At 46.3% G+C, this 282,298-nt stretch overlaps 9 protein-coding genes, 3 long non-coding RNA genes, 2 other non-coding genes and 1 pseudogene across 39 annotated transcripts; 8 read left to right on the top strand and 7 right to left on the bottom strand.

The window, feature by feature from the left end:
- Window positions 1–4,858: 4,858 nt before the first annotated feature.
- On the bottom strand, window positions 4,859–18,557 carry SPINT1 (serine peptidase inhibitor, Kunitz type 1). Of its 10 annotated transcripts, none has more exons than XM_003314626.6 (11): window positions 18,324–18,557; window positions 17,484–18,023; window positions 9,266–9,393; window positions 8,890–9,028; window positions 8,588–8,806; window positions 8,431–8,457; window positions 7,995–8,120; window positions 7,828–7,878; window positions 6,454–6,624; window positions 6,192–6,239; window positions 4,859–5,745 (listed from the first exon to the last, which is right to left on the bottom strand). In XM_003314626.6, the coding sequence occupies exons 2-11, from the start codon at window positions 17,956–17,958 to the stop codon at window positions 5,540–5,542; spliced, it is 1,590 nt and encodes a 529-aa protein (XP_003314674.3). In that variant the 5' UTR covers window positions 17,959–18,023; window positions 18,324–18,557; the 3' UTR covers window positions 4,859–5,539. The 10 variants fall into 10 exon arrangements, with proteins under 10 accessions (XP_003314674.3, XP_510316.5, XP_009427109.3 ...); XM_510316.8 differs by having other exon boundaries at window positions 8,636–8,806; window positions 18,324–18,529; XM_009428834.4 differs by lacking the exon at window positions 18,324–18,557 and adding an exon at window positions 18,232–18,313.
- Window positions 18,207–26,613, top strand: LOC134808519 (uncharacterized). Of its 2 annotated transcripts, XR_010151611.1 has the most exons (3): window positions 18,207–18,331; window positions 23,826–23,969; window positions 26,323–26,613. It is a non-coding gene; the product is annotated as an uncharacterized LOC134808519 (long non-coding RNA). The 2 variants fall into 2 exon arrangements; XR_010151610.1 differs by lacking the exon at window positions 26,323–26,613 and having other exon boundaries at window positions 23,826–24,088.
- Window positions 26,614–33,473: 6,860 nt separating this feature from the next.
- On the top strand, window positions 33,474–51,556 carry PPP1R14D (protein phosphatase 1 regulatory inhibitor subunit 14D). The gene is made up of 4 exons (XM_001146790.6): window positions 33,474–34,105; window positions 50,757–50,840; window positions 51,016–51,048; window positions 51,246–51,556. Exons 1-4 carry the CDS (start codon window positions 33,575–33,577, stop codon window positions 51,309–51,311), a joined length of 714 nt encoding a protein of 237 aa, XP_001146790.2. The 5' UTR covers window positions 33,474–33,574; the 3' UTR covers window positions 51,312–51,556.
- An 886-nt stretch (window positions 51,557–52,442) lies between these two features.
- On the bottom strand, window positions 52,443–59,947 carry ZFYVE19 (zinc finger FYVE-type containing 19). Of its 3 annotated transcripts, none has more exons than XM_003952634.6 (11): window positions 59,332–59,947; window positions 57,760–57,881; window positions 57,542–57,592; window positions 57,030–57,148; window positions 56,784–56,929; window positions 56,243–56,351; window positions 54,110–54,313; window positions 53,595–53,674; window positions 53,201–53,299; window positions 52,942–53,069; window positions 52,443–52,864 (listed from the first exon to the last, which is right to left on the bottom strand). In XM_003952634.6, exons 4-11 carry the CDS (start codon window positions 57,073–57,075, stop codon window positions 52,786–52,788), a joined length of 891 nt encoding a protein of 296 aa, XP_003952683.2. In that variant the 5' UTR covers window positions 57,076–57,148; window positions 57,542–57,592; window positions 57,760–57,881; window positions 59,332–59,947; the 3' UTR covers window positions 52,443–52,785. The 3 variants fall into 3 exon arrangements, with proteins under 3 accessions (XP_003952683.2, XP_003314673.2, XP_016783441.2); XM_003314625.5 differs by having other exon boundaries at window positions 59,130–59,417; XM_016927952.3 differs by lacking the exon at window positions 53,201–53,299 and having other exon boundaries at window positions 59,130–59,417.
- Window positions 59,533–100,804, top strand: DNAJC17 (DnaJ heat shock protein family (Hsp40) member C17). Of its 2 annotated transcripts, none has more exons than XM_001146222.5 (11): window positions 59,533–59,634; window positions 88,591–88,660; window positions 88,981–89,039; window positions 89,274–89,361; window positions 91,942–92,027; window positions 92,277–92,373; window positions 92,973–93,016; window positions 93,453–93,530; window positions 94,126–94,206; window positions 94,724–94,834; window positions 100,611–100,804. In XM_001146222.5, the coding sequence occupies exons 1-11, from the start codon at window positions 59,557–59,559 to the stop codon at window positions 100,731–100,733; spliced, it is 915 nt and encodes a 304-aa protein (XP_001146222.1). In that variant the 5' UTR covers window positions 59,533–59,556; the 3' UTR covers window positions 100,734–100,804. The 2 variants fall into 2 exon arrangements, with proteins under 2 accessions (XP_001146222.1, XP_009427105.1); XM_009428830.5 differs by lacking the exon at window positions 59,533–59,634 and adding an exon at window positions 82,771–82,948.
- C15H15orf62 (chromosome 15 C15orf62 homolog) lies at window positions 96,109–99,312 on the bottom strand. Its single transcript, XM_009428829.5, has one exon. The coding sequence runs from the start codon at window positions 98,103–98,105 to the stop codon at window positions 97,578–97,580; it is 528 nt and encodes a 175-aa protein (XP_009427104.1). The 5' UTR covers window positions 98,106–99,312; the 3' UTR covers window positions 96,109–97,577.
- A 162-nt stretch (window positions 100,805–100,966) lies between the features above and the next one.
- GCHFR (GTP cyclohydrolase I feedback regulator) lies at window positions 100,967–105,391 on the bottom strand. The gene is made up of 3 exons (XM_001146591.8): window positions 104,467–105,391; window positions 102,758–102,852; window positions 100,967–101,449 (listed from the first exon to the last, which is right to left on the bottom strand). The coding sequence occupies exons 1-3, from the start codon at window positions 104,500–104,502 to the stop codon at window positions 101,326–101,328; spliced, it is 255 nt and encodes an 84-aa protein (XP_001146591.1). The 5' UTR covers window positions 104,503–105,391; the 3' UTR covers window positions 100,967–101,325.
- Window positions 105,392–107,722: 2,331 nt separating this feature from the next.
- Window positions 107,723–108,202, bottom strand: LOC104002278 (small ubiquitin-related modifier 2-like; annotated as a pseudogene).
- A 5,166-nt stretch (window positions 108,203–113,368) lies between these two features.
- Window positions 113,369–132,851, top strand: RMDN3 (regulator of microtubule dynamics 3). 2 transcript variants are annotated; one of them, XM_009428745.5, is made up of 13 exons: window positions 113,369–113,622; window positions 113,919–114,112; window positions 116,535–116,727; window positions 117,144–117,287; window positions 123,462–123,744; window positions 124,570–124,672; window positions 128,528–128,588; window positions 130,167–130,242; window positions 130,703–130,780; window positions 131,022–131,120; window positions 131,407–131,460; window positions 131,544–131,624; window positions 132,157–132,851. In XM_009428745.5, exons 2-13 carry the CDS (start codon window positions 113,926–113,928, stop codon window positions 132,208–132,210), a joined length of 1,413 nt encoding a protein of 470 aa, XP_009427020.1. In that variant the 5' UTR covers window positions 113,369–113,622; window positions 113,919–113,925; the 3' UTR covers window positions 132,211–132,851.
- Window positions 132,852–137,216: 4,365 nt separating this feature from the next.
- On the bottom strand, window positions 137,217–171,804 carry RAD51 (RAD51 recombinase). 5 transcript variants are annotated; one of them, XM_001144621.8, is made up of 10 exons: window positions 171,097–171,804; window positions 167,652–167,740; window positions 165,297–165,434; window positions 160,200–160,317; window positions 157,390–157,481; window positions 147,630–147,724; window positions 140,039–140,152; window positions 139,233–139,362; window positions 138,894–139,015; window positions 137,217–137,806 (listed from the first exon to the last, which is right to left on the bottom strand). In XM_001144621.8, exons 2-10 carry the CDS (start codon window positions 167,736–167,738, stop codon window positions 137,683–137,685), a joined length of 1,020 nt encoding a protein of 339 aa, XP_001144621.1. In that variant the 5' UTR covers window positions 167,739–167,740; window positions 171,097–171,804; the 3' UTR covers window positions 137,217–137,682. The 5 variants fall into 5 exon arrangements, with proteins under 5 accessions (XP_001144621.1, XP_016783439.1, XP_054523352.1 ...); XM_016927950.3 differs by having other exon boundaries at window positions 170,662–171,104; XM_054667377.2 differs by lacking the exon at window positions 171,097–171,804 and adding an exon at window positions 170,776–170,990.
- LOC107968600 (uncharacterized) lies at window positions 171,417–173,287 on the top strand. Its single transcript, XR_008539542.2, has 2 exons — window positions 171,417–171,510; window positions 171,727–173,287. It is a non-coding gene; the product is annotated as an uncharacterized LOC107968600 (long non-coding RNA).
- A 4,225-nt stretch (window positions 173,288–177,512) lies between these two features.
- LOC134808442 (uncharacterized) lies at window positions 177,513–180,351 on the top strand. Its single transcript, XR_010151350.1, has 2 exons — window positions 177,513–177,799; window positions 179,362–180,351. It is a non-coding gene; the product is annotated as an uncharacterized LOC134808442 (long non-coding RNA).
- A 19,703-nt stretch (window positions 180,352–200,054) lies between these two features.
- Window positions 200,055–270,491, bottom strand: KNL1 (kinetochore scaffold 1). Of its 8 annotated transcripts, XM_016927947.4 has the most exons (27): window positions 270,063–270,446; window positions 261,503–261,554; window positions 259,789–259,877; window positions 259,322–259,361; window positions 258,019–258,078; window positions 255,567–255,628; window positions 254,174–254,226; window positions 252,963–252,996; window positions 249,089–249,126; window positions 245,474–245,526; window positions 238,820–243,817; window positions 236,240–236,378; window positions 235,768–235,835; window positions 235,075–235,173; window positions 223,402–223,517; window positions 219,341–219,431; window positions 218,656–218,772; window positions 217,355–217,442; window positions 214,030–214,107; window positions 213,819–213,858; window positions 212,835–212,936; window positions 212,302–212,402; window positions 209,413–209,481; window positions 207,247–207,356; window positions 206,924–207,042; window positions 204,927–205,049; window positions 200,055–202,308 (listed from the first exon to the last, which is right to left on the bottom strand). In XM_016927947.4, exons 7-27 carry the CDS (start codon window positions 254,202–254,204, stop codon window positions 202,194–202,196), a joined length of 6,729 nt encoding a protein of 2,242 aa, XP_016783436.1. In that variant the 5' UTR covers window positions 254,205–254,226; window positions 255,567–255,628; window positions 258,019–258,078; window positions 259,322–259,361; window positions 259,789–259,877; window positions 261,503–261,554; window positions 270,063–270,446; the 3' UTR covers window positions 200,055–202,193. The 8 variants fall into 8 exon arrangements, 6 of the variants coding, with proteins under 6 accessions (XP_016783436.1, XP_016783435.1, XP_063650822.1 ...); XM_016927946.4 differs by lacking the exon at window positions 259,789–259,877 and having other exon boundaries at window positions 270,063–270,491; XM_063794752.1 differs by lacking the exon at window positions 249,089–249,126 and having other exon boundaries at window positions 270,063–270,440.
- On the top strand, window positions 257,159–257,259 carry LOC112205785 (small nucleolar RNA U13). The gene has a single exon (XR_002939869.1). It is a non-coding gene; the product is annotated as a small nucleolar RNA U13 (small nucleolar RNA).
- A 57-nt stretch (window positions 270,492–270,548) lies between the features above and the next one.
- Window positions 270,549–270,630, top strand: TRNAS-GCU (transfer RNA serine (anticodon GCU)). Its single transcript has one exon. It is a non-coding gene; the product is annotated as a tRNA-Ser (tRNA).
- Window positions 270,631–282,298: the final 11,668 nt, after the last annotated feature.

The following is a 282,298-nucleotide window of genomic DNA, read 5'->3' as shown; positions in this document are numbered from 1 at the left end:
CTAAACATGTAGCCTTGAAAAAACCACCACAACAAAAAACTCCACTACAAGGGGTGTCTTTATTTCTTCCCCAGTCTGTTTTCTTAGTCTCCCTGGTTCTGGGCTCCTCTGATACAAACCCCGGGAGCCACTGCAGGTGGGGAAGGAGAGGCAAGCCCTCAGAGAGCCTGTGGGAAGGCTTAGGAAACCCCCGGGCTTCCGGGTTTAGGGCTTCCAGGTGGAGCTATTAACAAGAATCTCTCCCCGGGGGAGCTTAAAGGTACCTTCCCAGGCTTTAAGTCCTGCTGTGGTTGGGTGGGGAAGGGAGTGGTCTTGTGCAATAGGGCAAACCACTCCTCATTCAGGGCTGTTTATTTTAGTGGGCAGGGATGGGTTTGGGAGAAACCACCCAGTTTTTGTGAGTGTTTACCTGAACTGTTGGGACCAATAAATTTTGGAGACAACTACCCAATATAGGGAAGGCAAGATGCGTTGTAAGGGACAAGATGCTGGGGGTTCTAGGCCGGGCGTGGTGGCTCACGCCTATAATCCTAGCACTTTGGGAGGCCGAGGAGGGAGGATGACCTGAGATCAGGAGTTCGAGACCAGCCTGACCAACATTGATAAACCCCATCTCTACTAAAAAATACAAAAATTATCTGGGCGTGGTGGCACATGCCTGTAATTCCAGCTACTCTGGAGGCTGAGGCTGAGGCAGGAGAATTGCTAGAACCCGATAGGCCGAGGTTGCAGTGAACCTAGATTGTGCCATTGCACTCCAGCCTGAGCAACAAAAGCGAAACTCTGTCTCAGAAAAAAAAAAAAAAAAAAAAGATGCTGGGGGTTCCAGAGGCGAATGCCTAGAAGTCCCAGGCAAGCACCTAATGCTGGGTGGGGTGGGGGAGGACTGTGAATGGGTTAATGCCTGCCCAGCTAAAGAGGACCCTGAACTCTGTGCCTGGATTGCTAGGTCCCCAGAGTTCTCACAAGAAGCTAGCAATATGGATTTTTTTTTTTCAATGAAGACTTCTGACTCCTTAAATGTTGGCAACTAAATTAAAGAAACTAAACGATTGTTTGAGTCAAAGCATGATTGTAGGCTGCCAGTGTGCAACCTTTGACTAGCCTTCACCAGAGATCTGCTATGTGCTTCACACAGGTTCCCTCGCCTAATTTACTTGGTGTTGCTTCCTCCCTCTGTCCCTCTCCCTGTGCTGTGACCTCTGGTGATGTAGCCTGCTTATCTGCCCACTCCTTTTTTTTTTTTTTTTGAGATGGAGTCTTGCTCTGTTGCCCAGGTTGGAGTTCAGTGGCGTGATCTCAGCTCACTGCAAACTCTGCCTCCCGGGTTCAAGCAATTCTCTTGCCTCAGCCTCCCGAGTAGCTGGGATTACAGGCATGTGCCACCATGCTCAGCTAATTTTGTACTTTTAGTAGAGACGGGGTTTCTCCATGTTGGTCAGGCTTGTCTCGAACTCCCAACCTCTGGTAATCCACCCACCTTGGCCTCCCAAGGTGCTGGGATTACAGGCATGAGCCACCGCGCCCGGCCCACTCTTTAAAGTTTAGATCACTCCTTTCCCCTGCTTAAATCCCCTCCACCCACCAAACTCCCAGCTTCCACCTCCCTGCTTCCAAACTGAGCAGCTTGTGATTCCCAAACAAAACCCAGGATCTCCACTGCCCTGCTTTTGCTCAGTGTGATTTTGTTATGCATGGAACACCCACACCCATCTGCTCATCTTATTTTTTTCCAATCTTTTTTTATTGTGATAAAATACATATAATGTAAAATTTACTATCTTAACCATTTTAAAGTATATGGTTTAGTGGCACTAAGTACATTCACATTGTTGTGCAACCATCACCACCATCCATCTCCTGAGCCTTTTCCTTTTACAAAACTGAAACTCTGTACCCATTAAGCAATAATTCTCTATTTCCCTTTTCCCAGCAACCATCATTCTACTGTCTCTTTGATTTTGACTATTCTAAGCATTTCAGATGAGTAGAATCATACTTGTCTTTTTGTGACTGGCTTATTTCACTTAGCATAATATAGATGTCCTCAAGGTTCATCTGTGTTGTAGCATGTTAGAACATCCTTTTTAAGGCTGAATAGTATTCCACCGTGTATATTGTGTGTACTCCATTTTGCTTATCCATTCATCTGTTGATAGGCACTCAGGTTGATTCCATGTTTTAGCTATTGTGAATAATGCTATGTACATACGTGTGCAAGAATCTCTTGGAGACCCCTACTCACCTAGTTTTTTTTAAATTTAATTTTATTTTTTTAAGATGGAGTCTCACTCTGTCACCCAGGCTGGAGTGCAGTGGTGCCATCTTGGTTCACTACAACCTCCACTTCCCGGGTTCAAGTGATTCTCCTGCCTCAACCTCCCAAGTAGCTGGGATTATAGGTGTGTGCCACCACACCCGGCTAATTTTTGTATTTTTAGTAGAGACGGGGGTTTCACCATGTTGGCCAGGCTGGTCTGGAACTCCTGACCTCAAGTGATCCACCCACCTTGGCCTCCCAAACTGCTGGAATTACAGGTGTGAGCCACCGTGCAGGGCCACTCACCTGATGTTAGACTTTCTCCACGAAGTCACTTATTAACCTTAATCTCCTCCACTTGACCGGCCTGTTTTGTTCCAGCAGCCATTTTTCAGATACCTGGTACCCACAAGCAGGGCCCAGCTTGGGAGACGCTAGGATAACTAAGACCTGGTCAGTGCCCTGAGGAGTCTTGTCTGGATAAAGGGAGACACACACTAGCTTGGATTTATGCGTGCAGCGGAGCTGTGTAGAGCAGGAGTGCGTGGAGAGGGCAACAATGAACTTTGGCTGGAGAGCCAGAGAAAGCTTCGTGAACTGGAACACGGGGTAAAGTAGGAGCTTTCCAGGGCGGAGGGGACTTCTGAAGTAGAGGAAACTGCCTGTTCAGGACATGGAGGTAGGGATCAAAGTTCTGAGTCATGTGGGTGGGCACAGAGCAGAGGATGGCTGGGGCGGTCTCAGGGATAAGGAGAAGTTTGGGGACCAGACTGTTTTGTCACCGTATCTGCATCCCTGCGGCCTGCACGCCAGAGTGTAAGCGCCAGGAGAGCAGGAGCTGTGTCTTGGCGTTCATTGCTCCACTCCTGTCACCTGCCTGAGACTGAGTCCTCACATCCTTGCAGGAAGAACACGGCATCCAGTCATAGTCACAGCGCCCCCTAGTGACCCCCGAGAGCTCCCACCTCCTCGGGCACTCCCTCTGCACATGCAAGCAGCTGTTACTAGGGGTGGCCCTTTGCCTGGCATCCTCTCACTTGATGTCTATCCCTCCCTGAGAGGATGTTCACTTCAGGCCAACAAACCCTTATTAAATACTTGCTCTGTGTTGATCACTGTTCTGGACACTAGGGTAGAGTCTGAGAACCAACTGATAATGGGGGTTGTTCCCAGTAGGGATCAAGTCCGTTTTGAGCCTCGAAGGATGGACGAGTGTCAGAGTACGGGGTTAGAAGGGAAAACACGGTGCCCTATGAAATGGAACAATGGGGATGAGCCCCACCCCCTGCCGCTTACTCAACATTTACTAAACTACAATTTACCAAGGTCACAGAGGGAGCATGGGGTGCCCGGAACCCAGACACAACTGGATGCCATCTGCAGCTCTGGGATCTCACAACCCGGCAAGAAGACAGGCAGTAAAGGAAATAAGAGGTGCTCTGGGCTCAGGGTGGTGTTAGCAGACACAGGGGTGTGAGGCAGGGAGTGTCCACCACCTGCGGTTGTGTGGGAGGGTTTTGAGCTTAGGCTGAGGCGTGCAAAACGGGGAGGTGGTCCATGAGAGCACGAGTCCAAAACCAGGTGTTATCCATCAAAACGAGGCCTGTCCCGGCGTGCTAAGAAGGTTCTGCTTCTTGATCTGGGTGCCTGCCTCAGAGGTGTGTGTCATTATGGAAATTCACTGAGCTGTACACTTATAACTTCATATATGTACATTCATGGTAGTTGTACTTGCTTAAAATTTGCTTTTAAGTACCCCCCCCCCACCAACCCCGATACCTCTTTTGTAAGACTAGACTCTGGGGATCCAGTCCTCCAATCTCAGCTCTAGGGCCTTGGGGAGGAAATTTCAATGAATTAGTTTCTTCACCTGTAAAATGCGGACGATTGTATTGTCATCACAAGGGCTGTGTGCAGCGCCAGCAACTCGAGATACGTAAAGCATTTAAATAGTGCTTCCCCTGCCCCTCTCAGCAGTATCAAATTTCTAATGATTGGCCGTGTCTGGCACAGAGGAGCTCAATGTAATTCACTGAATAAACGAGTGAATGAGCTCAAAGTATGATTTTTTTTTTTTTGGCACCGGGAGGTAGCTTGAACAAATGCAGGGGTGTGGGTTGGAGTGGCGTGTCTCTACTAAAGGCTCCTGGGAAGGAGCTCAGAGCCTGGTTGGGGGTGCTGCACTCCAGTGCAGAAGCCAGGGCTTCTGTGGGGAGGGAGACAGCTAGTCACCTGGGCCCTAACGTGGAGGTAGGAGCCAAGATGCCTGTGCACCCCTAACCCCAACCTCCAAATGAGCAGAATTGTGGAGAGCTCAGCCACTCAACAGGCTTGTGGAGAGGCTCACACCAGGAAGAAATGCTACACAGCAGCACTGCAGCCTCCCCACACTCGTGGCTCCCGTGGCCCGCTCACTCCTCCCCTCTGGTGGTCAAACATGGCACTGCTCTCCAAAGTCAGGGGCCAGGCCAGTTTCGAGAGAGACGATGGGAAAACCTGCTCAACAGGGTGGCTGAAGCCTGAACCAGCTGAACAGGACGGTCCCATCACCCCCCAGCAACCTAGTCCCTCTCCTGGCCCACAGAACAGAGCCAGAAACCCCACAAACCACTTTTATTACCCAGTGGGCGGGCTGGGCTGTGATGTTGGAGAACCTTGGGGGTGGGGGCTGCGGGATGCAGCTGAGCCTCTCCTGGCTCTGTCTGCTGGTCTAGGCCAGGGTGGGGCTGATCAAGGGCAGAGAGCTCAATCTTGGGGGAAGAGGAAGAGAGGATAGAGAGGCCAAACAGGCCTCTTCCCCTCCTCTTCACCCATGCCACAGCATTAAATAAACAAAAAGCAACTCTTTACAGCACAAACTACACAGGGAAGTCCTTCCTCCCAGCCCTGGGCGCACAGCATGGAAGAGGAGCTCGGGAGGACAGGGCTGGGGCCTCCAGGGTCTGACACCACCCCACTCCTCTTCCTAGCACCATGGGGTAGGGACAGGCAGCTTTGAACAGAGGAAACAAAACTCCAACTTCCTCCAAACTCCTATGCAGGCAGGTCCATCTAGTCTGGTACTTCTGGCCCAAGGGTTTTCTGCTCCTTCCAAACCTTTGAGCTTTCTCAGGACGTGAGCTTAGCTGAGACTTCTCCAAGAGGGGCTGGAGCCCTGGTCTCTGAGGCACAGTGGGCCTGGGAAACAGGCAAGAGTCTGGTTCCAAAGTTTTTCCCAGCCCAGGCCTCTGCCTTGGCAAGCAGGAAGCAGGGCCAGGTGAGAGCCGGTGAGACCCAGGCTCAGAGGGGCCGGGTGGTGTGGTTATAGACCAGGTGCTCCGTGTCCTCGGTAGTGGAGACAGTGGAGCTGGCAGGGGTGGGTGGTGGGTGGTGGTGGTGTCCGTGGAAGTCCTTTCTCTGGTTCTTGAAGAAGCAGTAACCCAGGATGGCTACCACCACCACAATGCAGATGACCAGGAACACTGCGACAGCCATCTCCACAGAGCCTGGGGGAAGAAGGGGTAGAATAAGGGGCTCCCAGGGCCTGCCTGGTTCTGACACCCACCCCCAATCTATGGAAGAGACCAAGTCAAATGGATGCCAGGTATGGAAGGACATGGGCACCCGACTCAGACCTCCCACATATGAACAGCTGAACAGCTCTGTCCAGGAGCTCAGAGGAACTCTGGTGGGCCTCAGGTCTCAGCTCAAGTCGCTCTCCTTGCAGTTAACTTGGGGGAAGCCTGGGACGCTGCTGACAGACATCGGCACGCACTTTACTGTACTCCCTCCCTCGTGTGTGGCAGGCATCCCTATTTGATTACGGTACTCTGTCTCTATAGGCCACCTTGGCATCCTTCTCAACACAGGTTAGGCTGTCACAACAGGTGGAGTTGATCCGTGAGTTGACACCTACATGCTAACCTCAGTTACAGGACAGATCAGGGCTTACCTGTGCTGGGAATGGGGATTTCCCGCCTCAGGCCAAACACATCCTTCTCTGCAGAATGATGAGGGGAAAGACCAGTCAGTACTAAGGGCTCAGAGACTCAGCTGCTCCCCAGTGCCCCAGACCTCACACTGGCATCCTCTCCCACTCCTACTCCAGGCACTCTGAGGATAGAGGGGTGACTCCCAAAGGCCTGGGGACAGAGTGGAGGCCACTGGCTAAGCCTTCCCCCCATACATGCCCACCCTCTCACTGGCCCACTCACTGGAGATGCCGCGACAAGACTCGAGGCACTGCTGCTCTTCCTCAAAGTTGTTCTTGTTGCCATAACAACCACCATAGGTAAAGCGGGCGCAGTGTTCGCTGAAGGGGTTGTAGTACCAGCGCGGGATGCTCTCCTTGCAGAGTCCTGTGTCTGGCAGGTCCACGCAGTGCCCTTTGGGGTATGGGGTAGGCTATGGTGAGCGAGTCCATGGCCTCCCTGCCACCTTCTGCTAGGCTCCACGTGGCTGCTGCCCAGCACCTCCCCACCCGCCATGGCTCAGGGAGGGCCTGAGAGGCCCCAAAACACCTGGCCCAGCTGCAGTGGTGCCAGAAAAGGGAAGACAAACCCTGGACAATAACTGTAGGCACAAAAGTAAACTACGCCGACTCATAGTTATTTCAATTTTCTTTCAGCTTTTCTGACTGGGTCACGGTCTCAGTTTTCCAACACTGGGTGGTTTACCTCTTTTTTTTAAGACAGTGTCTCGCTATGTTGCCCAGGTTGGCCTCAAATTCCTAGGCCAAGTGATCCTCCCACCTCAGCCTCCCTAGTAGCTGGGATTCCAGGTGTAAGCCACCACGCCTGGCTGGTTTACCTTTCTTAAAAAAGAGGATGGGCCTCAGGGTCTGAGCCTTGGCAGGCAAGAGCAACTAGCTAGAGCTTATTATTATTATTATTGTTTTGAGACAGGGTCTCACTCTGTTGCCCAGGCTGAGGTGCAGTGGTTCCATCTCAACTGACTGCAGTCTCTACCTCCCAGGTTCAAGTGATCCTCCTACCTCAGCCTCCTGAGTAGCTGGGAGTACAGGAACGCGCAACCACATCCGGCTAATTTTTGTATTTTTTGTAGAGATGGGGTTTTGCCATATTGCCCACGCTGGTCTTAAACTCCTGAGCTCAAGCAATCTGCCAGCCTCGGCCTCTCAAAGCGCTGGGATTATAAGTGTGAGCCACCACGCCTGGCAAGCTAAAACTTACTGTTTTATTATATTTATTTGTGTTGTTTTTCAATGTTTGGCAAGTAATAGTGGCTTCCCATTTATGGTAGTGATGTGAAAGTTCCTTTTTAATATATTACATTTAAAAAGTAACTGATTAAGTAAATAAGATCTGAGCAATATGTGGTGGACATGGCTGAAATTATGAAGGTGTTTGGAGAATGAGTGATGCCTGGAAAACACAGAGCCACAGAAGAGAGCCCAGGAGCCAGCCAGGGAAGAAGCTGAGCCATCTGGAGAACTGGGAGCCCACCCTGGCTCTTTGTGCCCACAGGCCCGTACACCCAGCAGGCCCCTCAGGCACTGCTGGATGGAAATAGTGAGGATGGCAGTGTCAGCGTCTGCCCTGATCCAGGGCACCTGGGGAGGATCTCACCTTTGTCACTGGGGAAATGGATGCGCTGGAGCTCGTCAAAGCCACTCGTGTCTGCAGAGAGGAAAGGTCAGAGTCTCAGACCCAACAAGGGTCTCCCAGGGGTTCAGGGCAAGGCTGTCAGGACCTCCCTGTCTGCTGCCCAACCCCCTCTATCCCCCAGGCCTCACATTTTTCACAGGCAGCCTCGTCGGAGGCGTCGGGGCAGTTGGGGGTGTCGTCACACTCCAGGAAACTGTCGATGCAGCAGCCATTGCTGCAGCGGAACTGGGTGGGCTGACAGGTGCCAGAGCACACTGGACGGGTGGAGGGGAGGTCAGGCTCAAGCAAAGAACAAGTGCCCAGGGCCCACCTTCTACTTGGCCCTCTCTGCCCAGACACAGCACATCCCCCATTCCCTTTCCACCAACCCCACTCCTGCCCCACACAAACTGGGCAGATCCTCATAGGACGATGCTGGGCTGGAAGGGGTGGGATGTTTGTGGTCCTTCCACAAACTCTGAGGGGAGGAATGGCTCGGTCAAAGGCAGGCTGCTTAGGGGCATAGGGATGATATGGGCTAGAGATGTGGTGGGGATGGGGGATGGGGAGGGGAGTAAAGCCCACCTGGATGGCGCCTTTCCATGGAGGGGCCTGGGAGAGAGAACAGAGAATGAGAGGAGGCATGACCAGGCTCCAGTGGGGATGAGATAATTGGGGTGGGTGGGCAAGGGAGAACTCCCACCACCCACCTCCCTGGCCACAGAAGAGAGAGACCACTCACCCTGGGGGAAAGTCGCCTGAGCCCCAGAGCTGCCTCTCAAAGGCCCACCTTGCACACCCCGACAGGCTAGAATGCACTCTTCTTCCCGAAGGTAGTTGTTCTTGTTGCCCAAGCAGCCTCCATAAACGAAACTCTTGCAGATCTGCTCCGTGGGGTCATAGTACCAGCGTGGGAAAGAGCCCCGGCAGCGGCCCACCTTGTTGGATGCGAGGCAGTAGTCTAGAGGGGAGAGCTTATGAGGGGACCGTGCGGCCAATCCGCACAGCGGGGGCTCCAGGTGCTGCTCCTCACCCCTCCCTCACCTTCTGTCTGCTTGGTGGACAGCACAGTGACTGTGACGTTGGCCGTGTCCTCTGGGTGGTCTGAGCTAGTCACTGTCAGCTGGAACAGGTAGGTGCCTTCCTTGAGTCCCCACAGTTCCACCTGGTTTGGGTCTTTCCTCTGCACACAGGAGTGGCTATCAGGCTTGGGCACCCCCTGATGCCCTTGGGCTGCCCCAGGCCTGGCCAGACACACACCCACACCCCTGGGGAGGCGAGGGGGAGTTGGATTAAATGCATCTTCAGCCTCTCTCCACCCCATCCCATCAGGGGCCATTGGTTGGCCTAGGGCCCCAGAAAGGGGCTCCCAGAAGGCTGGCAGGCAGAGGGCGGGGTCAGAGTCAGCCCAGTGTCTCACCTCTACCCTGACATCCGTGTCACCCCGCAGTAGGCGCCAATCTGTGTTTTCCACATCCTTCAGCACCAGGGGTTCCTGGGGTTGTACCTTCAAGTCTATGCCTGCCCAGGCCTTGGGGATCCCAGACCCTGGCGGGGAGAGAAAGTGAGATAAGGTCAATTCTCACTAGATGGACCAGGCTTCTCTCAGGAGCAAAGTGGGGTGGTGAAAGTAAGGGCCCCACCTAGACCAAACTGGGACTCCACAGCCTGCATGGGGTGCGGGTGGGAGCCCCCAACAGAACCAGCTTCTTGATCTCTATTCAGAGAGAGCATGTTTTTGGTATACTGAAGATATTTTTATGTTGTAACCCACTTTCTTTCCTTTTTTTTTCTTTTTTTTTGTTAGAGATGGGGTCTTGCTATGTTTCCTAGGCTGGAGCACAGTGACTATTCACAGACTCGATCATGGCCACTACAGCCTCAAACTCAAGCAATCCTCCTGCCTCGGCCTCGTGAGTAGCTGGGACTAAAGGTACAATTACCACACCCAGCTGTAAAACCCTCTTTCTGAAGCAAATTACTGAACAAACTGCCATCTAATCTTATTGAGTAAACACACACACACACACACACACAGACACCTACTTGAGGGGATGGGCTTATTTCTATTTTCTACAATAGAAATACCTCAGACAGACTCGGCCTCCAGTTACAAGGGGTCCCGGGAGCCACGCCCTTCCTTGACTTGACAGTGCCTGTGTCTGAGGCTTCCCCACCTCAGGGTCAGGCATGGGGGTGGGTGACAAGCACAGTGCAGGATCGCTGCCTGTAGGGGGCTGAATGGTGGCCCCTCAAAGATATGTTCACATCTAACCCCTGGAACCCATAAACGTGACCTGATTTGGGAAAAGGGTCTTTGCAGAAGTAATTAGGATCTCCAGATGCGATCATCCTGGATTAGCTGGTTAGGCCCCAAATCCAACGACAAAGTATCCTTATAAGAAACAGAAGAGGAGAAGACAGAGTGAAGGAAGAGAAGGCCACGCGAAGACAGAGGCAGAGACTAAAGTGATGCAGCCACAGCCAAGGTACGCCTGGGGCCACCAGAAGCTGGAAAAGACAAGGAAGGATTCTCTCCTAGGGTCTTTGGAGGGAGCACAGCCCTGCTAACACCTTGATGTGGGGCTTCTGGCCTCCAGAACTCTGCAAGAATAATTTTTTTGTTTTGTTTTGTTTTGTTTTTGAGATGGAGTCTCACTCTTTCATCCAGGCTGGAGTGCAGTGGCACAATTTTGGCTCACTGCAACCTCCGCCTCCAGGGTTCAAGCGATTCTCCTGCCTCAGCCTCCCGAGTAGCTGGGATTACAGGTGTGCACAACCATGCCCGGCTAATTTTTGTATTTTTAGTAGAGATGGGGTTTCACCACATGGGCCTGGCTGGTCTTGAACTCCTGACCTCAGGTGATCCTTCTGCTTCAACCTCCCAAAGTGCTGGGATTACAGGCATGAGCCACCACACCTGGCCAAATTTGTTTTAAGCCAACCAGTTCATAGCCATCTGTTACAGCAGCTCTAGGAAATTAATACGTTGCCCTTCAGAGGATTAGTCCAGTTGGGCAGATAAGACCCCACGACATGAAGCAACACGTGGACTAAACAAGGCAGGGGACATTCAGAGAAAGGAGGCCATGGCAGGCTAGGGGGATAAGGCAAGGCTTTCTGGAGGAGGGAGAAAGGATTTTTTGATTTTTTTGTTTTTGTTCTTGTTTGGTTGTTGGGAGAATGTAGGGTGTTGTTGAAAATGGCAGAACACAGCTGGGCGCGGTGGCTCACGCCTATAATCCCAGCACTTTGGGCGGCCAAGGTGGGCAGACACAAGATCAGGAGATTGAGACCATCCTGGCTAACACAGTGAAACCCCATCTCTACTAAAATACAAAAAATTAGCTGGGCATGGTGGCACATGTCTGTAATCCCAGCTACTCAGGAGGCTGAGGCAGGAGAATCGCTTGAACCTGGGAGGCGGAGGGTGCAGTGAGCCGAGATCGTGCCACTGCACTCCAGCCTGGCAACAGAGCAAGACTCCGTTTAAAAAAAAAAAAAAGAAAAAAGAAAATGGCAGAACACATGAGAAACCAAAGCAAGGAGTTAGGAATTTGCAAGGCCAGTTCGCTGGGCTTGAGTTGATCTTAAAGTGCCCTGGAGGCCAGGCCAGGGTGTTTGGACACAGCAGGAGTAACATTCAAATATTAAACAACTGGTAGTACAGAAAGGGGACAGACACTGGCCATGAGCAGTGGCACAGAGTCCTGGAGGCCGGCTGCACCAGACATTGACCTCCTAGATACATGACAGAGGTCCAGGAGTTCAAAGGGAGGGGCCCAGGGCTTGGGCAGCAGGAGCACTCCTGAGCTCTGAGCAGCAGCTGTTTTCCCATCTGTTTGGAAGCATTCTGTGGAGCGAGGAGGCTGGCAAGTATACCAGTGCAGCGGTCCAGGGCAGATGCAACAGGAGTGGCCCAAATGCCAGAGCAGCCAAGGGAATGGAGATAAAGATGTTAGAAACAACGCTGGGCTGATGCTTCTGGCTTCTCCCCTGCCAGTCTCTGGGAACTGGGAAGGAAAAGTCAGGGTACAGGCAGAAGGGAAACCGGATTTAGAGGGAACATATAGGTTAAGTCATAAGAGAAGTTAAATTTGGGAGAAGGCAGGCCACCCGGAACCAGCAGACAATGACAGACAGGCAAGGGTTGGAAATAGAGGCACTGGCTGAGTGTATGCTGGGCAGCATGCTAGGTACTCTACTGCATCAGCTATAGCTTAGCATCAGCTAAGCCTGCAGGCCAAATCCAGCCCACCATATCTTATATTTTGGAATGGACGAAAAAAACAACAGCCGGGCGCGGTGGCTCACGCCTGTAATCCCAGCACTTTGGGAAGCGGGGCGGGTGGATCACCTGAGGTTGGGAGTTCAAGACCACCCTGACCAACATGGAGAAACTCCATCTCTACTAAAAATACAAAATTAGCCGGGTGTGGTGGCACATGCCTGTAATCCCAGCTGCTCGGGAGGCTGAGGCAGGAGAATTGCTTGAACTCAGGAGGCGGAGTTGTGGTGAGCCGGAGATCGCGCCATTGCACTCCAGCCTGGACAACAAGAGCGAAACTCCGTCTCAAAAAAAAAAAAAGAAAGAAAGAAAGAAAAGAAAAAGAAAAAACAAAAGGAGAATCCTTTGTAATGACATGTGAAAAGCACATGAAATTCAAATTTGTGTCCATCGATTGGAACACAGCCTTGCCCACACATTTACATGTTGAGTATGGCTGCTTTCATGTAACAACAGCAGAGCTGAGTAGTCGCAAGTGGGACCCTATGGCCCACAAAGCCTAATAATTTCTATTTAGATCTTTACAGAAAAAGTTTATTGACCCCTGGAGTCCATGATGTACCTTCAAAACCAGCCTGCTACACCTACATTCTCACCCTCTTTTCAGATGAGAAAGTTGACACCAGAAAGATTAAATGGCTTGCTCAGAGTCATTCAGTTTCTAAAGGCAGAGCTGGGATTTGAACCAAGGTCTGTCAGACTCCACAGCAAATGCTCTCTCCAAAACGTAATTCTATAGGTTATCCACCCCCTCAGAGGTTGTGATTTTAATTGCTTTTATAATGTTGGGTTTTTAAATTTTGCTTTTCTAGTTTAGGTAATACATATATGACATAAAATTCAAAAGGTGGCTGGGTGTGGTGGCTCATACCTGTAATCTCAACACTTTGGGAAGCTGAGGCAGAAGGATGGCTTGAGCCAAGGAGTTTGAGACTAGCCTGGGCAACATAGTGAGACCTCGTATTTACAAAATAAAAAATTAGCTAGGTGTGATGGTGTGATGGCTACTTAGCTATTCAGGAAGATGAGGTTGGGAGGATCGCTTGAGCCTGTGAGGTTGAGGCTGCAGTGAGCTGTGGTTACACCACTGAACTCCAGCCTGGGTGACAGAGTGAGACCCCATTTCTCTCTTTTTTTTTTTTTTTTCCTGAGACGGAGTGTTGCTCTGTTGCCCAGACTGGAGGGCAGTGGCGTGATCTTGGCTCACTGCAAGCTCCGCCTCCTGGGTTCACACCATTCTCCTGCCTCAGCCTCCCGAGTAGCTGGGACTACAGGCGCCCGCCACCACACCCGGCTAATTTTTTGTATTTTTAGTAGAGACGGGGTTTCACCGTGTTAGCCAGGATGGTCTCAATCTCCTGACCTCGTGATCCGCCCGCCCCGGCCTCCCAAAGTGCTGGGATTACAGGCGTGACCCACCACGCCCGGCCCGACCCCATTTCAAAAAAAAAAAAAAACAGAAAAACCAAAACCAAAAGGTACAAAAGGCTAGTGAAAATTAAGTCACCTCTTCTCCTTAAGAAGGAACCTTCTCCATCAGGTTTATTACCCCAAAGGTATGTATGAGACAGAGAGAGAGAGAGAGAATATCAAGAGACAGTATTTGAATTCACAAGCATTTGAGTTCTTCATCTTGTTTTGCCCTTTATATATATTGGAAATCATTCCATAGCGACACATAAAGAGTTTCCTTTTGTTGTTGTTGTTGTATCATATTCATTGTATAAATGCACCACAATTTATAATTTATTTAAACAGTCCCTACCAGTTTCCTGATTTAGATTTTCTTTCTTTCTCTCCTAAGAACGAAACCATGCTACCTTAGGGTTTATTATTATTATGAAAACAGCATCACAGCATTCAATTATAGGATGTGTTGACAGACAATGCGATTATTTCCAATTCTTCGTTATTATAAACAATACTACGGGGACTAACTGGCTGGTAAGTTGTTTTATCCGTGTGTAGGTACAGCTGCAAGATGAATTCCTACAAGTGGAATTGTGTCCAGGGCTGTGTGCATTTAGGTTTGATAGATATTGCCCAACTACCCTCCACAGAGGCTCTCTAGAGAGTTTTTTCAAGTGTTAGAGTGAATGCAAAGAAAGAAGAGAAGGTAAAGAGCTAAGAACAGCTGGTAGGAGGCTGAGTCACAGGGATTCCTCTTTGATGAAGTAGAGAAAGCAGAGCCAATGGGGGACTCACAGAAGGTGGTTCTGGGGCTGAGAAGACCAGGATGCACAATGACAGCAAAAGGGATGGGAAGGGAGAGATTTCAGGAAGAAACATGTTGAATGTTTCAGAGGCCTACAAAAATAGTAAAAAGAGAACTGGGTTCCAGGGATTAGGGAAAATAAGACAGGGATGAGCAGGAATGAAAAGTGGCTGTCTGGAGGCAACCTCCCAGCCCAGGGGCTTGGCTGACAAGCAGGAGAGCACCCTGAGAACACCTGCCAAGGGAGTAGCGAGCTGGGAGGAGCCCAGTCCTCCCTCCTTGCATTTTGAAAGAAGACAGACTACTTAGCAGTCTGCCTAGCAGACAGACAGGCTAGCCCCACCAGGCCCCCAGAGTGGAAGTAGCATGCAGAGTGATGCATCAGACTTTGAGCTGAATCAGGGGCTGAATCCCACCCCGACACAACTCGGTCCTCTCCAAGCCCCAGCCCCCAAGACCAAGGAGCAGGTACCTTGCCTTACCACTCCCTTCCTCCCACCCGCAAGAGAGCAAAGGGCTAGAGTGGCAATAAAACCAGCCCCTCCCCCAGTTAGTTACCAGGTCTCAGGACCTCAGGGAAGTGCAGACTCCGCCTCCTAAGCCACTCCTTCATAGGACTGGGGAGGAGGAGAGGTGGGGGAAGAGAAGGGGAGAAGAGGAAGTGCAAGCTGCTCCGCCTCCAGCTGCAGGAATCTGTACTGGCCTGGCCTGGCCACAGGCAGAAAGAGGAACAAACAAACCCATTCTGGGGAGCATTTATCTATGCAATAGGAGAATCAAAGGTTTGGAAGCTCTCAGTGCCCGTGACCCACGTCACCCAACCCACCTCATCCACCCTAGCCCTTAATGGCTCTACCCTGTCATTACCCACCTCCAACCTCTCTAACTGGACCCAGGTGAGAATAAACCCCTTGACACACACACAGCTTTTTCCTCTTCCCAAAGCACTGCAGCACTCTAAGAATGGCCTAGAATGGCCTGGAGCTCATATTAAGTCCAAGCCCTACCTGCCTCCCTCAATGTCCCAGGAAATCCCCACTCCACCCTCTCTTGTGGCAAACAGGCAGGTCCTGGGGGTTTCCAGATGAGGATGGCTGGTCTCAAGACCATGGGGCCATAGTCCAGCTCAGCTCCCTGACCAGACTCCAGAATTTCACACTCTGGCTCTGGAGAGGGACTCCCATGGGGCCTCTGTGGAGCAGGAAGGGCATGGGCAACTCAGGTCAGTAAGAGTCATCACCACCTACACTTTCTGCTACTTCCTTGTGGAACAGGCTGCAGCCCTGGTCCAGTGGGACTTGGTGGCCCAGACTGGCCCTCAGATATGTCCCCCTCCCATCCACAGGAATCCCCATCTCGCCTCTCCTCAGAGACCCAGGAGAGCTACTGGAAGGATAGGGAGGAAAGAGGACCCTCCTTAGCCTGGCAGAGAGACTAGCCCAGGAAAAGCCTGCGGAGGAAAGCCCTTTCTCCACTTTCCAGAACGGAGACCACCCCCAGATGTGGCCCCAGCCCAGTTCTGGCCCCTAAACTCCCCAATCCCCGGTTCTGTTATCCACTGGGCTATTTTGGGTCAGAATGCTAGGTTTTTACCAGAGAGATGGTCTTGTGTGAAAAACAGCACAGGACTTTTTTTGGAGGTCTCCCCTGGGGTGAATCTCAGGCCTACCATTTATGGGCAGTGTTACCCTGGGCAAATTCTTTAACATGGGAGTCTTAGTTTCCTAATCTAAAAAGTGGGATGACTGCTAGTAGCACCCTTTTTGGAAGTTGTTGTGATGAGGCCTGAGTGAGAGGATGTGTGGCACAGCAATCAGTAAGCTCTAAAGTGCTCACAGAGGTTATGAGAGGTGACCTACCCCTGCCCTGGAGCCCCACCTGGCCAGAATGGCAGGTAGAGAGAATGGGGGAACCAAGGCTCTGGACTGGCCCTGATCCCAGCAGACAGTTCAGTCCGGGGAAGAAAGAGCAGGAGCCCTGGCCTCCGCTTTGCCTTTATCCATGGAAGTAAACAAGGTTTGGCTACCAGATTCTAAGCAGGGAGAGCCCTGTCTGGCTCATGCGCATGCACACACACCTGCCTGGACAGCTGACATCCCTTCCCTACTAGGTATACATACCAACAGGCTGACTCACCCCACAACCCTCCTCATCCCCCACCCCAGAGCCTCTAGGCTTCTGTGCCTACAACATCACTCCTCTCCCTTTGGATCAACCGCAGACTGGGCTTGTTTTCTAGTCTCGGATCTGGCAGTCTTCCTAGACCACCAAAAGGCCAATGCATTCCTAGGGGGTAGAGAGATGCTAAGCAGTCCCAAGTCCAGCCAGTGGAGGAGACTATGGCCAGGCTCACCTGACAGGGCATCGGTGTGCCCAGACCAGTGCTTGGCCAAGGTGCCTTTCTAGTCACCAGACCATCCAGACAGCTCACTCCTTCAATCAGCCTATCAGTGCCAGAGGTCAGGAGTCCTGGGGACTTCCTCTCCCCTCCAGTACACACAGCCCAGAGCCAAAGGCCTCCCTGTGAGCACCAGCCCATCACCTCTGAACATCCTGAGTTCAGGAGCCAGAGGCTGGGCCCTGCCCTCCCTACTCATGTCCCCTTTCATTTGTTTACTGTTTGTACTGCCTACTACCGATGTGAAGGCAATCTGGCTGCGACATCTGTCACCCCATTGATCACCAGGCTTGATTCAGCTGTACTGCCTACTTCTAAGGAGGGCTTTGGGTAGAAATAATCCCAGCACTTTGGGAGGCCAAGGTGGGTGGATCACCTGAGTTCAGAAGTTCAAGACCAGCCTGGCCAACATAGTGAAACCCCGTCTGTACCAAAAAAAAAAAAAAAATTAGCCGGGTCTGGTAGCGGGTGCCTGTAGTTCCAGCTACTCCGGAGGCTGAGACAGGAGAATCACTTGAACATGGAAGATGGAGGTTGCAGTGAGCAACCAGAGACTGCGCCATTGCACTCCAGCCTGGGCGACAAGAGCGAGACTCCGTCGCAAAAAAAAAGAAAGAAAAAGAAAAAAAAAAGTGAACTCTCCTTAACTCCTCTCTGATGTTCCTCTCCCCTAGGACCCCATAACCAGTCCCTTTTTTGAGTCTCTCCAAACCCATCCATCTTGGCACCCTCCTCACCTCCAAAGCCCTGGGTCCGCAGCTGGCGGTAGGAGCGGTACACTTCCCTCGTGAGGTAGTTGATGAAGCCCTCCCTGGGCGCGAACTTGCACACGAAGTTCTGCTCGTAGAGGCAGTTGATGAGGAAGCAGGCGGCGATGGCGTCCTCCCCGCGGTCGGGCTGCAGCTCCACTAGCGCCAAGTTGCAGTTCTGGGTGGTGCAGCAGGCGCGCACGCAGTCCCAGCCCCGGCGCACGGTGGGGGACTCCAGGAAGGTGGCTCCGTTGCTGACCGAGGCATTGGTGTCCAGCACGAAGCCAGGCACCCCGGCGGTAAAGCTGTTCAGGCAGTCGGCTCCCGCGGGCAGCCCAGGGGGCGCGGGCGGTGGCCCGGCCTGGGTGCCCTGGAGGCCGAGCGTGCACAGAAGCCACAAGGCGACGGCAGGGATGCCGGCCGGGGCGAGGCGGGCGCGGGCCATCGTCCTCGCAGGGGCCATCGCCTTCCTCCCCAGGGGGGTCACCTTCAGAGCGCGGGCCTCTGGGTTCCGAGGGTGCTGGTGACCTGAGAGAAGGGAGGGGACAGAGGAGGAGACACACCTGATCAGCCCGGGAGACTTTGGAGGAGGCGGGCCGGCCGGGAGGAAGTGGGGGAGGAGGGACCGGAGCACCCCAGGATCGAAGAGGGCGCACGGGCCCGGCCCTCCCACGCGCCCTCCAGGGACCCGGCAGCCAGACAGACGGACAGGCGGACCGCTAGGGAGCTGAAGTACCCGGACACACGCACGAGCGCAGAACAAAGGGCCGGACATGCTCCAGCCCGCTCCGCCTGCGCCTCGGCCTTGCGCGCGGGGGCCCGGGTTACCTGCGCAGGTGAGTTGGGTGGGGCCGGGTCCGCCGAGGTTCCGGTCCCAGCTTCCTGCGCGGCTCGGGTCGCGGCTTCCGACCCGGTGCTCGGAGAGCTGGGGCTCGGCCGCCTTCTCCCCCTGGTTTCTGGTGAAACTGAGTCAGCGCCGTCGGGGCGGGGCCGACATTCACCCTTGCGCTGCCGGCCCCGCCCACGCCCGGTGCGCTGCGGCCGCCTCTAGCGCGGAGCTCCAGGCCCGGCCCGCCCCGCGGCCCCGCAGCCCCGGCGCCTCCCCGGCAGCCAGCTCCCCGGAGGGGCTCTCGGGCTCCACCCAGTCCAGCCTCGCGAGGGAGCCCCGCGCCCGAAGCGCATCCCCAGCCGGGAGGGGACGCGGCCGGGACGCGAGGGTCCGGCCTCTGGGGCGGCGGCCTCCAGTCTTCCTTTCCGGCCGGGGCCTGCTTTCCCAGCCCCAGACCTGAGGCCCGATGCAAATGATCTTTCCGGCCCTCGGGAAATCATTTCCATTTCGTGGCGGGAAGGTAACCCAAAAGTTGCGTGGCTGCACCTGTGATAACTGGGATCCGGGATGTCTGCCTCACTGTCAGCTCCGGGAAGCCCTCCCTGCTGTCAGGGTGAGAAACGGAGGCGATTCCCCGCGTCCAGGCTCCCCTGCGTGCTCCACGGGGCTTCCCTGTTGTTCGAGGCCCCTGCTCATCTTGTATGTACAGTTCGGTCCATTCCCTGCTATGGCTCATTGGACTGTTGCCCCCTTCCCTGGAGCCCAGGCTTCCTCTCTTTCACAAAGGGAACGCTGCTGTCCACTTTCTTCCAGGGAAATGTCATCCTTGGAAGCCTGGAGATTCCAGTTCACCAAGTAGCTGAGTTAATGCCCTTCACGAAACAGTGGACTCCTTGAAGCCAAGCTCATTGCTCCTCCTGAGTAAAAAACTCTTAAGAGACCATTCTCTACGGCAAGGGTCTGAACAGGTGAAAGACGGATGAAGGCAGGGCTGGAGGAAGGAATCACATAGCATGCTCTCTTAAAATACAGATTCCAAACCTTTTCCTGATGGCTTAACAACCCCCAACCCAATGGGAACATTCTTCCCAGTTTCTCATCCAGAGCAGCTTTGCCTAGCAGATCCTGTGGCCAACCCTTGGATTTTGCTGAACTGCAACATCCTCCAGCTGCTCACATGATGCGTGTTGGCGTGGGAATCTGGGGCCTGTCTCCCCTTCTCTGGATTTTTAGGGTTTATCCACAGACCCTGGCACACTGGTGGATATACAACAATGATGGTATGCTGGGAATGAAGAAAATGATTGTGCAGTCACTGGGAAGAAAGGGTTTTGTTGTGATTTGATTTCCCCTTATGGCTAACACATTCAAGAATCTTTATTTATTTATTTATTTTTTTTTTTTTTTAGACGGAGTCTTGCTCTGTCACCCAGGCTGGAGTGCAATGGCACGATCTCGGCTTACTGCAACCTCTGCCTTCCGGATTCAGGCAGTTCTGCCTCAGCCTCCCAAGTAGCTGGGCTTACAGGTGGGCACCACCACGCCGAGCTAATTTTTGTATTTTTAGTAGAAACGAGGTTTCACCTTTTTGGCCAGGCTGGTCTTGAACTCCTGACCTCAGGTGATCCACCCACCTCGGCCTCCCAAAGTGCTAGGATTATAGGCGTGAGCCACTGTGCCTGACCTCAAGAATCTTAATACAGGAGAATATTACCTTATGGTAATATTACATCACCATAAATTTATCATTACATCCATTATACACACCATTATAAAAACCAACATGAATTCAGCACTGACAATGCCCAAACTCTGTTCCTAAGCACTGCCCACATATTACCCTATACTCAAAACAAACCTAGGGAGGTAGTATTTTTAGCGCCATTTTACAAATGAGCAAACAGGCTCAGACAGGTAAACTGACTTGTCAGGTCATTCAGCAGTGAAGCGGCAGAGTAGGGATTGGAGCCCGGGGAGGCCAATTCCATGGCTTCAGTGCTTAAACCCTGGGCTTTATGGCCCTTGCAATTCTGACTTCATCTGGAAGTTCTGCCCTCACCTCAGATTCAACTTGCTTAAACCCATAACTCACTTTCAAGTGGTGAGCAGCCACCATTTGTTGAGATGCCCACTGTGTTCCCTCCAGGCACTTGACATAGGATTGCTAATGCTCAGGACAACTCTGAAAATTGCTTCCACTTTGCAGAAAGGTTCACTGACTCCATCAAGGTCAGGTAGTGAACGAAGAGTGGTGACAGGTTGTAGAGAAGTTGAACTTGTGAGCTTCAGACTCAGACTGCTGGATTTAGCTCTTGCATCTGCCACTTACTATTCGTGTGGCCTTGTGCAAGTTATTTGATCTCTCTGCCTTAGTCTCCTTGAATGGGAAGTGGGGCTTCATAAGGTTTTTTATGAGGATTAATTGAGTTAATGCAGACAAAGCATTTGACACAAAGAGTTCTCAATAAATGTTACTTGAAACGACAACAACAACAACAAAAACACATAGTGGTGAGGATGCAGAGAAAAGGGAACGCTTATACATTGTTGGTGGGAATGTAAATCAGTCCAGCCACTGTGGAAAGCAGCTTGGAGATTTCTCAAAAACTTAGAACTACCATTCAACTCAGCAATCCTATTACTGGGTATATACCCAAAGGAAAATATATTGTTTTTCCAAAAAGACACATGCACTTGTACGTTCATCACAGCACTATTCACAATAGCAAAGACATGGAATCAACCTAGATGCCCATCAATGATGGATTGCATAAAGATAATGTACTTCATACATATCATGGAATACTATGCAGCCATAAAATTAACAAAATCATGTCCTTTCCAGCAATACGAATGCAGCTGGAGGCCATTATCCTAAGCAAATTAAGGCAGGAACAGAAAACCAAATACCACATATTCTCACTTATAAATGGGAGCTAAGCATTGAGTACACATGGACATAATGATGGAATAATAGACACTGAGGACTACCAGAAGAGAGAAGGAGGGAGGGGAGCGTGGGGAGCGTGGGCTGAAAAACAACCTTTTAGGTAATATGCTCACTACCTGGGTGACAGGCTCATCTGTACCCCAAACCCTATATCCATGTAACAAACCTGCACGTGTACCCACTGAATCTAAAATAAAAGTTGAGGCCAGGTGCAATGGCTCATGTCTGTAATCCAAGCACTTTGGGAGGCCAAGGCGGGAGGATTGCTTGAGCCCAGGAGTTCAAGACCAGCCTGGGCAACATGGCAAGACCCCGTCTCTATAAAAAAAAAAATACAAAAAATTAGCCAGGCATAGTGGCGCATGCCTGTAGTACTAGCTATTCAGGAGGTTGAGGTGGGGGGATTGCTTGAGCCGGGGAGGTCAAGGTTGCAGTGAGCTATGATCATGCCACTGCACTCCAACGTGGGTGAAAGAACTAGACCCTGTCTCAAAAATAAGTAAACAAAATAAAAGTCGAAATGATTCTTTTAAAAAAGTGACAGAGCCAGGATTGTATCTGAAGTCTTTTTGACATTAAAAGCCATACTTTCCATACTACCTTATGCTGCTTCTTACATACTAATAAGAAAAACTACATGTGAAGAGAAGAAAGACTATAAGGTATGCCATCGAAGTAGGGAAAGTGATGGTATTTGAATGGTGAGACTGTAGGATAACATTTCTTCTTTCTAGTTTTAAAAATATTTTCCAAGATCCCTTCAGTGAACATGGGATGCTTCCATAATGAAGAGAGAGACACACCGTGATGACCTCTACATACCATATTTGATGACAGTCTTCCTTGGTAATCACTCACATCCATCTCTTGTCTGTTCCCACTGCTGCCCTTAATCTAGGCTCTGTGCCAGCTTCCTGATGGAACTCCAGGCCACCCTGCACACTGCCATGTGGTTCCCTCCTCCAGCCCTGCCTTCATCTGTCCCTCACCTGTTCAGACCCTCAGTCATCCCCAAGAACTTCTCTGGCAGAGTGTACAGAGCCAACTGTTCCCTGGACCGACTCATGAAGTTCAGTATTTGCTTAGGCAGAGAGTGTCAGAGCTGTCAGAGGAGACTCAGCTAAAACCCTTCCCCTGGCTGGGCACCATGGCTTACACTTATAGTCCCAACACTTTGGGATGCCAAGGCAAGAGGATTGCTTGAGGTCAGGAGTTCGAGACCAGCCTGGGCAACATAGTGTCTGAAAAAATAAATTTTAAAAAACAACCCAGCCAGGCACGGTGGCTCACGCCTGTAATCCCAGCACTTTGAGAGGCCAAGGTGGGTGGATCACGAGGTCAAGAGATTGAGACCAGCTTGGTCAACATGGTGAAACCCCGTCTCTACTAAAAATACAAAAATTAGCTGGCTATGGTGGCAGGCGCCTGTAGTCCCAGCTACTCGGGAGGCTGAGTCAGGAGAATCGCTTGAATCCGGGAGGCGGAGATTGCAGTGAGCCGAGATCGTGCCACTGCACTCCAGCCTGGCGACAGAGCGAGACTCCAGCTCAAAAAATAAAATAAAATAAAATAAAAAATAAAAAAACTCTTTCCCTTACATACAGCAAACTGAGGCCCAGAGATTTGGCCTTGGTTTGTTCATAGACACAGGGCCAGCTCCAGACCTCAGGTCTCTTGACTGCCAATCTTAGGCCCTTTCCTTGATTTGAGCTGCCTTCCTGCAAAGTATTTGCAAATGATATTGTTTTTTAATTCTATACTGTGGGCCCAAGGGGAGTTCACTCTTCTCTTTTCTTTTCTTTTTTCTTTTCTTTTCAAGATGGAGTCTCACTCTGTCACCCAGGCTGGAGTGCAGTGGCATGATCTCGGCTCACTGCAACCTCCGCCTCCCAGGTTCAAGTGATTCTCTTGCCTCAGCCTCCCAAGTAGTTAGGACTGCAGGCGCCTGCCACCATGTCTGGCTATTTTTTTTATTTTTTGGTGGAGATGGGGTTTCACCATGTTGCCCAGGCTGGTCTTAAACTCCTGACCTCAAATGATCCACCCACCTCGGCCTCCCAGAGTATTGGGATTACAGGCATAAGCCACCATGCCCGGCCAAGGCTATATAGCTCTTTTCTTAGGCCACGTAGCTCACTCTTTTCTTAGGCTGTGTAGTTCACTTTCCCACTGCAAACTTTGGGAAAAGCTCTGTGCCACAGGCTCCATTCCTGTTTGCCACATCACAAATACCAATCATTGCTCTAAGGAGTGGATGATTTGATGAGAATATTCAGTTCTTACACCACTACTAGAGGAGGAACACTGACTGCCTTGTCGTGGATGTGGTCTGGCAGTTTCTGTAGGTAGGAGTGGTGGATTGTCTACAAATGTGGCCACCGACAGTTCCTCCCATTCCTGTGTGTGCATGCTGCTTCTCCCACTAGAAGGTGTCTTTTACTTTCCTTCTCTTTGAATCTGGAACTTGCTTTGACCAGTTGGACCTAGCAGAAGTGGGGCCCTGTGACTTCCAGGCCTTATGAAATCTTGTAGCATTGTTTTTCCCTTTTAGAGCCAGCTGTGATGTAAAGAAGTTTGTGCTGCATGAGAGAGATAGCACCTGAAGAAAATGAGGCCCTGGAGGATGAGAGACTCTAAAGGAAAAGGGAAGGGCCTGCTGTCTTCCAGCCACGCCAGCCCCCAACTGAGAAGCGGGGTGAAGCCATCTTGCATCTTTAGCCCCAGTCAAGTTACCTCAGCAAAGACTAGCTGACCCTGCCAAGCCCTGCCCAAGTTACAGAATCATGAGCAAATAAATGGCCGTTTCTGTTTTAAGCTTTTAAATTTTGGGGGTGGTTTATGTGTCAATAATAACTGAAACAGATAATATATACAGAATAAAATTTAGTTTTAATAATCTAAGTAAAAGCCCACTAATTCATGCAGAAAAAATTGACTATGTGGTTTATGTGTCAATAATAACTGAAACAGATAATATATACAGAATAAAATTTAGTTTTAATAATCTAAGTAAAAGCCCACTAATTCATGCAGAAAAAAATGATTTTTTTGAGACGGGGTCTCGCTCTGTTGCCAGGCTGGAGTGCTGTGGCACAACCATAGCTCACTGCAGCCTCCACCTCCCTGGTTCAAGCGATCCCCCCACCTCAGCCTGCCGAGTAGTTGAGACCACAGGTATGTGCCACCACACCCGACTAATTTTGTAAATTTTTTGTAGAGATGGGGTCCCGCCATATTGCTGAGGCTGGTCTATAACTTTTGGGCTCAAGCCATCCTCCTGCCTCAGCCTCCCAAAGTATTAGGATTACAGGTGTAAGCCACTGTGCCCAGCCAATTTAACTTTTATTTTAAAAAGACAGCCCCTCACAGATACTGCTACAGCTCTGTTAAATCAAATTTAGCCTCCTTACATATTTTAAGTTTGACGTAAAGGTTTCTCTGTACATAGTGAACTATCACCTAAATGGAGGTGTAAACAGCCTGTAATCTACCGTTGTGCCAAACACCAAGTTTTGGCCAATCAAAAGGGGCCAACTGTTCAAACCCTCTTCAAATAAGGCAAACACTGAGCTGTAACCAATCTGGCTGTTTCTGTCCCTCGTTTCCATTTTCTGTACATCACTTTCCTTATGCTGCCGATAAATCTCTGAGCCTACTGTGGCTCAGAATGCTGCCCAATTTACCAATCGTACTTTGCTAAATTAAACTCTTAAATTTAATTTGACTATGGATTTTTTTTTTTTTTTTTTGAGACAGAAATTTGCTCTTGTCGCCCAGGCTGGAGTGCAATGGTGCAATCTCAGCTCACCACAACCTCCATCTCCCGGGTTCAAGCGATTCTCCTGCCTCAGCCTCCCGAGTAACTGGGATTATAGGCATGCACCACCACACCTAGCTAATTTTGTATTTTTAGTAGAAACGGGGTTTCTCCATGTTGGTCAGGCTGGTCTCGAACTCCTGACCTCAGGTGATCTGCCCACCTCAGCCTCCCAAAGTGCTGGGATTACAGGCGTGAGCCACTGCGCCTGGCCTAATTTGGCTATGGATTTTCTTTTAACAGCCCTTAAAGGGTTTTTTTTTTTTTTTTGAGATAGAGTTTTGCTCTTGTTGCCCAGGCTGGAATGCAATGGCTCGATCTCAGCTCACTGCAACCTCCGCCTCCCATCTTCAAGTAATTCTCCCTCAGCCTCCTGAGTAGCTGGGATTACAGGCATGCGCCACCATGCCCGGCTAATTTTGTATTTTTAGTAGAGATGGGGTTTCTCCATGTTGGTCAGGCTAGTCTCGAACTCCCAACCTCAGGTGATCCACCCACCTCAGCCTCCCAAAGTGCTGGGATTACAGGCATGAGCCACCGCACCCATCCTGTTTTTATTTTATTTTATTTTATTAAGTTCTGGGGTACATGTGCAGGATGTGCAGGTTTGTTGCATAGGTAAATATGTGCCATGGTGGTTTGCTGCACCTATCAGCCCATCACCTTGGTATTAAGCCCTGCATGCGTTAACTATTTATCCTGATGCTCTCCCTCCCTCCAACCTACCCCACAGGCCCCAGTGTGTGTTGTTCCCCTCCCTGTGTCCTAAAGGGTTATTTTTGAGGAATTATTCTAATGTCAGAAATGCTCACATGAGGGTGGAGGGTACAGGGAGGTGATAATGAAAGGATACAATGCCTCAGGAGGAAGTTTGATATTTTTGTTTGAGATCTATTGTACATGGCAAATATAACTAATAATTGAGTACTGTACATTTCAAAATTGCTGAGAGAATAAATTTCAAATGTTTTCATTATTAAAAATATTAAACATTTGAAAAAAAATGTTCACAATATTCCATTGTGGTAGGTTGCTTCTAAATGGCTCCCAGTGATCCATACCTCCTGGTACTCATGCCTTGTATAATTTCCTCTCCTTGAGTGTAGTTGGACCTAGCGACTTGCTTCTAATGGATAGAATCAAGCAAAAGTCATAGGATGTCACTTCCTGGATTTGGTTACAAAGACTGTAACTTTCTCTCTCTTTGTCTCTCTCTCTCTCTCTCTTTTAGTGCCCTTGGTGTGGTGGAAGCAAGGTGCCATGTGATAAGTAAGCTTCCAGAGAGGCCTGCATGGCAGGATCCAATGTCTTTAGCCAACAGCATCTGGGAACCTGAGACCTGCCAACACCCTTGTGAGTGAGCCTGGAAGTGGACCTCCTGCTCTTGAACCTTGAGGTGACTATAGTGCTGGCTGACACCTTTACTGCAGTCCCTGAGCTGGGGGGCCCAGCTGATCTACTCCCAGAATCCCCCCTACTAAAACAGTGATATAATAAATGCTTATTGTTTCAAGCTGGTAAATTTTGGAATGCATTCACTGAAAAAAATTAGAATATCAAACTATAAACCGTTTACTTAGTCAACTTTTTGGGGAACTAATATGGCCATAAATATCAAACCTCCTACAATTTTGCACATTCTTTGACTTTGTAGTTCTACATCTATAAACTTCTCTTAAGGGAAATCATGGATGCTAACAAAGAAATAGTTACAAAAATGTTCAGCAGAGGAGCACTATTTATAATGGCAAATTGGTGGTGATCCATATATCCAAAGATGAGACTGAGTGACTAAATCATGGAATCACCTCTAATAGAACAGGTTGGGATTCATTAGTGAGTTTTAAAAACAGTAAAGGGATTTGCCACTGGCATTTGAAAAGACAAAATAAAATGAAATAGAATGAAAAATATCAGAGTAAGGACAAGTTTTGCTTCATAAGAAATTTAGCTTTATATATGTACATGTGTACATTGTGATATTAAATTCCTTACTCTGAGTCATGGTCCAAATTTTGAATAACTGCGTTAATAAAAGATGTATATAAAACTACTTAGGCCAGGCACAGTGACTCATGCCTGTAATCCCAGCACTTTGGGAGGCCAAGGCGGGCGGACCACCTGAGGTCAGGAATTCAAGACCAGCCTGGCCAACATGGTGAAACCCCGTCTCTACAAAAATACAAAAATAGGCTGGGCGTGGTGGCTCATGCCTGTAATCCCAGCACTTTGGGAGGCCGAGGTGGGCAGATCACCTGAGGTCAGGAGTTTGAGACCAGCCTGGCTAACATGGTGAAACCCCATCTCTACTAAAAATACAAAAATTAGCTGGGCGTGGTGTCAGGCGCCTCTAATCCCAGCTACTCGGGAGGCTGAGGCAGGAGAATCGCTTGAACCCGGGAGGTGGAGGTTGCAGGGAGCCGAGATCGCGCCATTGCACTCCAGCCTGAGGGACAAGAGCGAGACTTTGTCTCAAAAAAAAAAAAAAAAAAAAAAAAATTAGCTGGGCATGATGGCATGTGCCTGTAATCGCAGCTATCAGGAGGCAGGGGAATCACTTGAATCTGGGAGGCAGAGGTTGCAGTGAGCTGAGATCACACCACTGCACTCCAGCCTGGGCGACAGAGTGAGACTGTCTCAAAAAATAAATAAATACAACTACTTAATGACATAAAATGTAACCAAAATATATTAAGTTATAAAATGTATTCATAATGTTAGAAAATGATCGAATTTTGTGAAAACCCAAACTATGTGAAAAAAATGGAAAGTAAATACACCAGATAATTTATACTTTTCTTTGTTCATTTGTATTTTAGAGTTTTCCACAATGAGCACATCTTCTTAAAAATTCATTTCTTGAATAATCATACTAATTTAAAAGTTTTCCAAATAACTATACATAGTATTTAACTATGTTAAATATATATGCATAGAGGGCCGGGTGCGGTGGCTCACGCCTATAATCCCAGCAGTTTGGGAGGCCGAGGCGGGCAGATCACCTAAGGTCAGGAGTTTGAGACCACCCTGCCAACATGGTAAAACCCCGTCTCTACTAAAAATACAAAAATTAGCTGGGCGTGGTGGCAGTTGTCTGTAATCCCAGCTACTTGGGAGGCTGAGGCAGGAGAATAGCTTGAACTGGGGAGGCAGAGGTTGAAGTGAGCTGAGATCACACCGCTGCACTCCAGCCTGGGTGACAGAGCAAGACTCCATCTCAAAAAAAAAATATATATATATATATATCATATATATATCATATATATATCATATATATCATATATATCATATATATCATATATATGATATATATCATATATATAAATAGATATATAAAGACTAGAAAAAAATAGACAAGAAAGAAACTTGTCATAATGTTAGTGGTGGTGGTTTTTGTCTGGTGGGATTATGGGAAATTTTGAATGTTTAAAAAAAATTTTTTTTTGAGACAGAGTCTTGCTCTGTTGCCCAGGCTGGAGTACAGTGGCACAATCTAGGCTCACTGCAACCTCCGCCTCCCGGGCTCAAGACATTCTTCTGCCTCAGCCTCCCGAGTAGCTGGGATTACAGGCACGTGCCACCATGCCCAGCTAATTTTTTGTATTTTTAGTAGAGATGAGGTTTCACCATGTTGCCCAGGCTGGTCTCGAACTCCCGACCTCGCCCTCTCAATGTGCTGGGATTACAAGCGTGAGCCACCGTGCCTGTCCATGTTTTAGAAAATTTAGAAAAGTTTCTAAATAAACATGTTTTTCTTCTATAATAAAGTTTTTCTTTTCTTTTCTTTTCTTTTTTTTTTTTTGACAGAGCATCTCGCTCTGTCCCCCAGGCTAGAGTGCAGTGGCGCAATTGGCTTACTGCAAGCTCCGCCTCCTGGGTTCATGCCATTCTCCCGCCTCAGCCTCCCGAGTAGCTGGGACTACAGGCGCCTGCCAACACGCCCGGCTAATTTTTTGTATTTTTAGTAGAGATGGGGTTTCACTGTGTTAGCCACGATGGTCTCGATCTCCTGACCTCATGATCTGCCCATCTGGGCCTCCCAAAGTGCTGGGATTACAGGAGTGAGCCACTGCGCCCGGCTATAATAAAGTTTTTATAAAAGAAAAGACATTTAAAAAGAGCAGCCTGGTTCTGCTGGAGTCTGCCTGCTGCCCATTTTATCTCAGCACTGGACCTGGCCCAAGCCAGGAGAGCAGGCAGGCACCTTTCTCCCTGCCCAGGCCCCCACCCTCTTTTTCTGCCCTGATGTGGCTGTGTGCTCCTGGTGGCTTTTATCTCTTATCTCATCTTGGATCTTGAGCTCCCTTATCTTTGGGCAAACTTACTGATGAATGGTGGTACCAACAGGCCAGGGAGGAGATGTGGGTCAGTGCTAAGTTGGAAGGATATTATAAGGAGCCTCTTGCTATAAATAATGGACATCACTCATTAGTGTGCCATCAAGCTTCATGGTATCCATGCTGCGTGCTCATATAGAATCTTATCAACCCCCAGTTTACGAATGAAACATTTTTTTTTTTTGTTTGCTTTGTTTTTCGTTTTTTGGTTTTTTTTTTTTTTTTTTTTTGAGATGGAGTTTTGCTCTTGTTGCCCAAGCTGGAGTGCAATGGCGTGTTCTCGGCTCACCGCAACCTCCGCCTCCCAGGTTCAAGCGATTCTCCTGCCTCAGCCTCCCTAGTAGCTGGGATTACAGGCATGTGCCACCACGCCCGGCTAATTTTGTATTTTTAGTAGAGACGGGGTTTCTCCATGTTGGTGAGGCTGGTCTCGAACTCCTGACTTCAGGTGATCCGCCCGACTCAGCCTCCCAAAGTGCAGGGATTACAGGCATGAGCCACCGCTCCCGGCCTGAAACATGTTCACAGAGGCTGCATGCATGCATCTGTCTGTCCCTGTGTAGGCTTTCATAAAGTTTGCATGTTTGTGTGTCCCCAGCCCATTACCAGTCAATATCTGTTAAACGTTACCTCCTAAATAGCTGTCCAATTTGCCTGCTTCTTGCCATTGACAGCACTACCTCCCCTACTAGCTTTACTGCAATGGCCTTCTAGCTGGCCTCCACCAGCCCTTCTGTGCCCTCTGATTGTCTTTCTGTGCAACAGCCACGGTGATTGTTTGGAAGTTTAAATCTGAACATGTCAACTTGCCCAAGCGCCATTGCTTAAGACCCTTCAGTGACTGCCCAATGCCCTTAAGATGGAGACAAAATTCCTCAACGTGGCTTACAGGGCCCTGCCTGGGTACCTCAACCCTTTCTCCTGCCTCACTTTTCCCTCTCTCCTCCCTCTGTTCCAGCCCCATTGACCCTCTTAGTCCCTTGTACTCACCATCTCCCTTCTGCCACAGGGCCTTTGCATGTCCTCTGCATTCTGCCAGGCCCATCCCTGCTGGCTCCTGGGCCAGTTTAACTTCTATTCATCTGTCAGAACTCAGTCCAGATGTTATCACTTTCCAGGTTACACCTCCATTAGACATTCATATAGCACCTCCTACTTTTCTTCAAATCACTAAATGAAATTGCAATTTTACATTTATTTGATGAGTTGATTGTTGTTTGTTTATTTTCACACTAGACTATAAGTTCCTTCCATGAAGGCAGGGACTGTGTCTCTTTTGTTCTTCTTTGTTTTTTGTTTTGTTTGTTTTTTGTTGTTATTGTTGTTGTTGTTATTTTTGGGGGTTTTTTTGAGACAGAGTTTCGCTCTTGTTGCCCAGGCTGGAGTGCAATGGCACGATCTCAGCTCACTGCAACCTCCGTCTCCTGGGTTCAAGCAATTCTCTTGCCTCAGCCTCCCAAGTAGCTGGGATTACAGGTGCCCACCACCACGCCCGGCTAACTTTTTGTATTTTTAGCAGAGATGAGGTTTCACCATGTTGACCAGGCTGGTCTGAAACTCCTGACCTCAGGTGATCCACCCACCTCAGCCTCCCAAACTGTTGGGATTACAGGTGTGAGCCACCGCGCCTGCCCTTTGTTTATTTTTTATAGAGACAAGGTCTCACTATGTTGATCAGGCTGGTCTTGAACTCCTGACTTCAAGCAATCTTCTCGCCTCAGCCTCCCAAAGTGCTGGGATCACAGATGTGACCCACCGTGCCCATCCTGTGGCTCTTGAATAACCGCTGAGCATAATGTTTGGCCTACCAGGGGAGCTCATAAAATCTTTGTTAAATGAGTGAGTAAATAAATGAACAAAACACAGTGACTCTTCTCATCTAGTTTCTTTTCCCGAAAGGGCTCTCAAACCCTTCAAAAGATAGGAAACAGAAGAGGCAGGGAACTATCATAATAATGCCTCCTGGCCACAGAGTGTTAAAGTGACAGCTGAGTCGACAAGATGCATCCTAGAGGCCCCCCTCCTCCTGCTCAGGAAGAGAGCCACACTGATGAAAGCCCAGGCATTGGCCACCAGAGCCTCGCCAGGAGGGCAGGGAGAGTGGGGAGGTAAATAAAGGACAGGAATGAATGTCTACTGACAGGGACTCTGTTTCAGATACCATGCTAAATGTTTACATGCATCATCTCATTTTATCTTCCCAACAAGCCCAATCTGCAGATGTGAAAACAGGCTATGAAACTTGGCCAAGGATTATAAAACCAATGCAGGGCAAAGCTGAGTTGAACTCAGATGGCTTCCTCCAAAGCCTGGGCTTTTCCTGGCTGCCATCTTAGCTTCCAGCCACTCAAACACCTCCCTTACCTTCTTAAGTGAGGGCCTAAAATTTCATCATTAAACTGTCATCCATTCGCCTTTTTCCTTTTTTGAGACAGGGTCTTGCTCTGTCGCCCATGCTTAAGTGCAGTGTTGCCATTGTAGCTCACTGTAGCCTTGAACTCCTGGGCTGAAGTGATTTTCCCACCTTCCAAGCAGCTAGGATGACAGGTGTGCACCACCATATCTGAGTAATCTTGCTTTTCATTTTTTTACTTTTTTTTTTTTTTTTTTTTTTTTTGAGATGGGGTCTTGCTCTGTCATCCAGGCTGGAGTGCAGTGGCACGATCTGGGCTCACTGCAACCTCCGCCTCCTGGGCCCAGGCGATTCTCCTGCCTCAGCCTCCTGAATAGCTGGGGCTACAGACGTGTGCCACCACGCCCGGCTAATTTTTGTATTTTTAGTAGAGACAGGGTTTTGCCATGTTGGCCAGGCTGATCTCAAACTCCTGACCTCAAGTCATCTGTCCGCCTCAGCCTCCCAAAGTGCTGGGATTACAGGCATGAGCCACTGTGCCTGGCCCATTGTTTACATTTTTTAACGGAGACAAGATCTCACTGTGTTGCCCGGACTGGTCTTGAACTACTGGCCTCAAGCAATCTTCCCGCCTGGGTCTCCCAAAGCAGCTAATTTTTTGTATTATTATTATTATTTTTTTTGGTAGAGAGAGAATTTCACCATGTTGCCCAGGCTGGTCTTGAACTCCTGAGCTCAAGCAATCCACGCGCCTCGGCCTCCCAGAGTGCTGGGATTACAGGCGTGAGCCACCATGCCTGGCCCCATTTTAAAAAAATTACAGGCTGGGCACGGTGGCTCATTCCAGTAATCCCACCACTTTGGGAGGCCGAGGCGGGTGGATCATGAGGTCAGGCATTTGAGACCAGCCTGGGCAACATAGTGAAACCTCGTCTCTACTAAAAATACAAAAAATTATCCGGGCATGGTGGTGGGCGCCTGTAATCCCAGCTTCTTGGGAGGCTGAGGCAGGAGAATTGCTTGAACTTGGGAGGCGGATGTTGCAGTGAGCCAAGATCGCAGCATTGCCCCCCAGCCTGGGTGACAGTGCGAGACTCCATCTCAAAAAAAAAAAAAAAAAAAAAAAAATTACAGTGTTCTTCTGTCACTTTTTTTTTTAAAGTTTAGAAATTTTCATTACAAAAGACTAAACAAAAATACCCTGCCTTAGAATGCAAGTATGTATGCCTGGAAGTATTAGTCCCTGACACCTGTGTATAAGTTAGGTTTGCAGGTTTCCTCTGTGTCAGCAAATACATGAATCGGGGGAGGGTCACGTGGTAATAAACATGGCTTCCTAAGCAGTTGCCTCAGGGGAGCGGGCATGGTAGACAAGTCTTGATAAATTTGCCTTTACAAGCAGGTAAACTGCCTTTATAGGCCAGGCTGATAGCAGTTTACATTCGGACACACCCAGACACTGGGGGCACTGGTCCTACGGGAGCCATCGATAACTGACCTCCAACTCTATCTACCAGGTGGGGCTCTGCCCCCAGTAGTGCTACGCTCTGAGTAAGAATCCCTGCCAGCCAGGGACCCTGCTTCTGCGGAATCTGACCACAGCTTCTCAGAGCCCAGAGTGGATCCAGCCCCAGGAAGGTGGGATACAGAGGGATCTCAGGTGAGAACGACTCAGGTCCCATTCCAGAGCTGGCCATAGAGCAGCGATTGGAGCCCTGTACCCTTCAGGACCCCAGGGCCCCTTCCTCGTCCCTGGGCATGGCAGCCTCTTGACCTTTGCTCGTCTGCAGTTTATGCCACTTTGGGCCCTAGAAGCTGCAGAAAGGGAGGCTGGGGCATGGCTCTGGAGTGCCACTCACTGGCTGGCAGTGAGGAGCCAGGAGACTGGCATTCCCAGCACCAAAGTCCTATTGATCTTTGCCCTTGCCCCTCCCTGGGAGCCTTGGCCCTCCTCCTGCCTTCATTTCTTCTCTGCTGGCCTCTCCTATTCTCTGTCTCCTCACTTCCCTCTGTGGCTCTGCTCTGAACTGGCGGTTTTTCCCAGCTCCTTGCCCAGCTCCAATCCTTCCATGCTGTCTTCAAGCCCTGCTTCCTGCACATCTCCCAGCCCAGACGGGGAGAACCCATGTAAGAAGGTCCACTGGGCTTCTGGGAGGAGAAGGACATCATCCACAGACTCAGAGTCCAAGTCCCACCCGGACTCCTCCAAGATACCCAGGTCCCGGAGACCCAGCCGCCTGACAGTGAAGTATGACCGGGGCCAGCTCCAGCGCTGGCTGGAGATGGAGCAATGGGTGGATGCTCAAGTTCAGGAGCTCTTCCAGGTGGGTAGCACAGCGGATAGTGGGAGGAGATGGGGTCCTGGGGCCCACCCAGGGCACTGAGACCTTCACAGGAGCTGGAGGGCTGATGTGAGGTGCTTCCATGAAGAGAAAGCTTTTGTAACTGATGAAAGAAAGAAGCATCGGTTTGAAGTCCAGAAGTCTGCCTCCCTCTAGGCTTGTCTGTGCCTCTAATGCTCTTTGTGATCTGGGGAAGGTCTTTTAACATCGCTAATCTATAATAGGGCTGTTAGTGCCTGTCGTATCTCCTTTATAGGACTTTCTGAGGCTCAAATGAGACAATAGAAGGGAAAATGCTTGGTCACACTATGTTTCAAAATTTTATATCTTTATTTACTCCCATGTTCAATGCACATACATGTCCAGAGCTACATTTTTGTTTCTTTTCTTTTTCTTTGTTTCTTTCTTTCTTTCTTTCTTTCTTTTTTTTTTTTTTTTGGTTTGTTTGCTTTTGAGACAAAGTCTTGCCCTGTTGCACAGGCTGGAATGCAGTAGTGCAATCTCAGCTCACTGCTCTGCCTGCTGGGTTCAAGCCATCCTCCCACTTCAGCCTCCTGAGTAGCTGGGACTACAGGTGCACACCACCACGCCTGGCAAATTTTTTTGTTTTTTGTTTTTTTTGTAGAGACGGCTTTTCACCGTGTTGCCCAGGCTGGTCTTGAACTCCTTGGCTCAAACAGTCTGCCTGCCTCGGCCTCTCAAAGTGCTGGGATTACAGGTGTGCACCACCATGCCCAGCCTAGAGCTACATTTTCCAATTCTGTAGCCATCAGCCATGTGTAGCTGTTTGACTTTAAATGAGTTATAATTAAATAAAATTATTCAGTTCCCCAGTCACATGGGCCACATTTCTTTTTTCTTTTGCCTTTTTTTGAGACAGAGTCTTACTCTGTAACCCAGCCTGGAGTGCAATGCCGTGATCTTGGCTCACTGCAACCTCCGCCTCCCAAGTTCAAGTGATTCTCCTGCCTCAGCCTCCCGAGTAGCTGGGATTACAGGCATGCGCCACCGTGCCCGACTAATTTTGTATTTTTAGTAGAGATGGGGTTTCTCCATGTTGGTCAGGCTGGTCTCGAACTCTCAACCTCAGGTGATCTGCCCACCTCGGCCTCCCAAAGTGCTGGGATTACAGGCGTGAGCCACTGCACCCAGCCAACATGGGCCACATCTCAAGTGTTAAATAGCCCCATGTGGCTACTGACTACTATGTTGTCAGCACAAATATAGAATATTTTCGTTATTTCAGAATGGACAGTGCGGGACTATAATGTTAAGAGTAACCAAAGTTGAGTGCCAATACCAGGACCTAAGCAATCTTTGACCCTGGCTCTGACTAACACTCTTCAAGCCCACTCTGGGAAAAGGACAGGTCTTGGTCCCTGGTCACTGGAAATGGCACTTTCTTACTTATATACCTTTAAACCTGGATTCTAGAGAGGTAACAACTGCTGTTCCAGTAATAAGAATAACATTCTGAACACAACTATGTGCTAGGCTCAATGCCAGGCACTGACATGCATTCTTTCATTTAATCCTCCCCACAACTCCATTAAGCAGGTACTGTTTTTCTTTTTTTATAGAGGTGAGATCTTGCTATGTTGCCCAGGTTGGTCTTGAACTCCTGGGCTCGAACGATCCTCTAATCTTGGCTTCTCAAAATGCTGGGATTACAGGTGTGAGCCACCATGCCTGGCCAGCAGGTACTGCTTTACAGCTGAGGGAATGGAGGTTTACAGATGTTGAGTAACTTGCCCAAGGTCACACAACTAGGAAACCTTGGGACCAGGTGTGGAGCCTGGCCACTTATTTGAGCAGCCTATGGTTCTCCACACTTGAAATACTTAAGAAAAAAAACAGATGCCCTGGCTCCTCCTCAACTGAATTTAAATCTACTACAGTGGAGTCCAGATACTGGGCATTTTTTATAAGCTCCACAGTTGGTTCTAATGTGTGGCTGGGCTGAGAACCATACGCCAAGCTAGCCAGGAGTTCAAAATATGTTGTCCTTGTTTCTCTTTCTTGTTGACTCAGATCCTATCTTTTTGGGGCAGCAGGGCCCTATAATTCCTGTGGGTAAGGGTTATCAGCAGTCCTAGGGTTGCAGGTGGTGAAGAATGATTGATGTGACCCAGTCTATCTCGAAACTAACTGGGTCATGTGTCAGTTTGGTCAAGGTGTTGACCAAAGATGCAGCATCCCAAGCATCTACCTCCCAAGCCCACTCACTGAGGGTAGGGAGACCCCTTGGAGCTGGGAGGCAAACTATCTTGGCCTGTGTCTGCTCTGACCTCGCAGGACATATCCACTGCTCTTCCCTAATTCCAGCACTCTCCACTGGATCAGTTTCAATTTCAGATTGTTTATTGTGCACTTGCATACAGTCTCAAATTTCTGACACTCCGGGGCAAATCCTTCCAGACATCAAAGAAAGAACCTTGTTTTGCAAGATGAAAGTGGAGGGCTGGAGGCTGTACAGTAATAAGCCTGTAACACAGAAAGCAAGACATGTGGAAGGAGCATTCCCAGGCAATGACTGGAATAAAATGCCTGGCCTGTGATTGCCATGGTAATTGTCCAAAGGTGCCAGGTGGCAGTTTCTCTCCCAATCCCTGCTCTTTTCAGCAGGAAGCAGTTAAGTGGCTGGGGAAGCCCCAGGTGGTTGGTCATCTTGGGCAGAGGTCAAGACAGCACAGTCTCCAGCCTTACTCTGCTCCATTCCAGTTTACAGAGAGCCCCTGCCCACCCACCAGGGCTCTACCCCAGATACCCACCTTAGACAGCAGCAGTGGGAAAGCATCTAAGGATACAGCACTCTACTTGTTTAATATCTTGGGACCAACCTTCGTTTGTTGGAGGGACCTACCTCTTCTCCCTGGATGTGCAGCCCGGTGTGGGGTCTTCAGAGGAATCAAGTCTGGGGACGCAGACTTGGGGTCCTAGAGCTCCTGTTGTCCGGAGGTAGAGCATGATTTGCCTTCTAAGCAGGGACTTAAATACACATGAGTTTCTTCTATTTTATGGAGACCCTTGCCCAACATGCACCCCTTTTGTTACCATCCCCTCTATTTCTTTCTTTCTTTTCTTTTTTTTTTTTTTTGAGACAGAGTTTCACTCTTGTTGCCCAGGCTGGAGTACAATGGCATGACCTTGGCTCACTGCAACCTCCGCCTCCCAGGTTCAAGTGATTCTCCTGCCTCAGCTTTTCAAGTAGCTGGGATTACAGGCGCCGACCACCACACCTGGCCAATTTTTTGTATTTTTAGTAGAGATGAGGTTTCACCATTTTGGCCAGTCTGGTCTCAAACTACTGACTTCAGGTGACCCACCCGCCTCAGCCTCCCAAAGTGCTGGGATTACAGGAATGAGCCACCGCGCCTGGCCTGGTATCCCCCATTTCTTGTCACATTAGAGCCAAACTCCTTAAAGGACTTGTCCACACTCACAGCCTTATTTACTTTTTCCCTGCCTGTCATCACTCAATCCACTGGAATCCGGCTTCTGTTTCCACCACTCTTTTGAGAGCTCTGGCCAAGGTCACCAGTCACTGCCTTGGGGGTAAATCTAATCTTCACATTAGCAAGGGACACTGTTGACCATCCCAGAGTTTTGAAACATTCCTTTCCTGTAGCTTCCTTTTTGATATAGTAACATTTTAATTCTATTAATTAGAATTTAATAATTCTATTAAACTTTTGACTTAAAAAAAGTATTGTCAGCTGGGCACAGTGGCTCATGTCTATGATCGCAGCACTTTGGGAGGCTGAGGTGGGCAAATTGCCTGAGTCCAAGAGTTAGATTTGAATAGGTAATATGGTGAAACCCTGTCCAAAAAAATACAAAAAATTAGCAGGGTGTGGTGGTGCGTGCCTGTGGTTCCAACCACTTGGGAGGCTGAGGAGGGAGGATTGCTTGAGCCTGGGAGGTCAAGGCTGCAGTAAGCCATGATCGTGCCACCGCACTCCAGCCTGGGTGACAAAGCAAGACCCTATCTCAAAAAAAAAAAAAACAGTATTGTCAGTGAATGTGTGAAACAAACATTTGTGTTTAACTTGATTGCCTCTATTAAAAAAGGAAAAAAAAAATTGTTGGTTCATCTGAGCCTTATTTAATTGCTGGTCTCCCTAGTAGAGAGGTCAGGAGTAAGGACCCTGGGTATGGAAAGGAAGTAAGAAAGGGAGTCAAATCAGGCAGCAGCTTCCAGGAAACCACCCTACATGACATAGAGTCACACGTCTCACACTTGTTCATCTCAGTAGGGGTTGTTTTATATACCTGCTTATGTTCTGAGCGTTCAAAAATTATTTGAGGGCAAGAGTATTTGGACTGTGGTATGAGCCCATATTCTCAACACCAGGTTGCCGTAGTAGTCCTTATTTTTTTTTTAATGGAGATGGAGTCTTGCTATGTTGTTCAGGCTTGTCTTTAACTCCTGGGCTCAAGCAATCTTCCCACCTTGGCCTCTCAAAGTGCTGGGATTACAGGGGTAAGCCACTGCACCCCAGTGGCAGTCTTGTACTCAGTAATACACATACCTTATATTCAATATATAGTCATGCCCTGCTTAACCACAGGGATACATTCTGTGAAATGCTACATTGTTAAGCAATTTCATCATTGTGCAAACATCATAGAGTGTATGTACACAGACCTAGATGGTATAGCCTACCACACATGTAGGCTATATGGTGTAGCTATTATTCCTAGGCTACAAACCTGTACAGCAGTTTACTGTACTGAATACTGTAGGCAGCTATAATATAATGCTAAGTATTTATATATCTAAACATAGAAAAGGTATAGTAAAAATATGGTAGAAAAGATTTTAAATGGCACAACTATATAGGTCACTTACTATGAATGGAGCTTGCAGGACTGGAAGTTGTTCTGGGTGAGTCGGTGAGTGAATGGTGAGTGAATGTGAGGGCCTAGGACATTACTGTAGATTTTATAAACACTGTACACGTAGGCTGCACTAAATTCTTTCTTTCCTGCTGGGTACAGTGGCTCATAACTGTAATCCCAGCACTTGAGAGGCCGAGGCAGGAGGATTGCTTGAGCCCAGGAGCTCAGGATCAGCCTGGGCAACATAGTGGGACCCCACTCTACAAAAAAATTTTTAAAAATTAGCCAGGGGCCAGGTGCAGTGGCTCATGCTTGTAATCCCAGCACTTTGGGAGGCCGAAGTGGATGGATCACCTGAGGTCAGGAGTTAGAGACCAGCCTGGCCAACATGGTGAAATCCCGTCTCTACTAAAAATACAAAATTAGCCAGGCATGGTGGTGGCCACTTGTAATCCCAGTTGCTTGGGAGGCTGAGGCAGGAGAATCGCTTGAACCCAGGAGACAGAGGTTGCAGTAAGCCAAGATTGCACCATTGCACTCCAGCCTGGGCGACAAGAGCGAAACTCTATTAAAAAAAAAAAAAAAAAAAATTCGCTGGATGTGGTGGTGTGCACCTGTAGTCCCAGCTACTTGAGAGGCTGAGGTAGGAGGATTGCTTGAGCCCGGGAGGTTGAGGCTGCAGTGAGCCATGATTGTGCCACTGCACTGCAGCCTGGGTGACAGAAGAGACCCTATCTCAAAAACAAAAACAAAAACTCCACAAAACAACAACAACAACAAAATGTCTTTTTAAGTTTTAAAAAACCGGTCTTGAGGCCAGGCATGGTGGCTCACGCCTGTAATCCCAGCACTTTGGGAGGCCAAGGCAGGTGGATCACCTGAGGTTGGGAGTTTGAGACCAGCCTCACCAACATGGCAAAACCCCATCTCTACTAAAAAAATACAAAAATTAGCAGGACGTGGTGGTAAGCACCCATAATCCCAGCATCTCGGGAGGCTGAGGCAGGAAAATCACTTGAACCCGGGAGGCAGAGTTTGCAGTGAGCTGAGATCATGCCATTGCACTCCAGCCTGGGCAACAAGACCGAAACTCCATCTCAAAAAAAAAAAAAAAAGAATCTGGTCTTGAACTCCTGACCTCAAGCGATCCTCCTGCCTTGGCCTTTCAAAGTGTTGGGATTATAGGCATGAACCACCATAACCAGCTGCTACACTAAATTTATAAAAATATTTTTTTCTTTCTTTCTTTTTTTTTTTTTAGAGACAAGGTCTCACTATGTTTCCCAGGCTGGTCTCGAACTTTTGGGGTCAAGCAATCTGCCTGCCTTGACTTCCCAAAGTACTGGGATTACAGGAATGAGCCACTGTGCCCAGCCTATAAAATTTTTTTTTCTTTCTTCAGTAATAAGCTAACTTCAGATTACTGTAACTTTTTTACATTATAAACTTAAAATTTTTTTTTTTAAATAGAGATGGGGGTCTGCCATGTTGCCCAGGCTGGTCTCGAACTCCTGGACTCAAGCAATCCTCCCACCTCAGCCTTCCAAAGTGCTGGGATTACAGGTGTGAGCCGCTACACCTGGCCCTAAACTTTTTAATTTTTTAACTTTTTGACTCTTTTGTAATAACACTTAGTCTAAAACACAAACACATTTTACAGTTGTACAGAAATATTTTCTTTCTTTATATGCCTATTCTACAAGCTTTTTTTTTTTAGACAGGGTCTCACTTTGTTACCCAGGCTGGAGTGCAGTGGCACGAATATGGCTCACTGCAGCGTCGACCTCCTGGGTTCCAGTGATTCTCCTACCTCAGCCTCCCAAATAGCTGGGACTATAGGCGCACACCACCATGCCTGGCTAATTTTTGTATGTTTTGTAGAGATGGGGTTTCACCATGTTGACCAGGCTGGAGCTTTGTTCTATTTTTCACATTTTTAATTTTTTTTTAACTTTTTAAATTTTTTTTTAACCGAATACATAAGCACACACATTAGCCTCAATAGGGTCAGGATCATCAATATCACTATCTTCCACCTCCACTTCTTTTGCCACTGGAAGGTCTTTAGGGGCAATAACAGGCATGCAGCTGTCATCTCCAACAGTGCCTTCTTCTGGAATACCTCCTGAGGAATCTCCCTACGACTGTTTTACAGTAACTTTTTTGTTTGTTTAATGAGTAGAAGGAGAACACCCTAAAATAATGATAAAAAGTATAGTAAATACATAAACTAATATAGTTATTTATTATCATTATATGTATTCTGTACTGTGCGTAATTGCATGTGCTATACATTCATACAACTGCAGTACTGTAGATTTGTTTACACCAGCATCACAAATATGTAACTAATGCCTTGCACTATGACATTATGATGGCTACAATGTCACAAGGCAATAGGAAATTTTCAGCTCCATTATAATCTCCTTTTTTTTTTTTTTTTTTTTTTTTTTTTGAGACAGAGTTTTGCTCCGTCACCCAGGCTGGAGTGCAGTGGTGTGATCTCAGTTCACTGCAACCTCCGCCTCCCAGGTTCAAGCACTTCTCCTGCCTCAGCCTCCTGAGTAGCTGGGATTACAGGCACGCGTCACCACACTAGGCTTATTTTTGTATTTTTAGTAGAGACAGAGATTCCTCATGTTGGCCAGGCTGGTCTCAAACTCTCGACCTCAGGTGATCCGCCTGCCTTGGCCTCCCAAAGTGCTGGGATTACAGGTGTGAGCCACTGCTCCCGGCCTCCATTATTATTATTATTATTATTGAGACAGATTCTGGCCCTTTGACCCAGACTAGAGTGCAGTGGCTTGATCTTGGCTCATTGCAACCTCCACCTCCTGGGCTCAAGCCAGCCTCCCACCTCAGCCTTCCAAGTAGCTGGGAGCACAGGCACAGGCCACCACACCCAGGTAATTTTTTCATTTTTTGTAGAGACGGGATTACATCATGTTTCCCTGGCTGGTCTCAAACTCCTGAGCTCAAGTGATCCACCCGCCTTGGCCTCTGAAAGTGTTGGGATTACAGGTGTGAGCCACCGAGCCCGACCCCATTATAACGTTATGGGATTACCATTGTATATGTGGTTAGTTATTGACTGAAACATCGTTATGTGGCACATGACTATGTATATATTGAATATCAAAAATGATATAATGATGGTTTGGGGGGCAGGACTGATAGTTTTTTATTTTTTATTATTGTTTAATTTATATATGTGTGTGTGTGTGTGTGTGTGTGTGTGTGTGTGTGTGTGGAGAGACGAGGTCTGCCTATGTTGCCCAGACTGGTCTTGAACTCCTGAACTTAAGCAATCCTCCCACCTCAGCCTCCCAAAGTGCTGGGATTACAGGCATAAGCCACTGCACCTGACCAAGACTGATACTTTTTTAAAGGCAAAGTTCTAATCATTAGAGTGTTTTTTGTTTGTTTGTTTGTTTGTTTGTTTTTGAGACAGAGTCTCACTTTATCGCCCACACTGGAGTGCAGTGGTACGATCTCGGCTCACTGCAACCTCCGCCTCCCAGGTTTGACTGATTCTCCTGCCTCAGCCTCCCCAGTAGCTGGGGTTACAGGCATGCACCACCACACCCGGCTAATTTTTGTATTTTTAGTAGAGATGGGGTTTCGCCATGGTGGCCAGTCTGGTCTCAAACCCCTGACCTCAGGTGATCCGCCTGCCTCAGCCTCCCAAAGTGCTGGGATTACAGGCATGAGCCACCACGCCTGGCCTAGAGTTTATCTTTATTATAATGCCCACTCGCACCCTCTGAGATTCCAGTTACAGATGTTAGACCACTTGATATCCATAGGTCATCGAAGTTCTTTTCTATTCTGTCCTCCCCCACTACCCTGCCCACCCAGGTTTTTTTTTAATCTGTGCTTCATTTTGGCTCATTTCATTTGCTATATCTTCAACTGACCTTTTTTTTTCTCCCACAGTGTTAAACATGCTGTTAATTCTATCCAGTAAGGTTTACATTTAAAATATGCAATTTTTCTTCTCTAGGTGCTCCATTTGGTTTTGTTTGTTTGTTTGTTTTGAGACAGACTCTCACTCTGTCACCCAGGCTGGAGTGCAAATGGTATGATCTCAGCTCACTGCAACCTCTGCCTCCCTGGTTCAAGCAATTCTCCTGCCTTAGCCTCCTGAGTAGCTGGGATTACAGGCATGCGCACCATGTCCGGCTAATTTTTGTATTTTTAGTAGAGATGGGGTTTCACCATGTTAGCCAGGCTGGTCTCGAACCCCTGACCTCAGGTGATCCCCACCTCGGCCTCCGAAGTGCTAGGATTACAGGCGTGAGCCACGGCACCCGGCCTGGTTCTTTTTTTCTTCTTCTTCTTTTTTTTTTTAATGGAGAAGAGTTCTTGCTATGTTGCTCAGGCTGGTCTCAAACTCCTGGCCTCAAGCACTCTCCTGTCTTAGCCCCCACCAAAGTGCCCAGATTAAGGCATGAGCCACTGTGCCTGGCTGGTTCTTTTATAGGCATGAGCCAGTGTGCCTGGCTGGTTCTTTTATTTCTTTATTTCTTTATATTTTTATTTTATTTTGAGACAGAGTCTTGCTCTGTCACCCTGGCTGGAGGGCAGTGGCCTGATCTTGGCTCACTGCAACCTCCACCTCCCGGGTTCAAGCCATTCTGCTGCCTCAGCCTCCCGAGTAACTGGGATTACAGGTGTACGCCAGAACACCTGGCTAAATTTTTGTATTTTTAGTAGAGATGGGGTTCACCATTTTGGCCAGGCTGGTCTCAAACTCTCAAACTCCTGACCTCAAGTGAGCCACCAATCTCAGCCTCCCAAAGTGCTGGGATTATAGGCGTGAGCCACTGTACCTGGCCTGATTCTTTCTTTTATCTTCTGTATCTCTCATTACTGTGTTTATGTTTTCCTTGTCTGCTAATTCTATCATTTATGTCTTTTCTGGCTCTGCTTTTTAAGTTTTTTAATCTAGGCCAGGCTCGGTGGCTCACGCCTGTAATCCCAACACTCTGGGAGGCTGAGGTGGGTGGATCACCTGAGGTCAGGAGGTAGAGACCAGCCTGGTCAACATGGTAAAACCCCATCTCTACTAAAAATACAAAAACTAGCCAGGCATGGTGGCAAGCACCTATAATCTCAGCTACTTGGGAGGCTGAGGCAGGAGAATTGCTTCACCCTGGGAGGCAGAGGTTGCAGTAAGCCGAGATCGCACCACTGGCACTCCAGCCTGGGTGACAGAGCGAGACCCTGTCAGCAAAAAAAAAAGGGCCGGGCACAGTGGCTCATGCCTGTAATCCCAGCACTTTGGGAGGCCGAGGCAGGCAGATCACCTGAGGTCAGGAGTTCGAGACCAGCCTGACCAACATGGAGAAACCCCATCTCTACTAAAAATACAAAATTAGCCAGGCGTGGTGGCGCATGCCTATAATCCCAGCTACTCGGGAGGCTGAGGCAGGAGAATCGCTTGAACCCGGGAGGCAGAGGTTGCTGTGAGCCGAGATCATGCCATTGCACTCCAGCCTGGGCAACAAGAGCAAAACTCCATCTCAAAAAAAAAAAAAAAAAAAGCAATATACACTGGAAAATACCATTAGACTCAACTATATAAACACATACATGTATTTCCCCAACAGCACCCCTCCAGCACAATAGCTATTTCCATCATATGTGGAATCTAGGGTTAATCTGAATTCAATAAGTTAAAAAGAAAGAGTTCTTAAATCAGTAAGAAAAAAACTGAAAATCTCAACAGAAAAATGGATAACATATGAGTTCTTGAAGTGTGGTCTAGTGACCCATGGAGGTTCCTAAGAACTCTTCCGGAGGTTCCCAAGAACTCTTTCGGAGGTTCTGTGATTATTTTCATAATAACGGTAATTTTTTTTTTTTTTGAGAAAGAGAGTCTTGCTTTGTCGCCCAGGCTGGAGTGCAGTGGCGCGATATTGGCTCACTTCCCGAGTTCAAACCATTCTCCTGCCTCAGCCTCCCAAGTAGCTGGGATTACAGGCACATGGCACCATACCTGGCTAATTTTCGTATTTTTAGTAGAGATGGAGGTTTCACCAAGTTGGCCAGGCTGGTCTCGAACTCCTGACCTCAAGTGATCCATCTGCCTCAGCCTCGCGCCTGGCCAATGCTAAGATTTTGTTTGCCTTTTTCAGTATGTTGACATTTGTGCTGATAATGCAAAAGCAACAGTGGCCCTTCACATGAATCAAGAAAGTGGCACTAAACTGTACTAGTAGTCGTGTTCTTCACTACTACATCGTTTTCACTTAAGAAAGTCCTCTTCATCTGTAAAATGGGTAAATGAAAAGATAACAGAAAGAATGTCCTTGTTGAAGCAGTAAAATATTAATTTTATTAATTATATTTGAGCTCACGTCCTTTTTTAATAGACCTATTTTTTAGAGCAGTTTTAGGATCACAGACAAATTGAGCATAAGGTAAAAGATATTTCCCATATCTCCCTGCCCCCACATATGTATAGCTTCCCCCACTATCCCCCACCCAGCAGCAAGGTTATATATTATTTGTTACAATCAATGAATTTACATTGGCACAACATTATCAACCAAAGTCCATGGTTTAAATTAGGCTTCACTGTTGGTGTTGTACATTCTATGGTTTTGGACAAATGTGCATGACATGTATCCACCGTTATAGTATCATACAGAAGAGTTTCACTGTCCTGAGAATCCCCTGTGGTCTACTTGTCCCTCCTCCCTCTTACCCCTGTGGCAATCACTGATCTTTTTACTATCGCCATACTTTTTCCAGCAGGTCTTACTGTTGGGATCATAGAGTATTTAAGTTGGCTTCTTCTTTTTTTTTTTTTTTTTTGAGACAGGGTCTCTACTTTTTTGCCCAGGCTAGACTCCTTGGGACTATACAGGTGCATGCTACTGTGACTGGCTTCAAACTGGCTTATTTAACTGTCATATGCATTTTAGGTTCCTCGATGACTCTTCCTGGCTTGATAGCTCATTCATTTTTTTTTTTTTCTTTTTTATTGATCATTCTTGGGTGTTTCTCGCAGAGGGGGATTTGGCAGGGTCACAGGACAATAGTGGAGGGAAGGTCAGCAGATAAACAAGTGAACAAAGTTCTCTGGTTTTCCTAGGCAGAGGACCCTGCGGCCTTCCGCAGTGTTTGTGTCCCTGGGTACTTGAGATTAAGGAGTGGTGATGACTCTTAACGAACATGTTGCTTTCAAGCATCTGTTTAACAAAGCACATCTTGCACCGCCCTTAATCCATTCAACCCTGAGTGGATACAGCACATGTTTCAGAGAGCACAGGGTTGGGGGTAAGGTCACAGATCAACAGGATCCCAAGGCAGAAGAATTTTTCTTAGTACAGAACAAAATGAAAAGTCTCCCATGTCTACCTCTTTCTACACAGACACAGCAACCATCCAATTTCTCAATCTTTTCCCCACCTTTCCCCTCTTTCTATTCCACAAAACCGCCATTGTCTTCATGGCCCGTTCTCAATGAGCTGTTGAGTACACCTCCCAGATGGGGTGGTGGCCGGGCAGAGGAGCTCCTCACTTCCCAGTAGGGGCGGCCGGGCAGAAGCGCCCCTCACCTCCTGGACGGGGCGGCTGGCCGGGCGGGGGGCTGACCCCCCACCTCCCTCCCGGACAGGGCGGCTGGCCGGGCAGAGGGGCTCCTCGCTTCCCAGTAGGGGCGGCCGGGCAGAGGCGCCCCTCACTTCCCCGACGGGGCGGCTGGCCCGGCGGGGGGCTGACCCCCCCACCTCCCTCCCGGAGGGGGCGGCTGGCCGGGCAGAGGGGCTCCTCACTTCCCGGTAGGGGCGGCCGGGCAGAGGCGCCCCTCACCTCCCGGACAGGGCGGCTGGCCGGGCGGGGGGCTGACCCCCCCACCTCCCTCCCGGACGGGGCGGCTGGCCGGGCGGGGGGCTGACCCCCCCACCTCCCTCCCGGACGGGGCGGCTGGCCGGGCGGGGGGCTGACCCCCCCACCTCCCTCCCGGACGGGGCGGCTGGCCGGGTGGGGGGCTGACCCCCCCACCTCCCTCCCGGACGGGGTGGCTGGCCGGGCAGAGGGGCTCCTCACTTCCCAGAAGGGGCGGCCGGGCAGAGGCGCCCCTCACCTCCCGGATGGGGCGGCTGGCCAGGCGGGGGGCTAACCCCCCCACCTCCCTCCCGGACGGGGCGGCTGGCCGGGCCGGGGGCTGACCCCCCCACCTCCCTCCCAGACAGAGCGGCTGGCCGGGCAGAGGGGCTCCTCACTTCCCAGAAGGGGCGGCCGGGCAGAGGCGCCCCCGCCACCTCCTGGACAGGGCGGCTGGCCGGGCAGGGGGCTGATCCCCCCACCTCCCTCCCGGATGGGGCGGCTGGCCAGGCGGGGGGCTGATCCCCCCACCTCCCTCCCGGACGGGGCGGCTGGCCGGGCAGAGGGGCTCCTCACTTCCCAGTAGGGGCGGCCGGGCAGAGGCACCCCTCGCCTCCCGGACGGGGTGGCTGGCCAGGCGGGGGGCTGACCCCCCCACCTCCCTCCCGGACGAGGCGGCTGGCCGGGCAGAGGGGCTCCTCACTTCCCGGTAGGGGCGGCCGGGCAGAGGTGCCCCTCACCTCCCGGACGGGGCGGCTGGCCGGGCGGGGGGCTGACCCCCCCACCTCCCTCCCAGATGAGGAGGGAGGACGCTCCTCACTTCTCAGACGGGGTGGCTGCCGGGCGGAGGGGCTCCTCACTTCTCAGACGGGGCGGTTGCCAGGCAGAGGGTCTCCTCACTTCTCAGACAGGGCGGCCGGGCAGAGACACTCCTCACATCCCGGACGGGGCGGCAGGGCAGAGGTGCTCCCCACATCTCAGACGATGGGCGGCCGGGCAGAGACGCTCCTCACTTCCCAGATGTGATGGCGGCCGGGAAGAGGCGCTCCTCACTTCCTAGATGGGATGGCGGCCGGGCAGAGACGCTCCTCACTTTCCAGACTGGGCAGCCAGGCAGAGGGGCTCCTCACATCCCAGACGATGGGCAGTCAGGCGGAGACGCTCCTCACTTCCCAGACGGGGTGGCTGCCAGGCAGAGGCTGCAATCTCGGCACTTAGGGAGGCCAAGGCAGGCGGCTGGGAGGTGGTTGTAGCGAGCCGAGATCACGCCACTGCACTCCAGCCTGGGCGCCATTGAGCACTGAGTTAACGAGACTCCGTCTGCAATCCCGGCACCTCGGGAGGCCGAGGCTGGGGGATCACTCGCGGTTAGGAGCTGGAGACCAGCCCAGCCGACACATCGAAACCCCGTCTCCACCAAAAAAATACGAAAACCAGTCAGGCGTGGCGGCACACGCCCACAATCGCAGGCACTCGGCAGGCTGAGGCAGGAGAATCGGGCAGGGAGGTTGCAGTGAGCTGAGATGGCAGCAGTACCGTCCAGCCTCGGCTCGGCATCAGAGGGAGACCGTGGAAAGAGGGGAGAGGGGAGAGGGGGGAGGGGGGAGGGGGGAGGGGAGAGGGGGGAGGGGGGAGGGGAGAGGGGGGAGGGGGGAGGGGGAGGGGAGAGGGGAGAGGGGAGAGGGGAGAGGGAGCTCTATCTACCACACAGTCCCTTCACAGTCTCTCATTTTCGCACTGAATAATATTCCATTCTCTGGACATACCAGTTTGTTTATCCATTCACCTACTGAAGACTATCTTAGTTGCTTCCACGTTTTGGCAATTATGAATAAAGCTGCTATAGATCATCCGTGTGCATGTGTTGGTTTTTTTTTGGTTTTTTGTTTTTTTGGTTTTTTTTTTGAGACGGAGTCTCGCTCTGTCGCTCAGGCTGGAGTGCAGTGGCGCCATCTTGGCTCACTGCAAGCTCTGCCTCCCGGGTTCACACCATTCTCCTTCCTCAGCCTCCCAAGTAGCTGGGACTACAGGCGCCCGCCACCACGCCCGGCTAATTTTTTGTATTTTTAGTAGAGACGGGGTTTCACTGTGTTAGCCAGGATGGTCTCAATCTCCTGACCTCGTGATCAGCCCGCCTCAGCCTCCCAAAGTGCTGGGATTACAGGCGTGAGCCACCGCGCCCAGCCATCTGTGTGCAGGTTTTTGTGTGAATGTGTTTTCATCTCATTCGGGTAAATACCAAGGGAGTGCAATTAATGGACTGCATGGTAAGAGTGTGTTTAGGGCTGGGCATGGTGGCTTACGCCTGTAATCCCAGTGCTTTGGGAGGCAGAGGTGGGAGGATCACTTGAGACCAGGAGTTTGAGACCAGCCTGGACAACATATTGAGACTTCTGTCTCTACAAAAAATAAAAAATTAGCTGGGTGTGGTGGTGTGCACCTGTGGTCCCAGCTACTTGGGAGGCTGAGGTGGGAGGATCCCTTGAGCCTGGGAGGTCAAGGCTGCAGTAAGCCTTGATCATGCCACTGCACTCCAGCCTGGGTGACAGAGCAATACTTTTGTCTCAAAAAAAAAAAAAAAAAGTTTAGTTTTGTAAGAAACCACCAAACTATCTTCCAAAGTAGCCATACCATTTTGCATTCCCACTAGCAACGAATGACATGAATGAATGAATGTTTTAATTTGCAATTCCCTAATGACATATGATGTTGAGCATCTTTTTATACACTCACTTTTCATCTATATGTCTTATTTAGTGGGGTGTCTGTTCATATCTTTTGTCCATTTTTCAATTGTGTTGTTCATCTTCTTCTTGTAATTTAATTTTTTTTTTTTTTTTTTTTTTTTTTGGACAGAGTCTTGCTCTGTCACCCAGGCTGTAGTGCAGTGGTGCGATCCATTCTCTGCAACTTCTGCCTCCCGGGTTCAATCGATTCTCCTGCCTCAGCTCCTGGAGTAGCTGGGATTACCGGTATGCACAACCACACCCAGCTAATTTTTGTATATTCAGTAGAGACGGGGTTTCACCACATTGGCCAGGCTGGTCTAGAACTCCTGACCTCAAATGATACACCTGCCTCGGCCTCCCAAAGTGCTGAGATTACAGGCATGAGCCACCGTGGCCAGCTTTTGTTTTAAGACAGAGACTCGCCCAGGCGGGCTGGAGTGCAGTGGCACGATCTCCGCTCACTGCAACCTCCACCTTCTGGTTGAAGCCATTCTCCTGCCTCAGCCTCCTGAATAGCTGAGATTACAGGCATGTGCCACGAGGCCCAGCTACTTTTTGCATTTTTAGCAGAGACAGGATTTCACCATGTTGGCCAGGCTGGTCTCGAACTCATGACCTCAAATAATCCACCCACCTCAGCCTCCCAAAGTGCTGGGATTACAGGAGTGAGCCACTGTGCCTGGTCAATAATTCTTTGTATTTTTTGGGTAACAGTCCCTTATCAGATGTCTTAATTTTTTTATTTTTTTAATTTTTTTTGCGACGAAGTCTCCCTCTGTCACCCAGGATGGAGTACAGTGGCACAATCTCGGCTCACTGCAACCTCTGCCTCCCAGGTTCTGGGTTCAAGTGATTCTCCTGCCTCAGCCTCCCAAGTAGCTGGGATTACAGGTGTCCACCACCATGCCCAGCTAATTTTTGTATTTTTAGTAGAGACAGGATTTCACCATGTTGGCCAGGCTGGTCTTAAAACTCCTGACCTCAGGTGATCTGCCTGCCTCGGCCTCCCAAAGTGCTGGGATTACAGGCATGAGCCACTGCACCCAGCCAAAATATAGTATATGTTTAGTAAATTACTGTTGAATGGAAAACTGAATGGGTGTTCTGAGTGAGGAGAAAGTCTAACCATGGGAAATTGGAGAGAGGTGGGTTGAGTCCCTGACAGTAACCTTCATTCCAGCACCAGCTGGTCAGGCCCCTCTGAGACCCATGTGATTTCCAAATAGGATCAAGCAACCCCTTCTGAGCCTGAGATTGACCTGGAAGCTCTCATGGATCTATCCACAGAGGAGCAGAAGACTCAGCTGGAGGTAGGATGGGGGCTAGAAGCTGGCCTTGGGTCAGTGGGAACCCAGAAACCCAGGTTCTGCCTCCTTTGGTGGAGTGCAGAGAACCAATCCAGAGGGGAGAATTCTTGGGAGATTGGTGGGGACTTGCAGGAAAGTGCTGTGACTTGGGGCCCTGTCTGTGTTCTCTCCTATCTAGGCCATTCTCGGGAACTGCCCCCGCCCCACAGAGGTAAGGGATATTCTGCTGGTCTGGGGTAAGAGGAGGCCCAATGGGGGAGGCAGCTAATGAGGAGTATTTGAAGGGAAGGCTTGGCTGTGGGTCCTTCTCCCTTCTCTGGGGAGTCAGGGGCAGGGGAAGATTAGGGAGGGCAGGGTGGGGGGTGAATTGCGACCCCAAGCCTGGTCTCACTCCTGTTTCTCCCTCAGGCTTTTATCTCTGAGCTGCTCAGTCAACTCAAGAAACTCCGGAGACTCAGCCGGCCTCAGAAATAAGCCTGAGAGACCATCTTTAGCAGCCTCAGGACTGCCAGGCCTGCCCTGAAACTCCAGATCCTGGCTAAGAGGGAAATAGCTCCTTGGGACACAAACAAGAAATGTGGACAAGGAGGGACATTTGCATACTCCTACTGTCTGTGTGGTCACAGCTAGTTTCTGTCAGCTGGGCTCTCTGGGAGAAAGCTGGCTGTTGTCCAATGCCTTCCTTGGCAGCCAAGTGGATAAAACCTTTAGGAGCACCAGCTCAATGGAGTGTGGAACATATCTGTGCTGAGGGACAGGGGAGGGAGAGAATGAAGTGATACACAGGAAGGCCACAACCTAAGTCACTTGGCTGTGCCCACACACCTCATCCATCCATCCATCCATCCAAAGGACTCGAGAATTCAAAGACGAAAGTCACAGCTCCACTTCAGAGAGATCACAATCTAGCAAGGCCTCGGGGCCAAGCAGACATTATCTGCCTAAGGTACACAGCCTCCTAGCATAACCAACAAGAGGGACGCCAATGGCAAAGACTAGTTTCAAATCCCAGAGAGGAAGTAACAGGAAAAACCTAGCTGGATCTGAGAGCCTCAGAAAAGGCTCCTCCAACCAAAAATGATGCAGGAGGTAGACCTTAGCCCGAGGGCTCTTCATAGTTGGTTCCAGCCAGGGGCAGGAAGAGAAACAGCAGACGCAATGCAGAGGCATCTAAAGGGTACATGCCGAGAGGTCAGGCATCCGGTTAGGGCGCATTACTGAAAGAGAGATACTGAGACTGAATGGCAGGCAGGTTGGGACAGGAGCCCTAGGAGCTGGGGTCCTTTGCCAGTAAGGCAGGAAGCAGGGTGTGTGTGCATTGTTCCTGCGTGCATTGTGTGAGTAGTAGAGAGGCTGAGAAATCCAAGATGGTGGGGACTAGTGGCTAAGTGGGGCTGCCCAGAGCTGGAGCACAGTTGAGTTGAATGAATACACGTTTACTTCGTATGAGGCCACCAGGATGGGTAGGGCTGCTCCTGCCTGGAGAAGTTCATAGGATGGCTCAACCTTTTCCCCCATTCCCCACAACTGTGCTTACAGCCTGCTCTGTTCCTGCCACCTCTCACAGGGCCCAGGCTCACAGGGTTGTAGAAATGAGTTGCTGGGCCCAATGAATCAACATACTTTATTAGATCCACTAAGTGCCAGGGGAGGGGCCTGTGCCCTAGAGCCAGGTTACAGGGCTCACCCGTAGATTCAGTCTGGTCTCTCCCCATCATGCCTCTCACTTCCAGTCTGGGCTTCTAATAGGAGGGCCCCGACTTCTTCCCTCCCAGTCATTCTCTCGAATGGAGAATCTTTCCTCATTCCAGGGACACCAAGGCTCAGGAAGGGACCTATCCATCATCAGTAGAGCCAGACAAGCTCTCCCATCGGACGTCCTGTGGCTGGGCCCAGAAATGGGTGCCGCTGCCTGTGGGACTGCCCTTCCGGGAGGACCAGGGTGTCTTCAGTGCTCTTGGCCTGCACGCGGAGGAGAGTAGGCAGATGTCTGGTGCTCTTTAAGCTCAAAGGCATCGTGGCCCTCTCTGTGGAACAAAGGGATACAAGTCAGGGATCCAGGCAGCCCTTGAGCTCTCGCACAGAACATTCCACCTGCACCCACCGGAAGCAGCGGGCACAGAAGAGGTCCCCATCGCAGCCAGCGCAGCGTAGGGTGGCATCCTCATTGCAGATGCAGCACCAGGGGAGCTCCTCTTCCTCAGCCTCAGGCCTGGGGTCCACATCCTGGGCCTTCAGGGATCAGAGAGGAATGGAGGAAGTAAGGTACCCAGTGGGGTGTGTGAGCTGCTGCGGGAGCAGCCAGCCAGGCAGGAAGCAAGGCTGGGGGCAGCCTGGGGGTCTGCATCTGGGGCTTTTCTCACCTCAGGCTCTGCCCTGTGGGGTTGGGTCCAGGGTCGAGAAGCCTGCTCTGCAGGGATGTTAAAGCCACTTGCCTCATCCAGGGCAGCTTCTTCAGTGAGCTGCGGACAGGGTGAAGACGTACCACTCCCCTGCTTCAGGCCCAGGCCCTCCATCTCCCAGTATTTCTGTGCACTGTGGACTTAGCTTCTCAAACTCATCTTTTTCTTTACTTGTGGCCTGTGACTGCTGATTCCCTATCTCCAGAGACCAGTGGGCAGGTCTGGGTCTGGGTCACAGTGGGGGGCCCAAAGAGAACAGGAGCTTCACAGTTACTGTCCACCCAGCCCCAGAGTAGAGGTGGGGCAATGAGGCGGAGATGGGACAAGGGGTGGCAGGTGGGTAATCCAGGCCCACCTGTTGCAGGACTCTTTGGATGGCTGTCTCCTCATCCTCGTCGTCATCACTGTCTGGGAGGCGATAGTCCTGGAGGGTCACTTGAAGAGGGAGACATGGGAACAGGGGATGGGGGAGTGAGGGTGAGAGATTTCACATGAGTGGCTGCCCTCCTGCCTCCCAGAACTGGTTCGGTTCCCAGGGGCACTTATTCCAGAGCTGAGAAGCCTGTTCAGCCACCCTGATGACCTGTCCCTACCTGCCCCAGCCCTGCAGGGCTGGGCCATCACTGAAGCAGGCCTGAGGGCTAGGTTGGGGGCTGGAGCGAAAGCCTCAGCCCCTGAATGGACTGAAGGTCCCCTGCCCTCATGGCTGCCCCTGACTCCTCACCCACTGCTTTGCTCTACCACCTTCCTTGTGGCTCTGGGCTGGGCTCAGTAGATCTCTGGGCGCAAATACCCCCAGCACATGACTCAGCCCTGCCAGGGAGGCCTTGACCAAGGGATACCAGTGAGCAGCTGCTCCCCAGCCTTCACCTCTCTCGGGGTCCTGTCCCCGCAGCACGGCTAGTCGCTTGGCCAGGGCCAGAATCCGTTCCTGCCTCGTGTTCTCCTCCCGCAACTCAAGTGCTGCCTCAGCCAGCAGTCTGCTCTTCTCCTCCTCCAAGGACCAGTTGGCCTGCCTCTTGGAATTAGTGCTCCCTGGGCCACCCTGGTTGAGGTCATTCTGGAGAGAGGCAGCTGGAAGGGGTAATGCCATCAGGGAGGCCGAGACATCCCAGTATCTCTCCTCAGAAGCCAATGAGCCCATTTCTCAACCCTTTCTTTTTCTTTAATAATTTTCTTTCTTTCTTTCTTTCTTTCTTTCTTTTTTTTTTTGAGACGGAGTCTCGCTCTGTCACCCAGGCCGGAGTGCAGTGGCGCGATCTCAGCTCACTGCAACCTCTGCCTCCTGGATTCAAGCGATTCTCCTGCCTCAGCCTCCTGAGTAACTGGGATTACAGGCACGTGACACCATGCCCGGCTAATTTTTGTATTTTTAGTAGAGACGGGGTTTCAACATGTTGGTCAGGCTGGTCTCCAACTCCTGACCTCGTGATCCACCCACCTCGGCCTCCCAAAGTGCTGGGATTACAGGCGTGAGCCATCACGCCCAGCTTTTCTCAACCCTTTCTAATCACAGATCATCAGCTTTTTGCTCAGCACTAGCGCCTGTGGTTTCTATCACAAATAAAATCAGTATTCCTCCATTTTTCCAAATGTAAAAAACTAGTAATTTTAGCCATGTCTTTTCCAACCACATCCATCCCCATCTACCTGATATTTTAACATTCTGCCCTAAGGGTGGGCATCCTATGGTTTGAGAATCACTGCCCTAAAGGATCAAGACATGATAAGGCCCAGGTTCAGCCGATCTCTTTGCCTTTCAGGGCAGGAATTAGCATTTCCTGGGATTAGCACAGAGAGGGCAATGAAGGAAGCTAAGAGCTTGTATATCACTGGGCAGGAAGAATTTTACCAGATTAGGTGTGGCTCTGACACAGTCACCTTCAGTTTAGTGTTTCAGAGCAAGAGGTTTAAAATCACAGCTTTAGGTTTAAGTCTCATCTCTGCAGCTTAATAGCTGTGTGACCTTGGTCAAGTTCCTCAAGCTCACCAGGCCTGTTTCCTCATTTATAAAAAAGAATAGTATGTACCTTATAAGATTTTTTTTTTAAACAGAGTCTTGCTATGTTGCCCAGGCAGGTCTTAAATTCCCCGGCTCAAGCTATCCTCCCTCCTGCCTCTGCCTCCTTAAGTGCTTAGGATTACAGGAATAAGCCACCACACCTGGCCTCATAAGATTATTGAGGATATTCAATGAGATTGTGCCTCTAAAGCAGGATTTCTCAATTTAAGTTCTCTTGACACTTTGGACCGGGTAATTCTTCATCATGATGTGCTGTCCTGTGACAGAGTAGATTTAGTAGCATCCCTGGCTTCTATCCTGTAGGTGCCAGTAATATCCTCTGGGTTTTGACAACCAAAAAGTCTCTGAATGTTGCCACAAGTAGCCTGGGGGCAAAATCATCCTTTGTTGAAAAACACTGCTCTGAAGCCTTCAAACAGCACTGTCCAACAGAATGTTCTATGATGATGGAAACGTTCCATATCATGTTCTATATCTGTGCTGTCCAAGATGGCAGCCATGAAGCCCATATGGCTACTGAGCATTGAGATGTGGCTGGTTTTACTAAATAGCTTCTTCCTCCTTATCAACATCATGATTGCAGAGAATATTCACTGAGTACTCACTATGAGTCAGGTATGTTCCCAAGCACTTATTGGATTATCTCATTTACTCCTCCTGATTTCCCTGTGAGGTAGGTTTTTCCATACATACCTTCATTTTACACATGAGGAAAGTGAGACTTAGGTCAAGTAACTTGTCCAGCATCACACAGCTAATACGTGGTAGAAATGGGAATCACTGTCTGATTCTAAAGCCCGTGCACTTAAACACTAGACTTACACTGGCTCCCTTTGGAGTAAGCACTCAATGAATGGTAACTCTTATAACGTTGATCACTCTCTGATTTATATTCATCTCCCAGAGGGTGGACAGCAGAGCCTCTCCAGTCTGGGGAAAGAGGTAGGGCAGATTCCTAGGGAGCCAAGTGGAGGGGTTACCTGGGCCTCCTCCTTTCCAGCTTTCATCGATAGCCACCTCAGCTCTCAGCTGCGTTAGCAGATCCTGTGTCTGCTGGGCTTGGGTCCTGGTGTCCGGTGTGTGATGTGCCTGCACAGACGAGGAAACCTCAGTGGAGAGCAGGGGTAGCCCAGAAGCAGTCTAGGTCAGGGATGGATGCTAAGTAGTTCTCAAAGCCCAGGGAAAGGAGAGGGATCCAGGGCCCACATAATCAAGTAGGTCTGGCCGTCCCCAACAGGACTGAGGGGCCACTTTTTCCTGCCCTATCCCATCGTGCTGTTTGTCCCTGGTCCCCGGGTCTGGTAGCAGGCCTGAGGATCAGGAGGTAGGGGTGGGAGGCTTTGCCAACTCCTGCAAAGTACATAAAGTACAAAGGTTGGTGCAAAAGTAACTGAGGTTTTTGCAATTAAAAGTAATGACAAAAACCACAATTACTTTTGTATCACCCCAATACCTGTATCTGGGCTTCTGCTGGGTCTTCCCCCTAGCACCCCAGCTTCTCTCCTAAGCCATAACACTCACCGGCTGGGGGGTTTGAGAAGGTAGAACTCTGCCCTGCAACGCTGCAAGTCGTGCCTCCATTTCCTGGGTGGAAGGGATGGAACCCTGACGTTCATCCTTTAGGGCAGCCAGCCGTGCCTCTATCTCTGCCTGTGAGGGGACTAACTCTGCAATTGGCATCGGGGGAGCCTTGTAAGGGCCAGAGGCATCTCAGTCCCAGAAGCCCTGGACTGTGTCCTCTAGGCAACCCCATCTGCCCCTGCTCACTGGGCTTGTTCTCCTGGCGGAGTCGTGCTAGGCGCTCAGCAATCATCTGGTCTTGTCGGGTCAGTCCCTGGCTCTGGGAAGTGCTGGGCTTCTGCTTGGCTTCCAAGGCTGCCACACGCCTGGCAGGATATGAGATAGAGGCTCTTGAAGAAGGCAGAGGGGAAGAGTGAAGGCACCCACTCACTGTTTCCCATTCAAATCAAATCATTTCTGGGCACCTAGGGAGGGCTCCAATGGGCAATCTGCTGTGCCCCTCACTCATGTCACCCTGCAGCCCAACCTGGCTGACCAGCCAGAGGGTCCAGCTGAAAGGACAAGCTCTACCAAGTGCCTTTCCTGGAGAGAGGGCTGAAGAGCTGCTTTACCAGCCCAAGAGGGCAGTCAGGAGCCAGAGAGGAGAGCATTCTCCTGATTCTGTGCTCATTTTATCTAGAAGATGGGGGGAGGGTCTTTCCCTATGGCTCCCTTATCCTTTCCCCAACGCTCTTTGTCTTTTTCTCTTCAGCACTTACTTCTTATAGTTCTGAGGTGGTGACCACTTGGAGGCATTGGCAGAAGACCCTCTACAGAGAAGAAATCTAGTGTTATAAATCCTGCCATCCCACCAAGCAGTGCCCCCAACTCCAAAAACTTCCTTGGCTGACTCTCGCGACAGAGTACAAAGCTGTGAGGGCTGGCCAGATGCCCACTGCCATACTTGGCTGAACTTTCACCCATGCCTGCCTCTTACCTGGTCAGGACCTCATGGCATTGCTTGCAGACTTTCTGTTGGGTGTTCCCAGTCCGAGGCACTGCTGCACTGAAGCTTAGGCAGCCTGAACAGAAGGCCCTGCCACAATTCTTACAGCCGTACTACAAGAAACATGAAGCGGGAGATCCCCCTCTCACCCGCCCCTGCAGGCTGCTCCCCGGGACTCTCCAAGCACACACAGAGAAGTCACTGAAGTTATGACCAGCTGCTGGGAGGAAGAAGAGGAGTGGGGCCCCTAAGGCCTAGGGATGGTGAGTAAAGCAATTCCTCGGTTTCCAGTACCTTATTGAAGCCAAATGAAGGTTTATACAAAATTCCCATGCTTTCTACCCTGTCTTCAATTCCCTGACCCAGGGATGTAGAAGACAGATAGATAAAGCCCAGTATTTCAGGCCACTGACTCTTCCACAAAGGAGAATCAGAGAGACAGGGCAGAGCCGATGCCTCCTCTGCTCTTGCAGAGATGGAGGGAGGCTTGGCTCAGGATGGGCTAACAATAGCCTCCATTTATTAAGCACTTACTATGTGCCAGGCACTAAACCCAGTACTTAACATTCATCATGTGATTTATTCCTTACAATTTACACACATTATTTTACTTAATCTTGATGCCAACCGTGATTATCCTTATTTTGAGAGGGCCAGAGAGGTTACATAACTTATCCAAACCAAGGTCACCGCCTCAATAAGACAGCAGAGCTCAGATTTGAACCCTGACTCCAAAATCCAGGTTGGTGAATGCTGCACGGTCCTGCCTTCCTACGTGACACTAATTTACTCCATCTAGTTCCCATCATCTCCTGGTCAGAATCCCTGGCCACAACTGAGGCAGAGGGAACCTGCAGTTTACCAGAGGAATCTGGCAGGTCTGTGATAGGGACAGGACAGTCAGCCTTCACCATGGTGCCCCGGAGGCAGGAGGAAGTATGGTAATCTAACTCCAGCGACCTGGAGAAGGGCAGGCTGCGGGATGGGGAAGATTTCAGAGCAGAGGGAGTAACGGGCTTGGTGTGATGGACACCGCGCTTCGGAGGAGCAGGGTGGAGAGAAGAAAACCGCCAGATGCTACACTGGGCCGACAGAAAAGAGTAGCTTTGCAAAAACGACGGCAGCGCGTTTTACAGTTTATAGGGAACTCTCACCTAAAGCACTTCAGTGGACCCTCACATAAACCCTGAAAGCGAGAGAATGTTAGCCCCATTTTACAGAAATGGAAACTGAGGATCAATGACTTCATCAAAACCACACAGCTGGAAAGGAGCCGTAAGACCAAGTCTTTGGACGTTAAGTCCCGCGCTTTTCCCTCCTCTCCTCCCTGGCCCTGCAGCCCTCGGGGAGGGAAGACTCGCCTCCTTCTTGAAGAGGGTGAACTTGACAGCGCAGCCGTAGCACCTACTCTCCATGGTGGCTCCCAGCACCGCAGGGTCTGCAGAGCTGAGATCACGCCGGCCAAGTCCTGGGCCCCTTGGACCCTCACCCCAGCTCCGCCCTTCCCTTCCCTGCCCTGCCCCGCCCCACCCCACACGCCCACTGGCACTGTCCCGCCGCGACCTAGAGCAGGGAATCCGGACGCTCTCCTGCAGCCAGCGTACGGCAGCGGCGGCAACGGGGGCTGCTGGGAGTCGTAGTTCATTCACGATTACCGGCCTCCCTCAGAGTCAGTCAAGCCTGACCCAGAACACAATTCCCAGAGGGCTAGGCGCCGCTCGGAGCCTGCAGTCCTCACGCGCGCTTAGACTCTTGGGAGTTGTAGTACGAATCCGTCAGGCCGGAACCATGGCAGTGACCAAGGAGCTCTTACAGATGGACCTGTACGCGCTGCTAGGCATTGAGGAGAAGGCAGCGGACAAAGAGGTGAGAACGGTGGCGAGGAAGGCTGATCTTGAGAGGTCTGGCGGCCCTTCCTGTCCTAGCGCCTCGGCAACTGCTGGCATCCGCTCTCCAGGTTCATTCGGGTCCTGGGCGGGGAGCGAGGGTCGGCGCTATGCCCTCCGCAGGCGGGCTCCCAGACATTTCCTGGACGGTCCGAGGGCCTCAAGAGGAAGCGGGGTACAGAGGGCTCTTCGCGCCGGGTGGCTGTGGTCTCCCCGTGGCCCCTGTCTTCTAGAGGCCGCGGGGCGAGGCAGCAAGGAACGCTAGCCTCCTCTGCGCCTGCGCAGTCTCGGCCTCCGTTTCCGCTTCTGCCTTGACTGTGACAAGAGGTGCCTCATTTCAGTCTCTTCTGCAGGCTGATTTAATTCTTCCACTTAGAGCCTAGGACGAAAGAAAAGTAAGATCTCAAAGCCTCTCCACTCCCTTTTCATGCCCCTTGCCAATGTGACCGATGACCCTGCTGTCTCTATTTTCTTTTCCACTCAAGCCCATTGACTCTTTTCAAGTAGCTGATGCCCTTCTCAGCATGTGCTAGTTAGTGGGCTAAAAGCAGGAGGATCAGAAGGTTAAGGCAGATGGTATAGAGGTCCATGCTACCTTAGGTGGTGATCAAGATGCCAGGGAGTGAAACACTGATCAAGCTGGATTTAGGATTTCTTTTATCTCCCCCTGGATCATGGTGGTAGTTTTAACAATATACGAAGGAGAGGCGTTCATCAAATGAAAATTAGTGCCCAACTGAGCCGAGATCGCGCCACTGCACTCCATCCTGGGCGACAGAGCAAGACTCTTTCTCAAAAAAAGAAAGAAAGAAAATTAGTGTCTACTAGGCCGGGCGCGGTGGCTCACGCCTGTAATCTCAGCACTTTGGGAGGCCAAGGCGGGCGGATCATGTGGTCAGGAGTTCGAGACCAGCCTGACCAATATGCTGAAACCCCGTCTCTACTAAAAATACAAAAATTAGCCGAGCGTGGTGGCACGCACCTGTAGTCCCAGCTACTTGGGAGGCTGAGGCAGGAGAATCACTGGAACCCGGGAGGCGGAGGTTGCAGTGAGCTGAGATTGCACCACTGCACTCCAGTCTGGGCGACAGAGCGAGACTGTCTCAAAAAAAAAAAAAAAAAAGGAAAAAAAATTAGTGCCCACTAATGTCCCAGTACTTCTGGGCTGCCCTGCTCATGGGGTGAGTGAGCTTTTGAGAAGAGGAAGCTCTAGGGCAGAAAATCAGAGAGACCCAGAGGGCCCTTGAGAAATGCTGTCAACCTGCACAAATCTGTCCCCTGCAGCCGCAGCTGAAATCAGAAATGGCCATGGGATGTCTATGAAGCATCAAAAGCATCTGCTCCACCTCTCTCGTGTTTCAATATTTTAGGATTAATAATTCCTAACACCTGTATAATGCTTACTATGTCCTAGACAGTATTTTTTTTTCTGGATAGTATTCTAAGTGCTCTATGTTTACAAATTATTATTTTTTAAATTCTTTATTATTATTATTTTTTATTATTGTTTTTGAGACAGAGTCTCGCTCTGTCGCCCAGGCTGGAGTGCAGTGGCGCGATCTCGGCTTACTGCAACCTCCGCCTCTCGGGTTCACGCCATTCTCCTGCCTGAGCCTCTCCAAGTAGCTGGGACTACAGGCGCCCGCCACCATGCCCGGCTAATAATTTTTATTTTTAGTAGAGACGGGGTTTCACCGTGGTCTCGGTCTCCTGACCTCGTGATCTGCCCACCTCAGCCTCCCAAAGTGCTGGGATTACAAGCCTGAGCCACCGTGCCCGGCCTATTATTATTTTTTGAGACGGAGTCTCGCTCTGTCACGCAGGCTGGAGTGCAGTGGCGCAATCTCAGCTTACTGCAACTTCTGCCTCCCAGGTTCAAGCGATTCTCCTGCCTCAGCCTCTGGAGTAGCTGGGACTACAGGCATGTACCACCACGCCCGGCTAATTTTTTTTTTTTTTTTTTTTTTTTGAGACAGAGTATCGCTCTTTGGCCCAGGCTGGAGTGCAGTGGCATGATCTCGGCTCACTGCAACCTCCGCCTTCCTGTTTCAAGTGATTCTCCTGCCTCAGCCTCCCAAGTAGCTAGGATTACAGGCACCCGCCACCACGCCCAGCTAATTTTTGTATTTTTTAGTAGAGACGGGGTCTCACCGTGTTGGCCAGGCCAGTCTTGGATTCCTGACCTCATGATCTTCCCACCTCGGCCTCCCAAAGTGCTGGGATGACAGGTGTGAGCCACTATGCCCTGCCTGCAAATTATTTAATTAGTACTTTATTAATAGTGAGAAACTATTTGAGACATTTCACAAAAGATCCAAGTGGGAAATCTGGAGGGGTTTTTTTTGAGACGGAGTCTCACTCTCTTGCCTAGGCTGGAGTGCAGTGGTGCAATCTTGGCTCACTGCAACTTCTGCCCCCCGGGTTCAGGGAATTCTCCTGCCTCAGCCTCCTGAGCAGCTGGGATTACAGGCATGTGCCACCGCACCCAGCTAATTTTTGTGTTTTTATCAGAGACAGGGTTTCACCATGTTGGTCAGGCTGGTCTTGAACTTCTGACCTCAAGTGATCTGCCGGCCTTGGCCTCCCAAAGTGCTGGGATTACAGGCGTGAGCCACCGCGCCCAGCTGAAATCTAGAGTTTCTAACCCTGAAGTTGAGAACTCTTGAGGAAGTCAGTTGGAAGCCATTCTCTATTAATTAGAGAAGTTACATAATCAGATTTTTTTTTTTTAATGTCTATTTTTTGAGAAAAGATCTCACTGTCATTCAGGCTGGAATGCAGTGGCACAATCACAGCTCACTGCAGCCTCGACTTCCTGGGCTCAAGTGATCCCACCTCAGCCTCTCATGTAGTTGGGACTGCAGGTGTGCATCATCACGCCTGGCTAATTTGTTTTGTGTTTGTTTTTGATTTTTTTTTTTTCCAGAGATGGGGTCCAGCTATATTGCCCAGGCTGGTGTCGAACTCCTGGGTTCAAGCTATCCTCCTGCCTGGTCTCCCAGAGTGCTGGGATTGCAGGCGTGAGCCACTGTGCCCTGCCCATAATTGGATTTTAAAGAAAGTATTTGACTGAGTGTGATGGCTCACACCTGCAATCCCAGCACTTTGGGAGGCCAAGGTGGAAGGAACGCTTGAGGCCAGGAGTTTGAGACCAGCCTGGGAAACATAGTGAGATCCTGTCTCTCTCTATATATATATAAAAAAAAGCTGGGCAGGGTGTTACGCACCTGTAGTCCCCACTACATGGGAGGCTGAGGTGGGAGGATCACTTGAGCCTGGGAAGTTTCAGTGAGCTATGATTTTGCCACTGTATTCCAGCCTGGATGACAGGGTGAGACCCTGCCTCTCTTAAAAAAGAAAAGAAAATTCAACACTAGGGTGCATAATGAAAATGGGTGGGGGTGGGAGGAATGGAAGAGCTGCCACTAGGGGGTCAGGTGGGGCTGGTGTCTAGGCAAGAGACCAAGGTCTGAGCTGGGCAGTGGTGGCTGGGATCCAGTTCTAACTCAGATGAGATAAGGGATATGTGTGAAGCCACTCTATAAAGGGTAACAGGTGCTGCTCCTGCCTTTAATAGGGGGTGCAAGATTCACGCATACAAGGGAGACATGGTGAGTTCCTTAAGAGGGGTACAAAGTGCTGTGGATGTTCAGTGTAGGCTGAGATTGCTATTAGTTTGAGAGAAGGAATAAAGGCAGGAGAGAAGGTATTTGGGGCCTTGAAGAATGGGCAGAGTTTGGACATGTGGAGATGGAGGCAGGGCATTCCAAGAAAGCAAATGTATATATTAATACGTACAGTCTATTTTGGAGCATAAGTAGGTGGCACCCTCAAAGAGGCCTTACCTATTTTTCTTTTCATAGCAGCCATTCTCCTTTCTAGCACTTACTCCCATTTACACTTTGGATACACTGGCTAGCTTCATGGCAACACACTTTTTGGTAGAAAGCAAGAAAAACCTAGGCCCTGGTGTCCCCGCACCATGGTTTAATACCTGTCATAGACAACCTAGGTTGCTGCCATAGGGCAACCTAGAGGACAAACAAATATTTAAAGTGTATACAAGGAAGAACTCCTAAACTGGTTGTCCAAATAGCCTAGGAGTTCTCAATTTGCCCTCTACAGAAAGGCTCCAGGAACTGGGTGAAGGAACCCCTGAAAATCATGCGTGATTTTTTTTTTTTTTTTTTTTTGTATTTATTCTGGAGGAGAGGAGGACTTTTTTTTTCTTTTCTTTTTTGACCCAGGGTCTCTCTGTGTTACCCATGCTGGAGTCAGTGGCATGATTACTGCTCACTGCAAACTCTGCCTCCTGGGCTCAAGCAATCCTCCCACCTCAGCCTCAAAAGTAGCTGGGACCACAGGTGTGCACCGCCATGCCTGGCTAATTTTTGTATTTTTGTAGAGATCGGGTTCCACCATGTTGGCCAGGTTGGTCTTGAACTCCTGGGTTCAAGCAGTCCTCCCGCCTTGGCCTCTGAAAAGTGTTTGGGTTATAGGCATGAGCTACCACGCCCGGCCAGAGGAGGGAATTTTAATCCAAAAGTCAAAGAAGCCCTAATGGAGGCCAAGCTCCCTGTGTTACTGATGGCGAAACTGCAGCTCGGAGAAGGTGGTTAGTGGCAGAATTGGGACTGGAACCCTGATGCCCTGATGCCCTGATGTCCAGCTCAGGCCTCTGCTCCTTCTACTAAGGCTCCCTGGCCCTGTCCAGCGCGGTTCAGTGGTAGTGATGAGCACCACCACCAAATTTAACTTGTGTTCAGACTACTTCTCTGAATCTCAAATCTGTGTGTCTATCTGCCTGTTTGATCCCTCCATTTGGATGTTTCACAGCGGTCTAAATCTTACTACATCCAAAAATTGGCCAGGCGCAGTGGCTCATGTCTGTAATCCCAGCACTTCGAGAGGCCCAGGCAGGCAGATCACCTGAGGTCAGGAGTTTTAGACAGCCTGGCCAACAGGGTGAAATCCTATCTCTACTAAAAATATAAAAATCAGCCAGACGCGGTGGCACGTGCCTGTAGTCCCAGCTACTGGGAGGCTGAGGCAGGAGAATCGCTTGAACCTGGGAGGCGGAGGTTGCAGTGAGCTGAGATCAAGCCACTGCACTCCAGCCTGGGTGATGGAGCTAGAATCTGTCTCAAAAAAAAAAAAAAAAAATTGAACTCTTTCAATTCTCCAAACCTGCTCCTTCCTTGGATTTCCCCATCTTATGGCACCACTATCCATCCATTCAAGCTAGGAACCTGGAGTCATTCTCAGTACCTCCCTATCCTCTCACCCCTGCCATCTAGAACATCACCGGGTCCTGATGAGTCAGCCTCCCAAATAATCCCCAAACCTGTTCACCCTCTCTATCTCCACCACTACTGCTCCAGCCCAGGCCCCCATCCACTCAGCTGAATGTTTAGAGGAGCCTGCCAACTTTTTTCTGCTTTCAGCCTATTCCATTCTGATCTATTGAGCCTCTCCAATTCTCCTCACAGAAAATGGAATGATCTTGCTACTCCCTGAAAACCCTATTTAGCACTTCTAATAAAATACTCAATAGAATTTCTTTTCTTTTTTTTTTTTTTTTTTTTTTTTGAGACGGAGTCTCGCTCTGTCACCCAGGCTGGAGTGCAGTGGCTGCAAGCTCCGCCTCCCAGGTTCACGTCATTCTCCCGTCTCAGCCTCCTGAGTAGCTGGGACTACAGGCGCCCGCCACCACGCCCAGCTAATTTTTTGTATTTTTAGTAGAGACGGGGTTTCACCATTCACAGGATGGTCTTGATCTCCTGACCTCGTGATCCGCCCGCCTCGGCCTCCCAAAGTGCTGGGATTACAGGCGTGAGCCACCGCACCCAGCCAATACTCAACAATTTCTTAGCTCATTCATACATTTTCCTCTGCCAGGAATGCTCTTCCTCCCCTTCTGCTAATCTGAGTTGCTTTTACTTGTCCTTCAGAACTCAGTCGAAATGGCATCCTCAGAGAAGCCTTGCCTTATATTCTGTTTCATGGCAGCTGGTTTTTCTTTTTTCTAGCAATTATTTCAGTTTGCAATTATGTATTTATCTGTGTGATTATTTGTCTCATGCCTTAATCCCCTCTGCACTCCTACTTCTGAGGACCAGATCTGATTCATGCTCTTCTGTAGCAGCCCCTTACCTGGTGACTGGCACATAGTAGGTTCTCCATAAGTATTTGTTGAATGAATGAAGTAGTAGCTAAAGAGACCACTGCAACGACTTTACTTGAGAATCAGGAGACCAAGGGCAGTCACTGCGTCTCTCAGGACCTGACTTTCCCCAAATGTAAAATGAAGGAGTAGGGCAAACTACAGTTTGAGGGGCCAAATGGCCCATGACCTTTTTTTTTTTTTGAGACGGAGTCTCGCCGTCGCCCAGGCTGGAGCATGGTGGCGCAATCTCGGCTCACTACAACCTCTGCTTCCCAGGTTCAAGCAATTCTCTGCTTCAGTCTCCGGAGTAGCCGAGATTACAGGCACCCGCCACCACGCCTGGCTAATTTTTATATTTTTAGTGGAGATGTGGTTTCACTATCTTGGCCTGGCTGGTCTTGAACTCCTGACCTCGTGATCCGCCCGCCTCGGCCTCCCACCAAAGTGCTGGGATTACAGGTGTGAGCCACCGTGCCCAGCTGACCTTTTCTTTTTTTTAATGGCTTATGTGCTAAGAATGGTTTCTACATGTTTAAATGATTGTAGAAAAAAAAAACACAGCTCAACAACCAAAAAAACAAACAACTCGGTTAAAAAATGGGCAAGCCAGGAGTTTGAAGTTACAGTGAGCTCTGATCACGCCACCATGCTCCAGCCTGGGTGACAGAGTGAAACTCTGTCTGTAAAAAAATTAAAAAAAAAAAAAAAAGACAATCTCAATAGACATTTCCCCAAAGAAGATGTACAAATGGTCAATAAGCACATGAAAAGATGCTCAACTTCACTAGTCATTAGGTAAATGCAGATCAAAACCATGTTGAGGCCAGGTGCGGTGGCACACGCCTGTAATCCCAGCACTTTGGGAGGTCGAGGCAGGTGGATCACCTGAGGTCAGTAGTTCAAGACCAGCCTGGCCAACATGGGGAAACCCCGTCTCTACTAAAAATACAAAAATTAGCTGGGCGTAGTGGCAGGTGCCTGTAGTCTCATGTACTCAAGGAGGCAGGAGAATTGCTGGAACCCGGGAGGCGGAGGTTGCAGTGAGCCGAAATCGTGCCACTGCACTCCAGCCTGGGTGATGGAGCAAGACTCCATCTCAAAAAACAAACAAACAAACAAAAACATGTTGTGATACCACTTCACACCCATTAAGATAGCTATTATGAAGACAAAAACAACAACAACAACAAAAAACCCTGGTGTGATGGCTCATGGAGAGGCTAAGGTGGGAGGATTGCTTGAGCCCAGGAGTTCCAGGCTACAGTGCGCTATGATTGTGCCACTGCACTCCAGCCTGGATGACAGAGCGAGACCTTGTCTCTAAAAATAAAAAGTAAAAAGAGAGAGAGAGAAATAAATGTTGGTCAGGATGCAGAGAAATTGGAGCCCTGTGCATTGTTGGTGGTGCAGATAATGTTAAGATGGTATGGTGAGTCCTCAAAAAATTAAACATGGAATTACCATATGACCCAACAATTACCATATGATTCATATGGTAATTAAATATAGAAGTAATATGATCCAGCAACAGAAACAAACACAAAACAACAAAGGAGAATATACAACAAAGACCATATGTAGCTCCCTAAAATTTTTACTCTCAACTCGGGCCCTTTACAAAAAAATCTGCTCATCCCTGTTCAAGTTAGGGACAAGTTCAACTCTGCCTTTCTGTACACGGAACTAGCCTTTCTGCAAATGTTCTTCCCTCATATCACAACAAACCTAGCAGGCCAGAAGTGAGCTAAACACCACCTTTCATGGGGATTTAACAATCAGCCATTCTCCTTGTTCCCCATCCAGCCCTAGAGGATACAGGCAGGGCATGGTGTGGTTTTTTTTTTTTTTTTTTGTGGGAAAACCTTAAGTTGAGGACCTGGGTTTCGGGTGGAAGTGCTCCTAGGGAGAGGATCAGTCTCCTGCTAGAGCCTGAAGCAGCGAGCACCAAATTCTTTTTTTTTTTTTTTTTTTTTTTGAGATGGAGTCTCGCTCTGTCGCTCAGGCTGGAGTGCAGTGGCACGATCTCGGCTCACTGCAAGCTCTGCCTCCCGGGTTCACACCATTCTGCCTCAGCCTCCCGAGTAGCTGGGACTACAGGCGCCCGCCACCACACCACCATGGCTAATTTTTTTTGTATTTTTAGTAGACACGGGGTTTCACCGTGTTAGCCAGGATGGTCTCTATCTCCTCACCTCGTGATCCACCCGCTTCAGCCTCCCAAAGTGCTGGGATTACAGGCGTGAGCCACCGCACCCGGCCAGCAAGCGCCAAATTCTTACACACACACTCACAAGGCGGGGCACCACGGCTGCCAGAATGAAGGATTAAGTCGTGAGTTAACGCTGTTTGCAAACCTTCAAGAGAGATTCCAAAGTAATCTCAGGAATTACCTGAGTGACTGCAGTGACCGTCTAATCCTTTTCCTATTTCTGTTCTTGATCCTCTTCACACAGCAGCCAGAGTGAGCCTTTATAATGTAAATCAGATTTTGTCACCTCTGGTCACAACTCCCAGTGGCTTCTCTCAGTCTTAGCATGAAATCTGAAGTCCTTCCCCTGGCCCACGCAGCCCTTACTGCCTGTCCTGCACGTTCCCTGCCACCACTCTCCCCTTTGCTGATTGTGCTCCAGCCACATCAGTCCTCCTGATATTTCCTACAACATTGTGATAAACAATGTATTTAACGCAAAATTTACTGCTTACCATTTTAATCCTTTTTGATTAAAGGATTCACTGGCATTAAGTACATTTACATTGTTGTGCAGCCATCACCACCATCCATCTCTAGAACTTTTCCATCATTTGAATCTGAAACTCTGTACTCAACAAACAGTGACTCCCTGTTCCCTCCTCCCCCCAGCTCCTGTGAACCACTCTTCTACTTTCTTTCTCTATATGAATTTGACTATTCTATGAACCTCATATAAATGGAATCATGCAATATTTGTCCTTTTGTGTCAGGCTTATTTCGCTTAATTAACATCATGCTTTCAAGGTTCAGCCATGTTGTAGCATGTGTCAGAGTTTCTTTTTAAGGTTGAATAATATTCCATTTTATGTATATACCACATTTTGTTTATCCATTCATCTGTTGATGAATATTTTGGTTGTTTCCAGCTTTTGACTATTGTGAGTAATGCTAGTATGAATGTGGGTTAGAAATTTGTTTGAGCCAGGTGTGGTGGCTCATACCTGTAATCCCAGCACTTTGGGAGGCCGAGAGTGGTGGATTGCCTGAAGTCAGGAGTTCAAGACCAGCCTTGCCAACATGATGAAACCCTGTCTCTACTAAAAATAGAAAAACTAGCCAGGCATGGTGGTGGGTGCCTGTAATCCCACCTACCCAGGGGGGTGAGGCGGGAGAATTGCTTGAACCCAGGAGGCGGAGGTTGCAGTGAGCTGAGATTGTGCTACTGCCCTCCAGCCTGGGCGATAGAGCAAGACTCCGTCTCAAAAAAAAAAAAAAAAAAAAAAAAGAGATCGGCCACAATCCCAGCACTTTGGGAGGCTGAGGCAGGTGCATCACCCAAGGTCAGGAGTTCAAGACCAGCTTGGCCAACATAGTGAAATCCCGGCTCTACTAAAATACAAAAATTAGCTGGGCATGGTGGCAGGTGCCTGTAATCCCAGCTGCTAGGGAGGCTGAGGCAGGAGAATCGCTTGAACCCAGAGGCGGAGGTTGCAGTGAGCCAAGATTGTGCCATTGCACTCCAGCCTGGGCAATAAGAGCGAAACTCCATCTCGAAAAAAAAAAAAAGAAAGAAATCTGTTTGAGTCCCTACTTTATGAATTTTTTGTGGTTGTTGAAACAGGGTCTCACTCTGTTGCCCAGGCTGGAGTGAAATTGTGTGATCACAGCTCACTGCAGCCTCAACCTCCTGGGCCCAAGCAATCCTCCCACTTCAGTCTCCTGAGTAGCTAGGACTACAGGCATGTACCATCATTCCCAGCTGATTTTTAAATTTTTTGTAGAGATGGGGTTTTGCTATGTTGCCCAGACTGGTCTCAAACTCCTGGCCTGAAGTTATCCTTCTGCTTTGGCTTCCCAAAGTGCTAGGATTACAGGCATGAGCTACGATCCCTGGCAGAGTCCCTACTCTAATTTCTTGTTCTAGAGTGGTGGATAATGGCTGTAATCCCAGCACTTTGGGAGACTGAGGCAGGAGGATTGCTTGAGCCTAGGAGCTTGAGATCAGCCTGAGCAACATGGCAAAACCCTGTCTCTACAAAGGAAAAAAAAGAAAAAATTAGCTCATTGTGGTGGCGCACACCCGTAGTCCCAGCTACTCTACTCGGGAGGCTGAGGAGGGAGGATTGCTTTAGCCCAGGGGGTCAAAGCGTGAATTGAACCACTCCACTCCAGCCTTGGTGACAGAGTGAGATTGGGTCACAAAAACAAAAACAGTTCTTTTGAGTATATACCCAGAAGGAGAACTGCTAGATCATATGGTAATTCTACGTTTAATGTTTTGAGGAACTGACATACCGGCTTCCACAATGGCTGTGCCATTTAACCTTCCCACCAGCAATACACAGGAGTTCCATTTTCTCCACATCCTTTCCACACTTAAATTGTCTGTTTTCTTTGGATAATAACCATCCTAATAAGTGTGAAGTGGGCCTCCTGTGATTTTTTTCAAACTCACCTAACACATTCCTGATTTTCAGGGCCTTTATGCTTGCTAATCCTTCTGCTAGAAAATTCTTTCTCTGGGCAGTTGTCTATCTCCCACACCTAATTCAGGGTTCCATTCAAATATCATCTGCTCAGAGAGGCTTTTCCTGACCACCTATTTAAATGAGCTAGCCCCACACCCTTATCTGCTATTTCGAAGTAGATCTCACTACTACACCTTATAGTACATGCCCATTTACTTACCATTGCTCTCCCATTAGAATGTAAAAAATCCAGGAAGGAAAGGACTTCCTCTGTTTTGTTTACTACTATGTCTCCAGCACCTAGAACAATGCCTCGCCCTTGGTAGATGCTTAATAAATCTTTGTTGAGTGATTGATGAACATGCATTCTTATTTTCTTGGGCAGTAATATTTTATGATGTAGTGAAATTATTAGACTGAGAGTAAATATATTTACAAGCTTTTGGTTTATAATGCAGAATTGCATTTCAGAAAGGTCATACTGACCTATATTCCCACCCGGTAGGTAGGAAGTCTTCCATCTTTCCACTTGCAGCCCTGACTCTAGAAAGCAGCAATGCTGTGCGCTTGGTGCCTTGCCCAGAGCAGGCACTCACTGAACCTATTTTATTTTATTTTTTGAGACAGAGTCTCACTCTGTCGCCCAGACTGGAGTGCAGTGGCACGATCTTGGCTCACTGCAACCTCTGCCTCTCGGGTTCAAGCGATTCTCCTGCCTCAGCCTCACAAGTAGCTGGGACTACAGGTGCCCACCACCACGCCCAGCTAATTTTTGTATTTTTAGTAGAGACGGGGTTTCACCATGTTGGCCAGGCTTGTCTTGAACTCCTGACCTTGTGATCCGCCTGGCTCAGCCTCCCAAAGTGCTGGGATTACAGGTGTGAGCCACCACGCCCAGCCCACACTGAACCTTTATTAAATTAAACTTGATAGTGTTCTGCCTGGTTCTTTTTCATTTCCCTTCCTTTTCTCCATGAGTATTTTAGAGGAGGGTTGAAACATTTCCCATAAACAGCATTTTTATTAAGTGCCTATTGTGTGTCAAACTCTGAGCCTGGTGCTAAGGAAACAGATGTGAGGAGAAGCGGTTTTAGGGCCCCCACGTCTTGTTTGTTTCCATCTTTTCTGTCTCTTGCTCCTGGGGCCCATCATTTTGAAATGCAGAGGCTAACGTTGGCAGTTCTTCTAGAAATTCATATTTTTCTTCCTTCCCTCCCTGCTCCCTTCCATCCCTTCCATCCCTTCCTCCCCTTCCTCCCTTCCTTCCTTTTTTTTGAGATACCATCTCCCTCTCCCGCCCAGGCTGGAGTGCAGGGGTGTGGTCATGGAAGCAATCCTCCCGCCTCGGCCTCCTAAAGTGTTGGGATCACAGGCGTGAACCACTGTGCCCAGCCGAGAAGTTTATGTTTTTTAATCAGCTGATGATTTCCTAGAGAGGAAGTTGGTGCAGAAAATAACAGTTTTTCCAGAGAGGAGCAAGAGTCGGCTAAAAATATATATTAAAAATAAACTTACGGTGGCTCATGCCTGTAATCCGAGCACTTTGGGAGGCCAAGGCGGGGGGCTCACCTGAGGTCAGGAGTTCGAGACCAGCCTGGCCAACACGACGAAACCCCATCTCTACTAAAAATACAAAAAATTAGCTGGGCTTGGTGGCAGGCGCCTATAATCCCAGCTACTCAGGAGGCTGAGGCAGGAGAATCACTCGAACCCGGGAGGCAGAGGTTTCAGTGAGCCGAGATCGTGCCACTGCACTCCAGCCTGGGCGACAGAGCAAGACTCCGTCTCAAAAAATAAATAAATAAATAAATTTAATAAAGAGAGTAACCGTTTTTATTTTTGTTTTTTGTTTTTTTAAAGACGGTCTCACTTTGCCCCAGCCAAAGTGCAGTGGTGCAATCATAGCTCACTGCAGCCTTGACTTCCTGGGCTCAGGTGATCCTCCCACCTCAGCCTCCTGAGTAGCTCGGCTTACAGGTGTGCACCACCATGCCAGGGTAATTTTTGTATTTTTTGTAGAGATGGGGTCTCACCATGTTGCCCAGACTGGTCTTGAACTCCTGGGCTCAAGTGATCCTCTGGCCTTGGCCTCCCAAAGTGCTGGGATTACAGGCATGAGCCACTGTGCCCAGCCGAAAGTAACAGGTTTTGTTCTTGTTTTTGTTTTTTTTTCTGAGATGGAGTCTCATTCTATCCCCCAGGCTGGAGTGCAGTGGCACAATCTCAGCTCACTGCAACCTCTGCCTCCTGGGTTCAAGCAGATCTCCTGCTTCAGCCTCCTGAGTAGCTAGGATTATAGGCATGCACCACCATGCCTAGCTAATTTTTGTATTTTTAGTAGAGATGGGATTTCACCATATTGGTCAGGCTGGTCTCAAACTCCTCACCTTGTGATCCGCCCGCCTCGGCCTCCCAAAGTGCTGGGATTGAAAGTAACAGTTTTTATAACTATCTTTAATGCGTAAGGCTAAGAATTGTTGCTTGTTGCATCTACCATGTGTTGAGAATAGATGGAAATCATGATACAGATGTTAGAATTGTAAATGTGCCTTCATAATCACCTTTGTACTTATTAGCAGTTATAGTTAAGAAAGTGGACTTTGGAGTCAGATTGCCTGGATACTTGCCCCATGACCTAGTTTGTGACCTGAAGCAAATATTTAACCGCTCTGTACCTTGGTTTCCTCGTCTGCAAAACGAGGATGATGATAGTCTGTCCTTGATCGCATTGTTTTGAGGCTTGATCCACGTAAGCATTTGGCACAGTGCCTGGCACAGAGTGAGCGCTCACTATGAGTCAGTTCTTGCTGTTTTCATTGTGAGTCCATCTTCCTTACACTGTAAGCTTGGAAAGTCAAATATGAATCGCCCCCAGCTTGTGTCCAAGGCTGCCCTCCACCTGGACCCCTTCTTTACTCACTCCATTCCTGACACATTAGTGCTGAGTCACCTAACAGCAAATCAGTGATTCTCAATTGAGGCAGTGGTCAGGGTAGGAAGGCGGTGGAGGATCAAGTAGAATAAAATTGAGGATCACCAGAGTTCAACATTTAGTTCACATCAACAAATGAATGGAGTTCCTCACCATGGACAAGGTACTGTTTGAGCATGGTAGGACTTAGAGCTGAGTAAGATACCACTTCTGACTTCTGACAGCTCACACAGTTATATACTCAGTGAACGCTGAGGTGCAATGAATGAGGTTCAGTAAGAGTATACAAGAAAATGCTGTAAGAATAAAGAGGAAGACATGATTTATATGACTGGTGTTTTTATGCAAGATCTTGAAGGGAGAAAAGAATATATTGCAGCAGTTAGAAGGGATCTTCATGGGCTGGGCACGGTGGCTCACGCCTGTAATCCCAGCACTTTGGGAGGCCGAGGCGGGCAGATCACAAGGTCAGGAGATCGAGACCATCCTGGCTAACATGGTGAAACCCCGTCTCTACTAAAAATACAAAAAAATTAGCCAGGCGTGGTGGCGGGCGCCTGTAGTCCCAGCTACTCGGGAGGCTGAGGCAAGAGAATGGCGTGAACCCGGAGGTGGAGCTTGCAGTGAGCTGAGATCGTGCCATGCACTCCAGCCTGGGTGACAAGTGAGACCATCTCAAAAAAAAAAAAAAAAAAAAGAAGGGATCTTCATGGTCATTTACTGTCTTATTTTGTAGACTGGAGAATGGAGGTTCAGAGAGGTTACAAAATTTTCCACGACCATCCAGCGAGTGAGCATCAGCCTGAGACTAGAGCTCCAATCAAGATCCTTTCCACTTTTGTGCAGCCCACATGTGTATTTCTGGGGGTCTCCCTCTGTCCTCCAGGCTGGCACCACAGGAGTGCACCACCACGCCTGGATAATTTTTAGAAAAATATTTTGTGGAGATGGGGTCTCCCTATGTTGCCCAGGCTGGTCTCGAACTCCTGGGCTCAAGCAGTCCTCCTGCATTGGCCTCCCAAAGTGCCAGGATTACAGGCATGAGTCAGCATGTCCAGCCTGTCTTTCTCTTCTGTCTGTAGCGGCCTTACCTTTCATTTGAAGCCCTTTGAAGGGTGTGTAGCTCATTCATCTTGGCAGGTAATTACTTGGGGAAGCCAGATGTTTGAAAATGCATTTTGATTGTTTTTCAAGACTCAAAGCTTAAGTCTATTTATCAGGAAAACTACCAGGGAAACTTAATATTGACATTTTCTGGGAGGGAGGTTATATTATAGCATATAAATTACTGCAAGGAAAAGACTATTTTATCTTTAAGCTAGCTATTATCTTGGTACCACTAGCTACATATTTCTTTTATACCCTAGAAGGTGGTGCATCAACATTGTTTCTTAAAAATTTAAGAAGACTTGGTTTTTGAGGACAGAGGACAGACAAGGGCTTGAAGGAGCAACTGGGGCATGCAGATGTGGAGTGCCTAGCATGACAGGGAATGGGCATGGCCTAGGGTTTGCTGAGGAGGTCGCAGGAGATGAATCTGAGAAATGTGTGTTTGGGCCTCTAGGCCCTAGGGTGGTTACACTTGATTCTGTGAGCATCTGGGGGCCATTTCTGGATCTGAAGTGTGCCTAATGTAGTCTGCTGTCTCCAAAGGGGGCTTTTCCCAGAACCTCTTATATCTAGACCAGGTGCTGAGGCCTTGAGGTTGGGTACTGAGCCTGTTTGTTTTGTTTTGTTTTGTTTTTTTCAGATGGAGTTTCGCTCTTGTTGCCCAGGCTGGAGTGCAATGGCGCGATCTTGGCTCACTGCAACCTCCGCCTCCTGAGTTCAAGCGATTCTCCTGCCTCAGCCTCCCCAGTAGCTGGGATTACAGGCGCGTACCACCACACCCAGCTAATTTTTCTATTTTTAGTAGAGACAGGGTTTCACCATGTTGGCCAGGCTAGTCTCGAACTCCTGACCTCAGGTGATCCGCCCACCTCAGCCTCCCAAAGTGCTGGGATTACAGGTGTGAGCCACTGCGACCAGCCGCCTGTTGTTTTTTATTTTAGTTTAGTTTAGTTTTTTGAGATGGAGTCTCACTCTGTCACCCTGGCTGGTGTGCAGTGGTGCGATCTTGGCTCACTGCAACCTCCGCCTCCCAGGTTCAAGCAATTCTTCTCCCTCAGCCTCCCAAGTAGCTGGGTCTACAGGCACACGCCACCATACCCAGCTAATTTTTGTATTTTTAGTAGAGATGGGGTTTCACCATGTTGGCCAGGCTGGTCTCAAAACTTCTCACCTCAGGTGATCGCCTGCCTCGGCCTCCCAAAGTGCTGAGATTACAGTCATGAGCCACCGCACCCAGCCTTTTTAAAATTTTTTTGTAGCCTCAATATATTACCATATTATTTATTTGTTTATTTATTTATTATGGTTTTTTAGAGGCAGGGTCTCCCTACATTGTCCAGGCTGATCTCGAACTCCTGGGCTCAAGGGATCCTCCCACCTTGGCCTCCAAAAGTGCTAGGATTACAGGTATGAGTCACCGCACCCGGCCTATTTTTTTTTTTTTTTTTTTTAAGTTATTTTTTCCAAGCCTGGTTTCACTTGAAGATAGTTGTTCTTCACCAAGGGCCTGACCAGCTCTGGGTGGATCTAGCAGCCGGTCTCTAAGTCCTCTCAGTATCTCCAAGTCCCCTCGGTATCACTCTTCACCAAAGCTGTCTGGCTGAAGCTCTGGATTTTTGAAATTACTTAGGTGCCTGTTAAGTCAAAAGGAATGATTCATTTGTGTTTGTAAGCTGTAAGCGATTCATTAACATGCAAGATAATACCTCACATTTCTATGACACCAAAGTGCTTTCACATAAATTATCTCATTTGACGAGACCTTGAAAGCAAGCCTGTGAGGTGGTCAAGGACTACTGGCACCAATTCCTAGATGTGGAAACAAAGACTCCAAGAATTTAAGCGATTCGCCCAGCATAAGGTGGCTGGTACTGCCACCTTATTTTATTTTTATTTTCTTTTTATTTGGAAAGAGAGTCTCGCTGTGTCGCCCAGGCTGGAGTGCAGTGGCACGATCTTGGCTCACTGCAACCTCCGCCTCCTGGGTTCAAGTGATTCTCATACCTCTGCTTCCCAAGTGGCTGGGATTACAGGCATGTGATGCGCCACCACGCCCAGCTGATTTTTATATTTTTAGTAGAGACGGAGTTTCACCATGTTGGCCAGGCTGATCTCAAACTCCTGACCTCAAGTGATCCACCCGCCTCAGCCTCCCAAAGTGTTTGTATTACAGGGGTGAGCCACTGCGCCCGGCCCACACCTGCATTTTCTACTCCTCTTTGAGAACTTTTTCCGTGACCCACACTTCAGGACCAATTAGAGCAACAGGAGACGGGTCTGTGGGCCCCAGAGAGTCTCGCAGCCCCATCTGTAACACAGATAGAGATTTTACCTGCCTGGGACTTGGGTAAACCCAGCAGGTAGTAAGCTGCTCTGAACAGCTTAAGGAACTGTGTTAAGATTTGTGTTAAAACTACCATAGCACAGTTTCCATTTCATTGAAGTTAGTGGCATTCAAAATGTTTTCCATTTGCATAGCGCTTTCCCTATTTTTGCTGTTCATAAGTATTGTTATTTAGTTATTTTCACTAAATCAACTCATTTCTTTTCTTTTCTTTTTTTTTTTTTTTTTTTTTTTGAGACAGTCTGTCTCTGTCTCCCAGGCTGGAGTACAGTGGCGCAATCTCGGCTCACTGCAAGCTGCGCCTCCCGGGTTCACGCCATTCTCCTGCCTCAGACTTCCTAAATCAACTAATTTCTTTTTACTAATACAAATTTGTTTATAAAGGAAACAATGCATTAAGGGAAGACAGAAATGAATGAGATGTAGGAAGTACCAGGGCCCAGAGGGAAGGAGTTCTACCCCCTGGGAAAGGGCAGAGACTGGGCAGAGGAAGTGGTTCTGGGGCTAGAGACCCAGGCCTCTAGGAGTTAAGAGTGACAGCAGGCAGTGGGGAGACGTTTCTGGCAGATCTGGGCATGAGAATCTACAAGCTGAGAGAAGGTAGGAAAGGCTTTTGGGGTCTGAGCCTAATATAGCGGTGGTTAGGATAAGGTTAAAAGGGAGGAGGTGGGCCAGAGAGCAGGGTGGTATCTGAGGAGGAGAAAGAGGGCTGTGGACTGGGTTTCAAGTGGGCTGGTTTGGGGAAGTGGACCGAGGAGAGCAGGATAGGAGGGAGTACTGTGGGGGAGTGAAGGAAGGGGGACCTGGAGATGAGAGCCCGGGGGATGGGAGGAGCTAAAGAGTGGCCTCAGGATTGGCTGAGGAACCAGAGCCCAAAGGGGGTACAAGGGCCATCATTTGGGGAGAAGCAGCCAGGCTCCGTGTGTGGTCCCAGCTGTTCTAGGTGGCACAGGCCCCTGTTCTGAGACTGAACCATGGGCCATGGTTATCAGCCTGAGAGGGATGTCAGTGTGAGGCCCAGGTTCTCTGGTATTATCTTGGTACCACCAGCAGGCCCATGTTTTGGGAGCATTGAGCTGAGGGGGCTGTCTGGGGTTGGCCAGCTCTCTGCTTGTGCCAAGCCTTGGGAGCAGCCCATAGGTTGTACAGTGCCCAGGCATTTGGGGACTTCTCTGTAGTGCTGTCCCAATAGGGGTCACAGGCTGTAAGGAATGAAAGGATCAATCTTTCAGGCACAGGGAACTTCTCTTTTATTTTTATTTATTTATGTTTATTTAAAGAGATGGATCTCACTCTGTTGCCCAGGCTGGCATGCAGTGGCATGCAGCCTCAAACTCGTGGACTCAAATAATCCTTCCCAGCCCCACCCAAGTAGCTGGGACAACAGGTGCATGCCACCATGCCTGGCTCATTTAAAAAAAATTTTTTTTTTTTTTTTTTTGAGACAGAGTCTCGCTCTGTGGCCCAGGCTGGAGTGCAGTGGCATGATCTCGGCTCACTGCAAGCTCCGCCTCCCGGGTTCATGCCATTCTCCTGCCTCAGCCTCCCGAGTAGCTGGGACTACAGGCGCCCGCCACCATGCCCGGCTAATTTCTTGTATTTTTAGTAGAGACGGGGTTTCACCGTGTTAGCCAGGATGGTCTCAATCTCCTGACCTCATGATCCACCCACCTCGGCCTCCCAAAGTGCTGGGATTACAGGCGTGAGCCACCGTGCCCGGCCCATTTTTTAATTTTTTGTAGAGGTGGGGTTCGCTTTGTTGCCCATGCTGGTCTTGAACTCCTGGCTTCAGGCGATCCTCTTGCTTTGGCCTACCAAAGTGTTAGGATTACAGGCATCAGCCACCATGCCTGGCCAGAGGGGACTTTTAGGCAGGTGCCCAGAGCTCTGTGGTTTGCTTCCTGCGTGTGACATCAGGCAGTCATATACCTCTGGGGTTCCTGCTAGTGAGGGGATGGGGAGGCATCTGCCTCTCCGGGCTTGGGGAGACGTGGCTGCCCCAGCTGTTATCACTCACTGTGCCTGTGACTGGAACTGGGCCTGGCAGTGGGTTTCCAGCTGATTTACCCGGGATGCTTTGTCCATTCAGTGCTTGTTGTCATATAGAGCTGCCTCCCTCTGTGTCCTCCTTATCTAAGTCTAACCTATCAGCCTCGGCCTCTTTACTTGTACCACTTACTTACCTGGCTCCAAGCTTTATTATAAGAAAGGACAGCAACCTTTTAAAAAATAATGATTCCTTCTTTGTAGGGCACCTTTCTTTTAAGTTAATGATGGCTATTTTATATTTATTGGATCCCTTAGCACTTAGCTTTTTTGGGTGAGTCAGGAGTCCCTTCCCCCATCAAGAGGTGAAACTGGAGGCAGGTGGATGTCAGAGGCCCTGCTGTGTGCTTGCGGCAAAACCCAGTGGAGGTGGCTACAGACCCAGCTTCCAGCCCTCCTCCCCTGCTCTGGGTTCAGGTTGCTGAAAGTGGTAGAACTGGTTATAGAGCTTCCGGGGAAGGGCTGGGTGGCTGCCAATTTATTATTCATTGTCTGATGTGGGCAATGAGGGGGTAACATTTAGTTCCCACTGTGGTTATCCTGGCAGTCTGCTTTAGTAATTCCTTCCCTTTCCCAGACTTGGTTTTTTAAGAGGAGGTGTTAGCAGGGAGGAGGAGAAATTGTGAAATAGTGGTCAGATCTCCTAGGGTCTGGATGGCACCTACTTCCTTCTGCTCCTCAGTGGGTCTGAAGTAATTGACATAGTTGAGGTTTCCGATTGTGTTTTGGTTGAGAACAAATGAATGTTTGCCAATTCATGCAACAGATATTTATTGTGTGCCTGCTGAATGCCAGGTGCTGTTCACTGTTCTGGACCCTGGGGAGAAGCAGAACTCCCTGCCTCCTAAGTACATCCACTTTATTTGTAAGGGGAACCCCCATACCTTCCTATACCCTTATGCTCTCATTTAAGGTACAGTTATAACCAGCTTATCTGTTTCTCTAGACCGTACCAGAAAAGAAGCAGCAGATGAGCAGCACTTCTAGGGAAGGGCTGGCATCTGGCAGTCTAGTAGAGGCCAACTAAGGAAGTAATAGGAAAACTATTAAAAGAGTAGAATTTAAAATCCTCGCCACCTAGGGAAGCAAATGAAAAGCCTGACGCCACTCTCCGTAGAACGTGTCATACTATTCAGTAGTTTATGTTCTGGATGATGATCCTGAGACATCAAAAACAGATTAAACTCAACCAGTCTAGTATGGAAAAAGGGTGGTAGACAGTGAGGTTTTTAGAAAGCCATTAGGAGAAAGACCAAGTTTCTGCAAATTGCAGTTCGAAGTACTCACGGAGCTTACATTTATCTGAGATCTTCGTCCTTCTGAGGCTGGGCCTTAGAAAGAGCTCCTCCTCTGAAAAGCCATGATCTGGATGGGGAACTTTGGGTTGGAAACATTTGAACTGTCACCTGGATCCTTTGTGAAGTCTCAGAAATGCAAGTGTTTCTAAGCGCTAGAGAGACCAGGGGATTTAGGGGAAACCTATAGGTAAAGAAGAAAAGCTGCAAGTGAAAAGCCGCACCTTGCTGTGGCTGCTTCAGCTCTGCCTCAGTGATCCCAGCACCTGCAGACACAGCTTCTTTCTTTCTCTTTTTAGAGATGGGGTCTTGCTCTGTTGCCCAGGGTGGTCTCAAACTCCTGGGCTCAAGCGATCCTCCCGCCTCACCTTCCCAAAATGCTGGGATTACAGGCGTGAGCCACTGGACCTGGGCCAGAGTCAGTTTCTGGAGGAGCTTCCAACCTGGGATACCTGGGTTTCAGCAGTCCTGTTTATCCTATATCATAAGGAGTAAGATTATAGAGGATGGCCCTTCTATTTCTTTTCTTCTGAAAGTTCCTCTCCTTCCCAACTTTATGATAGTTATAAAAAATAATTGTTGTACATTTTTACCCTGAATCTAGCCTTTTGAGCTGTTCATAAGCTAGGATTATTTAACAATAAACAATATTGAGACCGGAAGGTTTTTCTTTTTCTTTTTTTTTTTTTTTTTCTTTTTTATTGATCATTCTTGGGTGTTTCTCGCAGAGGGGGATTTGGCAGGGTCACAGGACAATAGTGGAGGGAAGGTCAGCAGATAAACAAGTGAACAAAGTTCTCTGGTTTTCCTAGGCAGAGGACCCTGCGGCCTTCCGCAGTGTTTGTGTCCCTGGGTACTTGAGATTAGGGAGTGGTGATGACTCTTAACGAACATGCTGCCTTCAAGCATCTGTTTAACAAAGCACATCTTGTACCGCCCTTAATCCATTCAACCCTGAGTGGATACAGCACATGTTTCAAAGAGCACAGGGTTGGGGGTAAGGTCACAGATCAACAGGATCCCAAGGCAGAAGAATTTTTCTTAGTACAGAACAAAATGAAAAGTCTCCCATGTCTACCTCTTTCTACACAGACACGGCAACCATCCGATTTCTCAATCTTTTCCCCACCTTTCCCCCCTTTCTATTCCACAAAACCGCCATTGTCTTCGTGGCCCGTTCTCAATGAGCTGTTGAGTACACCTCCCAGATGGGGTGGTGGCCGGGCAGAGGAGCTCCTCACTTCCCAGTAGGGGCGGCCAGGCAGAAGCGCCCCTCACCTCCCGGACGGGGCGGCTGGCCGGGCGGGGGGCTGACCCCCCCCACCTCCCTCCCGGACGGGGCGGCTGGCCGGGCGGGGGGCTGACCCCCCACCTCCCTCCCGGACAGGGCGGCTGGCCGGGCAGAGGGGCTCCTCACTTCCCAGTAGGGGCGGCCGGGCAGAGGCGCCCCTCACTTCCCCGACGGGGCGGCTGGCCCGGCGGGGGGCTGACCCCCCCACCTCCCTCCCGGACGGGGCGGCTGGCCGGGCAGAGGGGCTCCTCACTTCCCGGTAGGGGCGGCCGGGCAGAGGCACCCCTCACCTCCCGGACAGGGCGGCTGGCCGGGCGGGGGGCTGACCCCCCCACCTCCCTCCCGGATGGGGCGGCTGGGGGGCTGACCCCCCCACCTCCCTCCCGGACGGGGCGGCTGGCCGGGCGGGGGGCTGACCCCCCCACCTCCCTCCCGGACAGGGCGGCTGGCCGGGCAGAGGGGCTCCTCACTTCCCAGTAGGGGCGGCCGGGCAGATGTGCCCCTCACTTCCCCAACGGGGCGGCTGGCCCGGCGGGGGGCTGACCCCCCCACCTCCCTCCCAGACAGCGGCTGGCCGGGCAGAGGGGTTCCTCACTTCCCAGTAGGGGCGGCCGGGCAGAGGCGCCCCTCACCTCCTGGACGGGGCGGCTGGCCAGGCAGGGGGCTAACCCCCCCACCTCCCTCCCGGACGGGGCGGCTGGCCGGGCGGGGGGCTGACCCCCCCACCTCCCTCCCAGACAGAGCGGCTGGCCGGGCAGAGGGGCTCCTCACTTCCCAGTAGGGGCGGCCGGGCAGAGGTGCCCCCCACCTCCTGGACAGGGCGGCTGACCGGGCGGGGGGCTGATCCCCCCACCTCCCTCCCGGACGGGGCGGCTGGCCGGGTGGGGGGCTGACCCCCCCACCTCCCTCCCAGATGGGGCGGCTGGCCGGGCGGGGGGCTGACCCCCCCACCTCCCTCCCGGACGGGGCGGCTGGCCGGGCAGAGGGGCTCCTCACTTCCCGGTAGGGGCGGCCGGGCAGAGGCACCCCTCACCTCCCGGACGGGGCGGCTGGCCGGGCGGGGGGCTGACCCCCCCACCTCCCTCCCGGATGAGGAGGGAGGACGCTCCTCACTTCTCAGACGGGGTGGCTGTCGGGCGGAGGGGCTCCTCACTTCTCAGACAGGGCGGCCGGGCAGAGACGCTTCTCACATCCCGGACGGGGCGGCAGGGCAGAGGTGCTCCCCACATCTCAGACGATGGGCGGCCGGGCAGAGACGCTCCTCACTTCCCAGATGTGATGGCAGCCGGGAAGAGGCGCTCCTCACTTCCTAGATGGGATGGCGGCCGGGCAGAGACGCTCCTCACTTTCCAGACTGGGCAGCCAGGCAGAGGGGCTCCTCACATCCCAGACGATGGGCGGAGACCGGAAGGTTTTTCAAAGGCCTGCTTTAGGAGAGTTGTGTTTACATGGTGAGAAATTCTTCAGGCAGCAGTCAACTCCAGGAGGGCTGGACAAAGCTGGGAATCTAGTTTGTAGTACAAAGCACCAAATTCTAGGCCAACCGGTTCAAAGTCAAAACTGGTCTTCCAGGCTAAAACCAAGGGATGGGCCCTGCCCAGGGCAGGTTTAACAGTTAAATATAGTAATAACTAGTTAATCAAGACAGACATACTTGACCAACATTCTTAGGCCAGCTGGGTTTTGATTCAAGGCCACTCTGGAAGATCTCAGGCTACCTACCCATCCCTTCTACCCCTTGAATAAGAGTATTTCAGAGACCCTGGGAGTGAACCCAGGATTGAATTTTAGAGCTACCCCACAGCAGACTCAAATCCAGCCCTGTCCACCTAGAGAATTCAAATGGAGTTGACCTGTATCCACTGTGGACTAGGGTCCATTCCTGAACTCCTGTCCAATTGGCATCCTGCTGGCCTGGTGTCACAGTTTACCCTCTTCCAGAAGTAGAGGAGAGAAAGGTTTGGGAACTTGTAGGAAGCACCTAGTTTTTGTCAGGTGCTTACACGGATCATTTTCTTTAATCCTTCCAGCAGCCCTGTGTGTAGGGTTTATTCTTCTCACTTTGATGTTGAAGTCCCTAAGGCTGTGTGAGCTTCAGTAATTTGCCCAAGGTCATGCTATCAGTATGTGGAAGATTCCGAATTTGAAAATACATCTGCCAGACTCCAGAACTTGCCCTCTTTTAGTGAACCATGCTGCCTGCTAGCTTAGAATTGTGGAAAGAAGCTAAACAATTTTGTTTTTGTTTCTTACCAGTTTTTTTCTTGTATCACTTGAAAAGTAATACAAGCTTATTATAGAAAGTAAATATCAGCTATAACCCTTTCAGCTGTTTATAAGGTAGGATTATTTAATAATAAACGATACTGAAGCGGAAGCTTTTTCGGGGATATCCCTTTTCTTTCAGAGATGTTGTTGTTGTTGTTGTTGTTTTGTTGTTGTTGTTGTTATGGACTTTCACTCTTCCCTCCCAGGCTGGAGTGCAATGGCATGATCTCGGCTCACTGCAAGCTCCGCCTCCTGGGTTCAAGCGATTGTCCTGCCTCAGCCTCCTGAGTAGCTGGGATTACAGGCTCCCACCACCATGCCCAGCTAATTTTTCTATTTTTAGTAGCGACGGGGTTTCACCATGTTGGCCAAGCTGGTCTCCAACCCCTGACCTCAGGTGATCTGCCCTCCTCAGCCTCCCAGAGTGCTGGGATTACAGGTGTAAGCCAACACGCCCGGCCCAGAGATATTTTTATATTTTTGTATTTCCATCTGTTGGGGATGAAAGTCCTAGCCTCCCTGTTTGGCTTTATCTGACACCACTCTGGCAGAGGTTTAGGGTAGCAAGAATGGAAGTCTATGCTCTCTACCTGGCCTTTGATGGCATGGGTGGGGTGGTGTCCACTGTTTTTTCTGTGATAATTGGCTGGAGTAGAATAGTTTTTGCCTAAAGTAATGTTTGTATGGCTTTTCATTGAATGGATTTTGGGTATCATAATTAACCCTTATGTCACAGTTTCCTCATTTGTAAAATGAGGAGGATAATAATTTCTACCTCATAGGGGCTTTAAGAATTAAATAAGTTAATATATGTAAAGCATGTTTGACAATATGAGTGGATTTTTCAGCTTGAATAATTTTATTTTCCTATTACAGTGAAAAACCAAAATTCCAATATAGAACATTCAAAATAAATTATGAAACACAAAAGAATATTTATCATTCCCTTAGAATAAAATTCAGAAAGCATTCTCTCAAAAAAAGGAAAGAAAATGAAGGAGATGCCACTGCTGGACACCCCTTCTGTCTTGCTTTCTTACTGCTCCTTCTTCTTTTTTTTTTTGAGACAGAATTTTATTTTTGTCGCCCAGGCTGGAGTGCAGTGGTGCAATCTCGGCTCACTGCAACCTCCGCCTCCCAGGTTCCTGCCTCAGCCTCCCTAGTAGCTGGGACTACAGGCGTGTGCCACCACGCCCAGCTAATTTTTGTATTTTTGGTAGAGACGGGGTTTTACCACGTTGGCCAGGCTGGTCTCGAATTCCTGACCTCAAGTGATTCGCCCGCCTCGGCCTCCCAAAATGCTGGGATTACAGGCGTGAGCCACCACACCCAGCCTGCTCCTTCTTCTTCACACTCACTTCTACTCCCCCTCTCAGATTTATAACAAGGAACATACAAACTATTTTATTTTATTTTTTTGAGACAGAGCCTTACTCTGTCACCCAGGCTGGAGTACAGTGACACGATCTCAGCTCACTGAAGCCTCTGCCCCCCGGAATCAAGTGATTCTTCTGCCTCAGCTTCCCCCGTAGCTGGGATTACAAGCATGCGCCACCACACCCGGCTAATTTTTATATTTTTAGTAGATACAAGTTTCACCATGTTGGCCAGGCTGGTCTCAAACTCCAGACCTCAAGTGATCCACCCACCTCGGCCTCCCACAGCGATGGGATTAGAGGTGTGAGCCACCTTGCCCAGCCTAAACCACTTTAAAAGAGCCCCATGATACAAAAGAAAACATCTTCCACAAAACCCCCTACATCCCTGGGGCAAGCCTACTAGTCCTAGTCCTGAGGAAGTTCATCTTGAAAGTAGTGTGGCAGGTGATGCCATAGATACTGGGACATGGACCGCCTCCCCCTCCCTTCCTCTCACCCATCCCAGAGAGAGGGTGGAGATAGGATCAGAGAGGAGGGGCCCAGAGGCCAGGAACAAACACCCAACAGACTCCTGTCAGTGTGTGTAGGTGCTTTTATATGTGTTAATGAACCTTGATGTCAGAGGGCTGGGGAGATTGAGAAAGAACATCTTTATAATGTTTTTGGATTGTTTTACTTATTGAAAAAAAGCAAACAAGGGCCCTGAAATATAAAATATGTTCAGTAAAGGAATGAGGCTGGAGGCACAATAAAGCAGGCAAAGAGAGCAAAAGAAAGAAAAGACGAATGATAAGGGACGTAAAAAGTAAAGATGATATTGCAAAGATGACACTGTCTTAAGCTAGCACCTCCTTTCCCTTAATATTGTTCTTTTTTGTAGTGAAAACAGAGCTAGGCAGGGAGGGTTAGGGTGGGAGGTGAGCAGGCAGGGCAGATGTGCTTCGGTGGGCGATTGGGAAGGCAGGTGGCACGTCTACACCCTCTCTGCCCAGCGCCTGTCCTGGGTGGTTCCTGCTGCCTCCAAGGCAGTCAGGAGAACCAAACAGCTTGGGCTGCCATGGCAGGTACCCTGGCTGTGGCCCAGCAGGTGGCAGCACACCCCCAGAGGTCCTGGGCCCGGTGGCTGCCTCATGGATGGAGGAGTTGCCCAGCAGGTGCTCACCTTGTGGATGCTGGCTGCTTACCTCTCAAAGTCCTCATTTAGCACACTTGGGTGTAGAAGCGTTTCTTGCGTCCATCTTGGAAGCTTAGAAATCCAATCTGCTTAGCTCTTCCTCCAGGAGGTTTGAGCAGCAGGTAACACACACCAAGCAGAAGGGAGAAAGCAAAGGCCTTGGAGGCAGAGGACGGATTCTGGGGTTGTGTACACTGTCTTCACTTACAACAGCTATTAGGTAGCACACGAAAGAGAATCTTGGTAGCTGTGTTTATTTTTACTTATGTAAGAAATATTGGGGTTTCTTTCTTTCTATTTATTTAAGAGAGAGTCTTGCTCTGTCACCCAGGCTGGAGTACAGTGGCATCATCATAGCTCACGGCAGCCTCAAAATCCTTGGCTGAGGTGATCCTCCCGCCTCAACCTCCTTAGTAGCTGGTACTGCAGGCATGCACCACTATGCCTGGCTAATTTTTTATTTTATTTTAATTTAATTTAAAATTTTTTTATTTTTATTTTTGAGACAAGGTCTCACTCTGTCACCTAGGCTGAAGTGCAGTGGTGTGAACATGCTCACTACAGCTTCAACCTCCTGGGCTCCAGTGATCCTCCCACCTCAGCCTCCTGAGTAGGGGACAAAGGCACATGCTACCACACCTGGCTCATGTTTAAAAAATTTTTGTAGAGATGAGGTCTTGCCATGTTGCCCAGGCTTGGCTGGAACTCCTGGGCTCAAGCGATCCTCTCGCCTCAACCGCCTGAGTAGCTGGGACTACAGGCATGCACCACCACACCTGACAAAATTTTTTTTTTTGGAGACAGAGTCTCGTTCTGTCTCCCAGGCTGCAGTGCAATGGTGTGATCTCGGCTCACTGCAACCTCTGCCTCCCAGGTTCAAGCGATTCTCCTGCCTGAGCCTCTCGAGTAGCTGGGACTACAGGCGCCCGCCACCATGCCTGGCTAATTTTTTTGTATTTTTAGTAGAGACGGGGTTTCACCGTGTTAGCCGGGATGGTCTCGATCTCCTGACCTCGTGATCCACCTGTCTCGGCCTCCCAAAGTGCCAGGATTACAGGCATGAGGATTACAGGATTACATGCCAGGATTACAGGACTACACCATGTCTGGCCAATCATAATCTTTTTTTTTTTTTTTTCTGAGATGGAGTCTCGCTCTTGTCGCACAGGCTGGAGTGTAGTGGCACAATCTTGGCTCACTGCAACCTCTGCCTCCTGCATGAATCAAGCAATTCTCATGCCTCAGCCTCCCAAGTAGGGGAATTACAGGCGTATATGTCATCACACCCAGCTAATTTTTGTATTTTTAGTAGAGATGGGGTTTCGCCATGTTGGCCAGGCTGGTCTCCCACTCCTGACCTCAAGTGATCCACCCGCCTCAGCCTCCCAAAGTGCTGTGATTACAGACGTGAGCCACCATGCCCGGCCTCAATCATAATCTTTTATTTTATTTTATTTGAGACAGAGTCTTGCTCTGTCGCCAGGCCGGAGTGTAGTGGTGCGATTTCGGCTCACTGCAACCTCCGCCTCCTCGGTTCAAGCAATTCTCCTGCCTCAGCCTCCCAAGTAGCTGGGATTACAGCTGCCCGCCACTATGCCTAGATAATTTTTGTATATTTAGTAGAGATGGAGTTTCACTATGTTAGTGAGGCTGGTCTCAAACTCCTGACCTCAGGTGATCTGTCCACCTCAGCCTCCCAAAGTGCTGGGATTACAGGTGTGAGCCACCGCGCCGGCCAATCATAATCTTTTAAATGAGTCTCCCCGTCGATGGGGATCTTGGCTGGCTAGTATCAACAATGTTGTAGAGAGCATCCTTGTATATTTATTTTTGCCATACTTCTACAAGTCCAGATTCCTAGGACTTGGGTCAAAGGGAAAGAACATTTTAAATTTTGATGGCTGAATTTTCTTCCAGATAGGTTGCCCCAGTTTATATGCCCACCAAGAATGTGTAGAGTACCTGTCTTCGAGTGGCTGTAGAGAAAGCGGGGTACTGTGCTCCTGCCTGTTGCAGCAGCCCCTGGACATCTGCAGTCGTGAGACTGAGCACTTAGCAGGAAGTGGGCCCAGCTCCTGTGCTGGGCGACAGTGGCTCGCTCTCTCCATGGCCTTGGCCACCTCCATTGCCAGTCTCCCTGGTGGCTAGGAAGTGGGTGCCAGCAGCTTCTCTTTTAGGTGTGCATGGGATTCCCCTTACCCATTGAGCAAGGTTTTCCTGTTTGTCCCTGGGATGAGAGTGAATGGCCGTGTCTTCTGTCTGACTCTTCCAGGTAAAGAAGGCGTATAGGCAGAAGGCCCTCTCCTGCCACCCAGACAAAAATCCAGATAATCCCAGAGCAGGTGAGACTCTTCTCAGGGCGTGGGGAGAAAGACCGACTCACCCGGGCATTGTGTTTCCTGATGTAAGCTCTGCATGTGAGTGCTGTGGGGTGGAAGCACACATTGCCTGGCTCCAGGCAATGGGTCCCAGGGCTTCCCTCCTGTGAGGGGTGTCTGGTCAGTTGCTGATATGCTTACCCCTCCTTGTTGGTCTGTCATCTGATGTCAGCTTGTCTGCCATCCTGTGACTTCTTTGAAGATTTTTTTTTTTTTTTGAGGGAGCACACCATTACAAAGTCTTAACTTTATTTTTCTTCTGTCTTTTTGATCCTTATGTTTAGCTGAACTCTTCCACCAGCTTTCTCAGGCCTTGGAGGTGCTGACCGATGCTGCAGCCAGGGTAAGCACAGCCTCCTTCATCGGAATCGTCCCGCATGGTTAGAGACCACTGCTGCCTCTCAACCTCGGTCCTCTGCCCTTTGCCATGTGGCACAGTCCTTGCTGTCTAAGCCCAGGAGACCCAGTCACCAGGCTGCCACTCTGATGGCTCGTGGGCTAGGGGCCAGGCAGATTGCCGGGGCTCTGTCTTTACTCTCTCACTGACCCTCTGCCCTGTGCCCCTTTCTCCTGCCAGGCTGCATATGACAAGGTCAGGAAAGCCAAGAAGCAAGCAGCAGAGAGGACCCAGAAACTTGATGAGAAAAGGAAGAAAGTGAAGCTTGGTAGGTGCCATCATAGTGCTCGGTGGCCTGTGGTTTCCTGTGGCCATTTTCATTCATCTCCCTCACCTGAAGCTTCACTTCCAGCAACTCATCTCAAAGCCTTTTGGCTCAGGCTCTGGGCAAAACGCTGTTCTTAGAGGTTGGTTCCTAAAGACACTCTTAGGAATAATAACAATAATAAGGTTTAATATTAGCTAAGCATTGTGACAAATGCCTTATTGTCCCTTTAATTATCATAACTATACAAGGAAGTGTGGGTACTGAACCTTTTTTAAGAACATGGTTTTTTGAGACAGGGTCTCACCCTGTCACCTAGGCTGGAGTGCAGTGGCATGATCTCGGCTCACTGCAACCCCCACCCTCTGGGTTCAGGCGATTCTTGTGCCTCAGCCTCCCGATAGTGGGACTACAGGCATGCACCACTACGCCCGGCTAATTTTGTTCCGTTTTTTTAGAGATGGAGTTTCACCATGTTGGCCAGGCTGGTCTTAAACTCCTGGCCTCAAGCTATCCACCTCAGCCTCCCAAAGTGCTGGTATTACAGCTGGTGAGCTGCCGCACCTGGCCTCTGAAGCCATTTTTTATAGGCAAAGGAGCTAAGGCACCAAAAGTTTAAGAGCTTGCTGGAGCTGGGATTTAAACTTATCCAGTGTGAGTAAAATTGGTGCTTGTGGCCGGGTGCGGTAGCTCACGCCTGTAATCCCAGCACTTTGGGAGGCCGAGGCGGGTGGATCACGACGTCAGGAGTTCAAGACCAGCCTGGCCAAGATGGTGAAACCCCTTCTCTACTAAAAATACAAAAATTAGCTGGGTGTGGTGGCGGGTGCCTGTAATCCCAGCTACTCGAGAAGCTGAGGAAGAGAATTGCTTGAACCCGGGAGGCAGAGGTTGCAGTGAGCTGAGATCACGCTGCTGCGCTCTAGCCTGGGTGACAGAGCAAAACTCCATCTCAAAAAACAAAACAAAACAAAAAAATTGGTGCTTGTATTCACCATTTCTGGCTGAGTCTTCTTTTTTTGTTTTAAAGAAAGACGGGGTTTTGTACTGTCACTCAGGCTAGGGTGGCACCATCATGGCTCACTGCAGCCTCAAACTCCCGGGCTCAAGCAGTCCTTCTGCCTCGGCCTCCTGAGTAGCTGGGACTACAGGTGCGAGCCACTGTGCCTGGCTGGGTCTTTTAATTTGTTCTAACCCCAATTCCTACCCAGAGTTTTCACTTTGAGAAGCTCCCTCAGAAGGATTCAAAGAGGTCCAGGCTTTCTCTTCTCTAATAGCTTTATTGAGGTATTCTTTGTATATCATAACATCAACCCATTTCAAGTGTACACTTCAATGATTTTTCGTAAATTTACTAAATGATGCAACTCTGACTACAAATCAGATTTGGAACATTTTCATCAACCCAATAAGATTGCTGCAAGCATTTTTTTTTTCTCACTTAAAAAAAATCACTGGTTATAGCAGCATGGTCCAAGCACTCTTTTTTTTTTTCTTAAACGGAGTTTCGCTCTTGTCGCCCAGGCTGGAGTGCAGTGGCACGATCTCGGCTTACTTCAACCTCTGCCTCCTGGGTTCAAGCGATTCTCCTACCTCAGCCTCCTGAGTAGCTGGGACTAAGTTGCGCACCGCCACACCCGGCTAATTTTTGTATTTTTAGTAGAGACGGAGTTTTGCCACATTGGCCAGGCTGGTCTCGAACTCCTGACCTCAGGTGATCCACCCCTCTTGGCCTCCCAAAGTGCTGGGATTACAGGCGTGAGCCACCGCGCCTGGCCCAGTCCAAGCATTCTTTACTCAAGTTTCTCCTTTTCCTCTTGCTCTTCAACATCCATATATTTTAATATGTGCATATAGCATCCCAATATCTATTTCTCTGTTAAAAGAAAAGCAAGTGCCAGGAGACCCCATCTCAAAAAAAAAAAAAAAAGAGAGAGAGAAAAGGAGAGTCTTAAGTAAGTAAAGTGCACAGACTTCTCTGGACTAAGAGAAGGGTTTCTCACGGCAGCTGGCCTGGCACATGGTTGCAAGCAGGTTTCTCTTGGAAGGTAATGCCCTCACACAATCCGGGACCCGGGGTGATGCCCTAACACTCTGCCCATCCCTGTAGCCAGGTCCACAGTGAGGCTTGGTAAATGTGAGTTGAGGTGGGAGGTAAAGGAGACAGTGAGAACCTGAGCTCAGTGTGTGAAAAGAATCAAAGCCAAAGCAAGTCAAGCTGTGGTGCCAAACCACAGGAATCGAGCCCAGCAGCTCCGCCCATTGGCACCCCTGACACATGGCCCTGGGCTGCTGACATAAGCACCACCCACACCCTGTTCACTAGAGAGAACCAGCTTGGTCAGTGTGAGCTGTTTTTAACTCTTCCAGACCCCTGGCCACTCTGCTAGACCCCATACTTCTGTGCTGTGATTTTTCTCTATGGAAATTGACTCGGGGGCATGGGCATGGAGGGAGGGGGCAGAGTTACTGTATGGTCTCATCGTGATTGAGACTTTGGGGAGGCAGCCAGAGCTGGGGTGGGCCGAGGCCACATGGAAACTGAACAGACCAGCAGTCTGGTCATTCAACCCTTGTGTCTAGACCTGGAGGCCCGGGAGCGGCAGGCCCAGGCCCAGGAGAGTGAGGAGGAAGAGGAGAGCCGGAGCACCAGGACACTAGAGCAAGAGGTGAGCACTCAGGCACACTGGCCAGAAGGCCACCTGCAGGAGGAGGAGGTGGGGGAGGATGGACCTGGTGGTCGCTGTGGCTGGAGAGGGCATGCTCTTTGCACCTTCAGTGGGAGCTGGGTGATTTGTCCCACCCACAGGTTGCTGAGCCCTAGCTTGCAGGTGGAAGCTCCCAAGGACTTTTTACAAGGTGAGCCAGCCTGGAATTGGACCTGCACAGAATTGTCACCCCCACCCCCTGCTCTGCAGATCGAACGCCTGAGAGAAGAGGGTTCCCGGCAGCTGGAGGAACAGCAGAGGCTGATCCGGGAGCAGATACGCCAGGAGCGTGACCAGAGGTTGAGAGGTGCAGGTCTATCACCCCGCCTATCTCCCCTCCAAGACAGCTCCAGATTGCTCAGAGCGGCCACACTGGCTGTTCGGTGGAGCTGCTGTGGAGGCTTCTACCTGCTGGAACCCTGGGGTCACCCTATGGTACCTTACTCTGACACATGACACTTATCCCGTCTTCCTCCCAGTTCTCTGGGGCCTATTTGCTTTTTACTCTGCCTGAGATCTCCTGGCCACATTTGGCTTTGTCCCAAGCAGAGGTGGCCTTGTTTTGGGACAGATCACCACGGGGAGGGGCCCTGGGACACTTTGTGTCCGTAGAACCTCATGGTCTGTCTCTCTGCCTCCTGTCCCTAGAAGGTGTTCCTAGCTCTCCATTCAGAGAGCGCTGACAGGTGGCCTTCAGGAGGCAGCTGGGTAGACCACCCCTGGGGTGGCAGCTTCTCTGGGGATGGGCATCTGCTTTCCCCACCAGGCCCTCACCAGAGCTGGGCAGGCATTGCCCTTGGTCAGGAGTGACCCTTTCCAGACCCTTCTTGCTCTGGGCTGCATTTCCTTTGGGAGAATCTCTGACTCCCTCATATTCTACTTTTCTTCTTTTCCCAATATTTCTAGGAAAGGCAGAAAATACTGAAGGCCAAGGAACCCCCAAACTAAAGGTGAGCCTGGGCAGGATCTGTGGGCCACCTCACACTCACACCGCCTCCCCTCAGCAGGAATAGATGCTTCCTGTGTCTCGAGGGTTTCTGGTGGGGCTGCTGGATCTGCGTGGAGCCAGCACCATTACCACCTCCCTCCATGCTCCAGCCGCCCGGAGATCAGAGCTTGCCACGAAAGGCTGCTTTTAGCCCTGATCACAGGGCAGAGGATTCCCTAGAAGCCCTCTCAGGAGAGGGTCTTCTGGGCGGGAAGCGTCCCTGGGGTGAGCAGGCCATCCTGCCTTCAAGTTCCCAAGGGGAAAATGTTTCTGGTGGCACTCCCCAGATTGCAGGAGCCTTGGAGGGTGGGAGGATGTCTGCTCAGATTGTCAAGCTCAGTCGTGGGGTGAGGTACTGTTCAGCCAAGAGTCAGTGTTTCATGAGGCTCTCTTTTCAGCTAAAATGGAAGTGCAAGAAGGAGGATGAGTCAAAAGGTGGCTACTCCAAAGACGTCCTCCTACGGCTTTTGCAGAAGGTCGGCCCTGTTGACGTCCACTCTTTCCTATCATCTCAGTCCACGTCTCAGTCCACACCCTAGGTCTCTGCTCTCAATGCCTGAACTTCCCTTAACATATCTACCTGCTTTTTTTTTTCTGTCTTATAGACCATGGAACGTCTTAGAGACTTCTCCCCAGGCTACAGCCTTCCTTTCACTTGTGTGGCCATGTGCCCCCTTCCAGCCCGCTGTCCTTTGCTACCTCGGTCTAACCCTTACCCTTAGAAGCAAAGAGCTTGGTTGAGTGGGTTGGGAGGGACGAGGTGCATATCTGGCACGAAAGCCCCGTCCTTTTCACCACGTTCAACTAGCAAGGACACTATGCAATGAAATATGTCAGTCTAAGTCACCAGGGCTTTGCTCATCATTCCTTTGCTGCTCTGTGTTCCTAGAAAAAAATTTCTTTCTTTCCTATCTCTGATCTCACTTCACTAAGATAAGTAGGTGGGGCAAGAAGTTATCTCCCAACTGAAAATGCCCCATGGGCCTCAAGATAGCTCAGGCTTGTCTCTGGCATGACCTGGGCCATCCTGAAGGCCAAGTCATGCTTATTAGGACCCCTTTGTCCCCACAGTATGGTGAGATTCTCAACCTGGTGCTTTCCAGTAAGAAGCCAGGCACTGCTGTGGTGGAGTTTGCAACCGTCAAGGCGGCGGTGAGTGCTGCATGAGGCTTGGGGGCCCCTCGTGGCCCTGTCATTCTAGGGCAGGGACCCAATTCTGTGGGCCCTCTGAGTTAGGTGGTCCGCACTCCTACGGAATCTCCAGGCCAGCTTAGAGCCAAGGCTCTTCCCAGGGGCCCCTGACTCCTGGAAATAGAGGCACCGTGTGTGAAGGGATGGATGGGGGTGCTCTGGGGAGAAAGGAGAGCACAGACTTGACTCTGCTCCCTGCTGGTGCCTTCACACCCTCCACCTGCACCCCTTGGGGCTGTGAGCCCCAGCACTGCCTTCCCACCCTTTGTGCTCCTTGCCTCCCCACATCAGAAAGCTCCCCCAACCCCTCTCCCGCAGGAAAGGCCAAAGCGTTAACACCCATCACTTGAAGGCTGCTGAGGTTGGCATCTCTGCTTAGAGGGCTAGAACGCTGGTTCCGTTCTCTCTGTGGGGGTAGAGAGAGCCTCTTTATAGCTGACTCAACGGATGGGACAGGACTAGATGCTGTGTTTGGCAGGAGCTGGCTGTCCAGAATGAAGTTGGCCTGGTGGATAACCCTCTGAAGATTTCCTGGTTGGAGGGACAGCCCCAGGATGCCGTGGGCCGCAGCCACTCAGGAGTGTCAAAGGTGAGGAGTCAGGCCTCGCCCGGCTGGGCGCTCAGGTCTCAGAGCTCTTCCTACCTGGGCTCCTCTCACGCTCTTTCCTTCCAAATTCAGATCTTGGGGCCTAGAGTGAGCTTGGCAGGTCCACCAACCCAGGCAAGAGGGGCTGTGATTTCACGTTGAACCCTTTTCCTCTCTGAGGGCCAGAGAGGCCCCACCCACACTGTATTCTTAGACCTTGCTTTCTCTCCATATCTGGCCTCCTGTTGGGACTCTCCTTCTCACCAAAGGGATCTTCCTGGCCCTCAGGTTGCTTGGTTGTGGTGTGTGAAGCATTTGGAGCTTAGACGACCCAGTGCTGCAGAGAAGGGGCAGGTGACTAGGACAGCCACTTCTTTCCCAGCACTTCAGTTTTCTGGATGTGTCTCTGGCTGCCCCAGAAAGGGACCGACTGTCAAGAGGCAATATCTCCTCTTGAAGTAACCCTGGCAGGCTGGGCGCAGTGGCTCATGCCGTTAATCCCAGCACTTTGGGAGGCCGAGGGGGCCGGATCACCTGAGGTCAGGAGTTCAAGACTAGCCTGACCAACATAGTGAAATCCCGTCTCTACAAAAACACAAAAATCAGCTGGGCATGATGGTGCGCACCTGTAATCCCAGCTACTCAGGAGGCTGAGGCAGGAGAATCGCTTGAACCAGGGAGGCAGAGGTTGCAGTGAGCCGAGATCGTGCCATTGCACTCTAGCCTGGGCAACAGAGCAAGACTTCATCTCAAAAAAAAAAAAAAAAGAAGGAACTCTGGCTACCCTGCTGACACGGGGTGGTGCCTGCCCAGAGTCTGGGTGCCCTGCCTGGGTGAAGCGTAGACCTTCCAGCTTGTGTGTAACCCCCAGCCTGCAACCATGGCCCTGGTGTCTTTTGGCCTGGATACAAAGGCTAGGGCTGTGGGGCTCCTGGCCACACCTGTCCCCACCTTGGTGGAACAGATTGCTTTGGGGGCAAGATCTAACAACCTGGTTCTTCCCTTCTCTGCAGTGGCCTAGGGCCTGTCTGGTGTGTCCACAGCCCCTCAGCAGGCTGGCAGGAGGCTGCTCTCATTACTTTACCCACGCCAGCCTGCTCCCTTGCCTGCCCCTCCACTTGACTGGGGTGACTGGAAAGCAGCTTTCTGCAAGTGTGTCCCAGATCCTGGATGGAGGGAAACAAACTGGCCTGGGCCTGACTCAGGGCCCTGCTTTAGAGACCTCATTCCCACCTTCAAGTCCCAGCATTTCACAGCCCCAGATAACACTCCATAGATTGTGTTAGAATTTTATTCATTCTCTCCTGTATCCACAGCTCGGTACCTATACACAATAGGAGGAAAGAGGGAGGCCACTGATTTAGGTCGTAGAAATGGTGTGTGTCAGAGCTTCCCTCTCCCCTTTGCTACTCTTAGCGAGTCCCGGGGGGCCACCAACACATGGCCCAGCCAGTGCTGCTGGGCTCTGGTTTCTGTGTTCTGGTGAGGCCATGGGGTGGGGCCGTAGCACAGCCTGTGGCTTTGACCCAGTGGGCTTGGCCTGGTTGGCAGGCCCATCGTCGGAGGGTTCAGGCGGCAGAACTGTCTAATCCCGGGAGACGGTTCTGGAAACCAGCTGTGCCGCTTCGCTGTTGAATGCCCATCCCTGGATCCAGTTCTCCTCTCTTCGAGGAAGGAAATCTGCCAGGGCTCCCATCACTAGTAATTCTGGGAATTCCCCAAAGTACCCCTTTGCAAGCCGTGCGCGTGCCTTTGGCTGGCATTCTCTAGAGCTGCCTTCCTTCACCAGGGATTGCTCCAGGTAGCTGTGTTGGCAGACTGAGCCACGTCCTCATTTCTGCTAAGGATTTGCCTGGTCTTTTTCCTGAGTTATACTCTATCTCTACCTATCTCTTCCTATGTGGCCAGCCCCTGTATGCGCCTCCCCTTTGCTGGTGGCTCCAGGCCATGGTCTAGACAGCGCTGTCCATTAGAACTTTGTGCAGCGATGTTTATGTCCATTCTGCACTGACCAGTGTGGCCACCATTAATCATGTGTGGCCACCGGGCATTTGGAATGTGGAACCTGGAATAACGAACGGTGCAGCTGAGGAACTGAATTGTTAATTTTATTTAATTTCAATTCAGTGTCATGCAGTGAGTGGCCACCAGATTAGACAGGGTCAGGCCTTCTCCCCTTTCTTCCTGGGCCTTCCCACTTTCCTCTTCTGCCTGGGTTGGACTGCCTTTACCCAAGCTTGTCCTGTGACCTCTCTCTGTTGACAGTGGCTTCCAAAGAGGCTGGCACAGGGCACTCATCTCTTCTGCCCAGTCTGTGTCCTCCCACTCCCTGATCTGACCCTGTGCCACCTTCTGGCTCTGCCAGCCTCTACCTGGTTCCTGTAGTGCCGCACAGAGCCTCCCTTTCCCGGCACAGCCTCCCTTTCCCGGCACAGCCTCCCTTTCCCAGCATAGCCTCCCTTTCCCGGCATAGCCAGCTTTCTTCAGGGTCCTGCCAGGAAGGGCTGCCCCCCCAACATTTCCAGCTTGCCTCTGTCCCTCCACTCTGGGGTGCCTGGAAGGACTGTCCAGGACCCAGAGAGCAGGCAGAGCCCTGGATTCCTATCCTGGAATCCTCCCCCAGGATGAAGAAGCTCTGCCTGCCTGAACCCTCCAGCGATGGGCCTGGAGTCCTGTCCCTGTCCTTTCCTTAATCCTCAGCCTCTGGATCTTCCAGTCACCCCGGCTTTGCCCACCCTCACCCCATTTAGAAGCTGGGCTCGCTAGGAAACTGCTCCCTTAGCATCTGCAGAACTTCCTCAAGAAGTGAAATCCCCAGGTCCACTTTGAAGGAGAGGAAGGGATCACTGAGGTCTGGGGTAGGTGTCCTCTGGAAGCAGGGAGTGTCCACAAGGCCCTTCTCTGAGTGCTGGTGGAGGGCACTCGACAGAGAGAGCGCCGATGGCAGGGTGGCAGAGTAGGCTGCTGTGTAGGCAGGTGGGGGCTCCAGGATGTTGGGGCAGCTTGAGCTCTCTCGGTAGAGGCGCGGGGGCTTGGGTGGGGCCAGCAGGGTGGCCCGGGGCTGCTCGTCCCCCCACAGTGGCAGGCGCCGGCCATCTGGCCTCCCTTGTAGCTCCCGGATGACTTCTCGGTTGCTGTACTCCTCGTGGTCCCCACCTGCTGTGCTGGCCTGGCTAAGCACACTACTCTGTCGCCGGAGCCGCCGCGGCCGCCCCAGGCTCAGCTGCTTGAAGAAGGAGGCGTTGCGGAAGGAGCCTTTCCGCCAGGTCTCCATGGGGCCCAGGGGAGCCAGCAGACAGGTGTTCAGGAGCAGCCAGGGTGCATGTGGTCCCTGCTGGGGCAGTGAGTGCCAGCAGCTGGGGAGGCTCCCCTAGGAGCAGAGGCCTCAGGGTTTTCACTCAGCACAGACCTTTGACCACATCTTGGATGGTGAGAGGAGGGCTCAGGAAGAAGGAACTTTTTTGCCCAGGAGAGCAGACAGCTGGGAGTTCCTGGCAGCAAGAGTTTCCCACAGGGACAGGAGTGGCCTGGTTACTGAATAGGGTAGTGGAAAAAAACCCAGGAGGAAGAAGCAGCACTTACTGGAGCCAGAATGAGGGCAGCTCCGGCGGAGGCAGAGGTGGACCTTCTCGGGCTGGGTGAGGCTGGCGAGCGCTCCTTCCACAGGCAGGCAGCAGATGGCCCGAGCTCACTCGCCCTGGTGTTTGCCTGGCTCCTATGCGTCTCTGGGGCAGTGTGGGGCCGTGCCCTCTCTGCCAGTGGCTCCTGGACTCTGATGAGTGGCCTGGCTGTTTGTGGCGGTGGAGATGTGTTTTTGTTCTCAGCTGACTCAGTCAGGTGGGAAGCCAGGTTTCGTGCTCTTGGGTAATTGTAGCATCCGCGTGCAGGGATGGGGCAGCTGGGACCAACACCCCAGGGCAATGGGGAGCTTAAGATTCCTCTGGGGACTCGTGTGGGGGCAGCCCTGCTTTATGTGTCACCACGCGGCTTCCTTTCTCATCACAGCCCCACCACCCTGGGCCCCCAGCAGGTGCGCCTGGCTCCCTGCCCACAGTGTCTGGGTAGGAGGAGTTTGGGGCGGGTGGGAGTTAATTGAAAGGCAGGCGTGTGGAACGATTGTTGGGGAAGGAAGAGACCTGTAGCTGGTATGGGTGACTCAGCCCCGCTGTCAGGCCCTCACGAGCAGGACCTGCGGGAACAGGAAGAGGGGCAGAGGGTGTGTTAACGGGGAGCAGCGCCATGCCTGTGATGGGCGGGCTCTGCTGCCCAGGGTTGGGCTGGGGGCCCGCCAAGGGTGGCTCCAAGTTTTCTTGGCAGAGCAGCATTAACCTGGGGATGGGAGACGTGGCCTCCTCTTGGCCTGCCATCAGCCTGGCTGCTATTTCCTTGTCCTCCCTTGTTTTACCCTAGAGGGCTCCTGCCAGGAGAGCGGCTGCTGAGGGCCGGGCCGTGTTGCCTCCTACCTGGCTGTGCTCCAGCCCTTCCCCTCTGGCTACCGGGCTTCCTCTGGGGTCCTCCTTCTCTTGCAGGAGGCTGGGCCAGGGAGGCTGCCGTGAATTGTCAGCCGTGCTCTGGGCCAGGCTTAGCAGTCCGGCCTAGCTGGGACTGCTGCAGCCGGGGAGAGGGGAGAGGTGCAGCCATCGGGAGGAACAGGGGAACCCAGGCTGAGTAACACTTCCTGTTTCTCTACACCCCTTACTCCAAACCTGCTGGCCAGGGCCTGGCATCTCAACCCTAGCCGCTCCCTTCCTATTCCCCGGGCCACTGACCACCACATTTTCCTCCTGCCTTGTTCTGTGACAGCGTCCCCATGCGGGGTACCGTGGATCAGGGCCCCACAGCTCTCTGCTACGGGCAGGCCACCGCATCTTGCAATCCCTGGCCTAGCTCACTTCTGTGCCAACTCAGGTGGGCTTCACACTTCTCTGAGAAGCTGTTGGGACCACATGATCATCACACAGCCTAAGCGGCACCGAGGGAGGAAAAGGTTTAATTCCCACCGCAGACCTTATCAGGGCGTGGGTTGGCAGCTTAGGCCCCGCTGTAGAGCTGCTTCTCCACCCTACAGCCTTGGCCCATTCAGATGGTTGTTTATTATTCTTTTGATTATTTAAATACAGCATTCCTTAATCTCCCGCACTGTGCTGGCAAGTTCATAAAAGCTTTGAGCCATGGGCCCTGCCCTCCAGGAGCCCTGGTGCGTAGTTTTAGAGGCACGCTGGCCTCATGCTTGCCTTTTTGCCCTTCGAGGGTGGGGCATTCCGGGCTGCCTCGGGTAGGGCTCCCTTCTGCATCCTCAGCAGGAGCCAGACCACAGGGCACCGGGCATAGACAGCGCCAGGGTCAGTGCCCAGCAGAGCCAAGTGCATTCCTGCTCCTCAGACAACTTCCCTTCCTTGGGAACCTAAGAGGCAGAAGCCACGGGGTAGAGGGAAAGGGGTGAAGGGTAAAGGGCCCAGAGGAAATGAAGGGAGACGAGGGCCTGGCTTAGAGGGCCCGCAGGTGATTCCTGAGAAACAGATGGACCGGAGCTGACGCGGCCTGGGGAAAGGGAGGGGGAGCTGGCTGGGTAGAAGCCGGCCTGGAGGCCAAAGGTGGAGTGTTCTGGGGGACACAGGCGAGCCAGGATTCGAAAAGGATGCTCCGGGTTCCTTCCTTTCCTCTGCCGTCCTCCCTCCGAGACTCTTAGAACGCAGCACTGCCTCGGCACCGTACTCGGAGTCTGTGAGGCTGTGCCCTGCTGTCCCTGACCCCTCCCTGTCCCTGCTCTGTCCGACAGGGCTCAGTGCTGTCAGAGAGGGACTACGAGAGCCTCGTCATGATGCGCATGCGCCAGGCGGCCGAGCGGCAACAGCTGATCGCACGGATGCAGCAGGAAGACCAGGAGGGGCCGCCTACGTAGCCCCAGCTCCAGCCATCCACCCCTCAGCCCTTTTCTTCAACGTCACCAATAAAATTTTTTTTTTTTTTTAAGATTTTACCTCTATCCCATACATAGGTATAAGGTGCTGGGCTCTGCCGCAGAGCGCTCCACCCAGGCCTGGCGCCCCTCCCAGGAAGTGGGCAGACCCCCAGGGAAACGCTCCGCAGGGTGAGAGTCCCAGAGTCCGTGCACAAGCAGAGCACAGGCGCAGCCACTCATCACAGCCCTTTATTGGCTTGGGCTAGCTATGCAGGAGCCACGCGCCAGGGCCGCTGGAGTGCCCAGCCCCGGCCCGGGGCAGCTGCCCGAGGAACATGGCCTACACAAGGCCCTCGGCCCAGGCCCGAAGCAGGAGGGCAGCTGGGGGCACCAGGGCACCGGGCACTGCCCTCTCCCACTGCTTGACGCAGGGTTTCAGAGAAGGCCATTCACTGCCCGTTGGGGCTGGGCCCATGGCGGTGATGATTTGGGAAGAGCGGAGCAAGGCAGATAGTGAGGCAGGAGCTTGGAGGTCAGGGCCCACAGCAGCCCCTCCACAGGGGCGCCCCGTCTGCAAATCAGCGTGAGAAGGTCACTCCTTGTGCAGACACCACACCAGCGTCTGGCCCACCCCCGTCATGCTCAGCACACGGAAGCCCCTGCGTTCCAGCTTGTCCAGGACTATGCGGGGAGGGTCATCGACGTAGTATTCATAACTGCAAAGAGACAGGATGGGTGGGGTGAGGAGGGGCACACAGCAAGCTCCTGGTACAAAGCTAGTGTCTGCGGCAGGCAGCCTGGCCACTCTTGTAGTGACTCACACTTGCTGGCTGCTTGCTGGGCGCTGGGGTAAGTGCACGCCCCCTGCCTCCTCCCCTTCTAGGTACTTCACGAGCTATCTCATTTATTCTTCCCAACAAGCTAGTGAAGGTGCCACTGTTGTGGCCATTGATAGATGAGAAAACGGAGGGGTTAAGCAGGTTCCCCAGCGTCCCAGATGATAGCCACGTTAGTCTGACCACAGCCCTGCTGCCGCCCTCCCTGGGCTTGCTCCCCACCCAGGCTTCCAGGTGGGAGGAGGTTGAGGCTGCAGTGAACCATGATTGCACCACTGCACTCCAGCCTGGGCGACAGAGTGAGACTCCATTTCAAAAAAAAAATAAGCCTCCAGGCCCCTCACTGCCCTGGCTGTCCTGCAGTTCTGAAGCAACAAGGCTGAGCCCCAGTAGCTCCTGGCTCTGTGCACCACTCCCTAGCATGGAGAATGCTGGTGGTCCTTCTGTCAGGTTTAATTGATGCTGAAAGACCATGAAGCAGACAAAGAGCTCAAGCCCCAAGCTGGTCATGGAGAGGCAAGTGCCTCATGGCAAAGGGAGGGGGCTGGCTTCTGTCCCCGAGCCTTGACCCAGGGGCTGGGATCAGCCCTCCTCTTTCCCCGATTTGAACTGGCACTCACTCTGACAACTCTTTTCAGAGAGCCTGTGTAGCTTGGGTTCTCCCTGCCTCCAGGGGTGAGAGGAGGAATGGAAGCAGTAGTCACAGTTTAGACATGGAGGCATCAGGAAGGATGCCAAGGGAAATGGCTAGGTCCCCAGGCAGCAGCCACCCTGGAGGTAGGACGCAGGCTCCCTGCTCCCTGCTTCTAGGGCTTAGCTTTGCTACTCAGCCAGATCCTCACGACAAAAACCTTTCTTTCTGTGCCTGTCTGTGCTTGATGGGGTCCAGCTTAGGAGAGGGCAGGGCAAGGAACAGTCCGCTAGTGGAGTCCTAGACCCAGGGAACGGACTCTGTTTCTGCGGTTCCAGTAAGGATGTGGAAAGCTTTCAGAGCAAGCCTCGTGGGGGAGAGGGGGGATGTTGGAGAGGCTACAGATGGGACCAACTCCTCCGGAGAACAGAGCCCCAGGATGCAGGCAGGGGGCTCTGATGCTGGGCCCTGTCCCTGGGCTTGGAGGTTGTATAAAGGGAGCAGAGGCAGGTCTAGGGGCTGGCAGGGAGAGGATACTGAGGGAGGCTGCTACTTACAAGTTGTTTCCCAAGGCTCTTCTCTTTGAAGCCCCCAGATGCTGCATCAGCTCTGGATCCGACTGTTCATCACCCACCATAGTGGGGCCCACCTCCTGCAAGGTAAGCCACAGTGGCTGCTTGGGTGGCTGCCAGGAGGAGGTGGAAGGTCTTGCCTGTCCTTCCTCCCCTGCCTGCTAGCCCTGAGTAAGCTTCAGGTAAAGGCTACAGAGAGTAGCCAGGATTCTTAGGGGCTGAGCACAAGCTGTGAAGGGGTGGAGCCCATCAATGATCAGGAGGAGCAATGTAGGGGCCCTCCCTAGTGCCTTAAAGCTCAGCTTTAGCCAGGCAAAGTATCACGAGCCTATAGTCCCAGCTACTGAGGCTGAAGTGGGAGGATCGCTTGAGGTGGGAGGAGTTTGAGGCTGCAGTGAGCCATGATTGCACCACTGCACTCCAGCCTGGGCGACAGAGTGAGACTCCATTTCAAAAAAGCAAAACAAAATAAACATTATGTAAATGAAAGAAGCCAGACTCAGATCACATTACCACAGAAAGGTAATTAGTGGTTATCTAGGGCTGAGGGACTTGGGGGAAATCAAGAGTGTCTGCCAGTGGGTACAGGGTTTCCTTTTGGGGTATTAGAAATGTTCTAAAACTGATTATGGTGATGGTTGCACAACTCTGAGTACACTAAAGAAATAACAACACTGAATTGTACACTTTAAATCAAAGAATTTATGGTATGCACATTACATATCAATAAAGCCATAACTTTTAAGAAGTAAGAATCACTTCGGGGGGCCATTTCCAAGTATGGGTTCCCAAGCCCCAGACAGAGTTTTAGGAGGTCTGGGAAGGGACCCAGGAATCCACATTTTGGCAGCTGAGCAGATGGCTGCTTCATAAACCGCTGCCCAGGGCTCTGCAAGAGCTCTCTGTTGCGTGGTGAACCCACCAAGGGGGTTGTGTACCCTTTGCTGGTTCACCCCGGCACTGGGCAGTGAGCAAGGGCAGAGAGCACCTTGCTGCCCGTCATGTCTTTCTGAAGCTAAAAGGGGACTCCTGAGGGGCAATCAGAACCTTTTTACAGATAAGGAAACTGCGCCCAGAGAAAGGAACGTGACTTCTAACTCATGGTGTTCCCACCTCTAACTGCACAGCCCCTTCTCGCCTTCCTTTTTTCCCAAGCAGGGGGTTCTTTCTTTTCTTCCTTCCCTAAAGCTTCAGGGATAGCCCTTCCTGGAAGTGCCTAAGGGTGCAGCTAGTTGCTGTTTATGGGTCAAGGACTTGGCACCGGGGTTTTAGCGCCTTGGCAGGTCCTTATCTTTTCCAAACCTCTTTCCCTCAGGTTATTCCCCCTTTTTTCCCCTGCGGAGCGGCTCTGTGCAGGGCACTAGGTGCTGCGCGTGAGGCCAGGGCTCCCTGGGTCTCTCCCGCCGACAGGTAGGACAGGAGCCGGAAGCGCCCGAAGGTCGCCCTGTTGCCGGGACGCACGTACCCGGGCCCCTTCGCGGCAATAAAGGCTCCGGGCCGGCCAGAGCTCGCTAAGTCCCGGAAGCCGAGCTGAGCCCGCTTCTCCACTCCCTCTCCCCGGCCAAGGGGGCGTGTCTGGGCGGGTTCCCGGTCCAGTCCCCGGTGGGTGCCGCCCAGGAGGGAGGCATGAAGGTGCAGTCGCAGCCCCCTAGGGCCTGGTCCCGGCTGCAAGTCGCAAGGCGGCCGGTACTCACCATGCGGATCTGGGTGCTGATGAGCAGGTAGGGCATGGTGCACGCGTCCCGGCCTGGCTCCCACCGGGGGCTCTAGGCTGGACGCCGACTCCAGCCCTTCTCGCGTCGGGACTGCGACGCGCAGCTGGGAGTCCCGTTACTCCGGCTCTGGCCACAGGCGGCGTCAATCCCGGGGCACCTCGCCCGTGACCGCCGTGGCCGCCAATCAGGAGCGGCTGCCGTGACGCGCCCTGCAGTCGGCGGTTCGGGACCCGCCCCCGCCCTACCGGCGGCGGACTTGGACCCCGGGGCCCACCTGAGGCTTCCGCCGAGTGATCCAGTTGCGGGAAGGTGGAGTGCGGGGAGGAGGGGGCGGTCCCACGACCTGGAAGGACACTATCCTGAAGCTCCAGCGTCCTCCAGGACGCTTAGTGCTGTTTTCTTTGCAGCCTGTGATCTTACTGCGTCCCCGCGCGCGTGTTGCCCCCGCGCCCGCTTCTTGAACACTTCAGGCCAGGTTCCAAAGTCCCTGCCAGGCAGAGCCCAGAGCAAACGGCGTCCTCACGGAGGCCTCTCCAGGTCCCAGCCCACCCCTCTCAGAGACGCCTCGACAGCTTCAACGGGGCCCCACTTCCCCTCGCCAAGACATGCACTCCAGAGATTCCTTAAGCGCTGAGGAGGCCGGGGCACGAGGCTCGGAGCTAGCCCTGAAGGCGACAACTAAAATACCACCCAGGGCGCACTGCTCATTCCCCCTCCCAGACTCTAATTCCAGCACAAAGGCGGATCCTTGCATTTCTGTGGACCCGCAGGAAAGTCTGTAAAGGAACCGCGCGCTTGGCTGGGTGCCAGGTCTGGAGTGACTGAATGGATGGAACCTGGCCTTCCCTCCCCTGAGCTTCCCGCGCAGCTGGACAGACGCGACGCACGCGCAGGAGGTCACTGCGCAACACCTGGGGCAAATGAAACAACTTCCCCCGCACCAGCCACCAATGAGCGGCTGCGAGTTCCCAACCGTGCGTCCACGCCCCTCATCCGCAGTTATCAAAATCTGACAACTCATCCTTCTTTATCTGCCTTGTTGTGATTGGTTTTCTTTTTTCTTTTCTTTCTTTTTTTTTTTTTTTTTTTGGACATGGAGTTTCGCTCTTATTGTCCAGGCTGGAGCGCAATGGCGCGATTTCCGCTCACCGCAACCTCCGCCTCCCAGGTTCAAGCGATTATTCTGCCTCAGCCTCCTGAGTAGCTGGGATTACAGGCCTGCGCCACGACGCCCGGCTAATTTTGTATTTTTAGTAGAGACGGCGTTTCTCCATTTTGGTCAGGCTGGTGGGGAACTCCCGACCCTCAGGTGATCCACCCGCCTTGGCCTCCCAAAGAGCTGGGATCACAGGCGTGAGCCACCGCACCCGGCCTGTGATTGGTTTTCTAGAAAATAAAGCAAAACAAAAACAGCCTGTAGGTAGCCTTCCCTCCCATGGGAGGGTAAAAATCTTCACTTTTTAAGAGGGGCCTTTATAGGGGATGCTGCCGTTCCAACACTTTGACGTGGAGAGAGCTATAAGGGAAGCAGGAAGTTGTAATCCTAAACGTTCCTTAACTGGTCTAATTTATTATTCTGTAGTTCCTACCCCTGCCCTCTTACCCACTGACCTAACAAATTAGCCAGAGAGATAAAACACATTCATGCTTAACAAAGGATGTGTTAAAACTGACAAAAGGGCCGGGCGCGGTGGCTCACGCTGCTAATCCCAGAACTTTGGGAGGCCGAGGCCGGCGGATCACGAGGTCAGGAAATCGAGACCATCCTGGCTTAACACAGTGAAATCCCGTCTCTACTAAAAGTACAAAAAATTAGCAGGGCGTGGTGGGGGGCGCCTGTAGTCCCAGCTACTCGGGAGGCTGAGGCAGGAGAATGGCGTGAACCTGGGAGGCGGAGCTTGCAGTAAGCCGAGATTGGTTGGGCCACTGCACTCCAGCCTGGGGCAGAGCAATACTCCGTCTCAAAAAAAAAAAAAAAAAAAAAAAAAAAAAACTAACAAAAGATTGATGCCCAGGAGCTCCTACAACTCAGTGAGAAAAAGATGAACAATTGAAAAAACAGGGGTAACTGACTTGAATAGGCCCTTCACAAAAGAGGAAATAGAAATGACCAATAAACATATAACATGATGCCCAGTATATCATTAGAAATCCAGGAAATACAAATTAAAGTCAATTTTACTTTTTTTCATTTTAACCAAATTTATTTAAACCCCAAGACTTTGTAGACACAGTGGCTCACGCCTGTAATCTCAGCACTTTGGGAGGCCAAGGTGGGAGGATCGCTTGAGCCCAGAAGGTTGAGGCTGCAGTGAGCCATGATTTGGTTTATTTTTAAGTAATTTATCCCTACTTAAAGACAGATTACCCTACATGTGAAAGCTATGTACAAAAATCATCCACTGATTAGAAGGATTTTTTTAAGTTATACAATTGTCCTTGGTTTTTACAATGATAAATGAAAAACATTAAAATTCTTCAGCTGAATAAAGGATGGAAGGATTTTTATGTTGTCATTTTTTAGTTAAAACAGAGCAAAATATAACTCACTGGAATATAGAGACAAGAGCTGAGCCAGGCACGGTGGCTCATGCCTGTAATCCCAGCACTTTGGGAGGCCGAGGTGGGTGGATCACTTGAGTTCAGGAGTTCGAGACCAGCTTGGCTAACATGGTGAAACCCCCATCTCTACTAAAAACACAAAAATTAGCTGGGCGTGGTGGCACACACCTGTAGTCCCAGCTACTCGGGAGGCTGAGGCAGGAGAATCGCTTGAACCAAGGAGGCAGAGGTTGCAGTGAGCTGAGATCATGCCACTGCACTTCAGCCTAGGTGACTGAGACTCTGTCTCAAAAAAAAAAAAAGCCAGATGTGGTAGCACATGCCTGTAGTCCCGCTTGAACCTGGCAGGCGGAGGCTGCAGTGGGCCAAGATTACACCACTGCACTCCAGCCTGGGCAACAGAGCAAGACTTCATCTAAAATAAATATATGAAAAAAAGATAAGAGCTGAATGAGCATGCCACGAATGGAGAAAGGGGGTATTTTCACAGAACCAGTATTTTTCCCAGTCCCATCTCCACCTGATGTCAATCAGAACACACCATTGGCCATTTTACAAAAAACAAACAAAAACACAAATGCAATATGCTGGTGCACACATACCCATTACTGTACGTACAGCAAAGGAAAGGGGAAGGTGAAAATGAAATAAAACTATACTATATTGGTCGGGATGTAGTGGAACCAAATTGCAGTTTTCTAATTGAGGATGTAATCTTGGTCTGTAAGAACAGAGGTTTGGAGTAAAGTAGTAGGTTCCTTTTTTAGTAGACACCTGTCTCCTGCAGGAAAACGTCAATTGTGTATTCATCCTCCATTACCAACTGTGCAGGTATGTCTGTTTCATTGATTGACTGCCCATCAAATCCGAATCTGATCTGCCTCATTGACAAATCCTGTTATTCACAATAGGCTCTCATCAGTTTACTAGGTGGTGTATGCCTCTTAAACTGCGCCACAGAACTATCCTGCCACACCACCTTCAAACAAATATGATCGTTGTTCTCAGTCTTACCTTCTTCCTTTAGCTTCCATGGCCATGGCAAGCACCAGAATCTCTGCAGCTGCTGCTTCACAAAGCAGGTACTGTTACCGCCCTCAAGGGAGGGTCGCTTGACCCGTCCAGTGCAGTTCTCACCAATAAAATGAAACCAGGTTCAGTAAAGCAGAGCAGAAACGTTCATTGGTCAAGAATGGAAAAGGGGAGCTTCTGCTCAAAGCACCTGCTCCCTGGACATTGGGTAAAGGGGGATCTTAAGGGTTTTTTGGGCAGATAGGTGAAGACTGGGGTAGGGATTCCTGGATGGGTTCTTCCAGGAGCAGCTGGAGTGTGTAGATTCTTTTTGCACCTGGCACTGTTTGTGCTTAGCAAGGTACATTTCTCCGCACTGAGTGGAGATTTTAGTATAGCAGTGAAGCAGTAACTCAGGTCAAGGCAGCACTGCTGAGTTCAATTCATCTTGTGGCTGGTTCCTGGTTATTGGCACCTGGCCTTTGTTTCTGTAAGCAAGCACAGCTGGGAGGATGGTTAATTTCACAGGTTTTGGGACTTCCTGAAAGAACTGAGGGCCAGCGCAGTGGCCCCCGCCTGTAGTCCCAGCACTTTGGGAGTCCAAGACATGCAGATCACCTGAGGCTGGGAGTTACAGACCACCCTGGCAAACATGAAGACCCATCTCTACTAAAAATACAAAAATTTGGCTGTGCACAGTGACGCATGCCTGTAATCCCAGCACTTTGGGAGGCCAAAGCGGGTGGATCACTTGAGGTCAGGCGTTCAGACCAGCCTGGGCAGCTGCTCTCTGCCCAGCGAAACCCTGCCTCTATTAAAAAATACAAAAAATTAGTTGGGCATGGTGGCGGGTGCCTGTAGTCCCAGCTACTCGGGAGGCTGAGGCAGGAGAATCGCTTGAACCTGGGAGGCGGAGATTTCAGTGAGCCAAGATCAAGCCACTACACTCCAGCCTGGGTGACAGAGCAAGACTCCGTCTGAAAAAAAATAAAATAAAAATAGAAAAATTAGCCGGGCATGGTGGCGTGTGCCTGTAGTGCCAACTGTTTGGGAGGCTAAGGCACAAGAATCACTTGAACCCTGGAGGTGGAGGTTGCAGTGAGCCCAGATCACACTGGGCAACAAAGCAAGATTCCATTTCAAAAAAAAAGAATTGAGGTCATGTTGCGGTAACAGTACCAGATCCAACCAAACAAGCACATAAGCAACACCAGGAGTACAGAAGACTAAATTACTTTTTTTCTTTTTTTTAAGAGACAGGGTCTTGCTCTGTCACCCAGGCTGGAGTGCAGTGGTGTGATCAAAGCTCACTGTAACCTTGAGCTCCTGGACTTGAGGCATCCTCCCACCTCACCTCCCACATGCCACCATCCCCAGTTAATTTTTTTTTTAAATTTTTTGTAGAGACAGTCTCACTGTGTTGCCCAGGCTGGTGTCCAACTCTTGGCCTCAAACAATCCTCCTGCCTCTGCCTCCCAAAGTACTGGGATTACAGGCATAAGCCACTGTGCCCAGCCTAAGCTACATTTTTTTTTTTAAAATTGAGACGGAGTCTCGCTCTGTTGCCCAGGCTGGAGTGCAGTGGCGCGATCTCGGCTCACTGCAAGCTCTGCCTCCTGGGTTCACACCATTCTCCTGCCTCAGCCTCCCGAGTAGCTGGGACTACAGGTGCCCGCCACCATGCCCGGCTAATTGTTTTGTATTTTTAGTAGACATGGGGTTTCACTATGTTAGCCAGGATGGTCTCGATCTCCTGACCTCGTGATCCATCTGCCTCGGCCTCCCAAAGTGCTGGGATTACAGGCATGAGCCACCGCACCCGGCCACAAGCTACATTTTAAATCTGCAGTGAGATAGTGCTTTACAGGTTAGCAAAAAATAAAATAAATAAATAAATTTAAAATGTTAAAATCTGTAAATATCAAGTGTTGGTGAAGATGTCAACAATCCCACTACTGTTGGGCTTGCAAGTTGGTGTGAATGATACCCTGTGACGCAGCCAAACCTCTCCTAAATAAACCTCAGGAAAACTCACAGCCATCAGGATACATGTACAAGAATGTTCACAGCAGCACTGTAACCAGTAAAAAACTGGAAACAGCCCTTATATCTATCAAAATTAGACTAAAAGTTTTTGAGCTAGGTTGGGTGGTTCACACCTGTAAGTCCCAACACTTGGGGAGGCCAAGGCAGGAGGACTGCTTGAGCCCAGGATTTTGAGACCAGTCTGCGGAACACAGTGAGACTCCCATTTCTACAAAAAAGAAAGTTTCTGGCTGGGCATGGTGGCTCATGCCCGTGATCCCAGTGCTTTGGAACGCCAAGGCAGAAGGATCGCCTGAGCTCAGGAGTTTGAGACCAGTTTGGACAACATAGTGAGATTCTGTCTTTACTGAAAAATTAGCCATGCATGGCAGCATACACCAGCAGTCTCAGCTCCTCGGGTGGCTGAGGTAGGATAGCTTGAGCCCAGGAGTTCAAAGCTACAGTGAGTGGTGATTGTGCCACTGCACTCCAGCCTGAATGGCAGAACAAGACCCTGTCTCAAAAAAAAAAAATTATATATATATATTTCTAAAAGGGCTGGGCATGGTGGCTCATGCCTGTAATCCCAGCATTTTAGGAGGCCGAGGCAGGAGGATTGTCCGAGCCCAGGAGTTTAAGACCAGCCTGGGGAATACAGGGAGACCCTGTCTCCACAAAAAAAGTAAAAAATTAGCTGGGCATGGCGGCATGTGCCTGTAGTTCCACCCCCGGCTGAGGTGGGAGGATATTTTGAGCCTGGAAGGCAGAGGTTGCAGTGAGCTGAGATCATGGCACGCCTGGCTAATTTTTTTTGTATTTTTAGAAGAGATGGGGTTTCCCCATGTTGGCCAGGCTGGTCTCGAACTCCTGACCTCATGATCCACCCACCTCGGCCTCCCAAAGTGCTGGGACTGCAGGCATGAGCCACCGTACCCAGCCAATTTTTGTATTTTTTAGTAGAGATGGGGTTTCACCATATTGGCCAGGCTGGTCTTGAACTCCTGACCTCGTGATCCACCTAACTAGGCCTCCTAAAGTGCTGGGATTACAGGCAGGAGCCACCGTGCCTGGCCTAGAGAAAGAATTATTTTTTAAGGCATCAAGAACCTTAAACGTTATACACAAGGGTAAGGCCACCATCCCAAGGCATTTGACTTGTCACCTCTCTTGGAAGAGCCGGGGTAGATGAGGCAGATGTTCTGGGCAGAGGGCAGGACAACAGTTTGGGGTCTGGTCTGCTCTCTTCTCAGGCTGGGCTGTGGAGGGGGTGGGAAGGTGGGCAGTGCATATCTCAGGCAGCCAGGCCTTTATTACATTTGCAAAGCTAGTCTGCAGATGCAGCACAAGATAAAGAGCTCTGTCCAGAACCACCCACCACACTGCTGATTGCCCTGGCAGACACGTGCCTGCCAGATAACATCTTTAATATCCAGGGGGAAATGAATTCCCCTGCTTGGTCTGCCCATTTGGCCTAGCCTCTCATCACAATCCGTTTATCTCACAGAGCTGCCTCCCCCCCGTAGAGAGGAGAAATTATTGTTCTGCCACTGAGTTTTCTGCCACAGCTGAGAACACACTGTCAAAGTGGCAGGGCGTGCTGTCGGTCACGCCTTCTTTTCTTCTTCCTCCATTCAGCTTTTATGGATGCTTTTGCATTAGAGCTGTGCCAGGCACAGGGGACCTGGGATGAATCAGGAGTGAACCCCATCCTGGAAGAGTGGGCAGTCCAGTGGTGTAGACAGAGTAGAAAGCAAATAATCACAGAACAGAGTGTAATGGGTCTGGTGCGCTGGCTCACGCCTGTAATCCCAGCACTTTGGGAGACTGAGGCGAGCAGATTACTTGAGGTCAGGAGTTCGAGACCAGCCTGACCAACATGTAGAAATCCAGTATCTACTGAAAATACAAAAAGTAGCCAGGTGTGGGGGTGCAAGCCTGTAATTCCAGCTACTCAGGAGGCTGAGGCAGGAGAATTGCTTGAACCCGGGGCAGGGGAGGAGGTTGCAGTGAGCCGAGATCGCACCACTGCATTCCAGCATGGGCGAAAAGAGCGAAACTCCGTCTAAAAAAAAAAAAAAAAATAGTATAATGGAGGCAATAGAGCCACAGGAGCAAAGCAGGGTGAAAAGCTTAATTTCACCAAGGTGGTGATCTGGGAAGGTTTCCAGAGGAAATTTTTATTTCCTCCAAAATAAAGTGTATATATATATATATATATATACTTTATATATATATATACTTTATATATATATAAATATATATTTTGTTGTTGTTGTTTTTGTTTATTTGTTTTGAGAGGAGGCCTCACTCTGTTGCCCAAGCTGGAGTACAGTGGCAAGATCTCGGCTCACTGCAACCTCTGCCTCCCGGGTTCAAGCGATTCTCCTGCCTCAGCCTCCCGAGTAGCTGGGATTACAGGCGTGCACCACCATGCGCAGCTAATTTTTGTACTTTTAGTAGAGACGGAGTTTCGCCAGGTTGGCCTGGGTGGCCTCGATATCCTGACTTCTGTTGCCCAGAGTGATCATGGCTCACTGCAGCCTCGACGACCTGGGCTCAAGTGATCCTCCCATCTCAGCCCCCAGAGTATCTGTGACTACAGTCACGTGCCACCACGGCCGGCCTCCTGTATTCTTATATGTATACAATATCTCACAATTAAAGGGTAAATAAATATAAGATCTAGTCAAGGGTATTGGGAGGACTGGCCTAGATATTTCTTTCACTAAACTAAATTTTAACTCTTAAGAAATGTTCACAATAAAATTGTTATCATAGTCCATAAAATCGGTCTTTTTAGTTGCCACAATTATAAGAAGTTGCATACAATTACAAGAGTAAAACAGAATTATAAGACAGCACGTTAGGTTTAAGATTTATGGCCGGGTGCGGCGGCTCACGCACTTTGGGAGGCCGAGGCGGGCGGATCGCACTTTGGGAGACCAGGAGAGCGGGACCCAGTCTCTACAAAATAAAAATAAAAATAAAATGTGGGGAGAGCGTGACGTTTTCCAGGTACAGAGGGGAGGTCCAGGCAGAAGCGCAGGTAGAAAGTGTGAATATGCTGAGCGTATTCCGGGAGCAGCAAGTTAAGCCGGTGTGACCGGAGGGAAATGGAGGCCTGGCTGCCGGACGGTGAGGGTGACTGCGCGAGCGTCCGCCCAAGAAGTCTCCCTGCCTTCCCGCCTTTCCCCTGTCTTGGGCCCCTTCTTGCTTTCCTTTCGCGCTCTGTGCTGACTCCGCCCCTCCGGCGGCGCCCATGGCCCCGCCCCCTGAGGGAAACAGACAAGGGGCGGGGCCGGCGCGGTCATCTCTCTGCGCCTTCCCGCAGGGCGCCGAGCAGCTGGCGCCGCCTGCCTGACGTCACGGTCACTGACAGCGTGAGCCCGCGGCGGCTGCTGCCATGGTGGCTGGCGGCCGGGTAAGGGTCTGAGTGGATCTCCTGCCAGGCCAGAGCGCCTTCGGGGGCCGCGGCGGAAGGCCAGGAGTTTGCAGCCAGGGCGGCGGGTTTGTGGTCTGCAGTGTCGTGAGGCTGAGGTGGGGGTTGAAGGCCCAGAAGCCGGACTCTGTGACCCGGGTCGGGGGGTGTACTGGAGGGGCGGCTACGTCCAGGCTGGGTGAGAAGAGAGGCAGTGGGGCCCAGGAGGCTGGAGGAAGCCTTAGGGTTCAGACTGGGGTGCACGTAGTCGGGAGCTCAGGGTTTGGGCAAGGGGATACCTGCCGGGGTTCAGCCTTGAGGGTGGGTTTACCGGGTTCACGAATCTCTCTCTCTCCTTACCCCCGCCCGCCCGCCTGCCTGCCTGCTCGCTCCCGGTGACTTCTGCTGGCCGCAGGTGCAGCATGTCTAGACTGGGAGCCCTGGGTGGTGCCCGTGCCGGGCTGGGACTGTTGCTGGGTACCGCCGCCGGCCTTGGATTCCTGTGCCTCCTTTACAGCCAGCGATGGAAACGGACCCAGCGTCATGGCCGCAGCCAGAGCCTGCCCAACTCCCTGGACTATACGCAGACTTCAGATCCCGGACGCCACGGTAGGAGCCCGTCTCCTGAGACCGCGGTCACTGCAGACTAATGGGCCTGAGGTCTGGGCTGCTTTCGGTGGAGACTGTGGGACAGGGTAACGGAGAGAAGTGCTTTAGGGTTTCACTTTTTTGGAAGCTTGTTGAAAAAGTAGTCGTCGGGCTGGGCGCGGTGGCTCACGCCTGTAATCCCAGCACTTTGGGAGGCCGAGGCGGGCGGATCACCTGAGGTCAGGAGTTCAAGACCAGCCTGGCCAACATTCAACCAGATGTCAACATGGTGAAACCCCATCTCTACTAAAAATACAAAAATTAGCCGGGCGTGGTGGCGCGGCCTGTAGTCCCAGCTACTGGGGAGGCTGAGTCACGAGAATCGCTTGAACCTGGTAGGCGGGGGCTGCAGTGAGCTGAGGTTGCGCCACTGCACTCCAGCCTGGGTGACAGAGTGGGACTCTGTCTCAAAAAAAAAAAAAAAAAAAAAAAGCAGTCGTGGTTTTCTCTACTCTTTCGCCTGTATTCACAAGAAAGTATATTTCAAAAAGACTGTTTAACTTTCACTTTTAGTTCTGGCCACAATAGTGCTATGTGGGTATTAAAGGCACTTGCTTAGCGTTGGGTGAGGTGTGTAATAAGTAGAGGAAGAGTCCAAAAGAGGGCAAAAAGAATAATCTTGTAGGGATTAAAAGTCTTGAGGCTTATGTATTAAATCATATATTAGAATTTGAAGACAACTTGGCAACTATCAAGACAACTTGGCAACTATCTCATTCAAGTTTTTTTTTTTTAATCCCTCCTATGAGGAAACCAAGATTCAAAAAGATGGTATAACTTTCCTGAGGCTGTCACAGATTAAGTGGCAAGGTTGGGCCTGGTCACCTGGTCCAGTGGACTTTCTACGGCATAGGGCTAGGAGCACACTTAATGCAATTGAAGCTGAATGTGGCTGGCAGCCTGTACAGCTGAAATGAGTAGTTCTTGCAGATTTGTCAATTCATTTGAGCAAAGGATCTAGGGCTGGTTCAAACTACTACCATCTTTGTGCAAGAGGAGTGTTTTTTTCTTTTCTTTTCTTTTTTCTTTTTCTTTTTCTTTTTTTTTTTTTTGAGATGGAGTCTCGCTCTGTTGCCCAGGCTGGAGTGCAGTGGCATGATCTTGGCTCACTGCAACCTCCGCCTCCCTGGGTTCAAGTGATTTCCGTGCCTCAGCCTCCCGAGTAGCTGGGATCACAGGTGCGTGCCACCATGCCCAGCTGATTTTTGTATTTTTAGTAAAGATGGGGTTTCCCCATGTTGGCCAGGCTGGTCTCCAACTCCTGGCCTCGGCCTCCTAAAGTGCTGGGATTACAGGCGTGAGCCACCACACCTGGCCAAGAGGAGCGTTTACATTATCTCACTCCCATGCTAATTGGAAATGAGTGTTTTCTCTGATTGCCAATGTTAGATGGTTTGGAAAAGTTAGTTTTGGAGTCTTCAAAGAGCTATCAGCTTAGATTGCAAATGATTGTCAGCATTTTATAATCTTGTGGTAATCTAGTATTGGAGTGTGCTTCCTTCCCTTGTATTTTGTTTGTAATTGCTTCGCAGTAGTGTTTCTTCTGAGATTAGAAGAAAGTGGCCACATTGCCAGGGATCTTTCTTGCACTACATTCTTGAGCATTATTGGATGTATGTTGTGGCCTGGCCTAGTTTTTTACCAGATTTCCTTTAAGAAGGGATTTATGCTTGCCGTATTGTAGGGTCCTGCCTCTCTGGTTTCTTTTTTGTTTTTGCATTTTCCAGTTCAGTTACCATAGGTGGCTGTCACTTTGCTAGCATTTCACTGCTGGAATTTACTCTGAGATCTAGGGTTGGGTCAGCAGGGCTTAGTAACGGTGTCTTTCTGAGGCAGTTTGGATGGGCTTTTTCTGGTGTACCTTTTCTCTTAGTAACTGCCCCCTTTCTCCTAGTCCTTCTCTGATATACTAAATGAAGTTCTGGGAGAAACTCCAAGTTTTCCCTACTATTCTTTGTGAAGTGAGAGATCAGAATTTGAGGGAGCTCAGTTTTAGTTTTAATTTTGCTATGTGGTTGGTATTGACCCCTTGGTATTGGGCACTATACGGTGAGGTGAAGGTTTTTTTTTTTTTAACTCTAGCAGGACAGCTGTCCTCCTTCAGGTTCCACACTTGGGCAAGCATGTTACATTATCTATCGTGGTGTGCAGCATTCCTGAAGGGCCCTGGTATGGAAGGTTCTTGGAGCAGAGAGCTCTTGTTTAGAGATCCCTGGGTAGTTTCTTGAGACTTGTTACCATGACCTGGCTGTGAACGTGTGCTATCTGAGCGTCACTGGGTCTTCTCTTCCAATGGAAAGCAGGTATTCTTGAATTCTGGGTGTGAGATCTCTTCCCCACTATATTCGTGTGTGTCACTGGCTCCCATTCGTTCCCCCTTCAGTGATGCTCCTGCGGGCTGTCCCAGGTGGGGCTGGAGATGCCTCAGTGCTGCCCAGCCTTCCACGGGAAGGACAGGAGAAGGTGCTGGACCGCCTGGACTTTGTGCTGACCAGCCTTGTGGCGCTGCGGCGGGAGGTGGAGGAGCTGAGAAGCAGCCTGCGAGGGCTTGCGGGGGAGATTGTTGGGGAGGTCCGGTGAGTAACGCAGCTTCTTCTCCTGCTTTATCCCTCCCCTGCAGCTTTTCAGCTGGGGTGTGTTCTGGCCTTTGCTGTCTGTCTCTAAAGAATAAACCAGTTCTATAGCTTCTAGCCTAATCTGGGTTGAAGCTGTACATTTGGTACCTCGCCTTGCACATGCTCCTTGCTGCTTCTGGACTCTGATGGTTGATCTGTTGTAGCAGCTGAAGCGCTCTGTTTGCCTAACCTAGTCTGTCCGTGCGGGCTGGGCCCAGGAAGCTGCCCTGCTTACCCTCCTGAGGGTTAGAGACTTAGGATTTTCTCTGCTTTTAGCCCTTTAATGAGGAGCAGTAGTAAGAGGCACCCCATGGTGAGCAGAAAGACAAGCTGGATGGGACCTAATGGTACCCTTCGGGATGGGGCCTCCTTTCCAGATGCCACATGGAAGAGAACCAGAGAGTGGCTCGGCGGCGAAGGTTTCCGTTTGTCCGGGAGAGGAGTGACTCCACTGGCTCCAGCTCTGTCTACTTCACGGCCTCCTCGGGAGCCACGTTCACAGATGCTGAGAGTGAAGGGGGGTGAGTTGTCTCTCTTGGAGGCAGTTATGGCTACAGCCAGGTTGTGTTTTGTAAAAGTATTATCAATGGAAAATTCAAACCAAGCTGCTGCAAATGATTTTTGGAACAGGTAAGAGTATAATAAATACAGAAGAGTTGAAACAAAAAACCCATCCAATTTATGTCATTCAGACAAATGTAGATGTTAATAGCAGTTATTGCTTGCATCTGTTATCTTAGTTTATTACATAGTTATGATATATTATTTAGGCATTTTTCTGTGTTATCACAAGGACTTGATAAGCATTGTTTGACTTTGTTCCTTTCCTTGGGTGGCTGAGCTGGTATACGGAGATGTCTAAGCACGAAGCATGCTCCTCCCTGGGAGTCACCCTCTTCCCACAGGGGAGCCTTGCCTGTGATCCTTTGCATTTTTACAGGTGGGAGGTGGATGTCCTGAGTTCTCAGTGGCCCAGGAGGGCTGACGATAGGCCTTTCTGTGAGGCGGGGCAGCTGGCAGGAGTCTGGTGGACAGCCTCCTCCAAGTCTGGTCATGCTAAGGGCGTTTTGAGTTTAAACCACTAGCACCACTTTGAAACTCTGGTCCCAAGGATAGAGTGTGATGTTGTCAGTAGCAGCATCTGACCCATCTGACCTTATCTGCTGCTAGCTCCAGTTATTCAGGTAGCCTGTGTGAGGCCTAGAGGCCGATTTCTCCTTGTCCAGCCTTTATTCTTCTCAAGGGAAAGACTGGTGTAGAGAACAGCCAAGTTTTATGCTGGATCAGAGGAATTAGCTATAAACAGGCACATGGAAACTAGAAGTTAAAATCAGTCCAGGTGCGGTGGTGGCTCATGGGTAATCCCAGCACTTTGGGAGGCCGAGACAGGAGGATTGCTTGAGTTCAGGAGCTTGAGACCATCCTGGACAAGGCAGCAAGACCACGTCTCTACATAAAATAACTACCTGGGGGAGGCCGAGGTGGGCGGATCACCTGAGTTCAGGAGTTTGAGACCAGTCTGGCCAACATGTCGAAACCCTGTCTCTACTAAAAATACAAAAATTAGCCAGGTGTGGTGGTGCATGCCTGTAATCCCAGCTAATCGGGAGGGTGAGGCAGGAGAATTGCTGGAACCCAGGAGGCAGAGGTTTCAGTGAGCCGAGATTGCGCCACTGCACTCCAGCCTGTGAGACAGAGTGAGACTCCATCTCAAAAAAAAAAAAAAAAAAAACGAGCTGGGCATGGTGGCGTGGGTCGGCAGTCCCAGCTACTTGGGAGGCCGGGAGTTTGAGGATGCAGTGAGCCATAATTGTGCCACTGCACTCCAGCCTGGGTGACAGAGTGAGACCCTGCCTCAAAAAAATAAAATACAATGTAAATACTAGGTGATAGGAATTTTTCAGCTCCATTATAATCGTATGCACCCACTGATATGCGCAGTCCGTGGTTGACTGAAATGTCATTATCACCAACGCTGGATTTGATGACTGCTCCGGGGTCTCCAGAAACCTGTGGAGTGGTGGTGAAGAGCTCTCTGCTCCTCCATGGGGGACTGCTGTTGCCTGGGTTGTCAGATCCCTGTTATCTGTATTCTCAAGGGCAAACAGAGGTGGCCCTTTTCTATTCAATTTACCTAAATGGCTCTGGGCCAAGAGATGCTTCCAGAAGTTGTGTTAAAGAGGGGGAAAAATGAAATTAATATTTGATACATCTGAATTGAAGAGAGAGACAGAGGAAGTAGTTGATAGTGGGCACTGAGATGTAAAGAACATCTCTGCAACCCAAGGAAGCAGGCCACTTGGGTGGGGAATTGATGTTTGAACTCTGTAAGGAGGTTGAACAGAAGGAGAGGTCACAGCTCTGCCCAAAATCAAAGAAAGCTTGAGGCCCTTCACAACTATTTTTGTTTTTGTTTTGTTTTGTTTTGAGACAGGGTCTCACTCTGTTGCCCAGGCTGGAGTTCTGTGGTGCCATCACAGCACAGCAGCCTCAACCTCTTGGGCTCAAGTGGTGCTCCTGCCTCAGCCTTCTGAGTAGCTGGGACTACAGGCATGTGCCACCATGCCCAGCCAATTCTATTTATTTTTTTTGTACAGATGGGACCTCACTATGTTGCCCAGCCTGTTCTTGAACTCTTAGCCTCAAGCAGTTCTCCCACATAAGCCTCCAAGTGCTGAGATTACAGGTATGAACCACCGCACCTGGTCCTCTTTGTGATGATTTAAAGAAGTTGTACTAGGCCAGGCGCCGTGGCTCAGGCCTGTAATCCCAGCACTTTGGGAGGCCAAGGCAGGTAGATCACCTGAGATCAGGAGTTCAAGACCAGATGGCCAACATGGTGAAACCCCGTCTCTACTAAAAATACAAAAATTAGCCAGGCATGTTGGCAGGCACCTGTAATCCCAGCTACTTAGGAGGCGGAGGCAGAAGAATCACTTGAACCCAGGAGGTGGAGGCTGTAGTGTGCCAAGATGGCACCACTGCACTCCAGCCTCGGTGATAGAGCAGTACTCTGTCCCAAAAAAAAAAAAAAAAAAATTACTGAGGCTGGGGTGTGGAGGCTCATGCCTATAATCCCAGCACTTTGGGAGGCTGAGGTGGGCAGATCACTTGAGGTCAGGAGTTCGAGACCAGCCCGGCCAACATGGTGAAACCCTGTCTCTACTAAAAATAGAAAAATTAGCTGGGCGTGGTGGTGCATGCCTGTAATCCCAGCTATTCCGGAGGCTGAGGCAGGAGAATCACTTGAACCCAGGGGGTGGAGTTTGCTGTGAGCCAAGATTGCACCACTGCACTCCAGCCTGGGCGACAGAGAAAGACTCCATCCCAAAAAAATAAAGAAGTACAAACTTCTGGGGTCAGTGGGAGCCAGAGCAGTTAACCAGGGACACCTGGGGGTCCTTCACTGCTAGGGGTGCTCACTGGGACTCCCAAGGCCACAAGGAGCAGGCCAGGGCTGCCAGACACCTGTGATGGGGCAAGGGGAAGGGTGGATTTCTTAATTATAGCGCCTTTAGGCTGTGTCCCATGCCCAGTCCCGTGGCATGAGAGCAGGTGGTGGTGCAACACTGTGTGGTTGAGCCGGGTGTTCTCTAGGGCAGTGGCCGTGGTGAATGATTCTTTGTGCCATGGTCATTGCCATGTAGGTCAAGGGGGAGCTCTAGGAGTCTACAAACTCTGAAATGGCTTTGAACATGTGTGTCTTGGGGCAAGGAGAGCTGCTTTGAGGGATGAAGGGCTGAGATTTGATGGGCTGCTTGATTTCACTGAAAGCTGTATTCCTTCCTTCTTCCAAATAACAACTTTGAGGTCTCAGGAGATTGAGGGTGGCAGAGGCAGAATCACTGTGCAGCTCTGTGAGCTTGTTCCCCGGGCATTGTACCAAAGACAGCTTGAGTTCCCTCTGTCAGAACCCAACTTGCCCTAAAACACCAGCTCCTCCAGCAAGCCTTCCCAGGCATCTCAGCCAAGAGAAATTGCCTGCAGCCTCATCGTGAAGATTCCTTCTTGGGCATTTATGACCTCATTAAGTTGGGTCTTATCTCAAGGTCAGGGTCCATGTGCCTGGTTATCTTTGAAGGCCTCATACTCAGTCTCTAACATGGTTTAGGTTAAGAGAAACTTAATTGCCAGGAGGAGAGATGTGTGTAACTGAGTCCTTCATTACTGCTTAAGAGTAGAGTGGCAGTCTCTTTGCTCAGAGGGAGCCTTGGGTCTCTGGCCCACTGTGGGAACTCCTGTCCTCCGGAGTGCACAGGACCAAAGGGCCTTTTCAAAGGTCCCTGCTCGTCTCTGGCAGATCTCAAAAGCCTCAGGGTATGTTAAAAGGGTCACTCCTCTCTGGTAGATTTCTCCAAAGGCTGGCTGGGTTAGTCTGGGAGGTGGAAAGTGAGAGAGAATGGTGTAAATGTGGTAGCCCTTGGCATGTGATTAATCTCTTCTGAGGCCCCAGAAGCTGCCTCAGGCAGTAGGGTTTCAGATTGTTGAGGGTTCCTTAAAGTGGGGCTGAGATGCAATTAAAGTCCACTTTCTATGCCAGCTTCCCTGGAGCCTCCCTGCCTCACAGGGCTCTACCATCTTTCACTCTGTTTGTGGCAGCAAGGCTCCCTGACCTCTCTTCTTGGCTTTGTGAGTTGGGCCTTTAGGATCCAGAGGGATGGCAGCATCGCAGCTCAGGTCCCAGGGGATTCTGTGCTGATGCCTGGGCTCCAGCAGGGCTAGGTCCCTCCCTGGGAGTGCTGGAGGCAGAGAGACTCCTCTTTGGACTCCTGATTGGCTAAGGCAGCCCTCAACTCAGCAAGAAATAGGGTCTCCCCCTCTTTCTAGCAAAGGGAGATGATGCAATTCCAGCTTTCCGTTCCAGATAAACCATCTACCCATTTTGCATTTGGGCCTGGCTGGGTAGAGGAGACTCTGGTTTGATTTTTCTCAATCTGGCAGGTGCAGTTGGGAGTTTCATTCTCTAGGTTGCCTGTGGGTGGTCTTGCTCATCAGTACCCAGGTTGGTTACGAAATCTAATGACACTTACCTTTGTCCCTTTGATTTCTAAAGGTGTCTTTTTTTTTCTAATAACTAAAGGGGAAATCTACTTGGATAACCTCTTAAAAAACAAAGGTGCAGTTAGGAAAGGTTTTAAATACCTTACAAGTTCTTGTAGTAGATGTGTCTGGGGCCTCTTTTTTAGATGAGGCTGAAGCTCCTCTGTAAGGATGCAGTCAGCACGGACTGGGTACCAGGTCTGGCTGCTCACTTCCAGAGCCTTCAGAGCCTGCCACCTTGTGGTTTCTGGTTTTCTGGGCAGGACAGCACTTCTGCCCTGACATTAGGCTGTCAGTTGTTGACTTTATTTGTAGGTGGTGTGTCATCTCTCCTTCAGTCCTGTTTTGCTCCAGCCACAGGGAGCCTATTCTTTTTTTTTTTTTTTTTTTTTGAGACGGAGTCTTGCTCTGTCGCCCAGGGTGGAGTGCAGTGGTGTGATCTCCGCTCACTGCAAGCTCTGCCTCCCGGGTTCACGCCCATTCTTCTGCCTCAGCCTCCCGAGTAGCTGGGACTACAGGCACCCGCCACCATGCCTGGCTAATTTTTTGTATTTTTTAGTAGAGACAGGGTTTCACCGTGTTAGCCAGGATGGTCTTGATCTCCTGACCTCCTGATCCGCCCGCCTCGGCCTCCCAAAGTGCTGGGATTACAGGCGTGAGCCACCGCGCCCAGCCTTGTGTTTGCTTCTGACCCCCAGAAGTCCTACTTTTTCCCCTGCTCAGTCCTTATCTATTTTAGGCATTTAGGGAAAACACCCTAATCAGCTGCTGGTGGCTGAGATCCAAGAGAAACTCGGCTTCCTCTTTAGTGGGTGCATCAGGGTTGGGGCTCCTTAGGAGCCACCTGGCATATGGCAGCCCCCCAAACACCTTTTCAGGGGGTAGTTTGCATCGTCTTCCCCTTCTTGCTTCTGGCTGCAAAGTGGTTCCTATCGCCTCTCCTCACACCCTTAAGTTCTCAAGGTTACTATGGGCTACTCCTGTTGCGGTTTAGGTTTGGTTGTTGACTTGGGCCAGAGGTTGCGAGTTTGTGGATGTGTGTGCGGCTGCCCATGGCCTGAGGCTGCACCCACCCATGTTGGTTGTGGCAAGTGTCTCTGACTGATAAGGCAAAAACGAGCAGGGGCTTCTCACATTTGCCTTAACTGTCACAGGGCCTCAGCTGGTTGTCTACTCTTTCCTTCCCGGATCATTTTCCCAGCCCTTAGTTCCCATAGGAAACTTTCTCTCAAATAATGATTTCTGCTGGGCATGGTGGCTCATGCCTGTAATCCCAGCACTTTGGGAGGCCGAGGTGGGCGGATCACTTGAGGCCAGGGGTTCGAGACCAGTCTGGGCAACATGGCAAAACCCCGTCTCTACTAAAAATACAAAAAAATTAGGTGGGAGAATTGCTTGAGCCCAGGAGGTGGAGGTTTGAGTGAGCCAAGATCGAACCACTGCACTCCAGCCTGGGTGACAGAGCGGGACCCTGTCTCAAAAAAAAAAAAAAAAAAGAAAAAGAAAAAAAGCCTGCCCTTAAGAGGTATGAATGATTGTGATTTGGTGCTTTGGACAATGCCATGTGGAGTGCTTCTTTGGGGGTGAGGGATAGACAGACCCTAGGGGCTCTGAGCTGAATAATCCTCTTGTTGTCCCTTACATTTCTCTGCCAGTTACACAACAGCCAATGCGGAGTCTGACAATGAGCGGGACTCTGACAAAGAAAGTGAGGACGGGGAAGATGAAGTGAGCTGTGAGACTGTGAAGATGGGGAGAAAGGATTCTCTTGACCTGGAGGAAGAGGCAGCTTCAGGTGCCTCCAGTGCCCTGGAGGCTGGAGGTTCCTCAGGCTTAGAGGATGTGCTGCCCCTCCTGCAGCAGGCCGACGAGCTGCACAGGGGTGATGAGCAAGGCAAGCGGGAGGGCTTCCAGCTGCTGCTCAACAACAAGCTGGTGGTGAGGCTCCAGCTGCCTGTCTGCTTCTCCTTCCCTCCCTCCCTCCATCTCTCTGCTCCTGACCCCTGGGGAATGAAGGCCTGTGTGGTTACTGCCCCTACAAGGTGACATGGGACGAGAAATGGTGAGACAGCTGGTTTTGCATCTGTCCCCCAGGTCACATATCCTCTTCCAAGGAGGCCCAGCGTGGACCCTAGGGCCAGTGTACTGCTTGCCGCAGAGCTGCCTCCCCTCTGGGGAGGGGGAGTGTAGTTCTCTGCTTTCTGTAGAGCTACTGCAGAAAGAGCTCTACCTCTCACCTCTAGGGGGAAATGTGGAAAGAACTCTATTTTTTTTTTCTCCTCATTTCCCTTGAGGCAGAGTCCAAGCTGCCAGCCCCATTACAAGCGACAACTGTGTAGGTCACTCAACCATAATTCTCTTGTCAGGTTCACTGACAGAATGTATGCCCACCCAGGTATAAATGCCCCCCCCAGAAGTTAGAAGTTTCGTTTTTCCTTTCACGCTTTCTTCATGTGTCAGCAAAAGACCTCTTGTGCCTTATGACATCTTGGAGTTGACCTTTCCTCCCAGCAGTTCTAGGAGGCCAGAATGCCCTCACCCCGTAATTGTGCAAGCTACTGGCTAGACAGAGAATGTGTCATACATTAACTGCACGTGTGAAGGGATGACTGGGGGGAAGGCTGCGTGTAGGAGCTGGCCTGATATTGATGACTGTAACATACTAGCTTGGAAATTCAAACCTAGGGTGTGGGGGAAGGCCAAGGCCCCCATTCTCCACAGTTGAGGGAAAAGGGGCCTCACCCATTTCTGTCTGGTCTGCAGTATGGAAGCCGGCAGGACTTTCTCTGGCGCCTGGCCCGAGCCTACAGTGACATGTGTGAGCTCACTGAGGAGGTGAGCGAGAAGAAGTCATATGCCCTAGATGGTAAGTGCTGACAGCTTCCTGTGGGAAGGTGACTGACTGATTCAGGGGTGGGGCTGGCCCATCTGCCTGGGGACCCGGGGAACCACCAAGATGCTGTCAGCAGTTGTGGCTCAGTTACCCACTAGGGACAAACTCTGGCTCCCAAAGACCCTTGCTTTCTCCTCTGGAAGAAGAGAGCAGTCTTTGCGTATCTGTATATCATGCTGATTAGTAACACACGTGCATGTGTTTCTAGGAGTAGTTGTATCCTATCAATGTTATTCGTTTTTCTCACTCTAGCCACAGAGGGCAAAACCTTTTTTCTTAACCTGAGGTTTTTTGCTGCTGCTTAGAAATCTGGTTTCAGTTTTCTGAGCTGGTGGGGCAGGTGTTCTAAGAATATAGCTAGCTTAGAAGACTCTGGAATCCACTTGGCAAGTCTGTTGGCACAGGCTCCACCCTGGAGGATAGGGTGCATCTGACCTGTGCCAGGCTCAGGGCTTGGCCTTATCTGTCATGAGGTCAGAGAATGCTTGGACTTTAGAGACTGATGTGTCCTGCTGAACTCCACACACTGAGTCAGGTACCATCAATGGGTAATGGGTTTCTAGGTCTGTGGTTCAGTTAATATCTTTTTTTTTTTTTTTTTTTTAAACAGTCTTTCTCTGTTGCCCAGGCTGGAGTTCAGTGGCCTGATCTCGGCTGACTGCAACCTCCACCTCCTGGGCTCAAGCAATTCTCCTGCCTCAGCCTCCCCAGTAGCTGGGATTACAAGCACATGCCATCATACCCGACTAAGTCTTGTATTTTTAGCAGAGATGGGGTTTCGCCATGTTGGCTAGGCTGGTCTTGAACTCCTGGCCTCAAGTGATTCACCCACCTAGGCCTCCCAAAGTGCTGGGATAACAGGCATAAACCACTGTGCCCGGCCAGTTAACTGTCTAAAATGGATTTGTCTACCTTTCTATTATAAGTACAGCCTTACAAATATTATTGAATCCTTGATAATGTATACTCAAACAGTACCTCAAAGTTAACATTCTAAACATTTGTAGAATTCTGTCAATGGAGAAAGAACAGACCAATTGAGTAGGATGTCTCTGTAGACCCTCAGAAAAATTCCTGGAAGTTTTAACAAAAGATGCTTATTTATGATTACTTTTTCTCTCCAAAAGTTTGTTTTCCCTCCTAAATTTCAGATGAGGATTCTCAGCTTTTGGGCTGATTTTTGGACTCTTCACGTCAACAACCTTTCCTTTCCCTCTTGATCATTGGTCATCTCTTATTAGTGCTAGTAGCCAGCATGAACCCCAAAGACAGAAGTGGAGGCAGTGGTTAGAGGGGCAGCACTTGGTTGGTCTGGCCTCCTGAGCTTAGCACCCATGGACAAAGCTTTACCTGCTGGAGGTCAGATTACTATGGAATGTCTTTGAAGGTTCTGCTCTGAGATCACAGCCTTTAAGAATTATCCTTACTGGGTATAAAGTTTATTTTATTGTATCTCTAGGAGCTTGACCACCAGGAGGTAGTCATTCTGTGGGGTCTCAGTCAATGTCTTGTCTACAACACTGTCTGTCTAGCTTGGCAGGAACTAGTTGTCTCATTCTTTGCTATTATTTTCCTAGTGAGACAGTACTTTGAAGAGGGCAGAGAGAAATCCCCAAAGAGGCAGCGTCCCTCATTGGTGGGGCCATGTGGTCCTTCTCTTTGGGAAGAGAGGTAGAGTCTTTCACAGCATCAGTTGTCTTAAGAATGCATTTGTGGCCAGGTGTGGTGGCTCATGCCTATAATCCTAGCACTTTGGGAGGCCAAGGCAGGAGGACTGCTTGAGCCCAGGAGTTAGAGACTAGCCTGGGCAATATAGTGAGACCTTGTCTCTACAAAAAAAAAAACAAAAAACAAAACTTAAAAAATTAGGCATGGTGATGGAACATGCCAGCAGGAGGATTGTTTCAGCCCAGGAGGCAGAGGTTGTAGTGAACTGAGATTGCGCCACTGCACTCCAGCCTGGGCAACAGAGAGAGACCCTGTCTCAAATAAAAAAAGGAAAACATTTCAGATTAGCCAGTTTACCACCTCAATGCATTACATTTGTTCCATTTTCTCCATGTTCCCTTCCAAACTTGTTTTCTTCAAAGAATTCTTGGCTGGGCACGGTGGTTCGCACCTGTAATCACAGCACTTTGGGAGGCTGAGGTGGGTGCATCACCTGAGGTCAGGAGTTTGAGACCAGCCTGGCCAACAAGGCAAAACTCCGTCTCTACTAAAAATACAAAAATTAGTCAGGTGTGGTGGCACACACCTGTAATCCCAGCTACTCGGGAGGCTGATGCAGGAGAATCACTTGAACCTGGAGGCGGAGGTTGCGGTGAGCCTAGATTGTGCTGTTGCACTCCAGCCTGGATGACAGAGTGAGACTCTTGTCTCAAAAAAAAAAAAAAAATCCTATGTTGCAGTGTCTTCTCCAGTGCATAGGCATGATGGTCCTTATCTGGTGGTCCGTAAGCTCCAGCCTTGATACTCTTAAGTGACGCTTGTCAGAACTTTCATGTTTATGGGCTTTCATTTCTTTGTTAGAACACTAACCTAGAAAACTCGGGTAAGACTAAGTGAACGTCATTCTCTGGTCAGACCTCAGTCCATGTGGCTCTTGTGAAAGAGTTTTGGCCTAGAGCTAATTAATATTGTTGGATTGTGGATCCTTTTGAGAATTTTTTTTTTTTTTTTAAAGAGATGGGGTCTGCCTATGTTGCCCAGATTGGTCTTGAACTCTTGGTCCCAAGCTATCCTCTCCTTGGCCTCTCAAAGTTCTAGGATTACAGGTGTGAGCCAATGTACCCATCCCCTTTAGGGAATTTTTTCAAAGCTGTGATCTCTCTCCCCACTTACTTAAATTTTATACAACTTGAGATTCATGGACACTGCCCCTCCAGAGTAAGGTCTGTTGGGGACAATTTCTGATTGTGTTGGATCCTTTTTTTTTTTTTTTTTTTGAGGCGGAGTTTGTCACCCAGGCTGGAGTGCAGTGGTGCAATCTTGGCTCGTTGCAACTTCTGCCTCCCAGGTTCAAGTGATTCTCCTGCCTCAGCCTCCTGGGGAGCTGGGACTACAGGATTTGCCAACATGCCTGGCTAATTTTAAATTTTTAGTAGAGACAGGGTTTCACCATGTTGCTCAGGCTTGTCTCAAACACTTGGCCTCAAGTGATCCACCCACCTCGGCCTTCCAAAGTGCTAGGATTACAGGCATAAGCCATCGTGCCTGGCTGGATCCTTTTATATTTTAAATGCTAAAATCTGCTTCAAGCACATCAGGTGGGCATTATAAAAAGAAGGTAACTGGGGTTTCTAATGACAGATGGGGAAGCCAAGGTGAAGCAGAAGTCATCCCTGAAGTCTTCCCTTAGAAGCCGTTTGCAGCCTTTTCTGAGACAGTCTTGCTCTGTCACCTAGTCTGGAGTGCAGTGGTGCAATCTCGGCTCACTGCAACCTCTGCCTCCTGGGTTCAAGCAATTCTCCTGCCTCAGCCTTTTGAGTAGTGGGACTACAGGCGCCTGCCACCACGCCCAGCTAATTTTTGTATTTTTGGTAGAGATGGGGTTTCACTGTGTTGGCCAGGCTGGTCTCCGACTCCTGACCTCAGGCGCTCTACCCGCCTCAGCCTCCCAAAGTGCTGGGATTACATAGCACAGAGGCGTGAGCCACTGTGACTGGCTTCTTTGCGGCCTTTCATTCTGCTCAAGTTCACAACTATTTCCAAACAAGTCCAAGCTGGGTAGGGATTGGTGACAGCTAAAGCAGTCATTCTTCCCACAAGCCTTCCTATGAAAGTGTGCATAAGAGCTATGTCAACTCTGGATCTACCTTTGTCCTACAGGAAAAGAAGAAGCAGAGGCTGCTCTGGAGAAGGGGGATGAGAGTGCTGACTGTCACCTGTGGTAATAACACCCTGCAGTGTTCTGGGAAGAGCCAGCAAGGGCCAAAGCAGAGGACAGCCCTTTCTTTTCTCTGCCTGGGCCACAGAGGCATTTTCCAAAGGATCCAGGAGAGGGAGCTCTGGCTTGTATCTCCACATGCCTCAGTCTACCCCTAGCCAGAGACAAGGGAAGTTTCTGGTAGGGGAGGTGGCTTAGGGATGAGGCAAGCGGGGAATACAAGCTTTTTTTCTGATGGGGCTTGGAGAAATGAGTAGCTTTGTTAAGAGTCATCCTAGCTACAAAACTGGAGTTCTTGGCTCTCAGGAGGCTGGGACAATCTGCAGCTCCCCTATCCTGCATAAGCTCTTCTTTCCCCTGTGTGTGATCCCTGGCTGCTGGTACTTTGGCTTCTTTGCTTGGTTCACGTGAGGAAAAGTAGATGTGAGCTCACCCCCCAGAAGTTTAGTGGTCAATTTATTAGGCTGCAAAAACATCAGCCCTTTTTGTGGTCTCATGTGAGGCAAAGTTCTGTCAGCTTACCTGGGCCAGGGCTAACTCATATCCTGGGGTCTGGTTCCAGCACCTGAGTTTTAGTGAAAATGTTCCTTTCCTTTCCCACCGCCACCCTTGCTTTCCATGTCTCCACCCTCAGACTGTGAGCTAAGTGAGAGGCTGTGTTTCTCCATCTGTTGCTGAAACTTTTGTCTCTGCAAGGGTTCTTCTCAGAGGCCAGGTAACTGTTTCTTGGGTGTCATTGCTTCCCTGGGCTTCCAAGGATGAATAGCTATTCCTGAGGAACAGCTGTTTGGATTAAACATGGAAATGAGCCTCTAGAAGTATCTGATACCCCCCGGATACTTAGCATATACATGAAAAAGCAACTTGGGCTGGTTACTCATCGAATGTCAACTGTGCTGCTAGGAACAATGCTGGGGGGATGGGGAAGTAAGACTTTGTTTCTGAAGACATGATGGGAAGCTGGCTGGCTGGTTCCCTTTGGGAGGGGGGATGTGGGGGAGAGGGCATATATAGGAGGTCTTTCTTCCTCTGGTTCTGTTGGTTTCCAAGTTAACATCAGAAATTCCTAGAATATCCCCTCCCAATGTGACTATCCTAAGAAATTGCTTCCCAAGTCCCAGTGATACACCTGTATGCTTCAGTGATACACCTGTATGCTTAAAGGCTAATGAGACCCACTTTTTTGTCTGCCCAGAAGATAAGTAGTATAGTCAGGTCTCTTATACTTTTATGCTGATTCTTTTCATGCTTTTCAAGTTTTTATTAATGCCTGTGGCTGTACTCCTTATGAGTGTAGGAGAGATTTACTGTGTAAGAGAGATTTACTGTGGTGAACCCAGCTTTTTTTATACCTAGAATACTTTGGAGACTTGTAAGCCTACCATTATCTACTAAAGAATACTAATTGGGGCCAGAGGTCCGTAAAGAATGGGGATTACGTACAGATGAAAATTAGGTATTTTCAGCTCTAGTTGAGGGTACAGGGATGGGGGACAATGCAACTAGGCTGTGGTTGGGGCATCCATTCCTTGCAGTGATGGTACTCAGCCCTTGTCCCTGAGCTTGCTGCTTCCCCCCTAGGTATGCGGTGCTTTGTGGTCAGCTGGCTGAGCATGAGAGCATCCAGAGGCGCATCCAGAGTGGCTTTAGCTTCAAGGTGAGGACAGGCTTTTCCTCCTTCCTTGTGCTGGCCTATCCCAGATTCCCCGCTCCTTTCCAGCTCCCTGCCAAAAACTTTTCTACAGCCTCAGTGACTTGCCTTTCTTCTTTTTTTTTTTGAGACAGAGTCTCACTCTATCGCCCAAGCTGGAGTGCAGTGGTGTGATCTTGGCTCACTGCAACCTCCTGGGTTCAAGCGATTCTGCTGCCTCAGCCTCCCAAGTAGCTGGGATTACAGGCATGTACCACCATGCCCGGCTAATTTTTGTATCTTTAGCACAGATGGGGTTTCACCATGTTGGCCAGGACTGGTTTCGAACTCCTGACCTCAGGTGATCCACCTGCCTCAGCCTCCCAAAGTGCAGGGATTACGGGCATGAGCCACTGCATCCGGCCCTTGCCTCTCTTTTAGCAACTCTGGTGTCTGATGTTAGTTTATATTTATATTTTCCCCTTAGGAGCATGTGGACAAAGCCATTGCTCTCCAGCCAGAAAACCCCATGGCTCACTTTCTTCTTGGCAGGTGGTGCTATCAGGTAAGCTGTGTTTCAGTGCTTGACATAATGGTCCTAAATGCCTTCTGACACCGATTTCCTTGCCAGGAAGAACGAGATCCTCAGCCTTCTCTGGCTCAGGTGCCCTTTCTTCTGAATGCTCGTATTATTGGTGGTTCGACCCAGCCCCGTTTGACCCTATTTTCAGTATATCCCCAAAGATTTAAAGAAAAAAAAAAAACTTTTAAAACCTCTTATACACACCTTGATCTTTTTGTGGCAGGTCTCTCACCTGAGCTGGCTAGAAAAAAAAACTGCTACAGCCTTGCTTGAAAGCCCTCTCAGTGCCACTGTGGAAGATGCCCTCCAGAGCTTCCTAAAGGTATGAGAGGGGCAGGTGGCAGGCAAAAACACCAGGGTAACCTTGTTTTTTCCTAAGGACATTATTGAGACCCTTAATGGGAGGGGTTTTCCTAGTAGGGGGCAATTTTGTGTTTGCCTGTTCTATGGGAAAATCAGAATCACTTGCACAGCTTATCAAAAATATAGGTTTCTTCAGACCCACTGAATCAGCCACATGGTTGGGGACTAGAAATCTAGTTTAATAAACTTCAGCCTGATTAGAATATAGGAACCTCTTACTAAAATATCTTTGTCCCTTTTCCCAGGCTGAAGAACTACAGCCAGGATTTTCCAAAGCAGGAAGGGTATATATTTCCAAGGTAAACTCATTTGTCTACTTCAACATAGATCTGGGAACTCCTGAAAGTACACAGTATCAGGTTTCACTGTTGTCTCTTTTCAGTGCTACAGAGAACTAGGGAAAAACTCTGAAGCTAGATGGTGGATGAAGTTGGCCCTGGAGCTGCCAGATGTCACGAAGGAGGTAAGGCTTTTTAATACTGCCTGTTGGGCAGATCACCTGAGGTCGGGAGTTCGAGACAGCCTGACCAACATGGAGAAACCCCATCTCTACTAAAATTACAAAATTAGTTGGGCCTAGTGGCGCATGCCTATAATTCCAGCTACTCGGGAAGCTGAGGCTGGAGAATCGCTTGAATCCGGGAGGTGGAGGTTGCAGTGAGCTCAGATCGTGCCATTGCACTCCAGCCTCGGCAACAAGAGCAAAACTCCATCTCAAAAAAAAACAAACAAAACTGCCTGTCAGTCATCACTGAATCATCATGTGACATTTTTAGAAAATAATCTTTCCTAGAGGTCTTATTTCCCTAGTAAAAAAGAGTCTACCTCTAGGGGACGAGACAGATTTAATAGGCTCCAGGCTATCCTGGGAAAGTAGGAAAAAGACTGTAGCAGAGCTCAGGAAGGAAGCAAAGGGCCCCTCTTCTTAGGTTCCACTGGTTTGGGAAAATGCTGGTTTAAATTTTGAGCCCTAGATTTGTTCTTTGTCTCCCTAGGATTTGGCTATCCAGAAGGACCTGGAAGAACTGGAAGTCATTTTACGAGACTAACCACGTTTCACTGGCCTTCATGACTTGATGCCACTATTTAAGGTGGGGGGCGGGGAGGCTTTTTTCCTTAGACCTTGCTGAGATCAGGAAACCACACACAAATCTGTCTCCTGGGTCTGACTGCTACCCACTACCACTCCCCATTAGTTAATTTATTCTAACCTCTAACCTAATCTAGAATTGGGGCAGTACTCATGGCTTCGGTTTCTGTTGTTCTCTCCCTTGAGTAATCTCTTTAAAAAAATCAAGATTCACACCTGCCCCAGGATTACACATGGGTGGAGCCTGCAAGACCTGAGACCTTCCAATTGCTGGTGAGGTGGATGAACTTCAAAGCTATAGGAACAAAGCACATAACTTGTCACTTTAATCTTTTTCACTGACTAATAGGACTCAGTACATACCTTACCTACCAAGGTAAAAAGAGGGATCAGAGTGGCCCACAGACATTGCTTTCTTATCACCTATCATGTGAATTCTACCTGTATTCCTGGGCTGGACCACTTGATGACTTCCAGTGTCCTGGCAGCTTTTGGAATGACAGCAGTGGTATAGGGTTTATGATGCTATAAAACAATGTCTGAAAAGTTGCCTGGAATATATTTTGTTACAAACTTGAAATAAACCAAATTTGATGAAAAGTTGCCTAGAATATATTTTGTTACAAACTTGAAATAAACCAAATTTGATGTTATCAGCTCTTTATTCTTGACACCTCCATAATTGTTTCTACCTACAGAGGCTGTTGCAGGCAGGTTATGGTTAATGCTCTTTACAGTATATAAAATACAGGTATTGAGCTTATTTTTAGCCTAAACAAGGCCTATTGCAACTAAGCAGGTACTCCCGGCCTTTCTCATCTTCATTTCTAGGGCCACGAGCACAAACCCCTAAATCCACCTAGAAGAAAATTTAAGACTGAGATGCATAAGCCGAGCGTGGTAGCTCATGCTTGTAATCCTAGCACTCTGGGAGGCGGGTGGATCACTTGAGGCCAAGGGTTTGAGACCAGCCTGGCCAACATGGTGAAACCCCCATCTCTACTAAAAATACAGAAAAAAAAAATTAGCTCGGTATGGTGGCGCACGCCTGTAATCTCAGCTACTAGAGAGGCTACGGCAAGAGAATCACTTGAGCCTGGGAGGCAGGGGTTGCAGTGAGCTGAGATCACACCCTTGCACTCTAGCCTGGGCAACAAGAGCAAACCTCTGTCTCAAAAAAAAGATAGATTGAGATGCTTTCATATAAGAACCAACCTCTTAATCTAGAATGTCACTGTGTCTTTATTATACCAACCCAGATTTTTTTTTTTTTTTGCTGGAGTCTCGCTTTGTCACCCAGGCTGGAGTGCAGTGGCGCGATCTTGGCTCATTGCAACCTCCACCTCCTTGATTCAAGCAATTCCCCTGCCTCAGCCTCCCAAGTAGCTGGGATTACAGGGGCATACCACCATGCCCAGCTAATTTTTTTGTATTTTTAGTAGAGACGGGGTTTCACCATGTTGGCCAGACTGGTCTGGAACTCCTGACCTCAGGCAATCCACCTGCCTCGGCCTCCCAAAGTGCTGGGATTACAGGTGTGAGCCACCGTTCCTGGCCCCCAGATTTATTTTGTGTTGTAGTAATGAAAGAGGACCTGAGATAGAGTCAATTCTAATAACAACATTCTTTTTTGGTCTAAAACCTAGATTTGGTGGGTCTGGGAATCCATCTATCTCCAGGTGATATTCCCAAAGAACAGGCAAACACAAAATTGCCCCTTACCAGAAACCCCTCCCACCAAGGGTCTCAATAATGTCCTCAGGGAAAAACAAGGTTACCCTGGTATTTCTGTCACCCGCATCCCTCGTATCCCCGAATACCTTTAAGGAAGCTCTGGATGGCATCCTGCACAGTGGCACTGAGAGGACTTTCAAGCAAGGCTGTAGCGGTTTTTTTTTTTTTTTTCCTAGCCAGCTCATGTGAGACCTGTCACCAAAAGATTAAGGTGTGAATAAGAGGTTTTAAAGGTTTTTTTTTAATCTTTAGGAACACTGACTATTCTGTACAGAAAACAAACAAACAGGGCTTGGCCCAGCCACCAATAACACGAGCATTCAGAGGAAAAGGTACCTGAGCCAGACCAGGCTGAAAACTGTTCTTCCTGGCAAGGAAATCAGTGTCATAGGACACTTAAGACCACTTAACTATAATGTTTTGTGGTTTTTTTTGAGATGGAGTCTCATTCTGTACCCAGGCTGGAGTACAGTGGTGCGATCTGGGCTTGCTGCAACCTCCGTCTCCTGGGTTCAAGCGATTCTTCTGCCTTAGCCTCCCAAGTAGCTAGGATTACAGGTGCGTGCCACCACACACAGCTAAGTTTTGTATATACATATTTTTTGAGACGAAGTTTCTTTCGCTCCTGTCGCCCAGGCTGGAGTGCAATGGCACAATCTCGGCTCACCGCAACCTCCACCTCCGGGGTTCAGGCAATTCTCCTGCCTCAACCTCCTGAGTAACTGGGATTACAGGCATATGCAACCACGCCTGGCTAACTTTGTAATTTTAGTAGAGATGGGGTTTCTCCATGTTGGTCAGGCTGGTCTCAAACTCCTGACCTCAGGTGATCTGCCCGCCTTGGACTCCCAAAGTGCTGGGATTACAGGCGTGAGCCACCACGCCTGGCCAGTTTTGTATTTTTAGTAGAGATGGGGTTTCGCCATGTTGGCCATGCTGTTCTCAAACTCCTGACCTCAGGTGATCTGCCCACCTTGGCCCCCCAAAGTGCTGGGATTATAGGCATGAGCCACTGTGCCTGGCCTCCTTATATGTATTAATATCTCATAACATCATGTTGTATACCTTAAATATACAATAAACTAATGTAACAAACAGGAAAACGTTTTGGGTGGTCACTGAGCACTTTGGGTAAGATCTGGATTGGAAGTCCTAACTAGTGAAAAGAGGTAAAGGGGGAAAAAAGAGTCCCATAAACTCCATTTGGCATCTGGATTCCAGGGACATTGACAATGCTACTTTTCAATCTGATTTTTTTTGAGACAGGGCCTTGCTTTCTCACCCATGCTGCAGTGCAGTGGTGTGATCAGGGCTCACTGCAGCTGCTACCTCCCGGCCTCAAGGGATCCTCCCACCTCAGCCACCGGAGTAGCTAGGGACTACAAGTGCGTCCCACCATGCCCAAATAATTTTTTAATTTCTAAATTTTTTGTACAGGGTTTCACCATGTTGCCCAGGCTGACCTCAAACTCCTGATTCAAGTGGTCTACCCACTTTGGCCTCCCTAAGCATTGGGATTACAGATGTGAGCCACTGCGCCTGGCCCAGTCCCTAATTTATTTATTTATTTATTTATTTAGAGACGGAGTTTCGCTCTTGTTGCCCAGGCTGGAGTGCAATGGCGCAATCTCGGCTCACCACACCCTCCGCCTCCCAGGTTCAAGCGATTCTCCTGCCTCAGCCTCTCCAGTAGCTGGGATTACAGGAATACACCACCATGCCCAGCTAATTTTGTATTTTTAGTAAAGACGGGGTTTCTCCATGTTGAGGCTGGTCTCGAATTCCTGACCTCAGGTGATCCACCCACCTCGACCTCCCAAAGTACTGGGATTACAGGCGTGAGCCACCAAGCCCAGCCCCTGATTCTTAATCCTTAAAGACAGGCCAGGCGTGGTGGCTCACACCTGTGATCCCAGAACTTTGGGAGGCCGAGGTGGGCGGATTACCTGAGGTCAGGAGTTCAAGATCAGCCTGGTCAAAATAGTGAAAAACTTCTCTACCAAAAATAAAAAAATTTGTCAGGCGTGGTGGCACGTGCCTGTAATCCCAGCTACTCGGGAGTCTGAGGCAGGAGAATTGCTTGAACCTGGGAGGTGAAGGTTGTAGTGAGTTGTGCCACTGCACTCCAGCCTGGGCAACAGAGTGAGAGACTGTCTCAAAAAAGACTAGAACTGCTTTTAAAACAAAGCATTGTAGGGCTATGTGTGGTGGTTCGTGCCTGTAATCCCAACACTTTGGGAGGCCAAGGCCAGCAGATCACTGAGATCAGGCGTTTGAGACCAGTCTGGCCAACATGGTGAAACCCCATCTCGATTAAAAATACAAAAATCAGCAGGGCGTGGTGGCGGGCGCCTGTTGACTCAGCTACTTGGGAGGCTGAGGCTGGAGGATTGCTTGAACCCAGGAGGTGGAGGTTGTGGTGAGCCGAGATCACGCCATTGCACTCCAGCCTGGGCAACAAGAGTGAAACTCCATCTCAAAAAAAAAAAAAAAAAAAAAAAAAAAAGGAGGTGGGGGCCACAAGGCAACCCATGGTATGTCTTTCTTTTATTTTTCCATTAGGTTTTAAGCACAATCATCTGCAAGTGGGACTTTCCTTTCTGGTTTCAAATCTTGAAGCAACAGAAACTGATCACCCCTATACAGTGCCAAAAAGATTATGGAAACCCTGTCTTGAAATAGCTTGCACTGCAATAATTGCTATAAACAGCACGTTCACTACTAATAACTACTTTATTAGAAGCCTCACAATCAAATCTGTTTACTTAGCCTCTGAAATGCTTTCTTGTTTGAAACATGGTCTCACTCTGTCACCCTGGCTGGAATGCAGCGGTGCAATCTCGACTCACTGCAACTTCCACCTTCCAGGCTTAAGTGATCCTCCCACCTCAGGCTATCGAGTAGCTGGGACTACAGGCACGTGTAACAGTGTGTCCAGATTAAGTTCTGCATTTTTTGTAGAGATGGGATTTCACCATCTTGGCCAAGCTGGACTTAAAACTCCTGGGCTCAAGCGATCCACCTGCCTCGGCCTCCCAAAGTGCTGGGAGTACAGGCGCAAGACACCACATCTGGCCTGAAATGCTTTAAGACTCTAAAATTATCTTGAGTTAGTCTTAGCAATGAAAGACCAAGCAGGTAGATGGTGAAGGGCTAATGGCCCAGTAGGTTTGGCACAAGACTCCATAACCAAAACCTTACACAAGATCATTCAGACAGACAACTTAAAAACCTGCTTGAGAGTTTTACTGACAGAAAAAAAGAAATCTGTGCAGACCCATTCCCTTTGCTACATAGCTGAGGCATTTTATTTTACCATTAATTTAGAAGTGAGAGAAGGGTCAGGTCTCTCCAGCTTTAGTTCTCTTGGAAACATAAGATTGTCCAGTAGACAGCTTGTTAAACCCAAGTCATTCCTAAGGCACCATGTCAAAGATACTTCATACCCCTCCTCCAAAACCAAAGAAAACACACAGAGATTAATACACTACAGAAGGAATAAACATTTTAGATTAGTCTGTGACTACTGACCTGTCTCCTGTTTACACCATCAGAAAAGCTGATACAATAGCTGTTTTCCCGGAAGCTTTATCCTGGCAGTCACAACAGGAAGAGGCCTGTAGAGAACCCCAGGGAGCAGTGCACTCTCATTAGGCTGCAGCACTTAAGGTTTTTAACAGAGGAAAAACCCAATGATTCAGTCTTTGGCATCTCCCACTCCATCTGCATTAATGGCGAACATAGCTTCAGCTTCAGGAAGACAGGGAGAGTCGTAGATTTTGCAGATTCTGGTTTCCCCTCTTCCTTTCCTCAGATACAATCTGACCCAAAGACACAGACCAAAGCACCAATTTATTATAATTAAACAATTCCGTTCCTGACTTTGTAACAGAGCTGAAAATTTTTTAGACATATATTCTTCCTAGAAGGACCCTGGGAATGTTTCTGTACTCTGTTCCTTAGTGCATTTCCAACCTGGCAGAATCCATTTTTGCCCTGGCCCCTCTCAGTGGATTGTCCATATTGAAACAAACATTAAAAAAAGAAAAATTTAGGCCGGGCACAGTGGCTCACGCCTGTAATCCCAGCACTTTGGGAGGCTGAGTTGGGCAGATCACGAGGTCAGGAGATCGAGACCATCCTGGCTAACACGGTGAAACCCCACCTCTACTAAAAATACAAAAAAATTAGCTAGGCGTGGTGGCGGGTGCCTGTAGTCCCAGCTATTCGGGAGGCTGAGGCAGGAGAATGGTGTGAACCCGGGAGGCGGAGCTTGCAGTGAGCCGAGATCGTGCCACTGCACTCCAGCCCGAGTGACACAGCGAGACTCCATCTCAAAAAAAAAGAAAAGAAAAAATTTTTTTTCAAGACAGTGTCCTGCTCTTTTGCCAGGCTGGAGTGTAGTGGTGTGTGATCATAGCTCAATACAGCCTCGAATTCCTATGCTCAACTGATCCTCCTGCCTCAGTCTCCTGGGTAGCTAAGACTACAGGCACACGCCACCACACCAGCTACTTTTTTTTGTAGAGACAGAGGCCTCACTTTGTTGCCCTTACTAGTGTCGAATTCCTGGCCTCAAACCATCCTCTCACCTTGGCCTCCCAAAGTGTTGGGATTACTAGTGTGAGCCACTGTGCCCAGCCCAAACATTTTTTAAATAACAGGGGAGAGGCATATCAATTATTCATATTCATTCTTCCACACTTGTGGGTTTTTAATTCTTTTATGAACTAAAACATCTATACCAACGAGAGCATGTTAATTAGATTAGCAAGAGTTCCTAAGTGTCTATACTACTGTTGTATAAACAGTAGCTTTAACAGGGCTTAAATGAAAATGTTATATCTTCATGTCTTCACAGTTAACATGACATTCCGAAAAGAAGAACTGATCCCATCAACACCTTACCTGGTTGTTGATGCATGGGCGATGATATTTCCTCCAATAGGTTTTTTGGGATCAGCAGCAAACATCGCTGCTCCATCCACTTGAGCTACCACCTGATTAGTGATTACCACTGCTACACCAAACTGATGGGGAAAGGATAAATGTCAATTTTGTGGCCATAGACACTCCAAAAGCCTTAATGCTGCCACCACTTTCCCCCACAAAGTAACGAATAACTAATGTCTCTCTTCTTCCTAAGAGCTTGATGATCTCAGGCACTGATGTCTTAGCCTCCTAGCAAGGCTCCTGGAATTCACAGCCACTGAAAGTAGGCATTCTCGTCCCTATCCCACAACTTACCTCATCAGCGAGTCGCAGAAGCATCCGCAGAAACCTGGCCAAGTGCATCTGCCTGGCTGAAAGCTCACCTCGACCCGAGTAGTCTGTTCTGTAAAGGGCGGTGGCACTGTCTACAATAAGCAGTGCATACCTACAGGAAACAAGGATTCTCTGAAGCCTATTTCTAGCCTGTGTCAGATTCTGGTCCCTTCCTTACCACCCTAAAATCTCATATTCATAGTTTTTCCTGTATACAGATTTTTTTTTTTTTTTTTTTGAGATGGAGTCTAGCTCTGTCGCCCAGGCTGGAGTGCAGTGGGGCATTCTTGGCTCACTGCAAGCTCTGCCTCCCGGGTTCACTCCATTCTCCTGCTTCAGCCTCCGGAGTAGCTGGGACTACAGGCGCCTGCCACCACACCCAGCTAATTTTTTTGTATTTTTTTAGTAGAGACAGGGATTCACCGTGTTAGCCAGGATGTTCTCGATCTCCTGACCTTGTGATCCACCCGCCTTGGCCTCCCAAAGTGCTGGGATTACAGGCGTGAGCCACCGCGCCCGGCCTGTATATAGATGTTTTATTAAAATATTTGCACAGCACTAACATCTGAGGCACCGTTTAACAAGATTTCCAGCAAGTTCAAGTAGATTATGGTTTCATTTTTAATAGTGACTTGACCTAAACTACAAAGCAAGAGTGTCAACACAGGAATTATACTTAAACCTCCTCATTTCTAATTCAAACTACTATCAATCTGGCCAAATAGCCATTACAAGATTCAGGGAAGGACTCTTAAGAACATATTTGGTGTCTTATACTGAACACATACCTAGATTCTACCATCATGGCTGATGCTTGATAAAGGAGCTGGGTCTGGTGGTCTGTGTTGAACGCTCGAGCATATGCTACATTATCCAGGACATCACTGCCAGAGAGACCATACCTATGAGAGAGGAGAGAACATTTTTAGGCTGCACACAGAACTCAGGCAGATGAGCAATTTGTTTCTGACACTTAAATTACCTGAATAGGTAGGGAAGAAGTGATACTGACAGTAGTTTCAGGACCAAATAATGTATTTCCCTTTCTATTAAGAAGTTCAGGCAAACTATAAGCAGAGAGATGATAGCACCCAACTACTCTGGAGCTCTACCTGGCAAGTCTTCGGGATAAATCAAATCCATTCTTTTTTTTTTTTCTTTGAGACGGAGTCTTGCTCTATCACCCAGGCTGGAGTGCAGTGGTGTGATCTCATTGCAACCTCCACCTCCTGGGTTCACGCGATTCTCCTGCCTCAGCCTCCAAAGTAGCTGGGATTACAGGCGTGCAGCACCATGCATGGCTAATATTTTTATTTTTAGTAGAGACAGGGTTTTACCATATTGATCAGGCTGGTCTTGACCTCCTGACCTCATAATCCGCCCACCTTGGCCTCCCAAAATACTGGGACTACAGGCGTGAGCCACCACGCCTGACCTAAATCAAACCTATTCTTTGAGGGCCAGGTGCAGTGGCTCACGCCTGTAATCCTAGCACTTTGGGATGCCGAGGCAGGTGGATCACCTGATGTCAGGAGTTGGTGACCAGCCTGGTCAACATGGCAAAACCCCATCTCTACTAAAAATACAAAAATTAGCCGGGCGTGGTGGCAGGCACCTGTAATCCCAGCTACTTGGGAGGCTGAGGCAGAAGAATCGCTTGAACCCGGGAGACAGAAGTTGCAGTGAGTCGAGATCATACCATTGCACACCAGACTGGGCGACAGAGTGAGATTCCATCTCAAAAAAAAAAAAAAAAAAAAGAGAATGTTTACATAAAACCCAGTGTGCTATGATTATGTTCTAGGTTCACGATTCTGTCATGAGGATAAACAGATGGCATTAGGATACAGTTACACCTTACGATCCTGACCAAATAAAACAAGAATGAAGAGATATAAGTTTTCTCTATTTAGATCATGAATGTATGGTGAAAAAAAAGATGTAATAGGTGTAAGTACTTTACTGCACAAGTCTTCTAGTTCTGCCTCAAGAAACACTGATATGGCTGGGCGCAGTGGCTCACACCTGTAATCCCAGCAATTTGGGAGGCTGATGTGGGCAGATCACTTGAGATCAGGAGTTTGAGACCAGCCTAGACTACATGGTGAAACACCATCTCTACTAAAAATACAAAATGTAGCCGGGTTGGTTGCAGGCACCTGTAATCCCTGCTTCTCAGCTACTTGGGAGGCTGAGGAGGAGAATCGCTTGAAACCGGGAGGCAGAGGTTGCAGTGAGCCGAGATCGCGCCACTGCACTCCATCCTGGGTGACAGAGCAAGACTCTGTCTCAAAAACAAACAAACGAACAAAAAAATACACTGATATAATCTACTATCAGAAAGGGAGAAAAGGCTGGGCACGGTGGCTCATGCTTGTAATCCCAGCACTTTGGGAGGCTGAGTGGGGAGGATTGCTTGAGCTCAGGAGTTTGAGACCAGCCTGGGCAACATGGCAAAACCCCGTCTCTATTTATAAAATTAAAAAAAAATTAAAAATTAAAAAAGAAAGGGAGATTATCTATTTGCTATAAAAACAGAGAAGGTTTACCAGAATAAAGAGTTATCCTAGCTTTTCTCTCAGCGGCACTCACAAAAAAAACTATGGGAACCTCTGTGCTTAGGCTCCAGAAGCAGGACATGGAATTCCCACAGCTTGGGACAAGTTGGCTGGAAATACCATCCTCTTTTTTTTTTTTTTTTTTTTGAGACGGAGTCTCACTCTGTCGCCCAGGCTGGAGTGCAGTGGCACGATCTCGGCTCACTGCAAGCTCCGCCTCCCAGGTTCACGCCATTCTCCTGCCTCAGCCTCCCGAGTAGCTGGGACTACAGGCACCCGCTACCACGCCTGGCTAATTTTTTTATTTTTAGTAGAGACGGGGTTTCACCATGTTAGCCAGGATGGTCTCGATCTCCTGACCTTGTGATCCACCCGCCTCGGCCTCCCAAAGTGCTGGGATTACAGGCATGAGCCACCGCGCCCGGCCATAGCATCCTCTTTCATAGTGTTTCTTGAACTTCCTTAAAGATAATAACCTGGAACACCCGTTAGAAAACAAATTCCTGGGCAGGCTGTGGTGACTCATGCCTGTAATCTCAGCACCTTGGGAGGCCAAGGCAGGCGGATCACTTGAGGTCAGGAGTTCGAGACTAGCCTTGCCAACAAGGCGAAAACCCGTCTCTACTTAAAAAATACAAAAATTAGATGGGTGTGGTGGTGCACGCCTGTAATCCCAGGTACTTGGGAGGCTGAGGCAGGAGAATCGCTTGAACCCGAGAGGCGGAGGTTGCAGTGAGCCAATATCACACCACTGTACTCCAGCCTGGCAGACAAGAGTGAAACTCCATCTCAAAAAAAAAAAAATTCCTGGGCCTAACCTAGACTCAATGAATTACAATTATCAGGGAAGAGCCTGGTAATTTGTATATTTAACAAATACCTCAGGTTATTCTTAACATATAAGTTTGAAAAACTAAGCTCATCTCAAAGGAGTTCTGTCATTCTTTCACAGTACTTCAGACTTTCAAGAAAGGCTAGCAATTGTGGTCATGGTTTTCAAACTTTAGCAAGCATCAGATTACCTGGAGAGCTTGCATTTTTTTTGTTGTTTTGTTTGTTTTTTTGAGATGGAGTCTCACTCTCTCGCCCAGTCTGGAGTACAGTGGCACGATCTTGGCTCACTGCAACCTCCGCCTCCTGGGTTCAAGTGATTCTCCTGCCTCAGCCTCCCAAGTAGCTGGGATTACAGGTGCCCGCTAACATGCCCAGCTAGTTTTTGTATTTTTAGTAGAGCAGGGTTTCACCATGTTGCCAGGCTGGTCTCAAACTCCTGACCTTAGGTGATCCACTCCCTTGGCCTCCCAAAGTGTTGGGATTATAGGCGTGAGCCACCGTGCCTGGCCCTAGAGAGCTTGTTAAAACAGGTTGCTAGCCCGAGTATCTGATTGTTTCTGATTCAGTAGATCTGAAGTCCCATCAGACAATTTGCATTTCTAACAAGTTCTCAAGTAATGGTAATGCTGCTGTTCTGGGGACCATGTTCTGGGAACCCCAGAGCTACAGTAACATGAATGTGGGCTAATATTCTTCAACAGGGCACGGCAAAAATTAATCAGTAAGGGCTCTTTTGTTGTGAATGAAAGAGGGCTATTTTTATTAGCTTAAGGAGGCCTTGTGACATTCTCAGAAATATAATTCAATTATAAAATTTTTTCTTGATAAAGAGACCTGATTAAAACAAATTAATGAAATTTCTATGTAAACATATTTTTCAGCGAGGCACAGTCACTTATGCCTGCCTGTAATCTCAGCACTTTGGGAGGCCGAGGAGGGAGAATCACTCTAGGCCAAGAGTTTGAGACCAGCCTGGGCAACACAGCGAGACCTCATCTCTACAAAAATAAGAAATAGGCCAGGCACGGTGGCTCACGCCTATAATCCCAGCACTTTGGGAGGCCGAGGCGGGCGGATCACAAGGTCAGGAGATCGAGACAATCCTGGCTAATACAGTGAAACTTCGTCTCTACTAAAAAATACAAAAAAATTAGCCGGGTGTGGTGGTGGAAGCCTGTAGTCCCAGCTACTTGGGAGGTTGAGGCAGGAGAATGGCGTGAACCCGGGAGGTGGAGCTTGCGTGAGCCAAGATCGCGCCACAGCACTCCAGCCTGGGCGACAGAGCGAGACTCTGTCTCAAAAAAAAAAAAAAAAAAAAAAAAGAAATAAAAAAATTAGCTGGGCTTGGTGGTGTGTGCCTGTAATCCCAGCTACACTGAGGAGGGGGGACTGCTTGAGCCCTGGAGTTAGAAGCTGCAGTGAGCTATGATTGCACCATTGCATTCTAGTGGGGGCAGAGTGAGACCCGTCTCTAAAAAAACAAACAAAAAAAAATTTTTTGTCAGCAAAATATTCATTAACAAATCCTGAATGCATTGCTCTACTGCTTGGGCATCCAGTAGGTGACCAAATCAAAGTTCTTGTCCTCATAGCCTATATTCTACTAGGTCATCTATCCTATCTGAATACTTATTTATGTTACAAGAGAATGTTTTAGTGACTCTGTCCAAAAGCTAATCCTTAAACTACTAAAACAGTATACTTAAAAGTATGAATGCTGTACAGGATTGCCAAAACAATTTTGAGAGGGAAGACACAAGTATATACATCCTCAGAAAACTAAGATCAGACTGCAAAAGAGTCATTCCTTTTCCTTCATAGGAATTTTGTAGGCAGAGACAAAAAGCTGCAATTACCATTCCAACCTAATTTTATGCTTCGGTGGTATACATTCAATAGGTTGCAGTTCTCAAATTATAAGCTGGGAAAGATAATTCGATTATAAAACGAGAGAGAATATTCTCCTCATTTAGGCAGGTTCCAACTTGAGTCTGACATCTCAGCAGACAAATTGTTTTATCACTGGGTTTCCATAAAATGTGTGGCAGGGACTAAATTACCACATTTGACCCTAGACAAAGGAAAAGAAGTAAAACAATTTTGAGGATGTATTTAAAAACTTTATTTGATATAGAAACTTACAAACTCTTCACGAGCTTTACTCAGGTATAATTAACATACCTCAAAAATGACCTGCTGTAAGTATAAAATTCATTGAGAGCTTTAGTGAATTTGCAGAGTTGTATAACCATGAACACAATCCAATTTTAGAACATTTTCATCACCCCTAAAAAATCTCTCAACTTCATTCACAGTTATTCCTCATTCCTATCGCCACTAACCACAATTCTTCTATCCCTTAGATTATCCCCTACTGGAAATTTCATATAAATGGAATCATACATTATGTGGTCTTTTGTGTTTAACTTCTATCATTTAGCATATTTGAAACCTCATCCATGTTGTTAACACGTATCAGTACTTAAGTTCTTTTTTATTGCTGAAGAGTATCCCATTGTACGGAGAAAACAAATTTTGTTTATTCATTTACCAGCTGATGGACATTTTGGGCTATTATAATGATACTATAAACATTATCATACAAGTCTTTGTATAGACATGTTTTTATTTCTCTTGGGGTATATAACTAGAGTGAAATTGCTGCATCATATGGTAAATTTATATTTAACTTTTTAAGAAGCCACCTATTTTGCAAAGAGACCACCATTGTATATTTTCACCAGCAGTATATGAGGGTTCCAGTTTCTCTACATCCTCCCAGTATTTGTTACCATCTTTTTTATTATAGCCTTCATAGTGGGTGTGAAGTGGTAGCTCACCATGGTTTCAATTTGCATTTTCCTGATGACTAATGATGTTGAGCATCTTTTTATGTGCTCATCAACCATTTGTATATCCTCTTTGGAGAGATGTCTATTCAAATCCTTTGCCCATTTAAACAACTGAGTTATCTTTTTATTGTTGGGTTATAATAGTTCTTCATATATTCTGGATACTAGACATTTATCAGATACGTGATTTGCAAATATTTTCTCACATTCTTTGGGTTATCTTTTCACTTGCTTCATAGTGTCCTTTGAAGCACAAAAGTTTTTAATTTTGATGAAGTGAAAACTAACTCTATTATCAATTTATTCTTTCATGGGCTGTGTGTTTGGTGTTGTAGCTAATAAATCTTTGCCTACCCCAAGGTCACTAAGATTTTCTCCCATGTTCTCTCTGAAAAATTATAGTTAGGCTCTTATTTAGGACTATCACCCTTCTAAAAACAGTACAGTAAAACGTACACATATAACATTAAATTGAGCATTTTAGCTATTTTAAAGTATACAGTTCAGGTACATTAAGGACATTGCTGAATGTAAATAGTGAAAGTGGGCATCCTTGCCTTGTTACTGACTTTAGGGGGAAAAGCATTCAGAATTTCACAGTGTAGTGTAGTCAGTGGCTGGAGTCAGAATTTCACCATTAAGGCCGGGTGCAGTGGCTCACACCTGTAATCCCAGCACTTTTGGGAGGCCAAGGCAGGCAGATCACTTGAGGTCAGAAGTTTGAGACCAGCCTGGCCAACATGGAGAAACCCTGTCTCTTCTAAAAATACAAAAATTAGCCAGGCTAATTTTTGGCTGAGGCAGGAGAGTCACTTGAACCCAAGAGGTGGAAGTTGCAGTGAGCCGAAATAGCACCACTGCATTCCAGCCTGGGTAACAGAGCACCATTTAGTATGATGCTACCTGTAGGTTTTTCACAGATGCCCTTTAGCAGGGCCTCTGATACATGTTATATTCATTATTGAGAGTGAGATATTGAAGCCTATATCCATTAATGAAAATGAAAAACTGGTCCCTTACTATTATTGATGAGTTGTCTATTTTCCCCTTTAATTCAGTTTTTGTTTCATGTTATTTTGGGGCTTTGTTGTTAGGTGTGTGTGTATCTTTACAACTGTTATATCTTCCTGACAAACTGACCTTTTAATTATAAAATGTTCCTCTTTGTATATAATGTGTTTGTCTTTTTTTTTTTTTTTGAGACGGATTCTTGCTCTGTCGCCCAGGCTGGAGTGCAGTGGCGCGATCTCGGCTCACTGCAAGCTCCGCCTCCCGGGTTCAGGCCATTCTCCTGCCTCAGCCTCCCGAGTAGCTGGGACTACAGGCACCCGCCAACACACCCGGCTAACTTTTTGTATTTTTAGTAGAGACAAGGTTTCACTGTGTTAGCCAGGATGGTTTCGATCTCCTGACCTCGTGATCCACCCGCTTCAGCCTCCCAAAGTGTTGGGATTACAGGCGTGAGCCACAGCGCCCAGCCAATGTGTCTGTCTTAAAGTGTACTTTGTCTGATATTAGTATAGCCATGCAGTGTCTCTTATGGTTACTATTTGCATGCAATATCTTTCTCCATTCTTTTACTTTCTAAAGGGTTTCTCTGGAAGAAAACATATAGTTGGATTTTTTTTTTTTTAATTCAGTCTGACAGCAACTCTAAAGAATGCCTTTTTCTGGCCGGGTGCGGTGGCTCACACCTGTAATCCCAGCACTTTGGGAAGTCAAGGCAGGTGGATCACCTGAGGTCAGGAGTCTGAGACCAGCCTGGCCAATATGGTGAAACCCCATCCCTACTAAAAATACAAAAAATTAGCTGGGTGTGGTGGTGTGCGCCTGTAATCCCAGCTACTAGGAAGGCTGAGGTGGGAGAGTTGCTTGAACCCGGGAGGCAGAGGTTGCAGTGACCTGAGATCACGCCACTGCACTCTAGCCTGGGTGACAAGAGCGAGACTCCATCTGAAGAAAAAAAAAAAAAAAAAAGAATGCCTTTTTCTACTAAGGAAGTCATTCTTTTGAACCACACATACAACTTTGGGACGTGGGGTTATAGAAGAGACATTCTTCGGCCAAACTAACCCTGGCAATCACTACATTGATAAGTGTAGCCATAGTCTCTCATATCTAAACCAGTAACCTACCTCTCAGCCACTGCCAGCAGCCGTTCTGGCCTAAAGGTACCCTCGGTGTCAATGTACATGGCCTTTCCTTCACCTCCACCCCGGTCAATGGGAAGCTATAGAGAACAAAAACAACAGTAGAAATGAACATTGTATTTCTGATACAGCTGACCAAGCTCCTCATGACATCTTTATAATTCCTCCAAAGCAAAGGGAAAAAAACATTTAAAAATGACAGTGGTAGGAAGGAGGCATTCCCTTCTGATATTAATAGAAATACAGCTAGAAAAATATGTAAAGCTGATTATGTCTCAGTACATACAGCTAGTCCTGTCAGAACTGGACTGCTTAGAAATATAGCCCAAAGTAGGTAATAAAATTCTTTTCTTCTTCTTTTTTTTCTTGCGATAGTCTCACTCTGTTGCCCAGGCTGGAGTGCAGTGGCATTATCTCGGTTCACTGCAACCTCCACCTCCTAGGTTCAAGCAACTCTCCTGCCTCAGCCTCCTGAGTTGTTGAGATTAAAGGTGCATGCCACCACGCCCAGCTAATTTTTGTATTTTTAGTAGAAACAGAGTTTCACCAAGTTGGCTAGGCTGGTCTTGAACTCCTGACCTCAGGTGATCTGCCTGCCTTGGCCTCCCAAAGTGTTGGGATTATAGGCACGAGCCACTGCACCTGGCCTTTTTTTGTTTTGGAGACAGGGTCTCACTCTGCCGCCCAGGCTGGAGTGCAGTGGTGCAATCTTGGCTCACTGCAACCTCTGCCTTCCAGGCTCTGGAGATCCTCCCATCTCACCTCCCAAATAGCTGAGACCATGGGTGTGCACCACCACACCCGATTAAATTTTTTTGTACATAGGGTTTTGCCACATTGCCCAGGCTGGTCTTGAACTCCTGGACTCAAGTGATCTGCCCGCCTCGGCCTCTTAAAGTGCTGGGATTACAGGCGTGAGCCACCACACCTGGCCAGTAATAAAATTCTAGAACTGCATACCAACACAAGACTGATCAATTCAAAAGTACAGAAACTTGGAAGACCATTTACCTTAGTTTTAATCAATAATGGGCCATGATCCAAAGCCCAGTTAATTTTAGCATGTCTATATCAAACTTATACTTCACTTTATTGAGCAGTTCATTCTTTAGGGGTACTAAAGGGACTAGTCAATGCCCTCGGAGTGTCTATAGCAAATTTCGAGTGTGAGCAAGAAAGAAGAAAAAAACATATTTACTCCAATAGTATAAACAAGATGTTTAAAATGAACAATTGGAGAAAACAGAAAAATAAGTAGAAAGAATTTTAAAGAGAAAACAAAAAGGAAAGAAAAGAGAAGTAAATGAAATGCCATGAAAACTGTCTTATGAGCCACTCAAGGAAATCTCTGCTTTAGACTACCCATTCCATACCAGATACCTTTGAATTTTTCTATAAAGTTTAAGTGAATGACGCTAAAGGGTAATTTCTACTCTAGAAATCTACTTTGGAGTCATAATTCCCATTTAAATTATGAGGAAAATCCTTTAGAACATTTTATGTTAAAGGCCTAGGAGAACCAAATTTTTTCTTTCTTTTTTTTCTGAGATGGAGTTTCGCTCTTGTTGCCCAGGCTGGACATGATCTTGCCTCACCACAACCTCTGCCTCCCGGGTTCAAGGGATTCTCCTCCCTCAGCCTCCCAAGTAGCTGGGATTTCAGGCATGCATCACCACGCCCGGCTAATTTTGCATTTTTTAGTAAAGATGGGGTTTCTCCACGTTGGTCAGGCTGGTCTTGAACTCCTGACCTAAGGTGATTCACCCACCCTGGCCTCCCAAAGTGCTGGGAGGCATGAGCCACTGCACCCAGCCCAAACTTTCTTTCTTATCTTTGAGAATTTTTTTTTGAAATTACAAAACAACTATATGCTTATATTAAAAATCCAAACAATATAAAAGTAGAGGGCCAGAGGCCAGGCGCAGTGGCTAACGCCTGTAATCCCAGCACTTTGGGAGGCCGAGGCGGGTGGATCACCTGAGGTCAGGAGACCGAGACCATCCTGGCTAACATGGTAAAACCTTGTCTCTACTAAAAATACAAAAAATTAGCCGGGCGTGGTGGCAGCCACCTGTAGTCCCAACTACTTGGGAGGCTGAGGCAGGAGAATGGCGTGAACCCGGGAGGCAGAGCTTGCAGTGAGCCCAGATCGTGCCACTACACTCCAGCCTGGGTGACAGAGCGAGATTCCATCTCAAAAAAAAAAAAAAAAAAGTAGAGAGGCCAGGCGTGGGGGCTCACACCTGTAATCCCAGCGAGTGGATCACCTGAGGTCAGGAGTTCGAGACCAGCCTGGCCAAAATGGTGAAACCCTGTCTCTACTAAAAATACAAAAATTAGTGGGGCGTGGTGGTGCACACCTGTAATCCCAGCTACTCGGGAGGCTGGGGCACAAGAATCACTTGAACCTGGGAGGCGGAGGGTGCAGTGAGCGATATCATGCCACTGCACTCCAGCTTGGGTAACAGAGTGAGACTTTGTCTAAAAAAAAAAAAAAGAGGAAGTGGCGGAGTAAAAACTGAAAGCTCTTCACCACTCTCCATCTCCCAGAAATAATTTCCCAGATTATTTTCTATGCATTTTCATATACTTCTTTAAGTGGTTCTTCCACTTACTATGTGACTGAGAATATTGTTTCCTTTTCTGTAAAATGTAAATAAAACCGACCTTATGGGATTGTTTTAAAAACTAAATAAAATAATTCATGTAAAGCGTTTAGCACAGTACACTCTGAAGACATGATTTTCCCAACCTTTAGGGCACTGACTTTAGTGTATACAGTTACGGAAGGCTTTGTTAATTTGGAAGGGAAAAATTACATTACTATTTGGCAGATAAAATCTCTCACATCATGGGAATCCATGGAAGGAGCAAAGGACACATATACAACAAAAGAGGGTCATGCCTAAAGAAAGACTTGGAACCAGTGGCCAAGAGGACAGAGAGCAGAATCTGCCTCAGTTTCTTGGAGAGGAGGAAATATTAACACTCTGGGGACTAAGTCCCCAGGAAGTAAGATAAATGAAGTTCTCCTTTCTCCTACCTCCAGGTAATATTAAGTGCTAACATGACAGGGGATTCTTTTCCAATTGAATAGACTTCCTTGGCAAAGGAAAGGCCACAGATGATTGGGAATAGGTAGGGAGACTGACAACAGGATAGTGGACAAGCTCCCAGGGTAAGATCATGGGGATGGATTGCATGCTCTGTTCTCCAGCTTATTTGGCCCTTTCCACCTTGCCCTCCCAGTGCCATCATAGCCATCTTCTGTTACTGGATTGGGATACCATCAGGTTAGCTCTTCTTAATAACTGCTTAGGACCATAATTTAACACTTCTCATTTTATAGTGATGCAGTATGTTTCTAACTTTTACCATTTTAATGATGCTTTGGTATAAATTATTTGTACATTTATCTTTGCATATATGTGAAATGTTCTGTAAGACAAATTTTCTGTCAAAGGGTATGTGATTTTTTTGTTTTGTGGTTTTTTGGTTTTTGGTTTTTTTTTGAGACAGAATCTTACTCTGTTGCCCAGGCTGGAGTGCAGTGGCACGATCTCGGCTCACTGCAACCTCCACTTCCCAGGTTCAAGCAATTCTCTGCCTCAGCCTCCCAAGTAGCTGGGATTACAGGCGCCCACCCACACGCCTGGCTAATTTTTGTATTTTTAGTAGAGACGGGGTTGCACCATCTTGGCCAGGCTGTTCTTGAACTCCTGACCTTGTGATCCATCCGCCTCAGCCTCCCAAAGTGCTGGGATTACAGGCGTAAGCCACCATGCCCGCCTGGGCATGTGCTTTTAAAATTGGTACTTATGTTAAATTGTCTTCTCAGAACTGTTTTTATTTTTTAATTGAAATGGGATCTCGCCATATTCCCCAGTTTTGTCTGGAACTCCTGGGTTCAAGCAATCCTCCGGCCTCAGCCTCCCAAAGTGCTGGAATTACAAGCATGAGCCACCATGCCCGGCCCAGAATTTTAAAACTACTGCAGTACTTTGAACAAGCATGGGCTAATTCATTTTGTAACCTAACTGTAGCTCTCAACTTTATGACTTTTCTATTAGAGAGAGATCTAACATATAATGGGGTTTTACTTCATTAAATTGAGAAAACAAATGAGAGTAGATAATATTTAGATTTAAGTAATAATCTAACATCCTCTCTATATCCCTGGTTCCAGCTCTTAGGCTGATGAAATGTAATCTTTTCTATTATTAATTAATTAGCTTTCTTTTTCTTTAAAAAAAAGTCAACGATCTATATAGTTGTTCAGCCATCTGTAAATGTTATTTTAACAGGCTATGTTTACTTGAGAATTTTGCTTTAGTTTATTGTTGACAGACATTATCTGACTACTTAAACATTCTCAGATTAGGATTCTATTTGTACAACTTCGGAGCGTCAGCATGCTATGCTGAGTTGCCATGGCAACTACAGATATTATGTACTGTAGTCTAAATACTTATTCTACATAAGTCCCTGTCAAAACATGGGAAAACATTTCTATTTAAAAAGGTCACATATCATGTCAAATGACGGATGTAAGAGTGACATTTTAAACAGCCCTAATTCCCTTTAGCTATCAAATTTCTAATGGAGCTCACGCAATAGCTATAGCTTCTATAACTTACTCTTCCTCTTCTCAATGTTTCCTCCCTTATTATCATAAAAGGTCTCCTAAGCATCCTCCTCCACCCCTCCCCCTCAGCTCTTTCTTCCTAATGATTATGAGGATCTGGGTGCAGAGGCATTCACCTGTAATCCCAGCTATGTGGGAGGCTGAGGTTGGAGGATTGCTTGCGCTCAGGAGTTCAAGAACAGCCGGGGCAACATAGTGAGACCCAATCTTAAAAAAAAAAAAGAAAAGAAAAGAAAAAGAATTTATTTCTGAGGAGAGTTAACAATGGATTAGGTCTACTCGATACTGACATGCTAGCTTGGCTGTCTCATAAGACATATGGTAGCCAGCCAGGCGCGGTGGCTCACACCTGTAATCCCAGCATTTTGAGAGACCAAGGTGGGCGGATCACAAGGTCAGGAGATCGAGACCATCCTGGCTAATACGGTGAAACCCCGTCTCTACTAAAAATACAAAAAATTAGCCAGGCGTGGTGGCGGGCGCCTGTAGTCCCAGCTACTCGGGAGGCTGAGGCAGGAAAATGGTGTGAACCCAGGAGGCGGAGCTTGCAGTGAGCAGAGATGGCACCACTGCACTCCAGCCCGGGCGACAGAATGAGACTCCGCCTCAAAAAAAAAAAAAAAAGGGTAACATTTTGGTCTGCAAACAAAATATCAGTGGAGCAATAAAGAAACAATTAAAATGACAACAAAAAGCCGGACATGGTGGCTCACACCTGTAATCCCAGCACTTTGGGAGGCTGAGGCGGGTGGATCACCTGAGGTCAGGAGTTCAAGACCAGCCTGGCCAACATAGCGAGACCTTGTCTCTAGTAAAAATACAAAAAATTAGCTGTGTGTGGTGGCAGGCACCTGTAATCCCAGTTTGGGAGGCTGAGGCTGGAGAACTGCTTGAACCCAGGAGGTGGAGGTTGCAGTGAGCCAAGATTGCACCACTGCACTCCTGCCTAGGCAACAGAGACTCCGTCTCAAATAAAAAAAAAAAAAAAAAAAGGAAAATAAGAAAAATGGGAGGCTATCAAGCTAGGTTACTTGATGTTAAATTTAAATAAACTTGGGCCAGGCACGGTGGCTCACGCCTGTAATCCCAGCACTTTGGGAGGCCAAGGCGGGCAGATTAACTTGAGGTCAGGAGTTTGAGACCAGCCTGGCCAACATGGTGAAACCTCGTCTCTACTAAAAATACAAAAATTAGCTGGACGTGGTGGCCATCATGCCTGTAATCCCAGCTATTCGGGAGGCTGAGGCAGGAGAATGGCTTGAACCTGGGAGGCAGAGGTTGCAGCAAGCCAAGATCACACCACTGCACTCCAGCCTGGGCAACAGAGCAAGACTCTTTCTCAAAAAAAAAAAAAAAAAAAAAGAAAAGAAAAAAAAACTCAACAGAGTTGAGTCCCGAGGATAGAAAAACACTAGGAAGCCTCTTCTGTAACACTGTAACACTGATATAAGGCAGATTTTGTTTCAGTTGTTTTGATCTCCAACAGTAAGTTGTGTCCATGGCAGAAGTGGGTATAATCTATCTAGATTAAAATAATGCCATGTTCTTCAAAATAACTAAAATTATAATAAAGCTTCAAAAGATTATAACAGAAGAGTTGGTCCATGGGCATGGGCCAGGTTCAAGGATACTTTGTGGACTGGCCACTCATGCAGCACATCCTTAAAGCCAGAGAACATTAAGACTCACTTAGACAAGGAAAAACGGCTCCCCATTACACTGCCTGAAGTTGCAGAAAAGATGAAAGTTTGTTAGCTTTCTCTTCTATATCCTACTCCCTCCCTTTCTCATGGATCTTTCATTTCCAGATTCCATTTTTACTTCTCTGTGTGACTTAGTTCCACATCTCTCAATACAGCTAGAAATTTTCACTCGGGGTTTGTCACCTCAAACCTGTCATCTCTAAACCTGTACTCATGTTTCCAACAAAACTGTCTTCCCCTCTCAAACACTTTTTAGGTTTACTAAGTTACTGTAATACATTGTTGGGCTGAGGTGTATTTTTTATTGTCAGTCATCAAGCGCTGCCCTTTACAACATCTTTTCCCTACGTCTCTTTATTGTCACTATCTTAGTTTCCTGACCAGCTAATGCTTACTCTTCACAAAATCAAGTTTAAACTTCTTAACCTTCTGAAATAGGATCTTAATTTTTTTTTTTGAGACGGAGACAAAATCTTGCTCTGTTGCCCAGGCTGGAGAGCAGTGGTACAATCTTGGCTCATGGCAACCTTGGCCTCCTGGGTTCAAGCGATTCTCCCGCCTCCACCTCCCAAGTAGCTGCCACTACAGGCACAGCCCACCACGTCTGGCTAATTTTTATATTATTTGTAGAGATAGGGTCTTGCCATGTTGCCCAGGCTGGTCTCAAACTCCTGAGCTCAAGCGATCCACCCACCGTGGCCTCCCAAAGTGCTGGGATTACAGGTGTGAGCTATCATGCCCAGTTTGATGTATCTTTTTAAGGGTCATCTCCTACAACTTTTCTACACAAACTCTAAACCAGTTAAATGACCTTGCTTATTTATTGTCTTTTCCTTCTAACTTATGCCTTCCCATCCTCTGTTCATCCCATTCTATACAGTTAAATGCTTTTAATTTCCTTCCTTCCCAAATTTAGCATTCTTCAGAAGTCTGGTCCAAAATCTTTTCTCCATAAAGTATTCCATGATCACTCTAGGGTGAAATTACCCCTTTCTATTCCTTAAACAGCTAACCCATTTCCTCTATGACATTCATTTTATATATCAGGCATGTTTTTGGACATCTATTATCTCCACTCATTCAAGTATTTATTGTTTACTGAGAGCCAAACACTGCCTTAGGCACTAGCAATACAGCAGAAAACATGCAGTGCCACGATCCCAGTCACTGGCGCCTTGACCTCTTGGGCTCAAGAGATTCTACCACCTCAGCCTCCTGAGTAGCTAGGACCACAGGTACACATCATCATGCTGGGCTAATATTTTTTAATTGTTTGTTTTTGTTTGTTTTTAGAAATGGCATCTCAGAAACAGGGTCTCACTATGTTGCCCAGGCTGGTCTCAAATTCCTGGTCTCAAGCAATCCTCCCACTTTGGCTTCCCAAAGTACTGGGATTACAGGCATGAACCACCATGCTGGCCTCTTATGAAGTTTTAAGAACATCATCTCTGAAGTCTGGTTTGAGTCCAGTATTTGCTACTTAAATACAATGTATTGGGCAATTATTTAACCCACTGTGTCTATTTCCAAATCTTCCCACCAATAGGAGCATAAGTAAAGGAAAAAGAAACTGAAGGGGTCCAGGGAAGGTTTTTTCCTAATGGAGGAGACACTAGACATATTTGTATACTGATGAGGATAATCTCATAGAGAGGTACAAGACAAAATGGAAGGAGTAGAGTCCTTGAGAAGGTGGCAGGAGATGGTAACCAAATCATATTGATAGAATGGGCCTTTGAGAAGAAAAGGGACACTTTCTCAATTGTAACCTGAGATAAGAAAAGATGGGCACAGATGTAGATTTGATGCAAAGAGCAGGTTAGGTTTTTGGCTAAGAATGAGAGTTGAAGAGGAGCATAAAGTTCTGATAACAGAAGACGAAGTATGAGATATGAGATGCCTGTCTAACTCAGTGGGAAAGTACACCTAAATGGAGAAAGTAGACTTGCCAAGAAGTTTTGAATGTTAATCTAAAGTTTTGTCATCTTGAATTTTTTTCCTTTTTTCATTCTTTTTTTTTGAGACAGAGTCTCGCTTCTTTGACCAGGCTGGAATGCAATGGTGCGATCTCAGCTCCCTGCAACCTCTGCCCCCCGGGTTCAAGCGATTCTCCTGCCTCAGTCTCCCAAGTAACTGGGATTACAGGCACGTGCCAACACGCCCAGCTAATTTTTGTATTTTTAGTAGAGACAGGGTTTCACCATGTTGGCCAGGCTGGTCTTGAACTCCTGATCTTTTTTTTTCTTCTTCCTTTTTTTTTTTTTTTTTTTTTTGAGACAGAGTCTCGCTCTGTCGCCCAGGCTGGAGTGCAGTGGTGCAGTCTCGGCTCACTGCAAGCTGCGCCTCCCGGGTTCACGCCATTCTCCTGCCTCAGCCTCCCAAGTAGCTGGGACTACAGGCAGCCGCCACCACGCCCAACTAATTTTTTGTATTTTTAGTAGAGATGGGGTTTCACTGTGTTAGCCAGGATGGTCTCAATCTCCTGACCTTGTGATCCGCCCACCTCGGCCTCCCAAAGTGCTGGGATTACAGGCGTGAGTCACCGCGCCCAGCCGAACTCTTGATCTCAAGTGATCCGCCCGCCTCGGCCTCCCAAAGTACTGGGATTACAGGCGTGAGCCACCGTGCCTGGCCTGTCATCTTGAATTTAAAGTGAAGTCAGTCAGCTGTATGATACGATTTTTCTCCAGTATAATCAGCTATTTGGGTACAGACACTGAGAAGATAGATGAGTTTCATCTAAGGTTGGCATCTCTTCAAGTGGGTATGTAAACTGAGGCTATCTGCAAGAGAATTACTTTAATGATGAATCATAAAATCTAGACTAATGAAGAAGATGGAGGGCTGGGCGCAGTGGCTTACGCCTATAATTCCAGCACTTGGGAGGCCAAGGTGGGTGGATCACTTGAGATCAGGAGTTCAAGAGGAGCCTGGCCAACATGGTGAAACCCCCTCTCTACTAAAAACACAAAAATTAGCCAGGCATGCTGGTGGGCACCTGTAATCCCAGGTACTCGGGAGGTTGATGAAGGAGAATCACTTGAACCAGAGAGGAGGTTGCAGTGAGCTGAGATCACACCACTGTACTTCAGCCTGGGCGACACAGCGAGATTCTGCCTCAAAAAAAAAAAAAAAAAAAAAAGTAGCAAGTAAAGCCAGGAAAAGGCCTGGTAGGAAAAGTATTTGAAATTAACGTATCTGATAGGAGATCAATGATTTGGAAGTTTCTATGACATGGAAGGATTTTGAAGTAGGAGTCTATCTTCTAACTATTAACAGCTATAAGATTCTTGAGGACAGAGAAAGTACCTTTTATGGCCATCCTAACAGATGCTTGCAAATAGCAGGAATGAAGTAATGCTTGCTTATTTGATTAGCTATAGCCCCAACAGCTCACCTGGCAGGTGACAGCTAGCGTATGACAGATCTGGGTCTTCCCAGTTCGGAATTCTCCAAACATTTCTGTGATAGATCCAGTCTCAATTCCACCTAAAAAAGTGATAAGAAATAACTCTTAGCATAATACAAACATGTAGAAACTGTAGTCATAGAAATGTTCTTGGAGCTCATCAGAAAGATGTTTATGTAAGTTAAAAATTCAATTTCCAACAAGCGATAATTTTTCACAAATGTATTTTGAGGCTAGCCGTGGTGGCTCATGCCTGTAATCCCAGCATTTTAGGAAGCTTAGGTGGGTGGATTGCTTGAGTTCAGGAGTTCGAGACCAGCCTGGGCAACATGGTGAAGCCCTGTCTCTACAAAAATTAGCCGGGCATGGTGGCGGATGCCTGTAGTACCAGCTACTCAGGAGCTAAGGTGAGAGGATCACTTGAGCCTGGGAGGCAGAAGTTGCAGTGAGCCAAAATCGTGCCACTGCACTCTAGCCTGGGTGACACAGTGAGACCCTGTTTCAAAACAAACAAACAAATAAACCAAAAGTATTTTGAAATAATTAGATTTATAGATAGCTGCAAATAAGGCCAGGTGCGGTGGCTCACACCTGTAATCCCAGCACTTTAGGGAGCCGAGGCGGGCTGATTACCTGAGGTCAGGAGCTCGAGACCAGCCTGGCCAACATGGTGAAACCTCATGTCTACTAAAAATACAAAAATTAGCTGGAACTGGTGATGGGCGACTGTAATCCCAGCTACTAGCAGGCTGAAGCAGGAGAATCACTTGAACCTGGGAGGCAGAGGCTGCAGCGAGCCGAGATCACACCACTGCACTCCAGCCTGGGTGACAAAGTGAGACTCCTCAAAAAAAAAAAAAAGCTGGGCACAATATGGTGAAACCCTGTCTCTACTAAAAATACAAAAATTAGCTGGGCATGGTGGTGCATGCCTGTAGTCCCAGCTACTCGGGAGGCGGAGGCAGAAGAATCGCTTGAACCTGGGGGCAGAAGTGGCAGTGAGCCAAGATCATGCCACTGCACTCCAGCCGGGGCGACAGAGCAAGACCCCATCTCAAAAAAAAAAAAAAAAAAAAAAAAAAAAGCTGGGCACAGTGGCTCACGCCTGTAATCCCAGCACTTTGGGAGGCCGAGGTGGATGGATCAGGAGGTCAGGACTTTGAGACCAGCCTGGCCAAGACGGTGAAATCCCGTCTCTACTAAAAATACAAAAATTAGCCAGGCACGGTGGCGGGTGCCTGTCATTGCAGCTATTCAGGAGACTGAGGCAGGAGAACTGCTCAAACCTGGGAGTCAGTGGTTGCAGTGAGCCGAGATTGTGCCACTGCATTCTAGCCTGGGCAACAGAGCAAGACTCTGTCTTTAAAAAACAAACAAACCAACAACAACAAAAAAAAATACGAAGTTTCTATGCACCTAGCCTTCTTCAGTGTTAACCTCTTGCATAATGATAGTATAGCACTGATATTAGAAAACTGACATTGGGGGCCAGGCATGATGGCTCACGCCTGTAAGCCCAGCACTCTGGGAGGCTGAGGCGGGTAGATCATCTGAGGTCAGGAGTTCGAGACCAACCTAGCCAACATGGTGAAACCTCATCTCTACTAAAAATACAAAAATTAGCTGGGCATGGTGGCACTTGCCTGTAGTCCTAGCTACTTGGGAGGCTGAGGCAGGAGAATCACTTGAACCCAGGAGGCGGAGGTTGCAGTGAGCTGAGATTATGCCGCTGCACTCCAGCCTGGGTAACAGAGTGAGACTCTGTCTCAAAAAAAAGGGAAAGAAAACTGACATTGGGCCAGGCAAGGTGGCTCAAGCCTATAATCCCAGCACTTTGGGAGGCTGAGGCAGGAGGATGGCTTGAGCTCAGGATTTTGAGACCAGCCTGGGCAACATAATGAGTGATGCCCTGACTCAAAAAAAAAAAAAAAAAAAAAAAAAATTAGCCAGGTGGTAAATGATCATAGTCCTAGCTTGGGGAGACTGAGGCTAGAAGATCACTTGAGCCCAGGAAGCAGAGGTTGCAGTGAGCTGAGACCATGCCACTGCACTCCAGCCTGGGTGACAGAGTGAGACCCTGTCTTGAAAAATAAATAATAAGGTCAAAAGCTTTATAGTTTTCCCTGAAGTCCTGAAGATTAGTGTGTACACAATGAGTAGTATTCAAACATGGAATGTTTTAACCAGTCATCAGGTTTTCAACCTTGTGGTAGAGTAGGTTATAATTACAGTTACCTCCTTAAGCAAAAGGAGCTTACTCTCTTAACACAATATTAAATGGAGACTAAATTATTTAATTTGCAGATAAGTTTAGTATTTTTTAAATAAGGTCCTACCTTGCAGCAGTCTTACCTCTTCAATGTGGATACTTCCTTTATCTCTCTTTTTTTTTGAGACAGAGTTTTGCTCGTCACCCAGGCTGGAGTGCAGTGGCACAATCTTGGCTCACAGCAACCTCCGTCTTCCGGGTTCAAGTGATTCTCCTGCCTCTGCCTCCCGAGTAGGCATGTGCACCTACAGGGATTACAGGCATGTGCCACCATGCCCAACTAATTTTGTATTTTTAATAGGTTTCTCCATGTTGGCTGGGCTGGTCTCGAACTCCCAACCTCAGGTGATCTGCCCACCTCAGCCTCCCAAAGTGCTGAGATTACAGGCATAAGCCACTGCACCTGGCCTTCCTCTATCTCTTTATCATTATCTAACAAGGAAATGCTACACAAATATTTCAGTTTTGTTTTATAACCTGGAAGCTTTCCTAACTAGAGTTCACAACACAGGATAAAGGATTACTACACCTTGAAGTAGTTTGTCAAGCTCTTTGGAGCCAGTAGTAATCTGTATGATCTCTGACCGCCTTTGGTGGAATTCAGTTGCAGTGGTGAAACCCATTGGAACTAATTTAGCTGCCTCAGCCTGGGAAAAATAAGAAATGTTAAATCAACAAAATAATATTCCTTACCACAGTGATCTTGATGGCAAAAATATATATATAAAGAAAAAAGAAATATTAGTAAAACAAGGTGCGCAATGGGAACAGAAAATATCAAATAAAATTACCAGGATGATTTCTCTTTAGAAAGTCACAAAAAAGGATAATCTAATTCAGAGATTCCATGAATATCAATTTTTAAATTGCCAATTCAAGTTAATATATTAATATAGTTTTAAAAACTATTATAGATCCAGCCGGGTGCGATGGCTCACGCCTGTAATCCCAGCACTTTGGAAGGCCAAGGCAGGCGGATCACAACGTCAGGAGATCGAGACCATCCTGGCTAACATGCTGAAACCCCATCTCTACTAAAAAAATACAAAAAATTAGTCGGGCTTGGTGGCGGGTGCCTGTAGTCCCAGCTACTTGGGAGGCTGAGGCAGGAGAAAGGCGTGAACCCAAGAGGCGGAGCTTGCAGTGAGCCGAGATCGCGCCACTGTACTCCAGCCTGGGGGACAGAGCGAGACTCTGTCTCAAAAAACAAAACAAAACAAAACAAAAAACTATTAGAGATCCATACATATGTGTTTTGCCCAATTTATGACAAAAATGACAATACAGTACACCTTCATTTCCTGCTCCATCAACCGCAGACTGTATCCCTTAACTTCCTACTTTGTAAAAATGAGGACATTTGCCCTTCAATCTTTTCTCTCTCCATGGCTACTTCCCCACCTCTATCAGCTGTACCTTTTCTTTCATATTGTCTGGCTGAGAACATTCACATTGTATTTTGTAATTACAGATAAGTGTTCTATAATAGCACTATGGGTTGATTCTAAAATTGAAAAGTAAGTGCATTCACAAATATGCAAAAATAAAGCAACACACTCCTAAATAAGCAACAAGTCAAAGAAGAAATGACAACGGAAATCAGAAAATGTTTTTGCAATGAATGAAAACGAAGATATACCAAAACGTATGGGCTCCAATAAAAGCAGTGCTTAGAGAGAAATTCATAGCTATAAACAGCTATATTAGAAAAGAAGGCTGGGTGCGGTGGCTCACGCCTGTAATCCCAGCACTTTGGGAGGCTGAGGTGGGAGGACTGCTGGAAGCCAGAAGTTTGAGACCAGCCTGAGTAACAAAGCAGCACCCTGGCTCTAAAAATGTTTTAAAATTAGCAGGGTGGCTGGGTGTGGTGGCTCACCTCTGTAATCTCAGAACTTTGGGAGGCTAAGGTGGGCAGATCACAAGGTCAGGAGTTCAAGCCCAGCCTGACCAACATGGTGAAACTTCCTCTCTACTAAAAATACAAAAATTAGCCGGGCGTGGTGGCACACGCCTGTAGTCCCAGCTACTCGGGAGGCTGAGGTGGAAGAATCACTTGAATCTGGGAGGCGGAGGTTGCAGTGAGCCGAATTTGCACCACTGCACTCCAGCCTGAGAGACACAGCGAGATTCCATCTCAAAAAAAAAAAAAATTAGTAGGGCATGGCTGGGCATGGTGGCTCACGCCTGAATCCCAGCACTTTGGTAGGGTGAGGTGGGCAGATCACGAAGTCAGGAGTTCAAGACCAGCCTGCCCAATATGGTGAAACCCCATTTCTACTAAAAATACAAAAATTAGCTGGGCGTGGTGGCGTGCGCCTGTAGTCCCAACTACTCAGGAGGCTGAAACAGGAGAACTGCTTGAACCCGGGCGGCGGAGGTTGCAGTGAGCCGAGATCACACCACTGCACTCCAGCCTGGGCAAGAGAGTGAGACTCCATCAGAAAAAAAAAAAAAAAAAGGCCTGGCGCGGTGGCTCACGACTGTAATCCCAGCACTTTGGGAGGCTGAGGCAGGCAGATCATGAGGTCAGGAGATCAAGACCATCCTGGCTAACACGGTGAAACCCTGTCTCTACTAAAAATTAGCTGCGCGTGGTGGCACGTGCCTGTAATCCCAGCCACTCAGGAGGCTGAGGCAGGAGAATCGCTTGAACCCAAGAGGCAGAGGTTGCAGTGAGCAGAGATCACGCCACTGCACTCCAGCCTGGGCACAGAGGGAGACTCCGTCTCAAAAATAAAATAAAATAAAATAAAATAAACAGCAGGGCATGGTGGGGCGTGCCTGTGGTCCTAGTTACCTGGGAGGCTGAGGCAGAAGGTTTGTTTGAGCCAGGAGTTGGAGGCTGCAGTGAGCTATGATCACACCACTGCACTCCAACGTAAGTGACAGAAGAAGACTCTGCCTCTAAAAATAAAAAAGATAAATCATAACCTAACCTTCCAAAGAAAAGCAAACAAAACAAAGCAAGCAGAAAGATGGAAATAATACAGCTTAGAGTAGAAACTATTAAGTAGAGGACAGAATAATAGAGAAAAATCAATGAAACCAAAAGCTGGTTCTTTGAAAACATCAACAAAATTGACAAACTTTTAGCTGCATTGCCCGAGAAAAAAAGAGAAAAGACTCAAATTACTAAAATCAAGAATGAAAGAGGGGACATTACTACTGACTTTATGTAAATAAAAAGTAGTATAAGGAAACCCTGTGAGCAACTCTATGTCAACAAGTTAGGTAACTTAGATGAAATAAGCAAATTCTTAGAAAGATAAACTACCAAAACTCACTCAAGAAGAAAATCTAAATAGACCCATAGAAAGTAAAAAGATTAAACTTTCATAATTTTTAAATTTCCCATGAAGAAAAAAAAATCAACAAATAGCTGAAAAATCAATGAAAGTTTATTCTCTAAACTTTTCTATATACTTAATATTTCATTTAAAAATTCATTGCACGGCCAGGTGCAGTGGCTCACGCCTGTAATCCCAGCACTTTGGGATACTGAGATGGGCGGATTACCTGAGGCCAGGATTTTGAGACCAGCCTGGCCAATTCATATACTCACTGTCATTTCAGTGCAACAAACATGTACTAGACACTTACTTCGTATGAAACATAGTCCCAGGGACTCTGAAGGATATGGAGAAAAAGAAGAGCTGATTCTTGCCTCCACAGAGCTTATAACTTAATCAGGAAGATAAACTATACAAAATAACTATAGTACAAGTAGATGTGATGGGTAATATGAGAAGTACTAACAAGCCATGGGAGCTCAAGGAATATAGACTACTTCCTTTGGTGAAAAACAGGAGAATGTATTAGCAAAGACGAAACTGGTAGAAATGGTCAGGCTAGTGGCATGTGCCTATAGTCCCAGCTACTCAGCAGGCTGAGAATTCCTTGAGCCCAGGAGTTTGAAGCTGAAGCTGCAGTGAGCTTTGATCATGCCACTGCACTCCAGCCTGGGCAACAGAGTGAGACTTTTCTTTTTTTTCTTTAAAAAAAAAAAAAAAAAGGTGGGCACAGTGGCTAGTGCCTGTAATTTCAGCACTTTGGGAGGCTGAGGTGGGCAGATTGCTTGAGGCCAGGAGTTTGAGACCAGCCTGGGCAACATGGTGAAACCCCGTCTCAACTGAAAATACAAAAATTAGCCACGTGTGGTGGTGGGAGCCTGTAATCCCAGCTACTTGGGAGGCTGAGGCACGACAATCACTTGAACCCGGGAGGCAGAGGTTGCAGTGAGCAGAGCCAAAATCGCACCATTGTGCTCCAGCCTGGGTTACACAGCGACACCCTGCCTCAAAAAAAAAACGGAAAACAAACAATACAATCATAATCTTTACTGACCAGAAACAAGGAACATAAAATATTGAAAAGTAAAGACACGTAAGTCTATACCATATTGCATCTCAAATCATGTATTCTAGGTTTGCATTTTTGTGTTCATAGAAACAGAGAAGTGACTTGATTTCTGAAACCAAGATCTCACAAGGCAAAAAGAAAAGATCCTGTCAGCATTTCTTCATTCACAAAAACTGATACCCAAAAAGCGAAAACAGAAAGACTTTAGGGACCCCTACTGGCTTAGTCAATATGACAATCTTTTAACGAAAGTACTGTTAGGGACTCAGAACCCTTATTTCCAATTAAGCAACCACTTCAACAAATATTCATTTGAGTAATCCAATAAATTTATCTAATGCTAACAGTAATCGATACGTGAAAATACAATTTTATAAATAAATATTTGCGGTGGGGCGCGGTGGCTCACACCTGTAATCCCAGCACTTTAGGAGGCTGAGGTGGGCAGATCACAAGGTCAGGAGATCGAGACCATCCTGGCCAACATGGTGAAACTCTGTCTCTAATAAAAATACAAAAATTAGCTGGGTGTGGTGGCACATACCTGTAGTCCCAACTACTCGGGAGGCTGAGGCAGGAGAATCACTTGAACCTGAGAGGCGGAGGGTGCAGTAGACCAAGATCACGCTACTGCACTCCAGCCCGGCAACAGAGCGAGACTCCGTCTCAAAAAAAAAAAAAAAAAAAAAAAAAAAAAAAAAAAAATTCTGCTTTATACTATATAAAACTTCAAGGGTAAAGGCAATAAAACTGTGTAACTATATAAACACTGAAGAAATAGGTTCATAAAACAAAATGTAACCATGGGGAAGTATGTATGTTAAAGAACTATATGAAGCTAGAAAAATAAATAGGCCAGGCACAGTAGCTCACACCTATAATCCAGCACTTTGGGAGGCTGAGGTAGGTGAATCGCCTGAGCTCAGGAGTTCGAGACTACCCCGGCACGGTGGCATGTGCCTGTAGTGTAGTCCCAGCTACTTGGGAGGCTGAGGTGGGAGGATCGCTTGAGCTTGGGAGGTGAAGGTTGCAGTGAGCTGAGATGGCACCACTGCACTCCACCCTGTGTGACAGAGCGAGAACCCGTCTCCAAAAAAAAAAAAAAAAGAAAAGAAAAGAAAAGAAGAAAAGAAACAGGTAACAGTCACCCCTGGAAAGGATAATGAGATGACAGAAGAATAAGAGATAGAAGGAAGAAGTCTTTCACTACATTCCCTTTTGTACTATTCCCACTAATGCCTCCCTAGGTTAAGTAAGCAGTACTTACCAGAATTTTATCAGCTTTGGCTTCACTAATTCCCTTAATATTTATTAGCTCCTTCTTTGGCGCATAGGCAACAGCCTCCACAGTATGGAATCCAGCTTCTTCCAATTTCTTCACATCGTTGGCATTTATGCCACACTGCTGCAAATGAAGAAAACCATGGATAAATTTAAGCTTTAGTTCTCTAATCTAACACAGATGTTATGTGTCCTACATACTTCACAGAGGTGCTTGAAGACTTGTAATACAACTGTCCCTTGAAATCCTGGGGGAGCGGGGGGAGATGGGAAGTTGGTTCCAAGACCCCCAGCAGATAACAAAATCCAACAATGCTCAAGTCCCTTATATAAAATGGCGTATTACCTGCATATAACCTATGTACATCCTCCTGTATACTTTTTTTTGATATGTAGTTGATTGAATTTTTGATACGTAGTTTGTTGAATTTGCTGATACAGAATCCGGAGATACAGAGAGCCTACTGTTATTATATGCAAAAGCTGAAAAATGAGCCCTATATATGAGGTACTTAATAACAAATTAACAACCTTTTCATTATCAAAATCAATAATTTTAAACTAGCACTATGCCATGTACATTAAAAAGAACTCCTATTAGCAATTGGAATTAAAAAGTAACTCCCAACCTTTTTTTGTGACCCTAAATGATCTCTGAGACCTTGGGCCCTACAAGACCACTTTAAGACAGTGTTGCTCAACACTTTCCACATCAAGCACACATAAAAAACTGTATTTTTACACTATGGTAGGGTAAATAGATAAGGCTGCTCAGAATGTAAAGAGCACTATCTTGGCCTGTCAATACTTTTTGTTGAACAATGACCAGAAAGCTCTGCTCTAACAACTGACATTAACAGTGAGGAAAACTACTTTTTGTCAGGGACTTTTATACCTCTTCTCAAAACAAACCACCCAAAGACACCTCTTTCTTCCTATATTCAAGTCAGCTTTGGTTTCATTAGCCACCAAAACCATGACTTCTGGGAAAACGTGAGTTAGTAGGTGAATGTGGGTGTATTCAGGGGTTGGGAGAATTTAGAAGAGGGGAGAGATTAGTTTGCCAACATAAGCCATGTCTGCTATTAATATTTAAGCAATATGCATGTTTGAGTATAAGGATGCTCATGGCACCAGAAGTTATGACTCTGAACTTTCAAATGTTTATCACAAATCCATTTAAGTAACTTCTAGAGTCTTTTTTTTTTATTAGCCTTTTGCACTCCTAACTTCTAGAGTCTTGAAGATTAGTCAGAGATGGGAAATATGAAAAAAAGAGACAGAAGAATCAAGTCTTTCTCTGCTTTCCTCCTACTTAGCCCAAATCAGCTGCACTCACAGGGCAGTCTCTATACAATGGGCAGAAATAGTGTAAGGCCTCAGCTCTGGTGCTTAATGTTCTTGTGCAGAATCCTGAATTGGAGCTTGTCTCTTATACCATAACACCACCACACCCTTCTCTCTGCCAATGACAGCTGACAGCACAAATCTAGGTTAATGGAGAGAAGGTGCTTCCCTGTCTTCTTTGCATAACTGGTCCAGGCCACTATAATTCCTAGAACAGCACTTTCATACTTAGTGCAAATAGCACAGGATGCTTTGGCCAGGCATGGTGGCTCATGCCTGTAATCCTAGCAGTTTGGGACGCCAAGGCAGGTGGATTGCTTGAGGCCAGGAGTTCAAGATCAACATGGTCAACACAGTTAAGACCCATTTCTTAAAAAACAAACAAAAAAACAGCACAGCCTGGGCGCAGTGGCTCATGCCTGTAATCCCAGCACTTTGGGAGGCCAAAGAGGGTGGATCACCTGAGGTCAGGAGTTCGAGACTAGCCTGACCAACATGGAGAAACCCTGTCTCTACTAAAAATATAAAATTAGCTGGGCGTGGTGGCTCATGCCTGTAATTCCAGCTACTTGGGAAGCTGAGGCAGGAGAATGGCTTGAACCTGGGAGGCAGAGGTTGCGGTGAGCCGAGATCACGCCATTGCACTCCAGCCTGGGCAACAAGAGCGAAACTCCATCAAAAACAAACAAACAAACAAACAAAAACAGCACAGAGATTCCACCATGGGATCCTAGGCCTTAGTTTCTGACAGTCCAACTCTCAGAAATAAAAATGATAAAGTAGGAAGAGAATTGTTGACAAAGGAAGAGGGCCTGCCAGACATATTTAGCAATGATCTGTAGCCTTTCCATAGGATTATTGACAACACTTCTGAAAAGTCTAATTTGGGTCTTGACCTTGGTAGTAAACCTATATTTTATGTAAAGGTTGTAATACCTTCCACTAGGTAGAAGAATCTACTATATAATTCCAAAATTAGCAACTAACCACATACCTCTAACCGTGAAATGGGTTGTGGGCCAAAGCTTTCTTCTTCCACTGAAGTATCTGCATTTGCTTCAAGCTGCATCTGCATCGCCATTACTGAAAAATACAAATACTTATCAGTATAAACACTAGAGAAATAAGGTGCATCTCTCTCCCCATCTTCTATCTAGCTAGTCGTAACAAAAAGACTTTAGGAAAAGCCAAGGCCATTCTCTTATTGTGCCTCTCTGTTCTCCTGCTTTATATTCCTTCAGTGTAGGGGCCAAGTTTTACTTATTTTTATATACCCCATTATATATTATAAATGTGTTTGCAGACAAATACTGCATGATCTCACTCATATGTAGAATCTAAAAAAGTTGATCTTGGCGGGGCGCGGTGGCTCATGCCTGTGATCCCAGCACTTTGGGAGGCCGAGGCGGGCGGATCACCAGGTCAGGAGATCGAGACCATCCCGGCCAACATGCGAAACCCCGTCCCAACTAAAAATACAAATATTAGCAGGGTGTGGTGGCACACGCCTGTAGTCCCAGCTACTCGGGAGGCTGAGGCAGGTGAATGGCTTCAACCCGGAAGACAGAGATCGCAGTGAGCCGAGATCCTGCCACTGTACTCCAGCCTCATGACAGAGTGAGACTGCATCTCAAAAAAAAAAAAAAAAAAAGGTTCATCTCATACAAGGAACAAATAGAAGAGTGGTAACCAGAGACTGAGGAGAATGCAGCTGTTGCAGGGGGTGGCAGGAAGGAGAGAGGCTGGTCAACAGGCACAAAGTTTCAGTTAGATAGGAAGAATAAGTTCTAGGGTTCTATTTCACAGTAGGGTGACTACAGTAAACACTAATGTAATGTATACTTCAAAATAGCCAGAAGCGAGTATTTCGAATGTTCTCATCACAAAGAGAAATGACAAGTGTTTAACTGAATTGATGGATATGCTGATTACCCTGATTTGATCATTCATTATACAATGTATATATGTATTGAAATATCATCTTGGGCCAGGTGGAGTGGCTCACGCCTGTAATCCCAGCACTTTGGGAGGCTGAGGTAGGCGGATCACGAGGTCAGGAGATCGAGACCATCCTGGCTAACATGGTGAAACCCCGTCTCTACTAAAAAATACAAAAAATTAGCTGGGCGTGGTGGCACGCGCCTATAATCCCAGCTACTCAGGAGGCTGAGGCAGGAGAATGGCGTGAACCCAGGAGGTGGAGCCTGCAGTGAGCCAAGATCGCGCCACTGCACTCCAGCCTGGGTGACAGAGCGAGACTCCGTCTCAAAAAAAAGAAAAAAAAAAAAAAAGAAATATCATCTTGTATCTCATAAATATGTACAATCATCTGTCAAAAACAAAGTAAAACTTATTATTTTCACAACCTTGGGACAGAAAAAGATTTCTTGAAACTGGATACATAACGCACTAGCCAAAAAGGAAAAGACTGAAAACTGAACTACATTTAAATTCAGCACTTCTACTGGGCACTGTGGCTCACGTCTGTAATCCCAGCACTTTGGGAGGCCAAGGCGGGCAGATCACCTGAGTTCAGGAGTTCAAGACCAGCCTGACCAACATGTAGAAATCCTGTCTCTACTAAAGAAAAATACAAAATTAGCTGGGCGTGGTGGCACATGCCTGTAATCCCAGCTACTCGGGAGGCTGAGGCAGGAGAATCGCTTGAACCCAGGAGGCGGAGGTTGCGGTGAGCCAAGATTGTGCCATTGCACTCCAGCCTGGGCAACAAGAGCCAAACTCTGTCTCAAAAGGAAAAATAAATAAATAAATAAATAATAAAAAAATAAATTCAGCACTTCTATTCATCGAAGGACACCACTAAGAGAGTGACAAGTCAAACCACAGTAGAGAAAACATTTAGCACAAACATAACTGAGGGCTGATAACCAGTATATAAAGAACTTCACATCAGTAAGAAAAAGATAATTCAATAGAAAAATAGGCAAGAGATTTGAACAAGCACATCACAGAAGATATCAAAATGGGCAAAAACATATGAACAGATGTCCAACATCATTAGTAATCAGGAAAATTAAAATCACATTGAGACATTACTGTGTAACCAGCAGAATAGTTAAAATTAAAAAGGCTGAAAAATATCGTGTTGGCAAGCATGTGAAACAACGAAACACTCAACACTCCTGATGTATTTTTATATAAAATTCAAAAACAAGCAACATTAGTTCATCTCATTAGAAACCAGTATAGCAGTTACCACTGTAAAAAGGGGAAAATATTAAATACTACACAGGAAGGCTTCTGAGGACCATTCTATTAAGTGGTGATTACGTAGGTGTATATTCATTTTGTCTTGCTCTATCGCCCAGGTTGGAGTGCAGTGGCCTGATCACAGCTCACTGCAGCTTATACCTCCCAGGCTAGATCCTCCCTTCTCAGCCTCCTGAATAGCTGGGCCTACAGGTGCACGCCACCATGCCTGGCTAATTTTTCCTATTTGTAGAGATGCGGGTCTCACTATCTTGACTAGGCTGTTCTCGAACTCTTGGGCTCAATCGTCCTCCCGCCTCCACTTCCCAAAGTGCTGGGACTACAGACGTGAGACACTACGCCCGGCCAGTATATTTTGTAATAATTCACGGAGTTGTATACAGTTGTGAATGTGAATTTTTCTACATGTATATTACATTTCGCTTTAGAAGTTAAAAAAAAAAACAAAAAAACAGGGGCCAGGCGCTGTGGCTCACGGCTGTAATCCCAGCACTTTGGGAGGCAGAGGCAGGTGGATAACCTGAGGTCAGAAGTTCGAGACCAGCCTGACCAACATGGTGAAACCCCGTCTCTACTAAAAATACAAAAATCAGCCTGGCGGCGTGGTGGTGGGGGCCTGTAATCCCAGCTCCTCGGGAGGCTGAGGTAGGAGAATCGCTTGAATCCGGGAGGCGGAGGTTGCAGTGAGCCGAGATCGCGCCACTACACTCCAGCCTGGGCGGAAGAGCGAGACTCCATCTCAAAAAAAAAGTTTTAAGAAAACCAAACCTCACTTCAGATCATTCTCTAGGCATCATGTGAATGGTTTTCCGCATTAGATGATGAAAACACTGTTTTGGCAATCGGAGATTGGTACTTTCTAAGCACGGTGTAATGGAAAGACAGACCAGGAATCCGGAAGCCCTGGCTGTGATATTAAACAGCTGTGGCTACACCGCTCTGATCTCGGACTTCTCGCTCGAACCCATAAAATAGGTGTTGCCTATAAAGGCTCTAATGTTTCTCCCCTAGTTCTAAAGACTGAGGTCCACTTGTGTTTTCGCCCCAGCAGCTGAGGGTCGGTCGGGCGCGGACACGCCCTGCCACGTCCGGGTTTCACACTGCGCGCGGAGGCCCCAACTGCCGCTGAGCACTGGACCGGCCAGGACCCAGGTGGGCGAGGACGAGCCGCGGCTCTGGAGGGCCCAGCCTGCGCCTCACACACTCACCTCGGTCCGCAGCGCTCCTCTCTCCAGCAGGCCGCGCGCTCCGACTTCACCCCGCGGGCGTGGCACGCGCCCGACCCGCGCGGCCCCCAACGCCCCTGGCTTACGCTCCACTTCTCTACTCGCTTGCCCCAGCCTTCTGCGCACAACCCAGATGAGTTGCAGTTCCCAGCTGCACGCCTCGGGAAGCGCCGCACTCTCCTTAGGGCTCGGTCTCTGGCCGCTGCGCGCGCTCCGCCAGCGGCTTTCAGAATTCCCGCCAAAACCTCTCGCCCAGGGTCACGCCCGCGTCGGCGTAACGTATCCCCGCCTCCCGGATCCGCCTTCTCCCCGCTTCCGCCCTGCGCGCTAACCGAAGACGGGAGCTCGAGAGCTTGATCCTGCGCGAGTTTACAGACTGCCCTCTTCCCTTTTTGCGTAAGGACTAATTCAAACTTTATGCCGTGGGCGGTGGCTCACGCGTGTAGTCCCAGCTGCTCGGGGGGCCGAGGCGAGAGTATCGTCTGAGCCTAGGAGTTCGAGGCCAACCACGGCAACGCCCCTACTCCTACCCCAGTCCCTCGCGGGTGGGGCGAGGGATTTCAGGGGGCGGTGGGGGAAGACTTAACCGAGTTGCCGTCTTCTGTTTACCAGATCGAAGACCACAACTCCCAAGAGTTAATGCGTCGGCCCGGGACTACATCTTCCGGCATGCATCGCCGGCGGGTCCGCGAGTTCTCACCATCGCAGCTGGACTATTAGCGGGGGCCCTAGCGCTCTTGTGGTTTGTTTCGGCAGTATCTGAATGTCAGCTTTTGGCACTTCTGGTCGCTCTGAGCCTCCTACTCGCATTCCTGGAGCAAGGTGCTTTCCAGGCCTCATGGAGGTGGAGGAGCTGAGGAAGCTCGAGAAGATGGATAGAAGTGGGAAATGGAGCTAGCGTACGGGAGAGGGAAATGGCTGGAATATTCGTCAATCTGTGGTGCTTTACTGGAGATTTGCAGGAGTTCAGAGGAAGGGGGCATTGAATTTCATAACCTAAACCGTATCGTGGTTTACCAGAAAGTTTTGACCCGTGATTCCGGTTTTAAAGGCTGAGTAGGGCCGGGCGCGGTGGTTCACGCCAGTAATCCCAGCAGTTTAGGAGGCCAAGGCAGGCGGATCACCTGAGGTCAGGGGTTGGAGATAAACCTGGCCAACATGGTGAAACCTCGTCTTTAGTAAAAAATACAAAAATTAGCCAGGTTTTGTGGCACATGCCTGTAATCCTAGCTACTCGAAAGGCTGAAGCACGAGAATCGCTTGAACCCAGGAGGAGGTTGCAGCGAACCGAGATCTTGCCGCTGTACTCCAGCCTGGGCGACAGAGCGAGACTGTGTCAAAACAACACCACAAGCTAGCTGAGTAGGGTTTCTTGGGCGAAGTGGAAGACATTATAAGCAAATAGGGTAGTATGGGCATGGAAACGAACTACATGATTAAAGAATAGTATTATCTGGCGAGGGAGGAAAAGTGCCAGAGCAAGTGCCGAAACTGGAAGGTTACATTTAGTTCAGGATATGAAGATCATATAAGGCCTGCACGGTGGCTCACACCTGTAATCCCAGCACTTTGGGAAGCCAAGGTGGGGGAGGATCGCTTGAGCTCAGGAGTTGGAGACCAGCCTGGGCAACATAGTGGGACCCCATATCTCAAAAAAAAAAAAAAATAAGCTGGGCGTGGTGGCTTGCGCCTGTGGTCTCAGCTATCCCGGAGGCTGAGGTGGGAGGACTGCTTGAGTTCAGGACGTCAAGGCTGCAGTGAGCTGTGATGGGCCACTGCACTCCAGCCTGGGCTACAGAGTGAGACCTTGTCTCAAAAGACAAGCGACAACAACAAAACATGTAAGGAGAGGCCAGGCGCGGTGGCTCAAGCCTGTAATCCCAGAACTTTGGGAGGCCAAGGTGGGCGGATCACGAGGTCAGGAGTTCAAGACCAGCCTGGCCAAGATGGCAAAACCCCATCTCTACTAAAACTACAAAAATTAGCCGGGCGTGGTGGCGCATGCCTGTAATCCCAGCTCTTTGGGAGGTTGAGGCAGAGAAGTGCTTGAACCCGGGAGGTGGAGGTTGCAGTGAGCGAGATCACGCCACTGCACTCCAGCCTCGGCAACAGAGCAAGACTCCGTCTCAAAAAAAAAAAAAAAAAAAAAAGGTAAGGAGCTTTGGTCTCTAGGTACTGAAGAAATAATTGAAGTTTTTAAGAAGACAAGTCATTTGGTTAGATCTATTTTCCCTCCACTTACCAATTTATTTTTATTTTTATTTATTTATTTATTTATTTTAGATGGAGTCTTGCTGTGTTGCCCAGGCTGGAGTGCAGGGACGTGGTATCAGCTCACTGCAACCCCACCTCCCAGATTCTTCCTGCCTCAGCCTCCCAAGTAACTGGGATTACAGGCGCCTGCCACCACGCCCAGCTAATTTTTTGTATTTTTAGTAGAGACAGGGTTTCACCATGTTGGCCAGGCTGGTCTCGAACTCCTGACCTTAGGTGATCCACCTACCTTGGCCTCCCAAAGTGCTGGGATTACAGGTGTGAACCACCGCGCCCGGCCTTATTTTTTTATTTTTGAGACAGCATCTCGCTCTGTTCAAGTTGGCCTTGAACTCCTGGCCTCAAGTGATCCTCCCACCTTGGCCTCCCAAAGTGTTGGAATTACAGGTGTGAACCATTGCAATGGCCTTATTACTACTTTATATTTGTGGAGTGCTTTAAAGTTGACAAAGTTTTTAGTTAATCCTCACACTATTACCTTGTGGCGTTGAAGAACAGATTTCAGGAGAGTGAAAGTGAAGACACCAAAAAGGAAGTTCTTGCAGTATTTCAGGCAAGAGATGAAGATTTGGATTAGATTCCAGTTCTATGTTTTTGGCACCAGGGAGCTGTTCTGTGAAAGACAATTTTCCACAGGGCTCGGGGGGTGGGCATGAGGCAGAGGATGGTTTCGGAATGAAACTGTTGCACCTCAAGATCATCAATTAGATTTCCATAAGGAGTGTGCAATCTAGATTCCTCACAGGTGCAGTTCAAAATAGGTTTTGAGTTCCTGTGAGAATCTAATGCTTTCCTTGATCTGACAGGAGGCAGAGCTCAGGCAGTAATGCTTGCTTGCTAGCTGCTCACCTCCTGCTGTGCAGCCCAGTTCCTAACAGGCCACAGGTCTGTGTTGGGGCGTTGGGGTCCCCTGAATTAGAGGAATGACAGAACAGACTCAGGCAGCTTTCTGGATGTAGAAACAACCTAACTTAGTGATTATAGATACTACCTGTGATAATAGTGAACTTTCTTCCATATCAAAGTTACACACCTTTGCCTCCGGTTCTTCCCACACCCTTAGAGCATCTGCAAACCTACAGCCCTCCTCCTAGCTGACTGTAGTCACATGACTTTTACCTTTCTGGCCACCAGTTGTACCAGCAGTGTTCCTCTGGCCCCAAATCGGCCAATCATTTTCCTGCTCCTGGAAAATTAGACTTGGGTTTATATTCAAGTCTGACCTCAGGAATTTATGGGGCAAAGTACACTGATAGATGTGTGTGAATGTCCAATCAGAGAAAGCACATCTGCAGAAAGATTAAGAAATTGATGTCGGGCGTGGTGGCTCAAGCCTGTAATCCCAGCACTTTGGGAGGCTGAGGCAGGCGGATCACCTGAGGTCAGGAGTTCGAGACCAGCCTGACCAACATGGTGAAACCCCATCTCTACTAAAAATACAAACATTAGCCTCCAGCTACGCAGGAGGCCAAGGCAGGAGAATCGCATGAAACTGGGAGGCAGAGGTTGCAGTGAGCTGAGATCGTGCCACTGCACTCCAGCCTGGACGACAGAGCAAGACTCTGTCTCAAAAAAAAAAAAAGAAAAAGAAAAAGAAATTGAGATACTAAGGAGAGAGTCAAACATAAATAAACCATTTGAATTCTGACTCCTTTCCAGATTGCCTTTCCAGTTTCTCAGAAGCCTAGCAGTACTTACTCCTCCTGCTCTTGGGTTCTTTTTTACTTTTTTAAAAAAAAAAAAAAAAAAAAACCTTGAACTCTTAAGGATTAATGCTCTTGAGTTATGAGATATCCCTACATTCCAATAACTCTACCTTCTGTTTTTATTGATTAAACTAGTTTGAGTAGTTTCTGTTCCTTTCTTCCAGAACAACCCACTGAGAACTTGGAAATAAGGCAAACTAGATTTCCCTGTAATAGTTAAATTGGCATTCTCTGAGAATATTTATAAATGTGTTAATTGAAAAATTTTGGAGTGTGGTGGCTCACACTTGTAATCCTAGTGCATTGAGAGGCTGAGGTGAGAGGACCATTTGAGGCCAGGAGTTAGAGACTAGTCTGGGCAATGTAGTGAGACCCCCCAACTCTACAAAAAAAAATTTTGTTGTTTTTTTTTTTGTTTTTTTGTTTTGAGATGGAGTCTCGGTCTGTCACCAGGCTGGAGTGCAGTGGTGAGATCTGGGCTCACTGCAACCTCGGCCTCCCAGGTTCAAGCGATACTCCTGCCTCAGCCTCCCGAGTAGCTGGGACTACAGGCACATGCCACCACACCCGGCTCATTTTTTGTATTTTTAGTAGAGATGGAGTTTCACCATGTTGGCCAGGATGGTCTCGAACTCCAGACCTCGTGATCCGCCTCGGCCTCCCGAAGTGCTGGGATTACAGACGTGAGCCACCGCGCCTGGCCAAAAAAAACCTTTTTTTTTTAAAATTAGCCAGGTGCGGTGATGCACACTTGTAGTCCTAGCTGTCTGGGAAGCTGAGGAGGGGAGATTGCTTGAGCCCAGGAGTTCAAGGTTACAGTGAGCTATGATTGCACCTTGCACCACTGCACTCCAGTCTGGGCGAAAGAGTGAAACTTTGTCTCAAAAAAAAAAGTATAAATACATATATATAAATGTATATATATATAGATACATACACACACACATATACATATATATGTATTCTTTATATATAAGGTAATGTGTATCAAGTGATCTAATCTGCTCCTAATTCACCTCCTCTAGTATGCTTACAAAATGAGAGTCCTGGAATAGCAGACATGCATTGTAAATAAATGAACATCTTTCTACAAGTATATTTCCCCAAGGTTCAACTGAATATAGTTTGCTATAATTTCTTAAAATTCAATCAATTTCACATCCATTAAACTTATAAGTAACGTAATCCAGTTTTCCTAGGAAAACTAAGTCCAGCCGAACCTTGGGAAAAATACCTCTGTGTTAAACATATATACATGATCGATTTTAAATGTTTTCACCACAAAAAATGGTAAGTACGTGAGGTGATGGATTTGTTAACTCAGAAGCAGGCACACCAAATCACAATGGGTCTGATTCAATCCTCCCTGATGGCAAAGGAGACCCATCTAACTAATCCCACTTCTAATTACCTTTCTTTTTCTCCTTACAGACCTAAAAAATCTCACCATTTCTATTAGCCTGAAAATAACATCCCTCTGTTCTTCTCTTCCTCCTTCAGCACTGAATCTCGCTTACACTAGGTTTTATTTAATGATTCTCCTCCTTATACTTTCTGTCTCACCAGTTTCCTCTCACACTTATTTACCTGCTACACAAAATTATTCTTATTGGGCTTACGTGCCCTTTCCTCCACTTATTCGACCTCTCACCTGGATTGATGCTCCTGCAGAAATCTACACTAACGATAGTTTGTGGATGCCTGGAGCTACAGATGACCGTTGCCCTGCTCAACCAGGAGAAGAAGGCACTACATTTAATGTTATCATGGGTTATAAATAACACCCTCTGTGCCTCAGAAATGCACCTGGTTGTATCCATCTAGAAACTCAAGTCTGGGCTGCTTATCTTCCCGAGAGATCAGCTACAGAGGAACCGGGACATTTGGTCTCTGGCCTCTCCCTTTCTCCTTTAAAACAAATGAAAGGGGGAGTAATGGGAGATACCCCATACTTTCAATAAGTAGCCTCCAGGCATTCCCTTCCACCAGAGGAGCAATTGTTTTTTAAATAGCCCTTTGGCGCCCAGTCTATTACTAAACCATATGAGTCATTTTTTAATATTACTGCATGTGAGTTAACATAGTCTTCCCAAATTAAAGTTTTAGATGGGCCCTCAAAATTTTTAGGGCATGGTTTTCCTGCAGGTTTATATGGAAAGTATGGGGTCCCTGACTTCTCGTAACAGTGGCCTACACTGCCTTTCAGTTTACCTAGGCCTCCAAAGCACTTTAGCCTGTGGGGCTTGCCAGAACTAGGGTTCCAACTGCTGGAATGGACAGTTCCCCTCTGGCTAGGGTTGATCTAATGTTCCCTCTGGGTTACTGGCTGAGTTCTGCCCTGTGTGGCTTTCTGCTGTGCCAGGGCCGCACTGAGTTCAAATGCAGAGTCTCACAATCATTGTATTCTTCCTCCCCCAGGAGCACCCCTTCTCTCTTTACACCAATTGGCCACTGCCAGGGGATGAAGAGGGATGATGTTGACAATTCAAGACTATTTCTTACCCTCTTCAGTGCCTGTTTCCTTAATATGATAATAAACCAGGTACTGCGATCACTCACCTGATTATTGGTTCTTATGAAGGTGCTTTTTTAATGTAGTTGTTCAGTTTGATATTTCTGTCGGAGGGATGACTGCTGGAGGATTCTATTAAGCCATCTTGCTCTGCCTTCTTGCAACACATAAAATTCAACAGTTTTGTGCAACTGTAAGTTCAAATGTTTGTAATTTTATTTATTTCATTTTTTTCTTTGAGATGAAGTCTCCCTCTTGTTACCCAGGCTGGAGTGCAGTGGCACGATCTCGGCTCACTGCAACCTCTACCTCCTGGGTTCAAGCAATCCTCCTGCCTCATCCTCCCAAGTAGCTGGGATTACAGATGCCTGCCACCATGTCTTGCTAACTTTTGTACATTTAGTAGACATGAGGTTTTGCCATGTTGTCCGGGCTGGTCTTGAACTCCTGACTTCAAGTGATCCACCTGTCTTAGCCTCCCAAAGTACTGGGATTACAGGTGAGAGTCACTGCTCCCTGCTGCAAATTTCTTATTAAATCTGTTTGACAGATTTTAGAATTTCTATAAGTAATGTTTAAAATTACAACCATTTGGGCTGGGTGTGGTGGCTCATGCCTGTAATCCCAGCACTTATTTTATTTCTTATCAGGAGAACGAGAATCATCATACTACTTTGCATCGGAGGTTAAGCTCATTCTTTCCCTTAAAATGGGAAGATAAAGGCATTACCCCCCCTCCGAGGCCTCATATGATACTCCCCATTCTGACCCAGAACACCCAGAACTTTGGAAATTGGCTATTGCCATGTCTGGACTGCAAGTATGGGAAGCAGAAACTATTCTGTCTGTTGTCCCCACTACCATCTCCCTCTCTCAGTATCAACGTAGATCCAGACATTCTGCTTTACCTACCTCCAACCTGACTGTTTCCATACAGAGTTGTGTTAAGCCTCCTTGCATGCTGTCAGTGAGATATATCAAAATTTGGACGAACAATCAAACTGTCCAATGCATTAATTGTCATTTATACACTTGTATTAACTCCCATTTTGATTCCAGGAAAAGTGTAATGTTGGTTCGAGCTCAAGAAGGAATCTGGATTCCGGTAACTTTGCCCAGACCTTGGGAATCCTCCCCTTCAATACGTTTAATTAATGAAGTGTTACAGTGAATTCTAAAAAGATCTAAGAGATTTATTTTCACTTTAATTGCTGTTATCATGGGCCTAATTACAGTCACTGCAATGGCCACCACTGCCGGAATGGCATTACACCAGTCCATTCAAGCGGCTCATTTTGTTAATGATTGGCAAGCCAATTCCATCCAAATGTGGAATTCTCAACAAGGCATCAATCAAAAATTGGCAAATCAAATTAGTGATTTAAGACAGTCTGTTATTTGGCTTGGAGATCAGGTAGTGAGTCTCGAGCATCACATGCAAATGCAGTATGATTGGAACACTTGAGATTTCTGCATCACCCCGTATTCCTATAACGAGACTGATCATTCATGGGAAATGGTCAAAAGACACCCTCTGGGTAGGGAAGATAATTTATCATTGGACATAACTAAATTAAAGAAACAAATTTTTGAAGCCTCTCAAGCTCACTTATCCATTGTGCCTGGAGCTGAGGCGTTAGATCAGGTGGCAGAAAATCTTTCTGGATTAAACCCCAGGACTTGGATTAAGTCTATTGGGGGCTCCACTGTAGTAAATTTTGGAATTGTTTCTCTGTTTAATCGGCTTGTTTTTAGTTTGCCAGACTAGTCAAAGAATCCTGCGTCAAAATCAAGAGAACGAACAAGCCTTCATTGCCATGGCACATTTATTATAAAAAGAAAGGGAGAGATGTTGCGGGAAGTCAGGGACCCCGAACGGAGGGACCAGCTGAAGCCATGGCAGAAGAACATAAATTGTGAAGATTTCATGGACATTTATTAGTTCCCCAATCAATACCCTTGTGATTTCCTATGCCTGTCTTTACTTTAATCTCTTAATCCCGTCATCTTCGTAAACTGAGGAGGATGTATGTCGCCTCAGGACCCTGTGATGATTGTGTTAACTGCACAAATTGTAGAGCATTTGTGTTTGAACAATATGAAATCTGGGCACCTTGAAAAAAGAACAGGATTAACAGTGATGTTCACAGAACAAGAGAGATAACCTTAAACTCTGACTGCCGGTGAGCTGGACGGAACAGAGCCATATTTCTCTTCTTTCAAAAGCAAATGGGAGAAATATCACTGAATTCTTTTTCTCAGCAAGGAACATCCGTGAGAAAGAGAATGCATCCCTGAGGGTAGGCCTCTGAAATGGCTGCTTCGGGGCAGCTGTCTTTTATGGTTGCAGCTGTAGGGATGAAATAAGCCCCAGTTTCCCATAGCGCTCCCAGGCTTATTAGGACGAGGAAATTCCCGCCTAATAAATTTTGGTCAGACCAGTTGTCTGCTCTCAACCCTGTCTCCTGATAAGATGTTATCAATGACAATGCATGCCTGAAACTTCATTAGCAATTTTAATTTCACCCCGGTCCTGTGGTCCTGTGATCTCGCCCTGCCTCCATTTACCTTGTGATATCTTATTACCTTGTGAAGCATGTGATCTCTGTGACCCATACCCTATTTGTACACTCCCTCCCCTTTTAAAAATCACTAATAAAAAATTTGCTGGTTTTATGGCTCAGGGGGCATCACAGAACCTGCCAACATGTGATGTCTGCCCTGGACACCCAGCTTTAAAACTTCTCTCTTGTGTACTCTGTCCCTTTATTTCTCAAACCGGCCAACACTTAGGGAAAATAGAAAAGAACCTACATGAAATATTGGGGGTGAATTTCACCTGATATCTGGCTGAATTTCCCCCGATAGGCCACAGGGACCGCAATTCCTGGGCAAGTCCTTGTGCCATGCTAGGCTCAGAGCCAGCAGACTTTGGGGTGCACACAACCTAGTGAGATACCAGCTGGGGTGGCCAAGGGAGTAATTGCATCACCCCTCCCAGAACCCCAGGCAGTGCAGCTCACAGCTCTAGGAGAGACTCCTTCCTCCTGATTGAGGAGAGGAGAGGGAGGAGTAAAGAGAACTTTGTCTTGCATCTTGGATACCAGCTCAACTACCATAGAATTGGGCACCAGGCAAAGTCCTGAGGCTTCATTCCAGGCCCTTGCTGCTGGATGACATTTCTAGACACATCCTGGGCTAGAAGGGAGCCTGCTGCCTTGAAGAGAAGGACCCAGTCCTGGCAGGATTCATCACTTGCTTACTAAAGAGCCATTGGAACCTGAATAGTCAGGCAGTACTCACGGCAGGCCTTGGGTAAGACTCAGAGCCACGCTGGCTTCAGATGTCACCCAGCACATTCCCAGCTGTGGTGGCTATGGGTAGGGACTCCTTCTGCTTGAGGAAAGGAGAGGGAAGAATAAAGGGGACTTTGTCTTGCACCTTGGGTACCAGCTCAGTCACAGTGTAGTAGAGCAACAAGCAGGCTTCCAGGGTCCCCATTTCCAGGCCTTGCCTCCTGGAAAGCGTTTCTGGAACTGCTCTGGGCCAGAAGGGAATCCATTGCCCTAAAGGGAGAGAACCAGGCATGGCAGCATTCACCATGACCTGACTGAAGAGCGCTTGGGCCTTGAGTGAACTTTGGTGGTAGCCAGGCTACTTGCCCTGGGACTGAGGCAGTAGTGGTCATGGGGAGAGACTCTTCTGCTTGAGGAAAGAGGAGGGAAGAGTGGGAAGAACTTCATCTTACAACATAGGTGCCAGCTTAGCTGCAGTACAATACAGTACCAGGTAGAGTCCTAAGGTTCCTGACTTGAGGCCCTGGCTCCTTGATGGCATCTCTGGACCCAACCGAGGCCAAGGGGAACTCACTGCCTTGAAGAAAGGACATAAGACTGGCTGGATTCACCACCTGCTGATTGTAGCACCCTTGGACCTTAAGTGAACATAGGCAGTAGCCAAGCAGTGGTCACCATGGGCATTGGGTGACCCAGTGCAGTCTCAGTAGTGGTGGTCATAGCAGTGATTGTGTCACCCCTTCCCCAGACCTTGGCAACTCAGCACGTAGAGACATTTGTTTGGGGGAAAGTGAGGGAAGAGAACAAGAGTCTCTGCCTGGTAATCCAGGGAATTCTCCCAGATCTTACCCAAGACCACCAAGTTCGTATCTCTAATAGTCTGCAAGAGCCACAGCATTACTGAGCTTGGGGTGCCCCTTAATACAGATACAGCATACAGCTACAGTGATCAAAGACTTAGATCATAACACACAAGTCCCTTAGAATACTTGAAAAGCCTTCCCAAGAAGGACAGGTACAAACAAGCCCAGACTGTGAAGACTACAATAAATATCTAACTCTTCAATGCCCAAACACTGACAAACATCCATAAACATCAGTTCCATCCAGGAAAACATGACCTCACCAAACAAACTAAATAAGGCACCAAGAACTAATCCTGGAGAAACAGAGATATATGACTTTTTAGACAGAGAATTCAAAATAGCTCTTTTGAGAAAGCTCAGTAAAATTCAAGATAACACTGAGAAGGAATTCAGAATCCTATCAGATATATTTAACAAAGAAATTGAAATAATTTAAAGGAGTCAACCAGAAATACTGGAGCTGAAAAATGTAGTTGATGTACTTAAGAATGCATCAGAGTATTTTAACAGCAGAATTGATCAAACAGAAGAAAGAATTAGTGAGTTTGAAGACAGGCTATTTGAAAATACACAGTCAGGCCAGGCCCAGTGGTTCATGCCTATAATCCCAGCATTTTGGGAGGCTGAGGTGGGCAGATCACCTGAGGTCAGGAGTTCAAGACCAGCCTGGCCAACATGGCAAAACCCCGTTTCTAGTACAAGTACAAAAATTAGCCAGGAAATGGTGGCATGTACCTGTAGTCCCAACTACTCAGGAGGCTGAGGCACAAGAATCACTTGAACCCAGGAGGCAGAGGTTGCAGTGAGCCGAGATTGTTCCATTGCACTCCAGCCTGGGTGACAGAGTGAGGCTCTTTAAAAAAAAAAACAAAAAAGTCCAGGCGCAGTGGCTCATGCCTGTAATCCCAGCACTTTGGGAGGCCGAGGCAGGCAAATCACCTGAGATCGGGAGTTCAAGACCAGCGTGACCAACATGGAGAAACCCTGTCTCTACTAAAAATATAAAATTAGCCGGGCGTGGTGGCAAATGCCTGTAATCTCAGCTACTCAGGAGGCTGAGGCAGGAGAATTGCTTGAACCCAGGAGGCAGAGGTTGTGGTGAGCCAAGATGGTGCCATTGCACTCCAGCCTGGGCAACAAGAGTGAAACTCTGTGTCAAAAAAAAAAAAAAAAAGATGAAAGAAAGAAAGAGAAAGACACAGAGAGAGAAAGAAGAGAAAGAAAAAGAAAGAGGAAGAAAGAAAGAAAGAGAGAAAGAAAAGTAAAAAAAGAAAAAGAGGAAGAAAGGAAAGAAAAAAGAAAAGAGAAAGGAGGGAGGGAAGGAAGGAAGAAAGGAAGGAACGAACAAACACAGTCACAGGAGACAAAAGAGAAAAGAGTAAAAAACAATGAAGCACACTACAGAATCTAGAAAATAGCCTCAAAAGGGGAAGTCTAAGAGTTACTGGCCTTAAAAGGGAGGTAGAGAGATAAATAGGGGTGGAAAGTTTATTTAGAGGGATTATATCAGAGCATTTCTCAAACTTAGAGACAGATATCAATGTTCAAGTACAAGAAGGTTATAGAACATCAAGCAGATATAACCCAAATAAGACTACCTCAAGTCATTTAATAATGAAACTCCTAAAGGTCAGAGATAAAGAAAGTCCTAAAAGCAGCAAGAGAAAAGTAACAAATAACATACAAAGGAGCTCTAATACTTCTGGCAGCAGACTTATCAGTGGAAACCTTACAAGCAAGGAAAGAATGGTATGACATATTCAAAGTGCTGAAGAAAGAAACTTTTATCCCAGGATAGTATATCCAAACATGAAGGAGAAATAAAGACTTTCCTAGACAAGCAAAAGCTGAGGGATTTTATCAACACCAGACCTATCTTATAAGAAATCCTAAAGAATATTTATTCTGAAAGAAAAGAATGTTGATGAGCAAGAAATCATCTGAACGTACAAAACTCATTAGTGAAGAGGCAGAGCAAGATGGCCGAACAGAAGGCTACACTCTGTCCCTGCTTTTGGAACACCACATTGTAATAATTATCGACACACAGAAAAGCACCATAACAAGAACCAAAATATCAGTTGAGCAATCATAGTACATGGTTTTAACTTCATATAACTAAAAAGGCATTGAGGAGGGCAGTCTTGAATCACCAATGCCACCCCTCCCCCATCCCCTGGCAGCACCCATGTGGTGCAGGGAGAATCTGTGCACTTTGGGAAGAGAAAGCACAGTGACTGGGGTACTTTACATTGAACTCAGTGCTGCCCTGTCAGAGAAGAGAATAAAGCCATGAGCCGAGCACCCATGCATGCAAAAAACATTTGGACCAGCCCTAGCCAGAAGGAAATTGCCCATCCCAGTGGTTGGAACTTGAGTTTCTCTGGGGTCCTAGATAAACTTGAGAGGCAGTCTAGGACACAAGGACTGCAATTCCTAGGCAATTCCTAGTGTGAGGCTGGGCTTAGAGGTGGGCTAGCTTAGCTGTGTAGAATAGAACATCAGGGCAACTGCTAAAATTTTTTACTGTAATCCCTGGCTCCCAGACAACATCTCTGGACACACTTGGGACCTGGTGGAACTCGCTGCCCTGAAGGGAAAGGTCTTGGGCAAGACCCAGTGCTGACTGGGCATGGTGGTTCACGCCTGTAATCCCAACACTTTGGGAGGCCAAGGCGGGCCGATCACTTGAGGTCAGGAGTTCGAGACCAGCCTGGCCAATATGGTGAAACCTCATCTCTACTAAAAATACAAACAAATTAGCTAAGCATGGTGGCGGGTGCCTGTAATCCCAGCTACTCAGGAAGCTGAGGCAGAGAATTGCTTGAACCCGGGAAACGGAGGTTGCAATGAGCCGAGATCATGCCACTGCACTCCACCCTGGGCAAGAGAGCGAGACTCCATCTCAAAAATAAATAAATAAATAAAAATAAATTTAAAAAAAAAATCAGGCCGGGCGCGGTGGCTCATGCCTGTAATCCTAGCACTTTGGGAGGCCAAGGTGGGCGGATCACGAGGTCAGGAAATCAAGACCATCCTGGCTAACACGGTGAAACCCCGTCTCTACTAAAAATACAAAAAATTGGCCAGGCGAGGTGGCGGGCGCCTGTAGTCCCAGCTACTCGGGAGGTTGAGGCAGCAGAATGGCATGAACCCAGGAGGCGGAGCTTGCAGTGAGCCGAGATTGCGCCACTGCACTCCAGCCTGGGCGACAGAGCGAGACTCTGTTTCAAAAAAAAAAAAAAAAAATTGGCGCTGTGCTGGCTTCAAGCCTAACCCAGTGCAGTCCCAGTGGTGAGGCCACAGATGCTTGCAGCACCACACTGCCACCTACAGGTGGCTCAGGACAGAGAGAGAAAGAGACTTCATTTGTTTGGGAGAAGTAAGGGAAGAACAAGAGTCTCTGCCTGGTAATCTAGAGTATTTTTCCAGATCTTAGCCAAGACTACTAAGGCAGTACCTCTGAGTCTGCAAAAACCACAGCCTCATTGGGCTTCGGGCCCAAGTCCCAAAGCCAGACTGTGAAGACTACAATAAATACCTAACTCTTCAATGCCCAGACACTGACAAATATCTACAAGCATCATTAACATTCAGAAAAATATGACCTCACCAAACAAACTAAACAAGGCACCAAGGGCCAATCCTGGAGGAACAGAGATATCTCTGACCTTTTAGACAGAAAATTCAAAATAGCTGTTTTGAGAAAACTCAAATTCAAGACAAAAGACAAAAAAAGAATAAAAAATGAAGCACACAGGATCTACAAAATAACCTCAAAAGGGGAAAATCTAAGAGTTATTGGCCTGAAAGAGGAGGTAGAGAAAGAGATAAAGATAGAAAATTTTTCAGAATAAGCCATCTAAAAAATGTAAAAGAAAACAAAAATATGGCCGGGTGCAGTGGCTCACGCCTGTAATCCCAGCACTTTGGGAGGCCGAGGCGGGCAGATCACGAGGTCAGGAGATTGAGACCATCCTGACTAACACGGTGAAACCCCGTCTCTACTAAACATACAAAAAATTACCTGGGCGTGGTGGCGGGCGCCTGTAATCCCAGCTACTCAGGAGGCTGAGGTAGGAGAATGGCGGGAACCCGGGAGGCGGAGCTTGCAGTGAGCCGAGATCGGGCCACTGCACTCCAGCCTGGGCGACAGAGACTCCGTCTCAAAAAAAAAAAAAAGAAGAAAAAGAAAACTTACTCAAAGGAAGAGAGAATATCAGAGAACGTTCCAAACCTAGAAAAAAAAATCAATATTCAACTACAAGAAGGTTATAGAACACCGAGCAGATTTAACCCAAATAAGACTACTACTAATAATCAAACTCCCAAAGGTCAAGGTTAAAGAGAGGGCCCTAAAAGCGGCAACAGAAAAAAAAAAAAAAAACAAATACCACACAAGGGAGCTCCAATACGTCTGGCGGCAGACTTTTCAGTGGAAACCTTACAGGCAAGGAGAGAATGGCATGACATATTTAAAGTGTTCCTTGTCATCCCATTCTTTCCTTGCTTGTAAGGTTTCCATAGAAAAGAAAGACCTTCCCAGGCAAACAAAAGCTGAGGGATTTCATCAACACCAGACCTGTCCTACAAGAAATACTAAAGGGAGCTCCTCAATCTGAAAGAAAAGAATGTTGATGAGAAAAAAGAAATCATCTGGGCCAGGTGCAGTGGCTCATGCTTGTAATCCCAGCACTTTGGGAGGCCAAGGTGGGCAGATTACCTGAGGTCAGGAGTTTGAGACCAGCCTGGTCTACATGGTGAAACCTCGTCTCTACTAAAAATACAAAAAGTAGCTGGGTGTGGTGGCGGGTGCCTGTAATCCCAGATACTCAGGAGGTTAAGGTAGGAGAATCACTTGAACCCAGGAGTTGAAGGTTGCAGTGAGCCGAGATCGCACCACTGCACTCCAGACTGGGCAACAGAGACTGTCTCAAAAAAAAAAAAAAAAAAAAGGAAAAATAAATCATCTGAAGGTACAGAACTCACTGGTAATAGTAAGCACACACACAAAAAGCACAGAGACACATTTAACAAAGAGACACATTTAACTTATAAAGATGCACATAGACTTAACATAAAGGTGAGAGGTGACAGCGTGCTGGCAGTCCGCACAGCTCTTGCTTGCTCTCGGCGCCTCCTCTGCCTGGGCTCCCACTTTGGCAGCACTTGAGGAGCGCTTCAGCCTACCGCTGCACTGTGGGAGCCCCTTTCTGGGCTGGCCAAGGCCGGAGCCGGCTCCCTCAGCTTGCAGGGAGGTGTGGAGGGAGAGGCGCGAGCAGGAACCGGGGCTGCGTGCGGCGCTTGCGGGCCAGCTGGAGTTCCGGGTGGGCGAGGGTTTGGCGGGCCCTGCACTCGAAGCAGCCAGCCGGCCCTGCCGACCCCAGGCAATGAGGGGCTTAGCACTCGGGCCAGCGGCTGCGGAGGGTATACTGGGTCCCCCAGCAGTGCCAGCCCACCGGTGCTGCGCTTGATTTCTCGCCGGGCCTTAGCTGCCTTCCCGCGGGGCAGGGTTCGGGACCTGCAGCCCGCCATGCCTGAGCCTCCCACCCCCTCCGTGGGCTCCTGTGCCGCCCGAGCCTCCCTGATGAGCACCGCCCCCTGCTCCATGGCGCCCAGTCCCATCGACCACCCATAGAGCTGAGGAATGCGGGCGCAGGGTGCAGGGACTGGCAGGCAGCTCCACCTGCAGCCCCTGTGCCGGATCCACTGAGTGAAGCCAGCTGGGCTCCTAAGTCTGGTGGGGAGGTGCAGAACCTTTATGTCTAGCTCAGGGATTGTAAATACACCAATCAGCACCCTGTGTCTAGCTCAGGGTTTGTGAATGCACCAATCCACACTCCGTATCTAGCTACTCTGGTGGGGCCTTGGAGAACCTTTATGTCTAGCTCAGGGATTGTAAATACACCAATCGGCACTCTGTATCTAGTCAAGGTTTGTAAACACACCAATCAGCACCCTGTGTCTAGCTCAGGGTTTGTGAATGCACCAATCCACACTCTGTATCTAGCTAATCTGGTGGGGATGTGGAGAACCTTTGTGTCTAGCTCAGGGATTGTAAAGGCACCAATCAGCTCCCTGTCAAAACAGACCACTTGGCTCTACCAATCAGCAGGGTGTGGGTGGGGCCAGATAAGAGAATAAAAGCAGGCTGCCTAGCCAAAGTGGCAACCTGCTCCGGTCCCTTTCCACACTGTGGATGTTTGTTCTTTTTGCTCTTTGCAATAAATTTTGTTACTGCTCGGTGTTTGGGTCCACACTGCTTTTATGAGCTGTAACACTCACCGTAAAGGTCTGCAGCTTCACTCCTGAGCCAGTGAGACCACGAACCCACCAAAAGCAAGAAACTCCGAACACATCCGAACATCAGAAGGAACAAACTCCAGACGCGCCACAGTAAGAGCTGTAACACTCACTGCGAGGATCTGCGGCTTCATTCTTGAAGTCAGTGAGACCAAGAACCCACCAATTCCGGACACAAAGGGATGGAAAAAGATATTCCATGCTAATGGAAACCAAAAGAGAACAGGAGTTGCTATACTTATATCAGACAAAATAGATTTCAAGACTGTAACGGTGGTATGTAGACTACTCTTGTCTTAAGTAGAAAGACTAATGACCCAGGCTAGGTGGTTCATGGCTGTAATACCAGCACTTTGGGAGGCGGAGGCGGGTGGATAACCTGAGGTCAGGAGTGCGAGACCAGGCAGGTCAACATGGGAAAACCTGTCTCTACTAAAAATACAAAAAAGTAGCCAGGCGTGGTGGTGGGCTCCTGTAATCCCAGCTACGCAGGAAGCTCAGGCAGGAGAATCGCTTGGACCCACGAGGAAGAGGTTGCAGTGAGCTGATTTTGTGCCATTGTACTCCAGCCTGGTAATAAGAGTGAAACAGACTAAATAACCAGTCAAAAATAATTTTTCTTTTTTTTTCTTTTCTTTCTTTTTTTTTTTTTGAGACGGAGTCTCACTCTGTCACCCAGGCTGGAATGCAGTGGCGCGATCTCGGCTCACTGCAACCTCTGCCTCCCAGGTTCAAGCTATTCTCTGCCTCAGCCTCCCAAGTAGCTGGGATTACAGGCACCCGCCACCGCACCTGGCTAATTTTTGTATTTTTAGTAGAGATGAGATTTCACCATCTTGGCCAGGCTGGTCTTGAACTCCTGACCTCGTGATCCACCCACCTTGGCTTCCCAAAATGCTGAGATTACAGGTGTGAGCCACCATGGCTGGCCTTAACTACAACTTTTCAAGACATGGATAGTACAATGAGACAAAGCGAAACAAAAAGTTAAAAAGCAGGGAAATTATTTTCTTTTTGTGTGTTTGTATATGCAATCAATGTTGTCATCAACTTAAAATAATGAGTTGTAAGACAGTATTTGCAAGCCACATAGTAACCTCAGATAGAAAAACATACAATTGATACACAAGACATAAAAAGCAAGAAATTAAAGCATACCACCAGAGAAAATTACCTTCACTAAAAGGAAGACAGGAAGTTAGGAAAGAAGGAAGAGAAGATCACAAAACAACCAGAAAACAAAGGTAAGAGTAAGTCCCTACTTACCAATAACATTGAATGTAAATGGACTAAACACTCCAATCAAAAGACACAGAGTGGCTGAATGGATAAAAAAACAAGACCCAATGATCTCTTGTGTACAAGAGACACATTTAACTTATAAAGATGCACATAGACTTAACATAAAGGGATGGAAAAAGATATTCCATGCTAATGGAAACCAAAAGAGAACAAGTCACTATACTTACATCAGACAAAACAGATTTCAAGACAAAAACTGTAAGAATAGATAAAGAAGGTCATTATATAATGATAAAGGTGCCAATTCAGCAAGAGGATATAATGATTATTAGTATGTATGCACCCAACACTAAAGCACTCAGATTTAAAAAAAGGAAATATTATTAGAGCAAAAGAGAGAGATAGACCTGAATACAATAATAGCTGGACACCTTAACACCCAACTTTCAGCATTGGACAGATCTCCTAGACTCCTTTTCTCCCAGACAACATCAACAAAGAAACATTGGACTTAATGTGCACTATAGAAAAAATGGACCTAATAGATATTTATAGAACATTTCATCCAATGGCTGCAGAATACACATTCTTCTCCTCAGCACATGGATCATTCTGAAGGATAGACCATATGTTAAAACACAAAACAAGTCTTAAAATATTCAAAAAATTGAAATAATATCAAGCACCTTCTCTGACCACATTGGAATAAAACTAGAACTCAATAACAACAGGAATTTTGGAAAATATACACACACATTGAAATTAAACAATATGCTCCTGACAGTGGGTCAATGCAAAAATTAAGAAGGAAATTGAAAAATTTATTGAAAAGAATGATAATGGAAACACAACATACCAAAACCTATGGGATACAGTAAAAGCAGTACTAAGAGGGAAATGTATAGCTATAAGCGCCTACATCAAAAAATAACAAAAACTTCAAGTAAATAACCTGATGATACATCTTAAAGAACTGGAAAAGTAATGTCCAGGCACGGTGGCCTGTAATCATAGCACTTTGGGAGGCCAAGGCAGGTGGATCACCTGAGGTCAAGGGTCAAGACCAGCCTGGCTAACATCGTGAAACCCCATGTCTACTAAAAATACAAAAATTAGCTGGGCATGGTAGCATATGCCTGTAATCCCAGCTACTTGGGAGGCTGAGGCAGGAGAATCCCTTGAACCCGGGAGGCAGAGGTTGCAGTGAGCCGAGATTGTGCCACTGCACTCCAGCCTGGGCAAAAGAGCAAGACTCTGTCTCAAAAAAAAAAAAAAAAAAAAGGCACCGGAAAAGTAAGAGCAAACTGAACCCACAATTAGGAAAAGAAAATAAATAATAAGTATCAGAGCAGATATAAATGAATTTGAAATGAAAACAATACAAAAATCAACAAAACAAAAAGTTGTTTTTTTTTTTTTTGAAAAGATAAAACTGACAAACCTTTAGCCAGACTAAGAAAAAAAGAGAGAAGGCCGGGCACAGTGGCTCATGTCTGTAATCCTAGCACTTTGGGAAGCCAAGGTGGGCGGATCACGAGGTCAGGAGATTGAGACCATCCTGGCTAACACGGTGAAACCCCGTTTCTACTAAAAATACAAAAAAAATTAGCCAGGCGTGGTGGGGGGCACCTGTAGTCCCAGCTACTCAGGAGGCTGAGGCAGGAGAATGGCGTGAACCCGGGAGACACAGTTTGCAGTGAGCCGAAATCTCACCACTGCACTCCAGCCTGGGCGACAGAGCGAGACCCCATCTAAAAAAAAGAAAAAGAAAAAGAAAAAAAGAGAGAAGAACCAGGTAAGTAAAATCAGAGATGAAAAAGGAGACATTACAACTGATACAGAAGAAATTCAAAGGATTGTTAGTGGCTTCTATGAACAACTATATGCCAATACATTGGAAAATCTGGAAGAAACAAATACATTCCTAGACACATACCACTTATCAAGATTGAACCATGAAGAAACTCAAAACCTGAACAAACCAATCACAAGTAATGAGATCAAAGCCATAATAAAAATTCTCCCAGCAAAGAAATGCCTGGGGCCCAATGGCTTCACTGCTGAGTTTTACCAAACATTTAAATAAGAATTAATACTAATCTTACTCAAACTATTCCAAAAAATAAAGCACGAGGGAATACTTCCAAACTCATCCTACTGCCAGGCACAGTGGCTCACGCCTATAATCCCAGCACTTTGGGAGGCTGAGGCAGGTGGATCACCTGAGGTCAAGAGTTCAAGACCAGCCTGGCCAACATGGGGAAACCCCATCTCTACTAAAAATACAAAAATTAGCCAGGTGTGGTGACACATGCCTGTAATCTCAGCTACTCAAGTCATCTACCCACCTCAGCTCCCCAAAGTGCTGGGATTACAAGTGTGAACCACTGTGCCCGGCCTAACACCTGGTGTTTTGATAACACCTTTTCTCTAAGATCTAGAACAAGGCAAGCATGCCCACTTTCAGCACTGTTATTCAACATAGTACTGGAAGTCCTAGCTATAGCAATCAGAAAAAAGAAAGAAATAAAGGGAACCCAAAATTGAAAAGGAAGAAGTCAAATTATTCTGTTTGCAGATGATAGGCTTTTATATTTAGAAAAACCTAAAGACTCCACCAAAAAACTCAAATTCAGTAAAGATAAACAAATTCAGTAAAGTTGCAGGATACAAAATCAACATACAAAAAGCATCAGCATTTCTTTCTCTTTTTTTGAGATGGAATCTCGCTCTGTCACCCAGGCTGGAGGGCAGTGGCGCGATCTCGGCTCACTGCAACCACCGCCTCCTGGGTTCAAGTGATTCTCCAGCCTCAGCCTCCTGAGTAGCTGGGATAACAGGCATGTGCCACCACACCCAAATAATTTTTGTATTTATTTATTTATTTTTGAGATGGAGTCTTGCTCTGTCACCCGGGCTGGAGTGCAGTCGTGCAATCTCAGCTCACTGCAACCTCTGCCTCCTGGGTTCAAGTGATTCTGCTGCCTCAGCCTCCTGAGTAGCTGGGACTACAGGCGTGTGCCACCATGCCTGGCTAATTCTTTTGTGTTTTTAATAGAGACAGGGTTTCACCATGTTGGTCAGGCTAGTCTCAAACTCCTGACCTCATGATCCGCCCACCTTGGCCTCCCAAAGTTCTGGGATTACAGGCATGAGCCATTGTGCCCAGCCAAGCAGCAACATTTCCATATGCCAACAATGAGCATCTGAAAAATAAATCAAGAAAGTAATCCCATTTACAATAGCTACAAATAAAATAAAATACCTAGGAATAAACTTAACCAAAGAAGTGAAAAATCTCTGCAATGAAAACTATAAAACACTGACATGGCCGGGCGTGGTGGCTCATGCCTGTAATCCCAGCACTTTGGGAGGCCGAGGCAGGTGGATCATGAGGTCAGGAGATCGAGACCATCCTGGCCAACATGGTGAAACCCCGTCTCTACTAAAAACACAAAAATCAGCTGGATGTGGTGGTGTGCACCTGTAGTCCCAGCTACTCAGGAGGCTGAGGCAGAAGAATGGCGTGAACCTGGGAGGCGGAGCTTGCAGTGAATGGAGATCATGCCACTGCACTCCAGCCTGGGCGATGGAGTGAGATTCCGTCTCAAAAAAAAAAAAAAAAAAAAAAAAACTGATACAAGAAATTTAAAAGGACACATAAAAAGGAAAGCTATTCCATGTTCATGGATTGGAAGAATAAATATTGTTAAGATGTCCATACCATCCAAAGCAATCTACAGATTCAATGCAATCACTATCAAAATGCCAATGACATTCTTCACAGAAATAGAAAAAACAAACTTAAAATGTATATGGAACCAGAAAAGATCCAGAATAACCAAAGCTATCCTGAATAAAAAGAACAAAACTGGAGGAATCACATTTTCTGACTTCAAATTATATTACAGAGCTATAATATTGAAAACAGCATGGTAGTGGCATAAAAATAGACACATAGACCAATGGAACAGAATAGAGAACTCAGAAATAAATCCATACATTTACAATGAACTCATTTTGACAAAGCTGCCAAGAACATATACTGGAAAAAGGACACTCTCTTCAATAAAAGGGGTGGGGAAAACTGTATATCCATATGTATGAGAATGAAACTAGACCCCTATCTCTCACCATATACAAAAATCAAATCAAAATGGATTAAAGATTTAAATCTAAGACCTCAAACTATGAAACTATTAAAACAGGTAACTAAAGCAAAAATGGACAAATGGGATCACATCAAATTAAAAAACTTCTGCACAGCAAAGGAAACAATCAACAAAGTGTCAAGAGACAACCCACGGAATGGGTGAAAATATTTGCAAACTATCCATCTGACAAGGGATTAATAACCAGAATATAGGCTGGGTGTGGTGGCTCATGCCTGTAATGCCAGCACATGGGGAGGCTGAGGCAGGTGGATCACTTGAGGTCAGGAGTTCAAGACCAGCCTGGCCAACATGATGAAACCCCATTTCTACAAAAAAAAAAAAAAAAGTAGCTGAGTGTGGTGGTGTGCACCTGTAATCCCAGCTACTTGGGAAGCTGAGGCAGGGAAATTGCTTGAGGCTGGGAGGTGGAGGTTGCAGTGAGCCAAGATCATGCCACTGCACTCCAGTCTGGCCAACAGAGCGAGAATCTGTCTCAAATAATAATAATAATAATAATAATAATAATAACCAGGCTGGGCACAGTGGCTCATGCCTGTAATCCCAGCACTTTGGGAGGCTGAGGCAGGTGGATCACAAGGTCAGGAGATCAAGACTATCCTGGCTGACACGGTGAAACCCTCTCTACTAAAAATACAAAAAAATAGCTAGGCGTGGTGGCATGCACCTGTAGTCCCAGCTACTTGGGAGGCTGAGGCAGGAGAATCACCTGAACTCAGGAGGTGGAGGTTGCAGTGAGCCGAGATTGCACCACTGCACTCCAGCCTGGGCAACAGAGCAAGACTCCATCTCAATAATAATAATAATAACCAGAATATATTAGGAGCTGAAACAACTCAATAGACAAGACATCTAATAATCCAATTAAAAATGGGCAAAAAATCTGAATAGGCATTTCTCAAAAGACATACAGATGGCAAACAGGCATATGAAAAAGTACTCAACATCATTGACCATCAGAGAAATGCAAATCAAAACTGCAATAAGAATCATATCACCTCAGTTAAAATGGCTTTTATCTAAAAGACAGGCATGAATGCTGGCAAGGATCTGGAGAAAAGGGAACCCTTGTACACTGTTGGTGGGAATGAAAGTTAGTATAACTACTATGTACAACACTTCGGAGGTTCCTTAAAAAACTAAAAATAGGCCGGGTGCAGTGGCTCACGCCTGTAATCCCAGCACTTTGGGAGGTCGAGTCAGGCGGATCACGAGGTCAAGAGATCGAGAACATCCTGGCCAACATGGTGAAACCGCATCTCTACCAAAAATACAAAAATTAGCTGGGCCTGGTGGTGCGCACCCATAGTCCCAGCTACTTGGGAGGCTGAAGCAGAAGAATCGCTTGAACATGGGAGGTAGAGGTTGCAGTCAGCCGAGATCACGTTACTGCATTCCAGCCTGGTGACAGAGTGAGACTCCATCTCAAAAAAAAAAAAAAAAAAAACCAGAAAACTAAAAATAGAGCTACCATATGATCAAGCAATCCTACAGCTAGGGGTATACCCAATAGAAAGAAAATCAGTGTATCAAAGAGATATCGGCACTTCCATGTTTATTGCAGCACTATTCACAATAGACAATATTTGGAAGGAACCTAAGTGCCCATCAACAGACGAATGGATAAAGAAAATGTGGTACATACACACAATGGAGTACTATTCGGCCAAAAGAAAGAATGAGATCCTGTCATTTGCAACAACATAGATGGAACTGGAGGTCATTACAGTAAATGAAATATGCCAGACACAGAAGGGCAAACTTTACATGTTCTCACTTATTTGTGGGAGCTAAAAATTTAAATAATTGAGGCCCGGAGCGGTAGCTCATGCCTGTAATCCCAGCACTTTAGGAGGCCGAGGCAGGTGGATCACGAGGACAAGAAATCGAGACCATCCTGGCCAACATGGTGAAACCCCATCTCTACTAAAAGTACAAAAAATTAGCTGGGTGTGGTGGCTGGTGCCTATAGTCCTAGCTACTTGGGAGGCTGAGACAGGAGAATTGCTTGCACCTGGGAGGTGGAGGTTGCAGTGAGCCAAGATCACGCCACTGCACTCCAGCCTGGCAACAGAGTGAGACTCCGTCTCAAAAAATTAAAAAATAATTAATTAAATAAAATTTAAATAATTGAACTCATGGAAAAAGACAATAGAATGGTGGTTACCAGTGACTGGGAGGGTAATGGGGATGGAGGCGAGTGTGGATGGTGAAGAAGCACAAAAATACAGTTAGATAGAATGAATAAAATCTAGTATATGATAGCATAAGGTGATTAAAAATTTTTTTAAATAATTATATGTGATACTAAGTTTAGCATAAAAACAGATTTTAGACAGAATCAGTTTATATATCATGAAATCTTTGTACTTAGCCATGGACAACAATATTTTCCATCTTAGTCCATTTTCTGTTGCTTGTAACAGAATACCTAAAACTCAAGTCATTTATAAAGAAACAAAAATGTATTTCTTACAGTTCTGGAGGCTGAGAAGTCCAAGTTTGATGAGACACATCTGATGAGGGCCTTCTTGCTGATAGGGACTCTGATGGGGTGCCTGTTGGCAGAGGGCACCACAGGTCGAGGGGGCTGAGAGTGTTAGCTCAAGTCTCTTTTCCTCTTTTTTTTTTTTTCTTTTTTGTGGGGGACAGGGTCTCACTCTCATCTAAGCTGGAGTGCAGCAGCATCATCTTGGCTCACTGCACCCTCTGCCTCCTGGGCTCAAGTGATATCCCCACTTTAGCCTCCCAAGAAGCTGGGACCACAGGTATGCACCACCATGCCCTGCTAATTTTTGTATTTTTTGTGCAGATGGGATTTTGCCATGTTGCCCAGGCTAGTTTCAAACTCCTGAGCTCAAGAGATCCCCCAACCCGTTCCTCGGCCTCCCACAATGGTGGGATTACAGGTGTGAACCACCGTACCTGGCTCTCTCATCCTTTTTTTTTCTTGAAATGGAGTCTTGCTCTTGTCATTCAGGCTGGAGTGCAGTGGTGTGTTCTCAGCTCACTGCAACCTCCACCTCCGGGGTTCAAGCGATTCTTTTCCCTCAGCCTCCTGAGTAGCTGGTACCGCAGGCAGGTGCCACCACATCCAGCTAATATTTGTATTTTTATTAGAGATGGGGTTTCACCATGTTGGTCAGGCTGGTCTCAAACTCCTGACCTCACGTGATCTGCCCACCTCAGCCTCCCAAAGTGCTGGGATTACAGGTGTGAGGCACTGCGCCTGGCCAGCCTCTCTTCCTCTTCTGAAACAGCCACCAGTCCCACTCCCATAGTAACACATTAATCCATTTCATGAGGGTACAGCCCTCATGACTGAATCACCTCTTAAAGGCCCCACATTTCAATATTGGCGGATTGGGGATTAAGTCTCAAGAGTTTTGGAGGGGACAAAACATTCAAATCATAGCAATTGCTTTCTCATAACATTGATTCCTGCAATAATGCTCTTCTGGTAATGTGAATGTCAGTTGTGTTTACAATAAAGTATATGGATAAATGTGTTAAGGTTTCATTAATAACAATTAATAAAATGCTGTGATGGTGTTTATGTTACACTAGATAAGAATTGCTATGTAGAAGTCTCTTGTGTTTGGTTAGTGCCAGTCTGAACACCTTACAGAGCTCCAGTAAAGTTTGACCCAGGAAAATATTTTAGACAGAATCTGCTTATGCATTGTGAAATCTGTGTATTTACCCATAGACAACTGTGGTGGCAAACCTCAGCGATCTCAGTTCACTGCAACCTCTGCCTCCCAAGTTCAATCAATTCTCCTGCCTCAGCCTCCTGAGCAACTGGGACGTAGGCGCGCACCACCACGCCCGGCTAATTTTTGTATTTTTAGTAGAGATGGGGTTTCACCATGTTGGTCAGGCTGGTCTCAAACGCCTGAACTCGTGATCCGCCCGCCTTGGCCTCCCAAAGTGCTGGGATTACAGGCGTGAGCCACTGCGCCCAGCCATTTCCTGGGGATTAAAATATCTTACATCATGATTTTTTCCCTGAATATTTCTGGTGAAATATTTTTAAAGGAGTGAAATGTATATTTTTGCCACTTGGGATTTATTCTGCCATTCAGTCTAAAAACCTTCTTCAGCTGTGAGTGTAATTATTCTCAGCTATAGGTCCTACCAGGCTCAGTCTGATTTGTTATTTACGTTCCTTTTTCTTTTTTTTTGGAGACGGAGTCTCACTCTGTCACCCAGGCTGGAGTGCAGTGGCACCATCTCAGCTCACTGCAACCTCCGCCTCCCAGGTTCAAGCAATTCTCCTGCCTCAGCCTCCCAAGTAGCTGGGATTACAGGCATGTGCCAACATGTCCAGCTAATTTTTGTATTTTTAGTAGAGATGGGGTTTCACCATGTTGGCCAGGCTGGTCTTGAACTCCCGACCTCAAGTGATGAAGCACAAAAATACAGTCATATAGAATGAATAAAATCTAGTATATGATAACATAAGGTGATTAAAAATTTTTAAAAATAATTATATGTGATACTAAGTTTAGCATAAAAACAGATTTTAGACAGAATCAGTTTATATATCATGAAATCTTTGTACCTTGGCCTCCCAAAGTGCTGCCTACCTCGGCCTCCCAGAGTGCTGGGATTACAGGCATGAGCCACCGTGCCCAGCCTTACTGTTGCTTTTCACAAACTTTAGAACTGAAGAAAATTTTAGGCCAGGTGTGGTGGCTCACACCTGTAATCCCAGCACTTTAGGAGGCCAGTGTAGGTGGATTACTTGAGCCCAGGAGTTTGAGACCATCTTGGGCAACATGTTGAAATCACATCTCCACAAAAATTAGCTGGGGGTGGTAGTGTGCATCTGTAGTCCCAGCTATTCGAGAGGCTGATATGGTAGGATCGCTTGAGCCCAGGGAGGTCAAGGCTGCAGTAAGCCATGATCGTGATACTGCACTCCAGCCTGAGTGACAGAGAGAGACCCTGTCTAAAAAAAAAGAAAGAAAAAATTTTAGAAGCAAACATATTAATGCTGGAATCAATCTCTTGCCCCACAAGTATTTTTTATTTGTGGAGCAATCACCTTCAAACTCTTGTTCTTCAAGTCTGATCTGGATCTTTGGGGCTCAGCTCTGTTATGAAGTCATGTTCTAAGAAACAGTAATAATCTCACTCTCTTATTGACCAAAAAAGACATATATATTTGAGACTGGGCACAATGACTCAGGCCTGTAATTCCAGCCCTTTGGGAGGCTGAGGCGAGAAGATCATTTGAGCTCAGGAGTTTGAGACCAGCCTGGGCAACATAGTGAGACTTGGCCTCTCAAACAAACAAACAAAAAAAGACATAAATATTAAAAAAAAAACAAAAACAAAAACAGATTAGGAGAAGAATGAGTGATAAACAACATTACTTAGAAACAAATATATGGGGCCAGGCATGGTGGCTCATGCCTGTAATCCCTGCACTTTGGGATACAGAGGCAGATGGATTACCTCAAAAAAAAAAAAAAAAAAAGAAAAGAAAAGAAATATATCATAAGTACTTGTTAAAAGAATGAAAATAGGCTGGGCACAGTGGCTCATGCCTGTAATCCCAGCACTCTGGGAGGCCGAGGTGGATGAATCACCTGAGGTCAGGAGTTTGAAACCAGCCTGGCCAACATGGTGAAACCCTGTCTCTACCAAAAATACACAAATTAGCTGGGTGTGGAGGTGCACGCCTGTAATCCTAGCTACTCAGGAGGCTGAGGCAAGAGAATCGCTTCAACCTGGGAGGCGAAGGTTTTGGTGAGCAGAGATAGGCCACTGCACTCCAGCCTGGGTGACACAGCAAGACTTCGTCTCAAAAAAAAAAAAGAATGAAAATAAATGAGCTAGGTACCTACCATCACAAGAAGTTAGAAAAAGAATAGCAAACTGGGTGCAGTGACCGACACCTATAATCCCAGCAATTCGGGAAGCTGAGATGGGACGATCTCTTGAGCCCAGGAGTCCGAGACCAGCCTGGGCAACATAGTGAGACCACATCTCAAAGACAAGAAAATTTTTTATTTTTTAATTTTTAGATGGGGGTTTCGCTCTTGTTGCCCAGGCTGGAGTGCAATGGTGCGATCTCGGCTCCCTGCAACCTCTGTCTCCCGGGTTGAAGCAATTCTCCTGCATCAGCCTCCCAAGTAGCTGGGATTACAGGCATGTGCCACCATGACTGGCTAATTTTGTATTTTTAGTAGAGACACGGTTTCTCCATGTTGGTCAGGTTGGTCTCAAACTTTCGACCTCAGGTGATCTGCCCACTTCAGCCTCCCGAAGGGTTGGCATTACAGGCATGAGCCACCATGCCCAGCCAAGAAAAAAAAATTTTTTAGAGATTAGGGTCTTGCTATGTTGTGTAGGCTGGATTTGAATTCTTGGCCTCAAGCAACCTGCTTGAACTCAGCCTCCCAAACTGCTGGTGTAACAGGTGTGACCCAATGCACTTGGCCTAATCTCAGTTTTGAATAGGTAGGTGTCTCCAGAGGAAGGTTTCTTTGGTATATCTTCAAAGGTCTATTGGATAAATGCTAAAATATTCTTTATAAAGAAACACTACTCACAAAAGATTTCAAGTAATAAACTTATTTTAATAGTGCAAAATGTAATCTGCTTTCCAACCAATGAAAGAAAAACTTTCAAAAAATTTATGAAACTAGTCAATACCTTGAACAAAGAAAAACACAAATAACTAAGTAAATATTACAATTGTGTACTCCAAACCCAAAAAAGCAGAGACCGTCATTACAAGCCAAATCTTTTTTAGAGTTGGTTGTTGCAGGTTACTAAAATGCGTAAAACAAAATCTCTACTTTTCAGACTTACAGAAAAGAAATAACTCCAATAAGAAAGCTAACTTAAGTTTCATGGGAAACAGATCATATTGATGACTTTAAAATGTTTTTCAAGGAGTTTACGGAACAGAACATCTATATCTTGATTTTTATGGCAAATGAGGTTTGTCTTGACTTTTGAAGCTTATGTGTCTTTTGACGTATAGCTCAGAAGTAAAAACCAATAACATTCAGGGGATCCACAGGACTTTAACCTGATCCGAAAACATAGAGCAAAATTTTGAGACAAATTAGCTTAAAAATGCAAATGTATTTTGGTTTATAATTAAATATAAAACAAAAATGATCACAATTAGGATTTGAATGAAGTTTGAGTAAATTTTTTTGTCTACTTCATACATAATATTGGTCATTTAATAATATGTATGACAAGGGTATGGCATCAGAAAACAATACTTACAGCAAGTCTATTATTACTGCTAGAAATTGGTGAAACTAGTGTTTTGGATGTGACATTGTTTGATGTGTCACTATTTAATAAAAGAAAATAGAAAATTTTGCTGTAAAACATTCTTCAGAAAATTGGGAACTGCCTAGACAGATGAGTATCTATATACCTCAATGAATTTCTATATACATCTCCTTACTACATCACAAACACAAAAACAACATTAATATATTTACATATATGTACTAGACAAAAATGAATTAACTTTCCCTAGAAAAACTATACTTATTAAGAAAACATTGCTGGGTGTGGTGGCTCACACCTGTAATCCCAGCACTTTGAGAAGCCGAGGCAGGCGGATCACGAGGTCAGGAGATTGAGACCATCCTGGCTAACATCGTGAAACCCCATTTCTACTAAAAAGACAAAAAATTAGCCCGGCAAGGTGGTGGGCACCTGTAGTCCCAGCTACTCGGGAGGCTGAGGCAGGAGAATGGCGTGAACCCAGGAGGCGGAGCTTGCAGTGAGCTGAGATCATGCCACTGCACTCCAGCCTGGGTGACAGAGCAAGACTCCGTCTCAAAAAAAAAGAAAAAGAAAACATAATAGACACCATAGAATAAAAAGCATGGCCCTCAAAAAAAGATGGCAACCATTTCAATAGCTGAGTGCTATTGCTTTCTTTTTGTTTTTTTGAGACAGGGTCTTGCTCTGTTGCCTAGGCTGGAGTGCAGTGGAATGGTCTCGGCTTACTGCAACCTCTGCCTCCTGGGCTCAAGTGATCCTCCTGCCTTAAGCTCCTAAGTAGCTGGGACCACAGGCGCAAGCCACCATGACTGGCTAACTTTCGTATTTTTTGTAGAGGTGGGGTTTTGCCATGTTGCCCAGGCTGGTCTTGAATTCCTGGACTCAGGCTATTCACCCACTTTGGCCTCCCGAACTGCTGGTATTACAGGTGTGAGCCACCGCACCCAGCCCTACTTTCTCTTAATAGCATTTTAGTAACGGAGAAAAAGGATAATAGTTTGTAGACAGATACATTTCTACTCCAGAAATATCTGCTAGGCAGAAGCCAGGCAACCTAAAAAATCATAGCTCTATCTAGTTATGGGAAAATGGCTAATATTCTTGTCAGTGATAACACTTCTTATACTTAAGTTAATCCTTAGGGCTTGTACTAAAGCAGAAAGCACTAGTTTAGTTAGGAGACATTTTTCCTAAGTGTCCTATTACTTAAACCTTTGGTACAAAGATGAGTAAGTTGATAGTAGGCTATGAGGCCTACCATCCAGACTTCATCACCATCATTCTGCAGAGATCTAAAAAACATACAGATTAACTATAACATCATCAGAAGGAATTTTACTCAGCTTGTAATGACCTAAAAACAAAGGCTGAAGAGCAATGGGACCCTGAAATAATATCAAGTACATTCTGCTTGGTTGTTCCAATGGTGGTCCAAGGGTCTAGTGGTAGAAATGGCGGTCCTGAAACAGATCTTGGTAAATTTGCTTGACTACATTCTTCAGGTAGTTGTTCTCCAGTGGCACTTTAGATAGAATGGTAGCAATATCATCTTGGCTGGAAAGAACAAAGGTTAATCAATTTTCTTTTTTGCGACGGAGTCTCGCTCTGTCGCCCAGGCTGGAGTGCAGTGGCGCAATCTGCTCACTGCAAGCTCCACCTCCCGGGTTCATGCCATTCTCCTGCCTCAGCCTCCCGAGTAGCTGGGACTACAGGCGCCTGCCACCACTCCCGGCTAATTTTTGTATTTTTAGTAGAGATGGGGTTTCACCGTGTTAGTCAGGATGGTCTCGATCTCCTGGCCTTGTGATCCACCCACCTCGGCCTCCCAAAGTGCTGGGATTACAGGCGTGAGCCACTGCGCCCAGCCAGGTTAATCAATTTTTTAAAAACTCTTACACTTGTCTCTAATTCAGTGGAATTTATGTTCTTGGTCTCTCAGTTTCCTAGGAAGCACAAATGAGCATTTCTGGAAATAACCAGATATCTAGTTTGAAATGGGATTCCAAAACAGGGCCTAAGAACCAATTCTATATGTAATTGTGAAGTATCTTAACCTAGCTACTTTCGTTGGTCATAAAAAATCTTAGTCTTGGTGTTTGCTGACAAATATAAGGTGAGCAAATTTTTCCCCACCCCCAGAGTCTTGCTCTGTTGCCCAGGTTGGAGTGCAGTTAGTGGTACAATCTAAGCTCACGGCAACCTCTTTCTCCTGGGTGCAAGCAATTCTCCTACCTCAGCCTCCCGAGTAGCTGGGATTACAGGCACCTGCCACCACGCCTGGCTGTTTTTTGTATTTTTAGTAGAGATGGGGTTTCATCATGTTGGCCAGGATGGTCTTGAACTCCTGACCTCATGATCCGCCCACCTCGGCCTCCAAAAGTGCTGGGATTACAGGCATGAGCCACCACGCCCAGTCAAAAACAAAGAGTTTTGTCATGTTGGCCAGGCTGGTGTCAAACTCCTGGCCTCAAGTGATCTGCCCACCTTGGCCTCCCAAAGTGCTGGGATTACAGGCATGAGCCACCATGCCGGCCTAGGTGAGCACATTTTTAACTCTGTTATCTTCCAATCTGTCAGCAGTGCATCTAAAAAGTCACAAAATACGTCACAGTCTAGGAGGAATGAAACATTTTTAGGGCTGGTTCCACAGACTCTGTTTTGTTTTGAGAGAGCCTGGTTCTGTCACCCAGGCTGGAGGCCAGTGGCATGATCCTGGCTCACCACAATCTCCACCTCCCAGGCTCAAGCAATCCTCCCACCTCAGCCTCAAGATTAGCTGGGACTACTCACCACCACACCCAGCTAATTTATGTATGTTTAGTAGAGGTGGGGATTCGCCATGTTGGCCAGGCTGTTCTCATACTCCCGAGCTCAAGTGATCCGCCCACCTCAGCCTCCCAAAGTGCTGGGCTTAAAGGCGTGAGCCATCGTATCCTGACCTAACTTTTTTTTTTTTTTTTTTTTTTTTGAGACGGAGTTTCGCTTTGTCTCCCAGTCTGGAGTGCAGTGGTGCGATCTCGGCTCACTGCAACCTCCACCTCCTGGGTTCAAGCAATTCTCTGCCTCAGCCTCCCCATTAGCTGGGATTACAGGCGCCCATCGCCACGCCTGGCTAATTTTTTGTATTTTTAGTAGAGGCGGGGTTTCACCAACTTGGCCAGGCTGGTCTTGAACTCCTGACCTCGTGATCCACCTGCCTCAGCCTCCCAAAGTGCTGGGATTACAGGTGTGAGCAACTGTGCCCGGCCGACTCTGTTTTTAAGGCCATAAAAGTTGTTTACATATCATCTGTACTACGCTAATGGTGAGTTTTTTCCTTCTTGATTCATGTTTTAGGTTGGAGTATTCAAAAAGTGAAGCAGGTACAAAAGAATAGACCAGTGGTCTCCAGCATCCACTGGAGATAGCAATGAAGGTCAATGACTTTAAGAAAAAATTCTTCGCCTGTAATCCCCAGCACTTTGGAAGGCTGAGGTGGGCAGATCACGAGGTCAAGAGATAAAGACCACCCAGGCCAACATGGTGAAACCCCATCTCTACTAAAAATGCAAAAATTAGCTAGGTGTGGTGGCGCTTGCCTTTAAGTCCCAGTTACTCGGGAGGCTGACGCTGGAGAATCACTTGAACCCAGGAGGCAGAGGTTGCAGTGAGCCGAGATCGTGCCACTGCACTCCAGCCTGGTGACAGAGTGAGACTCCATCTCAAACACACACACACACACACATAAATTCTTCAAAATGAACTCAAGAGAACTGACGTTTAGCTCTCACTATGGTCCACTAATTTGCTGACCACTTTGAGGAATCTTTCAAACAAAATGAACATTAAAAAGTAGTTCTTGCCGGGCGCAGTGGCTCAAGCCTGTAATTCCAGCACTTTGGGAGGCCGAGGTGGGCGGACCACGAGGTCAGGAGATCGAGACCATGGTGAAACCCCGTCTCTACTAAAAATACAAAAAATTAGCTGGGTGTGGTGGCAGGCGCCTGTAGTCCCAGCTACTCGGGAGGCTGAGGCAGGAGAATGGCGTGAACCCGGGAGGCAGAGGTTGCAGTGAGCTGAGATTGCGCCACTACACTCCAGCCTGGGCAACAGAGCCAGACTCCATCTCAAAAAAAAAAAAAAAAAAAAAAAAAAAGTAGCCCAGAGTCTTACCCTGTTGGCCCTTTACTCACCTAGTGTTCCCAACATGATTCTGAATGGTGGAAGGTAATGGTACAGATGGATAATAGGCTGAGAGAAACAAAGTTATTTCAAACTTTGCAAATGCTGCAGAGCTAGAGAATAAAAGTCTCAATCTGTAAAAGACAAGATCCACAATTAAAAATGCAACACAATAATAGCATGAAACACAATTTCTTTTTTTTTTTTTGAGACGGAGTCTTGCTCTGTCGCCCAGGCTGGAGTGCAGTGCACAATTTTGGTTCACTGCAACCTCCACCTCCCAAGTTCTATCGATTCTCCCAAGTAGCTGGGATTACAGGCACCTGCCACCACATCCAGCTAAGTTTTGTATTTTTAGTAGAGACAGGGTTTCGCCAATGTGGCCTCAAACTCCTGACCTTAGGTGATCCGCCTGCCTCACCACCCAAAGTGTTGGGATTACAGGAGTGAGCCACTGTCCCAGCACAATTTCATTTTATTTTTACGCTGGCATGTCCAAGTTAGGCATACATTATTTCTTTTCTTTTTCTTTCTTTTTTTTTTTTTGAGATGGAGTCTCGCTCTGTCACCCAGGCTGGAGTGCAGTGGCGTAATCTCGGCTCACTGCAACCTCCACCTTCCAGGTTCAAGCAATTCTCCTGCCTCAGCCTCCTGATTAGCTGGGACTACAGGTGTGTGCCACCACGCCCAGCTAATTTTTGTATTTTCAGTAGAGATGGGGTTTCACCTTGTTGGCCACATTGATCTTGAACTCCTGACCTCAAGTGATCCACCTGCCTCACTTCCCAAAGTGTTGGGATTACAGGCTCATGTGAGCCACCGTCCCAGCCCAATTTCATTTTCTTTTCACACTGGCATGTCCAACTTAGGTATATATTATTTCTTTTTTCTTTCTTTCTTTTTTTTTTTTTTTTTTTGAGACAGAGTCTCTCTTTTTTTTTTTTTTTTTTTTTTGAGATGGAGTCTCACTCTGTCACCCAGGCTGAGTGCAGTGGTGTGATCTCGGCTCACTGCAACCTCCGCCCTCCAAGTTCAAGCGATTCTCCTGCCTCAGCCTCCCAAGCAGCTGGGATTACAGGCACCTGCCACCGCGCCCGGCTAATTTTTTGTATTTTTAGTAGAGACAGGGTTTCACCATCTTGCCCAGGCTGGTCTTGAACTCCTGACCTCGTGATCCACCCGCCTCGGCCTCCCAAAGTGCTGGGATTACAGGTGTGAGGATATGGAGTCTCTTTGTGCCCAGGCTGGAGGGCAGTGGCAAAATCTCAGCTCACTGCAACCTCCGCCTCCTGGGTTCAAGTGATTCTCCTACCTCAGCCTCCTGAGTAGCTGGGACTACAGGCGCCCACCACCATGCCTGGCTAATTTTTGTATTTTTAGTAGAGACGGGGTTTCACCATATTGGCCAGGCTGGTCTTGAAGTCCTGACCTTGTGATTCGCCCACCTCGGCCTCCCAAAGTGCTGGGATTACAGGAGTGAGCCACTGCGCCCAAGTTGTTGACCAACCTGACCAAGTACTTACTGTATATATATATTCATTTAATAAACTGCTGACCAAGTACTTACTGTTGGGTTGAACTGTATTTCCCAAAATTCATATGTTGAATTCCAAACCCCCAATACCTCAGAAAGTGACCTTATTTGGAAATCTGGTCACTACACAAGTAATATGTTAAGATGAAGTCCTACTAGAGTAAGGTGGGCCCCTAATCCACTATGACTAGTGTCCTTATAAAAAGGGGAAATGTGGATGCAGACATGCACAATGAAAGACATCATGTGAACATGAAGGGAGAGATCAAGGTTATGCATTTACAAGCCAAGGAATGCCAAAGATTGCCAGCAAACCACCAGATACTGGGAGAAGGCATGGACAGATTCTAACAGCCCTCAGAAAGAACAACACCCGTTTACACCTTAATCTCAGACCTCCAGCCTCCAGAACCTGTTAAGGTACCCAATTTGTAGTACTCTGTCATGGCAGTCCTTGGGAACTAATACACTTACTCATTATTATTAATATCTATGTTCATTAGGTTATAATTTGGTCCCCATCTCTTTAAATACTCAATCTCCTCTCCAAGGAGTCTGCAATGGTGCACTACCAGTGAGAATTCTTCAAGCATCTAGAAAAAGTGGGAAAAAAAAATCCAATGAAATTATGAAAACATTTCAATGCTTAGTGGCTCACTTACAAAGAACTCAAAAAAGTTAAACAATTGAATACATTTATCATTTCAGGATCCACTATTATTTATGTAAAGTTTCAGTTCTGCTTTTTTTGGAAAGATATCACAAATTTTCCTTTAAATACTTCAATCGGGCTTTACCTTGGGTAACTGATGCTGGGTTGTACATGTCTTCTTCCAGGATTCCTTTTCTTCAATGTACTGGAAAATAAGCTTATGAACTAAAAGGGAGGAGGGAGGAGCTTGATCCTCTGGGGAAGGAAAAAAAAAAGCAAAAGCAGGTTATTACTTATGATTCATATATTTTATATAAGTGAAAAATACTATATTATATAAGCTAGAAATATTCTCAAACTACCAGGTACATAAGTATTCTCTCCATTTTTTCTTTTTCTTTTTTTTCTGGAGTCTCCTGTCTCCCTCTGTCACCCAGGCTGGAATACCATGGCGTGATCTTGGCTCACTGCACCTCTGCCTTCCCAGTTCAAGCAATTCTTCTGCCTCAGCCTCCTGAGTAGCTGGGATTACAGGCGTCTGCCACCATACCCGGCTACTTTTTGTATTTTTAGTAGAGAGGGGGCTTCACCATTTTGGACAGACTGGTCTTGAACTCCTGATGTCAGGTAATCCACCCGCCTTGGCCTCTCAAAGTGCTGGGATTACAGGCATGAGCCACCATGCCCAGATGTATTCTCTCCATTTTTATTTTCAAACATGATTATAACATGTATGGTGAAGATAGGACATTTCTACAAAAACTCAAGACTTTATCACATATAGAAACAGTACTTGAGTAAGAGTGTGGGTTTACATGTAACACAGACCTGAGTTTAAATCCTGGATTTCATTTCTTTTTTTGAGACGGAGTGTCACTCTATTGCCCAGGCTGGAGTGCAGTGGCATGATCTCAGCTCACTGCAACCTCCGCCTCCCGGATTCAGGCAATTCTCCTGCCTCAGCCTCCCGAGTAGCTGGGACTACAGGCACACACCACAATGCCCGGCTAATTTCTTCGTATTTTTAGTAGAGACAGGGTTTCACTATGTTGGCCAGGCTGGTCTTGAACTCCTGACCTCCAGTGATCCGCCCGCCTTGGTCTCCCAAAGTGCTGGGATTACAGGTGTGAGCCACGGCACCCAGCAATCCTGGCTTTCTTTAATACCTAAGTGATCCTAGACACAACACTTAAGTTTTTTGATCTGTAGTTTCCTAATTTGTAAAATGGGGAACAAATTGCATGGACTTCATAGTGTTAATTTAAGTAATACACAAGCCTGATACAGACTAAGTGCTCATAACAGTAATTTTTAAATTATGAAAATAGCTACTATTAATCATTGCTCAAGACCCAGTAATAATTTTTTTTTTTTTTTGAGACAGAGTCTCGTTCTGTCGCCCAGGCTGGAATGCAGTGGCGCGATCTCAGCTCACTGCAAGCTCCGCCTCCCGGGTTTACGCCATTCTCCTGCCTCAGCCTCCCAAGTAGCTGGGACTATAGGCGCCAGCCACCATGCCCGGCTAATTTTTTTGTATTTTTTAGTAGAGACGGGGTTTCACCATGTTAGCCAGGATAGTCTCGATCTCCTGACCTTGTAATCCGTCCGCCTAGGCCTCCCAGAGTGCTGGGATTACATGCGTGAGCCACCATGCCCGGCCTGTAATAATTTTTTTTAAATCTTTTTTTTTTTTTTTTTGAGATGGAGCCTTGCTCTGTCACCCAGCTTGAAGTGCAGTGGCGCAATCTCGGCTCACTGCAACCTCCGTCTCCCGGGTTCAAGCAATTCTCCTGCCTCAGACTCCTGAGTAGCTGGGATTACAGGCACCCATCACCGCGCCCAACTAATTTTTGTATTTTTAGTAGAGATGCGTTTCATCATGTTGGCCAGGCTGGTCTCGAACCTCTGACCTTGTGATCTGCCTTCCTCGGCCTCCCAAAGTGCTGGGATTACAGGCATGAGCCACCGTGCCCAGCCTTATTTTTTATTTTTGAGACAAGGTCTCACTCTGTTGCCAGGCTGGACTGCAGTGGCATAATCTTGGCTCACCACAACCTCCACCTCCCAGGTTCAAGTGATTCTCCTGCCTCAGCCTCCTGAGTAGCTAGGGCTACAGGAGGGCGCCATCACACCCGGCTAGTTTTTGTATTTTTAGCAGAGACGGGGTTTCACCATGTTAGTCAGGCTGGTCTCAAACTCCTGACCCCTGGTGATCCACCCGCCTCAGCCTCCCAAAGTGCTGGGATTAAAGGCATGAGCCATAGTGCCCAGCCCCAACAAATTTTTAGAGGCTTAAATGTTTTCTACTTACCATCTAACAGAGATTGAAAATTGACATCAACAATCTTCCTATAACGCTTGTCCAGGAAAGGGAAACCAACTAGAAAGAACCAGAATAATGATTTTTAAAAAATTTTTTAGACAGAGAGTCTCACTTTGTCTCCCAGGCTGGAGTGCAATGGCGCAGTCTTGGCCCACTGCAAGCTCAGCCTCCCAGGTTCAAGCGATTCTCCTGCCTCAGCCTCCTGAGTAGCTGGGACTACAGGCGCCCGCCACCACACCTGGCTAATTTTTTGTACTTTTAGTAGACACGGGGTTTCACCATGTTAGCCAGGATGGTCTCGATCTCCTGACCTCGTGATCCGCCTACCTCAGCCTCCCAAAGTGCTGGGATTACAGGCATGAGCCACTGTGCCTGGCCTTTTTTTTTTTTTTTAAACTACCTGATTTGAAGCCACATAAAACTCAGTACTTTAGAATCCTACTCCTGTGTAGCAGAGTTTTTTCCAGAGGAAGTTGAAGGGTTATCCTTGAATCATTATTCTCTGTATCTAGTAAAGGCTCCCCTGAGACTGTTCAACTACATTGATTGGTATGTCTTTGAAGGACATTTAAAAGGTAGTACACAGCTATATTTGTTAAGGCCTCCTCTTTTAACCCCTAACTTCTGTGCAAAGATAATTTTATTTTCAGCAATCATATAAGGAAAATGGCTATCATCTCTCTACAACTCCTATCATTGTATAAATACAGTAAAAATGAGTTATGCTTTTAGCATTGCTATAATACATTTTAGGTAGCTGAGATAGCTGCTCGCTCCTCCAGACTCTAGAGTTATCTCTGTCTCCTGAATTGATTGTTTTCTCTTTATTGAATGCTTTGTTACATATTTTCTATGTGTTAGGCACTGTGGATACCATGAGAAAAACAGCATACTCAACCTGTGCCCTCAAGCTTACAACTCAGGGAGACACACAGATAACTGCACTCATAAACACAGCAAGAGCTACAAACTATGATAAGCACTATTAAGGAAAACCACAGAAAGCAAGAACATACAACAGAAGGGTGAGAAACTGATCACTGAGAGCTGAGCTCTTACAATTATTAGTAGGAGTTCATTAGTGAAGTGGGGGAAAACAGCGTTCGGGCATAAGAAACATCAGCATGAAGGTGTTGAGATAGGATGAATATGGCTGAGCAGGAAACACCATGATCATTTAAGGAAATAAAAGAAGTCCACTGTGGCCAACGTGCAGAGGTAGGAAGGTAGTATGAGATAGGAAAAGGAGAAAAATTCAATTCAGGCAATGCTTCATAGGCTAGATCAAATACTTTGATCATTAGCCTAAGAGTAATAGGTGCATAGTCAGATTTTCAGTAATCACTATAGCTTCAGGGAGGAGGAGGAGAAGATCCATAAAGTCCAGTTGGAATGTTACTGTAGTCATCTAGGTTAGAGATGATTATTGACAGAACAGATGAAAAACAGTGGATGAATATTAAGAAATTAAAACCAGTAGGTTGGGCGCTGTGGTTCATGCCTGTAATCCAGCACTTTGGGAGGCCAAGGTGGGCAAATCGCTTGAGGTCAGGAGTTGAGACCAGCCTGGACAACACACATGGTGAAACCCCATCCCCACAAAATATAAAAAAATTAGCCGGGTGTGGTGGCGCATGCCTGTAATCCCAGCTACTTGGAAGGCTGAGGCAGGAGAATCACTTGAACCCAGGAGGCAGATGTTGCAGTGAGCAGAGATTGCACTACTGCACTTCATCCTGGGTGGCAGAGTGAGACTGTCTCAAAAAAATAAATAAATAAAAATAAAAATAAATAAATAAAAACAAAAAGCATGTCTTACTGATGATTTGAATATGTACAGCGAGGGAGAAAGAGGTATAGAGTGATTCCTAAGTTTTAATTTTGGACCTGGACAGAAGGTAACGCTATTCATTGAGAAAAGAAACTTTCAAGGAGAATCAGGTTTAGAGGCCCAGAGATTGTGAAGATCCTACGTTCCAATACGGCCATGTTTGCCCATGGTTGGCCATGTTGACGCTGACTGGTTAAAGAGAAAATACCTAAAAGACACTGACAATTAGTAAACTCCAACAAAACAGCTGGGCCTCTGTCCAGTTACCATATAGTGATTTCCACCCTATATAGTGATTTTATCCTTTTAGATGATAAACCCACCTATACACACAGAACTTCCAATTAACTTGTTAGGGCCTCATTCTTTTTTTTTTTTTTTTTGAGACAGATTTTTGCTCTGTTGCCCAGGCTGGAGTGCAGTGGCACGATCTTGGCTCACTGCAACCTCCACCTCCTGGGTTCAAATGATTCTCCTGTCTCAGCCTCCCGAGTAACTAGGATTATAGGTGCATGCCCAGCTCATTTTTTGTAGTTTTAGTAGAGACGGGGTCTCACCATGTTGGCCAGGCCGGTTTCGAACTCCTGACCTCAGATGATCCGCCCACCTCAGCCTCCCAAAGTGCTGGGAGTACAGGCGTGAGCTGCAGGGCCTCACTCTTAAGTAAAAAAAGAAAAAAAAAAAAAAAAAAAAAAAAAAGAATCTCCAGCCATTAGGGTAAATTCTCTATTCTCTATCATGAAAGATGGAGATGAAAAGAAAGAAACTCATAGTAAATAGACATGAGTAGCATGTTTATCCGTTATTTGCAGAGCAAAATTTTTATTTAATGTAATTCAACAAAGGGCAACGTTCACTAATTCCATTTTTATTTTATTCTTTACAAAATAAAATAAAATTCTATCAATAAAGTGACTGTTCTAAGACTTTCAGCAGTGCTCTCATCATGCCAATAGTTATCAGTATAGTAAAATAAAGATTTGAATCTTTAGTGAGTGTAGCCATTCATTTTTCTGTAAAAGAATTATCTCACTTTGGCTCCTTACCAACTGACTCTTCAAAGGTGATGGTGAGTTGTATCGTGTCATAAACAAAGGTGAATACAGCTTGATCATCACTCCACTCAACGACATCCCACTCAGACAAGCTGTAGAGAGATAAACAAGATTTTTAAAAAGCATTTTTAAAATTAACATAAAAGAGAACTTCTGATACCACCCAAACAGTACCAACAGCAGCTGCTAATGTTTTTCCACTGGACTGGGAGAAAATATTTCAATTCGTATATTGTGAATGTACAAACTTAAGCTTTTGAAATAACTAAGAACCCAATCTTGAGTTGTATATCGGAGAAACACCAAGTCTATGCAATGAAAAGTATAAAATATGGAAAAATTATAATTCCATAGTTCTTCTACTCTATTTCCAGCTTACTGTTGAGTACACTGACTCTTTTTGAAACAGCACTGTATAGGTTAAAAACAGCAACACATTAAAAATACCTCAATTGCTCCAATCGGTTTAAACAACCACAAGGTACAGAATAAAACACAAACAAATGATGCCTGCATTTCCTTACCTCAACTGATCCAGTAGCTCTTCAGTTCTATTTCTTTGTTTTTGCATAAAGTCTATTTGAGCAAGGGTCTGCTCTTTTTGTACCTCCAGTTCTAAGAGATTTCTGCAAATAAAAGCAGGTATTCAGAGAGATAAGGCTTTTGTTAGAGAATTCAGACTCTATCAATATAAAAGGTTTATGATAAGAAGTCACATGCTACATGACTCCCCATTGAGGTAATAATGTTAGGTGTATGGCATCCATTTCTGCATTCTTAGTTTTTTTTTTTTTTTTAATAAGCATTAATCTAGAAGTGGGTCTACCTGGGAAAGGCATAAATCATTGTTTTTCAAATTAGGATCCATGAAGATATCCTTGGGATTCACATGTTAAGATAATTTTTAAATACTACATTTTTATTTTTGATAAAAAGCAAAAATATAAAAATTAAAGCATAATGTAGATCATAAGATATACTTTAAAACTGAGACATGTCACAGTTTTTTTTTTTTTGCCTGTATTTGGTTTTGTTTAGTTGTTAGAGCTAAACAGAACATATCTTTGTTAATCATTTTGCTAGCATCAATTTAATTTCAGCCAAACACTATCACCTGTCAAATTAATGTTGTCAACTAGAATTTTAGTGGCTTTGTCATTATTTCTATTTACTTTCTTTTACACTTACAGTTGAATAAGATTCATAGGCCTAAGAAATATATACTTCATTTTATACTTGTTTATATTTACATTTATTAAACAAAAAGGATACTGGTAGTATTCAAGCTTGAGAAACACTGTTGTGGATAAATGCCCTGTAAACAATAAGTGCTTCAAAACTACTGTTGACTAAGATGGACTCTAGGTTTCCATTCAAAGTGGAGAAGCCCTGAGTCAGCCTCAATCAAGACTCATGTCCCCAAATCCTGTCAGTCTCTGGAGGCAGGAAGTCATCTAGTCTTCTGTAGTTTAGCATTATATTTTCTAACACTTGGATTGAAGGCTGACCTTTGAAGCTCCTCTTCTTCAGTTTTCAGCTGTTCCAATTCTTTGGAAACAGAAAAAAAAAACAAAAAACAGAACAAACATATTAGAATGTTGCCATAAAAATCATCTGTTTCATTGAAAATTCTGACTTAATCTCACCAAAGTATATAAACAAACTCAGAACAGAAGGGCTTCCCCCACACCCATTTATCTCCTTAACTAATTCAATTACCTTTTTCTGCAGCTCTCATTTCAGAATCCCATTCTTCCACAGGATTGTTTTTCTCTTCATCCTCCAAGTTCTTAGTTTCTAAAGTAGACAGTATTTGTTAGAATAATTCAGTGAAAAATAGTAAAAAAAAGAAAACAAAGTAAGGAAAAAAAGAATAATTCAATCAAAAACAATTTATTAAACAACGACAGATTGTTTCTTTGGTAGTAGGAAGTTCAGAAGTTCTAGTCTGATGGTTTCTATTTTTTTTTTTTTCTGTGAAAGAGAAAGTAAGGTAGTCAACAAAGGGGTGAACTTTAGACTATGGAATTCATGTACTCATGGTCAATTCAGTGCAAAAAACATGTACTAGGCACTTACTCTGTATGAAATATAGTCCTAGGGACTCTGAAGGAGATGGAGAAAAAGAGCTGATTCCTGCCTCCACAGAGCTTATAATTTAATCAGGAAGATAAACTATACAAAATAACTATAATACAAGTAGATGTGATGGGTAATATAAGAAGTACTAACAAAAGAGCCATGAGAGCTCAAGGAAAAGAGACTACTTTCTTTGGTGAAAAACAGAAAGAGAACGTAGTATGTAGTAGCAAAGACCAAAGTAGAAATGATCAGGCTAGTGGCATGTGCCTATAGTCCCAACTACTCAGGAGGCTGAGGAAGGAGGATTCCTTGAGCCCAGGAGTTTGAAGCTGCAGTGAGCTATGATCATGCCACTGCACCCCAGCCTGGGCAACAGAGTGAGACTCTGCCTCTCTTTTTTTTTTAAAAATAAAAGAAAAAGGCAGGCGTAATGGCTGATGCCTGTAATCCTAGCACTTTGGGAGGCTGAGATGGGCAGATCACTTGAGGCCAGGAGTTGAGACCAGCCTGGCCAAGATGGTGAAACACCATCTCTACTAAAAATACAAAAATTAGCTGGGGGTGGTGGTGCATGCCTGTAATCCCAGCTACTTGGGAGGCTGAGGCACAAGGATTGCTTGAATCCAGGAGGCAGAGGTTGCAGTGAGCAGAGATCATGCCACTGCACTCCAGCCTGGGTGACAGAGAGAGATTCTGTCTCAAAAAAGTGGCAGAACTGCATAAAAATAGCAATGTTTGGTTGGAATTTAAGAGGTGTATGGGAGTAGTAACAAATCATGTAAATCTTAAAACAACTGTAGAAGATATGAAATGTCAAGCTCAGAAGTTTGGACTTTTTTTTTTTTCTTTAAGCCAACCACAGAGAAAGTTAAGTTTGGGCCAGGTGCGGTGGCTTACACCCATAATCCCAGCACTTTGGGAGGCCGAGGCGGGCGGATCACCTGAGGTCGGGAGTTCGAGATCAGCCTGACCAACATGGAGAAACCCTGTCTCTACTAAAAATACAAAAAAAAAAAAAAAAAAATTAGCAGGGCCTGGTGGTGCATGCCTGTAATCCCAGCTACTCGGGAAGCTCAGGCAGGAAAATCGCTTGAATCCGGGAGGCGGAGGTTGCAGTGAGCAGAGATTGTGCCATTGACTCCAGCCTGGGTAACGAGAGTGAAATACCATCTCAAAAAAAAAAAAAAAAAAAAAAGAAAGTTAAGTTTGGACTTTATAATAAATGGAAAGACAGAAGTTTTTCAGAGGAGTAACATTAATGAAAACTGTCTTTCATAATTATTAATCTGGCAGCAATGTGCAGGTTGGAATGGAAGAAGGTGGAATAATGGTAAGAATGTATAAAGATTAGTTAGAAGACTGAAATAGCACATTTCAGAATTAAGGTGTGCCTTAATAGGAAAGGAAAATAAACACATCAGATGCTGAAGCTGCCAATGACAGGACTTGTTAAGAGAGCCTCAAAGACAATGAAAGTATTGAGCTTTTACAATGTATAAGAATTGTGACTGCTATAAATAAAGATGAGAAACATCATAAGAGAGAACAAGTTTCTGGATTTTATTTTTGAGCTCGGAGAATATATTTAAATTTATTTATTTAGTTCGCTCTGTTGCACAGGCTGGAGTGCAGTGGTGTGATCTTGCCTCACTGTAGTCTTGACCTCCTGGGCTCAAGAGATCTTCCTGCCTCAGCCTCCCAAGTAGCTAGGACTACAGGTATGTGCCACCACGCTGAGCTAATCTCTTGTTTTTTGTAGAGATAGTGCCTCACTCTGTTGCCCAGGCTGTATTCACAGTTTAAGGTGTTTTAGGATATTTTTTGCATACAGGTTCAGAAGGAAGCTAGAAATTGAGTCTAGAATTCAAGAAAGAGAGGCTAAAGACGCCCTCAACTGAAATGATTATAAGCTACTTTAGGGCAAAATCTGTGTCTTAAATATTTTTATTTATTTTCTGATACTAAGCACAGTATCTGGTATGCAGTATATGCTCAAAAAATGCTTGAGGAATTTAAATTTGGGAATCAGTCACATAATTATTAAGGCACACGAAAGCACTAGGGGAGAGAATATAGAAAAGAACAGATGATAAAATCTAAATCCCCACAAGGGATCAGTTAGAGAAAGAGAGGCCAACAGAGAAGCTGGATTGAGCAGCCAGGAGAAAACAACTGGGTCAAGATAGTGCATTATCACAGAGATTAAGGGAGATGAACATTTCAGGAAGAAAAGAACGGTCATCAGTGTCAAATGCTGAAAGAGGTCAAAATGGCTAAGGACTGAGAAGAACAAAATTTGATGACTATGCAGAATTATGTGATCTTTGAGAAAGGAGTTTCAGGAGAGTAACTCTAAAAAGTTGGGATTATGAAAGACCAAACTGAAAGGATAGACGGTTTTCAAACTGAGATAAATTCATCTATTAAAAAACACAAAATTACAGTCTGGGTTATCTTGAGCAGCTCTTGATTGTATTATGGATGACTATAGTAAAGGAACTTTAATTTGCTCTAATTTATTTATTTATTTATTTTATTATTATTTTTTTTGAGATGGAGTCTCGCTCTGTCACCCAGGCTGGAGTGCAGTGGCGCAATCTTGGCTCACTACAACCTGCACATCCTGGGTTCAAACTATTCTCCTGCCTCAGCCTCCCGAGTAGCTGGAGTACAGGCGCCCGTCACCACGCCCAGCTAATTTTAAAATTTTTAGTAGAGATGGGGTTTCACCATGTTGGCCAGGCTGGTCTCGAACTCCTGACCTCAGGTGATCTGCCCGGCTCGGCCTCCCAAAGTGCTGGGATTACAGGCGTGAGCCACTGCGCCCGGCCAATTTACTCTAATTTAATATCTCAAGTTGCTAATACAAGTCTTCAATATCGTGGTACCAACATTCTCTACTGTAGGAGAGCATTTAGATAAAATTAAATTTTCTTTTGGAAAAGTATTTAAAATACTTTACCTGTTTCCATCTCAGTGAGGCAGTTATCGATCTTCTTAAGTATTTTATCCATCTCATCTATCTTTATTTGAAGTTTCTCCCTCTCATTCTAAATACAAAAGATTATAGACTGTCAAGTTAAACCTCTAAAGAAAATATTATAAATGGTTCTAACTGCTCACATAATCGCTCTATCATGATCACAAACAGGCAAATCTTTTTTTTTTTTTTTTTTTTTTGAGGTGGAGTCTCATTCTGTCACCCAGGCTGGAGTGCAGTGGTGCCATCTGGGCTCATTGCAAGCTCCGCCTCCCAGGTTCATGCCATTATCCTGCCTCAGCCTCCTGATTAGCTGGGACTACAGGTGCCTGCCACCATGCCTGGCTAATTTTTTGTATTTTTAGTAGAGACGGGGTTTCACCGTGTTAGCCAGGATGGTCTCGATCTCCCGACCTCGTGATCCACCCGCCTCGGCCTCCCAAAGTGCTGGGATTACAGGTGTGAGCCACCGCGCCCAGCCTACAAACAGGCAAATCTTAAAATGAAGGTCAAAGCTTTAGGTTGGAACTTAAAAAATAAAAGTAAATTTTATTAAAATAAGTTTTAGCCAAAAGAACTCTGGAAAATAAAATGTTTATTTTATAAATTTAATAAAATATTTTATTAAAAGAAAATGAAATAATTTAAAAAGCATATTGACATAAAACTAATTCTGGTACTTTATTTTAGCATTTCTACAGGTGTTCCATGGAATACAATATATTAATATTTATTACTTAAAAACATTTCTATGATAAACTAAACATAGGAAACAGTGGTCAAAAAGAATTACAGCATTTATGCTTAGACTTTAAAAAATTATATTTCTCTGAAAGGGCATATTGCTTGCAACATTTCCCATACTTACTTGCCAATGGAAAGTTTTTTTATGCAGAGCCTTTTAAAAAAGCTAATCATTTTGGGAAATGCTACTTTAAACACATGTGCATACATATACAGCTTAGTATGGACTATGAAGAAGATAATACTATGGTATAGTCCTTAGCAATGGGAGACCAGAATCCTATGTATTTTATTTCAGTATGTATGATGGATAATAGCATTTGAGATGAGACATAGGCCCACATTAGTAATTATATTCCAGTATTACTCAAGATGTCAGGATTTGCCACTTTTGACAAATTGAAACTTACCTCTTAATTGTAAGTTTTTGCCCAAGTCTTATTCACATGTCTTCTAAGGAAGATTCTTCATATTCTATAACCACTAGAAAGTAATTTTAGTATCTCTCTCTTTCTATGATATTAACTGTCTCAAATTACCTGAGCTGACTGCACCAGCTTGCCATACAGAGCCACTTTTCCTTGGTGAGTGAAGACTTTAGTCATCTTGGTAAAACATGACTTTATTTTGTTAAGATAAATTCCAAAGGCCTTCAGCTGGAAGGGAAAGTTATAGAGAACACTGTACTAAAACAAACGAGTCAGAAGAGGTAAATGGTCTAGGAAGGCTAGGCTTTGCCTATCCTAAGGCAGGATATTTGTCATTTGCAAATTTAATTCCATATAATTGTCTAAGACCAGAAAAAAGATTTCAGTTTTGATTCCTGCCTTTAATTCACTTATTCATATTATGAATTAGAAAATGACAGGCTCTTAGTTAATGAAACTTTTTAATATATTAGGGCACATATAAAATGGGTTGCTTGCTATTTAATCAATTAAAGTAAATCTTTTCTTCGTCTAAATCTAAGCGAAAGGCAAATAACAAGGAGGGAACTCTAAATAAACTTCAACTATATTTCATATATTAAATTGATCATCTCAGGTTTGAAAAGATTATATATTAACAATTGTGTATAATTAAATAAGACCTTGGTACCACATTACACTTAAAAAATAAGTTAAATAACTCATCACTATGACCAAGTAACAGTTACTCATTTCACAATAAACATCGTTCAGAATGTCTTCACTGATTCTCATTCAGAAAATGAGACAAAAGTACCTCTTTGTCAGAGCAGTGTCTCATTTTTTCCCACAGGTTCTTATTTATATCAGCCAACAGCTTATCTTGGTTCGATGCAGAAAGCTTTAATCTAAAATACGGAAAAGTTAATTAGCACTGTAGGGAAAAGAAAGAGATCAGACTGTTACTGTGTCTATGTAGAAAGGAAAGACATAAGAGACTCCATTTGGAAAAAGACCTGTACTTTGAACAACTGTTTTGCTGAGATGTTGTTAATTTGTAGCTTTGCCCCAACCACTTTGCCCCAGCCACTTTGACCCAACCTGAAGCTCACAAAAACATGTGTTGTATGAAATCAAGGTTTAAGGGATCTAGGGCTGTGCAGGACGTGCCTTGTTGACAAAATGTTTACAAGCAGTATACTTGGTAAAAGTCATCGCTATTCTCTAGTCTCAATAAACCAGGGGCACAATGCACTGCGGAAAGCCGCAGGGACCTCTGCCCTTGAAAGCAGGGTATTGTCCAAGTTTTCTCCCCATGTGATAGTCTGAAATATGGCCTCGTGGGATGAGAAAGACCTGACTGTCCCCCAGCCCGACACCCGTAAATGGTCTGTGCTGAGGTGGATTAGTAAAAGAGGAAAGCCTCTTGCAGTTGAGATAGAGGAAGGCCACTGTCTCCTGCCTGCCCATGGGAACTGAATGTCTTTGTATAAAACCCGATTGTACATTTGTTCAATTCTGAGATAGGAGAAAAACCGCCCTATGGTGGGAGGCGAGACATGTTTGCAGCAATGCTGCCTTGTTATTCTTTACTCCACTGAGATGTTTGAGTGGAGAGAAACATAAATCTGGCTTACGTGTACATCCAGTCACCATACCTTCTCTTAAACTTAACTATGACGTAGATTCTATTGCTTACATGTTTTTGTCCTTATTATCACCCTGCTCTCCTACTACATTCCTTCTTGCTGAAATAATGAAGATAATAATCAATAAAAACTGAGGGAACTCAGAGACCGGTGCCAGTGCAGGTCCTTGGTATGCTGAGCGCCAGTCCCCTGGGCCCACTGTTGTTTCTCTATACTTTGTCTCTGTGTCTTATTTCTTTTCTCAGTCTCTCGTCCCATCCGACTAGAAATACCCACAAGTGTGGAGGGGCAGGCCACCCCTTCAAGCATAGGGTTCAGAAGCCAGCTTGAATGAACCAGCTCAGATCTACCATCATGCTTAATTTAATTCTTCCTAGTTTTTTCTACATAATAAGAAGGGAATTCATTCAAGAAAAGACTGGTTATTCACTTGAAGAATAGCAGTTCAAGAATGTCATACATCAAAAAAACTTCTATCACTAACAGAATTCTCAACTCAACGTACCAACTTGTTCCAATGTGAAACATTTCGCTTATAAAGAATCCTAAGGTCTGTCAATGATCGCTGCTATAAAGTTGTAGCTATTATTATTTTATTTTTTTGAGACGGAGTCTCACCCTGTTGCCAGGCTGCCAGGCTGGAGTGCAGTGGCGCAATCTTGGCTCACTGCAATCTCCACCTTCTGGGTTCAAGCAATTCTCTTGCCTTAGCCTCCCGAGTAGCTAGGACTACAGGCGCGTGCCACCACGCCCAGCTAATTTTTTTGTGTATTATTTTAATAAAAGTTCCCGGCCAGGCACGGTGGTTCACGCCTGTAATCCCAGGACTTTGGGAGGCTAGGGCAGGTGGATCACGGGGTCAGGAGATCGAGACCATCCTGGCTAATACGGTGAAACCTCGTCTCTATTAAAAATACAAAAAATTAGCCAGGCATGGTGGCGGGTGCCTGTAGTAGTAGAGGTTGAGGCAGGAGAATGGCGTCAACCCAGGAGGCAGAGTTCTCAGTAAGCCGAGATCGCGCCTGGGTGACAGAGTGAGGCTCTGTCTCAAAAATAAAAATAAAAAATAAAATAAAAGTTTCCAATTCAGTTCAAAGGCTTATTTCACATTTTTAGAATAGCATCTATAAAAGCAGCAAAGTTATGATAGTCTCAATATATATTAGTCTTTTGTTAATAAATGGAGAAAATAAATTTCTAACAGAGATAGAATATCTCTTGTAGAGGATATATGCAGGCACACAGATGCAAAATCAAACAGTAAAGCACAACTAAACCTACCGCTCATTGAGTGTAAGATCCTGTTTCATTCAAAATAAACATTCTCAGCTGGTGTGGTGGTTCACGCCTGTAATCCCAGCACTTTGGGAGGCCGAGGTGGGTAGATCACTTGAGGTCAGGAGTTCAGGACCAGCCTGGCCAACATGGTGAAACCCCATCTCTACTAAAAATACAAAAATTAGCCTGGCATGTTGGTGGGCACCTGTAATCCCAGCTACCCGGGAGGCTGAGGCAAGAGAATCGCTTGAACCCAGGATGCAGCGGTTGCAGTGAGCCGAGATGGCGCTACTGCACTCCAGCCTGGGCAACAGAGCGAGACTCTGTCTCAATTAAAATAAACAAAGAAACAAACAAACAAACATTCTCAGGGAAATCCTGACACAGCCAACTCTTTCCAACAACACGAAGATACAAAATTTGCCAGTTTTGTTCAGCGATGAACCCCAGTGCATAGTATAGTACCTGGCAGATGTAGGTGCTCAATAAATATTTGTTAAATGAACAGAATCAGGAAAATCTGAAATATCTTAAATTTCTGATTTTAAAACTACATAATTCTTTTTTTTTTTTTTTGAGACAGAGTCTCGCTCTTTGGCCCAAGCTGCTGGAGTGCAGTGCTGCGATCTCAGCTCACTGCAAGCTCCACCTCCTGGGTTCGGCGCCATTCTCCCGCCTCAGCCTCCCGAGTAGCTGGGACTACAAGTGCCCGCCACCGCGCCCGGCTAATTTTTCGTATTTTTAGTAGCGACGGGGTTTCACTGTGTTAGCCAGGATGGTCTCGATCTCCTGACCTCGTGATCCACCTGCCTCAGCCTCCCAAAGTGCTGGGATTACAGGCGTGAGCCACTGCGCCCAGCCAAAACTACATAATTCTTTTGAAAAATGTTTAATATTCTTTTTCTTCTACTTCTAAAACCCAGATAATTCTTAAAGACTATTTTATTTCTTTTCTGTTAGATTGGTTCAAATTTAGTTGGATAGTCCCAGGTAAGCATGACATAAACATTACTTTGAGTTTTAAAGTCTGATTTACCTAAGGGAATCTAGATGTATCTAATTTGTAAATCAGTCTGCAGTATTTACGTATACCATAGCAATGAGCTATCTTCTACGTAAAACCATGTTCTTTTATATATGTAAACAAGCGTAAATGTCGTAAAATTATAAACTCAAAGGTAATCTGATTTCAGGCACTATATATAGATTGAGTATCCCTTATCTGAAATGCTTGGGACCAGAAGTGTTTTGGATTTTGGACTATTTGGATATACGAGATACCTTGCGGGTGAAACCCAAGCCTAAACGTGAAATTCATTTATGTTTCATATATACCTTGTACACATAGTTTTAGGGTAATTTTATACAATATTTTAAACAATTTTGTGCATGAAACAAAGTTTGTGTAAAGTACTTACGTATTTATGTGTGGAATTTTCCACTTGCATCATGTTGGTGGCTAAAACGTTTTGGATTTTGGAGCATTTCAGATTTCCGATTTCCAGATTAAGGTTACTCAACTTGCATAAATCTCTAAAGGATATTTTCTTTTGAAGGTGTTCTCTAGCAATCAACTTATGATATCATAATCTAAAAATTACTGTTTATTCTTATTAAGGACCTACCTTTTCCTAAGAATGGTATGAAAACAATTTATATACGCCATTTCTATTGTTCATATCTATTGGCTGAGTAGGTTTTATTATCCTCACTTTAAGGATTTGGAAATGAAGGTTAAATGACTTACCCAAGGTTACACAGCTAGTGTTGAAGCCAAGACTGAGCTTCAGTCTGACTATGAGGCCAAAGCTCTTTCTCCCACATCACACTGCCAATTAATGCCATCAATTTTACCCCATGCCAGCATTATTCTAATCAAAACCTTACCACACAAACTATTCACTGATCCCTCCCCTCAAAAAAACACACATAAAAATTAAAGCTTTCATACTCTTCAATCTTTTGGCGACGAGTCTCACAATCTTCTCTATAAATCTGTATCTTGGGTCGGTAAACATATTGACTTAACATCAGGTCTTCTGGAGTAGGTGGTGTGTTTACAGTAAACTGGAAAAAAAAATTCAGTCCCTGAGAACTGGTATCTTGCAGACAAAACCATATATAAGAATTAACTCAAATTTCAGAGTGCCTATTTTAAAATGTTCTACAAAGAAAAATTTGAATACTCAAGTTCATAATGCCAGTAAACAAAAAATTGGAATCTGAATTCAAGTCTCTGACTTCTAAGTCCCTTTCCCCATAGATGTTTACTGGAACTGTGGTTGTTCTTACTCACATGGGAATGACAGTAGTTTGAAAATGGCTATGTGTTAAGAAAATAAATATTACCTAAAAATTCAACTTACCAGGAACCCTTTTTAATTTTTTTTTTTAAGCCAGTTTCCTAGTAACTATTCCCATTCTCTAGCCATAATCCTTACTCTATCCCAGGCTGAACTCAAACTTTTCTGGCACATCCTCCAATTATAAAATAAGGCAGTGAAAATTTGGTTATTTAAAAATGTTTTATAGAACTAATCCAATGGCTTTGATGTCCTTGATGCAGTATTGAAAAAATCAAGTCAGGGCCGGGCACAGTGGATCACACCTGTAATCCCAGCACTTTGGGAGGTGGCAGGCAGATCACTTGAGGTCAGGAGTTTGAGACTAGCCTGGCCAATAGGTGAAACCCTGTCTCTACTAAAAATTCAAAAATTAGCTGGGCATGGTGGCGCACACCTGTAGTCCCAGCTACTCCAGAAGCTGAAGCAGGAGAATTACTTGAGCCCAGGAGGTGTAGGCTGCAGTGAGCCGAGATTGCGCCACTGCACTCCAGCCTGGGCAACAGAGCAGGACTCCGTCTCAAAAAAAAAAAAAAAAAAAAGAAAAAAAAGAAAAGAAAAGAAAAAAATCAAGTCAGCTCCTTATTTACAAAAATCAAACAAAACCCTACAACTGAATCTCCAACTCCCAGGCTCAAGCGATCTTCCTGCCTCATCCTCTCCAGTAGCTAGTACTACAGGTGTGTCACCACGCCTGGCTAATTTTAAAAATTTTGTAGAGATGGGGTCTTGCTATGTTGCCCTGGATAGTTTCGAATTCCTGGCCTCAAGTGATTCTCCTGCCTCAACCTCCCAAAGCACTGGGATTATAGATGTGAGCCACTGTCTCCAGCTATGACTAGCCTTTTTTTTTTTGAGATGGGGTCTAGCTGTCACCTAGGCTGCAGTGTAATGGTGTGATCACCGCTCACTGCAGCCTCAGCCTCCCGGGATCAAGCAGTCCCCCAACCTCAGCCTGCCAATTAGCTGGGACTACAGGTGCATGCGAGCCACCATGCTTGGCTAATTAAAAAAAAATTTTTTTTCCTTTTTTTTTTTTTTTGAGATGAAGTTTTGCTCTTGTTGCCCAGGCTGGAGTGAAGTGGCGTGATCTCAGCTCATTGCAACCTCCACCTCGCGGCTTCAAGCGATTCTCCTGCCTCAGCCTCCACAGTAGCTGGGATTACAGGTGTGTGCCACCACGCCCGGTTACTTTTGTATCTTTAGTAGATATGGGGTTTCACCATGTTGGCCAGGCTGGTCTCGAACTCCTGGCCTCAGGTGATCTGCCCACCTCGGCTTCCCAAAGTGCTGGGATTACAGACATGAGCCATCGTGCCCGGCCAAAATTTTTTTTTTTAGTTATGGGGTTTTGCTACGTTGCCCAGGCTGGTCTCAAACTCCTAGATCAAGTGATCCTCTTCCTCTGGTCTCCCAAAGTGCTGGGATTATGAGCATGAGCCACTGCACCCAGCCAAAAAAAAAAAAAAAAAGGATTTTTAAGGCTAGAATTATACATAAAAATCAAAACTATATGTACTGGTTAAAAAAGAAATGGCAGGCCGGGTGCAGTGGCTCATGCCTGTAATCCCAGCACTTTGGGAGGCCAGGGCAGGCGGATCACCTGAGTTTGGGAGTTGGTGACCAGCCTGACCAACAATAGACAAACACTGTCTCTACTAAAAATACAAAATTAGCCGGGTGTGGTGGCGCATGCCTGTAATCCCAGCTACTCGGGAGGCTAAGGCAGGAGAATCACTTGAAATCGGGAGGCGGAGGTTGCAGTGAGCAGAGACAGTGCCATTGCACTCCAGCCTGTGCAACAAGAGCGAAACTGCGTCTCAAAAAAAAAAAAGAAAGAAAGAAAAAAAAGAAATGGCAGCCAGCGCGGTGGCTCACGCCTGTAATCCCAACACTTTGGGAGGCCAAGGCAGGCGAATCACCTGAGGTCAGGAGCTGAAGACAAGCCTGGCCCACCTGGCGAAACCCCACCTCTACTAAAAAATACAAAAATTAGCCGGGCGTGGCGGCGGGCACCTGTAATCCCAGCTACTTGGGGGGCTGAGGCGAGAAAATCACTTGAACCCGGGAGGCGGAGGTTGCAGTGAGCCAAGATCGCACCATTGCACTCCAGACTAGGTGACAGAGCAAGACTCCATCTCAAAAAAAAAGAAAGAAAAGAAAAAGAAATGGCAGACCTGGGCACAGTGGCTCATGCTGTAATCCCAGGAGGTTGAGGCAGGAAGATCACTTGAGACCAGCCTGAGAAACAAAGCAAGAGCTTGTCTTTAAAACAGTTTTTAAACTTTAGCTGGGCATGGTGAGGAAGTGAGACCCCATCTCTAAATAATGACAACACTAGAACCCAGATTATGTTATCCTATCCTTCCCTTCCCTTCCTTCCCCCTCCCCCTCCCCATCCCTTCCCTTCCTTTCCTCCCTCCCTCTCTCTCTCTTTCTTTTGAGATGGAGTCTCACTCTGTCATCCAGGCTGGAGTGCAGTGGCGTGATCTTGGCTCACTGTAACCTCTGCCTCCTGGGTTCAAGGTTCAAGCAATTCTCCTGCCTCAGTCTCCCGAGTAGCTGGGACTACAGGCATATGCTGCCAGGCCCGGCTAATTTTTTTTGTATTTTTAGTAGAGAGAGGGTTTCACCGTGTTGCCCAGGCTGGTCTTGAACTCCTGAGCTCAGGCAATCTGCCTGCCTTGGCTTCCCAAAGTGCTGGGATTACAGGTGTGAGCCACCATGCCCAGCTAAGTATTTTGGATTTTTTTTTTCAGATTTTTGGAATATTTGCATATACATAATGACATATCTTGGGGATGGAACCTGTTTATACATGAAATTAATTTATGTTTCATATATATCTTATACTCATAGCCTGACAGTAATTTCATACAATATTTTAAATAATCTGCATGAAACAAAGCTTATATATATTGAACCATCATAAAGCAAAGGTATCACTACCTCGGCCACCCATGTGGACTATCTGTGGTTGTTCAGCATCACCACCATTCCTGACTCACAGTGCATTTTAACAGCAACCCATTACATGAGGTCAGGTGTGAAATTTTCCATTTGTGGTGTCACGTCAGCACTCAAAAATTTTGGGTTTTAGAGCATTTCAGATTTATGATTTTTTGGATTAGGGATGCTCAACCTGGAGTATATCACTTCTTTACAACCTCTAATGAATTAATGGCTGCATACATGTCATCACCAGACATTATCTATTTCCTAATGGAATTACAACGATAAAGTAAACTTGGAAAAAAAAAAAAAAAACGCTGTTAATCTAATCAAGCCTATATTAATTTACAAAAAAAAAAAAGGGCAGAGAAATATTTGGGTATGCACAATTAGCAACATCTGGACTGTGGTAAACTCTACAGAAAAAACTGGTTTCTTCATTAAAAGGAAGGAAGGAAAGAAAACAAGTGAAGATTAAAAAAATTTTTTAAATACCAAAAAAAAAAAAGAAAGAAAAAAGAAAAAGAGAGATGGAAAAGGACCTTATAGATTATAAGACTAGAGAGAGATTTCAACTAATCGGCAATGTTTGAATCTCATTTGCATCCCAAGATAACAAACTGGGAAAAAAAAAAGGCATAAGACGATCAGGGAAATGTAAACATTGACTGAATAATTAACCATTTTATGGTATGATTATATTGGATATGTTTTTAAAATAAGAGTCTTCACCTTTTTTAGGGAATACATATTGAAATACTTATAGATTGATGATGCTTGGAATTTGCTTCACAATAATGGGGGGGAGGGGAAATGGAGGGTTCGGTAGAGAAAAAACAAGAGTTGATAATTTTGAGACAAGCTCTCACTCTGTTGCTCAGGCTGGAGTGCAGTGGCGCGATGTCAGCTCATGCAGCCTCCATCTCCCGGGTTCAAGTGATTCTCCCACTTCAGCCTCGCGAGTAGCTGGGACTACAGGCATGCACCACCACTCTCAGCTAATTTTAGTATTTTTTTGGTAGAGGGGGGTTTCACCATGTTGGCCAGGCTGGTCTCGAACTCCTGACCTCAAGTGATCCTCCTGCCTAGGCCTCCCAAAGTACTGGGATTACAGGTATGAGCCATAGCACCAAGACTAGAGTTGATAATTTTTGAAGTTGGGTGACAGACACACAGGGGGTTAATAAAACTATTCTCTATTTTCTGATATGTTTGAAATTTTCTATAATACTAAAATTGTTTTAAAAAGGTTTCATCATAAACTTTCATAACACATAAAGTGAAGCACAAGACCACATTCCCAGAGATCTGCCAGGAAGAAAAGTGCCAGTGAATATTAGGCTCATGCACAGCAAGCACATATTGAATGCAGTTGCCTATGCTGTATGCAGTGGGTGGATTAATTGCTGCACCTTGAATTCAGCACCATGTGTAAAGCCACCCTCCTCTCCTGGACTTACTATGATTAAGTAGTGTCCAACTTATACATAATCAGCACCTGAGAACTTCAAGCCTAGCAGGAGCACTTGCAATAATTTCTCAACCAGCTGGGTGCGGTGGCTCACGCCTGTAATCCCAGCACTTTGGGAGGCCGAGGCAGGCAGATCACCAGAGGTCAGGAGTTCGAGACCAGCCTGGTCAACATGGCGAAATCCCATGTCTACTAAAAATACAAAAATTAGCCAGGCATGGTGGTGGGTGCCTGTAATCCCCAGCTACTGGGTAGGCTGAGGCAGGGAGAATCACTTGAACCTGGGAAGTGCACTCCAGCCTGGGTGACAGAGCGAGACTCTGTCTCAAAAAAATACAAAAAACAAAAACAGATCCTCACCCTTACTAGGAGATGTGAGTTATAGTACTTTGGCCTGAGTCACTACATGAGCATGCAGGGGGTCATGGGCCTCTACAACAGCACCTTCTGCTAGTGCCGCCAACTGAGTTCCTGCAACTGTACGTATATATGGGAGGTGTGTACATGTCTATGAGGGCTGGCACACATCTCTCCCCCTGCCTCAAGAATACATTCCCCAGGTGGGTGTGGTGGCTCACACCTATAATCCCAGCACTTTGGGAAGCTGAGGCGGGCGGATCATCTGAGGTCAGGAGTTTGAGACCAGCCTGACCAACACGGGGAAACCCTGCCTCTACTAAAAATACAAAATTAGCCAGGCGTGGTGGTGTATGCCTGTAATCCTAGCTACTTGGGAGGCTGAGGCAGGAGAATCGCTTGAACCTGGGAGGCGGAGGTTGCGGTAAGCCGACATCATGCCACCGCACTCCAGCCTGGGCAAGAAGAGTGAAATTCCGTCTCAAAAAACAAATCCTGAAACAGGCCGGGCATGGTGGCTCAAGCCTGTAATCCCAGCACTTTGGGAGGCTGAGGTGGGCAGATCACGAGGTCAGGAGATCGAGACCATCCTGGCTAACACAGTGAAACCCTGTCTCTACTAAAAAAAAATACAAAAAAGTAGCCGGGCATGGTGGCAGGTGCCTGTAGTCCCAGCTACTCGGGAGGCTGAGGCAGGAGAATGGCATGAACCCAGGAGGTGGAGGTTGCAGTGAGCCGAGATCGTGCCACTGCACTCCAGCCTGGATGACAAAGCGAAACTCCATCTCAAAAAAAAAAAAAAAATCCTGAAACAGATGCCCACAGCCACAAACCTCATTTTCCATGGTCCACATATAATCCATCTCTTTGGCCTTTTCCTATTTTGGGATTTTCAACTTCTTTCCTGAAGTACCCTGAACTCTCTTTCCATTTTGATAGGTTTGTTCCCAGATATATTTTCCTATCACTACCCCTCCTGACTTTAGCAAGACCTGGGAGGAAAGGGGAAGATTCATAACATCAATTTGTCAAGGATCAATTCCTAAAGCATCCTCTCCCTCCTTCACCCTGCCAACATCCTCCCTGTTCCTATCCTTCCCCTCTGCTCTCCTCTGTTTGGTCTTGGTCTCCTAATACTCTTTCTACCTTCCCTTTATAAGAAAAGTAGAAAGAGTATCAGCCCCTGGATGCACACCTAAGCTCCTTTCTCCTCCCTATCTATAGCTGAGGCAAGAGGATTCTACTGGCAGCTATCATGGTAATGAGGCTGAGGCCCAAAAGAGTTGTGTGCCCATCTTCCCAATTTCTATCCTTGATTTACCTTTCACATTCAAATATATAATTCTCCAGTAATTGATTTGTTTCTAAACAGCTTTATGGAGATATAATCCACATACAATGCAATCCATCCATTTAAGTATACAATTAAATGAATTTTAAAGTATATTCACGCACCAGGCGTGGTGGCTCATGCCTGTAATCCCAGCACTTTGGGAGGCTGAGGTGGGCGGGTCACGAGGTCAAGAGTTCGAGACCAGCCTGGCCAAAAGGGTGAAACCCTGTCTTTACTAAGAATACAAAAATTGGCCAGGTGTGGTGGCATGTGCCTGTAATCCCAGGTACTTGGGAGGCTGAGGCAGAAGAATCGCTTGAACCTGGGAGGCGGAGATTGCAGTGAGCCAAGATCATGCCACTGCACTCCAGCCTGGGCAGTAAGAGAGAAACTCCATCTCAAAACAAACAAACAAACAAACAACAACAACAACAACAAAAACCTAAGATACAAACACACACGTTAGCCTAGGCCTACACAGGGTCAAGATCATTAATATCACTGTCTTCCACCTCCACTTCTTGTCCTACTGGAAGGTCTTGAGAAATAATAACACCCATGGAGCTATCATCTCCTATGACAACAATGCCTTCTTTTGGAATAACTCCTGAAGGACTTGCCTGAGGCTGTTTTACAGTTAACTTGTTTTATTTATAAGTTGGAGTATACTCTAAAATAACAATAAGGGCTGGGCATGGTGGCTTGCACCTGCAATCCCAGCACTTTGAGAGGCAAAATAGGATTGCTTGAGGCCAGGAATTTGAGACCAAGCCTGGTCAACATACCGAGACCCCATCTCTAAGAAATATTTAAAAATTAGCCAGGTGTGGTGGCTTGTGCATATAATCCTAGCTACTTGGGAGGCTGAGGCAAGAGAATCCCTTGAGCACAGGAGGTTGAAGCTGCAGTGAGCCAAGGTCACTGCACTCTGGCCTGGGTGACAAAGTGAGATTCTGGTTCAAAAAAATAAAATAACAATAAAGAGTATATTATAGTAAATACATAAAACAGCAACCTAATGGTCTGTTATCATTATCAAGTATTATGTTACTGTACATAATTATATGTACTACCCTTTAACAGGAATGGCAGCGCAGGTTTGTTTACATTAGCATCACCACAAACATGTGAGTAATGTGTTGTGCTACATTACAATGTCACTAGGCAATAGGAATTTTCCAGCTCCATTACAATTTTTTTTTTTTTTTTTTTTTTTTGAGACAGAGTTTCGCTCTGTCGCCCAGGCTGGAGCGCAGTGGCGTGACCTCAGCTCACTGCAGCCTCCGCCTCCTGGGTTCAAGCGATTCAGTAGCTGGGACTCCAGGCACACGCCATCACGCCTGGCTAACTTTTGTAATTTTTGTAGAGATGCGGTTTCACCATGTTGGCCAGGCTGGTCTCAAACTCCTGGCCTCAAATGACCCACCCGCCTTGGCCTCCCAAAGCACTGGAATTATAGGTGTGAGCCACCATGCCTGGCCTCCATAAAAATCTTATGGGACCCCCTGTGTATATGTGGTCCGTTGTTAACCAAAACGTCCTTATGCAGTACATGACTGTTCTTTGGAAAAATATCTTTTCAGATCCTTTGATCATTTTTAAATTGGGTCGTATTTTATTTATTTATTTAAATAGAGACAGAGTCTCACTATGTTTTATTTATTTATTTAAATAGAGATGGGGTCTCACTATGTTGCCCAGGCTGGTCTCAAACTCCTGAGCTCAAGCAATCCTCTAGTCTAGGCCCCTCAAAGTGCTAAGATTACAGGCATGAGCTACCAAGCCAGGCCTAAATTGGATTGTATATTTATTATTGAGTTGTAAGAGTTCTTTATATATTTTGGATAAAGCCTCTTATCAGATGTATGATTTCAACTGTTTTCTCACATTCTGTGGGTTGCCTTTTCACTTTCTTCGTTTTTTTGTGTTTTTTTTTTTTGAGACAGGGTCCGGCTCTATCTCCAAGGCTGGAGTGCAGTGGTACAATCTTGGCTCCTTGCAAGTTCTGCCTGCTGGGCTCAAGTCATACTCCCACTTCAGCCTCCCGCGTAGCTGGGACTACAGGCACATGCTACCAGGCCTGGCTAATTATTTTATTTTGTACAGGATTTCACCTGTTGCCTGGTCTGGTCTCAAATTTCTAGGGTCAAGCAATCCTCCCGCCTCTGCCTCCCACAGTGTTGGGATTACAGATGTGAGCCATGGCACCCAACAAAAAATTATTTTAGTCTCTTTTAATCTATGAGTACGTTTTCTTTCTTAATCTTCTATATTTTAGCTTTCTCTTTTTTCATTCACTCATTTAATTAAAAGATGTGGGTGGGGGGGGTCTCGCTATGTTGCCCAGGCTGGTCTTGAACTCTTGGTTTCAAGTGATCTTCCCTCCTCAGCCTCCCACATAGCTAGAATTACAGACACCAGCCACTGTGCACAGCTGCTTGTTTCTTAATTAGACTCTTCAGGAGTTTTCTTATTTTATTGTCTTTTCAAAGTATAGCTTTTGGATTTATTCTTTTTTTTCTTTTTTGAGATAGGGTCTTGTTCTGTTGACCAGGCTGGAGGGCAGTGGTACAATCATAGCTCACTGCAGCCTTGAACCCCTGGGCTCAAGAGATCCTCCCAAGACAGCCTCCTGAGTAGTTGGGACCACAGGCACAGGCCACTATACTTGGCTAATTTTAAAATTTTCTGTAGAAACAGGGTCTCCCTATTTTCCCGAGGCTGGTCTCAAACTCCTGAGCTCAAGCATTCCTCTCGCCTTGGTCTCTCAAAGTGCTGAAATTACAGGTATGAGCCACCATGCCTGGCCTGGATTTATCCTTTCCAACAATTTTTGTTTTCTATTTCATTAGCTCTACTTTTTACCTATATTAATTCTATCTTCCTATCTTTTTTGTGGATATTATGAGTATTAATATCTTGGCTGGGCACGGTGGCTCATGCCTGTAATCCTAGCACTTTAGGAGGCCAAGGTGAGTGGACTGCTTAAGCCCAGGAGCTCAAGACCAGCCTGGGCAACATAGCAAGATCTCGTCTCTAAAAATAAAAAATAAATAAATAAAAATTTCTTTAATTTTAGACTCCACGACAACAAAGATATCTAAGGCTTTTAATTCCTGCTAAGTACAGCTTTTGCTGTATGTCCCACAGACTAGCCATTAAATATTCTCCTTTACTAAGAAATATTTTCGACTTCTTTGATCTAGGAGTTATCTAGAAGTGTTTCCTGTTTTTTTTTTAACCCAACTATGTTGTCTACAACAGCAGTCCCCAACCTTTTTGGCACCAGGGACCAGTTTCATGGAAGACAATTCCTCCAAGGACCAGGAAGAGGGGATAGTCTCAGGATGATTCAAGCACACCACATTTATTGTGAACTTCCTTGTTTTTATTTTTATTATTTTTATTTTTATTTTTTGAGACAGGGTCCGGCTCTGTTGCCTAGGCTGGAGTGCAGTGGTGCAATCTTGGCTTAATGCAACCTTCACTTCCTGGGCTCAAGCCATCCTCCCACCTCAGCCTCCTGAGTAGTGGGGACTACAGGTGTGTGCCACCATGCCCAGCTAATTTTTGTATTGTTTTAGAGACGGGTTCAGCCATGTTGGCCAGACTGGTCTTGAACTCCTAAGCTCAGGCGATCTGTCTGCCTGGGCCTCCCAAAGTGCTGGGATTACAAGTGTGAGCCACCATGCCCAGTCTGAACTTTATTTCTATTATTACTACATTGTAATATATAATGAAATAATTATACAACTCATCATAATATAGAATCTGTGGGAGCCCTAAGATTATTTTCTTGCAACTAGACGGTCCCATCTGGGGGTGGGGAGACACTGACAGATCATCATGCATTAGATTCCCATAAGGGGTGCACAATCTAGATCCTTCATGTGTGCAGTTCACAATAGGGTTCGTGCTTCTGTGAGAACGTAATGCTACTGCTGATCTGAAAGGAGGCAGAGCTCAGTTGGTAATGCAAGCAATGGGAAGTGGCTGTAAATACAGATGAAGCTTTGCTCACTCCACCACCATTCACCTCCTGCTGTTTGGCCCAGTTCCTAACCCCAGGGGTTGGGGATGCTTCATCTACAAGATACTGTGTTTCTTAATTTCTAAGAATCTCAGAATGTTTTGGTTCTTTTATAAGTTCTAATTGTATTGGATCAAGATTAGATGATGTAGTCTCTATAAAACCTCCATTTTTAAAAATTTAATAATGTTTTCTTTGTGGCCAAGAGTATAACTAACTTTTGGAAATGTCTGATAGACTTAAGAGAAAAAACATTCCTATGTAAGGAATATAAGTTTTTCTATTAATCTTTTCAATTGAGAGCGTTGATTGTATTATTCAAATATTCTATGATCTTAAATTTTTTGAGACAGGATACTAATATGTTGCCCAGGCTGGCCTCAAACTCCTGCGTTGAAGTGATTCTTCCACCTCAGCCTCTTGAGTAGCTGTGATTACAGGCACCTGCCACTGTATCCAGTTTACATATTTTTGATTTTGAAAACTGTTCATTAAAAACCTCTGCTACCCTTAGATTTTTATAATGGAGGAAAAAGCCCATGTTAGTTTTGTAATCAGGAAAATGTATCAAAAAAATAGATGGCAAGGAATGAAGGGAAAATTCAAATTTTATCTTATCGAAATCCATGATTAAAAAAATCCATGTGAAAATTTTTGGTTTTTGTTTATGCTAACCACAAATCTCTCTACTATAAGAAAACTCTCGGCCGGGCGCGGTGGCTCACGCTTGTAAACCCAGCACTTTGGGAGGCTGAGGCGAGTGGGTCACGAGGTCAGGAGTTCAAGACCAGCCTGGCCAATATGGTGAAACCCTGTCTCTACAAAAATACAAAAATTAGCCGGGTGTGGTGGCACGCATCTGTAGTCCCGGCTACTCAGGAGGCTGAGGCAAGAGAATCACTTGAACCCAGGAGGCAGAGGTTGCAGTGAGCTGAGATGGCGCCACTGCATTCCAGTCTGGGCAACAGAGCGAGACTCCATCTCAAAAAAAAAAAAAAAAAAAGAAAACTCTCTATAGGAAAATTTGCTCTCTTCCATTCTTTTTGTGCTTTTAAATAAATGTTTGCTTTGATGCAGTTTAGTAAAAAGTGCAATATATTTTAACTGAGATAACCAATTTGCCAAGAAACTGCACTTACATTGCCTGGGAGATTGCTCTGTCGGGGTTTCTGTATCAAGATGTGGACCTGGAGAAGTATAAAGAACTCCCTTATTGTTATTCTCCCATCTTGGAGTTTCTGAGAAAAGAAAAAAAAGTCTGCATGACCATTCAATGTGATTTCACTTTGATATAACCACTTCATTTGTTTCTAAAAGCTTAAGATATCTTGTATACATTTATGAAAATATTATCCAGATATCTGCAGGCTATACATGAGCAGATTTTATCTAAGATCATTTCTTAAGGTTATTGAATAACAAATAGAGTTTTAAAAATCCCAAAACCCAAAAGATACATCATTTTTTTCTCTTTTTTTGAGACAAGGCCTTGCTCTGTCACCCAGCCTGGGGTACAGTTGTGTGATCATGGCTCACTGCAGCCTTGAACTCCTGGGCTCAAGTGATTCTCTTGCCTCAGGCACCATGTTGCTGAGATAACAGGCATGAACCACCATGCCCGGCCAAAACAAATACCTTTTAATCATGACTTCTACTCCATTTAATTAATTGTTATGTTGGATCTTTAACAAAGAAAAGTAGTCTTCTGTATATTTGAAATATTTCATAATTTAAAAAAAATTTTTAAACCAAGAATATTACGTGTATTAGAAATGAGACGTTTAAACCTCTTTTCTTTATAAATAAAAAAAAGAAAAAGAATTTTAACATACCTCCCTCAAGCTCTCTTCACAAATAGTATCTCTGAGAAACTGTGATTCCATTTGACTACTGCGGTAAGCTAGAAGTAAAGCAAATTCTGGTGATGAACAAGTCAAAACTAAACTGTGAACTTAATTGTGGTTATCATTCAGATTGTTTCTGATCCTGAAGCTACCCATTGGGATCTTTCTGGGAAGACAGTCACGTAGCAGGGCAAAGTATATTATAGTTTTAAGGCTCCAGTGTTTCTCCACTAATTATAAGCCCATGAAGGAAATCACTCTATTTCTCTGTAGTATGTCACTTCTCAGTGCATTACAATAACTAAGAATTAAAAATAAACTAAATATTATTTTACTGATCAACTTTTTATAACCCCAAAAAGGCATATACAACATTCAAATATTTCCTGAACTGAAAACTACTTATTATTAGTTAAGTAAGCAGATGGCTGCTATTATTTAGCCTTCATGAAGCTCTTACTGCTGAAGTCCAGAGAGGTCCCATCAGCCTTGATTGAATCCAGAGAGCTGCTGCAACTAGATGGGGTCCTGCTCAGGTTTTTTATCAACACACTGTTAGCACTTTTATCTATATCCTCTTCAGTATGGTGATCAAAAATCTGAAATTGTCAATTAAGGAATATCATCAGAATAAAATATACACTGTATACTTATGACAAACACTAACAGAAATACTACTTCTAACATACAATTTATCTATAATTCATATGAAATATCTTAGTAAAGAATTAGAATAAGTAACAAACATCTTAAGCCTTTAATTAGAGTTAAAAGTAATTTTATTGAAAATTACTCTATGGATTATACTGTGTATGCAAATTATTTCTCATTATATATCTAAGTTATAATCAGATCCTGTAAGCTACCAAATGTTCACCTATCCAATTATTCAACTACTAGCCACCAACAGCAGGGCAACCACACTGCAGAAAACCAGACTAGAATATTGGCTGTATGTGGTGGCCCTGGCTAGAGTCCAGACAATAAACTTATTTCCAGGCTTTTCTACTTTCCTCCCCAGCTGACCAAGACTTCTTTAGCTGAATAAGTTATGTGGTCCTGCTTTTACTATTTTAACCATTTGACTTCACAGCTTTAAATGCCATCTTCATCTATCTTCTTACATGCTTTTTGATAAGTTTTTTTTTTTTTTGAGGCGGAGTCTCACTCTGTCGCCCAGGCTGGAGTGCACTGGCGTGATCTCGGCTCACTGCAAGCTCCACCTCCCGGGTTCACGCCATTTTCCTGCCTCAGTCTCCTGAGTAGCTGGAACTACAGGTGCTCGCCACCATGCCTGGCTAATATTTTGTATTTTTAGTAGAGACAGGGTTTCACCGTGTTAGCCAGGATGGTCTTGATCTCCTGATCTCGTGATCAACCTGCCCTGGCCTCCCAAAGTGCTGGGATTATAGGCGTGAGCTACCACGCCTGGCTGAAAACAATATATTCTTTTATGTAAATGCTATTAAGGGGGCTGGGCACTGTGGCTCACGCCTGTAACCCCAACATTGTGGGAGGCTAAGGAAGGTGGATCACTTGAGATCAGGAGTTTAAGACCAGCCTGGCCAACATTGTGAAACCCTGACTCTACTGAAAATACAAAGATTAGCCGGGTGTGGTGGCACATGCCTGTAATCCCAGCTACTCAAGAGGCCAAGGCAGGAGAATCGCTTGAACCTGGGAGGCGGAGGTTGCAGTGAGCTGAGATCACGCCACTGTGCTCCAGCCTGGGCAACAGAGCAAGACTTAATCTCAAAACAAAACAAAAATAAATAAATAAATAAATAAATAAACGCCATTATGGGCCGTGGTGGCTTATGCCTGTAATCCCAGCACTCTGGGAGGTCGAGGTGGGTGGGTCACTTGAGGCCAGGAGTTTGAGACCAGCCTGGCCAACGTGGTGAAACCTCGTCTCTACTAAAAATACAAAAATTAGCAAGGCATTGTGGTGTGCACCCGTTCTCCCATCTACTTGGGAGGCTGAGACATGACAATCACTTGAACCAGGGAGATGGAGGTTGCAGTGAGCCGAGATCGCGCCACTGCACTCCAGCCTGGGCAACAGAGCGAGGGTCTGTCTCAAAAATAAATAAATGAATAAATGCTATTATGTAAACTCCATGACAGCAGATTTTTCTCTGCATTCCCAGCACATAAAACAGTGCCTAAGACATAGCAGATAATCTATATATTTATCGAAAATAGAATGCAGGCTGGACGTGGTGGCTCACTCCTGTAATATCAGGACTTTGGCAGGCCAAGGTGGGTGGATCACCTGAGATCAGGAGTTCGAGACTAGCCTGGCCAACATGGGGAAACCCCATCTCTACTAAAAATACAAAAAAAAAAAAAAAAAAAAGAAATTAGCCGGGTGTGGTGCCAGGCACCTGCAATCCTAGCTACTCGGAAGGCTGAGGCAGGAGAATCACTTGAACCCAGAAGGCAGAGGTTGCAGTGAGCTGAGATCACACAACTGCACTCCAGCCTGGGCAACAGAACAAGACTCTGTCTCAAAAATAAAATAAAATAAAAATAAAATTAAATAATAAAGAAAATGGACTCTCAACTTCTACATATCCTTGTCAGCCAAGGAAATTCAGTCAAGCTTTACTTCATGCAGTTGGCAAAATAAAAAGCTTTTTACTCCCCAAATATAACAACACTGAAGATGACTTTGCAAGCTATATATAACCTCCCTAGAGATTCTTACATAAAGCCAAATTGACAAATCACTAGAGGTGACAGTATATACCTTTTGAAATTTTTGAAATTATACAAGTTTAACTTTGGCTACTTTTTGTACAATTTTCCATTTAATTTTTTTGTGACTATTTGTCACTTTAAATTGCTTTGAAGTCTAGCTGTTAGTCAATTAATTTCTGAAGGTTCTACATAAGAATATTTCTCCAGCCCTCTAAGTGGAAATAATTATTTTCTGCCTACCCGAGACTAAGATTAAAATTTGAGAATACCCACAATTTAAAAAAACAAAACAAAATCCAAAATTCAAGAACATTCTTTGGTTCAAGACAGAGCTCACCTCCCGATCTTGTGTCGTATCACTAAACTTAATCTCATTGTTTCTGATTTTTTTCTCCTTATGAATATCTTCTTCTTCTTGTACCCACGTTCTTTTCTGGCTATTGCAAGTTTTTCCCATTTTATTTTCATATGGTGAAATCTCTTTTTGGTATGTCTCAATCAAGGCCTTTTCCTCAGTTTCTATGTTAATAGAGTCTGAAGAATTGATCTCATCAGGATATACAGGAAGATTTTCCTCATTTATATATTGAGAAGGACTTAGGTTCAGTTTACCTGCAACAGATCCAATGCCTGAATCTTTGCTAGAGACTGGCTGAGTTTCTAAGTGATTTATATCAGTTGTGTCTGCTGGAATCTGTTCCAGGTCATCAATACCAGTGACACTACAATTTCTCTTGTTGGGCAATCTAGGCAAAAAGACTCCCAAAGAACATCTCCTTACTTTATCTTTAAAAACTGTCTTTGGCGGTAGAGAGGTGGTTTCAGCTCCATTATGAGACTTTTTATTTTCCTCATCTCTACTATCTTTAGCATTGCTGGAGATTATGTTAATATTATGTATTTCTGTAGCTTGCACTATATGCATATCATTGTGTGCCTCATTTCCTAATTCAAGTAATTGCTCTGGAAGGGGTGGTAGATGAACAGTTTGAAAGGCTAAGAACTCTCCAGTTTTTTCATTCAAATTATTCAGATTTGGTTTGATACTATGAAAACATGGAACATTAGATGTAATTACAGGATCTGGTGCTTCTCCAGCATTGACATGAGTTTGAATGACTTGCTTAGTTACGTCTGAGTTACTGTGGAAATCTAGAGCTGTATTATAGTTAGTTGTTTGAATATTTTCCTTCAGTTCTTTTTTACAGGCTGTAGCAAACCATTCCCCACTATTGAGTATTTTGGGCTTGTTTTCACATATGGGTGCAGAGGAATTTTCTATAATATTTAAACTCTTATTTCCAGCTTTAGACAGTATTACTTCTTCTTTATTGATACTACTCTGTCCTTTTTTAGGTAATGGAGGTTGGTCGGTTGAGAAATGAGGCTGAGGAATAACATAAATGTCATCAACATAGACTTTCATTTGATCCTTTGGAAGCTTAAAAGATACTCGCTTTGAATTAAGTTTAGTCATCTCCCCCAGATCTTGACTATATACTAAAGTTTGATTAGCCAATAGATTTCGTGGATCCTTAATCAGATCTTGATCTTTGTGCAGTGTTATGACACAGTCTAACTGTCCTTTGGTACTGGTTTGAATAACTTCTTCCTTCTCTAACAAAGGACAAGGAGCAGAGAGAGGCTGTCCCTCAGATTCCAAGTAATATTCACTGGCAAAATCATTTGCATAAGCAAGATCATTTTGCACTGGGCAATAATTGGCTTTTTCCTCATCTTTATCACATAAGAGCATGGCACTACCCTCCAAATTATCAGTACAGGAAATAACATTTGGTAAACAGGAATAATTATCACTGGATCCACAAACAGCAGTTGCATGACTACTTGTAAAGTCCACATTTCTTCTATCTCTATTATTTAACTGACAGCTTTCAACTTGCGCTTTTTCCAATGTACAGGCCTGGTCTACAACTTGCCCTATGACCTTTTCATCCATAGCAGCACTATGAAATTTGATGATTTCATTAGTAGTTCTATTAGTAGCAGCAAAGAGTTGTTGCTTTTGCTCGGTGTGAAGAACAATTTTGTTTCCTACAGCCAGTGCTTGTTTTTCAGCGATTTCTTGAACACAGCTATTATCCTTAGGAAAGGAAACACCCAAGTTTTTTCCTTTTCCTATTCCAAATTTAGGGTTTTCTTCAAGTATTTTCTCTGTGGCTTGACAGTCAATGAAAACAGTATGGGAATCGGTGACTTCCAGATCACTGTAATTATCTGTGAACAATACGGTTTTGTCCATGGGCCTAATAGCTATTTCATTTGGCAGGAGAGTTTTACATTCTAAGGCAGTTGTGTGACTCCTAGTGATCTCCATGTCATCCTGCCCACATGAATACAAAATAGTTTTAGAAACCCCTGCCAAATGGAAGTCCTCTTTATCCTCCAGGGCACTTTCATTATCTATTTCCACCATACAACTCTGGGTAATATCCATATCATTTTTATGATTCTCTGAAAATACAATGGTCTTGTCATTTTTTAGCTTAAGGCTTTTTCTCTGACTTTTGCCTGATAGAGGTTCATTCAGAAATCCAGGATTTTGTACATCTTTGATGTTTTTGCAAGTGGCTGATTTAGACAATTCCATGTTATCAGCTACCTCTACAGGGCCCCTATTATTAGACCATTCCTCCAGAGGGGTTAGCTGGCTGTCATTTGCTACTAGACGGTCACTTTCACCATTTCCTGGAAAGAAAACACTCTCCTCAGTAGGAGTACATATCACTGTTGGTGTTCCTAGGCTTTTCCTTTGGGATAGTTCAAAGTTAGGTCTGTCTATTCTTTCCTTTTCTTGGTAGTCAATGAAAACAGTATGGGACTCTGTCATTTCTAGTTCAACAGGATTATCTACAAACACTACAGTTTTGTCCATAGGCCTAGTAGTTATTTCATCTGGTGAGACAGTTTTACATTCTAAGGCAGTTGTGTGACTTCTAGTGATCTCCATGTCATCCTGCCCACATGAATATAAAATAGTTTCAGAAGTTCCTGCCAATGGCACCAAATGACAATCACGTTTCTCTAATAAAGGTCTATGGTTTATTTCTATTGTATAACTCTTAGTGATATCCATATCATTCTTATCGTCTTCTGAAAATACAATAGTCTTATCAATTTTTGGTCCACCAACACTTTTCCTTCCCCAAATTTTGACATTTTGCTTTTCCTTTGGAAATTTAGGTTTCTGTACACTTTCGTCCTCTAACACATCCATAATACAGTTAGATTTAAGTACTCCACTTTTTTCTATGGGACTTTTACCACATTTTTCAACTTTTACAGCTATCTGTCTGTTCATTGTTGTTAGCTGGCCAGTATTGTGTTCTAAATTAGTTTTACCAAGTTCTTGTAGTTCAGAAGGACCAAATCCAATGACAACAGTGTGGCTCTTTGTTAGATCCATATTTTGCTCTTCCTCTGAACATATAATCATCTTGTCATGGCAATAGTCAGGTGTGGGATTGCTTAAACTTTTCCTCAGTGGCTCAGCCAGTTTAGAATTCTGGCCTAGTACAGATTTCACTGTATGACTACTTATAGCAGTATCATGATTTTTCATAGAGAACTGTCCTGATGAAAATAATGGCTTTGTGGTAGAAAACAAAGATTGTTCCCATGATACTGTATTTCTATTAGTTATTTGTTTATCAAGAACTCCACCACAGTAGACTATATTATGGCTTGTTGCTATCTCCTGATTACAATCAGCTGACTGAGGAGAATCTTTATCAAGGTAGGGCAAAATCTTCAAAACCCAATCTTTGTCTTTGTTCCAGGTGTCGGTTAAGCTGTTTTTGGCTATTATGTCTGATCGTTGAAATGGTTCATTATGACTTTTGGTAATTTCTTCACATTCATCTGAAGAGCTTTTGCTCTGAGAGTGAGATTCACTGGTATTCTCCGGTGCTAGATTATAAGCTGCAAGAGGAACCTGACTTCCTAAGTTACTTGTGTGACTTTCAGTCAAATCCGTATTTTCACCTGATAAGAGTTCAGTCTTTCTATCAGTCAATGAAATAGACAAAGGATTTGACAGGCTCTGCTGTATTCTTTCCTTAGATACATGAGGAACTGAGTTACAATTTACATTCATTTTCCCATCTTCTGATGTGGTCATACGATTTTGGAGCATCATTTCTTTTTCAGGTGTTGGTGCAGCTGCTATTTGCACATTTGATTGATCTTGTTTAAAAATCTGATTATCTATTGCAACTGTATGACTCTTGGTAATGTCCATGTTCTCCTCTCCGGAATAAATAGTTTTCTCTGTGAGAGAAGACATAGCATCTGGATTGCAATACATTTTAGAATAATTACTGTCATGCTTTAGCAAATTTTTCTCCTCTCTCATATTTGAGAGACATTTGGTCATTTCCATGGCATCATTACAACTAGAATAGAAAACAGTCTTATAACCTTGAATAGATGGATTAGAACATATAGATTCTGGGGTCATGGCTAATATTCTGGCATCCTGATTACAAGTCTGTGAGACTATGTGAGTTTCTGCCCCCGTAATATGACTTCTGGTAATATGTATTTTGTCTGCAGAGTTTATGGAAAGGTCTTGAAAAGCAGTATTTTGTTTACTCTTAAAAATTGTTTTATTTCCTGAAGCTTTAGTTCCATAACCTGTTGTTAAATCCATGGCATTCTGAGTTTGATTTTCTGTTTCAGAAAAATTACCTGTTGCAGGTAAAATCTGCAAAGTGTGGTTAAATGTCAAGTCCATAAAGTCATTGCCATAAATTGTAATATCATTACCTTTAGATTCCCGTGAGTTGGTCTCACTGGATGTGGGAATCAATGTCTGAATATTGGCTGTATGACACTGGGTGAAATTCATCCCATCATCTTTTTCTCTAAAGATCCTAGTAATATTACTGTTATTTTCATCTTCATTAAGAGATACATGCATTTGATGTGTAGAAGAGGCACTGTTCGGTTCCTTGGAATAAATAGGTATCTCAAAATTTTCTTTATCAGGCACATCAGGAAAAGCACTACATTTTCCTGTTTTCAATCTTTTTATGAAGTCATTGAAATCTATTTTATTTTCTGAAGAAGTGTTTTGATCCATGGAAAAATTTACTTCTTTTTTCATTCTTGAGTCCTCGGTGTGAAGCTTTAAATTAGCTAGAAATGATGTGGTATCTATCTTGGTGGACTTTTCACTTATGGGATTATCTAAAAGGCCTTTGGTAATCATTACAGTGTGACTTGATGTCAGGTCCATCTGGTTTTCATCTGAAAAAATGACTGTCTGGTCATTTGCATGTTTCCTTTCATGGTTATGTTCTATAATTGAAAACTATAATGAAAGCAAAATATAAGAGATCAGAACAAAAGCAAACTTTTAAAAAGGCATTTTACAACATGTACTATATAAAAAAATCCTCAGTGATGGTTTCGTAACACGTTGGTTTGCTTGAATCAATGGTGTAGCATGTTGCATATAATTTGTCATTAAAAATTATTCTTGGGAAGCCGAGGCGGGTGGATCACGAGGGCAGAAGATCGAGACCATCCTGGCTAACACGGTGAAACCCCGTCTCTACTAAAAAATACAAAAAAGAAAATAAGCCAGGCATGGTGGCAGGCACCTGTAGTCCCAGCTACTCGGGAGGCTGAGGCAGGAGAATGGTGTGAACCTGGGAGGCGGAGCTTGCAGCGAGCTGAGATTGCACCACTGCATTCCAGTCTGGGCGACAGAGCAAGACTCTGTCTCAAAAAAAAAAAAAAAAAAAAAATTATTCTAGGCTAGGCACAGTGGCTCACGCCTGTAATCCAAGCACTTTGGAAGGCTGAGGCAGGGGGATTGCCTGAAGCCAGGAGTAACAAAGTAAGATCCTGTCTCTACAAAAAATTATAAAAATTAGGCACAGTGGTGCATGCCTGTTGTCCTAGCTACTAGGAAGGCTGAGGTGGGAGGACTGCTCGAGTCCAGGAGTTTGAGCTGTCATAGGCTAGGATCACACCATTGCACTCCAACTTCGGCAACAGAGTAATACCCAATCTATTAGGAAAAGAAAAAGAAATCTAAAGTCTGCGAGTAATTTACTTTTTAGTGTTTTGGGACAAATTAAAAATTCAAGGTTAATTATACACCCACTAGAATGACTAAAAAGTTAAAAACACTGACAGCACCAAATGTAAACATGACAAAAATTCTAATTACTATATTGAATAGGTCATTCTTATCCTAAATTTTAAAAGTCTAGGAAAGACATAAGCCCATGATGGCTAATCTATATTACATTCTAGACTGGGCTTGGTGGCTCACACTTGTAATCCCAGCACTTTGAGAAGCCGAGGCAGAAAGATCCCTTGAGCCCAGGAGTTCAAGACCAGCCTGGGCAACAGAGTGAGACCTTGTCTCTACAAAAAAATGAACAAAATTAGCTAGGCATGGTGGCATGCACCTGTAGTCCCAGCCACTTAGGAGGCTGAGGTGGGAGGATCGCTTCAGCCCAGAAGATTGAGGCTGCAATGAGCCAAGATTGTGCCACTGCACTCCAGCCTGGGCAACAGTGTAAGACTGTGTCTAACAACAACAACAAAAAATCCTTCTTGTAGGAGATAGCCTAAAATATATATATATATATATATATATATATATATATTACACTGTGTGCTACAACAGTTTTTTCGGTGAGGACACAGATTAACTCTTTGCTACTGAAAGTATGGCCTATGGACTTGTGTACTAGTATCACTAAGGAAATAGAAATAAAGACTCATGTGCTCTTTAAACTTTGAGAGGTACTGGTATACTGTATCTCCCATTATTTAAACTGGCAGTGACTTAACTATCCTTAAGTTAACTGGAAAGGTAGGAAGCCTTTCCAGTTTATGCTGATTCATTTTTTTAAGTCATCCCTAAATTATGCCATTATCATTGAATTGTGTTTTCTGTTTTAACAATCAAATGACATTACAATATGAAGGTATTTGCATGAACTCATACCTCCTTCTGTTGCATCTGGGTATGAATGGGAGCAGAAAGCAATGTGTTCATCCCTATTTAGAAAAAAGAAAAAACTGTAGTCAGAAAATATATCACTGAGCCTGATTTTCCTTTTCTTAGGTTCTTCATCAGTTATAAGTATTTACTAGAATTTACCAGTAACTAAGCCCTTAAGAACTTACGTATTAAATTTTTTAAATTTTTTAAAAATTGATACATCATTGTTGTACATATTTTTGTGTTACATGTGATATTTTGATACTTGTATACATTGTGTAATGATCAAATCAGGGTAATTGGAATATCCACCACCTCAAACATTTATCTTTTGTGTTGGGAACATATAAAATTTCATAAGACTTAATTATCCTATGTTAGTGACAGAGAGACCAATAATTATTGTATCCTCTGTGTGGCTGAAATATTTTTATAATGTGGTGGTGATTTTAAAGATGGAAAGCTTGGACTACTACTTATTATTATTATTATTATTCACTTCTCTATTTTTATTTCCTGGATAGTAGAAGTCCCATGGAGAAGAGTATCAAATGATGACACTGAAAGGTTAGGGTAGGATTCTGAAGGGTCTTTTATTCTATGTTAAGGAATCTAGATATTCCCATGATAAGACACATGTGCTTTATAAAAATAATCCCATTATAAAATATAATGCATTTTAGAAAAATAGTAAAAAGTAATAAGGAGAAGTAGATTCAAGAGAAGATAAACCAATAAGGAAGTTACTACAATAGTTCAGATTAACGCAAGAGGTCATGTTAGGGCAACAGAGCAATGAAAATGGAAATAAAGGATTAGACTCAAGACTTATTTTAGAACTACAAATCAGACTTTGTAAATAAGGAAGGGATTCAAAAGGCTATATTAAAACAGGAAATACATTTAAAAATACTTACATTTAAAGTTTAAAGGCAAATCTTTAGAACACATTAAAGAATGTATGACGAGCTTGAGTACATATAATGAAATAATTATAAGCTTTTTTTTTTTTTACTAAAAGCCTTATTTATATTTCAGGCTTCCATTCATTTTTTCAACAAATGTTGGTTCAGAACCTATTACATGAAAAAACAAAACAAACAAACAAACGAACACACCTCAAATGTCTACTAAGGTATAAAGAAGAACAAGACAAAATTTCTGAATTTCTGGACTCCCAGAGATGGTAGTTCAGGCTATTCTGAGCACACTGCCTATGGGGTAGCTGTGTTCCTCAAGGAGGAGTATCTCCCACCCCCTGCAAAAAAAGTTTGGCCTCTTTAATAAGACAGCCAGAAATACTTAAAGTACAATGTGATAAATTCTAAAATATACTGAAAAATAAAAGAGGTGTTATGGGAGCACAGAACATCTGACTAACTCCTTAAGTTTTGCCAGAGAGGGTTCCATTTAAGCCAGTGCTACTTGAAGTATGGTGCCAGACTGTGATCTGCTTGTTACCTATTCATAACGAGATAAGGAGCTGGCGGCAAACATAAATCATATAATAATAATTGCTAGGAAAAAAGTGTAAGCTAAACTAAACAGTGGCTTAATGCCACAGTTAAGGCACATTATGGTACAAATTCCTTTTCTGTCATGGACTGAGCAGTTAGTTTGTGGACTGGACACTTTGGATAGCACTGAAGTTAAACTAAGTGAAGTGAAAAATGAGAAGCCTGATAGGCAAACTGGAGTAGAAAGATCACTTTAGATAGAGAAAATAGCATTTATAAATGCATATAGGGGCTGAGTGCGGAGGCTCACGCCTGTAATCCAAGCACTCTGGAGGCCAAGGCAGGTGGATCATCTGAGGTCAGGAGTTTGAGACCAGCCTGGCCAACATGGTGAAACCCCATCTCTACTAAAAATACAAAAATTAGCTCGGTCTGGTGGCACGTGCCTGTAATCCCAGCTACTCGGGAGGCTGAGGCAGGAAAATCGCTTGAACCTGGGAGGCGGAGGTTGCAGTGAGCCAAGATCGCACCACCTCACTTCAGCCTGGGTGACAGAGTGAGACTCCGTCTCAAAAAAATAAAATGAAATAAAATGAAAAATAAATGCATATAGGCAGAAAAAGAGTTTATATAGTGAACTGCAAATAATTCATCATGGGCTAGAGCATGGGATACCTATATAACGGGTAGGAGATAAGTTTGGAGAAGAAAACAGGCCAAGTGATAAAGGACATTCTAACTCACTGCTAAGGAGTATGGGCTTTATTCTGTAAGCAAAACAGTGTCATTGAACCATTTTAAGCTGGGAGGTAACATAATCAAATTTAGAAATATGGAGAATGGATTGGAAGGATAAGAAATGAAATACAGTAGCCCAAGAAAAAATAATAACGACTTGAATTAAAGCAGTCACAGAAGGAATACAGAATAGGTAACAGATTTTCAAGACATTTAGGAGACAAAACAGAAAGTAGGCCAAATGGCCATTAGACATAAAGGAAGAATTGAAAATGACTTCTTGATTCCTGACTTCAGTGAATAACTGAACGAGTGGGAGTCCAAGACAGAGAAAACAGGAGAAACAGCAGGTTTGAAAGAAGTAACAGTGAGTTGGCTGGGTGCAGTGGCTCATACCTATAATCCCAGCACTTTGGGAGGCCGAGGCGGGTGGATCACCTGAGGTCAGGAGTTTGAGAGCAGCCTGGCCAACATGGAGAAACCCTGTCTCTACTAAAAATACAAAAAAAAATTAGCTGGGTGTAGTGGTGGGCACCTGTAATCCCAGCTACTCAGGAGGCTGAGGCAAGAGAATTGCTTGAACCCGGGAGGTAGAGGCTGCAGTGAGCCCAGATTGCACCACTGCACCCCAGCCTGGACAACAAGAATGAAAATTCATCTCAAAAAAAAAAAAAAGAAGTAATAGTGAGCCTGTGAAATTTTAAATTGAAGACACTGTGTAAAGAACAAAGCCCTGGGCCAGGCGCGGTGGCTCACACCTGTAATCCCAGCACTTTGGGAGGCCAAGGCGGGTAGATCACGAGGGTCAGCAGTTCGAGACCAGCCTGACCAACATGGTGAAACCCTGTCTCTACTAAAAATACAAAAAAATTAGCTGGGCGTGGTGGCGGATGCCTGTAATCCCAGCAACTTGGGAGGCTGAGGCAGGAGAATTGCTTGAAACCAGAAGGCGGAGGTTGCAGTGAGCTGAGATTGTGCCACTGCACTAGCCTGGGCAATAAGAGCAAAACTCCATCTCAAAAAGAAAAAAAAAAAAAAGAACAAAGCTCTGTTTGGAGCCACTGCTGGAGTGCAGTGGCGCGATCTCAGCTCACTGCAATCTCCGCCTCCTGGGTTCAAGCGATTGCCCTGCCTCAGCCCTGAGTAGCTGGGACTACAGGAGCGCACCACCACGCCCAGCTACTTTTTTGTATTTTAGTAGAGACTGGGTTTCACCATGTTGGCCAGGATGGTCTCGATCTGCCAACCTCGTGATCCGCCTGCCTCAGCCTGCCAAAATGCTGGGATTACAGGCGTGAGCCACCGTGCCTGGCCTCTGTTTGCTTTTTTTTCGTGGTTCATGGTTTCTTGTACATAATAGTGATCAAGGAACCTAGATGAATAGACTATCTTACTATAAGAGAAGTATTCTAGTCATACTCACCAGTAATTTCACAGTAATTATCTTCTAATTTCTTATTCCTAAAAATTAAAAAGTATTTTTATAATCTATACCCCAAACAATTACCAAGAATCTTTCAATAACAGCTGAAAGAGTACAGAAGGTGAAAGACTTTCATAGAATGACTAGCAGAAAATTATAAAGACATCTTTTTAAAAAAGACTCATCTAATGCAGAAAATTATAAAGACATCTTTTTAAAAAAAGACTCATCTAATACTGGCTGAAGGAATTACAAGGCAACTAAAGGATACTTTTCAGATTGGTCTTAATGGTTTGCTAATTTCAAGAATATTATCAGCCAGCCGTGGTGGCTCACATCTGTAATCCCAACACTTTGGGAGCGTGAAGTGGGAGTATCACTTGAGACCTGAAGTCCAGGGCTGCAATGAACTATAATCATGTCACTGCACTCCAGCCTGGGTGACAGAGTGAGACCCCATCTCAAAAAAATAAACTAGAAAAATATGCTTAATATATACTGCTTGCTTATTTTTTCAAAAAATGACCTACAAAGCAATTCCTTTTCTAAAACTTGAGCCTTAAAACAAAAAGTACATGAAAGAAACCACTCAAGTGTCCATCAATAGGGAGTTCACTAAATGTTGGTGCAGCCATACAAGAGATTGTAACAGACTGAGGTAAATCTTTATGTAATAACATAGAAAGTGCTATAAGACATATTACTAGGCAATCCCATTTTTGTCTTGTTTAAAAAAATAAAAGCTAAACATGCACTTGGACATACAAAAAAAATTTCTGCAAGTACACCAAAAATTGTCAACAGTGGTTATCTGTAAGGAGTGAGTCACCTGAAGAAGAGGGAATAGGCTGGGTGTGGTGGCTCACGTCTGTAATCCCATCACTTTGGGAGGCCAAGGCAGGCAGATCACCCGAGGTCAGGAGTTTGAGACTAGCTTGGCCGACATGGTGAAACACCGCTTCTACTAAAAATACAAAATTAGGCCGGGTGCGGTGGCTCATGCCTAAAATCCCAGCACTTTGGGAAGCCAAGGCAGGCAGATAAACTGAGGTCAGGAGTTCGAGACCAGCCTGGCCAACGTGGTGAAACCCCATCTCTACTAAAAATACAAAAATTGGCTGGGCGTGGTGGTGTGCACCTGTAGTCCCAGATACTCAGGAGGCTGAGGCAGGAGAATTGCTTGAACCCATGAGGCGGAGGTTGCAGTGAGCCAAGATTAGGCCACTGCACTCCAGCCTGCACAACAGAGCAAGACTCCGTCTCAAAAAAAAAAAAAAAGGGGGGGCCAGGCGTGGTGGCTCACGCCTGTAATCCCAGCACTTTGGGAGGCCGAGGCGGGTGGATCACAAGGTCAGGAGATTGAGACCATCCTGGCTAACACGGTGAAACCCCGTCTCTACTAAAAATACAAAAAAATGAGCCAGGCGTGGTGGCAGGCGCCTGTAGTCCCAGCTACTAGGGAGGCTGAGGCAGGAGAATGGCGTGAAACCAGGAGGCGGAGCTTGCAGTGGGCCGAGATGGCGCCACTGCACTCCAGCCTGGGTGACGGAGCGAGACTCTATCTCAAAATAAAATAAAATAAAATAAAATAATAAAAATAAAATAAATTAGCCAGGTGTAGTGGTGCACACCTGTAGTCCTAGCTACTCAGGAGGCTGAGGCAGGAGAATTGCTTGAACTCAGGAGGCTGAGGTTGCAGTGAGCCAAGATCATGCCATTATACTCCAGTCTGGCCAACAAGAGCGAAACCCCGTCTCACAAAAAAGAAAGAAGAGGGAAAGAGGGAATAATTTTTACTTTTCAATGTATATACTTCTGTACCTTTTTATTTAAAAAATTCTTTTCCTTTAAGCTCTGTTGGAGTTGATTCTGTACCTTTTCTAAACCATGACTACTATTACTTCCATTTCTTCGTTTCAACAATTTTAAGAATGTAATAGGTAATACTTTCTATGGTTTTAAATTAATAAACCACAAAACCAACATGTAACCTATAGCAAGGTTCTTTTCTCTGTAGGCAATCTTACTAGTTTCTTCCAGAGATATTATGCATATATATGCATAAGTCACTACATATACATACATTATACATGTACACACACGAGAAGATACACACACACACACACACACACACACGCTTTTCTTCTTCCCTGTTTTACCCAAGTGGTAATACATGATATACTTTGTTTTGCGTCTTGCTTTTTATCTTAAGTAATATAGCTTAGAGATTTCTCTATTTAGCATAAATTTTTTTTTCCGGCTGCATAGTCAATTATATGGAAAATGTACAATTTATTTAACCAGGCCCTTACTGATGGACCTTCAGGACCTTTCACAACGTTTACTATTATAATAAACGCTGCTGTGAATAACCTTATCTATTCATCATTTCAAACACTTACACGTATATTGGTGAGATAATTTCCAGACATAAAACTGAAGTCAAAGGGCATGTGCATTTAAAATTCTGAATGATATTACCAAGTTGCCTTCTACAAATTATACTCCCACTAGCACGGAGTAACTTTTTACCTATTTCCTTAACTGACTGGATAAAAATATCTCTTTTTTAGGCCAGGCACAGTGGCTCACGCCTGTAATCCCAGCACTTTAGGAGGCCAAAGTGGGCGGATCACAAGGTCAAGAGACCAAGACAATTCTGGCCAACATGGTGAAACCCTGTCTCTACTAAAAATACAACAAAATTAGCCAGGCGTGGTGGCAGGCGCCTGTAGTCCCAGCTACTCGGGAGGCTGAAGCAGGAGAATCACTTGAACCCAGGAGGCGGAGGTTGCAGAGAGCCAAGATCGTACCATTGCACTCCAGCCTGGCGACAGAGCAAGATGCCGTCTAAACAACAAACAAACAACAACAACAGCAAAAAAACCTCTTTTTTGGAGACAGAGTCTCGCTCTGCTGCCCAGGTTGGAGTGCAGGGGCATGATCTCAGCTCACTGCAACCTCCGCCTCCTGGGTTCAAGCGATTCTCGTGCCTCGGCCTCCTGAGTAGCTGGGATTACAGGCACAGTGCCACCATACCTGGCTAATTTTTTGGGGTTTTTTTTGTTTTTTTGAGACGGAGTCTCGCTCTGTCGCCCAGGCTGGAGTGCAGTGGCATGATCTCAGCTCACTGCAACCTCTACCTCCCAGATTCAAGTGATTCTCCTACCTCAACCTCCTGAGTAGCTGGGACTACAGGCGCCCACCACACCTGGCTAATTTTTGTATTCTTAGTAGAGACGGGGTTTCACCACGTTGGCCAGGATGGTCTCGATCTCCTGACCTCGTGATCTACCCGCCTCAGCCTCCCTAAGTGCTTGGTTTACAGGTGTAAGCCACTGTGCCCGGCCAATTTTTTGTATTTTTTTAGTAGAGATGGGGTTTCATCATGTTGGCCAGGCTGGTCTCGAACTCCTGACCTCAGGTGATCCACCAGCCTCGGCCTCCCAAAGTGCTCGGATTACAGGCATGAGCCACCACGTCCAGCCAAAAATATCTCAATATAATCAAATTTGTACTTCTCTTATGATGAATAAAGATAACCATCTTTTCATTTGTTGAAGAGCTACTGGTATTTGCCTTTCTATGTAATAATATTATAAGAAAGATTAATTTAATAAAAAAACTAAAGACTTGCTATCTATTGTCTTATATTAGTTAATAAATATAAAGGTTTATATATTATATTGTTTCATCGCTATTAAAACTATAAACAGTACAATGGCCATATTAATCAGATATAGCAGTATACTAAATTCTGCAAATAACTTGTTTTCTGAATTAATCCTAAGTATTCCACAAAAGGAACACAAAAATAAGAAACAAAAATAATATTAATTTATAACTTTTTAAATATAATTTGAACATTACTTACTGTATCAAAAGAAGATGTTCTCCTGCTTCTGTTTCTAAAAATAAAATTAAAATTAAATTTGTCCAAGGATACACTGATAAAGCATTAGAAAAATTACTTAAGGACAGCTGGGCCCGGTGGCTCATGCCTGTAATCCCAGAACTTTGGGAGGCCGAGATGGGTGGACCACGAGGTCAGGAGTTCGAGACCAACCTGACCAACACGGTGAAACCCTGTCTCTACTAAAAATACAAAAATTAGCCAGGTGTGGTGGTGTGCACATGTAATCCCAGCTACTCAGGAGGCTGAGGTAGGAGAATTGCTTGAACCTGGGAGGCAGAGATTGCAGTGAGCCGAGATCGCACCACTGCACTCTAGCCTGGGCGACAGGGCAAGACTCTGTCTCAAAAAAAAAAAAATACAATAAAATTTTTTAAAAATTACTTAAGGACATTAACAACATTTTAAAAAATTATTAACTGCTGGACGTGGTGGCTCACGCCTGTAATCCTAGCACTTTGAGAGGCCAAGGCAGGCGGATCACTTGAGGCCAGGGGTTCAAGACCAGCCTGGCCAATATGGTGAAACCCTGTCTCTACTAAAAATACAAAAATTAGCTGGGTGTGGTGGTGCATGCCTGTAATCCCAGCTACCTGGGAGGCTGAGGCAGGAGAATCGCTTAAACCCAGGAGGCAGAAGTTGCAGCTGAGATGGCACCATTGCACTGCAGCCTGGGGGACAACAGTGAAAATCCGTCTCAAAATAAATAAATAAATAAATTTACTTACTATCCACTCTACTCTCTACCCCCAAAACTCAAGGTATACTTTTTCTGTTTTTGAGACAGAGTCTTGCTCCGTTGCCCAGGCTGGAGTGCACTGGTGCAATCACTGCAGTCTCAATCTTCTGGACTCAAGTGATCCTCTCACCTCAGCCTCCTGAGTAGCTGGGGCTACAGGAATGCACCCCCACACCTGGCTAATTTTTTATTTTTTGTAGAGACAGAATCTCACTATGCTGTCCAGGTTGGTCTTGAACTCCTGGGCTCAAGCGATCCTCCCACCTCAGACTGCCAAAGTGTTGGGATCACAGGTGTGAACCACTATGCATGGCCCATCATATATTTTTTAAGCAATAAGATAGACAATAAGTTATATTAGTTGTCTGGTTAGATAGCTACAGTAAAATTTTTTAAAAAGCAGATTTAGCAGGAATTATAGTAACATACTTACCTTCCATTTCTGACTTTCTCACTATTTTCATATGAGACTCCGTCTGGAATACCCTAGAAGAGAAAATAAAGATTATTGAAAACCTGCAATTTGTAATCATTATCTTTTGGTGTTGATTTATAGTCTGTGTTGAGATAGGTCAAGATAATACTTTGATTTTAGCTTCCTCTTTGCTATGCCATATACTCCTAGTATTTCAAATGCCAAAAGTAGTTTACCACAATAAAATCTGCTATAGTTTTGTTTTTATTTTTGTTTTTAAACAGGGTCTCGCTTTGTTGCCCAGTCTAGATTGCAGTGGTGCGATCACAGCTCACTGTAGCCTCAATCTCCCAGGTTAAAGTGATCATCCCACTTCAGCCTCCCGAGTAGCCTCACCAACAAGCCTGACTAATATTTTTTATTTCTAGTAGAGACAATGCTGTTATAGTTTATTTATTTATTTATTTATTTTTAACTAAGATTCTGAGCCATTTGTTACTGCAGAGGTTATAATTTTTAAATGAGCTCTGACTTAGTAATTATTATATCCCTCTCAATCACCTAAAATACTCATTTAATTCAACAAATATTTATTAAACACTCACTATATACCTGGTATCATACTAGGGCCTGGGATACAAACACATGATCCTTGACTCAAGGAGCTTCCACTATAAATAGAGCTAGAACAGTGATTATAAACATTATTTCACTGGCTTTTGTTATTAACAGTTCAGGTATGGTAGCATGGACTCCATAGGAAGGGATCCCTTTTCACTGCGCTGGTTAAGAATAAGCTTCAAGGAGCATTTGACATCTGCCTTGAATCTGACCAGTTCATTCTAATTCTGCTAATATTAGGTATCACTCACTATATAGAAGCTATTCTTTTTTCTTTTTTGAGACAGGGTCTCACTCTGTTGCCCAGGCTGGAGTGCAATGACACTATCATGGCTCACTGCAGCCTGGAACTCCTGAACTGAAGCAATCCTCCAGCCTCAGCCTCCTGAGTATCTGGGACTACAGGTGCAGGGTATCATGCCTAGCTAATTTTTTTTTTTTTTTTTTTTTTTTTGTAGAGATGGGATCTCGCTAAGTTGCTTGGGCTAGTCTCCAACTATTGGCCTCAAGCAATCCTCTGGCTTCAACCTCCCAAAGTGCTGGGATTACAGGCGTGAGCCACCACACCCGGCCCCTAGTACAATGTCAAATAACAGTTGGATATCATTGTTTTGTTCCTGACTTTAGAGGGAATGCTTTGTTTCTCTTTTAAACATAATACTGAATAACCCTTTGAAGAATAACTAATGTTTAATCAAAACAGATTATTCAAGTAAGTACCAATACACTTGGTTTGATACACAAAATACCAGTACCTGTAATATTTTAGTTATTTCTGCTTTCAACTTACTTTATAGTATCTGCAAAGCTGACTCGACGAGAGTTTTTCCTATTTCTCAAAGCATTGGATTCCTAAGGGCAGAGAATATATGGTATAATTCTTAATAAAATCACTGTGAATTACATTTCCAGAGTACTATAGACAGAGATCAAGTCCTTTTTTTTTTTTTTTGAGATGGAGTTTCGCTCTTGTTGCCCAGACTGGAGTGCAACGGTGTGATCTTGGCTCACCACAGCCTCTGCCTCCCGGATTCAAGCGATTCTCCTGCCTCAGCCTCCCGAGTAGCTGGGATTACAGGCATACGTCACCACGACCGACTAATTCTGTATTTTTAGTAGGGACGGGGTTTCTCCATGTTGGTCAGGCTGGTCTCGAACTCCCAACCTCAAGTGATCCGCCCACCTCGGCCTCCCAAAGTGCTGCTGGGATTATAGCCATGGGCCCCTGCACCCAGACAAGTCTTTTTTTTTTTTTTTTTTTCCAAGATGGTTTTGTTCTGTCACCCAGGCTGGAGTACAGTAACTCGATCTCAGCTCACTGCAACCTCTGCCTCTCAGGTTCAAGTGATTCTCATGTCTCAACCTCTAATTTTTTGTATTTTTAGTAGAGATGGGGTTTCACCATGTTGACTAGGCTGGTCTCAAACTCCTGACCTCAAGTGATCCTCCCGCCTCAGCTTTCCAAAGTGCTAGGATTACAGGCATAAGCCACTGCACCCGGCCAGAGATCAAGTCTTATTCTGAATTACTTCTTTACATTTTGTAGTATGTGTCAGAATTTCCTTCTTTTTTTCAAGGCTGAATGATATTTCACTGCATGTATATATTACCACATTTTGTTTATCCATTCATCCATCAATGGACACTTGAGTTGCTTCCACCTTCTGGCTAGTGTGAATAATGCCGCTATGAACATGGGTGTACAAATATCTCTTTGAAACTCTCCTTTCAATTCTTTTGGATATATATCCAGAAGTGGAATTGTTGGATCATATGGCAATTCTATTTTCAATTTTTTGAGGAATTGCCATACTGTTTTCCATAGCAGCTGTACCATTTTATACCCCCACCAAGAAAGCACAAGTGTTCCAATTTCTCTGCATCCTCATCAACACTTGTTATTGTCTTTTACTTTAACCATTCTAATGGGTGTGAGGTGATATCTCATTTAGGTTTTTATTTACATTTCCCTAATGGTCAATGATGTTGAGCATCTCTTCATTAGAATACACTATTTTTACCTTCCTTCCCCACCTTCTTTAACAAGAGCAAACATTTCTACTCACATAAATACCATACACAAAAACTAAAAGACATTAAGGATGAGCTTGCTGTCAAGTAAAAACATAAAATAATAATAATAATCAAAAGACAGAAACAAAATCCACAGAGAGTTTTACTGGGTTAATTCTGAATACCTGACCATAAGTCTTATTATAATAAAGAATCAGAAATGGTAACCCCTCTGCATCAAAGCAGTGATGTGATTAAGGCCCTAGAAGATGCTACAGGTAGCCTTGAGCTTAATATGACAATACTGACATGGTAAACACTGGGACTAACAGAGACTAATATATTTCTCACTGAAAAAAAAGAACACTGATCTTTTCGTAGTTCATAAGTGTGATTGGGTTTTCACACGCATGTGTGAGATGTGCTTTCTTCAAACTTTGTTACGATGTTGGCACATTATACATCTGACATGAAAAAAGAAAGGCCCAGCACGATGGCTCATGCCTCTAATACCCACACTTTGGGAGGCCCAGGCAAGAGGATCACTTGAGCCCAGAAGTTCAAAACCAGCCCAGCCAACATAGCAAGACCCTGTCTATACTAAAAACAAACATTTTTTAAGGGCTGGGTACAGTGGCTCACACCTGTAATGCCAGCACTTTGGAAGACCACGGTGGGTGGATTACTTGAGCCCAGGAGTTCAAGACCAGCGTGGGGCAACATGGCGAAATCCTGTCTCTATAAAAAATAAAAAATTAGCCGGGCATGGTGGCATGTTCCTGTAGGCCTAGTTACTCAGGAGGCTAAGGTGGGAGGATCTCTTGAGCCCAGGAGGAGGAGGTTGCAGTGAGCCATGATCGCACCATTGTACTCCAGTCTGGGCAACAGTCAGACCCTGTTTCTAAATAAATAAATAAATAGCTAAGTATGATGGCATGTGCCGTAGTCCCAGCTACTCAGGAGGCTGAGGCGGGAAGATTGATTGAGCCCAGGAATGCAAGGCTGCAGGGACTTATGATTGTGCCACTACACTCCAACCTGGGTAAGAGAGGGAGATGCCATTCCTAGAAAAAAGAAGAAAAATGAAAAATCAAGAATGCCAGTATATTCAAGTGTTTGGAAACTCATGGGATGCTTACACATTTCCTCTTCAAATAGCTAATAAACTTCTTGACTTAAAAATATAACTGAAAATAGTCATCTATAAAGTATTTGCACAAAAGACTTACCTGAACTGTTTCATTCCCACCTCTGAGGTCCTGAAGAGGACTCCTTGGGGGTTTCAAAATCTAGGGTAACAATTAGAATTATTCAAAAAAAATCTGGCATATCTATTAAGAATCAGTTTATTTCAAGTTATATCATAGGTAGAAAGCTAAAATTTTCATTAAAAACTCTGAAACTCCTCAAATTCATTCTGCTCAATGCTATACCGTGTGGCAGATTTAAATATCTGACATCTATTCCCTTCTACCTGCCCATCCTCTCCAATTACTCTACCCACTCTCATCCCACATGGTCTGAGTGAATGCCACACCAACTCTAGGGTAAAACACATAGCTCTGTCTAGAACAATCTGATATTCTCTTGTCAATGATGATTTGTTCAGGAATGAGGACTTGACCCATATCAGGATAATCGAGCTAACATGATTCAATTCTGAGTCTTTTCTGTTTTCAGGAAAAAGACACTATTCTTCACGTAGGACTTGAGCCTGGAAGTAAAAGAGCCAGATGTACCACAGTAATTATAGGGAAAGAATCTATCTGCTGGAGATTACCCAGAGGAAGCACTAAGAGTAGAAAAAGCAAAAGGAAATCCTAGTACTGGTGTCATGGTTAGAATCTCTGGTCAGTAAGTGTGCCTAAAGCCATCCCTTCGTTGGATTTTTTAGTATCATAACCCAACACATTTTGTGCTTAAAGCAGTTTGGGCTGGGCACAGTGGCTCACGCCTGTAATCCCAGCGCTTTGGGAGGCTGAGGCAGGAGGATCACTTGAGGCCAGGAGTTTGAGACCAGCCTGGGCAACATGGCAAAACCTCATCTCTTCTAAAAAATAAAAAAATTAGCCACACGTGGTACATGCTTGTAATTCCAGCTACTCAGGTGGCTGAAACACGAGAATCGCTTGAACCCAGGAGGCGGAGGTTACAGTGAGCCGAGATCACACCACTGTGCTCCAGCCTGGGCGACAGAGCGAGACTCTGTCTCAAAAACACAAAAGCAGTTTGGGTAGGTCTTCTGTCTCTTGCAACAGCTTTGTACCACAGGTTAAACATATCTTTTAAACAGCTTTATTGAAGTATAACTTACATAGCATAAAATTCATAAAATTACTACAAAATTCATAAAGTATGAATTTTGGTATATTTACAGAATTGTATAACCACGTTAAATATTTGAGTCTTTATCTAGAGAGCAATAGGAGGCCAGTAAGGGTAGGATGGTGAAGCCACAGTCAAAACTACTGTGATATATGGTTCTCATTAAATAAAAGCTGACAATTATTAATTCAAGAAAGTCTTTCTTACTGAAGAATGCCGTCTTCTAACAGGTCTCTCTATATTGTCACTGAAAAAGGAAAACAAAATTATATACACAGTGATTTAAAAAAATGAATTCACAAAAGGCATCATCACAGCACCCCTTACATACTTTCAAACTGGTCATCACTTTCTCTTAGCACTCTGGCAAGCAAAATTTATATACAAGCTTTAAATTCAGTTAGGAATTCAGTGTTTTAAAATACATATTGTGTACTACGAGACTATCTCTTGAATAATAATCAGTACAACATAATTTACCATATTTATAGAGGTATAATAATAAGATAAATGGGCTATAAGTCAAGAGACGCTAGCTTTGGTTTTACTATTATACTATTTTTAGACCAGGTTTTGAAAATTCAAATGCCTATGAGGCTAAACAGATAATTTTTTAGGAGCAAGAAGAATAGGTAGTGTTGAGATTATAATAATCTAGAGAATTTCTCTCTCACCTAAAGGTCAGTCATTCCTCTGCTGTGGTTAGTTGTTGCCAAACAAGAACAGGAGCCCAGTGTTGCCACGCTTGATTTTTCAAGAGAAGCTGAAAACCCGATTGTATAAAATTTTGAGATTTTGAAATTTTGGCAACTAATTCAAAAACTAAAAAATATGTGTAGGCCAAAGCCAGCCACAGTGGCCCATGTCTATAGTTCCAGCTATTCAGGAGGCTGTGGCAGGAGAATCACTTGAGCCCAGAAGTCCAAATCTAGCCTGGGCAACAAAGCAAGACACAGTCTCTTAAAAAGAAACAATCAAAAAATACTATGCATAAGCCAAAAACTTATGACTGCAGGCTGCAAACAAGCCACCAGGTTGTGATGTCAATTTTAGACAAATCATTTTTCTTCCTGGTTCTCAATTTTCTCATCCTTAAATTGAAGAGATAGGTTCTCAATTTTCCTGGTTCTCAATTTTCTCATCCTTAAATTGAAGAGATAGGAGATAGTATCTAAAGTCCTTCTCAGATTTGACCCTAGATGAGATGATGATGATGATGATGATGATGACGATGATGATAATATGTGAGACAGGGTCTTGAGGTAGGAGGCAGAACTTGACTCCACAGGTGGGGCTTGGACACAGGACCAAATTGAGGACTAGCTAAAACAGGTCTGGGGCAAAAGCACCTCCCCACAAGACACTCCCACCAGGGTGCCTTGTCAGTTTACCATTGCTATGGCAAAAACCCAGCAGTTACCTGCCCTTTCCATGGCAATGACCTGACAAGCTGGAAGTTACTACCCTCATTCTAAAAATGTCTGCATAAAACGCCTCTTAATTTGCATATAATTAAAAATGGGTATAAATATGAGTGCAGAACTGCCTCTGAGCTGCTACTCTGGGCATACTGCCTACAGAGTAGCCCTGCTCTGCAAGGAGCTATACCAGTGCTGCTGCTTTACGCTATGCCACTTCAATAAAAGTGCTGTTTAACACCACTGGCTAGCCCATGAATTCTTTCCTGGGCAAAGCCAAGCATCCTCCCTGGCTGGTAAAGCCAAGAGCCCTCCATTTAAAACAATTTATTTTTTGTAGAGATGGGGGCGGGGGTGTCTTACTATGTTGCTCAGGCTGGTCTCAAGTTACTGGGCCTAAGCCTCTCAAAGTGCCGGGACTACAGGTGTGAGCCACCATGCCCAGAGTAGATGAGTTTATACAAAGTTATGGCAATGGCAAGGAAAGCTATGAGTCTGTAACATCTACTTCTTTTTGGATGAGTTCATGTACTTTGCAGGGACATGGATGAAGCTGGAAACCATCATTCTCAGCAAACTATCACAAGGACAGAAAACCAAACACCGCATGTTCTCACTCGTAGGTGGAAATTGAACAATGAGATCACTTGGACACACGGTGGGGAACATCACTCACTGGGGCCTGCCAGGGGGCGGGGGACTGGGAGAGGGATAGCATTAGGAGAAATACCTAATGTAAATGAGTTGATGGGTGCAGCAAACCAACATGGCACATGTATACATATGTAACAAACCTGCACGTTGTGCACATGTACCCTAGAACTTAAAGTATAATTAAAAAAAAAAACTACTACTTTTTCTTGGAACACAATGGAAAAAGATCTCAGAAGTTATGGATAGGTCTTACTAATTAGAAAAATATCTTTCTCTGATAGAATATAATATTTTTAGTTGCATTAAATGAACTTACTTTTCTTCATTAGCCTCTGAAAACACCCCATCCATTTTTGAAGAAAACTTTTCTGTAACAAATATACAATATTAGAAAAGATGAGGAAAAAGGAAGAGCAACTACAGTCTAAGAAGAGATTAAGAGTACAGATGGTGACTTCAGGGTTACTTTCTGAGGGAAGACCAAAGATGGGAAGGAAAGGCCGGGCGCAGTGGCTCATGCCTGTAATCCCAGCACTTTGGGAGGCCGAGGCAGGCAGATCACCTGAGGTCAGAAGTTTGAGACCAGCCTGACCAACATGGAGAAACCCCGTCTCTACTAAAATACAAAATTAGCTGGGCGTGGTGGCGCATGCCTGTAACCCCAGCTATTTGGGAGGCTGAGGTAGGAGACTCGCTTGAATCCAGGACGCCGAGGTTGCGGGGAGCTGAGATCACTCCATTGCACTCCAGCCTGGGCGACAAGAGCAAAACTCTGTCTCCAAAAAAAAAAAAAGAAGGAAAAAAACTACATTATGAAGATATAAAACATGATGCATTTTGGCCGGGCGCGGTGGCTCATGCCTGTAATCCCAGCACTGTGGGAGGCCGAGGCGGGTGGATCACAAGGTCAGGAGATCGAGACCATCCTGGTTAACACGGTGAAACCCCGTCTCTACTGAAAAAAAAAAAAATACAGCACTTTGGGAGGCCAAGGCGGGCAGATCACGGGGTCAGGAGATCGAGACCATCTTGGCTAACACGGTGAAACCCCGTCTCTACTAAAAATACAAAAAAAAAAAAAAAAAATTAGCTGGGCGCGGTGGCGGGCGCCTGTAATCCCAGCTAATCAGGAGGCTGAGGCAGGAGAATGGCGTGAACCCGGGAGGTGGAGCTTGCAGTGAGCCGAGATAGCGCCACCACAGTCCGGCCTGGGCGAAAGAGCAAGACTCCGTCTCAAAAACAAAAACAAAAAAAAACCCACAAAAATTAGCCAGGCGTGGCGGCGTGCACCTGTAGTCCCAGCTACTAGGGAGGCTGAGGCGGAGCTTGCAGTGAGCCGAAATTGCACCACTGCACTCCAACCTGGGCGACAGAGCGAGAATCTGTCTCAAAAAAAAAAAAAAAAAAAAAAAAAAAGATGCATTTTTAAGGATTTTTTTTTTTTTTTTTTTTTGAGACGGAGTCTGGCTCTGTCGCCCAGGCTGGAGTGCAGTGGCGCCATCTCGGCTCACTGCAAGCTCCGCCTCCGGGGTTCATGCCATTCTCCATTCTCCTGCCTCAGCCTCCCGAGCAGCTGGGACTACAGGCGCCCACCACCGCGCCCGGCTAATTTTTTTCGTATTTTTAGTAGAGACGGGGTTTCACCATGGTCTCGATCTCCTGACCTCATGATCCACCCGCCTCGGCCTCCCAAAGTGCTGGGATTACAGGCGTGAGCCACCCTGCCTGGCCCATTTTAAGAAACTTAAACCACTATTATAATTAATATTCCGGGAAAATTATCACACTCAAGATAAAAATCAGTGACTAACTTTGATCAGGATGCTAGGAACTTTACTGGTTCAAATAAAAATTTGGCCTAGCTTATAAGAGTTTGCAGATTATTTAATAATCCACTCCCAAAGTGGACATCAATTAGATAAGTGGTCCCCAACCTTTTCCAAACCAGGGATCAGTTTTATGGAAGACTATTTTTCCACAGACCAGGAGGGTGTGATGGGGGATGGTTTCGGGATGAAACTGTTCCACCTCTGATCATCAGGCATTAGACTCTCATAAGGAGCCCGCAACCTAGATCCCTCGTGTGTGCAGTTCACAACAAGGTTTGTGCTCCCGTGAGAATCAAATGCCACTGCTGATCCGACAGAAGGCGGAGCTCAGGCCGCTAATGCTGGCCTGCTACTGATCTCCCACTGTGCCATCCAGGCAGTGGACCTATACCGTTCCACGGCCCAGGGGGTTGGGGACACCTGAATTAGATATCTAAATATAGTGAATTTGCATCATATGTATATTTATCTGAGGGAAAGTCAACGATAAGTACTCAGCAAAAAAATTTAACACATGAAAATAGCACCTTATTAGCATAGCTGATAATGCTTTAAATTTCACTCAGTGAGTATTTGCCCTGGAAAGAATATGAACTAAGAGGCATAACGTGAAGTTTCCTGAACTGGTCTCAGTTCCTGCCTCCCTATATTTGATTTTCACTTTATGTATTAACTTTAGAATCTCATCCTTGGATAAGAAAAAAATGCCACTGCAGATTTCAAAAAAGAATAGCTAGAGATTTTGACTCAACCATATTAGCATTTCCACCACAACACTAAATTAATACAATACACATAAACAGGATCAATGTTCTTGCTTTTAGCAATAAGTAAACAGGTACCTGAAAGATATTTGATGTGCTTCGATCCACCTGCCTCTGCCTCCCAAAGTGCTGGGATTATAAGCATGAGCCACTGTGCCCAGCTATTTTTCTAGTTTTAGCCATTAAACTGTCTGTCTTCCCACCATGGGAGATAAAAATTTAACTTCCTTTCCTGCAACCACCTCTGAGACACACATACACACACACCAAGGAAAGATTACATGCCATTCTCAAAAGTATAAAAATCCCAAATAGCCGGGCGTGGTGGCCCATGCCTGTAATCCCAACACTTTGGGAGGCCAAGGTGGATGGATCACCTCAGGTCAGGAGTTTGAGACCAGCCTGGCCAACATGGTGAAACCCCGTCTCTACTAAAAATATAAAAACTAGTCGACATGGTGGTGGGTGCCTGTAATCCCAGCTACTAAGGAGGCTGAGGCAGGAGAATTGCTTGAACCCAGGGGACAGAGGTTACAGTGAGCCAACACGGGGCCACTGCACTCCAACCTGGGCAACAAAGTGAGATTCCATTGCAAAAAAAAAAAAAAAATCCCAAATAAATATCAGCAAAAAGAATCCAGCAATTTGTAAGAAGGATAATATATCACGGTCATGTTGGTTTTATTGCAGAAATGCAAAATTGGGTGGGCAGATATGGGGCAATGTGCCTGTAGTCCCAGCTACTTGGGAGGCTGAGGCAGGAGGATCTCTGGAGCCCTGGAGTTCCAGGCTGCAGTGTACTATGATTGCAATGGTGAATAGCTACTGTACTCCAGCCTGGGCAACATAGGGAGACCCCGTCTCTTTAAAAAAAAAAAAAAAAGGAATACATAATCGGTTTTATATCAGAAAATCAACCTTGCAATTTACCTTACTAACAGATTAAAAGGTAAAAATCATATAATCATCTCAACAGATGAAGAAAAAAGTTAAGGGCTGGGCGCAGTGGCTCACACCTGTAATCCTAGCACTTTGGGCAGCCGAAGCAGGCTGATCACTTGAGCTCAGGAGTCCAAAGGGGCCTGGACAACACGGCAAAACCCCATCTCTACGAAAAATACAAAACTTAGCCGGGTATGGTGGCTCGCACATGTAGTCCCAGCTACTCTGGAGGCTGAGGTGGGAGGATCGCTTGACCCTGGGAGGCAGAGGCTGCAGTGAGCAGAGATCAAACCACTGCACTCCAGCCTGGGCAATAGAGAAAGACCCTGTCTCGGGGGGTGGGGGAGGATGCTTAATGAATTTTAACATCCTTTCCTGTTTAAAAAAACAAAACAAAACAAAACTTTTTTTTTTTTTTTTTTTTTTTTTTTGAGGCAGAATCTTGCTCTGTGACCCAGGCTAGAGTGCAGTGACGCAATTTTGGCTCACTGCAACCTCTGCCTCCTGGGTTCATGCCTCCCAAGTAGCCTCCCTAGTAGCTGGGACTATAGGCACCCGCCACCATGCTCAGCTAATTTTTTGAAAAATACTCTTTTTTTAAAGCTATAGTTGTTTTAAAAAAATTTTTTTTTTCAAATGGGCCAGGCATGGTGGCTCATGCCTGTAATCCCAGCACTCTGGGAAGTCAAGGTGGGAGGACTGCTTGACTCCAGGAGTTTGACAGCAGCCCGGGCAACATAGTGAGATCTTGTCTCTACTAAAAATAAAAATAATTAACCAGGTATGGTAGCACATGCCTGTAGTCCCAGCTACTTGGGAGGGTGAGGCAGGAGGATAGCTTGAGCCTGGAAGGTAGGTGGTGCAGTGAGCCGTGATCACGCCACTAGACTCCAGCCTGGGCAACAGAGCTAGACCCTGTCTCGAAAACAAATTTAAAAAAATCTTTTTTTAATACAGCAAACGAGAAATAGAAGGTAAGTTAACAGTATATATTCAAAAAACTAATAGGAAAGATCAACTTAATAGTTAAACTTTGAAAACTTTCCAAGATCCAAAAAGTATGACAGCCATTTACTTCTATTCAATCCAACATCTAATTCTATTTCCAATATATATCCCCAATATCCCCAACCCACTCATTTCTTTTTTTGTTTTTTGGGGGGGACCGGAGGGGGCAGGGAGACAGGGTCTTGCTCTGTTGTCCAGGATGGAGTGCAGTGGTGTGATCTAGGCTTACTGCAGTCTCAAACTCTTAGGCTCAAGTAATCCTCAAGCCTCTTGAGGAGCTGGGGTTACAGGCACCTGCCACCATTCCTGGCTAATTTTTTTATTTTTATTTTTTGTAGAGCTGGAGTCTACTAGGCTGCCCAGGCTTGTCATGAGCTCCTGGCCTCAAGCAATCCTTCCAGCTCTGCTCCCAAAGTGTTGGGATTACAGATATAAGCCAGCAGGCCCAGCCTCAATAAACATTTGCTGAATGAGTAATTAAGAAACAATTATTTGACCACCAACTCGCATATTTTTTCTCCTTTGGAAATATTTTCTTTTTTTTTCTTTTCTTTTTTTTTTTTTTTGAGACGGAGTTTCCCTCTTGTTGCCCAGGCTGGAGAGCAATGGTGCCATCTCAGCTCACCACAACATCCCCATCCCGGGTTCAAGTGATTCTCCTTCCTGCCTCACCCGCCAGAGTAGCTGGGATTCCAGGCGCCTGCCACCACGCCCAGCTAATTTTTGTACTTTTAGTAGAGACGGGTTTTCACCATGTTGGTCAGGCTGGTCTCGAACTCTTCACCCAGTGATCTGCCCGCCTCGGCCTCCCAAAGTGCTGGGATGACAGGCGTGAGCCACCGCGCCCAGGGGAAATATTTTCAAATTCAGTGCACATGTTCAAAATTCACAGATAATAACTACTATCAACTCAAGATCACCTAAATATCTTTGTTGTTTAAAACAGTCATTAAGCATAATTCCTGTCCAATCTGTAGACCAATCAGTTAGCAATTAACTGATAAAATTCAAACTTACTGAAGTGCCCCTTTTAAAATATTCTATAACTGTTAAGTTCCACTTTCAACACAAATAGGAGACTCCAGACTCACAAGTTAAGCCTCATTTATAAAACACTGGTACGGCCAAACTCTTGATTACTGACACATTAAGTTACTGGTTCCAGGGGCCTGGTGCGATGGCTCAAGCCTGTAATCTCAGCATTTTGGGAGGCCGAGGTGGGTGGATCACTTGAGGCCAGGAGTTCAAGACCAGCCTGGACAACACGGTGAAACCTCTGTCTCTACTAAAATTACAAAAAAATTAGCAGGGCAAAAAAATTAGCTAGGCATGGAAGCGTGTTCCTGTAATCCCAGGTACTTGGGAGGCTGAAGCAGGAGAATCCCCTGAACCCAGGAGGTAGAGATTGCAGTGAGCTGAGATGGCACCACTGCATTCTGGCCTGGGCAACAGAGTGAGTGAGACTCTGTCTCGAAAAGAAAAAAAAACAAAAAAGTTACTGATTCCAAACTGTGTACCTGGCACTCAAGGGTGCTGCAGCATACTCACAATGGTGTCCTGGGATATTTAAAAATTTTGAGAGATGCACAGCAGTTCTGAACACCTGTCAGGTACTGTGTGAACTACTAGATCAAAACAGTACATTTGCATTACATTAGTTTTAATAACTTATCACTGTAAAGATAAACTGTTTGCAGTTGCTGTGATAAAAAGCAAGTACCTTTTTTTTTTTTTTTTGAGATGGAGTTTCACTCTTGTTGCCCAGGCTGGAGTACAATGGCGCAATCTTGGCTCACTGCAACCTCCGCCTCCCGGGTTCAAGTGATTCTCCTGCCTCAGCCTCCCAAGTAGCTGGGATTACAGGCATGCGCCACCACGCTTGGCTAATTTTGTATTTTTAGTAGAGACGCAGTTTCTGCATGTTGGTCAGGCTGGTCTCAAACTCCTGATCTCAGGTGATCTGCCTGCCTCGGCCTCCCAAAGTGCTGGGATTACAGGTGTGAGCCACCGCGCCCGGCCCAAAAGCAAGTATTTTTTATTAAAGTACTACAGGAAATGAGGGTGACAGGGTAAAAACTGATTCCAAAGTTTCAGAAGTTGTGCAGTGTCCAACAGGCACAGATATCCAATCAGTAAGTGTGATTATTTAATAATAAAATTTTGGCCAGGCACGGTGGCTCATGCCTGTAATCCCAGGACTTTGGGAGGCCAAGGCAGGCGAATCACGAGGTCAAGAGTTCGAGACCAGCCTGGCCAACGTGGTGAAACCCCGTCTCTACTTAAAAATATAAAAATTGGCTGCGCATGGTGGCGGGTGCCTATAATCCCAGCTACTGCGGAAGCTGAGGCAGGAGAATCATTTGAACCCAGGAGGCGGAGGCTGCAGTGAGCCAAGATAGCACCACTGCACTCCAGCCTGGGTGACAGAGCGAGACTCCGTCTCACAAAAAAGAATAAATAAATAAATGAAATAAAATTTAAAATATCATATTTTCCTTCAATTTCTGTATTTTTTTAAATGGCTACTAAGTTTGGGACATATATACTTAATGTTTGGACCCAACCACTGTACTCAATAAATAGACTGTTAGGTATTTCTTTGATCTAAGGGTGCCATGCATCAAGAAAATTTGGGAACCACTACTCTAAATAATCTGTAGGTCTTCAAACAGCGACTGAGCCCAATTAGCCTTTGAGCTAAGAGTGTTTTTTTACACTTTTAATGGATTGTAGAAAACAAGGCAAGCAATAACAACTAAACAAAGAATATGTGACAAAGACCATGTAGCCTGCAAAGCCTGAAATATTTACTATCTGGCTCTTTGCCCACTCCTACATTTATACGACCGATATCTAGAGTTAGTATTTTCCGGGATTGTAGGAGGATAAGAGTGAAATGACAGAGACTCTAGACCTGTGCTGTCCAATACAGTAGTTATTTACATTTAAATTAATTAAAATAAAATAAAATTTAATAATCAGTTCTTTGGTCACAATAATGACATTTCAAGTGCTCCATAGTCCCATGTCGCTAATGAGTACTATGTTGGAGTGCACATATAAAACATTACCATTTTCACAGGAAGCCCTGTTGGACAGCACTGCTTTACTGGCAATATCTAGAGTCAGTATCTTTTACAGTCTATTATTTAACATCGAACACATCATTAATACTACCATTCCAAACATTTTAATTCAATTTACATGTATTTATCATCTTGCAAAGATTTCCAGCCATTCGCAAAGTCAAGAATTATACCGCTTTGACCCTAACCTTTAATTACCAAAATTTTATCACATATTAACTCCCATCTGTAAATCATCTCTCCAACCAACGTCCACCTCAAATGCGGTCTTCTCCACAAATCCATCACCAAAAGCGTCAAATAAGCTCTCCCTTTTCCGTGCTCCCACACCACTTTAGAATGTCCTATAATCTTTTACATTCTGTCTTGTATTCTAGTTATTTGTGTATATTAGTTATTTCCCTTTGTAAACCCCTCTAGGTTTGGGACTCTGAATCATCTGTCCCCGGCCCTATCGCAGGATAACGAACCCAATAAATATCTACAGGATTCGACGGAAGTGAAAACATCAATTTTAATATCTAGACTGGAATATCCACATCCTTTATCTGTTAATGCCTATTAAACCTATCTGTAAAATTCCAATCGGCAATACTTTTTCCTCCCTCAAACTTGAGTATTTAAATAAACGTGAAGAATAAGGGCTTAAATCCTGAGTAATAATGAACAGAAGAGGATTTTTAAAAACTAATTTGCGCAGTACTAATATTGACTTCATTTGTTAAGGTTATTATATCTGCAGGAAACGAAAAATCTGTTACGTGCGGCCAGCACTCCGAGCAGACACCTTAAACCACGAAGAGCTGAGAATTTTAAAATCACTCATTGCTGTCACTTCATTTAGAGCCAAAAAAAGCTTAAGTGAGAAATACAAACAGCCGAGAGGTCCCTAGGGAAGAGCGGCAGGGGTGCAAGAAGAGTCCGCGAGCCCTGACAGAGGACGGCAGGCCGGGGCGGAAGAGGACGCCAAGAGAGCGACGGACAAGCAACCCGAGCCAGGTGGCCGGAGGGGCCGAGGTGCAGGCGGAGAAGTGTTAGGGAAGCGGGAGGCGGCACAACGTACAGGCCGAGGTGAAAAAGGGCACAGTGTGCCCGGCCCGGGGCAGGGGCGTCTACTCGGCCCGGCGCTAACGGTAGCCGCCAGGCTGAGGGAGCGTACCCTACCTCCCACCGCAGGAACTTCAGGGCGCCCAGACAAAATCCGAAGCCTTCCCTGGAGCCCAGAACGAAAGAGTCATTCTCTTTACCTGCCGCGGCAAACCTCCTCGACAAATTTTGCGCAGACTTGTTTGGGGTCCACACGCTCTGAGTTTCCTCAGAGCGGAAACAGACCGCCGCCTCTAGCAGTCCGCTCACAACGCCCGACTAGCCTCAGTGAAGTATTCAAATCTAACCGCCTAGGTGATGCGCACGCGCAAAGCGGCTCTACGCGTCGGCTCCGCCCCTTAGGTTCCAGACCAACCCTATTTCTAAGACTCCTTTAGGGAAACTACTTTCCCAGCCTCCGTGCCAATTTTATTTCCTTCAACTTTATCTCTTTTTCGACCGAATTTCCTCTGCCGCTCCCCAGTGGAGACCTCCCCCACAATCGTGGGAGCGGCCATCTTCTTTCGATTGCTTGCTATGGAAGTGATTTGACTTTGGCTTCCGTACAAAATGGCGGCTTCCATAACATTGCGTCACATCCCCTTGATATTACTCCCTATAGCAATCAGGAAACAGTAACTTAGCGCGACGAGGTGGCCGAGTGGTTAAGGCGATGGACTGCTAATCCATTGTGCTCTGCACGCGTGGGTTCGAATCCCATCCTCGTCGATGTGGTGACTTACTTTTGCTTATAATCAAAGTGAATTTGCAGAGCGGAATAAGTTTTTTAATAACCAAAGTAAATTTGCAGAGCGGAAAATCTTGAATACTCATTATTGATTACTCAATTAATCTGGCACCATCAGTTTCAGGCCTGAAATGTTGAAATACAGTATTTGGAACGTTCTGACATCAGAAATAAAGAAAAGGGAGGGAAAGAGACTTTCCAGGAATCAGAAATCATGCTGGATTTAATTTCTTTTTATATGGAGTTAACAACAGTGAATAGAATTCCACAATTATTACCATCCCATATGTTCCAATGCTGCTCTTTTCCAACTTTAACACAGCTCCTAACTGAGGAGTTTCAATTATTGTAGACTGTTACTCTGGGGTTTTTAACACCTGTCCTGATTATGAGATACCAGGTTTCACTTCAAAAGCTACCATGAGACACTTTATCCGGTATTTATTATCTACAGGCACCACATGTTTTACATGAATTACATGACTATAACCCTTGATCATGACAAATATTTTTATTACTCCATTTTACAGATGAGGAGACTGAAAGATTAGCTTGCCCAAGGTTATACAGCTTCTAAATTGAAGAAAGGAGAGTGTAACCCAAATCTACTAGACGCTGGCTTAATCACCCTTCTAATCTGTGCTGTAGATTAATAATTAGTATTTATCAATCCTACACTGTGCTGTAGATTAATAATCAGTATTTATCAATCTTTTGCAGTCATGGTTTACAGATTGTCTCCTCCACAAGGCTGTCTGCATTGCACCATGCTCCACAACACGGCCTCTGGCAGGTGCTTCAGCAAGGTTTGGGCACTGAGTATGGAAAGCAGTGGCCCCATTCTCTGCTGGCTCCAGTGGCTTCTTTCTGTTACAGATCCAAATCCGTTGGGAATGTTGATACCTCCTTGGGCTCAGGACATTGAGTCACCCTTCCTTAGCCTTGCTCTCCAATGCATTCTCTACCCTGCTGCTAGGAAGGGTTCCTGCTGGGTTCCACGCATTTCCAAGGGGTCCATGGATAGAATTCAGTGGGTTATTTGGTTCAGAAAAAGATTTCATCCTTATTTCCACACTCCCTAATTGAAAGCACATGCTTCAGTAACGGTAAGCAACTAACTACAGTAATATTAACCTTATCCATTATTTTGTCACCAATAGAAATCACAGATATTTTTATATCAGATTACTGTTATTGCTTTACGCTCATTGCTACTTCAAAATTGTGGTAATTTTTAGACCTGCTATTAGGTCTTGTAATGTTATGCATTCATAAAGAAGTGCATGCATTAAGCTGGGCGCGGTGGCTCACACCTGTAATCCCAGCTCTTTGGAAGGCTGAGGTGGGTGGATCATTTGAGGTCAGGAGTTCAAGACCAGCCTGGCCAACATGGTGAAACCCCATCTGTACTAAAAATACAAAAATTACCCGGGCGTGGTGGCACGTGCCTGTAGTCCCAGCTACCGGGGAGGCCGAGGCAGGAGAACTGCTTGAACCCGGGAGGTGAAAGTTGCAGTGAGCCAAAATCGTGCCACTGCACTCCAGCCTGGGCGACAGAGCAAGACTCCATTTCAAAAAAAAAAAAAAAAGGTGCATGCATTATTATATTATTACATCACAAACTTTGAGAATATTTTGGCAACTATTCCAACAAAATTGGCTGCCTTTTTATTCCAACATATTTAATTTTATACATTTAAAAACAACATTCTGGCCAGGCATGGTGGCTCATGCCTGAAATCTCAGGAGCAGCCCTTGAGTCCGGGAGTTCAAAGACAGTCTGGGCAACATAGTGAGACCCCTGTCTCTACAAAAAAATTTAAAAATTTAATCAAAAATTTAAAAAAATTCTGAGATGAGATCCTTAGACTTCCCCAGACTGCCAAAAGGGTCTGTGTCACAAAAAAAAGGTTAAGAGCCGCTGAGAGAGACCTTTCTAAATCTCCCTGGAGACACAGATCTTACCTTTCCTTGAACTAGGATTTTTTCTCTTTCCACAACACGTTTGTAGATACCGTCCCTGCTCCTCTCCCTGCAACATACCCCTGACTCCACCCTCTTCTTTCCTATCATGTCACTGCCTGGGTGGCTCCTGCTTCTCCTTCGGATCTCAGCTTAGAGGTCACCCCCATCAACAAGCCCTGCAACCTGCAGCTCCCTCTTCCATTTCAACTAGCCCGTGCGCTCTCTCTTGCTTCTGGACCTTTGTAACCCTCCTAGACGCTTCTGTGGCCTGCTAGGCTTTTCCCAGCACTTGCCAGGGAAGTGCTGGGAATGCATTTGTAAATACATTTTTATTTACATTGCCCATTAGTGCTGCAACTTCTCTAGAGACGCCAGGGCTGCATCATTTTCCTGAGGTTTGCCAGCTTCTTGCAGTGATGACTATAGGTCTATCAACGTCTGTGCAGAGCATGGGTAGATTTTTTTTTTTTTTTTTGAGACAGGGTCTCGCTCTGTCGCCCAGGCTGGAGTGCAGTGGCACTATCTCCGCTCACCGCAACCTTCACCTCCCAGGTTCAAGCAGTTCTCCTGCCTCAGCCTTCCCAGTAGCTGGGATTACAGGTGTGTGCCACCACGCCCTGTTAATTTTTGTATTTTTAGGAGAGACTGGGTTTCACTGAAGAAGGAATTCATGAATTTTACAAGTATAATCAAAGACAACCAAAAATTTTTACTTTTTCCTTCAAAAGCTAAGTGTAGTGTAGCCACCTCCCCCCCGCCCCGCCCCCAGCCAAGTTAGAGAAGACCCCCGGCCAAGTTAGAGAAGAATACTAACTGCCTGCTTTTCCTTCTGTGCTCGGCGAGCCTTATCTGTACTTGCTAGTTTCACATTCCTTGAGGCTCAGCGAGTTCCTGCTTCACCTCCCTAGGGCAGCTGCAAAGTTACAAGGTTGATACAGAAACATGGTTTCCCAGGGATGTGGAACGTGTAGTATAGATAAATGTAAAAGACTGATCAACTGTCTTTGTTCTCGCTTATGTAAGTACCCTTCCTGCATCACGTTGCTCCCGGCCACTGACTGCGTAAAACGTGGCTACTTTCTTTGTCTGGGGCTCAGACTTTCCTGGAGGCTAGTCCTACTGGGCCAAGTGACCACCTTTTAATAAAGACCTTTCCTGAACTCACTCTGTTCGGTCTCTCCCATCTTTTGATTGTCCCGCAACATCACCATGTTGGCCATGCTGGATGGGACGGCGTGCTGCATGGGCTGGGAAGATTATTTTTTCAAAGGAAAATCTTCAGCTGTAGAAGTTATGAAAATGAAATGTACTGGTAGAATATAGAGGAAAAAAAAGAAAAAAATTGTGAGTTGAAAACTCACTTTTTTAGGCTGAGTACAGTGGCTCACACCTGTAATTCCAGCACTCTGGAAGGCTGAGGTGGGAGGATTGCTTGAGTCCCGGAGTTCGAGACCAGCCCAAGCAACATAGGGAGAATCTGTCTCAAGAAAGAAAGAAAGAGAGAGAGAGAAAAAGAAAGAAAGAAAGAGAAAGAAAAAGAAAATAAGAAAGAAAGAAAGAAAGACAAGAAAGAAAAAAGAAAGAAAGAAAGAAAGAGGCTGGTGTGGTCGCTAGCGCCCGTAGTCCTGCGAGGCTGAGGTGGGAGGATCGCTTGAGCCCCGGAGGTTGAGGCTGCGGTGAGGCGTGATCGGTCCACTGCACTCCAGCCTGGGCGACACAGCGAGACTCCGTCTCAAAAAAAAAAAAAAAGTCAAGGGAAAGAAAAAGAAACACTTCAATTAGAAACGGAAAGAGAAGCTTGTAAGAAGCTGACAGGAAAAGAGAGGCGCCATCTACTGGAGCAGCTGCAACTGCAAGACTCGGACAAGATGCTCTTATCTACAGGCATGGATGCTCTCGTCTACCGAGATGGATGCTCTCGTCTACAGAGATCTCCATTAACTCCCCAAATTCTTCAACAAACCACAGCTCAAAGAAACCGTTCTCTACCAACACCAACGTTCTTCCTTGCAAGTACTATCCTCAACTATTGCAGGACACCTCAACCTCTGGAAGACCACAGCAAAGGACTGTTGCATAAATATCTTACCAAGATATTCCAGCTCTTTTACTATTGGAGTGTTAGGCAATGCGTCTTCATTATCTGGGGCCAGCTTTAAGAGGACCAATTCCCTCTTTTGAAAATGAGGTTCTCTGGGAATCAATGGCCAATGTTTATTATGAAATAATAAACTGGTCCACAGCCCAGACAGGCTGTGTGTGTCAGCAGCAGCCCTTATATGACATAGCTCTGAAGGAAGAATTGAAATCAATGCTTTGTTTTTGTTTGTTCGGTTTGGCTTTTTTTTTTTTTTTTTTTGACACATCTAAAGTTTATTTCTTAACTCTTGCAAGAAAAACCCAGACCTCAGGCTCCAAGACTTGCAAAGACTGGTTTTGAGAGGCAGGCAATGACAGAAGTGAAGTCAATGTGTTCCTTACCATTAGGTTCTCCCACTGGAGAACCATCTCTGGGAACACAGTGATGACAGGGTCTGGAGAGGTTCCACAGTGAATCCATGCATTCTACTCTGAGTCTGCAACACCGACCCAAAACGTTTTTCTTTTCTAAAATCATTCCCTGAGATGTACTCTATCGTGTGAAAATACTACAACAACTTCTAGGAATGTCTAGTGAACTGAAAACTACATAACATTTTCATATTGAAGATCAGTAGAGCAAAACGGAAATCCAGTTTTAGTAACATTGTTTAGGAAAGCCAAGATGAATGAGTAAATGCCAAAGACTCAGGGAAATAGGGAATAACACTTGATGGTATATCCCAAGCTGAGGTAGTGATGAATAGTTAGCTAGTTGTTTATTCTGATCGTTTCCTTTTTTCCTTTTTTTTTTTTTTTTTGTGAGACAGAGTCTCACTCTGTCACTCAGGCTGGAATGCAATAGCGCGACCTTGGCTCACTGCAACCTCCGCCACCCAGGTTCAAGCGATTCTCTCATCTCAGCTTCCCGAGTAGCTGGGATTACAGGTGCGCGCTACACCACACCCAGCTAATTTTTGTATTTTTAGTAGAGATGGAGTTTCATCATGTTGGCCAGGCTAGTCTCAAACTCCTGACCTCAGGTAATCTGCCCCGCTCAGCCTCCCAAAGTGCTGGAATTACAGGTGTGAGCCACCGTGCCTGGTCTAGAATTCTGATTTTTAAATTATTGAATAACACAGAAACTTGACATCTGAAAAAATGTTTTGTTTTTGTTTTGATTTTTTAGCTTTAAAAAACTGAAATAGTTCCTTAATGTCAGTTTCTGGGAACTCACTGAAAGGATCACTTCCAATCAACTCTCCTTTCAATGACTGTCAGTAGTCATTTTTTATATAACCTAGGAAGTATCAGAGGTGGCCTTTATTTCAGCCCAAGATGCAAGGCTTTAAAATTCTTTTTTGAGGCCAGGTGCCATGGCTTATGCCTGTAATCCCAGCATGTTGACAGGCCAAGGCAGAAGTTCTGCTTGAGGCCAAGAGGTCGAGACCAGCCTGGGTAATACAGTGAGACCCTGTCTCTACAAAAAATGAAATTAAAATTAAAAAAATTAGCCAGGCGGCTGGGCACGGTGGCTCACGCCTGTAATCCCAGCACTTTGGGAGGCCAAGGCGGGCGGATCACCTGAGGTCAGGAGTTCGAGACCAGCCTGGCCAATGTGGCAAAAAAAACCCATCTCTACTAAAAATACAAAAATTAGCCAGGCATGGTGGCATGCACCTGTAATTCCAGCTACCCAGGAGGCTGAGGCAGGAGTATCACTTAAACCCAGGAGATGGAGGTTGCAGTGAGCCAAGATTGTGCCACTGCACTCCAGCCTGGGAGACAGAGTGAGACTCTACCTCAAAAAAAAAAAAAAAAAATTAGCCAGGCATGGGTGTGCACACTTGTGGGCCCAGCTACTCGGGAGGCTGAGGCAGGAGGATCATTTGAACCCAGGAGTTCCAGGTTGCAGTGAGCCTTGATCATGCTACCGTACTCCAGCCTGGGTGACAGGCTGTCTCAGAAAAACCCAAAAAATTTTGCTTAAACAACAAAAATTTATTGTCTCCCAGTTCTGGAGGCTAAAGTCTGAGATCACGGTGTCAACAGGGTTGGTTCCTTAGGAGGGGTGTGAGGGAGAATCTATTTCATATCTCTCATCTAGCTTCTGTAGTTTACTGGCAGTTTCTGGCGTATCTTGGCTTATAAAATGACTAATCCTTGCAATTTTGCTTCAGTTGTGATTCTGGAAGATTTGGCATTTAGATCAGATATAAAGCTTTCCTTTTAAAATTCCTAACCTACTTTAACTTCAACATTTGGAATGTTGGAAAGAAAAAAGAACCAGAATAATTGCATCACTTATTATTTACTTGAATTACTAAAACATTTTCAAGAACCTTTTGTCTAGATGTCTTGGTAATGAAGAGATAGAAGATGCAAGTTCTTGGGCTCTTTGTGTCGGAGAGCATGCGGGGTCTAGAATTCCAAAGCCATGAACTGCTTTTAGATCCCTCAGTTCTTTTATGATGGAGAAGTTGTATTTGAATCTGCTAAGGCAAATTAAAGCAGTTAGTCATTTTTGCAAATTATTATTATTATTATTTTTGAAACGGAGTCTTGCTCTGTCGCCCAGGCTGGAGTGCACTGGCGCGATCTCAGCTCACTGCAAGCTCCACCTCCTGGGTTCACGCCATTCTCCTGCCTCAGCCTCCCTAGTAGGTGGACTACAGGCGCCCGCCACCATGCCTGGCTAATTTTTTTTTTTGTATTTTTAGTAGAGACAGGCTTTTACCGTGTTAGCCAGGATGGTCTCGATCTCCTGACCTCATGATCCGCCCCCCTCAGCCTCCCAAAGTGCTGGGATTACAGGTGTGAGCCACCGCGCCTGGCCCATTTTTGCAAATTATTAATTATTGCTTACCATTATAGTCTCCAAAATACTAGGTGTATGGTGTTATCTTTCCACCACTGGTGAAAACAACCCATGGTCTAGGCACTTTGGAGTAGCACCCACCAGCTGTGTGAAGGTCAAATGGATCTTAAAGAGTTGTGCACTGGGACTGAAAGAGGAGAGTCACTATTTCAGAGATAACCAAATGTTAAAAAAAAGAGGTGAGATATTTTAATATTTGTTGTTTAAAAGTTTTATCTTGATAGTATTACACAATTATACAATACATACATATATAATGTAATATGCATGTACAGTTTAAAAATAACAATAATAAGGCCAGGTGCAGTGGCTCACACATGTAATCCCAGCACTTTGGGAGGCCAAGGTTGGGGACGATCGCTTGAGGCCAGTAGTTCGAGACCAGCCTAGGTAACACAGTGAGACTCTGTCTCTACAAAATATTAAGAATTAGCCAGGTGTGGTGGTATGCACCCATATTCTCAGCTACTCAAGAGGCTCAAATGGGTGAATCACTTGAGCCCAAGAGTTCCAGACAGGCCTGGGAAACATGGCAAAACCCTGTCTCTACCAAAAATGCAAAAATTAGCTGGGCGTGCTGGTGTGTGCCTGTGGTCCCAGATACTCAGGAGGCTGAAGTGGGAGGATCACTTGAACCTGGGAGGTCGAGACTACAGTGAGCCATGATCGTGCCACTGCAATCCAGCCTGGGCAACAGAGCAGGACCTTGTCTCCGAAAAAAAAAAGAAAGAAAGAAAGAAAGAAAAAAACAGCAATGCTGTATATACACTACCCAGCTTGAGAAATAGAACATTACCAGCCCCTTTGTTTCTTTTTTAAAAAATTATTTTTAATTATTTTAATTTTTTTTTCCTACCCTCTTGGCAGGTGGCAGATTACTAGCACCTTTGATGCTTCCTGTGTGTCCCTTCCTGGAGGCATCCTCCCACCAAAAAGATAACTACTTTGGCCGGGCACAGTGGCTCACGCCTGTAATCTCAGCACTTTGTGAGGCCGAGGCAGGCAGACCACGAGGTCAGGAGTTTGAGACCAGCCTCACCAATATGGTGAAACCCTGTCTCTACTAAAAAAAAAAAATACAAAAAATTAGCCAGGCGTGGTGGCGGGCGCCTGTAATCCCAGCTACTCGGGAGGCTGAGGCAGGAGAATCGCTTGAACCTGGGAGGCGGAGGTTGCAGTGAGCCAAGATCCCGCCACTGCACTCCAGCCAGGGAGACAGAGTGAGACTCCATTTCCAAAAAAAAAAAAAGGTAACTACTTTTAGTTTGTTTGTTTGAGACGGAGTCACACTCTGTCACCCCCGGCTGGAGTGCAGTGGCGCGATCTCGGCTCACTGCAAACTCTGCCTCCCGGGTTCATGCGATTCTCCTGCCTCAGCCTCCCGAGAAGCTGGGATTGCGGTGCATGTCACCACGCCTGGCTAATTTTTTGTATTTTTAGTAGAGACGGGGTTTCACCGTGTTAGCCAAGATGGTCTCGATCTCCTGACCTCGTGATCCACCTGCCTTGGCCTCCCAAAGTGCTGGGATTACAGGCGTGAGCCACCGTGTCTGGCAAAGATAACAACTTTTCTGAATTTCATGTTAATCATTCTCTTTTTTTTCTTACCAAATATACATATTTATACATATTTGTAGTCTTAAATATGTTTTGTCTGTTTTTTAATTTTATATAATGTATTCATTTTATATAACGTATTCATCTGTAACTTCTGTCACTGGACACTGTTTTATCCATATAATTCATTCATTTTCACTGCTGATTAGTTTGCAATTATCTGAACATACAATTAGGTATCCATTCTCTTATTGATGGATATTTTTGTTATCTCCAGTCTTTTGCTGCAAGAACACTGCTGTGACTGTTTTTATATGTCTCTTGGGGCACATGTACAAGTGTTTCTGTAGGTAGATAGCTAGAAGTAGAGTCATTGGTTATGTGTGTGTTCAACTTTAGTAGGCAATTCTTGACTGTTTTCACCTAGTTAATGGTTGACAAAAATGTTGCAGTTTTGAAAACGTGGACAAGCTTCAAATGAAAAGAAGAGGGTGACAGAGGACTTGGAGGGGAAGAAAACAATAATCATAATCATAGACAATATTGTTCACCATGTACAAGACAGTGTTCTAAGCAGAATGAGTGCCTTTGGTGATGATACCTCGTCAGGACCACAGTAAACTTATCCAACTAAAAACTGGTCACATTCCATGGCTGCTCTGCTTCTGTCTTTGGTTTTCAATAATCCTATGTTCTAGAATATGTGAGTCTTGAGGATCAATCATCCAAACCTCGAAAAGGCTTTGAAATCAGTCCATTTTCTCTAAAGTCTTTGGAAGCGAGATTGACTCAAGCAAGTCTAGGTCGTCCATGAAAAGATACAGACATTCAGGGAAACCCATGGTTCCAACCCCTGACTGGAAACAATGCCAACTTTGAAAAATGCAGCTGCTGGACCAGCTGCATTTTCAGTTGCGCATTCAGCTGCCTCAGCCTCTCACATGACTGGACAGAATGAAAATTGGTATAATCTTTTTGGAGGGCAGTTTCCTATTACCTATTTATATTTAAAGCCATTGACCCCATAATTACACTAAAAAACTGTCCTGTAGAAACTATGCTACAAGTGTGGAAGGGTATATAAGAATGTTTACTATGGCCTGAGAATAGTGAAAAACTGCAAACACCTAAAATTCCAGCAACAGAAGATAGATTGTAGTACAATGGAACACAATGCAGCTATAAAAAAAAATCGGCTGGGCGCGGTGGCTCACGCTTGTAATCCCAGCACTTTGGGAGGCCGAGGCGGGCGGATCACGAGGTCAGGAGATCGAGACCACGGTGAAACCCCGTCTCTACTAAAAATAATTTAAAAAAATTAGCCGGGGTTGGTGGCGGGCGCCTGTAGTCCCAGCTACTCCGGGAGGCTGAGGCGGGAGAATGGCGTGAACCCGGGAGGCGGAGCTTGCCGTGAGCTGAGCTCGCGCCACTGCACTCCACCCTGGGGCGACAGAGCGAGACTCCGTCTCAAAAAAAAAAAAAAAAAAATCAAGGCTGGGCACCGTGGCTCACGCCTGTAATCCCAGCACTTTGGGAGACTGAGGCGGGCAGATCACGAGGTCAGGAATTGGAGACCAGCCTGGCCAATGTGGTGAAACCCCGTCTGCACTAAAAATACAAAAAAAAAACATTAGCCGGGCGTGGCGGCGTGTGCCTGTAGTCCCAGCTACTCCGGAGGCTAAGGCAGGAGAATTGCTTGAACCCAGGAGGCGGAAGTTGCAGTGAGCCAAGATTGCGCCACTGCACTCCAGCCTGGGTGACAGAGACTCCGTCGCAAAAAAAAAAAAAAAAAAAAATCCAAAAAATCAAGTTGCAGAACAATTTGCACGGCATGATCTCATTTTTATTTTTATTAAAGAAAATACATATAGATTTGTGTATCTATGAATAGAAAACAGGCAGGAGAACCCTTAATTTTTATCATTATTTCCCCCCCTCCCCATTACCGCTAGAGGGTCTTCACTGCAAGTTGTCCAGGTTCTTGGCGTTTTGAACAAAGAATTGGACAAAATGCACAGCAACGCAAGGAAAGAATGAAGCAACGAAAGGAACGAAATGAAGGCAGGGATTTATTGAAAATGAAAGTACACTCCACAGTGTGGCAGTGGGCCAAGCAGTGGCTCAAGGGCCCCCAATACAGAATCTTCTCGGGTCCAAATAGCCCCTAGAGGTTTCCCGTTGGCCACTCGCTGTTCACCTCATGGTTGCAAAGGCAACCAATCAGAGCCTAAAGTGAAGTTACAAAGTTGCACTTCTATGCAAAGGAAGACTTGGCCAGCAATCAGTTTGATTGGTTGCAGACAGCAACCAATCAGAGGCTGAAGTGATGTTACAAAGGTCACACTCCCATGGAAACATCTGATCGATTGCAAAAAGCAACCAATCAGAGGTACTTTCAATTTCCCATCTGCGGGGCAGAAAAGTTGGGGGTGTGCAAAGGGAGTAACCTCTGGTCCTTTTGTTATTAGGAGTGGAAAGTTAGGGCTTTCCTATCAATTTAGTTCTAGGAAGTCAGTGTGAAATGGCCTTAGGTTTCCTGCCTCCAGACCCTGTTCTGCCTCGCCCCCACCCCTTTGGGACCCCTTAGTTATTAATAGTGGTTACCTCCAGAGCAGGGGTGAGGCAAGGGGGATATAATAAAAGTTTTAAAAGGATACTTTTTTTTTTTTTTTTTTTTTTTTTTTTTTTTTTTGTAGAGCCAGAGTCTTGCTCTCTCGCCCAGGCTGGAGTGCAGTGGCGCGATCTCGGCTCACTGCAACCTCTGCCTCCCGGATTCAAGCAATTCTCCTGCCTGGGACAACAGGCGCACGCTGCCACGCCCAGCTAATTTATTTTGCATTTTAGTAGATACAGGGTTTCACCGTGTTGCCCAAGCTAGTCTGGAACTCCTGAGCTCAGGCGATCTGCCCGCCTTGGCCTCCCAAAGTGCTAGGATTATAGGCATGAGCCACTGCACCCAGCCAAAAGGATACCATTTTATAAGGATAAAAAACACATTCAAGAACAGCCAACTGTTCAGCATAGCAAAGGACAACTAGATTCAACCTGGGCTCCTTATAGGTATGACCTTTGTCACAGGTTTTGTATTAACATCCTAGTGAGAGGTGAAGTCAGCAGGACTTCCTGGGTCAGTGGGGACTTGGAGAACTTTTCTGTCTAGCTAGAAGATT

Source organism: Pan troglodytes, chromosome 16, assembly GCF_028858775.2.
Source record: "Pan troglodytes isolate AG18354 chromosome 16, NHGRI_mPanTro3-v2.0_pri, whole genome shotgun sequence".
Taxonomy (NCBI): domain Eukaryota; kingdom Metazoa; phylum Chordata; class Mammalia; order Primates; family Hominidae; genus Pan; species Pan troglodytes.
Note: the sequence above shows the minus strand (reverse complement) of the source record. Positions and strands in the feature narration are given on the sequence as shown.

Bases quoted from the DNA above. Each gene is read 5' to 3' on its own strand.
- PPP1R14D (XM_001146790.6), top strand. From the start codon at position 33,575: ATGCCACTTTGGGCCCTAGAAGCTGCAGAAAGGGAGGCTGGGGCATGG. The intron at 34,106-50,756 runs GTGGGTAGCACA...ATTTCCAAATAG, and splicing joins AAGTTCAGGAGCTCTTCCAG to GATCAAGCAACCCCTTCTGA. The intron at 50,841-51,015 runs GTAGGATGGGGG...TCTCCTATCTAG, and splicing joins AGCAGAAGACTCAGCTGGAG to GCCATTCTCGGGAACTGCCC.
- RMDN3 (XM_009428745.5), top strand. From the start codon at position 113,926: ATGTCTAGACTGGGAGCCCTGGGTGGTGCCCGTGCCGGGCTGGGACTG. The intron at 130,781-131,021 runs GTAAGCTGTGTT...TTTTTGTGGCAG, and splicing joins TTGGCAGGTGGTGCTATCAG to GTCTCTCACCTGAGCTGGCT. The intron at 131,461-131,543 runs GTAAACTCATTT...GTCTCTTTTCAG, and splicing joins GAAGGGTATATATTTCCAAG to TGCTACAGAGAACTAGGGAA.
- RAD51 (XM_001144621.8), bottom strand. From the start codon at position 167,738: ATGGCGATGCAGATGCAGCTTGAAGCAAATGCAGATACTTCAGTGGAA. The intron at 160,318-165,296 runs GTAAGTACTGCT...TATTTTTCCCAG, and splicing joins CCAAAGCTGATAAAATTCTG to GCTGAGGCAGCTAAATTAGT. The intron at 157,482-160,199 runs GTGTAGTAATCC...TCACTTTTTTAG, and splicing joins GCTTGACAAACTACTTCAAG to GTGGAATTGAGACTGGATCT.
- KNL1 (XM_016927946.4), bottom strand. From the start codon at position 261,537: ATGGATGGGGTGTTTTCAGAGGCTAATGAAGAAAA. The intron at 245,527-249,088 runs GTGAGTATGACT...TTTTCTAAATAG, and splicing joins TAATTACTGTGAAATTACTG to GGATGAACACATTGCTTTCT. The intron at 218,773-219,340 runs GTACTTTTGTCT...TTTCCCTTCCAG, and splicing joins GACACTGCTCTGACAAAGAG to CTGAAGGCCTTTGGAATTTA.
- C15H15orf62 (XM_009428829.5), bottom strand. From the start codon at position 98,105: ATGGAGACCTGGCGGAAAGGCTCCTTCCGCAACGCCTCCTTCTTCAAG.
- SPINT1 (XM_063794758.1), bottom strand. From the start codon at position 18,270: ATGTCCGGCCCTTTGTTCTGCGCTCGTGCGTGTGTCCGGGTACTTCAG. The intron at 9,029-9,265 runs GTGAGACACTGG...TCCTGTGTGCAG, and splicing joins ACACGGATGTCAGGGTAGAG to AGGAAAGACCCAAACCAGGT. The intron at 5,746-6,191 runs GTAAGCCCTGAT...TTCTTCCCCCAG, and splicing joins AATCCCCATTCCCAGCACAG to GCTCTGTGGAGATGGCTGTC.
- DNAJC17 (XM_001146222.5), top strand. From the start codon at position 59,557: ATGGCAGTGACCAAGGAGCTCTTACAGATGGACCTGTACGCGCTGCTA. The intron at 89,362-91,941 runs GTAGGTGCCATC...CCTTGTGTCTAG, and splicing joins AAGGAAGAAAGTGAAGCTTG to ACCTGGAGGCCCGGGAGCGG. The intron at 92,028-92,276 runs GTGAGCACTCAG...CCTGCTCTGCAG, and splicing joins CCAGGACACTAGAGCAAGAG to ATCGAACGCCTGAGAGAAGA.
- GCHFR (XM_001146591.8), bottom strand. From the start codon at position 104,502: ATGCCCTACCTGCTCATCAGCACCCAGATCCGCATG. The intron at 102,853-104,466 runs GTGAGTACCGGC...CTTACCTTGCAG, and splicing joins TCAGCACCCAGATCCGCATG to GAGGTGGGCCCCACTATGGT. The intron at 101,450-102,757 runs GTAAGTAGCAGC...GTCTCTTTGCAG, and splicing joins AGAGCCTTGGGAAACAACTT to TTATGAATACTACGTCGATG.
- ZFYVE19 (XM_003314625.5), bottom strand. From the start codon at position 59,183: ATGGAGAGTAGGTGCTACGGCTGCGCTGTCAAGTTCACCCTCTTCAAG. The intron at 56,352-56,783 runs GTGAGTGTTATG...TCGTCTGTGCAG, and splicing joins CTTCTCAAACCCCCCAGCCG to GCACATCACACACCGGACAC. The intron at 53,070-53,200 runs GTGAGAAAAGCC...TGATCCCTGAAG, and splicing joins CCCACAGGGCAGAGCCTGAG to GCCCAGGATGTGGACCCCAG.